The sequence below is a fragment of the Tauraco erythrolophus genome, chromosome 11 (genome assembly GCF_009769465.1).
Source record: "Tauraco erythrolophus isolate bTauEry1 chromosome 11, bTauEry1.pri, whole genome shotgun sequence".
Classification (NCBI taxonomy): Eukaryota; Metazoa; Chordata; class Aves; order Musophagiformes; family Musophagidae; genus Tauraco; species Tauraco erythrolophus.
The window spans coordinates 15,218,033-15,468,696 of record NC_141475.1 but is presented as its reverse complement, the minus strand read 5'-3'; the positions used below and the strand labels follow the sequence as shown (position 1 = coordinate 15,468,696).

At 40.1% G+C, this 250,664-nt stretch overlaps 5 protein-coding genes and 1 pseudogene across 22 annotated transcripts; 5 read left to right on the top strand and 1 right to left on the bottom strand.

Annotated features, from left to right (window-relative positions):
• Nucleotides 1–42,193: 42,193 nt before the first annotated feature.
• Nucleotides 42,194–203,628, top strand: DLG1 (discs large MAGUK scaffold protein 1). Of its 18 annotated transcripts, none has more exons than XM_086618553.1 (26): nt 42,194–42,212; nt 42,502–42,633; nt 56,339–56,505; nt 99,701–99,865; nt 137,786–137,884; nt 142,219–142,272; nt 145,777–145,827; nt 146,967–147,091; nt 148,633–148,802; nt 149,463–149,599; nt 152,206–152,350; nt 157,255–157,381; nt 159,585–159,741; nt 160,924–161,026; nt 173,288–173,402; nt 179,890–180,066; nt 180,850–180,919; nt 186,803–186,836; nt 189,504–189,545; nt 191,169–191,189; nt 192,741–192,791; nt 195,848–195,949; nt 196,200–196,372; nt 199,987–200,096; nt 200,469–200,560; nt 203,282–203,628. In XM_086618553.1, exons 1-26 carry the CDS (start codon nt 42,194–42,196, stop codon nt 203,386–203,388), a joined length of 2,745 nt encoding a protein of 914 aa, XP_086474679.1. In that variant the 3' UTR covers nt 203,389–203,628. The 18 variants fall into 18 exon arrangements, with proteins under 18 accessions (XP_086474679.1, XP_086474674.1, XP_086474684.1 ...); XM_086618548.1 differs by lacking the exon at nt 186,803–186,836 and adding an exon at nt 186,042–186,141 and having other exon boundaries at nt 191,154–191,189; XM_086618558.1 differs by lacking the exon at nt 137,786–137,884 and having other exon boundaries at nt 191,154–191,189.
• On the top strand, nt 55,808–55,926 carry LOC147528108 (5S ribosomal RNA; annotated as a pseudogene).
• Nucleotides 203,629–208,010: 4,382 nt separating the features above from the next.
• Nucleotides 208,011–229,740, top strand: MELTF (melanotransferrin). Its single transcript, XM_009983248.1, has 16 exons — nt 208,011–208,056; nt 211,022–211,176; nt 215,934–216,033; nt 217,444–217,626; nt 217,945–218,101; nt 219,630–219,697; nt 220,449–220,636; nt 220,797–220,977; nt 221,925–222,076; nt 222,473–222,569; nt 223,425–223,619; nt 224,771–224,927; nt 227,305–227,372; nt 227,476–227,663; nt 228,480–228,678; nt 229,670–229,740. The coding sequence occupies exons 1-16, from the start codon at nt 208,011–208,013 to the stop codon at nt 229,738–229,740; spliced, it is 2,205 nt and encodes a 734-aa protein (XP_009981550.1).
• A 1,295-nt stretch (nt 229,741–231,035) lies between these two features.
• Nucleotides 231,036–233,333, top strand: PIGZ (phosphatidylinositol glycan anchor biosynthesis class Z (Gwada blood group)). Its single transcript, XM_086618582.1, has 2 exons — nt 231,036–231,153; nt 231,775–233,333. The coding sequence occupies exons 1-2, from the start codon at nt 231,036–231,038 to the stop codon at nt 233,331–233,333; spliced, it is 1,677 nt and encodes a 558-aa protein (XP_086474708.1).
• Nucleotides 233,334–236,416: 3,083 nt separating this feature from the next.
• Nucleotides 236,417–236,698, bottom strand: NCBP2AS2 (NCBP2 antisense 2 (head to head)). The gene has a single exon (XM_086618072.1). The coding sequence runs from the start codon at nt 236,696–236,698 to the stop codon at nt 236,417–236,419; it is 282 nt and encodes a 93-aa protein (XP_086474198.1).
• Nucleotides 236,699–236,857: 159 nt separating this feature from the next.
• On the top strand, nt 236,858–239,810 carry NCBP2 (nuclear cap binding protein subunit 2). Its single transcript, XM_086618264.1, has 4 exons — nt 236,858–236,938; nt 237,037–237,218; nt 237,987–238,125; nt 238,724–239,810. The coding sequence occupies exons 1-4, from the start codon at nt 236,858–236,860 to the stop codon at nt 238,793–238,795; spliced, it is 474 nt and encodes a 157-aa protein (XP_086474390.1). The 3' UTR covers nt 238,796–239,810.
• The last annotated feature ends 10,854 nt before the right edge of the window (nt 239,811–250,664 follow it).

Genomic DNA, 250,664 nt, shown 5'->3' with positions numbered 1-250,664 from the left:
CTCTCCCAGGACACTGCTGCTCCTGCCTGAATGTGTCCCATCTGGATGCCACATGTCCCACATGGTGTTGAGGGTCACTGGCTCTGGTCCCTTACCAAGACCTGTGCCAGAGCTGCTCATTTTGCCCTGAGGTCTGTGTCCAGGAGCTAACCTGGCCTTGGGGTACGCCTGCACATAGCTCTGCCCAGCGGTATTGAGGCTTGGCTTTGCTGCTGTTTGTTCTTCCATGGGATGGAGGATTTGCTGCTAACACTGTTACTTGTGAGTAAATGGGGCCTTGCACGATCCTAGGCTGGGCTCAGTGGTGGTGTGTGCCTGGCATGTGCAGGGAATTGTACTGGGCAGCAGAAATGGGGCAGATGTCCTGGTATCTGAGAATAACGTTGAGCATTTTTCTTTCCCATTTCAGGGAAATATTGATGCCCTGGAGAACTGTGTTTTCTGACTGCTGTTTCCCTTCTCTCATTCTTTAGAAAAAAAGGCCAGGCATGCTAACTCTGTCCCAGAGATGGAAAAAATGCGCCTGGATTCCTAGTCCAGCTGATAGCCCGGTGTCCAAGGAGGCAGGACACACGATACAGCCCTTGTGCTGGCATCTCCTGGGGATGGCTGCCAGGCTGAGCTCCTGCTCCTGGAAAACACTGCTCTGGCGCTGCCTCCCAGCTCCCAGCCGGTGGAGAAGGGACTGCTGACCTCACTGGGATCTTTGAAATGTGCTTTTCAATAGGATTCATCCCAGTTTGATACATCAGAGAGAAAAGGAATCCACAAGGAATTACCCAGGGGCCAGTAGTTGTCTGTTAGACTGCAGCAAGGATGAAAGCAGATGAAAGTTTTTTAGGACTCGGCTGAAACGCTTTTTAAGCTCCGCTCTCAGCAGTGCTCCGGGCTGAGCTGGCGGCTTTGATCCCCAGTGTGGTGGGAGAGCTCGATGGAGCTCGAGTAGCTGCAGCGGCGAGCAGTGGGCAGACGGGAGATTTTGAGCTAATATGGCGTTCCCAAAGCGGTCTCGACTGTTTCAGAGGATTTCTGTAAGCAAAGGCAGCACACAGGCAGGGCTGGGTTTTTGGCCAGCTGGGAACCAGGTGTGGATGTGTCTCAATCTGTAACCCCACCCCTGAGCATCGCACCCCCATGGCAGAATGTTTAAAACATCACATTCCTTAACAGACCTAATTTCAGAGGTGTTATGAGTGCTGTCAGCGGCAAAACCTACTGATGCTTCTGCAGCAGCAGCAGCCCCTGAGCAGCCGTGGAAAAGGCAGGCTCGGCTGCCTGGAGAAGCTCCCCCCCGCACCCCCTCGTGGAGCTCTGTGCCCGCAGGGACCAGCTGTGGATCACCTCGCTCGGGCTGTGACCCCTCTGACAGCCAGATCCTTGTCACCCTCCCACCCTTACAGGGTCAGCCCTTTTCCAGCCTGATTACAGGCCTGGCTGGAAATGCAGACGACTCATGGTTTCGGTGTGAGTCACAAGTTTGGTGGCTTTTCCCTCCTGGCAGCTCCAGGCTGAAGCAGTCTGGTTAGCTGGCAGCATCAGACCTTCAGCCTGAGGAAGAGGATCTGCAGCCCCTGTACTCCGGGAAATTAGTTTGGATGTGTCCTGGGCAGGCTCAGGGGGAGCAAGTAAGAGTCCCAAGCGTTAATTTGAAGACCTTTCCCTTTTGGGGGGAAAAGAAAGCTCCTGAGGTGTGTGGAGGGGAGGCTGAGCTTTCTGGGGACCCCCGGTATGGTGAGCATCTGCTCCAGGAAGCCCAGCCTCGGTGCCTGCCACACTCGCCTCTCCCAGGGAGCGCAGACACCTGCTAGGCTTGCTCCCCTCCAGGGGCAGGAGTTCTGCTGTGCCAAGTTTGCAGGGAGAGGCAGGATTTTAATGAAGCAGACTGTTATGGCTGGGGGACACAGCCAGGTGCTCAGGTAGGTGAACCCTCCCTGTGTCTGCTTCACAGGACCTCCGCTCTCCCGGCGAGCGCTGCCTCGTGCAGCTGGGGACGGAAGGGTGGCTCTGGTATGCAGAGGGTGCCCCAGAGGTCATGTAACATCTGGGAGGTGAGGGAGAGCCGAGCTGGGCTATGGCTGTAAAGCACTTCAGAGAGGAAATGTCTTATCCATGTGCGATGTGCTGTGCCTTTTATTTGGCATGCTGTGTTTGGGGAGAGCACGGTGCTGCGCCCAGGCGGGACACGCAGCTCGGCCCCCCGCACACAGGCACTGCTGTCAGACGTGTCCTCCACTCCCGCTCCCCCAAACTGAGCACCCAGCCAGTCGCATGCCCGTGGGGCTGCCATGGGCCCTGTGCTCCTGCAGACTGGCTGTGCTGGGCAGGCTCTCCCACGCAGTTTGCTTGGGTACCGCTGTGTCTGGGCTCCATGGCATCTGCAGCATCTTCCAGCTCTGTGGTGGGCAGTGACTGTGTAGGAGTCCAAATGTCCCCTGCCCTCTGCTTTGTGACCTTCCCTGTCTTTCCTCTTCCCATCACTCTGCTGCGAGCCTCCTCCCTGGCCAGAACCCAGAAGGGACGGGTGCCTCGGGCTCAGCTGGCTCTCCCAAGCTCCACAATCAGTCTCCTGCCACCTTCACCAAGGCTTCTGCATCCTCCAAGACTGTTCCCAGCCTTCAAAATGCTTATAATCCTCCTCAGTACTCCAAGGCCTAAAGAGGTTTGTGGCAGTTGTAAACTGTGGGAGCTGTCTTTTGTGTAAAACACTATTATTTTATTTTGTTTGTGCTAAAAATAGCTTGGAACTGCTGTCAACAAATAGCTATGGAAACACATCCCGAAGCAATGTGAAATATCTCAGGGTGAACCCTCACAATGGGCACCACCGACCTCCTGCCAGGGAGCCCGGTGACCCCAGCACCACTTCTCCAGCTTCAGCATCGGTTTGTGATGTCAGCGTAACTCTCTGGTATAATAGCAGCCCTGTCACTTATGCTTACTTATCAGTCTATTTATAAAATCTCTAAGCAAGCCTGTTATTTATTGGGATAGAATCCAGAAAGGTTGAAGTCTGCCCAGGATCAGGAGGAACACAAATACCCATTTTCTATTTCTGACACTATAAGCCTCCCAACGGCGAAGGCTGTCAGTACTATTAGCAGACATTACTGCGCAATGGGGAGACAATTACTGTGGGAGAACCATTTCTCCCGGACTTAATGATTCACCAGCACATGTGAGTGCCATTAATCCCCCAGGGAGCGGGGGCAGGTGGCCTTATGAACACGCTATTCCCTGCTTGAGTGTTGCAGCGATGCTGGAGATGCCATAGAGAGGTTCTTCCCCTGCTTTGGGTATCTCAGAAAATACCCCGAGAGGGTGCAGGGCAGCTCTGCAGCTCACGGGGGCTGGGCGCTTGAGCCAGACCATGCTTTGGGCTTTTCCACTCATACCTGCTACCTGCAATGGGAATCCTTGCTCTCCTGGTTGGGTCTTTGCTGTCAAGCAAAGACTGTTGTCACAGCAACAGCCATCCCAGGCAGAGTCAGGAGAGAAGCTCAGCACGTTCACTTGCCTTTTAAGTGTTCGGGAAGCTTGTAGACCCTCTGTGGTCCCTTGCAGGAGAGATGGCAGCTTGCCTTCGTGGATGAGGCATCTTGAGCCCTCCCCCAATGGCAGTGCTTGAGCTGGGGACAGGGATGCTTGGCTGGAGATGCTCCGCTGTGCCCCTGCAGCTGTGGAGCATCCTGGCTATGGCAGCAGGTCCTGCATGGGGCTGTTCCCTGCCGATAAGTCCAACGTGCACAACGTGAGTCGGTGTGGGACACAGGTCAATCAGATGTAGTGGAAATGCTGTGGTCCTCAGCAACGCTCTGGAACTCCTGTGCCTTATATTATAGGGTTTGTATGAAATCATAAGTGACTTCAGAGTGTAACAGGCACAATTAAAGGTATGATGATACACAGAGGAGCCTACACCAGAGATTCTCCTTCCCAGAAAAGGCTCGTACATTGGATTCACTGACTGCCTTTGCAGAGCAGAAGTTTTTAAGAAAAAAAAAATAAAAGACCTTCTTTTTCCCCAAGCTTGAAAAGCCTGGTAAAAATCTGTGTTCATTTGTTATTTATTGCCACAAAATATTTGTCTGACGGTTGTTATCACCACTAGTACCTCTAATGCTTCTTAAAGCTTAATTGCTTGAACTTTTCTGTTAGCAACAATATAATGCAATGACCTTCTTGCATCAACAATTAATTCACTCCACAGCAGCCTGTGGCACCTGCCGCCTCCTCCTTCAGCTCTGTGTGCTCGGGCAAGGCCGTTTGCTGGCTGTGCCGCACTCCTGCCAGCCTGCACGAGGCACGGCACGTACAGCGTACAGCGGATCTGCGGCGTGGGTGGTGATGGAGGTGAGGAAACCTGGGGGAGGAGTGGCTGTGGGGACCAGGAAGGCAAGCGGTGACTCAGGAGAGACATAAATATGAAGAGTTAAAGTGTCATGAATCCTTCTGCCAGGGTGATCCACCCAGTGAGTGGAGCAGTGCCCACTGGCTGTTTTTTTCGTGTTTCCCTGGCAGAGAGCCATTGGGGTGGGCAGGGAGCAGAAATGCTCCTGCCCCTCGACATGAGTCAGCCATGGGCTGTGCGGGCACCCTCCTCCCTGCACCCTGTTGTGAGATGCTCTTGCTCACCCGAACCCCCTGGGTATGCTCACACAGGCCCCTCAGCAACTCAGTCTCGGGCTCCCCTGGTAACAGCAAAGCCATGGGAAGGAGGAATTGCCCTTTAGCATGCTCCAAAAAGTGCTCGCCATAAAACTCGTTTTAAAACTCAGACTAGTTTTAGTCCTCTTGTAAAATACATTTGTCTCTAATATCGGTAACGCAATGTGTCTTCACCACCAGCTTGACAGCACGTTTCTCTGCCCGTGAGTAAGGAGAGAAGCCACATTGCGGCGGCGACAGCAGCCCTGCTTGGCAGGCACATATGGTACCCTTTTTCTGGAGACGTGTTTTCCCCCGTCAGGCTGTTTTGAGCTTCCTTAACCTGAAATCACCAGCGCTTGTTTCACAATGCATCACGCGCCGGGTGAGATGCTGCCTCTCTGGCTCAGTAGCTGGGTAGTCGTCCTCCAGGGATGATGTGCAAGGCTGAGCTTGGGGTCCAGCCTGGCTGTCCACAGCCCAGGGGTATGCATGGGGCTTGCACCCCTTCAGAAAAGCCTTCAGCCTGTGGTCAGAGACTCATCGGCACGTCTGCCCTCCAGAATGAGCTGTGGGAGCTGTGTGAGACCAGGACAGGGTTTTTTTCTCCTTGTGGGCACCTACAGCCCATTTAAACCTATTTTAAACAGTCTCCGCAGAGGATCATCTCTCCGTGCTACCTGCAAAGCAGCCGATGCTCTGCTGGCCCCGTGTACAGAAACCCAAACAATCTTCTCTTCACCAAAGGAAGGCAGAAGAAATGTTATTGCAGGGAACCTTTGCTGAGCAAGGAAAGACAAGCTTTCATGTGTTGTATCAGGCTGGTGGAGTTAGCTAACGAGAAAGGCAATCCCCAAGAGAGGGTTCCCGCAGAACCAGCAAAACCGCTGTGTGCCCAGAGCTGCCGGGCTGAGGCTGCCGGCACTCCCTGCACCCTGTGCCAGCTCTGCTGCCAGCCGTGCAGCGTCCCCAGCCCCTGAGCCCTGCCGCTGCCTCCCGGGCACATCTCTCCGGCTCCGCTCGCTGTCCCCTGCCCTGAGATGATCCCAATGGCAGATCAATATTTGGTTCACGTTTTGGTGTAGGGGAAGGAGGTTGTAGCACCTGCCTTTCGCTCCCGTCCTTGTTCCAGAATGAGTCACCGGGATGAAGGAGCTGAGCAACAGGCAAGAGAAGATTTCACCTTGTGATGGTGATTCAGCCTCTGTGGGTGGTGACAGAGCAAGGAGAGCTATTGTTTCTCCCCATCAGCTGATGACAAAAGTGTTCTTGCCCCTCTTATGACATTTCATTGTAGAGGAAGAAACATGAACAAAGGGATGCGTAAAATAGTGATGAGCGATGTCCCTGCCTGGGGGAACACCCTCTGGCTCTCAATCTACCTGTGCCAACAGCCAACCCCTTCCTCGCCCAGGGATGCTGTCGCTGCACTGCCAGGCCCAGGCGAAGCTCAGGGCACACAGGGGATGGAGGCAGCCCCGCACATGGAAGGGATGGGAGTGAGCTACGTGCGTGCAGATGGAGGAGTGTTCCGCTGCGGCAGCCTGGGAGGGCCACAGCAGCTGCTCCTGCAGACTGTGGCAGCAAATTCCTGCACCTGTATGTCACCTCCCCCCGCCCTAAAGGTGTGCACCAGCACCACCTCAACCAAGTGGTTTATATGGGACGTGGCACAGTCACGCACTGTGAAGATGATCTGGGGTTTGAACAGCTTCCCCACGAGGGATGGGTCAGTAGGTTGTATAGTTCTACAGACTGCAAAAATAAATGACCCAGGGAGAATATTACAGAAGTCTACTAAAGCCTGAGTGCTGTGACAAATAGGGAATGGTAATCCTTTGCCTCTTCTCCTATGAGCTTTGAGGGCATCAGGTGAAACTAGCAGAAGCCTGTTCACAACAACAAATGAGGAGATAGATACTCATTTACAAAATTTGTAGCTAAGCTGTGAAACTCTTTGCTGCGTGGCACAGAAGCTACTAAAATTTCACAAGGATTCAAAAAATGATTCACTGGATTCATGGAAGAAAATACCTAGCGGTCACTAATTCAAATACAGCCTCAGCATTGGGAAGTGCTTGAACCATGTGTCAGCAGATGTGGGGAGAACATTCAGAGGTCATCTTTGCAAGTTCCCCTGCACATTTACTCTTCCCTTGACACGCACTGGGGAGATCCACCACTGGTCTGACTCACTGTGACTGTTTCCATGTCCCTTGCTCAACATACATGTTAAATTCATAGGTTTCTGCATAAGTAATATGTGGACTTTCAACAAATGCTGCCTGATCAGTTACTGCTCCAAAATCAAGTATGGCAAAACTAATATGAAGCTGAACTGGGAAACCGTAAATCAGCTATTACTGATTAGCATTTTCTTCTCCTGGTTCTTCACATTTTACGTATTTTGCATTTGCATTTTAGATGAAGTTCTAGGAGCTGTGTGTAAGATTAATGCATGATTGATAGCAGCTTCAGGATATTCAGGCAGCAGTAATAACTGTATTATTGACAGTGAATATTCATAGGGACAGATCAACTTGGAGGATTAAAAGACACATCCTGGAGGGGTGGATATAATGAAAATGGGGGCAATCAAGTAAAGGAAGCAGAGAAGGTGTAGCTTTATTGGCCCTTTACAGTTACTGTCTCTGAGTCTCCTTCAGTTCATCACTGCTGTTGCCAGAAGAAGGCAGCTATTAGCAGTGGCTATGGATGCCTGGGCTCTTTGAAGTCCTGAACAATAGACCACAGGAGGTGTTACGGATCCTTCTTCATCTTCTCCCTAGTCTACACCATCCCTGGATCACACAAATCACTGATGGCTGTTTCCACCAACAGTGTTCCCAGCCGCCTTTGATTGCAGCAGCCCTTGTAAAACAGCTTCGAGGAGTAGGTTTCATTTTGGTAGAATAAAAATAATTTGTTGCCCGATCATATCAAAACAACCGCGAGGAAGGCGGTCCCTGTGTCCGTCTGGGCAGAGAGGAGAGCTGAGCTGGTTTGGGCAGCGCCGAGATCCCATGAGGGAACTTTTTCCTGTCCCGACTGTCTGGTTCATCCCAGTGACAGCAGCACCCCAAAGCCCAAGCTGGGTTTGCCTTGGCCACGGCTTTGTGTAAGCCTAAAATAAAGCATCAAGCTCATTCTCAGATCCAACAGGCACAGAGAAATGCAGAGGGCACAGAAGGCCAGTGCTTATCTAAATTAAACCCGAAATCTAATAATAAAATCTCAAAATTAAAGGTGACATGGCTCTTTAATTCAAGCGTGTTTTCCTTAATTGCTAATGACTTACAAAAAGATTCATCCTGTACACAACAGCCATAGATACATTTTAATTTCTCTATAAAACCATCATTTAACTGTTCGCCATATGGTTTTGCTCTAATTTCATACCATTAAGTGTTCAAACACAGTAGCCCCACTTTAGCACCCCGGCAGGTACAAGCAGATGTTTTGTTGGCCTGCCCACTGCCAGCTGATTTCATCTGTGTTGTCTGGGGCTTTGCAGCCCCAGTAATAAATGACTCACGCTGAGCATGGGGTTTTTATGCTTTCCATATGCAGAAACCATAGGAAGGACCGAGCTCTCCTTTTCTACATACCTGACACCTGCCAGGTGCTGCTCAGGACTTTCTGCACCGTTTTTGCACAACACCCCAGCACCCTTGCGATGGTCTAGGAGGCCGCATGAGTGCCTTCGTGGATGGTGAGATTGCTTTGGTCTCTTCACAGGTGTTGCCCAAATTCACCAGCTCTGAATGTGAACGCAAAAACACCCTCTACTTGTATCTCAGAAAATAGGTCAGGAGGAAATTCATGGATCCTTAAATCTGATCGCTTATAATCTCAAGCAACCATATGATGCAATCCCTTTCATGAACAGCAGGGCTTGGCCTGCACTATTTCTATATGGAAGCTGCAAACACCTACAGTTCTGCTGGACAGAAACCTTGTTTTAGAAAAAAAAAAGTATCACAGCCTAAGTTTTAATTGTGGCCAGATGATGTCAATTCGCTCCTGTGGTAACACCAGCCTAGGCAGCTCCTCTCACTCCCACCTGCTCAGGTACCCGTTCCTATATAATCACTTCTGCTCACAGCTTTATTTCCCTAAGTGAAGGTGTAAGACTGGTGGGAGCTCTTCTCGACTACTGGTTTGCTGTCTGGGTGAGTACCTGATGTTGTGACAGCAGTATCGTGCAGTGCTGTAGTACTATGAGAGGTGGGAGAGAGGGCTCTGCAACTGCCAGAGCTGGGACTGCCCCATCTTTGTCTAATGGAGAGGCAGTGAAAGGTTTCTGGCTCCTCATTCTGTGCTTTGCTGTAACCAGAGCACGGTCACCCTTTGAACAGTGTAAACACAGATGTCCTGTCTGAGCGATGAGGTTTTAGGCCTTGCTATTTGATTTGCCTCCTCTTGCTGTGTCCTGGGGCGTGATAGAAGACACTGAACTCCAGGCTTGCATTCTACTTCAGATTTCAGTGTCTCCTGAGATAATGCAATAAACTCTGAAACAAGCCCTCTGGGTCTCTAGGAAATCTCTCCTCTGCCCCATCTCTAGGGCTGGGTTGGCTCTGTTTTGTGGTGTGAGTGTTGTCTGTTTCTTCAGGGTCTGCAAGCTGGAGATGCTTGGGGTGTCTTTGCCTCTCTGCCTGCCCCATGCTGCCACCCCAAAAGCTTTCTGAGCCTGATGGGAGCTTTCAGCTCCTTGCCAGGAAAAGGTTGCCTCTTTCAGGAGAGGACTGCAGGGAGCTGGAGCACAGCAGTGCTGGCAAAAACACTCTGCTCCTGGAGAGCAAAGCACAGGGTACACAGGTCTTCCACAGCCAGCAGGCACCACCCAAGTTACGTGTATGTCTTTGCAGTACCCAAAGCTGGAGTTTGTGGGCAGAGATGTATTGTAGTGCCAGGGATATCCTGCTTGCTTGAGCCTCCTCTGCACCTTCCTGGGCTGCTGGGTCCCATCCTGCCCTGCTCCTCCTCCAGCCCCTGCACTGGGAGCTCTGCTTCATTCCTGCTGAGGAGCAGGGGAGTTAAGGAGGTAGAAAACAAGACCCTCATCCCCAGTCACATAGTCCTAAATCTTGAAAATGTCAAGATAACACAAGCCTTTTGTTGGAAGTCACACCTGCACCAGAGCCTTGACTTTCAAGGTGAGTCCACCTGTGTTTAGCCTGGAAAAGTTTCTCCTAGCCATCTGACATGATGTGAGTTTATGGCTCTGCTGGAGATCCTTGCTGTGAGACTCAATTCAATATGCTAGTTTTCAGCTCTCCAAGATGGTCATTGCCTGGCCTGCCCTGGTCTAGCATGCTGAACTTCAGAATTCTCCTTTTGCCTTCACTGTGGTTATTTCCGTGCTTAACTGTTCATTCCCAGAAACCTGTTCCTCTTCCCACACCCACCATTGTTGTTCTAGAGAAAAGAAATTAAAACTGTGTCCTTCTTACAGACCTGAGAGACCTCTAGTTGTGCCATAGCCTCGCTTCTTTGCTTGCTCTCACTTGTTTGCACAGCCCAAACCCCTGGTGTTATTTACTGATTACCTCTCTCCACAAGTTCAGCGCTGCCCACTGCCCCATCAGCCCTTGGGCTGCATGACTCCACAGGGCTCCCTTCCCCCACTACTTGGAAGTGGCTGCATGGATTTTTCTTGTGCTACCAGCAGGTCTGTTTTCCTCTTTATTTTGGGTTCGGCTTTCCCTGGGCTGTGCAGCATGGAGAGCTTTCTTGGCTGCTCTGGGTGCTGCCAACCACCACTGCGGTCTGGAGCTGCCTGCAATTCTGCTGTGTCAGAGGTTTCCTCACATCCGTGTGACTCACTCTGACTTTTCCCTGCTCCCGTTTCTTTGCCAGAAGCCTGCCTTGCCTGAGGAAGCAAGAGATTCCCCTCTTGTCCCAGAAAGCAGGATGCAGGTGACTCTGCCCTGTGCTGGAGCTGGCTTGGGGCACAGGCTGTCGGTGACCTGTGAAGTTGCTGAGTACGGGCAGGTCTGTGGATGTTTGCTGGGAGGACATGGGTGAGGAGCTGTCGGAAGTGGTCTGGGCTGTGATATGGCTTCTTGCTGGCTGGTAGCCAGACTGGTCCTAGCAGCTCCTGAACTGGGGCAGCAGCTTGCCCCTTTGGCAGCCTACGCTCGTTAGTGTTCCCTTTTTTTAACCCCCTTCATCAAGATCTCTAGATCTTCTCTTTGATTTCTCTGCAGTGCATGGACTTGTGCTTCAGTTTCTGATGAGTGGTATAAAGCTGTTTTTCGCTGAAGTGTTTGGAAGCTTTGAGATGTTGTGAATGCTCCTGCTGCCCAGGTGTGAAGTGCTGCTCTGTACCAGCAAGTGGGGAGGACTGCCCCGGTCTGTTCCTCCACTGTGCCTCCGTCAGAAACCTGTCTCACAGGGGATGGTGTGGAGCCTGCTAGGCTCACCGTGAGCATGCTGGAGGACAGAACCGGTGTTCAAAATAATCTTGACAAATGGAAGAAATTTGCAAATCTACACTATATTTCTGCAGTAGACTTGTAGAAACAGAAACTTTACTCAGGCTTTGCTGACATCCATTGCTGTCAAATGCCTTTTCGTCTTTGTATTGGTACTCCTGCATTGCTGTAGATCCTGTCCTGCAGGCAGGAGAACCTGTCCTTGTGGCAGCATGAGGGCTGTCTGGTGAGTATATTGTAGTGGGTGGCTTGTTGTCCAACTGCCATGAGATGACACGGGTGTTGTCTTCTGCACAGCTTTTGATTTTGCTCTTTTTGCTGTCCTGGTGAAGACCCCTGTGCTTCCTGACATTATTTTGGTTTTGCTACAGCTCTCACCCTTCCAAATACCCTGTTATTTCCGGGTTGCCCATCACTTTGCAGCTCAGTGAATCAGACCCTCATTAGCTCCTGCCTCCTGCTGCTTTTTCCTGCTCTGCTGCTTTAATCCCACTCTGAGCTGACAAGCAAAGCACATGGAAACAGTGGCTAGGATATGCTCTGGAAATAGTGCTTCCCTTTTAAACCTTTGGTAATTCTCTTCTCTTTGGTCACTCCCCAAAACTGCTTATCTCAGTCCAGTTGCAAGACCACAGTCTCCCCTATGTTGACTGGTATCTGCTGTCAGAAACCTCCCCATTAGAAGCATGGGTGTTTATATCCTCCATGCTGTGTAACTTTGGAACACAAGGGCAAAACTACATCAATTCTGATGGCACTCAAGGTGCACGGGGGGAATTATGTGGAAAAGCAAGAACTATCTGATAAGGCTGATGTTGGTGGGATAGGTGAGCTGGGCTTGTATTCTCCCAAGATGCTATGGAGGGGCTCAAGTCAACATCCTTAAACTTTAGAAGAACTTTTGTCCATTTTAAATCTTTAACTGGCTCCTTCATCAGCTTTGAGTTTACCCTGAACCCAAATTTAATTGCTTTCACATTTCTGCAGATATCTATTAGCTTGCAGTTGTACATTGCTCAGAAAAATTCATTGCAAAAATCAGCATGCCAATTATTCAGCTCAAAAGTCTTGGCTCATTCTCATTCTAAAGCTCTGTGTGCTGACGAACATCAGTGCGCAAACAGAGCAGAGACCTGGGGAGTGACAATTCATTACAGATGGGGTAGTGAGGCAGGAGAGGGGCGGTTTCCACTGGAAGGAATGCTGAGTTAGAGCCTTAAAGGGAGCAGCCTGACGGAGTGGGGCCCTGAGTGTAGACTCAAATTTTGCAGTTTTTTGTAGAATTTTGCAGCTCTGATATTTGGACAGTCACAGATTTCTGTTCATTCGCTTGGTGTCTTGGAAGGTATTGCAAAAAAAAAAATATGTTGAGTGCTGCTTTGATAAGATTAATACTAAGTATTGATGTAACAGTGATAAAATTGTTTTAAAGCATTCCTCCAGCATCTTCTTACATATGCTAGTCCAGAAATGTCCCTTATTCCATGCAGAATCCAGTGATGGTACCTCTGTGGCATGTGGCCATAATCTGTGGATTCATTATCTCCATGCTTTTGAGTTTTGATTCTCTTCAATGCCTGATGTGTGAAGTAGGAGAGAAGGGGGAGAAATTAACAAATTGGAATAATGAAGAAGAAAATTCACTCTATTTGCATTCAAAGTTTTGAACAGCCTATATGCAAGCTTTTTTGATGAAACCCAGAATGTACGAGTGCTAGGTTGTCAGCAAGGAACAGTACTAATAGACAATTGCAAAATATTTTTTCCACAGGAAAAGGCCTTGCAGCCTGAGGCAATATTTCCAGAGTTTTCCAATGGCTCTGGTCACTTATAATGGGTTTTCCCTATTTTATGCAGCTGCGGTCTGGCACATTCTATGACAGGGAAAACTTTCAAGTTACGGTTTGCAGACACTGGGTTATTAAATAAGTTCTGTACAGACAGAACAGCAGCTGCCTGAGTCTCTTTTTCTGAGTTGGAACAATTTCTTTTTCAAAATGGCAGGCTTTGGATGTTTTTGGTTTTCCTAAATGTGAGATGATTCTATCCTCTGATGTGTGAAAACATGCAATGAGTCCTTCCACCTCTGTTCTTAGCATGCAGGACAAAGTGTGAAGGCTCCTGGATTTTGTTTTCAGCTGGCTTCTACAGAGGTCAGGTTGGCAAGTCCTCTAACCCTTTTTGTGCCTCTATTTATGCCTGGGACACTTACCTACTTCCCATGTGTGCCTGGAAACTAAGCACAGCAGAAATTGGGATTTTTCTGTCGGAGGTCTAAAGAGCAAACAGCTGCTGCTTTTTTGCTGTGCTGGCCTGGGAGCAGGCGCAGTGCTGGGGAAGGGTGGGTTGGCATGCAGCAGCAAAGCCATGTTGTTCACATCTGGTGCTGGCTGTGTGTACCACGCTTGTAAGGTGTAGGTCAGGGGCTTCTGGTTTTTAATACTGAGCTGTTACTTTACAACTTGATGAACAGAACTGACTACACTCGGTGCTGTAGTGAGTGGGAAACGAATGCAGCCTGATCACAGCCAGACGATGGCCAAGGGCAGGTATGGGTTGTGTAACACTGCAGCCTGCACTGGTAGTTTTCTTAATATGTGGGACATAACTGTACCTTCAGAAAAATCTCTCATTCCAACAAGGCAAAAAACTTAGGCAGTAATGCAGAAATGACAGGCCTGTATTGATCCAGGAAAGGGAAGCTCACCTGCCAGCTGGCTGGGCTTGTTCATGCTTTGCTATGGCAGCTGTTCGCTCCTGATCCTCCCTCCATTGTCAGGCTCCTGGATCCCATCCTCAAAGTCGCGCAGATGTGATAGTGCAAAAGCCTTGTGTGGAAGAAAACAAGGAATGAGTGAAGTAACAGGAATTCTGGAATTCTGCTACATTTTGATACTAAAAGTTTTCTAGGGAATAACTCCCTCCTTTGCTTAAACTCACAGGACTCCTGTGGCTGTTGCTGGGGCTGATGCCTGTTACTGGAACTGCCTTGAATGGCACTGACCCTCACCAAGGTCCTGTGTCTTTGCTGGCAGGTTTGGATATGCAATGGAAGTAGTGTCTACCACCCCTCTGTAGTGCCATATTAATATGCAGCGAATGGCAAAACTATGCACTAAAACCACTGAAAATCCAAAGCAAAACATCCTCAAGGGTATCCAGTTTCACCTGGTGTCAGAAAGGGAGTTTCTAAATCAACACCAGTGCTTCTTGTCTAGGAAAAAAAGAGCAAGTTAATTATTCCTTGCCTGACACAGAACTGGTTTTGCGTGATTTGCAGATTCTGATCTTTGCTTCCTTAGTCTGCCTTTTTTCTCTCACCACCCACACAAACCTTCTCATTCTACCTACTTCTAGCTCCTGCATGATGATACTAGTTATTACCTCCATTCATGGTGCCAGGCTCAAAATATTCTCTGATATCATCCTCCTGCCATAGCTGATGGAAGTAGCCCTGTCATGCTGGGCACCCGGGGAGAGCAGCCCATAGCCCAGTGGCTGTCCTCACCTGCTGCATAACCGGCTCTGGCAACCTGCAAGATCTGTCTATCCACCAGCACAGCAACTGCTGCTGTGCCCAGGGCATTGCTGAGTGTTCTGAAGGCAGCACAGCTGTAAGGCCTTAGGCAAATCTGGTAAAAGATACAGTTAAATGACCAGCAGCCCAGGAGAAAGCCTGATTTTATGGATTCTGTTCAAACCTAATCCTGGAGAACCTTCCTGACTTCCTAGTAAAGACTTTTTTTGGTGAAAATTCTTTAAAACACCTGGTGCCTCTCTGTAATTAACTGGAGGAGTGTGTGAGTATCTGCACAAATACACACAGGTATAGCTGCAAACAAATTTCTGTATGAATAAGATTCATGTACTCTTGTATATGTGAATTTTTGCTGACCTTATTTTTCAACCAAAGGGATATACTATATGCTATGACTTGGGCCAACCAGAAAAAGCCCTTGCTGTGGGTCACATAAAGGCTTTTTCCATGAAAAAGCCATGTCAGGGAAGAACATTTCTAACAGGTCATTCTGCAGCTACTTTCTGTAGTCAGAACAGCTGAATTAGCCTGTTTTATCTACTACGTACAGCAGTTCAGAATATGCTTGCCACATGGAAAACAATCCTAAGATACAGGATGATCAGGCCAAATTCCAGAAGCAAGGTGCTGATGGTGCTGTACCAGGGCATTTTGTTGGAAGAGCTGCGTCTATCTCTTTGCTTTGGAGAAGTGGTGTGATGCTTCTGGTTTTACATTAAATGATGCTCTTGTTCACAGATGTTCTAATTTCAGAAGAAACTCCTCTAACCTGAAAGTCAGATGGTAAGCGGACTGAGGTGGGATGCAGGCAGGCAACAAATGATACTGCTATGGGAATCCAGGTGTACAATCTGTACTGCTGTTGTTGACCCCGAAGAGCCATGTTTGGATGGGGGAGATTATGTTTTGGTGTGAAAAATAGTTTAGGTTAGACTGATCTATGGAGTGAAGCCAGGTCTTGACTCAAATGTGTCTGTTTGGAGACTGTGCCAATTGCACAGTCTCCTGCCTTGGGTCCTAGGCTGGCTTCATACACCCGTTTTATGGTCTCTAAAAGTATGTGTCTTCAGAGGTGATGAACCCTTCCGCTCCTGTTAATGGCTGTATGGGGTTTTGGGGCTTGGTTTTTTTATGGCTGGGACATGGGGCCTCATGTTTCAGGTATTATTGCCATGGACTTTCAAGGAGCCAATTTTATTATTTATATCACTGTGAATGAGTATGATTCTATCATGATTTTTAAAATCAACTGATAGAAAAGCTATTGCACGCACTCATGAGGTCCTAATTTTCAGTTTGTTTCTAGCGGGAAGTAAGTCAAGAAGCTTTTGGTGATTCAGCTCAAAGCTGTTTCTCTACCTGTAACCTTGTCATGTGTACTGCAGACCAGAGTCAAGTCACACTGATTTTGCCAAGGAATTGCTTCTTCAGATAAAAATTAAAAGGATAACTGAGGCTAGGACTTGAATTTACTAATGTGAATTTACATATGAAAACTTGTTTTTAATAACTTGACACATCACAAAAGTTTCTAACTGGAGAAATAGGTCACTTGACAAAATCACCTATTTGAATATTTTTCTGGCTCTCCAGGAGGCTTAGCAGTTTGACATTGTATAAATATTTTGACATTAATTCAGCAGGCTCTGCAGCGAGTTATAACCATCATTGGAGTAAGCATGCAAGATAAGAAATAAAAGAACAAAGATGTCTTGACGAAATATGTGCTTCTGTGAATACAGCTACTAGAGGAGACAAATATAAAACTAAACTTCTCTATCAAGTGGGTTTTTATTTTTTGCAAGATTGTTCTTTTACCAAAAAGGACAAACACATACTGGTTTGTTACCCAGATGTTTCCAGAGGCCTCTGCCAAGGTCATTCATGCTGAGTGCAAAACAAGTGATGCAAGGAATTAAGTGGCAGCAGAACAGAAAAATGCTGCAGTGCTTGCAGGGGAACACAATTACCCTGGGCAAATCCTTGCTTTGCCCCAAATGCTGCATGTGCATCTGCCTACTGGCTCCTGAAAAAAACCAAATGTTTTTCTTCCAAGAAGTGTTTATGTAACTGCTGCTGTAAGTGAAAGCAAGCTTGTAATTGATTTAGAAACAAAGCTGCAATTGCCTTTTTCCCCCTATCCTGGCCTTCTGTGAGAAAGGTTCAGCCTCTTTGTGGAGGGGGGACAGCTTGCTTTGGTTTCTGGTGCTTGCTGTTGCTGCAGTAATGCTCGCCTTCCCCACCGCATCCTTTCTCCAGGCAGCCCAGCCAGCGTGGATGGGACTCTCCGTCCCTTGTTCCATGACAGGCTGCAACAAGTGCATTAGGGAAATGCGGAGAGGTGGTATCTGGAGTTTCCTTGTGTTCTTTTTCCCTGCTGCCTTTTGGCACTCTCGAGCTCCTCTCTGCCTTTGCGTTCAGGGATTCCTCCTTGAGGGGTGGGCGCTGCTCTGCAGCGATGGCTGGGACAGCAATGTCTCTGCTCCAATACTTCCCTAGCTGTCTAGCTAGCACTGTCACGTCTGGATGTAGTGTCACAGTGGAAGCTTGTGTTCTTCTGATCGCTGCTGCATCTCTTCCAAAGTTCTCGTTTCCCCAGCTGTTTGGCAGTTTCACTGTGGCCATGAGGGAGACTGTTAACCAGCAGGAACTGGCACACTACCAAGTTACAGGGCTCAGGAGGTGGAAAACTTGTCCCAGGTTGCTGGGTTTATAGATTGGGAGCAGAATTAATGTCTGTTTATAGTGTGATTTCATTCTTTTGCCTGGGAGAACTAAAGCTGTGTGTAGTATCACAGGCATAGCCAGCTCCAGCAAATGTGGGGGTCCTTGGGGGACACAGCTTGGGACTAGTGCTTGGATTGAAGGGCTTGCAGGCAGGTGATAACTGAGATTCAAGTCCTACAGACACACAGCTTGGTGACCAGAGCTTCCCACAATGAGCTACCCCACTGTAACAGCGAAATGATCTGCTGCTCATACCCTGAGGGTAATCTCCCATCAGCTTTGCAAATCGAACACAGCCTCTCTGTTTCTGCCCTGTGCAATCAAGACCTGAAGAAACCTGGTGTGGGCAACACCAGGAAAGGCTGAGGAAAGCTCAGGTCTCCTTCCTAGCCTAGCAAGGCTTTGCAGAGCTTGCTGAGCTCTGGATGCTGCTAGCTCGTGGTTGTAGGAGCAATGCAAGAGCTCTGTGCTGCCTTGACAAAAACCAAACTGGTTGAGCAGTGCTGGGTGTCTTTGTAGCTGCCTAATAGAGCAGAGGTGGTGCTGATTTTTTAATTATTATTATTTAGCACTGCATTGTAATGTTCAGCCTCTAAAAGCACTAGTGCTGGTGGAGCAACAAACAAAGGGAATGCTCTTGCTCTGACCTTCACTGTGGCACTGCAGGGGCAGGTGCAGGACCATGTAGGGGCATGCAAAATGGCTCTGTTTAGGTCAAACCTCTTTCTGCATATTAATGTCTTTTGTACGGCTGTGCTTTTTAGGCTGAGTTCTGTAATTCTGAATTGCAAAAGCACATCCATGACTAATTAAACTGCTATGTAAGGCTAAATTATGATAGAAAAAGGCTTTTCGGTTACTAGCCTGACACAAAAGACTACACCACTAGCAGGCAGCAGAAGGCTTAAATGAGCTCTGCAGACTCGTGGAGATAAGATGGTTACAAAGGGGATGCAGCTTTTGGATAAGGAGTGGACAGTCTGTATGACCACATTATTTAACTACCAACGGCAAGCAACTGGCAAATATTCACAGCAAGCCCTGAGGGAAGGACTAGGTGGGCAAAGATGTTGGGAAACTTGGTCTCTGAAGGAGACTCAGACCTCTGTGCAGTTCCCACGCTTGTTCCAGACCAAGGATTGTTAATTTTCTGGCTACGTAATTAGCCTTGCTGTGAAAGCTCAGTGATGGATATTTTACCATGTCCATTGGGAACCTGGTTCATTAGTTTATAATTGTAATTAAAATTGTGCTGCTTAATTTCTTTGAACTGTACTGACTTCACTGGAGTGGTGCCATTATCTCACAGAGCAGAAGGACACACCTGATGCTGGCTGGCTCTCACCATTACTGTGCGTGGTCCTTGAGGAAAACCAGAAGTCTCAGGCACTTTTAGTGCTTACAGGCACACGCTATGTCTGGGAGCGTTTCTCTGATACGTGGCCGTTGCTGTCTCCTGTGCTGTGCCGTTATGCCTTTGGGTCCCATTGCTGCTCCCACCCCAGTGAATGAGTCATTAACTTCCTTGGTGCTGCAAGACACTGGACACGTCTTCAGCAGTGGATGAGGCAGATTAGAGATGCAAGGGGCAGAATGACAGGCTGGGTTTGTGCAATCCCACAGTGTGTTGCTGGCTGTGGAAATGGGAGAGAAAATGAACATACTGGTCAAGAACCCCCCCTACACCTCAACTGGTGGTGCCTGGCTGATACACAGCCACGTCAGTCAAAAACTTTGTTGGAGATTAACAGGGAAGCGATGTATTAAGTGCTCTGCAGAGCCTGAACAATGAAATTAACCTACAAGTGAGGAAAAAGCCTGTGCCAAGAGATTTTTATCTTCCATGAATGAGCTGGATACTGAAAGGCTCCTGGCTTTTATGAAAGGCAGGAAACTCAAGCTCTTTATGAGCCAAGAAGTTTGACCACCATGAAGCAATGTCTGTGTCATTAACTTGGCTGGACGGCCCAGAATGCGTCAGGGACAAGGGCAGTGACTAACACTCCTAGAAATGCTCCTGGATTACTTGGGAGCTGCTGCTCCTGGGGCACCCGCTCTCATGGAGTGGTCTGTCCCGGCAGCACTGGGCAGCAGAGCATCTCTGCCAGCTCCCAACCTCTCCCTGGCAGTGCTGTGGGTACCATGGCTGTACCAGTGCTTTGGCATGGTCTGAAGTGAAACATGCCCAAAGGCAGGCGGAAAGAAGCAGGAGGCGAGAGGGAGGAGCGGCATGTTTCTAGGGAACAGGGTGACTTTGCTGGTGTGGGTGTTTCCATGTAACTGCACTCACTACCCTGTCTGGTCTGCTGCTCTTCACAAACGAATCCCTTTTGATCTGGAAATGAGTTTGGCTTCTCACCCCAGTGGTGAGAAGTGGATATACCCAGTGCAGCCGGTGATGCTGCTGTCGGTGGCCGAAATGACTGTTTGCTCTCTTGTGCCTGCATTGTAGTCTGCTTTAGAGAGGAATGAGATCTCCTCTCTTTTCCTCTTGCAGCCTGAACTATCCAGCCATTTAGTCCTCACTGAAGCAGCCTGTTTTCCTGGTGGTACCCTCTTTTGTGTCTGTTGAAATTAATCCAGCTCTCTTGAAAACAGGCAGCAAGAGCAAACTTCACTTCTTTATGCCAGAGTCACAGGTGAAAATATCAAACTCAATGGCAGACCCTTAAGGACCTGTGGCAGCAATTCCTCTTCAGGCTCCTGCCTCTGTCTACATTGGCTTTCGTTGTCTCTCCTGTAGCCAGCTCCTCCTGACTTTGTCTTGTCTTTCAGCAGAAGCATCCTCAGTTTGCTAATCTCCCTTTGATGCTACGTCAGCCACATCTCTGAAGTCCAAAGGGATAAGCTCTAAGGGGCTTCCTTTAGCTTTCAAAGGAAAAAAGAACAAAGTCTGACAAAACTTCTCTTTGCAAAGTCCCCGTGTAATGTTACTGTATTTTTCATTACCTTGTACTATTTCAAAATTAGTTTTAACACCTAGCTTTCTACTGCAGTTAGAATACTTGGCCTCGACCTTTCCTCAGCACTTCTCCCTTCTTAAGTATAGATATTTTGGATTTCCCTAGTCATATGGTAATGTCCCAGATGTGCTCAAATGCTGCTATTTTTGCAGCTTCATGTGTCAGTCTGCTCCAGATGAGTATATGAAACTGTGCTTTTTTTCCCCCATCACTGGGCTGAAAAAATGGCCAGTTACAATATTTATCATGTTGTCCATCTTGCCTTTTACCTCATATCCAACATTATTGTTTTCCTATTGAAAAGTAAGGCTAAGAGTTAATTAGCTAGGGGCCATCCTGAGATTAGCACTTACCCCATTTTCTCAGTAAAAAGACTCTCCCTTTTCCTTTCTTTGATCTGCTTTTTCTCATATAGCTGACTAAACTTTTCTGTTTGTTACCTACTGTGAGGCATCCTTTTGTCTGAGGATTGCCAGAGGTTATAATCAAACGTTTTTGGCCTATCATGTACTGGTACCTTTGCTTTTACTCCCTATTCTATTCTGCTTGGAATCTTGCGTGCTCCGACTACTCTTCTAGGGTGGTGGAGTGGGAACTTGGGCTTGTGGTGCTGCTCCAGACCTACCCCTTTTGCACGAGATACAAGGCCCAGAGCAGTTTAAGAGCTTTTCTTCTGCTTTTGGTCCTTGAATTCCTCAGTGTGGCTGACTTCTTATTTCCTAGAGCTGATCAACTTGCCTTTTGGAATTGGGAATTTGGAATCAGACTGATGTTTCTTAGAGGTTTGGTCTAAATTAATATGTGCTTAATTGATAATAATTTATTTTATCCATTCCCTTTTCACAAGCTCTGTCACTGGCACTACATGCTGGAGCAATCGTCCCCACATGTCCCTCTCAAGGGTTACATATGTCTTGTGGTATTGCAGTCTCCTGTCTCTGTGCTTTGCATTCCCTTCACACTGCCTTCATAACTATCCTCATCTTTGTCCCTGCTTCCCAGGCAGATAAATCCCTGCTCTCCTGTTCACTGCCCTTGGCTGGTGTCTGCTTAACTCCTTCACTCTCCTGCCTCCATCGTCCCTGCCCTTTCATGTAGGGCTCAACAGTTCATGCTCCATCAGCTGAGAGTGAAGCTTAAATAGGAAAAGGCGTATTCACACGGATCAGGTGATGGGGCACTACTGCAAAGCCTGGCCTTGGGAACAAAGCATTTTGGGGCTTGCCAAGTTGCCCCTAAGGATGCAAAAACCACCTCCTGTGCAATTCCTTCCCTTAACAGAGGGGATTCAAACCTCCTCACATAGCCATGGGGTTCATGTGATTGTGTAGGCACAGTGTGATGTTTGTGGCTGCCATGCCCTTGGAGGGACTGGCAGAGACAACCACAGCTGGTTTTAGCTTCCTTTCTATCAGCATTAGCTAAAAATGAATAGCATAAAAGCTTCCTCCACACCCTCAAACTTGGGCAGCCAAAGCCTTCCCTTGTTGCAGTTTGCAGATATTCACACTCTGGTTAATTATATAATTGAGATGTTTCCAGTGATTTAAAAGACTTCTGACTAAGCTGTTGGCATAAAGGAGCAAAACTGAAAGCCGGAGTCAGGGGGAATCAAGAATTCAACAGAAGCCTTTGAACCAGCTTTTGATTTACATATGAATAACGTTGATCTGCAAAGGGAATTGTGTCCAGCCATCCCCAACTGAGGCACCAGGCAGGAACTGGTTCCTTGCTGAAAATGCTCCTCCAGTCCCTTCTAGGGTTATTTCTACTACCGTGCTTTCATGACCACATATTTCTGCTTAGTTACGTAGGGTTTCATCCAGATACCAACTCCCTTGATCTTAGGGACACTGAACTGCAGAGTCCAGAGTGACTGTGGTGCATAGAATTGGGACAGATGTATAGTCCTGGAGGTCTGGGAGGTATCACATGCTGATGTAGAAAGAGAGGCAGCAAGGAAGATGTTAAAAGTGCCCGTGCTGGTGCTGGGAGCATCTTGCAGGGAAGTTTGCTCTGCCGGGCTGGGACAAGGTGGCACCTCTGGGCTGGGTGCTGACCCTGTGACTCTCCTCAGCATCTTGTGTGGCTGGTTATCAGTTCTGTTGCTCCCAAAGCTGTGGGAGATGAAGGATTTTGTGGGTTTTTGCTTTACTTAAAGCAGGCACTTGAGCATAACGTATAGCCTATAAACTGCTTAGGAGACTCTAAGCTTTACTTACTGTTCCTTCTGGGGTAACCAGTGTCACATGCCTAGTCTGACTAATGCTTTTTAAAATGCAGTAGATTAAAGGTGAATGCCTTGTTTTGGATTTAGCAATGAAGTGACAGCGTTTCTCATCACTGTTCGCACACAGCCTGTCAGGGAAGATGAATGCTTCCTCTTCCTGAAACCTGCCAGTCATCCCTGAATGTGACAACAGCACTTCAGTGATTACATCTCTGCCCTCTTCACATGTGTCTGTAAAACACCCCTGTGTGCTGTTGCCCTAACTTCACGCTACATGAGGATATATTAGCAAGTCAAAGCTATGAATCTTCATATACAGATGTTTTTTGTTTTCTATGATTTTTCTGAATGTCACCTAGAGGAGGCAGTCAGTAGGTTGGTTGTTCGTGTTGTTACCTGGCCACATGAAAGGGCAAAGTGGCCCAAGGTGTTTTAAGACATGTATTGGAAAAGAAGACTCACAGTCTGTCTGCCTCTCCCTGCCCAGGCTGCCCATCCCTCCCAAACAGAGGCTCTGCAGCTGCACACCTTAGCTCCCAGTTGCAGTAATGTTAGCGTGAGTGTAACTGAGGCTTAAACTGTATGTTGATTCCCAAATGGTCTGTGCAAGCTTTGTTTGGATCTGGATGTTGCTCCAGATCCCTCTGACACTGTGGGATTCTCAGTGTCGTGTTTCAGAGTCCCAGCACAGAAGGTGACAACCAATGCTTTCAGACTGCATAGGCACCCTCTGTACTCAGTTCTTTCCTTTCTGTCACCTGCCTTTTGTTTCTGCAAACTTATCTTTTCCACTTGCCCCAGAAATATTTTTGATACTGATGGCTTTTAACCAAACTAGGTTTTGATTTGGGATTTCTCACTTTGGTTGCAGGGAGAATTTTTACTTACGAGCACTCTGTGCCTGCAGTACGCTGCAGGACGTCTTATCCCTGTCTTGCTGGAGCTGGCTTACACCAACCCCACATTCATGGCAATTTATATTTAATCTGCTGTCCAGATCTAGTGCTTCTGAGCCACTTCAGTCCATGCACCTCCTTCTCCTTCCTATTTTGGGCTCTTGGATGTGCTTTGACGCTTCTTCTATGTAGCTCAGCCTTCCAAGCTTCAGCTTAAGTGAAATCCCCAAGACAGCCAGCTTATGTCACCATCATCCATCAGGGACAGCCGCAAAGAAATCTTGCAGATCAGTAGAGCTGCTCTTGCTCCCGTTCCTCTGGGAAGAGGCAAGATAAGCTCAAGGAGAAGGCAGGCATGCTGCGGAGTTGCATATGCAACATCATGACATTTGAATGAAAGGAAATAATGTAAAATACAGATTTGTTACAAACCCTGCAATGAATATGCTATATAAAGCAATTATTTGCTGCTGCGTTAGAATAAAAAAATTAAGTCAAGCATCATGTACAGAGTGATTCTTCTCTTAGCAATAGGAAATTACTTTATTCATGAGATGACGTGAAAGAGTGTACCATAGAGCTTGCCTGAGCATATGTCCAGGGTACCGAACACAGATAGTGTATGTCTCCTGCCTCTTTCTTTGGTGGAGCTTGACCTCATCACATTCCCCTTCTATCATCTGGCCTCCATATGGGGACCTATTAAACTTGCATTGAGTTTTCTTTTAAAAAGATTTGACATATGTTCTGTCCTTTGAGCTGCGCTGCTGTAGTGAAACCCCACGGTTAGCTCCACATTGGATCAAGGATGTCTCTACCCCTTGGGACAAAGGAGCTTGTTAGGCTTGTTGCTTAGGGAATGTGCCATCCCTGGAGCTGGGCTTGGTGCTTTGCCCCTCTGACAACAGCAGGGACCCGGCTGACCAGCCAGCTGCTTGTGCAGACAATTGCAATATCAGTAAGACTTAATGAAGCTATGTTTATTTCGTGATCAGTTATGTTCAAGCTCTTACAGACATCTTTATTATGTTAAATCAAAATCAATTAATTAAATCGCTGGGGAAAGATTAGCCTCTAAAAGCTATGTAAGACTCACAGGGCTTGTCTCTAGTAGTGCTTCACTTATTTGTAAAGACTTGCTCTTGCTAAGTCAGGAATGAAACATGAAGTGCATCAACGACAAGTGAACTGGATACAGGACCTGAACAGGAGTTTGTACTCACTTCACACATTGCTGGTAATTGCCTGCAACATTTCTGCTGGTGTGCCTGAAGTGTCCTGGATATAAACTGTCTCAGCTGATAGATGACTGAGGACACCTGTGATGTGCCTAAGAACGTCAGCCAGGAGGCAGTCCTTTTGGGGTAGGGCATTCATTTTGTACCCATGGCAAGGAGTGCTCGCGCACATAGAAGTGGAGGTAGCTCCAGTGTTTCTCTCCCACATCAGAAGTACTCCTGCAGATGCGTACTGCCCTTATCCCTCCTTGCCCATGACTGGTAGGTCCTGTCCAAGTGGATCTGGCAGATTTCTGGAAGGTGAGAAAATATTTCTATTTTTACCCTAAGTGTCCTGAGATTTCAAGGTGTTGAGATGTCATAGTTGTCAAGGGAGCTAAAAGACTCTAATCCATATTCTCTACATCCACTGTAGAGAAAAGATGTAGAAGCGCTGCACCCAAAGACTCTAGCGTACCTGCAATGTGCTTGAAAGCAGATAACATTGCTCCTGCGGAGGCCGACAGGAGATAGTAAATGAGCACCCTAATCAGCTTCAGAATATGGAGCTCACTGTTCAGTGTCTATACTCTTCAAATGGCTTTTGGAATTAAACTTTCGTGGTCGGTCACTTTTTGTAACCTGCTCTCCCTCTGCTGTCTTCCTGCCTGTTCCTGTATCAGCATAGATGTTCTGACAGCTCAGACTAGTGTTTTATTTCTGTCACTCCAGTTTTTCTCATGTATTAGATCAAGATGGTTGTCCCTGTCTCTTTTCCTTCGTAAAAGCAGCACTGACAGAAGGGTATTACCTCATCTACAGGTATTTATCAGCAAAATTCTCCCTTACCCCAAAAGCAGAGTAACTTACTCTATGCTATCTGTGGATGTCTCCACTATGGTCAGAGCAGGGTTTTCCATTGCTCTGAAAGCCACAGACCACACCTTAGGTCAAATGTCCCAGAGTAATTATTTCTAAGTATAGATCTCAAAAGGAGATTTGCACCCCACTACACAGGCTTTCTCTAGGTTTTTTTTTTTGCTTTCAGGCAAAACAATCCCCATTTTTGGGGGAAATTTTCTTTGGAGAAGGACTCCAAGTAACAGCTGCACTGTGCAAAGGAAGCATTACCCTAGCTCTGCAGCAGATCAGGTTTGCTGTGGACATGGGTATGATCAGCTCAGTCCCATCTCCAGACACCCAGCACCCATGAGATCCAAACCCAAAGCAGAATGCAACCCTCCTGTCCTTAGATGCCTTTGGCTGACAAAATTAACATGAATCGGTTCTGATTTCCTCACCTGTCTCCTGCTTGTGTCAGACTTGAGACTGAAGCTGTAGGAGCAAATGCACTATGTCCAGCAGATGCTATGTTGCACTAATACTGACTTTTAACTAAAAAAATAAATAAATCTCTATTTGAGTCCCATAACCTGTAACTGCTATTCACTCCCTCCTTTTCAGTTTCTCTATGGGCTGTGGAGTGAGGGAAGAGCTTGCAATAGGAAGAATAATGAGGGAAGAACATCTACTCTTTTCTTTCAATTTACTTTAGTCTAGCAGGAAATAAATGACAGGCTACAGCTGTCAAATCAGAAGGAGCAGTGTATATTTATCATGTGCAGTTCCCCTTTGATCGATAGTGCATGAGCCTGGCTCACGCTACTCGTGTAAAGTCACAAAATCCACATCTTGGTTTTACCTCCCTTTTTTTGCCCCTGAGGGAAACAACCTTGTAAATTCTTATGGCTCTGGGAGTGGGGGGCAGTGGATCTGGAAATTGAATTGCTTGGTGGCATAGCAGCTTTTCCGACTTCTCTCGTCCTCAAGCAGATGGTGGGTCTGAGCACTGTTCAGTGCCAGGAGCTGACAACTGCGGCATGCCCGTTCTTTGACTGGAGAAGTTCACCTGAATATTTAATTCTAGTATTTTGTAACATGTTTAGACCAGGCTAAGCAGGTACAACTCCTTTGGTTCTGAGAGGTAGGTGTCTTGCTCTGGATTCAAGCTTGGCTGTTCATTTTTAAACATTATTAGACTACAGATGAAATTGCTTCCAGCTGTTTTTACAAAGCCCAAATATTGCCAGGGTCCCACATGATGTCCCTTTTCTGCCAAACTGTGGCCTCCTATAGAGAGTCCTTCAAAGACCAGTTTCAACAAAAACAAATTATTTTGGAATATAATTTCTTCTTACTCCCTTAAATTTCATTGTGCTCCAAAGAGTTTCCTGTAAATAGATCCCGTTCTTTAGAGGGACCATGTTATTCTGCAGTGCTGATGGAAGCCAGCCCTTGCCAGGCTCCATGCCACTAGCAGTTCTTGGACAGGCAGTGCTTAAGTAGCTTGTTATGTGATAAAACATCACATTTCTCCCCACCACCGCTTGTGCTGATATTCAGCTCCTGCAGGAAACCATATGGCTTCCAGAAGCCTCCCCACATACCTGTACATGCCTACGCAGCCCATGAGTCACATTTACTGTTTGGATGCCCCCTGAGTCATGCTGAAAATCTGTGAAATTTCCACATCTATTTTCCATGCAATCTCTTAAATTCAGATAGTTATGCATAGCCATTTGCATACATATGGTTTTTCCTACTCTTTTTGTTTCATGGGTGGGAATGCAATGGTGTTTTATTTTGAGGAAAATCGAATCTAGGTGATTGCAGAGCACTGACTGCAGCTGTCTCAAGCTATGGGACCAAACTGGTAAAGCCTTTTGAAAGTAGCAGGGGCTTTAGGAGCAGAAAGTCCAAGACAAAAAAAAAAATGAACAAGGCTGGATTCAGCTCCAGTTGCTCCAGCCCTTCCTCGCTGCTCTAGAATGACCCTTTCTTGGTGTGTTTCTGTGCTCAGAGGTAGCTGCTGTTTGGCCTTTCATGGGACTGAGCACACCTGAGTTTCAGCAGCTGCTTCGCTGTGTGAAAACCTCGTATGGATGAGCGCACCTGGACTGCTCCAGCATGGCTCAGGGCAGAGGGGCATGTCTGTCTGTGTGCCCCTGGCTCTCTAGCTGCATGGACTCCAGCCTCAGACAAGTCTATCTGCCCTTTATCAGTCTCATTATGTGGTGATTTTGCCACCTCAGCGTAGTGCAGGCAACGTGTATACTTGATGAAAGTAGAGGAAAAAATAGCTCTTTCATCTTCCTCTACAAAAGGCCAGCGCAGGAGAAGTGTTATAGCCCAAATGAAGAGCAGCAGCCCCAAGATTTGCTGCAGCACCTATGAATGATGTAATGAGCCTGTCAGAAATAAGCTGTACCCCAAATGCTACCAGCAATTGGTTATTGCTCATAACCAATCTATGGGGAATGTGTGGATACACTGTCCTGCTGTGGAGTGTGTGAGTTGGCTGTTATGTTAAAAACATCTATGTCCCCTCGTAAGTGTTCCCCAACCTAATGATAATTCTGTGGCTTTCTAGAGCCAGAAGAAGTGTTAGAGGCCACATGTGAGTGTTTTTTTTTAGCTGGAAGAAGCAATGTGAGATTGTAGAGATTTTTTTTTCTGTAATTTAGCGTAGTAAAATTGCCAGAAATATTCATTAGAGCAAACAATCCAGCCACCTTCCCCACTGTGAGAGAATATGTTACTTTACTCATTTGCCCGAAAACATTGCTCAGTGGAAGCAGGGACTTCCCTAGTGTTACTGTAATGTTGTCAAGTGCGTCTGACCTGGAAAGCTGTGTATGGGCACACAGAACCATTGCTAAATTAGACCCCCTCCTGCCCTCAATTCAGATTGGTACTGTTTCAAGAAGTTTACTCTGTGGAGTTAAAAAAAAACAAACAAACAAACCCACAGATATTTTGAAAGAGTGTGCTAGCAAAGCTGGATAACTTGCTATATAGGATTTAATCAAACAATATTGATAATTGGTAGTGACTGAAAGGACTTACAGTCTGATGGCTGCTCTGGAATAAGTTTGTTTCAGCCCATTTCCCAGAGGGCAGGTCTAATGAGGGTAGGCAGTTTTGATATTTCTTATCAGCAATCTTACCTGATACACCGCAGAGGAAGTGTTTGCATCCTTCTATAGCAATGTTCAGGTGCTTTGTAATAGAGCTTTAAGAAAGCTTTCCTTTGGCTGCCTGCACAGCATCTCTCCTGGGAGGTTACTGAGTGTTCAGGAATGGCAATACAGAGCCCTTCAAACACTCTAAGAGGCATTTTTATCAATGTTAAAAATCAGGTTTTATTTTATTTTGGTGAGCTGCAAGGTATACTACACAAAAATAGGAGAGTAGAGAGCAGAGTCAAAGGACCATGCATGAGATGACAGGAGAGCTTCAAGAGAAAGCTTCACTGAAAGCTGCTTTGACACAGAGGGTAGAGGGATGCTGACGTGCCAAACCCCTGATACAACACTGCCAGGAGAACCGTTCTGCCTGCAAATGATACATCACCACTGAATCACAGAATTCTATGATATACAGCTGCTTGAGATACTGGCAAGCAAATGCTAGCTAATAAAAAGAGGAATAAGAATCTGAAGTGTAAGTAGAGATGAAACATCTTATCTGAATGTACACTTTTGCACGAGCAACAGAACGTAGCTGAGTGGTTGGTTGTAGGAAGAGTTGTTCCACCAGTGCTGCTGGAGGGATCAGTGTAATAGATCTGAGCCCACATAACATAGAAACAACCTGTAAACTTTCTTCTTCTGACTGACTCAATGACCACTTACAGCAAAATAAATGCCATGGTGGCATGCCTGTGTCCCAGGAAGCCTTCAGGCAGTCCCTGAGGGGCCTCGCTGCCCTGCCAACCCTGGGGACAGTTCTCTGTAAGGAATTGCATTGCACTTCCCGGGCAGCCCTGTCCCCAATCCCAAGGGGCATTTCTGAAGCTGAAAAAGCTTAAGTGATCTCAGCTGGTCAGGAGAACTTGGTCCCTAGCTGAGCCTCCCAGTATCTCCTAGGGAAAGGTGGTATTCCTCCTGTAGCCTTCCAAGATGAAAAGGCCACCAGGAGCAGGAGCAGCAAGGCTGGTACACGTGTGCTAAGGCTGGGTGCCCCAGATCCCTGCTAGCTTGTGCTGCTCCATCAACACAAACTAGCAGGGACTTATTTTGCACCTCCCACACACCACCTTATCTTTCCTTCTAGCAGAGTGGTTTTCCTCAAACGGTCTGTGGATCTCTGTAGATGGGCTGCTTTTAAGGACATTATAAAAGTGAACCAAGAAATTAAGCCTATTGTTTAATGAGCCTAGAAGTGATGCCCCAGGTCTGCACAGACAGTGAAAAGCTTTTAGGGGTCTGTAAAATGAAAACCTGTGTTCTGCTTTCAGTATATATTGTTGCTGAAACTATGGTGGTACAAGGCCAATGATTTATTTTTGACTGTGGTGATTGTGGGGTGATTTCCCCGGCTTTAACAGTGACACTGTTGTGAGAGATTGGACTCCAGCCGCCTGGGCCAGCAGTCTGCTTTCCATTGCGGGCACCAGCAAGGAAATGGAGCTAGTCCATGTGTAGGCTGTTAAAATCTGCAGGGTGTTTGGAGGAGTTTTATATTTTTTTCACATTTTCAAAAGCACTTTCCATCCATCCAAAAAGTTTACGGAAATAACTTGCCGCAAAAATATAAAAAGCAGCAAGTGTTTGTATTGTGCGGAAATGTTAATTTAAACTTACTGGGGCTAGACCACATAGTTTACTTACTAGCACTTACTGCATGGGTAGTAAAATTTCTGAAGCATCATGAGTCAATAAGGGCAGAAAGTCAACTGAGTCTCCTTCGGTCATAGAATCATAGAATCATAGAATGGTTAGGGCTGGAAGGGACCTTCAAAGGTCATCTAGTCATTGAAGACTGAGGCAAAAAATTCATTGAGTACCTCAGCCTTCTCTATGTCCCGGGTAACCAGAGCACCAGTATCCTTCCGGAGGGGGCCTACATTCTCTTTGGACTTCCTTTTGTCCCCTACATACCTATAGAAGCATTTCTTGTTGCTTTTTATATCCCTTGCCAAATTCAATTCCTTCAGGGCTTTAGCCTTCCTCACTTGATCCCTGGTCACTCTTACAGCTTCTCTGTATTCCTCCCAGGCTATCTGTCTCCGCTTCCACCCTCTGTAGGCTAACCTCTTCATTTTCAGTTGGTCCAGGAGCTCCTTGCTCATCCACACCGGCCTCCTGGTCTTTTTGCCCGACTTGTTCTTCGTCGGGATGCACCTCTGCTGAGCTTGGAGAAGGTGCTCCTTGAATGTGGACCAACTTTCCTGGGCCCCTTGTCCCTCCAGGGCCACCTCCCACGGCACTTTGCCCATCAGGTGCTTCAAGAGGCCGAAGTCCGCCTTCTTGAAGTCTAGGGTACAGAGCTTGCTGAATGGTTTCCTTGCTGCCCCATGGATCTTGAACTCCACTGTGTCGTGGTCACTGCAGCCAAGGCTATCCTTAAGGTCCCCTCACTGGTACGACTGCAGGCAGCAAGATGCTGTGGCCCAGCAGGAGAGCACGGTGCCATGTTCGCTGGGGCAGCCTGGAGCAGGGTAGCACCAGAATCGCTTCCTGACTAACTGCGGAAAATCAAATGGAATCCACATAAGGAATCAGGCAAGTGAGATCTGAGGGGGCTGCTTTATTCTCATGCAATGTCCCTTTGATGCTTGCAGTTCTGTGGGGCTATACAAAAAACAGACACAATGGGTATCTAGCAGCTAATTCCAGCCACAGATAGAAATTAGCACACTGCAGTTGCTAATTCCTTGAAGCTATGAGCTGTTTCTGATATAAACATAAGCATGTGGCTCACAGTGCAGGGACTACCCACAAGATTATAATTTTTAGTTACATTAAGCCAAAGCAGAGAAAATGAAATCTGCAGAAGCAAAGATGCATCAGAAATTCACTGGAACTACGCCGAAGATGTACCCTGCATAAATAGCCTTAACAAACAATAATTAACACAGTCAGCATGTTTCATCATATTATATTGTTAAACAGAACAGAAACAGTCAGTTAATCCCATCTGAATTGTAATGTAATGCCATAAATAATGATACAGTTTTCTTCCTTTGGACTGCTGGTTTTGTTTTAAATGACAGAACGTCTTCAGAGAGCCTAAATTAACTGTTCACAATGAAACTGGATGCTTCCTCCAGCATGTGATAGAATCATAATCTAATGAGATTTTAATTAATAATTGAGAAAATCCTTAGTGAGTTTCTGAAATGTGAGGCATACTCTACATCTGCATGATGCCAGGAAATCTATGAGAATACTGAGATGTTTCTGATTAGGAAAGTAAGTAAGTAGGAGTCCTTGAATCCAGACCCATGAAGGTGGACTGAGTTCTTCTCTTGAGTCTACCCTTAGTGCACAAGCCTGGCAGTTCACAGCAATCCTAGAGCAGAAATGTAAATTCAGTGCAGCTCTGATGAGAGTACAACCACTCTTCCTCACTAGCTGACTTTTGTCCCTTCCTCGATATTATTAAATGTAAAGCAGTAAAAAAAACCCCTAAAACAAATCCAAAACTAGCAGAGGTTTTAGTCTGTCCCCTCCTGTTCACCTGAAAGTACAGGAGCATATCTAATGTTTTACTATGCCAGAGATGTCCTCAGCTGTCAGAATACACCTCAAACCTCCTGGCTTTCAGCAGCTTGTTATCTCAAACTTGCTGTACCTTACAACACTGTCCAGACCACCTACCAGAGAGCCCCAGAAATGTCAAGAATGAAGACACAAAAGTAACTGTATGTGTGAGAAAGAGTTTACTGGAATAAAGCAAAACCAAAATCTACATCTTTGTACCCTTTTCTCCTGCACTTTCAATGCAGATGCAGCCCAAATCTGGCTGTCCTAGAGACACAAAGCCTCTAGGGCATGGAATCGAAAGGACACCGTGATGTGCAGCTTCATCAAGTCCCACTTTGAAACCAGCTCAGTGACTTGTCTGCACTCTTTTAGTTAGGAAGCAGCTCCAAGCCTCACTGCTCTTGTCCCAGGAAGCCTTCTAGTGCAAATTCACCTTCATCACACACAGATGGCCATGGTTATATATCACTTTAGGTGAGGTCTCACTAGCCTTTGTACAGGGCCATCAAGATAACCCTACCTGCTCAAAATTTGTCTCCTGAAGCCTGCATCAATCATCTACCCCTTTCATGGTCACATCTCAGTAAGGGCTCACAGTTATCCTGTGTGGTATACCTGCATTTCTTGCCTCTCCCTCCTGCCTGGTATGACTTTGAGCACTACACTATTCAACTTCACAGCGTTTCTTTTGCTGTAGCTCTTCATGTCACCTTGTGCTTCTTCTGCAAGTCTGTCTCCACAGATTATAAAATATTTACTGATGAAAGAAAAGGGAAAATACTTTACCTTTGAGTCCTACTCCACACGGTCTCTGCAACCAAAAATAAGTAAAGGTACTTTACTGCTTTCAGCATTAAGCAAATACATAAATGTAAACCATTCCAGAAGAGGGGTCTGCACATCACCAAGTTACTGTTTTCTTCTGCCACATTTCTAAATTATCAAGGAAATGGGGCAAGAACTGCAAGCATACACCTTTCTTCCAACTTTTCTTGTCCTTTTGAATCAGTCTTGGTATCAGACAAACTAGTTGCTCATTGCATTATGCTGTTGCAGTAGTGTAGAAATGAGAAGCAATGTGGTACGGCCCCTGGTGATATCACTTTTCACCTTGCAAAAACCACAGTCATGGTTAGCAGGAAGATTCCCCCTCCCCCATGAAAATGTGAAAATAAGAAAGATTGATATATTATTTCAAAAAAATGCTGTATTTTGAGGACAAAAAGCAAATGGAAGGAATAGGAGCACTAGAATGTCAGTAGTAAATAACCTCACAGTACTTGTTGTCTCTTGAGTATGCATGTTTGATTATTGCAGCCAGCTTCCCTGTAGCTTTCTGGAGCACATAGCTAGATCCTTGGACCCAGCTGGAAAATTTAGCTGTCCATTCAAGCCTTTGCCAACAGGAGCAAAATGCTTAGGTCAGTGTGTTCAGAACTTACCATCAGAAACTGTTAAAATTTCCATTGATCTCAACTTGCAATAGCATTTCATCAGGGAATTGAGGCAAGATAAGTGATATGCAAGCTACAAAGCTTAAATGAGCAATCTATCACAGAGGGTTTATGGAAAGGACAAACTGGAATCTGCAGTAATAGGTTCCTTTGGACTCTGACAACCTCTCTTACAATCAGTAAGAGCAAACACAATACCACTAGGATTTACAGGGTGTTTTTTACAAAACTCATGAGGGCTCTCCACAGAAGTCCTTTCTTGGAAACAGAGCATGTTTACAAGGACTTCCTACACCTAAACACACATGAAAATAAACAAGAAAAGCTGTGTGGGTATTGCAGGATGCTTGCAGTTAACAGGAGCTCAGCACCGCTGAATGCTCACTTCACCTGGAGTGAAGGACAGATTGCATTAATTGTGGACAATTTCTGCAGCCCCTACGTCCTCTTCAATAGTAGATCTCTGCATAGCTGGCCACAGTTTTCCAGGTTTTCTCACTACTCATCCAGAGTTGCTCCAGCTCTGCAGTTGTACAGTGGGACACCAGAGAACTCACCCCTCAGCTCCAGTCACTGGCAGCCTCTCCCTCCTGTCATGTAAAGTATTCATAAAATTCCAAACAAGACAAAACTCTTCTTGAATTCTCCAGCTACATTCCTTTTTAGCACTTCTCTTTTCCTTCACATAGCTGTGGAACATACTCACCCTTATCCTCCCAAAGCTTCTACACAAACAAGGATGAAAAGTCATTAAAGGGAAGGTGTGCCTGATAATTCAATTACCTGCTCACCACCAGCGGCAGCCCTCAGGGCCAGCTGAGCGCACCGGCTCCAGCAAGCCCTCCTCTCAACTGATCTCTGCAGAAAACTTTGATGCTCTTGAGCTGCAGAGGGTGAGGAGGGGCAGGGGTGGGGAAGCTGGTGGCTTGGCTACCCATGGCAAAGTCTGTAGCGAGGAGCAGGCAGAATGCTGCAGACGGAGCTATGGTTTGTGAAGGGCAAACCAGCCGTCTGCTGTCTGTGCTCTCGCTAACAGCTCACAAAGGCGTATTTCTCCAATTATCTGGTGAGCTCGAAAGGTAGGTGTCAGCATAGGAAGAGGGAATTTTAAACAATCTGTCTGTCATCCCGGGAGAGAGAGGGGTTACCGTAAGAGTGCTACATGCTCAGTGTGTTACTGTAGTGTATGGAAATAGTCAGTGTTTGGTGCAAATGAGTGTCTTAATACCTTGCAAGAAAACTGTTTATTTGGAGAGTGATTCTTAGCATTTAAAAGAAGGTACTTTTGGACAAGTATGATTTTTGATTCTTATAAAAATCACTGCCAAACTCCCTTTCTAATTTTTCCACTCACATAATCTAGCTACATGTGTCTGTAATCCCAAAACACAAAGACTATTTGTTCCTTCAGGTGCATGTGATGGACAATGTGATGGCAGTAGACGTACGCAGATCTCACCCTTTTGTAAGAGGCATAAGGCTGGGCACGATCGCATGCTCTCTGCTACAAATACTACATTGTTTGGGTTGGGAAAACAAAGGTAACTGGATGTGATATGCCATGATGTCGTTTTGCTGTGTGCTATTGGATGGCGTGGTTCAGGCACACCACTGGTGGTACTCCAGGGGTGGTTAGGCTCGTACGGACGTCTGAGCTGACACTGGGACAGCGGAAGGAGTCTGGCCGGGGTGGATCCTCCAGAGAGCAGCTGCCTGAAAATTAGCATAGAGTAAACAGAGCTATGGCCAGAGGCTCCACTTCGAGGTGTGCTGTGGACTATGCCACAGAAATAAGGAAAAAGTGCTCGAGTAAAAGTGGTTTCTGTGCTTTCTGGGAGAAGGCGCTACTTCATATAGCCTGTGTCTGAATCCCACAGTGAGGTTTAATAGCACTTTCTTGTGTTTTGTCTGAATTGTATAACTGCCATTTTGGGGGGATTTGTTAGATGTTCACATGATGTGAAAAGTTAAATTTATTTTGAATAGATTTTGTTTTAATTAGGTAACACTTGATCATAGAAAAATTCTCAAATTAACTTTCTAAACATACCTGTTAGCATTTGATAAGGCAAAACTCAAAACAACTGCTGCACTCCGCATAGGAAAACACTGCCAAAGAGTATCTAACCTGCTATTTGAGGGTTTGCTTCTTTGGTTGGGGTTTTCAAACAGCCAAACTCACTCCATACAATACCCCAACCTCTCCACTTAATTTGACTGGGAAAGTTTAAATAGGCAGGTTATATAATGATGTTTATCTTTACATCAGGAAGTCAACTAAGAAGCTGTTAAGCTGATATTATATAACACAGCCCCGATTATAGTAAAGTGTGGAGGAAGATGATCTAGGTTGATGAGTGTCATATTGGCAGTAATTGTTAACAATTATAATTAATATTGGTTTGTATGCTTTTGGTTTTGATGTTTTGCAGCCTTGCAGAAGACGTTGGAGTATTAGCAGCCAGGCACTGAACTTTAATTGTTTATAGAAATTCCATTTACACTATTCTATACATTAGTTAAATATATTTAAATAAAACATTTTAAATAATGAAATAGAAGTCACATATCATTTCCTATGATGCCCTAGTTCCTGAGGTTGGTGGAATAGCAAAACTCACTCTTCTGTAGGATTGTGAACTGTGCCAAATTGAATATACCTTATCACAAGAGCAAAAGAAAGATGAGATGACTTTATACACATGGCACACAATCCCTAATTGAACAAGAGCTCAAACAACTTCTGAGCACACAATCTGCACAATGGTAAGAAAAAAAAATATTTTTTTTTCAGATTCAAAAAAGACCAGTTCTCTCTTACTCTCCCTGTAAACAGGAACATGTTCATCTACTAGGCATACTCAGCTGGACTCTCTAACCCTAAGAATAAAGGCATCCTTGTATTCTGATCCAGATCAAATTAACCTAAGACAAGTTTCAGTTATGAGGACAAACACTGGATATAGAGCTCACAAATTAAAAATATAAAGCTCGTATTACTGGAGAAACTGTCTTCTCTGTATAAGAAAGACTAAAATCAGAGATGTGTAAGATGATCCCATAAGAATTCCATTGAGTAGGCTTAATTAAATAAGCTAAACTGTGATTTTTATTAAAACTTTGATTTTAACAACTGGAATAAGATCGGGTTGTTTTGTGTGTGATAGGCAGCAACTTATTTCACCCACAAAAATGAAGATGGTAAAAAAGAGTGAGCTGGTATTTTGACTGGTAACAGGCAGGCGACTCATTGGGTTGTGTGACACAGTAACTGTATGATATAATGAAAAGAGCAGCTTCAATCTTTATTAGCTTAGTGAAAATTAGCTATACATAGTAGTTTTTGCAGAAAAAAAGACATATGCTATCATATCTTGCTTTCATTCAAGCAGAACGCTCCTATGAGAAGTTGTCTGCATCTCTTATAACCCACAGATTTACAGATGATAAAGGCAGTCTCCTGAAAAGACAGCTCCTGGAAGGTGAGGCTGTGGCACATGATCCAATCTTATCAGACATCAGAGAATCCAGATGAGTGGCGGCATAATGAACAAGCTAACTTCACTCAGGCTTCATTCCTTATTAGCCAGAGGAAATTAGGCTTCATTAGTTTCATTGCTTCCCCAGTTAGCTGTGAAGCATTGCATTGAGTTTGCAGGGGAAGTGAAGCGAAGTGAAAGCTTTCTGCAGCTGTCAAGAGATACTTTTATGAGTAGCAATTCCCAGTTCTGCATGAAAAAGGGAAATAATCTGCACTGTGTACTGCATGGTGACTGCTATACTATATGGTGACTTTGGGCATAAAGTAGATGAGAAACAAAAGATAGAACAAAAGAAAGGATCCATTTGCTTGTTCTTGTGTTTTATTTCATTACTAACCCCAATATAAAAAAACTCTCTCGAGCTTTACTCGTTACTCTTCAACAGGCAGCAATTCTTATTGCTGATGTTAATATTATTGATTCTAGCAATGTGCTACCTTACGCGCCAGTGTCCAACTTGAATATGGATAGATGTACCAGGACTGACCGAGTTAGTCTACCCCACCTTCTGCTGTAAAGGAGTTTGTCTGAGCTCATTACTGTTGTGTTTTCCTGGACATAACGACAACTGTAGGCTCTTGCAATGTGGTGATGTTCACTGTCCTTTTTGTCTTGTTTTTCAAATGGTTATTGCTGTGTTCATCAGTGTGTTATGTGTGGATCTAGTGAATGATTCTTGAAGTTTCCTGTTCTGAGTTCATCATTCCTCTCAAGTTACTGTGTGGAGTGCCAGCTGCAACACATCTACTTATATTGGCATTTTGAGAAGTCCACATGGTTGTCAGCTTGCTCCAGTGGGACGCAAGGGGTCCACCAGGTAGCTGGCATGGAGTCAGACCCCTCCACGTCATGTTGCTCTGCCTGTGGCCAAAGCGTGAGTGCTGCAAGACATAAGAAGCCTAACAGCATTCCCATTCCCTGCAGTGGGGTGGCAGCTGTACAGGTGACATTTCTAGAGCAGAAAGAGCTGTTTTCAAAGTGGCAGCTGGCCTTTCTGAGCCGGTGGGAGCTGGTGTTGGATCAGGTACAAATCCCTGGCAGGGGTCACCACTGTGATCATTTTCAGAGCAGGCAGCTGCCAACAAGCCCTGACGTAGTTTCTCAAAATGGGAAAGCATTGTCTCTGTTTAGCTATGGGTTTATTAGCCTCTCGCACGAGGCCTCCTTTTCCCAGTGTGCACTAATGGCATGGGCTAGGATCAGGTGGCTGCTACGGAAGTTTCTCCCCACCTGGGCAACACGCTTGTGCTGCGCTGGCCTCCTTGCTGCCAAAACCTGCCTGCTGTCATATTGCACATCTCCCCTAAGCACCGTGCCCTTCAACTGGCAGAGCAATACACGCGTTGCAGCAAGCTGCCTGTCCCTGCCAGGGGTACAGTCCCAGACAGAGGGTCCCACGCAGGCTGATGGCAGCAGTTGCAAAAGAAGGGGTTTTAGCAGTGAGACTGGAAGGCAGGGAGAGGGAGAGGACTGTTGGTCAGATGCTCAGCCACTTCTGGAGCCAAGAGGGCTACAACGGGGACAGGCTGCTGCTTGGCATGATTGTCCTGGAGTTCCTATGCCAAGGGTCATTCTGGAGCACAGCCAGGACACCTTCAGCACAGCATAATGCTGACTTGTGTGCTGACCACACCAGTCACGATTTAAGTACAAGCCTTTCTGTATGCTGCCGTAAGGTTTGATTTAAAAGATGATATTGCTTAAGCCTTGTCATAAATGATGCTCTGGTTCACAGTTTCCCCTCCCGCCTTTCCTGAAAACTGGTGCCTAAAAAAGATGATGTGTAACACTGGACAGTTTTGCAACATAGACTCTTATTACAAAGTGTCAGTAAAAATACTGTTTTCCATTCATGGTCTATTTTCTATATGTACTGGAATTTCAAAACCACTTCATACACTGAAGTTTAATACTGCACTTTCTGCTTCAACCACTTTCGATCAACAAATACACTCCTAGAACTGAAACAGAAGTGCCAGGAACATCACCACTCTCTGAGGTACAATAAGGCTCACCTAATTGCTTCCTGGCTTGCTGATCCGTCATCCTGACCCCTTCTTTGATGTTTTCTTTTTTTTTTCCCTGGACCATTAGTAACAAGTGAGAAATGCTGTCTCAGGGTCTTATATACGGGATTATTTCTCTATCCCCAGCACAATGACTGTATGTAATGGGATTCTCTCTTATTTAAAGCAAAAAAGCCTTGGAAACATCAAATCTTGTTTATGAAAAAGTAGTTTCTTTACGGTGATTCCTTTAATTGCAAAAAAAATTTCTTTTACTTTGTAATAATATGTTTTTGTCAGTCAGCAAAACCAACCTAACTGCTGCAGATGCCTCCTTTCTGTTAGCTAAATTTAGACTGTTCTTTCTCTCCTTCTGCATATATATTCCTCTGACATCAAGAGGACTATGGCCCCTTTAGAGTACATTTATTGCTGTTGTAAATAGTGAAAACTGATGAGGCCACAGGATGGAGGCTGCCAATGCTCTTTCCTAGCGTGCTTTCATTTCAAAATATAAGAACTGGTACCAGTTAGGGCTAAGACTCTGAAAGCATGAAAATTCAACTAGAAAGGAGGAAATGGGTAACGTGTGTCAGAACTAACTGTATATTCTCTTTTCTTCAATGAGGTATGTGTACAATCTCACAGTACATAGGTGTGGAAGGAGAAACTCCTGGTGCAAATCTAAGTTCAAACCACTCCCAATGGGAGTATTGGGGAAGGGGGGGGGGGAGAGAGAGAGACGAGAGGTCTTTTCTAGATCTGGGTTAGATTTGTTGCAGTGTAAGTTCTCTTTAATTTAAGATTAGGACTTTGCCACAGCCAAACCTAGTCCTGATTTTTAGACTCCAAATTTGCAAGAGTTGCCCTGGAGATGCTTTTTAGGTACCTGGGGTAAGCTCTTGCACATTTATAGTTATGGAAGTGTTCAAGGCCAGGTTAGATGAGGCTTTGAGCAACCTGGTGTAGTGGAGGATTTCTCTGCCCATGGCAGGGGGGTTGGAACTAGATGATCTTTAAGGTCCCTTCCAACCCTAACCATTCTATGATTCTATGTCTAAATCACAAAAGTGTAATTGGAGATGCAAACTTGGATCAAAAAAATCACATCAGCAGGATTTGCTTTGAACTTTCAAGTCTCTCTCTGCCTCTCATATGCACATACGTACACAGTTTGAAGTGTTTCAGATCTGAGGTTCTGGCTGATCATCAATCTGATTGAGAAACAGGTAACATTCCCCCTCAGTACAAGCATTTGAATTACCCCTAAATTCACCAGTTTTAATATACATTTTCCCTTTAATGAGCATCTAGAATACGCTGCAAAGATCATTTACCTTGTGCATGTTTCTATCCAAGTCACCCATTTCAACTGTCTCCTCTTTGCTATCACACAAAAAAGCAAGCAGTTTGTGTTGCCTTTGAAGGCACCTCATTACCATTTTCACGCCAGTTTTGAGAAAGTAGCTTTCATGATTCTGATCAGTCCATTATGTTAGCCCATAGAGACCATTTCTTAAATTTTCAAATAAGCAAGGATTTTCATGCTTTCTCTCACGATGTCCTTATATTAAACTTATGTCCTCTGTTAACCACATCCAAGCTCTTTCTTTATCCTCCTTCAAATAAGCTCTTCCTCTCCTGCTCATGCTGTTCTTCACCAGAACGCCTGAACGAAAAATACAGCAACAGGTGAGTGCCAGTGCTCCCTGTACCGCTCACTGCGTAGAACACCTGCAAGGGACCTGTGCTCCCCTGCCCGCCCCATGACCTCTTCATGTCATCAGGCTACCAGCTTCCCGGAGCGAGGAACTCCTCCGGCTGGGTACTTTGCAGTAGGCACGGGAACAGGAGCTGATCCAGCCTGGGACTCTTGCAGTACCGGTGCCAACACAGTTACAGAGTCCGTTTTTGCCCATTAACTCCTGCCAGCTGCACGCGCATTTGGTAAACAGCCGCTAAAAGAGGACAACCGGCACTGCCACGTAACTTTGGCGGCACACCTGCAGCTCTCCCGCCCTCCCAGAGCACTCGGCGGCCGCCGCCGGCGACGCGCCCGGGAGAGGGGCTCTGCCGCACCGGGGAGCGCCCCAAGCCCGCAGCGGGGCGGCAGCGATCCGCGCCGGCGACGCCCGAGGACGGGATTCGCCGCGGGGACCGTCTCGGTCGCGCCGGTGAGGCCGCGCCGCCTCCGCCGGCGGCAGGAGCGCGCCGCTGCCTGCCGCTGAGGGGCTGGGCGGAGCGCGGAGCCGGGCCCGCGGGACACCTCGGCGCCGGGGAGCGGGCCCAGCCGCACCTTCTCGTGGCGGGCGTTCCGCTCCCCGGCGCCGCCCGGGCCCCGCCGTTACACAGCGGCGGCTTTCGGACCCCCGGGGGTCCGCGCGGGCGGCACGGGTCCTAGCGACCGCTGCCCCGTCGAGCTGGCCTGGGCGGAGCTGGGGCGCGGCGCGCCGGCCCCTTTAAGGCGGGCGGCGAGCGCTCACCTTGCCTCCTCCTCCCCCGCCCCGCCACTAGGTACCAGCCCCGCGCCGAGCCGAGCCCTGATTGGGCGGCCGCCGGGCCCGGTCACGTGGAGGGGGGGCGCGCTCCCCACAGCCTCCAGGCCGCCATTTTGGCTGGAAAGTTTGGAATTTCCGAGCAGTGCGAGCGGGAGGCGGCGGGCGGCGCGAGCGCCCCAGCCCTGCCCGCCCCGGCACCGACCCAGCCCGCCCCGCGCCCTGCCCTGCCGCGCCGCCCGGCACGGCTCGTTCCGTCCTTCGCGGAAGCGCCGCGGCGGGCGCCGGCGGGAGCCCCGAGCGGAGCCGCTTGCTCGCTGGCCAGCCGGCGGGTGTGCGGGTCGGTCCGGCGGGGCAGCCGCCGCCGCTCCCCCGCGCCCCGCCGGCAGGGGGAGCCGCGCCGCCGCCCCCGCCGCGCCGCTCCGAGTCGGGCACAAAGTTTGTGAGGCGGAGCCCCGGCCGCTGGGGAAGCGCCGCGGCCCCGGAGCGCCATGCCCGTCAGGAAGCAAGGTGAGCGCCGCGCGCCGAGGGGCCCCGGCCGCTGCCGGAGTCGCTGGCGGGCCGCTGCTGCGGCGGGCGGTGGCGGGACGGGCGAGGAGGAGCGGCTGCCGGCAGCCGCGGGCTGCGGGCGGTGCGAGCCCGGCGAGGGGCACGGTCCCGCCCGCCCGCGCTCTCCCGGCTGGGAACAAAGGAGCTGTCGGGCTGGGCTGGGGCGCTCCCGAGCGCCGAGGCTTGTTGCATCCCCGGTCCTCCTACCTGGTGCGCCGGGGTCACCGGTGTGTCTGGTCTCCGCTTGCAGATACCCAGCGAGCCCTGCGCCTCCTGGAGGAATACCGCTCCAAGCTGAGCCAGACGGAGGACCGGCAGCTGCGAAACTCCATAGAGCGAGTCATCAGCATCTTCCAAAGTAACCTTTTCCAGGCTTTGATAGGTAAAGGCTGACTTTTCTCAGTTTGTGCTCCAGCCGGTCGGTTCTTGCTTGCGCTGTCACTTGCAGTGTTAAGAAGAAAAGGTATTTCGCCCTGACGTTAGAAGCCATGTGCTTTTTGTCATTGTGTTTTTGTTTTGCATAGTAACACACGTGCTGTTACAGATCAACAGTTCGCTTGTTTCATATACTTAATTTATTTGAGACTTTGGACTGGCCAAAACTGCTTAAAACTGTAGTGCTTTTTTTTCTTCTCTGACATATTATCATAGATTACTTTATTTAGACTGTTTTTCCACGTGTTTCTATTCACCTGAACTTTTTTCACCTGATTACTTTTTTTTTGTGAGTCCATATGTAACAGGTTAATGAATGAGTTGAAATGGTTTTAGTCTAAGATAGGATTCAGGCAAATGTTCCTGCTGAAGAATCCAAAAACATCGTAAAGTGTGTTTCTGAAGTACAAAGCTAACTTAAACGAGAAGAAACCTCTAATGCTTCACAGAATACTGCAGTGATCTTTTCTGCTTTCTTTGTTGCATGTTAAAGTGTAGTGAAAACACTACTAATTCTTAGTTTAGAGTATTTGTAGTGCTTTGCTTAAAATGTTCCCATGTGTTGTTGAACTACTTACATGTAATTTTGAATTTCCTGCGTATCTGTTTAGGAAAAAAATGGAAGAAAAATAAAAATTGCAGAGTCTTGACTTTATTTGGAAGCTTCTGCATGGAATCAATGAGATGTGGTTTCTCCTTGATTGATTGCCGCTATCTTTGTGACAGTTGATGAACGGAAGGGTTTTGTTATTTTATCTTCAAGACTAAAATTTGTAAAGTTCTGTATCCTTGGCTTTTAACAAAGTAACCTGTGTCTGAATTGCACTAATAACAAACACTGTAGCTAAATTTATTTGGCTTACTGCATAGTTAGTGTCATACAGGTGTACGTCTTACTTCATAGTACCACGGCTGCTTTGTTGTGGTGGAAACAGAGGCAAAACATAAACATGTGTTTCTGCACTTTTTCTTCTGGAGTATTTATTTCATCTTCTTATGTAGGTTTTCAGAAGACAGTAATCTTGCTGTGTTTTTTATCATGTAAGTTCATGAGAGGTAGATGTGCAAAAAGGTCAGTTACAGAAATCTTTTGTTTGTAGGAACTCTATATGTGTTTCTCTTCAATGCTCAGTTGATGTTAACCACTTCCATGATGAAAAGCTAAACATGACTTTTGTGGGGCATGTATGATACGAGATTCACTCATTGGCAGATGAGAACATTGGAGGCCAGGTTGGATGAGGCTTTGGGCAACCTGGTGTAATGGAGGGTGTCCCTGCCCATGGCGGGGCTGGAACTAGATGACCTTTGAGGTCCCTTCCAACCCTAACTGTTCTGTAATTCTATGAAGTCTTATACCAGAAGCTTCATATGCTGCAGTTGTGCTTTTTATTTTCATGTGGCAGATTTCAATGTTGACTACTGTTTTTCCTGTCCTGGGAGTGTGTATGTGTAGTTTTTTTTTTTCTTTTAAACTGTCTTGAAGATCCGTGCAGTACTCTCTTTTCTCCCCGTTGTTGAGTAAGATACTCATCTATTAGCCTTTGATATTCTAACCTGCAAGGCATAGTTTCTTCTCATATCCACATAAGGATCTTCATTGTTTTAATAACTCTACACCTAGTAGTAGTAAACTTGAAACAACCTCATGTCTGCTGAGGCTTCATTCTGCAATAGCAGAAAACAAGAATATGTTGTTGCCAGGGTGGGCAACATGGTGTGTTTTCTGGTCTTGTAAGAAGTTGTACGTTGCAGCCATATGACCCTGGTTTTTGTCAAGTTCAGTTAATCAGTGCATGCACAAGAGGTGTCATGCTTCTTGGGTGTGTTGCATTAACTTCGCATTTTCTGGTTCACTGTATGGTTGTTTGTTACAGAGTGTGTGCGTGTGTTCCTAACTTGTTTGTCTGAAAGGCTAGTACTTTCTAAGCAATTTATGCTGTCAGCTTGAGTCTTTCTCCTTTAACCTGCTCCTTTATGTGGAAATATGTCGGGGGAGTTCTTGTTCATGGCAGGCTGCTCCTGGCTGTTGTTTTCCTGGAAACATCTGTTTATGGTGTGACTATTGCATGATGGGGGTAAAGACTGGGGGAGGTCCCTGGGAAAGATCCTGTCTGGAGGATGGCTGCAGTTTCTGAGAAGACCTTGAATCTGCTTCTGCCTGTCCTCTTTCCAGGAAGATTTGGGAGCAGGCTGGATGAAGTGTTCAGTTGTGCTGCAGGTTCACGTTAGTTCATAGCAGATTTTTAAGTGTGCCTTTTAGAGGGGTTCTGATGTGTTCGTCACTTAAATAGCCAGTGCTGTTCTGACAGAAAGTTTCAAACTCAGCTACCAAGTTATTTCTCATATAGATACTGCTCCCAGAAAGCGTGCTACTTTTAGTTTCTATTTTTTTTAAATAATACTAAAAAGGGAAAAAAATCAATTTATTTTTTCCTTTTTCTGCTGAGTTACTGCACTACATCCAAGACCTGCCTGCCCATGATAGGTGAGAATGTTTGTGAAGGCTGCAGTCAGGATCTGCTGTCAACTCCATGTATCTTTTTTAGTGTAATTTTTAACTTGGCAATCAAATGCTGTTCTTTCAAGCAAAAAATAGACATTACTTTATGCACAGAAGTATATCTTTGGGATTATAATGGGGTAAACTAAATATTCCTGAAAACTACATATTTTATCAATATTACATATCTTTAGGTACATGTGAATGAACTAAAGGTGTTTTCTTTTTTGGTGAATTTCCATTTGGATGCTGAAGAATAAGTGGTATTATTTTCTCATTTGAACCTTTTCTTATGTTGTCCTCTCCTTTTCATTCTGTCAATAAAACTTTAGTTTAGCAATCGAAAAACTTAACCTGGTTCTTAAGTATATAATTGTGGCTTTAAATGAATTGAATTAGAGCAGTAAGTAGTCAATGTGAACAACTACTGTTATGAAATTTGCATTATCTCAACAGTGTTATACTTTAAGTGAAATAACTAAGAACTTCAAATTAGTAACAAAATTGGTAACCAAATGTGGCCTCCTTAAAACAGTCTGTGAAAAAGTCATTTTTTAAAATGTTTTGTCTTTTGTAATGTGGCATTTCCCATTGTCCTTGCTTCAACCAGCCAAGTGTAATGATGTCTAGTACTTTAATTAGATAGATACTAATGGCCTGTAATGAAAATCAGCTTGAGAGTAGTGTCAGTTTCAAGTAAATTTCCTACTGTACAGTCTCAGAATTGTGTGGTATCTTTTCTAGCTTGTGATTTCTTGGTTGTAGTTAAAATAACTTGTTAGTGATATTCTGATCATTGGTAAGGTGAGTCAGTTTATTAAGAGACCAAAGTAGGATATCCACATACAGAGGCATGGGATAGACTTAATTTCACTTTGGTAAAGAATTTGGTGTTTATCTTCAAATAGTGTGGAATAATTCTGCAGATAAGTTCTGCTTCTAATGTAGGCATTTTTTTTACCTTCTTGAGAAGGTATAGGTTCTTGTAAAGGTACAGGCATCTGATGTATTTGTCTTTTTGAAATTATTAGAGGAGGAACACTTGCATACTTAAGTCTAGCACTTCTGAGGGAAAAACATGAAGCAGACATCTGTTTATTCACAGCATCTTTTTGTGTAATTAACGTCTGTTCTTAATGGATTGTGTGCTGCAGTCAATCATATTGAAATAGTCTTCTAAAATTAAAAATATTTATAGTTATAGCTAGAAACATGAAGTAGTTTAAAAATATTCCTTTTCCTGACAATAGCTAACTCCATTTGCACAAATGTCAGAAACAAGGAGTTCTAAAAGAGTCTCTCATACCCTGGCAATGGAGTTGGCTGTACATTTTTCTTACCTTGTCTGTTTTAAGTGTGGTTTTTTAAAATATATTATTTTATAGCTACGCAGATAAAGACTTTTTGGTATAAAATGTTAAATTTGACTAGAGGAGGTTGAATGTGTTGAATTTCATATGTGTAAACAGTCTAATTTATTTCACTTCCTTTTGCATGAAGATCTGCTTCGAGAATTGTGCTTATACACTGGCTATTTCTAACACTAACGATCCAGTGCGGGAAATTTTGAATGGGAAAAAAGTAGTGGTTTCAGTAATCCTTACTGAACAAAAGAACGGCTCCCCCCTGGTAATTGTTAAGTTTTTAACCATAATTTGGATTCCTGAGTTTCATGAATTGGACAGAATATATTAAAAATGCTGTTAATATGATTTTGCATACCAGAGAAAAAAGTCCTGTCTCTGAATTTTTTGTAAAATTGATGGTTATATTAAGGTAAGCTCCTTGTTCAGGTTTATCAGCAGTCTGTCTGGGACTAAAACTTCTAGGAATATAAAACATACTCTGCATTTTTCTCAGCTCTGTCCACACTGGCTTTCTGAACTGAATTAGGGAAACAACCTTAGATTTTAGACTGAAGTTATCTGGATCGGATCAGTACTCCTCAAAGTTTGTACCCTTTGGAGTGGATTGACCGTGTTCCTGCTGGATGGCATGTGGCTCCAGTTCTCTGAGCTGTGTGTGGCATCTCTGTAGACATTCTTGCTCTTTCAGCTCCCTCTCAGTTATCCAGTGTGGAAATATTTTCTGTACTTGCTGGCTAAATTAAAATCAAACACAGTTAAAGCAGAAGCTCTTCGTCATAACTGAAACCAAAAGTACTTGCTCTTGGGGAAACTTTGGTATCGGTTTGTATTTCAGTTGATAGACCATATGTCATGATGACACAGTTAACTTTTCAAATCAGCTCAGGCCTCAGAGAGATCTGTTTTAGTTGTGAGTATGTGTCATTGTGCAAGACTGCTCTTCGCTTAGCTTGTGGAAGGCTACTTCGTGAACTGCTTCCTGTTTTCTAAATGATACTGAGGCCCTAGTACAAGTTCTTTCAGACTAAATTGAATAATATTTACATTAAGAATCCAGAAATTCTTGACAGTAAGTCAAGAGTCTAGTTAGATAGTAATATTATATAATACATAAATAGTAATTTAATAATAATAAAAAATAGTAATATAGCAATTTTTTTTTTCCTTTTATTAGAGGAAAGTTCAGAGAGAATTGGATCTTCTACAACAATTTCAGTAGTATCTAGCATAACAGATGTTAAGTAGGGTATTTTCACATTGAAATCTTACCCTTTCTACATTTTTGTGACTTCTTCCCCAGATTGCGACTTTTATAATACAACATTTTTGCTCATATTTGAGGCTGAAACATCCATAGGTATAATTCCTGCAACTTTGAGTTGTTGGCTTTTTGGACAGGTTACCTAAGGATATACTATGATTGTGCTTACTATGATCTCCTTCCAAAACTTTTGCAAAAGTTGGTCAGTTTCAGAGAGATTTGACCTAGAGTTGTGTCTTCAAAGGCAGTTAAGTACTTGATCATTTTCATGCATCCATTATCCAGATGGAGGGAGTATAAAACATTTTAGTTGGTGTCCATGATTAGAGTGTTAACTCAGTCATTGTTAATATGCTTCTGCCATGTAGTTTGTCATTGCTTCAGAATGTCTCAGCTTTTGGAAGACTTTCACATCTTCCTTTTCAAGGAACCTAATAATGAATGAACTAATCTCATTGCTCCTTTGTTTTAAAGAACTACTTCTTGTTTTGTATGTACGCAACGCAGTTCGATTAAGTAGAAAGTTTTGGGATTGTTGTGTGCTTGCTTTTTGAAGTGTTTTCCATGCTCTGTACGTGTGTGTGTGTGGCAGTGCAATGTATTGAATTTTTGGGATTAGGTGCTGCTTTTGGTAGCCTAAAATAGCAAGTAAGACTAGTGTAAGTTGAGTAGCTACTGGTATGCAGATAAATAGTATTGTGGCAAAAGATTATCTGTGTAGTTATTATACTGACTGTATTCAGTGTTGAATAGCTGAACGGTAGAATTTATCAATTACAGTATTATTCTCTTCACAGGGTTACCATTAAAAGGGGCTATTGACAAGAAACCTTTGTCATTAAGCTTGCTGTTCATCCAGGGGCTGAAAAGAAAGTAGAATTTGGGAATAATTGGTATAGTTTCCAGATTCTAGGAAAGTTTATCTTCTGTCCTGTTCTTGCTTCACTTTCTTCCCTATGTTCTTTCACCTGTGTTCTCTAGTTCTGATGCCTGTCTTCTCCTGTGCTGTTGTGTACCTGGCTTTGCTCATAATCTCCCTCAACGTTGGCTTCAGTGCTTGGGTACAGTGTAGAGGAAGGGAGAATGCTCAAGAGAGGATAACCTTAGGCCTACTTCCAGGGTGATCCCAGCAGCAAGGGCAAGAACATATTGTTCGGCTCTGCAGCTGAATACCGTGTCCCTCCTGTGCATTTGGTTGCCAGTGTTTTGAGGGATGGTGTTTGTTTTGGTGCAGATGGAATGAATCTTCAAAGAAACTGAACTCTAGCAGCTGACTAGTAGTCTCCTTGCACAGATGGTTTCCTGAATTATAACTAGGCCAAACTGGCAAGAATGTTAAGAGACCACAGAAGGTGTAGGACTGACACTAGAAAAACCTCCTTAGCTTCATGTTTCTCCCCCAAATTAGGAGGGGCTCTAGAGCTCTTTGGTAAAGCTTTTATAGGAAACTTGTCGTGTGTGAATATATTCCCCGCCATGTCCTCAAGAAAGCAAAGTTATGTTGACTTGAAATTAAAAGGTCATCCTAAGACAGAGGTGCAGTAAGGAAATGTGGTGGACAATTTGTAAAAGCATTGTAAATTCAAGTCCTGGTTTCAGAAACTTGTGTTAGAATTTGGCTGCAGGAAATGTGCAAGTGTTACTGCTGGTGGGAGATACCAGTATGCTGTGCCACTGTCCTTGTGTTGCCACTGATGCCAGATAATTACCTTGGAGTCAGTGAGCTTACTGGTGATAGAAGAAACCAGTGCTTGTGTTGTCTCCTTTAAGCAGAGGTGTGCACCTGTATGAAAGCTCAACTTGGAGTGTCGAGTGAAGTCATCCCAAAAATAGTTTGAGTTTTCCTTTTTTTTTTTTTTTTTTTAATGCATTCATCTGGAGAGAAACCTCCTCAATCCTGTACTGACACTGTTTAGGGGACATGCTACAAGTAAGACTTACTAGTAATGCTTCCTTTGTCCCTGATGGATTTTTGTTACTGCTAAAGACAGCAGTAAATATATCCTTTTAAGAAAAAAAAAAATACATTTTTGTACTGGTTGCTGATTTACAACTGAGATGGAGATACTTGGAGAGGGTGGATAATGGGGAGTTCATTTTTACTTTGGGTTCGTTTTTTTTCTGCTTAGTTTGATGACTAAGTGCACATGAGGTGATATTAAATGGAAAAGAGTTCGGACAGCAGATTACTGTGCCACTTTTTGGCTGTGTGATGACAACTTTTATTTTTTTAACTTTTTACTTCCTTAGTTCTGAACATAGAGGAGAAGACCTTGTGGGTTTCTGAAGGAAAATGGGAAGGAGACCATGTGAAGATATGGGGAAGGAATGATTAGTAAGCAAAGAGGAAAATATGAACAGTTTGGAAAGCTGGCAAGGAGTTGAACGTGTCTGACTGTAAAAATCAGCCAGAAGAATAAAACGAAACAACTAGATGTGAGGTTAGATGCGAGCGGTTTCAATTGAGTGCAAATTAAGGAGTGTTTGTGTTAGAAGTGGAAAATAGCATCTCCTGGAAGTTGTGTAAAGCATATAACAGTATGCAGAAGGGAGACACAAACGGTGGGACGCAGTTACTGAAGCAAGTGAAAGGGCTAAGGATGAGGAGTTGGATGCTGCAGGTTGTAGCAAAGGATCTTCTAGATCAGAAGGCGTGTGGTGAGAAGGTTGCACTGCAGCTTGCGACTTTCATTTTTAAGAGGTCTTGATTGTGTGCAGCAGTAGCTGGTTTAGATTTTTAAAGAAAAAAAACCAGCAAACCCTACCCTGAGGGAGGCTTTACATGGGCTGTGATGAGGCTGGTTTTCGCTTTCCGTACTGTGAATGCAAACATTTGTTTTGCCCAGATACACGTACACACCATGACGTGACACAACCAATGAATACACAAAGAGAATACTTAGTTGCCTCTGGTTATTGGCTTGATAAATGGATATGAAGCTTTTCTTTGTGTTTGTATTTTTTTCTAGATTGCTAACCATATACTTTTCAAGTCATGGTTTGTTCGTGTTAAACGAATATTCCTGGCTTGATACAGCAGAGGAAGTAAGCACGCAGGACTGAGAATTCCTTAGAATGAGTAGAAGTTGCTTTACAACTGAAGAATGAAAGTCTGTAGCCTTGGCAAACTCTTTTGCCTATTCTAGCAGTGATCATGACTCTACTCATTTTTTGTCCATACATTCATTATGCAGCGCTGCTGTGCATCTCCTACATCTGTGAGATGCCATGTGTGTCAGATCACCCTGAACTGAAAGAACATGTTGACCTCTGCTTTCCTTTCTAGTAGTTTTAAGACTTGAGTTTGCAGTGCTTCAGGTGCTTTGGCAGGAAGCCCTAGGAAAGACAGATGTCTTTCCCACCCCCCTAGCATTGGGGAAGTGCTTAGTTTGTAATGGGATGATTCCCTTTTTTGGACAACGTACAGGTAGTCAAATTCTTAACAGAGCTGTTTGTTTAGGAAGGTGCCAGTATCTGAAAAAAACAGTCATTTGCATGTGCTGCATTTGAGTGAGTGAATGTCTGAGAAGAGGCAGACCAATGAGAGACGACAAAGGAATTGCTTGCATGGATGGATCAAGTGAAATGCTAAACTGAAATAAGTCAATTTCTGAAAGGATTCATAAGCTCCTTGGTTGCTTGCAAGGCAGAGGGAGCATGGTTGCACTGAAAGGTTCTCCTGAACAGAGTTGGTATTGAAATGCTTTGTGCTATAAAGTCTGTAAGTTGATGGAAATGTATCCAGTGGTTTTCTGACTTGCTGTCTTTGACATTGGCTGAAATTGGTTTGTTCTGTTGTTGGACGTCTGTTAGAAAGGAATACCTCATCAATGTCAGCACAGAATTAACTTGGAACACACAAATCCTGGTCGTGCTGCTGTGCAGAGGGACCTCAATAGGCTGGCAAAATGGGCTGACAGGAACGTCATGGAGTTCAACAAGGAGAAGGGCAAAGTCCAGCACCTGGGGAGGAACAGTCTCATGTACCAATCTGTGCTGGGAGCCACCCAGCTGGAAGGCAGCTTTGCAGGAAAGGACCTGGGGGTCCTGGTGGACACCAAGTGGAACGTGAGCCAGCAGTGGGCCCTTGTGACAAAGGTGGTGAATAGCATCCTGTGGGTGAAATGTTTATAGCCTCGAGGCCTCCGATATCGTCAGGTGCCTTTATTTTCAAGGCTTCTGCTGTCATTCCATGCTTGTGGTTCTCTATACTGCTTTTTGTTCTGGAGTCGTAGATAATTCATTCCCTACGGAATAATATCACAATAACTTGTTACTGATACCTGTTAGTTACAGAAATACACACGCACTCTTAATTGTATGTACAATCTGTGTGTGCATGTATTTATGTATAACTTTTACTTAGCTTCAGACAGTTGTCTGATGTAACTTCTGTTGGTTTTACATATATTTATATGTAATACATATGGAATCTGTAACATATAAATATATGTAAATTTATATATTTATTTATTTATGTGTAAGCTGTATTTTATACATAAATATTTATAAAATAGGTGTTACATCACAGAATCGTCCAAAGCTAAGTAAAAGCTATACAAATTAGGTGAGTCACCTGGTCTTTAGATGATTGCTGTGAAGAGTTGGCCAAGCTAAAACAAAGCTCCACACAGGCCAAGACAAGTCTGGAGGCCTGGTTATTAGCTCAGCATGAGGCCTGTGGCTTGTTACTAGCAGTGTCAACTTCTTGTTTATGGGGTTACACTGTTCTCTTAAGAAAATGCAGTTATAGCTATCCTGTCTTTTACTTGCAGAGTTATCAAAAGATTCATGCATAAGTGCATGCAGAGGATAATTGTGCTCAGCTTTATTTTACAAGCTTTACTATACTAAAACTACGTTTGATTCCGCAAGAAATGTATTTGTGGAGATCTTGGCTTGACAATGAGATGTTTAGAACATGCACTGATCTCAAATTATTCTGATTACACGTGTACTCTTTGAATATATAGCAAAAGTAGCAGACACTCCACATACCCGTGGAAATGGCAAGCAGAGCCCTTGTGTCTGATTTCTAAGGAGCGGGGAAGAAATCTATCTGAAGGAATGGTGTCATGTTGCTGGTTGGAATCCTTGTCCTAGGAGGCAGATCCTCTAGACAAAATGACGTAGGCTCTTGAAGTACTGTAAAATATACTTAATTTAGGAGATGTTGTAAGAATTTTTTCTTCTGCAATTCTGCTGTTTGTTGAATTACTGTGTTGTGGTTTTTAGTGAACCTGGAACTCCCTTGTGAAGTGGATTTGTGTTTCAATTTATATTCAGTAGATATAAAACTCTTTCTTGTTTGCTATAAGAGTGAGCAGTTTTAGCTTCTAGTGTATCGCGTTACTGGTGAACAAGCCTCTTCAAAGAACAAAGCCAAGATGAGTGGAGAATATGAGAAGGGGGGGGGGGAATAAACCAGCAAACTGCTTGTGGTTAGTCAACTTCTTCTATAATGAATACTGAAAAAAAATCCTGTTTGTCACCACTGCTTAGCTTTTCACATTACTAATAAGTTAAGGAAAATAATTTTCATGTCTCAAGAGTTCTCCTTTTCAGAGTTGGCTTTGCATAGACTTTTATTCTTGTTGCCATCAAACGTGTTTCTGATTTGGCTGCTTAATGTGGCTTTACTCGCAAGCTGACGTAGTTCCAGGGTGATTTTCTGTGTTGCCTACCATTCCTCGCTTTTTGTCACTTTGGCTTTCCTGAAACTTTGTGATCCTATTTTTTAAGTGTCAGGCAGTTGTTCTTTTAATGTTTCCCCTCTAGTTAGAAGTGTTCCCCATCTGTGTTTTCTTTTACTGTTGTGTGATACCTGATTTGAAATATTTTTCTGTGACTTAGTTTTCTGTAACTTAGTTTGAGATATAATCTGTCTTGAAATTAATACGGGAGGAATGGACTGGGACAAGAAAAAAGGACATCTAGCTTGAAGAGGGACTGTAATCATGAACATAACTAGAAAAAAAAATCAGTATTTTACTACCTGCTGTTTTTAAGAATTAGGAAAATGTTAGAACTTTTTAGAGGCTAGTAATGCATCCACAGATTAATATGACTTCAGTAGATATTTCAGTGTGTTCATGTGATGAAATGTTGTGAGCTGACACATCAGTAGACTAGAAGAAGAAATTTAATAGGTTAAATTTAGTATGCCTTGAGTTTTTGGCTTTAAAAAATGTAAATGTCCAGCACTCATTCCTTGTGGACCTAATGCATTCAGGGTGCATAGACTGCTTGCCTATACTATTTAAGTACTTAAATTTTGCATTCTAAATAGTAGCAATTTAAATAAATCTTCAAAACCAGAAAATAGTAAATATTATCATATAGACACCAAGTTCCTGGAAACTTTTTTTGTGGATTTGGAGCAAGTTCAGGATAAAAAGAAACTAATCCCCATATTAAGCGGTGTATAAATTTTTGACATCTTTCAATACTAAGTCTATTGTGGTGTCCTTCACAGAAAAGTGGAAAATATATGGAAAATAATATGCTTTTTGAAACATGTCATTCCGTAGTATGAATAAATGGCTACCTCCGCTGGCAGGGACTTAAAAGAATAGTTGCAGAATTGAGTATCAGTGCCCTAGATTTCTGTTGCAAAACAGTTGCACAAATAACCCCTTCCCATAAATAATGTAGTAATCTTCCTGGCTTGGTTGCTGTGGGTGCAGCTATAGAATCAACTTAAACCACTGCCTATTTTAATATACGAAGTACTCTCTGGTTGGGGCGGGGGGGGGGGGGGGGGGGCGGGGGGGAGGAAGGTCTTTACTTTGTGTGCTTGACTGATGTATTAATGTTAATGCAGCTGCAAGACAAATTTGCAATTGAGGGAGCTAATGTGAAAGACAGATTTAAAGGCAATTTGTGTCTCTTTGGCTGCTTTGCTCCTGTATATCTAGGTCACTTAACATCTTCTGCAACCCTCAATGCTGTTTCTTCCAATCAGCAGCGCTAAGAGCAAGCATAACTTTAAAAATTAATGTAAGTAGTTGAGAGGAATTTTACTCTTGCTCAGAGAAGAGATACAAATGGAATTTGAGAATTGCAGTTTTCTGAACTGGTAGAGAGCAGGAGTGCAATGTCTACATAAAAAAAATTTCAGACGAACATCAGTGACAGTAAGAGACAGTAAGACTTTTCATATTTGCATGGTCTGTCTTCTGTGGTGCAGCTCTACAAAGGAATTAGTTATTGTGCCTTTGTTACTGACTGGGCAGCTGCTGAAAAGCCACAAGATTCTGCAGGTTAGAGTCCTCATTCATGGCTGGGTCTCACTTACTTCTTGAGCTAACTGTGTCTGTGTGTTTGTCTTCAGTGAAGTTGGTGTAATTAAAAGCATGAGTTGACAACTCCTGTTTAACAGATTTTTGCTTCAAACAAGATAATAAAAGCTTTACAAGACAGCTTCTTCATTTGTCTGCCCTTCCCTTAGCATATACCTTTCCAAATTTATTTTTTTTTTCAATGTGAGTGTTTACAGATATGATTACAATTGTAGTAGGAATTTTCATGTGCTTATACTTCCATAGAAACACCTTTGATGCTTATTTAGATTGTGTTACTTTTATTGGTGTTTCATGTAGTCGATAGGATGTCAAGAAAAAACTAATGCAACCAGAATCTTGTTCCCCAGAAGTTTCCAGCTGAGTCTTCAGCGTTAGAAAAAGCTGTTTATTAGTTCATAAGTATGATTTGTAATTCATACTGTTAAAGTTTCCTTCTGTTTTTGTTATTTAGACTGAAAAATCAGGTGATGATCCATCCTGATCAATCTCCTTTTTCCTGACTTCTTGCAACTTCTCTCTTGCTGATTTCATCAGTTTACCTCTATTTCTGTGGTCATTTAATTAAAACATATACCTCAAAAAAGAAAGACCTTCTAATATTGCCCTTGAACAGTAGATTTCAGATAACCAAAGGCTACATTAGCTGAAATTATGTATACCACAACTCGAAGCATTCACACCCTATCGCCTGTGGCCGTACCACCCTGAGAACACCCGATCTCGTCTGATCTCAGAAGCTAAGCAGGGTCGGGCCCGGTTAGTACTTGAATGGGAGACCACCTGGGAGTACTGGGTGCTGTAGGCTTCTTTGGGCAACCTGATATAGTGGAGGGTTTCCCTGCCAATGGCAGGGGGGTTGGAGCTGGATGATCTTTGAGGTCCCTTCCAACCCTAACCATTCTATGATTCTATGATCCCTTCCACTATTCTGCTGCCGTTATTCCATATACTTCTGGTTCAGGTCATGCTACTGGGGTCGGTGGCAGAAGCCCAAAGTGAGAGGGGACACATAGGTGCTGAGATATGGGGCATAGAGAGTGAGTCGTGTATCCTGTGGGCAAGTCCATGTGGTCTTGGTGATACAGCTTTATCTGTAATAGGTAGATAAAGTAGTAGGTTTCTAATTTGTTTTACAGGAGGAAGGTGTTGTTTGAATCAGAATGTTATAGTAACTATAAAGCCTAACTACTCAATTTTTTCACATTTCCCATCTTTAGATATTCAAGAATTTTATGAAGTGACCTTATTGGACAATCCAAAATGTATTGATCACTCTCAGCCATCTGAACCAGTACAACCTGTGAATACCTGGGACTTCTCCAGCCTTCCAAGCACAACAGTGACATCAGAAACACTGCCGAGCAGCCTTAGCCCAAGTGTAGAGGTATGATGTAGAAATCTTTGCTTTGTTTTTCTTGTTGAGACTGTTAGTTTAACATTGTTCTCTACGTTTCCTTCATTTTATAAAATATGCATTTCCATACAAAACTTAAATTATTAAGATCAATAGGTATAGGGGATTTAATTATTGAAATGTGTAATAACAGATGTGTGCATTTGTTTAATCAAAAATTTATAAGCTCATTTGTCAGATGTACCATTAAGTGACCATTAAATTGGATTTATGCTCTGAATTTGGAACGTTGCTGATAGGTTTAGTATGCTTATGCTCATCTATACTAATGACTCTTCAGTCATTACTTCATTAAAAATTTGAGAAATCTGAAGCTGTATCTTTCTGATAGTAAACTTTTCAGTCTATTCATAAGAAGTTCTCTGCTACTTATACAGCTATGTTTTGGAAAGACTTTTTTTGAAAACTGAATGAATCCAGTTGTTACTAGGGTGTGGTAAGAAAACTGAACAGGGAAATGCACGTGCGTGTTTTCACTAGATCGAGATCTCCTTGCCCAAGTTTAAGTTAAAATGTTGCTTGATTTTTTTTTTTTTTTTTTTTTTTTTTTTGCATCAGACCTATCGTTTGTCTCCAAAGAGGTGAACTTTGTTTTAAGTGTGCTGTCAATACTGACAGCATTGGAAAAGATGTGTGAGCTTCTCAGTAGTGACTGAAGGCAGTGTGCTGTGATGACACGTTTCTGTGAAATGGTCATAGAGCTCAGGAAAAGTGCTGGGGGAGACCAGCCAAAGGACTAGTGCTTCATCCTGTGGGGGAGCTTGGGAGCTCGTACTACCCAGCAAGATAAAGTGGTTAGGATGCTTTACTGAATGAACTCTATCAGAGGATGTTTGGACTGTGTAAGAAAGTCCACTTAGCTGCAGAACGTAAGCAATCATGATATGCTAGTGAGTTTGTGCAATTAAAAAGAGAAAAAAGTGCTTGTGCTTATTGTAGCTTTTTCTGGAATTTGTCATATGGAAGCTAGCATGAAATTTGTCAGAAATGCCTTAAAGGAAACTATAGAGGAAATCCAAAAGTTGTGTTGTGTTCTCTCAGAAAGCAGAAAATGGCTAGTAGAGAAAAGATCAGCTTTTTAGCCTAACAAGAGTTATATATTGCCAAGAACAGTCATTAAAATCTCCGTACATGAAAAAACTGAGCAGCCTAGGTATACCATATTTTTCAGGTTTGTAAGTAGTTGAACACTGAGGGATTAAAAGTCTAGTTGAACTTGCAGTGTAGGAATGGATTATTTTCCTTTGATTTTTGTGAATCTTGATTATACACTGAAAGTAGTTACCTGAAATTGCACAAAGAAGGCTACTGTCATCATAGTCACCTTAATGAAAATTTTATCTAAGAATTGTCATCTTTGGAGAAAATGGAGTAATGCTAGGGTATATGAGAAATAGTATGGAAAACATAATTGGGCTATTTAGTCGTATGCCATCATCTAAATCTTAGTCCTAGAGCCGTAGGACTTCTCTTTCTGAAGGTATGGTGGAAATGGGGTCTCTTGGGAGCAGGAGCAAAATGGACTGTAGACAGCAGGGTAGGTAAGGATGGGCAAAGTTTATTTAGTCTGCTGAGGTGCTTTGAAATAAGATGATTCTAATGCATTTCATGTTTGCATATGCAGAGAACATAGTGAGGCAATTTAAGAGTTGTTACAGTTGCTCTTAGTCAGGGAGGATGGATGAAGTTACGGAAAATTGCAGATGGGCAAACTGTCTTTTAAAAAGGGTGTACATAAGAGCAAGGCAGGAAAGGAGGATCCAGGTTTAACAGGTACAGGGAATGATTCTACAGTCTTTTTGTAGCTCCTTGAAAGTGATAAAGGAGCCAAATAGTAGCCATCATCGTTGTTGGTATCAGTTTCGTCAAACTTAGTCTCCTTCTGATGTGGTAATAGTTCTTGTGGTAGGAAGAAGCAGTAAATGTGTTAAATTCTGACTTCAGTAAGACTTTTGGCATGGTTTAACAGGCTATCTTTTGAGATAATATGTTCAGTTAAAGTTTCTAAAAAATCCATCCTAGTTTGAGTTACTAGTGAAAATACCCTGATTAAATTATAGATGAAACCATGGGAGGGGAATGGTGCATTGCTGCTTCAGAACCTGACTAGAATGAAGCCTAGAGAAGTTGAAGTGGTTAATGGGCATGCTCTAGTTCAGCAGGACCAATTAAGTGTCCTCAACTTTTGGTTGTGCTTCAGTAGCACCCATAGAAGTTGGATAGTTAAGAAGTAGTTTCTCAGAAAAGGTCTGGGTCATTTTTGAATCTCAAGGTGAGTCAACCTTGTCATGTTAATGAATGAAGAGAAACACATTGACGTAAGAGTGGGGTATGAAACTATTCTGTTCTACTTGATCTGCATAAGGCTTTGCTGGAGATATTATCAAATTTAAGGTACTGCGGTGCAAAAAAGATGTAGAAGAATTTAAGTACTTAGAAGAGATTGACAAGGAAGATCTAAAGCTTGAAAAGAAATGAAGACCAATGGAAAGATTTGATGCTGCATCAAAGAATTGAACACTAAATTAGAAATATAATTTTCCGATGTTTCTAGGCAAATGTAAAAAAGAAAGTTAATATTTTGTGCCTATACAAGGTGTATTAGACTTACCCTATAGTAATAGGCTTTGCAAAAATGATTTAAAGTACTAAAGTAGGTGTACATGGGCAGTCTCCCATAGTCGTCAAAGGGCTTTACAGGCAGCATAACTGTCTTAAATGGCTTAAATATGTTTCCTGCCCCCCTTCCCCCCAATACACCTTGGAACAGTGTAATAGACTTGAGGATTTATGTTCCTACCAAACCATTTTGTTGTTTTCAAACATTCCAGTAGTGGGGATTGTGAAGCAACTATCTGCTGCTTCGAGATTTGTTACGATGTTCCAACTGTAGCACCAGCTTTGTGCTTCCCCAACCTGTTGAAATCTGAAGTGCAGAATAGTGCACACTATTAAATCCAGGCTTTGTGGTGATTCTCCTCTCAGCCCCCTCCAGAAACTGGAAAGCTTGTCCTGTAAAAGTTTGCTTGATTTCCTTCCATGAAGTCCACAATAAGAAAGACTAACTTACCTGCTAAAGGGTAGTGTTGTCCCTGTGTCTTTGTAAACTTCACATAAAGATGCAGGTGAAGGTGTCATTTAAAGTTGCACCTTGAGTTTTTATTCTTGTGTGCTAGTAGACTGCCAGTAATACAAGGACTTGTCCATGACACTGCACCAATGACAACACCATGTTATCATGGCAAGATCACTGATGTGTGGAAAGAAAGAATGGCCTAATTTGGGAAGTCTCACTGTAGGCTTAAGTGTGTGTTATCAGTTGAACTCTTTGCTAGAGGGTGCAACTGCTTCTCCAGGACAGTCTGGTGGTCACAGTATACATAGTGTTACCGAACACAACAGCGTGGATGACACTGTGACTTTTCTAAGTGGCCCAGATTTGAACAGGTACGACAACGCCACCTGTGTTCCTTCAGATTTTTTGTCTCCAGTATCAGGTGAAAGTCAGACAGTTGTTTGACCTTCAGTATGTGAAGGTCAGATTTTACACTTACCGCCAGTATTTAAAAGCATAGTTTCTTATATTGGTGTTGCTAGTGTATGTGACACTGAAACCAAACTTTTCTCCCGGTCTCTGTCACCTGCACTAATGTTACCTGGTATTTCATTAGCTAGAATACTGCTTTCGTGTTGAAGTTGTAAAGGTGGACAATTTTGAAGACTGGTGGTTTAGTGTTGGTTTCATTTACTTTTTCTAGTATATCTGAAGGTCTAAGTTTAGCTTTCAAATAGATATGAAAATTGTTGCAGTAAACATATCATCTTGTACGTATTCTCAGCCTTTGTTCTTCTTCAGTCACTGTTTTTTTCCTTCATATGCCTGTAAGGCAATACCTTTCCCTCGATATTTTAAAATTTCCTAAAAATTATGAGGAGAAATTGTTATGTATTGACAGTTTATATTCTGCATACTTGCTATGTGTAGTATATGAAAATTAATGTTTTTATCCTGCAGAACTTAATGCATTTTGGTTTCAATAATATGCTTCATTTTTAGGTACTTAGGGTTTCTTTTTTTATATTTAGTTTTCGTCACACCAAGGGCATAATGATTTTGGTACAGCATGTGTTTATCTAATGGTTTGGTTTGCTTGCTGAAACTTACTAGAGGTTGGAGGAACTCAGGTTTAGTATTATCTGATTTTGTTCGTAGCCAGCTTTTTTTTTTTTTAAACAGAAACTGTCACTTTTTAGACTTGAGAGGCTGCTGACCAGTTCAGTATTAGTTCGTAAACTAGATATAACCAGATCGGCATACCGTATGCACTTTGAGGCTGTTTTAGCTCTATTCTGTTGCTTGGCTGGCTGGTAGGACTGTAGGTGATAAGAATGGGGCAGTTTTTTCTTGCTTGCAAATTGTTAGCCTTGGAAGTAATACCTTACCATTAAGGTAAAACAAACAAGGTTGTGGTTTTGCTGTGGTTACTCAGGGCCATGTGAGCATTCTTCCAGCTGACGCTTTGATGGTGTATCTGAGAGTTGTTTGAGAGGGGGAATATAATGCTCCTTAAAGTGATTAAGGATTGTGTTACAAGAACTTTCTACACAGCTGACTTTGACTTTTTAGCAATGCGTACTTGTGTATATACATAGAATAGTGGTATACAAGCATAGGTTGCCTGAGGACTTGTAATGGGACATTGGGACATAGCCTAGTTCTGCTTTTGCCTTCCTACTTCTAGATCAAAAGACTGGAGTTTGTAATCCCCGTAGGTATTAGAGAAAGTTAGAGCTACAGATGGCAGTTTTCCTGTTCACAGCAATCTGTTTTCTTTTCTATGCTTTATATTTCCGGGAATCTATTTGACAATTTCATTTGTCTTAATCTCCAATACAAAAAGATGATGCTAAAAAAAGTGATTCAAGACAGTGATAAGCAGGAAAGGAATGTTAATCCTTTCAGTACTCCCGGACTAGCAAAAAAAAAGAATGTAGATTCAATTGGAAAAGGATGAAAGGTGCTTACCTTTCTTATGTGCGTTAAGTACTGAGTTTTAGGTGTGCATTGGCAAAGCACTAACAAATCTAAAGCAAGATGTCTTAACGCTAGTAATCGTGAGAGGGGTGCGTGTGCAGGAGGGAGCAGTATTTTAAGCTGTTTGCTACGATCTGTAGTGCCATCTGTAGGTGGAACAGCCTGTGTTTGAGAAATACGTGGTGAAACTTGAATCACTGGTGGAAATCTCCTTTGACCTAATTGAGTAGTGTATTGCTAAGGAAATAGTTGTCTCATTACTTTTTTTTAAATTCGTAGGGTATGTTTTAATATTATGATCGTTTTAATTCAAGATAAACAGCAACCACTTTTTAACTTTTCAGATTTAAAAGTAGCCACAGTAATTTCATTCTACATGTTGAAAAAAACCCTACTGAACACTGTCTCAAAGAAAACGTTTTGTTTTAGAAGGTGGAACTTGATCTGGAGCGCCTTACTCTTAGGTTGGGCTAACAGATCTCTGTATTTAGTGAGTAGTGATGGCTCAAGTACTGTGGTCTGATCTGTGGTTTCCCCATTTATCTGCACATGCCTGTGTATTTAGTGGCTGGTATGTAGAGAGACTGTGTTTGGCTCACTGTTTTCTGAGGCTTTTTGCCAATTTCTTTTAATAAAAAGAAAGCAAAACAGGAAGTAAGGAAAACAGCTGAAATTACAGACATGTCAGCTAAGTTTGGCACCAAAGCAGGGTAGAAGTGAAACTCTTTAAACATCTTGGAATCGTAGAATAATTCAGGCTCACCTGTGAGGTCAATCAGATTGCAGAGAGTTTCAACCAGCTGAGCCTTGAAAACCTCCAAGGCTGGGAACTGTAAAACCTTTCTGGCCGATGTGTTCCAATGGTTGACTATCCTCATGGTGAAAAAGCTTTTCCTTATTTCTGATGGAAGTCTTTGTTTCGATTTGTTTGTGGTTTCTCATGTTTTTCCATCGCAACATGGACTTGGTTCTGCCTTCTGGGTAACCTCATTGTAGGCACTGCAAGAATGCTTTTAGGTTCCACTGAACTTTTTTCTCAAAGCTAAAACAAGCCCTGTGCCCTCAATCTCTCTAATGAGGGGTAAGTCTTCCAGTCTCCTCACCATCTTGATGGCCCTCTGCAGAACTTGCTCTGAGTTATCAACATCCTTGTCTTACTGGCGGACCCAAAACTGAATGCAGTATTCCACATGTCTTATTAGAAGTGCCAGGCAAAGGCAAATAATAGTTTTGGTCAATACTAGCGACAGTGTTTTTGCTCATGCAGCCCCTTTTAGCCTCCTTTGCTATTGAGGCGTACTGCGGGCTCCTGTTGGATTTGCTCAGTATCTGTAAGAAGACAAATAATAGTCAATGTGAATGTTTTGAAAAGGGGTAGAATTAAGCTAACCTAATTTTCACCTACGATAGGGGAACTGGTTTTGTTTACAAAGCAAGCGGTTAAGTCTTTTTAACCTTTGTAATATTTTGATAGTTTTGTCTAACTTCTTGATAAGATCAGCTGACACAGTCTAGAGGAAAGAACTTTGGAGATATGGTTTCTAGTGAAATTAAAAAAATCTGTTTAATCAGTAGCGGTGTGTATTCAAAATGGAATGGTGCATCAGGCAGTTAACTGGGATCTTAGAGGAAATCTTGGAAAGAGATCCCACATATGTAGAGCATATAATTAAAGTGGCAGGAGACTCGTAGTTCTGTTTTTCTGTTTCTGAATTTTGTTGACTGCGATGTCCTTGCCCGGCCTCTACAAATGCAGGCAACTGTACCCTTGCTATGTCTGATTGTTGTACTCCCTGTTACCATACTGTTCGTTTATGCTTGTGTCTGTATGTGTGTATTGCCCATTGTTTCTGTCAACTCCTCTTCTGTGGAAATGGTGGTCTGGTTTTATTGGAGCATGCAATAGTGTATAGCTATGGGTCACTCAGGAGCCTTAGTGCTTTTTTCTGTGTTAACTGTACAGTGGGGAAATGATATTTGACTTGCTGTATGTTTTACCTGCAATTCTTGAAATTCAGGCTGTTTGTACAAATGAAAGAATGTAAGTCTTGAACCAAAGCTAAAAAAGTCTTCCAGGGGCAGGCTTCTGGTGAGACTGAATGCAAAAGCAAACAAACAAAAACCCCATGCTCGGTTCAGGATTCATACACAAGTGATAAAAGTGTGCTATTTCTGAAAACTTACCTTTCTCAATGCAGAAGTAAACAGAGAACTTAGAAAAAAATTATGTGAATTTGATGTCTAATTATATTTTTTTTAAAACTTGTAATAATTACATCTTGCAGCCAGGTTCAAAGGTAGCTAGATAAATTAGGTTACAGCATTTTAGAATTTTAATGCTGTCTTTACTAAGGGAGCTGAGAAAATGCTTGCGGTGATGATAGTGCTTGATCTTTACTGAGCCTTTGAAATGTCTCCTCAAATATGCTGAGGTTGGGCAAAGCCCAGCCGAGCCTGCTTCTCTGGTTACACCTGTGACAGCTGTGTGTTTTGCAGGTTTTCTCATAGAATCTGAGAGCAAATTAACATTTGAATAACCATATACACTTTTAAATTTGTGGATAGGTGCAGAATTTGTTTATCTGCAAAATCAGTATTTTCCAAAGCATTCCTTTCATTTTCGTGACTTACTTCTATGTATGGTTTATACGTGCATGAATTTTCCTTTATTGAGTTATCCGGTGACTTTGTAGATGGAATTTCTCACACTGGAAGAAGAATAAGCATGTAAAGGCACAAAAAGTGACCGCCAAACATAACCTGAAAGAATCAGTAGATAATTCCAAGCAAGAAAAAAATGTCTCTTTCCTTTTTGTTTCTCACAGGAGAAGCATCCTTTGTATTCTAACATTAATGCCACAAATAGTGGTGAATGGAAATGCACTTTTTCTTTCTGGCCAAACTGTATAGAATGGTTGTTACTGAGATCACTTGGAGCTGACAGGACAGAAATTCATACTCCGTGAAAATACATATGAATGACATGACCAAATTGCAATGTTTCTCACAAATTAAGTAGAATAATAGTGATTTTAATGGCTAACGGTACCATATGGAAATGTCTTACTATTCAGTGCATTAAAAATGGAGCTTTTCATATGTTTCATGATTTTGATTCAAGTTTTGGTGTCCTTTAATATCTTTTGTTGCTCCTCACAATACAAATTTAAAGGAAGGAAGGTTCTAAGTTATTTTATTAAATTGTTTAGTTGCATAGCTTTAGTTCTAGTTTCCTTACCTAGTTCTCATTTTGAAAATCTTTCTTCTGAGCGCCAAAGTTAACACATGCTTGCTCATTCAAGGAATTTTAAAATTTGTCTTCAAGAAGCTATATTACTGTTTCTTATGACAATGTTAAACCTCATGAGGGTTTGAATCTTGGTCAATCTTGTTCGAGTCAGTTACAGAAATCTTTTGTTTATAGGAACTCTATATGTGTTTCTCTTCAATACTCAGTTGATGTTAACCACTTCCATGATGAAAAGCAAAACATGATTTTTGTGGGGCATGTATGATACGAGATTCACTCATTGGCAGATGAGAACATTGGAGGCCAGGTTGGATGAGGCTTTGGGCAACCTGGTGTAGTGGAGGGTGTCCCTGCCCATGGCAGGGGGATTGGAACTAGATGACCTTTGAGGTCCCTTCCAACCCTAACCATTCTATGATTCTATGATTCTATTTCTTTTATGTGCAGTATTTCCAATGAAAAGTCTGCAGAAACTGCTTTTGGGCCAGGAAATACTTCTTTATGTACAGTGCTCTCTTCTTTGAGTGCTTATCCATCTGTGTGCTATGTTTATGAAAGTGTGTATTAGTGTTTGCTACAAATTTTTTTGCTCTACCAGTATGGTATGTGTGATTGGTGTCTTTTTTTTCCTATGTGGACATTCTGTTTGTGCTTAGCTGAAGATGGGTCTTGACAGAGCTTTGCAGACAGTTTTCAGAAAAGCTTTTAATCTGCTGTAGTGGCGCAGTGATTGGTAAAGGGCTCTAATGTAGCTTTGTTATACGTGCTATTTTGATTTGTGTGGTGGATGTGTTACTACTTTCCAAGCGTGCTTGTTATGAGACTTTCTCTCTGTGCCCTCTGCTCTGAAGTGTTTAGTGTGTCTGCTCATGATGAGCAGTCAGATCCACAAATCCTGAACTGAGAAATGCCTTTTCCTCCACCTCTCTGAATTGGTCTTTTTTCCACATCTTGATCTGCGTCAGCAACTGAAAGAAGTTACGCGCTTTCTGTGATAAGACTAATGGGCCTCAGGTCTTGTCGAAAGGATGATAGTAAGTTGGAGAGGGAAAAAATGGCATGGTGATGATCCTTAGTTCTGAAAGAGTCCCAAAGAAGGCAAGAGAATAAAAAGTTGGGGGAAAAGTGACCCTGAACATAAGCTATTTGTAGCCAGGATTAGTCTACAGAAGCTTGATCTTGAACCAAGGTGGCTGAGAGAAATTTAAGTGATGAGAAAGTACCATCGATCTTTGCCTTAAGCAGAGTTTGCTTGTGCTATTGGGGGCTTCTAAAGCGAAGTTTGTGCAAGAATCATACACGTGGACTGGCTACATGTCTTGGACTAGTCACTGGAGATGTTTCTGGTTCTGGGCAAGACACTGGACATGTGCAAAGCCGCCTAAAATACATTTTCTCAGCTTCCTGGTACCTTTTTGGCTGCTTGCACTTTGTTAGTTTCTTTGAACTTTACAGTCTTCCCAACAGAAGGCTTGGGAAGTTCAAAGATAATTTATCTGTGGAGTACCTCATGTGCATTCAGCTATGAGAGTAAACTTTTTTCCTTTCCTTTTCTGACAAAGAGGACAAAGCATCAGCTTAACTGGTGCTTTGCTTTTCTGCTTTACAAAGTCAGAACTTTTAGACTTCTGTCTGGGTTAAGCCTTATCAATCTGAAAGATGTGTATTTTTTCCATTGATGCTTTGCAGCAGTAAAAAATTCACCTAAGTGTTCATAGTAGAAATTCTTCACAGACTTTACAGACAATGTGAAAATGAAAAGTTTCTCTGGTTTGACTTGGACACACAAGGTAAAAATCCTGGTCCTGGTGACTGAATGGTATAAGACTCACCTTGAAATTCCATTCCAGGTGAACGGGGTTGTTTTTACTAGCGTGGAATCAAGCTTTTCTTTAATGATTTGGGTTTTTTGGGATGTGGTTTTGTTCTTGGTTTTTACGTTACTTTTTATTTTATTTTTAAATCGGAGAAGGATTTTGTAATGTCCTCCTTTTCTTTGTTGTTCTGTAAAGGCACCACCTACCCACAAAATAAAATGTACAGTTTTAGGAAGAATAGTTTCCTTATTTCTTAACTTTTTCTTTTCTACCCCTCCTGTATATATGGCAGAGCCAGGGAATCAAGTGGAGTAAAGTTGCAGAAAACTTAAAGGGAATAGTGGGAATGCTCTAGGTACATACTTAATATATTCTAGAGTTATTTGCTGATGCAAAATATAATCAGTTTGGCTAGTTGTACATCTTGGGCTAAAAGCAAAATGATGCACATGAGACTTAATAGTTTGCAATTATTTATTAAATTTTTCAATATACTTCATTAGGTTTGTAGCAAAGGTGTTAGTGGGAGACCTAATAGGATGAGATAGCGGAAACTGTGTTAACCAGTTGCTTTCAGTGCCTCTTGTGGGAAAGTAATGTAATAAGGTTCTTGGCAATGTGTGAAACTGTCAGTTTAGTGTTTCATAGTACATAGAAGGTTTTTTTTTTTGTGCCCAAGTGTTTGGCTTTTTCCAGCTGTGCTTATTAGGCTGAGGAGACAATGCCAGTGCATAGAAACTTTTCCTTGTCACTGCATTACAGCCTTACAAAAGGAAATGAAATTCTGGGTTAATTCAGGGCTCAAAATAGCGTTTCTCTTGCAATATGCATTACTCTTTCCTTGCCACTTTCTTCTCTCCCTGTTCTACATGGAATATTCCATTCATTACTGCCTAAGAAATGAGTTATTTTGCAGTCTGCAAATGCTGAAATGATGTTAGAGGAGAAATACTTGCTTGCAACCAAAACTATTTTTGAACAAACGCTTCATTTTAGAAATTATAACCAGCTAAGAAAAGCTGAATTGAGATTTCTTTTTTTTTTGCTGTAAAATAATTTTGTATTGCATTTCATCAAATGATTCCCTGTGATGCTCATGTGTTAGGTAATCCCGAAAGAGGAGTATATGAAATAGAATACGAGGAGGTACTTAACTGGTATGGAATAGGATTTGACATCTTTTGTACAGTATTTTCAAGGATAAGTTTTAAGTTTTTCAGACGTAGATAATCAAAATAGGTTAAGGGTCTTTCATGAAACTTAAAGCATTTGTATTTTAGCCTGCTTTTCTTTTCTCCACGGAGTTTCTACCTCTGAATGAATCCAAAGGGAAACCTGGCACACATTCTACTGTTTTGATTATTAAATAAGTGTGCTCTTTCTCATTCTGTTGAGATGGTGTTTAGCTGTGATTGAAAACAAGCCTTTTAAATGTTTGGAAAGATACTTGCTATGCTGAAACGATGGATTGCTTATGCATTGTAACAACAAAGGTAAGCTGATAAAGCTTTTCGTTAATGCCGACAATCTTCGAAGTTCTTGTTGAATCTTTCTTCCAGTTTTTGTCTATCTGTAATGAAAATGTCTTGATGGTTTTCTAGTGTTGATTTTTTTTAACTTGAAGTGCTTTAACTGCACAGATTGCCAAAATAAATTCCATAGTTGTTGTTGCTAAGAACAATCATAGATGTTAATTCTTATAAGAGCTAATTATGCACATAATGGAAAACTCAAGTGTAGTAGAATGATTAATTTTTCTGTCATTCTACAGTAAGACTCTTTTCTGTAAAAATTCACTATCTTTAAATGTGCTAAAATAGTAGTTTGCTTTTTGTCCTGGAACGAGGAATTCCGAATGATGTTTTACATAACCTCTATCAGGATGTATTTAAAATACTGATAAAAGACAAGATGATGAATTTGTAAAATCCTATTAGTGATGGATATATTTCAAGATACTTTGTAATTCTGACCTCTTGCTGCTTTGAGATGATACTCAGATTGCTTAATGTCATTACTTCTGTGCTAAGATAAAGTTTTATGTATGACTGTGTTTAATGCAGTCCACTTAAAACTGCTAAAGATAAAATCTGATGCATAAACAGAACATATTAGTAGTGTGCTTGTGAAATACTGACATGGTGAGTTTTGTTTTTTTGGAAGCTTTTAATTTTCCTGCAAGTGGTAAACTGTTATTCTATATTGCTGCTTTTCCCCTGGATGTTCAGATAGTTGCAGGTTTATTTATTTTTTTTTTTTTAACAAGCTACTTTGACTTCTAGCATTTTTCTGGATAAATTGAAGCCATAAAACTTGTTCATACAAACATCCCTCTCAAGAAGCAGAATAAAATTGAACATATTTGAGAATATTATGTGAGTTTAGTGATAGCTTTTATGAAAGCAAAGGTCAAGATGCTTTGACATAAGGAAGCATAGGCTGATTGGAATGGGTGAAGTTACTTTGCTTCTCACCAGCAAAGGAGTTTTTCTGGTGTCTAAGCTGTTGTTTTGTGTGTAGGTTTTTTTTTTTTTAAGTGAAACACACTCTTTAAAATCATCTTTGATTAATTACAGTTATCTGCGGCATTCCTGCTTTTTTCTTTTAAAATATTCTCTTTTGTACAGTGAGATTAGGATTGTATATTAATTCCTTGACTTTGGTTATGTCAGTGTATACCTTAATTTTGTTGTACTCGTTTTAAAAAAGAGAGGGCCAGTGCTGTCATTTTTGTAATTGAACTGCTCAACTTCAGTTTTATTTTGTGCATTTGTTTACCTCCCATATCTACTTGTCTAAGACCAGAGGGATAGTTTATGTAGGAAGTTAAGCCAACAGAAACGTATTCTGGGGAAAAAAGTACTGTTTTTAGTATATTAGCCTAGCTCTGAGTGCTAAGCAAGTAAGACTGCTCACAGAAATGCTGCAATGGCAGAGGAAGATATCATCCTCTCTGCACAGCATAGTCTTAGATGGGCTTAGACTGATCATGCATTTCCACCTGCAGTTTCCAGGTCTTAATCCTTTCTGCCTGTTTCATGTGAGGTTTTGGCATCATTTAACTAAATGCTGCTGTAGTAGTACCTTGTAGCTTCAACTAAAGCTGTTTCTTCAAAGTGGGGCTTACGAAAGGAATGTTTGCTTCCCTGGGAACACGTGTACATCTGATGACTTGAAATTTGTAGTCTAATGAAAACTACGTGTCTTCATTTTATGCATAAACCTATTTCTCAAACGTAAAGGAAAATGAATGCATATAAGTAAGGCAATTTTGAAGTCAGCATTAAAGAAGTGCATGATAGGATTAGAACTAGTGTTAAATGCTTCCCCTTTCTCCACCTTGAGCTGAGGAGTATTTGAAACAATTCATTGTTAACTCTTTGTTTGTGAATAGAAAAGAGAAGAATTTAGTCAGTGAGATGAATTTTCTAATGAGTCTGAGAAATTTTTCATGATTTGATCTTTCATAGATTCATAGATTCATAGATTTCTAGGTTGGAAAAGACCTTAGAGATCATCGAGTCCAACCATCCCTAATCCCCATTAAACCATATCCTCAAGTAGCTCATCCACCCTATTCTTAAACACATCCAGGGATGGGGACTCAACCACTTCCCTGGGCAGCTTATTCCAGTGGCTGACAACCCTTTCAGAGAAGAAATACTTCCTAACATCCAACCTGAATCTCCCCTGACTAAGCTTATGCCCATTTCCTCTTGTTCTATCTCCCATCACTAATGTAAAGAGCCCTTCCCCTACCTCCCCACCATCTTTTCTCAAGTATTTATAGGCCGTAATCAGGTCTCCCCTCAGCCTCCTCTTCTCCAGGCTAAACAGCCCCAACTCCCTCAGCCGCTCCTCATAAGTTTTATTTTCCAGCCCCTTGACCAGTTTAGTTGCCCTTCTTTGGACTCGCTCCAGGAGCTCAATATCTCTCTTAAAGCGAGGGGCCCAAAACTGGACACAATATTCCAGGTGCGGCCTCACCAGTGCCGAGTACAGGGGCAGGATCACTTCCCTGCTCCTGCTGGTCACACTATTCTTGATACATGCCAGTATCCCATTGGCCTTTTTGGCCACCTGGGCACACTGCTGGCTCATATCAAGCCGGTAGTCAACCAACACCCCCAGGTCCTTTTCCGCCAGGCAGCTCTCCAGCCACTCCTCCCCGAGCCTATAGTGATGCTTGGGGTTTTTATACCCCAAGTGAAGGACTCTGCACTTGGCCTTATTAAAGCTCATGCCATTGGCCTCAGCCCAACGATCCAGTCTGTTCAAATCCCTCTGAAGGGCCTCCCTACCCTCGAGCAGATCGACACAGCCTCCCAGCTTGGTGTCGTCCGCAAATTTACTGAGGGTACATTCAATCCCCTCATCCAGGTCATTGATAAAGATGTTAAACAGAACTGGACCCAGCACTGAGCCCTGGGGAACCCCACTGGTGACCGGCCTCCAGCCGGATTTAGCCCCATTTACCACCACTCTTTGGGCCCGGCCATCCAGCCAGTTTTTAACCCAAAGGAGGGTGTGCCTATCCAGGCCAGCAGTTACCAGTTTCTCCACCAGAACACTATGAGAAACTGTATCAAAGGCTTTACTGAGGTCCAGGAAAACTACATCCACAGCCCTTCCCTCGTCAACCAGGCGGGTCACCCTGTCATAGAAGGTGATCAGGTTTGATTGGCAAGACCTGCCTTTCATAAACCCATGTTGACTGGGCCTGATCACCCGGTTAACCTGTATGTGCTCATTAATAGCACTCAAGATAACCTGTTCCATGACTTTGCCCATCACCGAGGTCAGACTGACAGGCCTGTAGTTCCCCGGATCCTCCTTCCGCCCTTTTTTGTAAATGGGGGTAACATCCGCCAGCCTCCAGTCCAGCGGAACTTCCCCAGTGAGCCAAGACTGCCCAAAGATAATGGACAGGGGTTTGGCAATGACATCCGCCAGCTCTCTCAGGACTCTCGGGTGGATACCATCAGGCCCCATAGACTTGTGGGCATCCAGCCGAAGGAGCAGATCCTTGACCCGTTCCTCTTGGATCACAGGAGCTTCGATCTGCTTTCCCTCCCTGCACTCAGACACCGAAGGCCAGCTCACCTGGGAACTGCTGACCTTATTATTAAAGACTGAGGCAAAGAAGGCATTGATAATTCTGTTTTACTTAATTCGGAATTAAGATCTAGTCATGATGGGTGAGCAGGTCCTTACTTTCTGTCCTGTCTTTTAAGGTCTAGCTGGTTTACTTTGCCCTAATTTAGTGCAAAGCATACTGATTAATACAGTATTTTTTTTTCTCCTTATGTGGGCACATTTGGTTTGATGTAGGTAGGCAAATTTGCATCACTGCAACCATGGATACTATTAAGAGCAGGCATGTGGGCTGAGCTTACAGTAATGATTTTTATTTAAGTAACAGTTTTAAGTGAGTTCATGGCACTTAAAAATACAGAATATGAAAAATCACCAATTTTTCCAGAAAAGCAGTTTTTGAGCAGTCTTTAGGTTGCTTGTTCAGTAGTATAGTTTCAGTAAAACAGTTGAATTTAAAGTGATGTAATATTTCTTCAAATAATATTTCTAGTTAGACTAGTGCAAAAGAATGCTTGTTTTATGCTGGTTTTGTTTCAAAATACTAAGCAGCATGCTGTTTGGACTCTGCCAGAGCAGTATGGTCTAGTCCAGTACTTTATTTCTGACAGTTGTATCTTAGGAGAGGGGAAGCATGTGTGATGCATCAGCCAAGAGAGAAAGAGGAAGTTTTTTTTCCAAGTTGTTAAGCTGAAGTCATGAGTCCTCATAAGTTCTTGGTCACCTCTGTTCTGGGTGAGCACAGTGATGTGGCTATGCAAGGTGGGAGGCTGCGGGGTGCCTGGACACAGGAGCACAACTACAGCCAGCATGGCTGAAGTTGGAAAGAGGACACTGGGTTTATGCAATTCCTGCAGATTTCCTCACTTGCTTGTGTAGTGTACCCTAGTTCAGAGAGTCCCATTGTTGTTACTGCCAGTTTTTGGAATTTCCCTCAAGTGAATTGTGACTTCTCGCCTACCAGTTGCAAGTGCAAAAGGGAAGGACAGAATCCCTTGCATTGGAGGTGATCTAGTGAACTACCTGCTTAAAGTAGGGTCAGCATGACATTCAGACCAGGTTACTTAGGGCTTTTATTAGGTCCTGTAAACCCCCTTGGCTGTCTTAAATTAAGATGGTCTTTTGTCCAGCTCTGCACAACAATGGCCAAGCTTTGTTTCTTGGTAACCACCTCTTAGACATTAGAAGGCTGTTACTAGCTCTTGCAAGGCCGCCTTTTCTCCAGGTTGAACAAGCCCAGTTCCCTGAACCTTTCTTCATTGTGCTTCAGCCACTTGATGATCTTGGTGGCTCTCCACTGTACTTGTTTCTATATTCCAGATATGATCCAACAAGTGTTTGAAAAAGCATAAGGAGAGGTTACAATGCAAGTTTTAACCTTCTGGAGGTACTGTGTGCATAAAAACTAAAGACTCTGATACTGGTAGGAAATAAAATGTGATAGAGGCAATTGTGTGAAATGGAAACAATTAAAATCTAAGCTCTTATGTATAAACTGGATGCAGAAATTACTTGATGGACCCAAAGGAGAATGATTTTTTTTTTTTTTCAAAGTAGAGGAACGAAATACAGAATTTTGTGAATCTAAAATTGTAGAAGAGATGGAAATAGAGTTGTGTGGGAAAAAATTACACTAAAAGCTTAAGAAATACCATGAGTGCTAAATAGTCCACATAGCCCTTCCAAGTTGGAACATGTGAATGATGTGTAATGATGGGTTTTGGCAAAGAATTTCATTTTGCCAACATTTCTTGTTCTCACTAAAAAAAAAAAATCGATTTCCAAAGGCATTTGGTTGGATTGCACATAAATTGTAGTTATCTGGTGACCCAGTTGGGTAGTGCTAACACCACACCACTTGGGTTTGATGCGCCCTCTGGTCGTTGTGTTGAAGAAATGCATGCAGAATCAGTCATAAAAACTTTGAGAGGTGAAAAAAATTGTGCATCGCTAACGCTGGCAGTGTCAGCAGTTGGTGTGAAATTGCTCTTGAATGTAATATTGAAGTATAACACAGTGCCAGAGAAACAGCTGCCTACCAGGGTAGTTGGTAGGTGTCAAAATCAAGGATGGTTGTCTGCGGAGGAAAGAAATGTTAACTTTTGTTTCCAATAGGAGACCAAGTGAGTGAATAATGTATGCTATCGGTGGGTTTAAAGGGTATTTGACAAAAACAGTGAGGAATACAAGCAGACAGCGCTGATTTTGTAGTTGTGCTGGGAGAAATGATGTCCCAACTGCGTGTATTTATGGTCATGAACAAGCCTTTAAAAAGTTTGAAGTTTTAATACACAGAATGGACTTTGGCAGGAGGTCACGCTTCTAACCCCTACATGGCAAATAGAGAAGCCCAGTGCAACACAAGACAGCGTGAGGTTGGTTAAATCCAGAAGCTGTAGCTAAAGAACTCAAGAAAATACTGTATTTTGGATTCTGTGGATGGAGCTAAAGGTGCCTTGTCTGAGTTTTGAACATGCATAGGTTTGAAGATGGTAAGTGAGGACACGAAGAGTGATGAAGTTGAAGGTGGCAGAGAGCGACGGTGGTGGAAATGATAAAAGGACCTGATATGTGAAATCCGAAAAACTCTACTAAGAAAGCGTGAGAAAATAAACTAACTTAAGGCCAATCATTAGTAAAAGTTTAGTTTCTTACTGTGTACTGATTACAGGAATATAATAAGCTTTCTGCGTTTAACTTATTTTAGAGGGGATTCCTATATTTGGAGTTATTTTTCTCTTAATGTTATTTGGTATTCTCCCAACTGTTGAGAGTTTAGGACTTAAGGACTTTCTGGGCCAGAGGCAATTGCTCAGTAGTAATCTTTGGCTCTTTCTTACATAGGTTGTCTAGTCTCACCAAAATGCACATAAAATACAAAACAAAGGTATAAATCTGTGGCAGATGCTTCATATACAGAGCATCTCCAGAGACAGTCTTTGTTTGCACGTGTTTGCTTGCTCTTTCTAAATGGCCGCAAGTATGCAGAGTTGTTTCATTGATGAACCAAAAGTTATTGGAACGGTGTAGTTTTTCAGGCAGAGGTATCAGTGAAGTTTGTATTAGTTTGAGTTTGTGTGCTGGAAGAAACTGGATACCACATGTCTGAAGTGCTTATTTGAGGCTGATGAATCTTACATGAAGCTCTTGAGTCTTTGTGTTTAAGTTCATACTTATTTCCCCTCTTGTTTTAAAAGTAAAAGCTGCTATTTAATACTACAAATAAGTGACAAATGAGTTATATTTGATTATTGTAGCAGTTCTGGCGTGTTTGGTTAGGAACTGATTGAAGAGCAACTAAAACAAATGCCTGTAAAATGTCAATATTTCCAGCAGTTGAATTATACAACTTGTATAATTCAACTCTGAGAACATGATGTGGAATATGTTTAGGTTGGAGATGCTGAATACAGCAGTAAAAAAGGAGAGTAACCCTCTGAAATCAGTCCTGTAAGAAGGACCCCTTCAAAGCATTTTCACAGCTCCATTTGCCTGCCTGGAACCGTGTGGGTTTGTTTCAAAGAAGCTGATGATCATAACCTGAGTAATTTTCCAGGTAGGATTAATGGGAGCAGAGTAGTGAAACTGATCGGTTTTGCTTTGCTGTCCTTGTTTATTATGTGAGAAGAATTCAGTCTGTGGTTTCATGAGTGAAAGTGAACTGATCTATCAGGTTGCTGCTGCTAAGAGTGCTTCTACCTCCTTTTCTTCACTGCTCACCTACTAGACACCTAGTGGAACCTGGTGTGCTGTTCTGCTGACTGATGAGTGAAAGCAGCTCATGGACAAGTCTGATGAGCACTAGAGCTATTAAAAGGTAACTGCTGGGATGAAGAGTTGCAAAGTATTGAGCAGTTAAATTGACTCAGCTGCCTGTGAAAAGGCAGGTAAAATAAGACTCAACAGCTCAACTCTCTTGGAAGGAGAAGGGGAGGAGAGCAGTGGTTCTCTCTTCGGCAGAATCAGAATGCTTGCTCTGTTTGGCTGCTGCTCATGAGACTGGACCCTCAGAGTGAAGAGCTTTGGCATAGTTTTCTGTTGTAATGAAAACAGTGGGAGAAAACGGTGGGTGAATAAATGTAGGGTTGTTCATAGTTGGACATATGGTCTCCAACACGATTCCTTCAGTAGGCAGAGGTATTTAGATTTCTTGATGGCAAAAAAAAAAGGCTTCCTCTCCTACTTGAAGTTGAGATTTCAGGATGGCTAAGCTCACTGGCTGATTATCTGGTACACTGCTAGTCAGTTTTGTTTTACTAGCTGGCATCACGCTTGATCACTTCTCTTTTGTGAATGCATTTAAGTTGCACCAGGGCTTTTTTAAGATGAGATGTGTTTTTATACTTTATTCCAGGCTTAATCATAGCCTGATTTATTGTCAGTGGGTATTACTCATGCCTTCATAAGTGGTAATAACATTATTTGAATCTTATTCCTAGAACTGGTATTTACCAGACCAAAAAAAGTGTAACACTGAAGAGAAGAATATCACTGCTTAAGAGATATTGTTCCTCACTAGGTTTTGTTAGTGTTTGTTGGTTGGCTTGTTTGGTGTTTTGTGTGTTTCTTTCTTTGAAGTGGGGTGGTGTTTTTTTTTTTTTTTAAAGAGATGGTTCTTTGAAGACCATATGCTGCCACATCTTGGGTTTGGACGAGGGAAGGACACACTTTAATGAAATTCTAATACATACGAAAAGTGTAACTGAGGGCTGCTGTCTTAAAGGTCAGTGTGGGCAGGAATCATCAGCGTTTTCTGAACTCATCTAAATGCCCAACAGAGAATGAACAGTCCTTAGGGTGTTACAGTGACAAACCCATATTGCCTGAAAGAGTGATTCCCTCCCCTCCATTGTGTGAAAACATGAGAACAGTAATTACTTCCTCCTTTTGGTCTTTGTGTGTACTCTAACAGTGGGTTTACTTGTGCCCACATATAATATATGTTGAGAGTATTTTTGCTCCTTCCTTGTTTTGGCAGGGCCGAGCGTGCCAGCCACCATTCAAGTCCTCTCAAAGGTGCCATTGAGATGGAGCACTCCATTGCAGTGAATTTTCATTCCTCTGTGACCTATTCTCTGTTTCCTATTGGAAAAGTAGTCAGTGTGGTAGTTGCATTTAGCCACCTGCATTCGGAGCACCTTTATTACCTGGTGAGGAATGCTTTCTTCACATGTGTGTGATAGATGATGTGCACGTGGTGTAGCTCAAGCTCCAGAGTTTTTCCTCTTAGGCAAACTACAAAGACTCGGGCTCTCACAACTGCTGGGGCAGTGGATGGGCCAAATGGTGGAAGCAGTGAATCAGGAACTGAAGAGTCACACTGCTTGCATTCTTGGACTTCATTTTTAATTATCTTTGTAATAACTCTGTTGAAGTCCTTGGAATGTTACAATGATGAATTCGGTCCATTTTTATTTTGTAATTAAAAGATGGCATTTCACTTTTGTACATTCATTATTTCATTGAAGATGTACAGTAATTCAAAATAGTGCATATTTCACTCGTAGTATATTCCTGTATCTTTTTGTAAGTGTTTTAAACAGAAAGAGACTTCTTTCTTGTTCTTCAACTTGCTATTTTTCTATTTGGAAAAAAAAAGTTTTCATTCACATGTGGTAAAATGCAACTATTCATTACATGACTGAGGCTGAAAATCTACTTTGATTGCTTTAGTTTAGAAAAGTGCAGTAGTAATTAAATCAGGTACAGTTTTCCTCAAGAAAAAAAACCCCAAGACAAAGAAGAAATGTCTGTTATAATCCTGCAATCTAGAGTGATGATGCTTTTGCAGTTTATTTAAAAAAAAAAAACACAACAAAACGACACAAACCAGAACAAACAAACAAAAAAACCCCACCACAAAACCAAACCGCATTTCTGCTGCTGTTTGTAGTTAAGATTGGTAATAATTTAACTTTTACTCAAGAAGGCAAAAGTAGGACTATATTATTACATGAAACCTGCTGTTTTCATCTTCCTTCAGTCTAAGAAAATGGCTAGGGAATACTTTAGTTAACCACTGTTTTTTTTTTGTTGAAGTTTGACTCTTTGCATACTATAAAAATTCCAGTTAAGATGAGGAGTAGTTAACTTAGTGAGCCATTATTAATAAATGTGTTTTAAAAGCTGTTTGTAGAGAATTTCCTGGAACTAAGTGTCACCTCTTGTGTGGTGAGAAATACACCAATTTCTCTATTTCCTCACTTCCCAATAGGTTGTTTACAGGATCTGGTGTACATAGCTGGTTTTATGCAAGTAACTGGAATTTAGGTGACTGGAGAGAAGTTTGAGGTTGGGCTAAAAGCAGTATGGTCTTTATAGCTCTGTTCCTGATCTCACTTGATAGATTGTGAAATACTCTTTGGAGACCATCAGGGTATTTTGAGAAGGTGGAGAAGTACTGTTGTATACAGTGTTACCCAAGTGCCACTCTGAATCGTACATATACAGCTGGAAGTACTGTTAGAGCGGTGAGGGAAGTGCTGTCTGGGGAGGAGGAGAAAAATAATAAGCTGAAAGAGCTTATCTTGATGAGATAGAGAATATGTTTCTAAAGTTGAAAGATGGCAATAACTTTTCAAACGAGAATATGCTGAAATGGGAACAATAAGAGTTAAGCCAGAATAAATGAACTCTGGAAATCAAAAGGTTCCTCACTGCTTAAGTAATTGATTCAATAAAATCCTGTTATAACAATAACGTAGATAACAAGAGCTCATTATGATGTAGCTGGATGATTTTAAATATCATATTAAGTTGTTTATTAAGTGTCTAGGTGGTTTGAGAGACTAGCAGAAAAATCTTCTCACTTTATGTAATTTTGAAGGAAAAGCATCAGATTGGGTTGGATCCAAAAATGAGGATAGTTAGTCATCCGAAATCACGTAAGCACCATTTGTAGCTTATTCTAATATCACTCTCCTGTGAAAAGGATTGTAAAAGTACATCTATGATAATGCTGGACAGGAAAGTTAATTTCAAAATAGGATTGTTTCAACTTCCGAAGCACTCACTGGCACTCTAAAACCTGTTACTTTTTCTCCCGTTAATTAAAATGTTTCTTCACGTATTCATTCAGAGGAAAAAAATCAAAATGTGCTTTTGTGCATCAGTTCACCAAGGCACTGCAATGTATAAACAGCGTGTTGCAACAACTTTGGTAGCAGATTGTGACTATAATGAAGAAAATGAAAAACTTCCTGGCAGAATCAACTTGTGTTTTCTCTGGTTTTGTCTTTGCTTCAATTCCAGTGCTTGGATATCGTAGTGGATTTTTTTAGTTTGTCTTTGTAGGCCGTGAAGTGTATTTCTGTAAAATGAAGACTTTGGAAAAAGGAGTATGGTTAACTATAGGCTTTTGTGTTCTACATCCTCCTCCTCAAATGCTGCCGTTAGCGAGCAGAGACCCGCCGCCGAGTAGAGCTGGAGACATGCTGCCCCCTGCGGGTCAGAAAGGGTGTTTCTCAGGTTAACAAAAGCAGGACCGTGCGGGTTTCTACGCTTTCCAGAACGTGGCGAGGCTTTCTCAGCCCTCCGAGGTCTGCAGTGTGTGAGGAGATCCTTTTGAAAGGTAGGGAAGGTGGCAGAATAATTGTAGGATTAGTTTACAGATTACAGATCTAGAATTAAGTTGTTGGTTTGCTGATATGAAGCTGTAAAATCTTGGTTGATATTATTATTTTATTTTCTATTCCTATATTGTTTTGGGAATTTCTTTATACAGTTACTATCCTTCCATATCCACTACAACAAATATGCATGTGCTAATTTTTCTTTTCTTTTTTTTTTCTTTTTTTTAAAAACTCTTCCCTGAAATAAGGATCCTTGAATTCCTCAATTGCCTCGCTCACACAGCCTCTTTTCGGTGGTAGAAGTGGCGTAAGAACTGAAGTGAAAGGAACTGAAGTTTGCTTTGTTGTGACCCGACTGCTTTGTTGAGGGATCAGATAGTGATGCTGTGGGGAGAGAGCAACACAAGTGCTCTTCTGCTTCATGAGTAGTTCAGCGTTGCCATGCTCCTATCAAAAACACCTTTTCTGTTCGGTTAGTGCGAGATGTGAATCTTACGTAGTACCTGAAGTCACTTTCGGATATATACAATCTCTGGTTAATGATTGAAAAGGAATTCTTTTGACAAAATAACAATAATGCAAAATTCTCCATTTCCTATGAACAGCTCGTTCACAGAAACTGAGGAGACCATAACGTATGGAAAAACATGTGTGGGATGAGACTGAAAACTTCATGAAGCCTAGGACTCTGTTTCTGAGTGTGACTGGTAATTCATTTTAGGCAAAATATTGTAAGGAAAGCACAAGTGCCCCTTCAATTGCTGTACTACTCCAGTAGGCAGCATCTTAGTCACCATCTCCAGAAATATTTACTCTTCTACATTTTTATTAGGCCTTGGTCTACGTTTGATTTACTATTTTGTAGTTCCTTTTTGAACATTTGAGGTCCTTGGCAATCAGTTCTACAGTAGTTTCTTTTGTTTAAAACATCTGCTGGATAATTTTATTGTCTGTGAATGCTTGTGTTGGCTTAACTATTTAATAGTTGCTTTTTATTTGCCTTTTCTATACCATTCCTCTTTTTCAATCTCGTATCATGTTCCCATGCTCAGCTGGTTGATTTATAAGGTGAAGAGCCTTGTCAGTTTAATCTTCTCAAATGGATGCCACTAAGTGTCTTTATCCTTGCTGTTACTCTGTACTTTTTCGATTTTTGCTGCTACTTTTCTTAGATGAGACGATCAGAAATGTTTTCAATAGGCAAAATTTGTGAACATCTCAATTATACAGAGAAATAATAATTTCTGGTTTTCTCCAAGTTTCTTTTTTGAAAGTTGGAACTCTGTTCTTCTGAGCTAATAGCTTTCCTCCACTTGGTGGTTTAAAAACTCCCCATCTTTTTAGTTAAGGTACTATTTTCTTGGTGTTTTAAAGACAACAGAGAGGAGAGGGAAGGGGAGAACGACCTACATTTGCTATAGCATGCTGTCACATTCACTCAGGTATTTGGGTCCTGACTCTGAAGTAATCTTAAAGCTGAAGTAGGGCACTGTTTTCTCTAGCAAGGTATTGCATCTTGCTAGAATATACTAATGAGGAATTTTCAGTTTTGATGAGTTGTGCAATTAGTTTGCCAACGGCTGCTGGTGTTTCTTAAGGACTGGTGCGTGTGTTGCTGTGGGTTCCTGCTGAAGTACTGTGGTTTAGGAATACATTTCAATGTGCAGAGGCTGTAGGGTTGATAAGTAGGATTCAGTCTATTTTGAAAGTTTGCTTCACAAACTGTGGATACAAATCTAAACCAAAGCTAAGTTCAATTTAAGCTGCTAATGTTGCAAATGTTAGCTTAAAAACTATGATTTAATATTTGTATGCTTTAATAGTTGTGAGTTATTTGTCACCTGTTTCTAAAGATTTCTTTCGGGAGGTTCAGACCTCATTGCCTGTCCAAGGACCTGCTTTATGTTTGTAAGAAGTGTTCCTTGTGCATTCTTTCACATGATGAAGTTTTGGAGGAGAGAAGCAGAATCTGAAAGCATTCGTAAGTGAAATATAACCAAGGTAGACTGGAGGAAGCTTGTGGTCAGGGTAATGACACTTGGTAATAATAAGGCATGTAAAGCATCACTGTTTGAATTCTTGCAAAGTTTGGCTTTAAATTGACAGCAGATTTTACTGTGAGAATAAGTGTTTTAATTTGTGTTAGCTAGCATTAAGATAGTTCAACCTGCTATAAGAAAAGGTAATTTGAGATTCCTTTGTGGAGCTCAAGCTCTGTTCAAGTAACAGTCCCCACACGTCTCACTTAAGCTGTTCTGTCATGGTGATTCAGTTGTAACTTGGCGTTTTCAGTTTTTAAAAGGCGTAACACTACTGCCACCCCCTAACTCTTCTTTTCGGCTTGTTAATTACTTATTTCTGCCTTATTTGCCGGCTCAGAGAGCCGTACTGCACTGGCTACCATATTAATGAGCACTGCATGAGAGAATCAATCTGCTAACAGCAGCAGAAATACTTGGAAAAATACGTTTTGAAAACTGGAGAGAATCGATACTTTTTAGCAGTATTGACTCTACCCTAAACTGCTTATAGCTTGCCCTGTCTCTTACTCAGCTTGCTGTCTCCCGTAACTATTAGATGCTTCTCGGTACAGCTATTGTTCCCAGTACCAGTGCATGTGTTTGTTCTATCCTTGCTGCAGAACTGGGCACATCTCCTTGTTGAGCTTCATGAACTGTCTTGTGACGCGGTCCTCCAGGTCAGAGATGTGTGTTCATGTCCTGCAATTTCTTGTGTTAGTCACTTTACTTAGCGAAGTGTCAACTGTCCGTTTGCTTGGGGTGTGCTGTGTGTCATCGTGCCAGCAACTAGTGGAAACATTGAGCAGTAGGGGCCCCAGTGTGTGTCCTCGTGGTGCTCTGATGGTTACAGCTGCTAGCCAGGTATCATGCTACCAGTTACTTTTTGAGTCTGGTGGTCCAGCAAATTTTCAACCTGTGTAACAGTCAGTCCTACCTGTGAATCCTTAACTTCTAGATGAGAAAGCTTCAAGAGGCTCTGTCAGAAGCCTTTCAAAGCCTTGGTCTCTGCCTATCTCTTCTGTGTCTTCTTGTGACCTTCCCTTTTACCTTTTAGTATCCTAGAAAATGGCAGGAGGGTTAGTGGCCTGCAGGCAGTAACAGTCTTCCTTATCTGTTCTCAGTTAATGACAAAGTGTAAATCACCAGTATCCTTCCCATCTGGATTGAGATGGAAATCTCAGTCCTTTCTTGTAAGAGGATTTGCATTTTAAGAGGGAGAAAGTGATGGGAGTTGCAATGAATTCACACTGTAGGCTAGCAAATTCTTCTATGCATTGGAATTGAATAGTAGCATTATGGATCTTTTCCCTTTTAGAGGAGGGAGTCATCTCTGGTTTTGAAATGTTCAAATCTATTAGAATCAAAGAAGAAACACATTATGGGAACTTCTCCTTGTACCAACTTTGTATGAAAAAGTCTTTTTGAATACAGTTGTTTCTTATAGAACCTAGCAACTCTTCTCTGCGTACTCAGAAATGTATGGCAGATATTTGAGGATCAACAGAACAATATTGCTTCCTAGATTCTGTCCTGCTCTCAGTAAGCTACTTTATAATTGAGATGTGATCTGTTTTCACTGTTTTTAAAGCAGCAGGACTGGAGGACTAATTTGTGTTTGTCTCTGGGAACAACCTTCTGGCTGCAGTGGAGGAAGAAACAAACATGGTTGTTAGTATCATGCAAGTCCTTCATCTCCCCTGGCTATGAGAGATTCTTAGCCTTGACTCTGTTGGTGCTACGGCAAAGCAGTAGAGCAGAAGCATGTCAAATTGCAGCCTTCTCTTGATGTTGTGTTAAGGAAGCATGAGCAGCTATTGAAATGAGTCTGGAGTGGTATGAGGCTTGGGCAGATAAAAGGCATGTATTACTAGTATATTTCCTCTCCCTCGTTTTCACTTGGTTTTTCACCTGTGTGCCATTATGTTTCCAGTGGAGGCACAGATTCTTGATTAATACTTTGAGAGTCACTCAGCAGCAGAGCTCCTTTTCTTGGCTACTTTGCATGGACCATTTAAAAGGTGTTCCACTTCTGAAAGCTGCTGCTCCAAAAGGAGCTCTTTCAAAAAGATAGGATGGGATGACTCAGATTCTGAGCAATCCTTCAATAGCTGAAGGATCTTCATACGTTATCCGTTCTGGAATAAATGTTGAAAATGTCTCTTTCCTTCCATTGCCTCCACCAGTAGTTCCCTGTGTGACAGTCTGAATCAAACTAGCCTTCTGTCTCAGCTCAATAGATGCTTAAAGAAAATGATGTTTCGGAGGATATGCTTAGCCTAGTCAGCCTGGGTCCTACAGGGAACGATCCAAAGTGCTAAATTAGATCCTTGCTCCAGCCTGGTCTCTGCACTGGGATGAGCAGTCTCAGCTAATCACACCCTGCTGGATTCAATCTTTCCCACTGAGTATAGCCTTGAAAGTATAACCTCGCTTGGCTAATAATCTTTGTCACTTGAGTTTAGAGTCTATCCACTTCCAATACAAACTGAGTGGAAGCTTTGTTGAGGGTATGGGGAAGGAATAAGACAAGGGTGTGAAGCATCTTTTGGGTCCTCAGAAGGTCTGTTATTTATTGAGCTTTTGGAGTTTATCAGTTTTATCTTTGGGATTCAGTGTTTGTTGTTCACTAGAAAGCTTTTTTAAGGGCTGGATGGAACTATCTAGGGCTGAGTAAGTATACTTTTTTTTCTCCTCTGTGGACAGATGGGAGCAACACCTCAAAGGCAACTTTAGAATCATCATGTACTTTTATTCTAAGAGCGATTTCAGCAATGTTTTTTGAATGTAAAGATATCACAGTTCTTAAAGCACTTTTCAGGTCATAGTGGTACTGGCTTTGGCTGAGATGGAGTTAATTTTCTTCCCAGCAGCCCATATGGTGCTGTGTTTGAGATTGTGACAAACTGTTGATTAACACACCGGTGTTTTAGCTATTGCTGAAGAGTGCTCACAGTATCAAGGCCGCCTCTGTTTCTTACTCTGCTGCCCTAGCAAATAGGCTGAGGGTGGGCAAGAGGCTGTGAGAGGACACAGCTGGAGCATCTGACCCAAACTGACTGAAAAGATACTCCATATTTTTTAATGTCATGTTCAGCAATACAACTGGGGGAGAGTCTTTCCAATGCAGCTGTTGGCTCAGGTTGACCATCGGTCGGCTGGTGGGAGGTGGGTAGTGATTTGGCTTGCATCACTTGCATCTGTGGTTGGTTTTCCCCTCTTCACTTACTTATCTTGACCTATTATCTTGACCTGTGAGGTTTCTCCCCTCACTTTTGCCTTTGTGATTCTCTCCTTTATCCCTCTGGAGGGGACAGCGAGCAAAGTAATTTACAGGAAGGTCTGTTTTTTGTAACATTTTGCTTCTGAACACTCTTCAGTCTGTCCTCATTTCGCAGCTTGTATTTTGAAAACTGATTACTTTTACATGTAGAGGATGTCATAGCAGATACCTCTGGGTTCCTTCTCTGGTATGGCATTATCTTCTCCTCCTCTGCTTTGGACTGAAGAGAACTTCAAAAGCAAGTTTATAAAAATCCCCATAATGGTGGTCATTCAGTTGGGAAAGAAAGTATTCCTGTCTGGTTTTTGGCTTGACTTACCAAGACTTTTGAAGGACCTCATGGGAGTGATGTCCCAGATCTGTCTTATACTTAACAATTTGAGACTTGGAATAAACTGGGAGAAAAGTCACAAACACCCACTGAAAGCTTTCTATTCATAGGACTTGTTCTGGGCTTAAATGCCATTGTGGGGCAAGTTACAAAAAATGCAACTATTAATCAAATTCTTCTTTTTGAAGTGACATCTTACCTTCCTTCTGAAGTTAATGGGGTTGTGGTATTCTTAGAGATTTTGTAAACTGAAGACACAGACAGCTGTATTTACAATATGCTAATTGTCCCAGAAAATATTTTTCTGTTGTTGGTGTCAAAACAATAGGAAGGATTCTCTCAGTTTTGAGAGTTGGGTGATGATTATTTTCAGCATATATGGGTCAGATTGAGTGGGCACTGAAGATTTTCTATATGAGACAAGAACGGGGCAGATGTACATCAATGTTCTGAACTGGAGGTGCAGCAGTGGCTGCCGGTTTAACTCCTGCAGACCTGCTTACCTGCCCAGCTCACAAAAAGGTGCTTCTAAGATATGGATACTTGTTAAAGATACTCTTTAGAAGGGGAATTTTCAGCTCATAATGTTTTCAGTAAATAAACTTGTTTGCCTGAGAGTACTGTGCAAATTATTTTTTTGGCAATTTAGGAATATGCAGGAACAAGCAGTGCAGTTTTTGGCTGCTTTCTCAAAATTGGCTTGGGTTGTCATCTGATACTTCAGGGAGCAAGAACTGCAAAGCCAAAGAGAGCTTCATGAGTGCTGAGGGATGCAGTTTGCACCAGACATCCATTGTTGTGAAACTAGTGTTCAAATTTCACTTGCCTTATAGGACATGTTTATAAAATTACTACTCCTTGAGAAAGAAATGGTTACAGCCATTATGTTAGAGCTCTCTGCTAATATGAGGCAATCTTAAACCACTATCCATGCTTCCTTAAAGACTAATTTTGGAATTCTGTATATTTTTTTCAAGATCATACAGACTAAGATTATGCAGAGCAGAGGCTAAAATAAGTTTATTAGATTTAAATAATTCTGATGCTGAAAAGCATCTTTCTCTCATTTATTTTTTTCCTTTTTTTTTTGTTTTGATAGATTGTGTTAACTGTCTTGGAAGTCTGGGGAAGAGGGACCTGATCTAGAGTCCCACCAGCTTGACTGGTGCCTGCAGTGATACTTAAGGGACATATTCTGTCTGAAGAAATACAAAAGTTAATACAGCCTTTTCCCCTTTGATTTGGCAGTCTGAACAGTTGGTACATTTGTCAAGTTAGACCGTCACTTACTCATTTCATTAAAAGCTCCAGGTCTTCCTGCTTATGAGATTGCTGTTTCGTAACCTGTGTTGTATGAGGATATGGGTGGAACATACGGATTGATGGAGTGGGTACTAGTGTGTGTGTTCAATGAAGAATAGCTTGCAAACACTGAACAGAAGCATTAAGTTTCTGAAAGTAGTGTGTGTTTTTTTTGATGCTGCGTAAGTCTTGTTTCTCTGATATTCGTACTGCTCAGGGAGACTTGGAAGTAGGAGCTTTCTTATTTTATGATAATAACAAAATTAGTCTTGCTCACTAATTAAAGATCTTAATGATGTTGATATTTTTACTGTGCACATGGGAGCTGTGCATAAAGATGGTTATTGCCAAGTAAACATTCAAACAAAACTTGAATAAAGGCAATTCATTTTATGTAGTGTTTTCAGAAGGATAAAACCAGTCACTTTACTGGTCACACGTTTGAGTAAATGTGAGGTTTTTGTAAGTTTTGAATTAGTTTCTTTAGATTGTTCTAGTTAAAACTGTCATTCAACATTTCTGTAATATCAGGTGGAAGCATCCTGTGCAAGGACAAAATTTAGGCTTTTGTTTTTCTATATTCAGTGAATGATGATGTGTTATTGAGAGTCTATATGGCAGCACTGGATGAAGTCCTGGCACTGTGCGTACCTTGCAGTCTCCCAGTTTAAAAATTGTTGCTTTGTATAATCAGTACGGAAATGTGGGCTCTGACCGTAGGAGCTCAAACTTGTATGTGATGACACAAAATAGAGACTGAAACTGGGAGAGTATTGATATATAGTTAAGGAGTTAAGGCCATATTCTTCTTGTCAACGTCTTAGTTACTGTGTTAATACTTTTTTGTGTGTGTTTTGAAGTGTTAATCTGACCTTCAGTTTGAATCAGCAATAGTTGAATAAGTGGGGATATGTCTCTTTAGAGCTGAAAAGTAGACTTCCAAATATTCTGTTTCATATGTTTCTCTACATGATAACATACTATACATTCATGTTTCAGAAAGCTTTGTTCTCATAACTGTGTATTTAAAAAGCCTTTGAGTACAAATAATTGTTTTGAACAAGTGAAACCTTTATTACAGTTAAATCTCTGGATTTAGACAGCAAATTATGTAGGGATATGTTTTAATTTTGCAAGCTTAAATATTGTATTTTTAAGCTTGTGCACGGGAAGATATGTAAAAAGTTCCATTTTTGTATAAAGATCAAGACTCTCTTACAGTGTAACTGATTTATTTGTTTACAGCTGTAAATGTATGGCTGAAAGATTCAGATGTTGTATGTGGTCTTCATCAACAATGTAGATGTAATTGCCTGAAGTTACTTAAGCTTTCTCTTCTTTGTTGTATCTTACTGATGGAATCCTTTGTAGATGTGTAGACTGTGTCTTCTCTTATTGATTCTTTTATGCCCATGGCACATAGAGCTTACATTTGCAACATTGAAAAAGTGGTTTCTGCAACATAGAAGAACTGCTTTTGGCTGTTTGACTTTATTTGTTGACATGAAATTGCCATGCATTTGACTGTGTATTATTTTAGTGGGAAATTACATTATTACAATGTGATTAGAAGTATGTAAGTAAGATGGATTGTTGATCTGTGGTGTGTAGAAAAGGTGGTTTGGTGGGATAGGAGAATTCTTGTGTTCTTTTGGCAAGAGACAGTACTCTGAGTGTTTTCTTTCCCCTTGAGCATTTTTTCCTTTTTCATGTGTGGTGTTTGAGTATGAGTTCAGTTGTGCTCTGCCCTATTTCTTCAGCCAAGAGACTGGGTACTGTGACCCCCAATCAGCTGGAGGAAAATAAAGGTGGTTTTTAGGTTCTTCCATAATTCAGTTATACTTAGGGCTTACCCTTGGATTTGAATGTTCTTGCAAGAAAAACAGCTAAACAAAGTGTATTCTTTTTGTTGTTGTTGTTTTTGATAGTCTTTGTTTCTTTTTCCGTGATGATTAAGCAGAGTGTTAGAGATTTTTTTTCTTTGGCCCTGCCCCTGTCACTGTACTTGCCTGCGGAAGATGAACTACTGTGGGAAATCATGTCTAAGGCTATTTGATGATACATTGTAGGTCGTGGCACGTGGTGGAAAGAAAACTATGCTTATTAGTATGGAAACGCTGTCATCTGTAGTCCTTGGACGTTCTATCAAGAAAGACATCCTCATGCAAATGAAGCTTATTTTGAGGTTTACTGTGGGCTGAGTTACACGTTTTTTCTCCAGACATCTTGCCTTAGTTTTGATTTCATCAATCTGCACATTTATGTAAAGAAGGCTGTCTCGATATAATTCATGAAGTTACTCAGTTTTGAGCTGTGAGTGTGGATGCCAGTTTTACACTACATGAAACTTTCTACCTCAAGGGGTGCTTCTCAGGGAAACCAAATGAAGTAAAAGGGAGATGATAGAAGGCTGCCACAGGCAAAAGCTTAGGGGAAGGGTTGTGTCCTAAAGAGAGGGGTTCTAATAAGACTTCTGTGGAAGTCTTAAATGCTTTTTTGCAATACCATTCAGTACAGTTGAAAACAGAAGTGATGGCTAATGTTGTTTCATTGAAGCCTTTTGCAAAGATTTGTTTGTTTATGGTACAAGAGCTGAAGAAGTCACAGAGGATGTATTTTTACCAGTCTGTGATGCAATTTGTTAAAATACGTAAATACATTAAAATCCTGCAGGGACTCCTGTACTTTTAAAAAAAGAAATAATGTTTGACTCCTTATGGGCTTAATTAAAAAAAGTAAAAAAAAAAAGCCCCAAGCAAATCATTTTAAAAAGAATTTTGTGTCTTAGACTGGTTAGCACCCAACAAAGAACAATGAATCCTAAGGAGACCACGAATGTGTTTACTTTAGTTCTAAGGAAAAATGCCTTCCCCTCCCTCCCCGCCCCCCCCCCCCCCCCCCCCCCCCCCCCCCCCCCCCCGAACTATTTTAAGTGTTCACATGTACAGTTGCTTGAAATGAAATACTTTACCCAGAGCTCCTCGTAACCAAATTGATGCTTAGTCCGGATTATTCATGACTTCCTAGAGACAACTGGGGAAAAAATAGCAGCTTCTGATTTCATTGTGTGTTGAAGTTGGAGAATATTCACGTATTTCTGTAGCTGTTTAATAAAGACCATTAGGTGTTTTACTCAGCAGTTAAAGAACATTTTTCAACGTGTGTCAAATAACCTTAAATTTTTAATGTTTTAAAATGAGGATTAAATATCCCATAGCCATTCATTTTGTGGTCTGCTGACGTTTCCTTGAAAAAGCTAGTGTAAACTGCAGATCAGCAAATTCCCTGCTGTTCAGCTCACAACTCCCCTGGGTTTATAATTGCGCACAGCTGATTTTAAAAGGGGTTTTCACATGCTCATTGGTGCAGTGCGAAAGCACCGTGCAGGAACTGTGGGGTTTCTCTCTGTCGGGCCGTATAACGAGTCCCCTGCTGCAACATCTCGCCCCTCCCCTAAGCAACCAGCATACACCGAGCATAGTGGCTCTGCTGGAGTTGCTTCTGTTTTCATGGAGGAGACAGCAGACCTTGCACTGCAGCAGGTGGACCTGCCTTGGTGGATCTAACCCTGGGTCTCTGGCCGAGAGGATCCGGCTGTTACTTTGGGCTGTGAGACAGTTGTCACTTCGAGCGGACGTTAACGTAATTAAATGTAAAGCTGACACGAAAATTTTAAAAATGGACACAGGATTTTTTCTTTGCTTTTTTTTAAAGATCTGGTTTCTAACGTGAAGCAAAATTTTTCCTGAAGGATTCAACCTATTTATATAAAGGCTTATTTTTGGACACTATGGACCTAGATTAAATGTCAAAGACAGGCAGCAAGCAGCGCTTACAGAGGCATTTTTCTGCAATCTCAGTCACGGATCGATTGAAGTGCACAGGGTCTGAAAAAATGTCTCCTAGCATAAAAAACTTGGATTGTTTTTCTCCGATGCTATGCCACTGTAAAGTAGCATGTACCAACAACACAATATCTTTAATGTTTGGATGTAAGGTGGGTCTATAAAAGGACTTTCCTGGAAATGTAAGCTACATTTAATGAATGATTGTCATTATGTCTAGTGTAACTGTACCTTAAATTTCTGATTAAATAGTGTGCGTTTTGTTCCATGCCTTACTTGATTATCGGAGCTCGTGGTGATTGTGACAGAAGTAATGAATTATCATGCCTGCTGTTTAAAGATCCCTTTGAACAACATCTTGAATTTACTGAATGCTGCATGTAAAATGTCGTCATTCTCCATTAATCAGCATTAATCATCATGTAATCAGTTTATTGCACTTGGCTTTCATTTTCTTCAGCTGTAGAGAATTAAATACATAGGAGACTTGCAGAGAGATGCAGGGCTGGAAATGCCTCCTGACATCATATTGATGGAAGCAATTGTTAGTGGCAGGTTTGGGCTTAACAGTGCCCTTGGGCATTTAGTAATTTTAGGGCTACATCAACTGTTTGGGTTTCAGAGCAATAAAACATACATAATTTGGAAATCCCAAGAATAGTAAACAGAATATATCCAGTGTCCTGTTAAAACTGCTTTTTTTTTTTTTCTCCCAGTAAAATTACCATGCAATGTGAAGGATGTGATGGGAACACTTAAGTTCTGGAAAACCCCTTTAAAATTAAAGGGATACGTGTTTGAAGTTACTTTTGAGACAGAGATTCAGAAATCTCTCTCTCTCTCAAACTTATTTTGTGTATTCAGTGTTTCCAAGTCAGTGTTTGTTATTTTTAACAAAAAATAATTGAACTAGATTTTTATGTAAATTGGTAACAGGTGCGTGTGTATACACATATGTGTATATATGCAGATATGGCTAATGCATTTTTACAGATACATGTCACGAAATGTTGAATAAATGCCACCCAGGTTGGGAGGGAGGAGTCTAAATTTTTATGGATCTTTTGACAGTGTGAATGATTTATTATGAAACTTTAATGCTTCATTTCCAGAAGGGAAGAATTTGCCTTGTTTTGAATCTTCTTATCTTTCCTGTGTCCAGACATCTTTCAGTTGTGAAGATGTATATACTGATGCAGTTTGGAAACTATGTGCTAAAAAAGATTTCTTTCATTCTTTTTGTGGAACTGCACATCCTTTTTTTTACATTTGCTTACTTAGAGAAATTTTTATGCTCAATAAACTTGAGGGAAAAAGCCATGGAATGAAAATACTGTTTTAGTTTTGCCAGTTGAGCTGCAGAGGGGAGCTGCTGGTGGCTTTGAGACCAAACTAAAAATATCCAGCAGCCACTTGAGGCGTTCTGTGTCGGATGTGAGTGATGGCGGTATTTCCCGCTGTACTCGGCCTCGGCGGCGCTGCCCGGCTGCCTTACCGACTCCTGGCCTCGCTGGCGCCCGCCCGCCGGGGGGCGCGCTGCTGCGGGGGCGGCGGCGGCCGCGTTCGCTCCGCCGCCGGCAGCCGGCTGAGTGACCCCGAGATAACGCGTGTTTCTGTCCGTGTGGCGCGGGTGCTCTCCTCTCCGCACCCCAGACGAACGGAAGGGGTTGGGTTCATGGAGTTGTCACCTGCTGGTAGCGCAGAGATGTTGCGCTAGGTGCTTTGCTGGGTTTTGAAGAAAAGTTGCAGGGGTCTCTTGCACTAAAAATGAAATACTCCTGTCTTCTGAGAAGATAGCCTCTGAGCACTGAAAGAGTCGATATTCACATGACAAACAGTAATACAGGGTAACCTCTTAAGTTCTTTATGTAAAGAAACAATCTCATGCAAGTAATCATACGAAATCCAGTGCTTTCCTTTTTCCTTTACTGTTTTTTTGGCCACATATGGAAAGAGCGTTCACTATCTGACTACTTCTCTGGTCTCTTTTCGTTGGCACTCTGAAACAGGTGAACTACTTTACTATGAATATTCCTTATGTTTTTGTAAATGTATACATGTACCTTAAATTGTCGTATCATATCTGGATGTCCATGACAATGAAGCGTTACGTAAATACCTACATGTAACACTAGCTGTGCATTTTGACACAAGATGGAATTCTGTGACCCAAATAAGTATGTTACATGCAGCTTTATCAAGATACAATGCCAAACTGAAATTGTCCAAGGGAGGGTGAAATGCCTTATGTTTTTGTCTTAGCTCTAATTATTTTAAGAAAACTTAGTGCTTTTATTTGAGAATGAAGCAGTTAGTTACTCAAAGTACTGAACTTGGGTTTAAAAAAAACAAACTCAAAGATCAAAAAAATCTGTTCTAATATTTCAAGTAATTTGTTTTATCCTATGTTGAGGTCTAAATTGAAAATACTACTGAATGTCCTATTCCATAATCAGTGAAGAAGTTCTGAAAATACACAAACATGTATCCTCTTCTCTTACATTACTGAAATTTCTTTTGTAAGCCACAGGCTTTCAGCTTTTCAGTGTGAATTGCTGTTCATCTCCAAAGAGACTTATGTGGCTTTCATAATCTACCTGGTTTTTACAAACAAAAAGTTTTCAAGTTAACTTCAGTTCTGCAGTAGTGGAACATGCCTTTTTTTTTTGTGTGTCTTTTTTTTCCCCCCCCCGTGAGGAAGGCATTTTCCTAAACATTAGTTTCTGGTTTAGCACTTCTAATAGACTACAGGGGAGACTCGTACAAAATGCACTAGTATCTTAGTGTACTATTCATTTTGGATTAGTTTTGGTTTAGAAGATTATGCAAAATTTGTGTGCTGTTGTTGTTAGAGCTGTCGGAGCTTACTTTCTGCCGAATGGTATCTGGAAGTCAGAGTTGTGAAGGTTGTTTTTTTTGGTAGATGTGAGGAGAACTGTAGACTACTTGTCTGCTTTTGACACGTTGCATCCTAGTCTTTTTATGCAGGAGTGGAGATGTTGAATGTCAGGCAGTGTTTCCCAACGGCTTCAGTTGCTGGAATGATGTTTTGAAGGGTCCTTTCAGATTTAATTTAAATTCTGAAGTGGAAGAGCAGTGACTGAACAAGGACAAGCATTTAAACGTGGGGAGTCAGGTGCAAATGGTCTAGAGCCACTTTGTTTTATCGTGCTGCCTGTTCATACTGCATCAGAGAGGGTCTGACCCTGTGAGCTGTTACATATTTATCAAATTCAAATGTCTAGATGTACTTATTGAAGTCCTCACTTATTCTTAACCTCTTTTAAAACATGGGTTGGACTTGTGCAGTGAAAATTAAAACTTACCCAGGGACAGACTGTGTAAGTCAGACTGCATGTTTTCCTGGGTTTTGTTTATAATTTTTGTTGTTCGAAGTGTGCAGTAACTTAATAGTCGTATTGCTGTGTGGGTGGGGAGGATTAAAATCTGGAGGAGAAGGGAAATGAGTTTAAGAAAGAAGGTCAATTTATAAACTTTTTAACTGTTTTTTTGAGCTCTCTTTCACTCTTCAGGCTGTTTTAGCACTGATTTTTTTGCTTTGTACGTAGAGGAGATACGCAACTGTGCTTTCAAATTCGTTTGTCTAATTCATCTAGTATGAATTGGATTTTGATATACATCCCATTTTGAAGAGAACTGTAGTTACTGCTGCCTTGCATTTTGTTATTAAATTATCTGGTAGTTAAGGACATTCTTGCATAATTAATTTTTTTTTGTCCATGAACATGGCATTCTGGATGGCTTAAATCCCTGGAATAACAGCTTTTCATGCTGTTGTGGATACGGGCCACTAGTTTAAGGCATGGAATTGCTTGAGTATTCTTTAAATAATTTCCTTTCATTTCTTTTTCAGTAAGATTTCTTTAGAGGATCTTTAAAAAAAACCCAGCAAAACCACAACTTAATTATCTCTAGAGGGTAGATTATGTGTGAATCTGTTCTGAAATACCTTCTTTTTAAAATAGAGATAGGAGCTGAGGCAGGCTCAAGTGAACCTTTTTTAGAATGAGTTTCCAAAAGCTTTTTTGTACTTTTTCTGTGAACAGGTAATCTGTGTTCTGAAAAATGGTGCTATCAAATGACCAGAAAATCCTTGTTTTTCCTGCACATCATTGCAGATACTTTCTTTGTCCTTATTTTTGTCTAACTCTGCTAGGCCTGAGAATTGAAGCAGGGAGGCTGTGGGCCTGAACAATTAATGCAATGAATGATTTCACTGTGGCGAATTTGGACCATCTTCTTGTCTTATGTAAACTAGCACTGGTTTATTAAGGTAAATAGATTTTTTTTTTGGTAGTTTACACCAGTAAATAATTTAGTCCATAGTGTTCGTTGAGAATTCAAAACTCATTGAAGGTGTAATTCAGCCAGAAGAAATTTTAACTGTGTTGCATCAGAAGATAAATGCTTTTAATTAATTTTGATACACCTGCGACTGAATCCTTTGGGGCAGTATCTCTGTCAGAAGTATGTGTTAAATGTTTAGCACTTGGTTGCTTTGGACTTTTAAATTATTGTTAGAAATTATACAGCAGTCTGTAAAGCTTCTGGAAAATAGTTAAATTGCTTGGCTACTACCTAATTGAGTGCTGGGAAACGTCAGAGATGTGCAGCTGAGGCAAGTTCAGAGCTGCTTTGTCACACTGCGTTTTTTTCGTTGCTTTGATCTGTCTTGTCCATTGCTTGGCTGACCCTTCTAAGCAAGGGTCTCCTTGAAGCGTGGAGTCGGGTGCAGGATTGGATTCTGTTGGTAGTAAGCAGAGAAATGGTCTTCTGCTAGGCACGATGAGATGGGCTGGTCCTATTCTACCTGCTTTTCTCCCTATTATGCCAACACTGCTGCATGTCTCATCTTGTGAGACGGTTCAGGGAATTAAAGAAATTTTAATATTGCTGGAAGAGGGAACAAACATTCTGCTGGATTGGCTTGCTCACCATCTGAAGTCAAATGTGTAGTAGCAGCAAGGGGCAGGGAGACGTAGTTGTACAGCTCGATGAAGAGGGATTGAATGGGTCCTGGTCCATCAGACCGTAGCTGCCCTTGGAGCAAGGCTGTATTGTGAAATGATATCTTTAGACTCCTATGGAGGATTACTTGCATGGGATTTTGCTTCATATGTTGCAGCAAAATTAACGTGGCATGACTAAAACAGTTGACTGAATCCTTGTTCAAGGAATGGCAGCTCCTGAGAGAGGAAAAGAATGGGAAATTTTGAATGGTGACTGTTTGACCATGCCAGATCACTCGAATGCACTATCTCAGTCAGGAGGCATAGTATTTCAAAGGTGATGCTCCATAGGAAGGTTGTGCAAAACCACTTTCACTTCTATGGAGAATTAGCTGTTACAAGATATAGTAATTTCCGTTGCTTGAAACACTTTGCTCAAAAGTAATTTCTGCAAAGGGCAAGGATACTGTGGTACCTTTCAGAATAAGTAGTATCATGGATGTTACGTTTTCATGCACTTCATGTCCTTGTCTTCTATTTGTACTTTGAAACATTATCCTGTTAAGTATTTCGGTTAGTGTATTTTGAAGTTAATTCTGGTTTTGTTAGTAGTTTCAAATTAGGAAATCATAGAATCATGGAATTGTTAGGGCTGGAAGGGACCTTCAAAGGTCATCTAGTCCAACCCCCCTGCAAGGAACAGGGATATCTCCAACTAGATCAGGTTGCTCAGGGCCTCATCCAACCTGACCTTGAACGTCTCCAGGGATGGAGCATCCACCACCTCTCTGGGCAACCTGTTCCAGTGTTCTACAACTCTCATGGTAAAAAACTTTTTCCTAATATCCAACCTGAATCTACCTCCCTCTATTTTAAAACCATTACCCCTTGTCCTATCACAACTGGCCCTCCTGAACAGCCTCTCCGCATCTTTCCTGTAGGCCCCCTTGAGATACTGGAAGACCGCTATAAGGTCACCCCGGAGCCTCCTCTTCTCCAGGCTGAACAGCCCCAACTCTTTCAGCCTGTCCTCAAATATTTTGCAAATAATAGTCAATCTTGAATATCTTACCAAAATCTAATTAGCACTTCACATTTAAAATTTTTTTTTGAGTGGCTTATAGCCCTTGCCAGTCTTATATGAGAGAGAATTCTTTACCACGCGTTTTTTTCATTTTTAATGTAAATCATAATGACATACTAATCTATTGAAATGCACCATGTTGTTATAAGCATTGACACATCATATAATGTAAACATACATTTCTTGGTGAAGTCTAGAGCCTGTTTACACTCAGGCGTGTCCAAATGCCTGTTTCTAATAAATGTGTCTGGTTTCTGGAAAAAAAAAAAATAATCAAGTTAATTCTGTGCTTTGCCTAAAGGTATTGACTGTTCTGCAAAGGAAGTTAATTTTGATTGACCTATAATTATTTAATCTTTTTTTTTTTTTTTTTTTATTCAATAAAACTGGAGTGACCACTCCTAGCTGAGATGAACTTAATCGATTTTCAGGTCCCATTTTCCTGTATTTCATAGTCAAATGGAAGCTTGAGATCTAGTAGGGACATTTTGGAATACAAGTCCAGTCAAAGGCTGCCTTCACCAGTGGAGCAGGCCTCTTTAAGGTAGCAGAATTCCTGCTTTCTCTGATGTTGCAAGACATTTTCTGTATTTCTTGCATCTTGAATGTTTATTTTCTCTAATTTCCAATGTGATCATATTTATGGTCTGATAACGTTCACTTGTATTTTTGGCCACCACTGTTCTGTAAATGATAATTCCTTCCTGTTTCTGATGTTTAACATGGCTGCTCTAGAGAGTTAATGTCAACTCCTTTCAGGGTTTTGTTTTGATAAGTCAAAAACAAGTCAATCTCAGAAAACAGATGAATGGCAAGAGTCTGAAGCTGAGCAATCTATCATCTCACTGCTGCGGGGAAACGAAAGAAAAAGATCTTTCATCTTCTGCTAGTAGTGAGCTATTAAGTTGGCTTGGTCATCTCATGAAACCTCTCTGCTAAAGATTTGAAAAATTAGGGCCTTTTTTTGAGTAGCCATTGCAATTTTTCACAATTATCAGCATTTGCTATCTCTCCTTTGCCATCCAGCAAAGGAGAAAGTATGGAAATGTTTTGAGGTTGGTTGTTGTAATAACAGAAGTCTTAATGCTCTTGCTTCCCTCTTTGAGGTTGTTTTCTTGTACTGTGTGCTTTTCTGCTAATCATTGGTGTTTTTAGAGAAAATATACTTCTATTACTTCTGCTTTATAATTTCCAATACTTTAAAAGCATAATTTCTCTCATAGGGTAGAACTTGATCTCATATGGTCTCAACAATGAAGGGTTGAATTGAGTAGAGTAGATAAAGATTTTTTAAATTAATTTTATTTTTTAAGTACAAAAATAAATTTGGGTTATAACTTCAAAGATCTCTGACATCTCATCAGTTACTGGCTAAAAGGAACTGTGCATCTTTAGTATCTGCCTGTATGTGTGTGGTTGGGTGTGGATTTGTTGCTGTTGTTTTGGGGTTAGAGGTGGGGATGGGGTGCTGTAGGGCAGGCTGCGACTGGGTAAAGTGTAATGGGTAATGGAAACAAAGCAAATCCTTCCTCTTTCAGCACAAGTCGGTTACGTGACTTCAGCTGCCTCATTTAACCACTTCTTATATTGCTGTACAATGAGTCTACGAAGACAGAGTAGATAGATGAATGTGTAGCTCACTTCCAAAAGAGAGAGATCCCATCCTGATTTCCTCTCACCTTTTGCACTGTCTCTGCTGTTCTTTGAGTCCCTGCCTGAATCAGGGTCAGTAATCCAGTACAGGTCCAGCCCTGCAAAAGAGGAGAAAAAAAGTTGGCAATGTTCCACTGATTGCCAGAACCAAAGAAAGGACGGGGATATGGTGCTTTCCCCAGAGTTTGGGAGACAGAGAAGAGTAAGCGATTCCTGATGTTCAGAGTTTAGCTGTCCTATTTGACCATGCTTGGAGATTATTTTTTCTGGATAGATAAAAAAATTAAGTCGTCTTATAAGACAGGCACGTGGAGGTGCATGGGCAGGAGCTACTAACTGATGGATCATTTCAAGCAGGTTTTGTATTTTATCCTGTAGGCTTTATAACTTCCTAATGTTGCAGAACTTTTCTGTGAAGGACAGGGATCTTTGTGGTGGCCTGAAATTGTACTTTTGTGTATCTGTTAACAGGGTTAGTTATCATACCCTGTATCAGGTACTGCCTTGGTGTAGTGTTCGTACTTACAGATAAATGGGTTACTTGCAGTGATCTACTGGATTATCATTATAAGGGGGTTGGAACTAGATGATCTTTAGGGTCCTTTCCAACTCAAACTGTTCTGTGATTCTGTGATGTAGAAAGAACTTACCGAGATGATGACTATTTTTGATTTAAATTGTAGTACATAAATCTTGGGTTCAGTTAAAAAAACCCACAGCAACTACTCAAGGAAATGTCTTCTATCCCAAGTATACTTTATTAATAATAGGAATAGCCTTTTCCAAGTTAAAAACCATTACCTATTTAGAAGGTTTTTTTGTTCCTTTAGTGTCACGACATACTTTCCCAGTAAACTAGTCGCAACTATGTATGTACTCCAGAGTATAGTAGTAGTGTGTGAAAGTGGATGTGGTTATAAAATATTGGGATGCATCTTACGGAAACAGTAAACCCTGCTGGAAAAGTTATGACTTCAGCCTTAAGCTTTGGTTTTAACCAGCAATGAAACGCATGGACTGCCTGAAGTGCCTCAGAATTGGCTGAGACTATAATGGTGAAACTGGGGGGTGAAGTTTGTAATGTGAGCCCGTGTTAGTTCTGGAGTTTGCAGGTGCTGCATGAGTGGTTAGCTCTGCAGTCCAGAGAACAGGTGAATATCGTGTGCTTCTGATTCCATTGATACCTTTTAGTAGGGATCTGCAAGCATGGATACAGCACAGTCTGACTGAAATACATCCCTGGTGGCCAAGTAATAGTTTCTGCTTTTTGAAATTGAATGCAAATTAATAAGACTGAGACTGAATAATGTCTTGTGTTTCTGTTTGAAGACTTACTTGTTGGGGAAGCTTAATCTGTCTAGTAGCAAAACCACATTTTATTGTTTAATAATGAAGTCAGCAGTAGTGAATTGCTGTATTGATACCCCAGTGTAAAAGCTGAAACTCTTCAGCTGATGAAAAACACTTTTGGTAGATGTGCTAAACTAGAAGTACAGAAAAAAGCTTTTGAGGCTGATGGTTTTTAAAGGCAGGACAAAGTGATAAATCCAGTCGGTATTGAGAGTTTCTGCTGTTGGTAAATAATGTAGTGTTAAAGTGTCTGTAAGGAAAAAAACTAGTAAAGGGAGAATTTCCTTGGAAAGTGGTTTGGGAACACGTTACTGTATGCAAACAGGCAAAAGAAAATTAGGTAGCTTTATAGTTGTCCTAGGTGAGACTAAAAAGGCTGGAACCTTTTTAGACAAGATCAGTCTTTAAACTGAAAATGCTAATGAAAACTTTTTATTCTAGATTTTATTGCCTTGAAGTCAACAGAGTCAGAAAACAACTATTTCTATCTGATCTAGGTTTTCTGGATAATCTTTTCACTTTCTGTGGTGGACTGATCTTTTTCTAAAATTGTTTTCTTCAGAAATACCGCTATCAGGATGAAGATACACCTCCACAGGAGCACAGCTCTCCACACATTACCAATGAGGTGACAGGTCCAGAGCTGGTTCATGTATCAGAGAAGAATCTGTCACAAATCGAGAATGTCCATGGATTTGTTTCCCATTCTCATATTTCACCAGTAAAGGTAGGCATTTTAAAAGTTATTATTAATAAGAGTGAACTCTTTTGATATACTCTCCAGGGATATGATTTGGGGGGGGGAAAGGCATGAGATATACTGCTCTTTTTTTTTTTTTTTAACGGAACTGCTCATTTGTAAAAGTCACTTTGTAGATGTTAAGGCATTGACTGCCACACATTATCACTAAAAATGCGTGATGGTAAAATGCACAGATAACAAATGTAGATAACTTAAGGTCTTGGGTGTAGTTGTGATGGGCACTATGGTTACTGCTGTCAGTTACATTCGTGCTTTTCTACCAGAATCCTGTAGAATCAATTCAGAGTTTGTTTCTAGTAAATATTTTAATCAAGGACCTATGTGGAAAACATTATAAACCAAGTGTAATATATGTCTCTGGAGTTTTTCAGTGTATAGCATCATTATTCTCAAGATAGCTCCAGTAACTTCAGGATAAATTTAGAAATTAAGAGGGCAAACTGAGTGTGAGGTTGTGGGGTGTTGGGGGCTGTAGCAGGTAGTTTTATTTGCCGGGCTAGTAGGAAGATGTAGCTCAATAACTTTCTGAATAGCATAATATTTTAGTGTGCCAGACTATTTTCTATAGTACTTCTGAGTCTTTATGGCTTGCGGAGAAGTGATTGGATACTGCTGAGTATTTGGGCTTTAGAATGATGAGGTAGGCTTGCATCATAGTAGGTCTACAGTGTGGTATTTTTAGCATGAATTGTTGGTGTGTGGTAGTATCCTTTGTGACTAAAATTGGCAGTGTAATTACAAAATATGGTGAGGCCTTTTCAAAATATTGTGTGTCTTAGATCTCTGAGGAGGATTACTGTTGTTTTCCTCAAATTGGTAAGTGCTGGGAAAGCACCACTTGATTGGAAAGAATGTGTATAAGAGAAATATCATTGTGCAAATCATTACCATTTGTAACATATATCTGATTATTTTCATGTGACTACTAATTTCAAAGCAATGTATGGTAGAACTGAAATTTCTCTGAGCTTTGTTCATCTGAAAACTGGGGTGAGTGCTCCAGGTTTCAGTTGTTTACCAGCATTTCGTAGAAATTTGAATTCTGCTGCTGAGTTGGCTGCTGACTTGCTTCTCTCATGAAGAAGTAAACTTCTTTGCATATGTCACATAATCAGAGTCTGAAGTCTTTAAGGTATTTGGAGTGAGGGGTGCATCCATAGTTCATAGGCCCTGGAAATCTATACATGACCTTTTAGAGTAAAATGCCTTTGAGCATACAAAATTTCATTTTGGTGAGGAGATGATTTGCTAGAGTTATTGGAATAAATGCTGTTAAAAATTGAACTTGAATGTGTCAGAAAAAAAAAAACAAGATTGCTGTTGTATTGTTAGCATAGCTGGTCCTGTTGTCTTTTGGCCTGATGCTCTGCAGGACGTTCATGGTTTTGGCATAGTTCATGCTGAAGACCAATTTAACAGAAACAGCTCTGAGTTAAGAGTGCTTTGTGTAATTTATTTGGTAGGTTGACTTGGTGCACTGTGTAGGGACCAGGTTTTGGCTAGTGTACAAAGTCCTGATTAGCTTTCTTCAATACTACATTTGGTTAAGGAAACTAAATGTAATAGCGGGTCTTGTGTTTATTACACTAATAAAATAATGAGAATGTTTTTTTAAAAATATAAGTGTTAAATACGCTTGAAATTTCAAATATAGAGTTACTAGTTTGAAGAACAAATGTAAACAGTGGTTTTATGATCATATGCTGCTCTTTAAGAAAGTGCTGCAGAGGGCAGTAGAATCAGATTTTGAGGAATACTGTGTTTCATAGCAAGCTCTCTGCAGTCTAGAGCAATAATACAGAACGTGAATAGAAGTAGCAAAGAAGGGAGATGGCTGGGTTTTGCTGGTTTACATTTTGTTCTTGAGAAAAGCTTTCAGATTTTCTCGGACTTAAAGCAGCTTTTACAACTTGCTTGGACAGGTGGATAGCTTTCAAAGAGCAGTTTTCAATGAAAAGAAAGACAAATGTGTATCCTAAGTTTTTAGAGGACAAGCATGTGACTACTATTTATCAAATATTCCACGTTAAGTACCGCAGTAACTCAAAACGGTTTACCTTCTTGACAGAAGGGTGGGCCACCACAGATTGAGGTTGGGTTAAGATATTGCATGTTTGCAATTAGCATGAAATAACTCATACTAGCTGTACTGGGTTTCAAGTTTAAACGTGAGACAGGGCTTACAGGTTTTGTCGTCTTAGGGCAGAGCTTTGTCAGTTTAAGAAGAAATGTGTACTTTCTATGTCTTGAGCATCAAAGAGGTAAACTTGACCCAGGAGATTTCAAATCCTCTGTTCCCTGTTAAATACTGTATGAAGTGAAACTCTTCTTAATTCTGTAAAACAACTTTTCTTAATATTTAATGGTAGAGAATCATGGATAGTGAAAATGGTCAAACTTCAAATCTTTCACAAATATTCTGTCTCAAACATTTTAAAAAATATTTTCAGGTAGGTGGGCAGCTAGTACCAGAATTTCTTCAGTGTGAGATTTCCAAATTCCTCATAGAAGCTTGTGATTACAATGTGAGGTTCCTCGAGTTGTTACAAAATAGGATGTGAAGCAATTGAAGCAGTACGCTGCTACCAGGATTGACCACTAGATGGTGATGCTACAAAAGGATTTATTTCAATTGTAAAACTGAATTTAGCTTCTCTATCGTACCTGCAAATGGATGGTTTTGAATGTAACGTTTGTTTTTATTAAATAGCTCCAATCAAGTGAAATCTGTCACAGATGTGATATGATACCAATCAAGTTTTTAACTTGAGAAGTGGAAGTTGGAGTTTTCTATCAAGGAAAAAAAGCTTTGAGTAATAGATTATTACAAAGTTTTAAAATAACAGGTCATGATATAATACAACAAACAAAAAAAATGTGAATATGTTGGTATTTGGGGCTATTATTTCACTGGTATTACAGAAGCTCCAAAGAAAACACGTAATAATTTGTAAACTACTAAATATGTTTTGTATTGGAAAGATACACCATGACTAGTGTGATAAATGTTAATATTTATCCTGCTATATTTATAAACTAATACTTTATTTATAAACAAATATATTCCTGCTAATATTCATAAACTGTCTTAATATTACAATATTCTTTGCAATTCCATTATATCCACAATTCCCATTCAAAATTTGCACAAGGCTGTTCTTGGAGAGTTTTCCAAGTATTTGGTGAATTTATAGATGATATTATGGTGTGGCTGCCTGCAGCAACAGGAAGCTAGACTTACTGATTCAGAAAAGTCTCTTCTGTTCTTTTTTTCTTTAACCAAATCTTTTTCGCAGGTCTGTCTCTGGAGATTTTCACCATGACGTTACTTCAAAGGGTGTGAGAAGAATGCTTGCACTTGCTTTGTTCCTTACACACTTAGTGGACGTTGACAGCTGAACATAAGTGTTTTAGTTGGAACATTGCACTAGCTTTACTTTATTGTTCTAGCACAGTATCTAAAATTGCTTATTCATGCTATACAGTAAAATTTTAGTTACTGACTGAGTAGCACAGCTGTAAGAAACTGAAGGTATTCTACTCGCTGAATGTTTAGCATCTTTAGAATAGCTTTGTGCAATCATCAGTGAAGTGGAAGAACAATCTAGAAATTGTAGGAAATAGATTTGACAGGGGAGAAGTATTTAATCTTTAACTTATAGTATACATAATTATGGACTTTTGTACATATTTCATGTAACAGTCGGCTACTTTACTGTTCTCATGTGTTCAGAAATTATCATCTCTGTGCAGGAGATGCTGGGAAAAGACAATAGTGGGCAGATCAGGCAGTGCTGTGATTGGCCTTTTTCATTACCGGCTGCCTGTTCGATCTCATGAAAGACCTGTCATTCTGGCTGAGCACTCTTATATTCTACTAGAGTACTCGAGCGTCAGATAATGCAGTGAAAATCCCTACTTCCCTGTACTGAAGATCTTTCAAGAAAGTGTTTAGACATGTGGATTAATGCTGCTTGCCAATTTAAAACACAGTGATGGAGTCTTTTGTGGTTATATAAACTTATTTCAGTAAAGAAAACTATGACTTGATAATATTATGACATGAAATGCTAATGAGTTACTGTTTTCTTATCTTCAAACAGTGAAGTATTTCAAACTAAGATGAAATACTGTTCTCCATTGAAAAAGATGACAGCTTTACCCTCAGATTTTAACTACAAGAATCTTTTTGCCCAAGTGAAGCATCTGGTGCTAGATCTGAAACTAATCTCATAATGTGTTGAATACTTTGAACCAGTAGCTTTGCCCCATGTCAGTGCCCCTCTGCTTTATCCGTTTACCTAGCGGTGTCGGACCTGGGAGAAATTAGACTTATTCAGGCTCAGTTTGCATTAGAGTGAAAGTAGTCCTTTATCAGAATACAAGCAGTAAAACAGAGTTTGCCTTCTTTGGCTCTATGAATCTCTGAACTGTTGAAGCTTGGGATGGTATAGTGGGGAGGGAAGGATTACGCCGTGCTCATGTTGTTAGCTGTTGAGACGACAGTAGGTTAGTTGGGCATTTTATTTGACCTAGTACTGTGATTATGTGCTGGTTGGGTAAGAAGTATGGCCTTTAGCCTTACCTTTCCTCTTGCCTAGAAGTAGTGGCCCCTGTTTTTGTGCCAGATACCCCAATCTTAGTAGTGTACACCTCGTTTCAAAAAATCTGATAGTATATATCAGTGGTATCCAAACCTACATAACGGACTTTTTTGCATCCTAGTACAGCAGTCCAGTTGTGAAATAAATGTCTTGTGCCCACTTAGTGTATGCCTGCTTCTTTTCACATGTTTAGATAGCTTTGGAAAAGTATTTCCAGGACCTAATGGTATTTAAGCTTAATGGTTTTAAATTAACTCTGATAAAAAACTGCTTCTCTATTAGTGCTGCAATGCTGTATAACAGTCTACGTAAATTGACTGTGGTATCACAGGAATGAAATATGCAAGGTGGTACTCATTCTTAAAAAAGCATCCAGAAGGGAGAGGAGAAATGAGAATTCACTCTCATTTCTGTACTGTCAAAACATAGTGAAACTATTCTAAAGAGTAGATTCAATGATTATGTGGAGAAATTACGGATAAGAAAGCAATGAAAGCATTGTAAACAGTAGTTCTGCCTCATCAGTCTTGTAGAGCATGCACATAAAGATCATCTTGTTGTAGGTTTCCAGATTTTCTTAGATGCACTAAATTAATTAACTAATTAGAAAGAAATTTCAATTTCTTAGAATTGCTCATAAAAGCTTACAGAGAGATATAAGATGTCATGGAATAAGGCGGGGGGGGGAAATCTTGGGATTTCATTGTTTAAAAAATACAAATGAAAACAACAACAAAAGGAAGGTGAAGGGTAAGAAAGAAGATCAGTAATCATGATGGATGGAGTTTACCAGAAGGATCTGAGAAGAACTTGTGTTTTAACTGTGTCATCTCAGAGGAATGAGAGCTCAGGGTTATAACAGATTAATGGAATAATCATGTCAGTGCTCAAGTTAAAGTCAAAAAGGCAAATGGAACACAGGGAATGTCTGGGGAAGCAAATGGGAATAAAACTGCCTTATATATCACTCTAGAAATCTGCACTCTTCCTTATCTTGATGAAGACGACATTTCAGTATAGAAATGGTTCATAGAAGAGGAATAAGAGTTGTCAGAGGCAGGGGCAGCTACTGTACAATGAAAGATGAATCGGTTTGACTCCTCAGTTTGGGAAAGAGCTGAGTCAGGAAATAGCAATAAAATTGCAGTGAGTAAGGTTGGGTCACTACAATTATGACAATGACTAGAGAATGGTTACTTCAGAAATATGATTTTATATTCAAAAATATGAATTAGCAGATGATAGTTGTGTTATAGCCCCTAAATGCAGTGATCTACAGTCAATCTCTGATGTTAGAATAATCTTGCAGCTGCTGACAGACTTCTGATTTCTGGCTACATCAATAAAAGTATTACAGCATGCATTGCTCGTCTCTTCTGCCCTTTTTCTTCAACTGGAAGCAAGCACCTTTATTTAACTCCTTATTAATCTGTATGGGAAATAACTGTTGATATAAATGTGCATACACACACACATGGTTCCTTTAATGCAGAACAACCTCTTTTCCCTGTGAACCTGAATCTTGTCCTGATAAGCTTAATAAGTTCCTTTATCTTCCAGTGTGTCTTCCCTCCAGTTTTCCCCGTACTGTGTGAAGTGCTTTCCCAGAAGTCTTTTAGAGCTTGTGGAGCTTCTGTTAAAGTAGACTTCTCTGTTCATTAGGAGCATTTTTTCTGTGCTCAGAAATAACTAATGGTCTTTATGATTTGAGGAACTATGAAGGCACGTTCAAGGTTAACTGTCAAAGTAATTGTAACTTCCTGTTTGCCCAAGTACATTTTCTTGTTTTTGTTGTTTCCTGAATCCCACTTGTGTCTGAGCAGATAGGCAAGATTACCCTGAAGATGAGAATGCAGTTTCTGTGTAGAAATTTAAGATCAGATGACAGGTAATTTGCAAGATTGATTGATATGTATGATTGTGAGAAAGTTGCAGTCTATTACCTTTTCCTAAATGGAGACCTTTCTAAAGCTTTATGACGTCTTCAGCAGGAAGTACTTCTGGTGTTAGGAACATACCTAGAATAGTGGAAATTATAAGGAAAACCAGAATGCACCCTCAGAAATACTAATTTTTAGACTAGCATCATACTTTGGTGGTCACTCTTTAGAGGAGCTGCTGTACAATCTTTAATTAAAATGCCTTGCGCAAGTTCTTGATAGATTACTACTTTTAAACTTCCTGTAATTGAAAAATATACAAATATTTGTGAAGTTGCAGTTTGTCTTATAGTAAGAAGCAGTTGACCAAATCTGCCCCTTTCTCAGTATGCATCTGTTCAACAGATTCTTCTCAACAGAGACAAGAAAAACTGTAGCAGATGGACTGTGGATTAATCCAAACATTAGAACAACCTAAGATACAGTAATCAGCATCAAGTCTTTTTAATAACTGGTTATACTCTTTATGCCCGCGATTTCCCCAGAGCTGTCAGTGCAGTTGGGTTCATTTTGGTGACTGAAGAAAGCCTAAAGAAACTTGCATTAAACACAGGATGTTTTTATCAGTCTGGCGTGCCAAAAAGATGGGCAGGAGATTCATGAACAGGGTACGGAAGACCAGGCAGTTTAATCTGCACAGATTGGTAGGTTGTCTGAGGTGTAGTATGAGTAATAATGTAATAATCTTTTATATTCAATGTTTATACTAAAATGCATCATTATAGAATAATCATGCTGGGGTGTTTACTTACAAGGTAGTTTCAGCAGTAAAATATCTGCTTTTTATTGTCTGTGTAAATCACACTTGATCGAGGGCTGTCCTTTCAGTTCTGTCTCTCAAATAAAAGCTAAGAAAGGCTTTTGAATGTATCTTAGCAGAAAGGGTTAACAACTTCTTTTTCCACAGTGTCCAGTTTGAGTAGTGTACTCTTGGGCTTTGGCTGAGAAGGTTGCATGTGCTTTTTAATGAGACATAAATTTGTTATGCCAGTAAAAATTTAGCAAACATACAATTCTGAAAAGTGTAAACAGTAAACATGAGTTTGTATCTACATTTTCAGTGGTAGTTTTTATTCCCCTACCTGGAGAGTTAAAGTTCCTAGTCTATATTTGAGTATTTAAATTGAATTCTGCATATTTCTTTTGTCTCTATTTTTTTTTGGTAAAAACCTAAGTGATACTGAAAATAAAACAAGTCCCTGCTGTTGTTTTGGGTGGTTCTTGAATTTAATGTATCTGTTTATTCCTTTGGGGTCTATGCTTATTTTAGCCAATATTCTGTTTAGCTAGATGTTAGTAAAACTATTATAAGACACTTTTCAAATGCTTCAGGAGCTTTGTTGTTATTTGTTTAAAAAGGGTAATTGAGATATAACTGCTGTTTGCATTTACAGCAGTCTTGGTTGCTGTGCGGTTCTAATTTCTAGATCTGCATGCTGCTTGTAACGATAAGTCCAGGGAAACTTTGTCTTTCAGATTAGCATATGGTATTATTTCATGTTTTCATTTGTCCCAGCAAGCTGATAATAAGAATTGGCTCAAGTACAAAATCAGAGGAACTTTATCAGAAACCGCTGTGATTAGTAGTGTATCTTGTTAATTGGCTGCAGAACAAGTAATGTTACTCTGCATCCACTGCAAATGTAGATATATCTTTCAGTAAATTTATTAAGCTGTAGGAAGGTATGTGTACTGATGTAGAAATCTTACTTATGTGCTACTTTTTTCTTTGTATTTTAAAATCTGCAAATTCTCAAATCTTACCTCACAGTAAACAGGAGCTTTTTTGTTTTGCTATGACATTTGTTTTTCATGGTGGTTTTGGTGGGGAGTGTGTGTGTGGTTGTTTTTAAATTTTGTCTCCATCAGTTCAATATCCAGAATATGAAAAAGGGGTGGTAGAAGCTCTCAGCTCCCTTTTGGACTTCCTGAGATTGCCTGGTGAGCTGACTACCTCCTGGCTCTGGAGGCAGTCATTCACAGGTGCAATTTCAGCTACCTCCTCTGTGTTGATTCTTAGATTGTCTTCTTTCTCTGGGTACTTCTTTTTCTGTCCAAATAGCACTTTCTCTGAATTCTGCTTGTACGTGTTTGACCCTCTGTTGAAATGCTTTTTGACCAAAACAAGCTCTTGTTTTTACCCCCGCCTGTTGTTAAAACTGTACAAGTGACCGTTCTTCTTGTCTGGACTCCTTTGTGTTATCCTGATGTTATACTGACTTTAGAGTTATGCCTTGCCTTTATCTTCAGGTTGCTTTGTAACTTGTAAAAATCAAGATTTGTCTCATCACCACGCTACAGGCTCCTTCTACAAATAACTGCAACAGTATCTTCTCAGGCGTCAGCAAATCTTGCTCAATGTCGTTAACATCCATATGGAGCGTAGGTGACACAGATTGGTGTCTTGTATCACCAGTGTGATTGCATAACCTCTTCCTAAAGTACTTTTAAAGATTTCTGTCTTCATTGAAATGAAGTCATCATAGCTTCACTTTCAGGAATTTTTATTGTTTTTTTGTCCATATGAGCCTTTCCTGAAGAGATGATTTTTTTAAGTCTCTTTGTTGGTGATGCTAAAGTGGGTAGTTGCGTGAACGGGAATCATCCTTGAAAGAAACTGCCTTAAAACACAGCGAACCTGTCTCATCTTCAGACAGATTGATGTAATGGCAAGGAAAATATGTACTTGGTACATTGCTTGTCCATGTATTGTGGTGTTTCCTTTCAAAATTTTAAACAATACGCTCTCATGCGACTCTCAGTTTGGAGCCTATGGAGATATAAATATATGTATATATAAACGAATTCTTTAAGATGTTTTTTGAAAATTATACTAGTATTCTTGTACTCTCAGATTGTTAACAATGTACTGCAGTGTTGACGTTGAAGGCCGTATGAAGAAAAACGTAAAGAATATTTTCACTTTGACTCTTTATAAAACGACTCAGAATTCAAAGCATGTAATTTGTAGTTTGTTCCAAACGTCTTCATTTATAGCCAGGAATTAAGAAATTTCTCCAGTAATAAATTCATAAGCATTTTTCAGACTAGGTGTTTTCTTCAACTCTAGAAGAAGGTAGGGCTGCAATCTTCCCATGAAAAGAATTCACATTATAAAAAGCCTGTCCATTTAAAATGACCATTGCACCTTCTGTGTCTCAGGCATTTTTTTTATCTCCTTTATCTCTTAGGAACATAGCTTTGAGAACACTGCACAAGTCAGACCCGAGTTTCATATGACTTAAACTGATAAGCCATTATATTTTATGAATATTTATGAAGTCTGTCTGAAAGATGTACTCAGAATATTTGCATGTGATACATTATTGAGCTGTACTAGTGACTAGAAGTAAATGGTGCATTGATCTTATTACCACAGTTTTAAATTAATGTGCTTATTATTTCTGCTTGTAATGTAAGCTGTCAGGAAAAATTTGCTACATAAAATAAAATAGCTGTCAATAAGAACTTGTTAAGCAGAAGAGTATATTGCACCATAAAGAAGTGTATGGAGGGATTTGGTGATCCCCACTTAAATGCACATCATAGGCCCAGTGGATTTGTTGAATCGTGGTGTTGTAACTTGTGGCGGTGTTGTAACTTGTGGCAGTGCTGTAAGGAACTCTTATGCCTTTGTTCATCAGATTGAGAGTTTTCTTGGGTATGAAAATGTTTGCCCTGGTGTTATGGTTATGACTGTTAGAGCGTTTCGTATAGAAATAAATCCCAAACAGTTTTGATAACTTTTTGTTGAATTTCCGGAGGCAAGCTTGTTACTGAAAGTCCCGATGTTTCTCTCATTTCCTAAGTAATCTCTTTGATGCGAGCTGGAGGATTTTTCTTAAAATAGTTGACTAAAAATTTTGAACGGTGAATTCTGTAAGCTAATTTTAAATCTTATAATCTTTCATATATTTACTGTGTGACTTGTTTTTTTTACTGTGAAGAGAGCAGAGAAAATGCATTCTTACAGCAGTAATACTCTTGAGATTTGCATTGGAAATCAAAAAAATTTTACTGAAAGTTCATTAGTGCATAACAAGAATTTTTCTTTTTTTTTCCAATTCTTGTACTTTTGAGGAGTAATGTTTTCATATTATTTGTTATTTTCATTCACAGAATTTTCAAAATAGGTTTTATCATCATGACACACTAATCATAGAATAAGTACAAGGAAGTGTTCATTTCTGGTGTTTAATCTTAATATCCTCAATTTTCTTGGTGATTAAAAAAACCCCACTAGACACTCATTGATATGCAGCACAAAATGACTGTTTTGTGACACAATGGTATCTTCCCTCTATAGTTGTTTTATGCACTGAGGAGGAGGAAGAAAGAAGAAACAATGAGCAAACACTTTCTTGAATATTTTTCTAAACATGTTGTCAAGGTCTTTGCTCTGTGAAATGATTTCAGAAAGACAGAATCAATGAACAAGTGCAGTTCCACTGCATGCTCCCTGTTTTGTTCGGTTCAGGTTTATAATTTATGCAAGTAAGGAAGTGAAAAGATGCTATTGGATCTTCCTACAGGCAGTGATTGAAACTTAGTTATTTTTGATCCATGCTTTCTCCACCCAGTAGCTGTTATCATGCACCACTATCCTCATAGCTGTGAATTTGCAACGTTGTGCTGTACCTGCTACCCAGTTTCTCTTAAGTATCAGCTAGGAACAGGAAACAAGCTTTCGATCCTGTGGGTTCTGAAAAAGGAAAAATAAGGGAAGCATTTGCTTGCCTTTTTTTATTTGCTCAAGATTATGCTCATCACTGTAATCACAGGTAGAGAAGGGATGTAGGGAGTGGAAAAGCTTGGAAGAAAAATAGCATCAGCTATCAAGAATTTTGTTTTCCTGGTTTGTAAACGATGCTGCTGTAATTCTATCTGCATTTTTTTTTTTTCTGCTCATTCACCACTCAGCAGCTGGTAGGGAAGTAAGACTGCCTGGCAACCACCTGCAGAGCTGCAGAGATGAATTACATTTTCGGAAATAACACACTCCTCTATTCTCGCGCCAGTCGAGGCAACACTGGCTCAAGCCACAGTTCTGTAGGCCCCAAGCACAAGCAGTGGGCAAAGAAAGGCTCGACAGATGAGCTGCGGAATGAGCCTTCCCGTTGGCAGCAGATAGTTGCATTTTTCACTCGGAGACATGGCTTCATTGACTGCATTTCTGTTGCTGCCAGCTCCACCCAGGTAATATGCCACTTGTTGAAATTATTCTGTCTGCATGTTTTCTGGTTTCTTGCTAGTCAGAAATAGCCAATATTTATATAGGCATGCTTTCATGTAATCTCTGACTTCTGAGTGGAGATTTCTGTCTGCTTTCATTTTCATGTATTACAGAGCTCTGTATAACTTCTAGCATTCATGTTTCCATTTTCATGCTTTAAAGGAGGTCTGATTTTTATTTAAGTTATCTTGCAAGTGGTGAGCCTCCAACAAGCTAAAATCTGAGGTATTTTATTGAAGTGCTGAAATACTGAAAAATGTATTTTGCGTTCTACTGCCTAGCACTGGAGGGGAATAACGCAGTTAAGAAATAGCAATTCCATAGCTGTAGTAACATGAGCAGTCAAATAACGACTACATGTTTCCTGGTTAAGGAAATTTATTTAAAGGATTAAATAATTCGAAGTCTTAATTGTATATGGCACAACAAATTCTAGTCTGTATCAGTTTTCTGGGTGTTTTGGCTGTTAATAGTCCCTAAATAAGATGAAGAAATGCCTGCCTTAAATACGAATATACATATATAAACATATGTATAAGAATATATGTTTAATAGTGCTGTCTGTAAAAAAAAAAAATAATTGTTTTCCAACTTCACTATCAATCTGCTGAGTGATATTTTTATTAATTATCTTTTCAAGTCAAGTAAAAGGAAGCAAGCCAAATTTCAAGTGTGTGGATTTGGGGTGAGTTCTTAGGGTTAATACTGAGAGAAGTTTAAACTTACTGGCATTAGCAGATGAGTATCTCTGGATAACATGACAAAGATAGATCTATGGAAGAATGCTGAGATGTCAGCATTGTTTAAAAATGTAAGATCAGATTTGTTTTGCTTACTGCCAAGCTAAATTCAGTTTTAGTCAAGATGTCTGAAGTGCTACAAAAACTTATAAAAAGAAGAAAAAATTCTTACGCTCAGACACTCTAATATTATTAAGATAAGTTATATCTGTTGGTGATTGCTTCAAAGGGGATAAACTGGCACTTCCTCTGAAGTCTGCTTATGGTTACTTGCTTTTTTGCCTGTGAAATCAGAGTAAACAATGAGTAGGAGATCTTAGAGGGGGATTTTCATTTTCTTGTTGCAAATGTACATGAGTGTTGAAGAGGGATCCTGTAGTTTCTATAATGGGTCATTATGCAACTCTAAGTGATGCATTAGGTAAACATAATAGCTTTTAAGTACTGTAATTTTTTTAAAGCCAAAATATACAGTATTAGCCTTTTGAAATAAATGTTATGGTTGCTCTTATTTGTTTAATGCTTGAACAAGTAATGTTAGAACACATGAAACTTGCAGTTGGACTGACTAGTCAGGACTAGAAATTTACTGATCGATAAAATACTGAATAGCCTCTGCTTTGAGTGTGGGTTGGACCAGATAAAGATGCTGAGGCCCCTTCAAACCAAAGCTGTGATTCTGTGAATATTTCAGTGTCTGTTGTATTTTTCTGCTATGAAAAAGATAGCTTACTTCTGTGAAAGCCTGCCATTTTTTTTTTTTCAGAAGTCTGACAGTTCTTGCATTAAAAAGAACTGCTTATACATGTTTATGGCCAGAGGGAGGGAAAAAAAACATAAAATATTTTGAAGTGGTTTTAAAAAAACGTAATGAGCCTATTCAGAAGTAACGCACTGAAAACGTAAGAGCTTATTGAAGCCTCTTCCTTTGGAAAGATGCTGTACTATCCTTGTACTTTATCCACCCATTGCAGCTGTTCTAGCCTCAGGGAGGGAAAAAGACATTTAGAGATTGCTCATTGTGTTGTAGTTTTCTTTTTCAGTTGTCTTCAGTTTTTGTTCTGTGATGTAGTATTCTGAAAAATCTTGATGATTTTATTTGTTCATTTAAGCTACATCCCAATCTCTTGAATGTGATCGCAGTCGCAGAGTCCTAATAAATAATCAGATGTGATGTACTTCTCTAACCTCTGTTGAAATTTGACTTGTGATAATGGGCTTTATATAGTCTTATTGTTGTGACATCGTGATTTTTAACAAATACAAAATCAAACTGATAAGCAGTGGCCTTCTGCTCCCCTTGTGAATCTGCTACATAGCACCCATTTTTAGCTGTTCCTTCATTTGCATGGCTTGCTTAGATGGTGTGGGATGGTGTGGAATGGTGATACTTAGCTTCCTCCGTTACCAGTGAAAGGGAAACAACTCCTGGAGATGGGGCTGCATGCCTCTGTCCTTCTCTGGGGCTTGCAACAGGTCACCTTCTCTGCAGCAAGGTGGTAAGAGGACTTTTGATAAAGAAGAGACTTTGGATTTTGGGTGGGGTGTTTTTTCGGTAGGAGCTCTTGTACCCTAAAGAAGCCAGGAAGAAGTTGGTGATGGATATGGTAGCACTGCTTTTGGCTGTAGCTATTGCTAGGTTTATGCCCAAAAGAATGCATGTGTGCACAAATGCCTTGTGGCACCGAGGACTAGTCAGGAGTGAAAGGCTACTGTAAAAGGCCACTGCACCCTAAAGACTAGCAATCCATTTTCAGTCATTAAAGGTGCCTTATTTACTAGTATTGATCCTTTTAAATGTTAATAGAAGATTGAGATCTTATAGAAAAGAGGCAGCAGTGGAAACAGATGGTGTGAACAGACACAAACAAAGATAGCAAGTGGTCATTCTGAATCTCTGCTGCTGTCCTGCCCCAGCCGAGGTCTCCAGGCTGCTTTGCATGGAACTTGGGGTGGCTGTAGTGATTTGTGGACTTCGTGTTATTTTTAATAACAAGGAGTTCAGGGATCAGATGTTTCAATCTGTCCCTAGCACAGCAGTACATCCTACTGGATTAATACCTGTTCCATTTGCAGTGGTGAACTGCTGTAGAGGTAGCAATGCCTTCCTGCCCCACTAACCACACTAGTCTCCTTAAGGAGTCTGAGGAAACTGATTTAACGTGCTCAGGCATTTGAGGCCTTTATTGTTTCTTCTTCCTTCATTCTGCATTCCCTGTGATGAGGAATTAGTTACTCAATTAGAAGAATTAAGGAGTTTGATTACAAGTTGATATTTCCATTTTTGTCAGCAAATTTATTGATTTCTTTAATAAAAGCCAAATCTGGGGCCTAAAATGGAAGGTAAGGATAAAAACAAACATACAACAAATTAATGCTGTCACAAAGGTGAATAACTAGGCCATGAGCTTAGTAAATATATGGTTATGCAATTGGAAAATACTGAGTACTTTGAAGTTCTATCCTAACAGGAGATGTGCATATTGCATCAACAAAGGTAACTGTATCCAGGGCAGTTCTTTCCCCTACAGTCTTTCCAGAGCTCTGAGAAACACCTGTTTTTGACAGTGAATACAACTATCACCTCTCAGAATGCGTTTCAACTGTCAGCATTGTTTGGCCCATGTTGTGCTACAAATTCAGAAACTGCCTTGTCTGAAACTCGCATGGCATTAAACTGGTTCTAACAGCAGTGCATTCAGGCTATTTTAGTGTGTAATGTAGTATATGCTTCCGGCACCCGATACTGAAAAATTGTTTGGCTCTTTGAATATGCTGCGCTAATTTATACTTATGGTTTTTTAAGGACATGTTTTAGGAAAGGGGGGAGGAAGAGGGAGGGAGGCAGAAAACTCCTCCTAACTCTACTTACCCATTTCAAAAACTTAACTTTAAATTTCAGAGCTTATCAACTGCTGCTGTGAGTTGTTTGAGCCCAATCGTTCCTTGTCTTTGTATCTCTTCCTTTTAAGATCTTGATAAAAGTTTTACTGTATGTCATTACTCCTAGAATATTGCTTTCAAATTCAGTGAAATATTATGAACCTAGTTCTAGCACATATAAAATGCTATATGTAATCAGACAACAAAATAGAGGTATTATAAGGTGCATTTAAAAGATAATGATTAAAAAAATCAGATCTCTACCCTAACCCCTTTTTTATTGTACTTCTTACAGTTCAGGAATTGCAAAAATTGATTTCTTACAGCAGTATTTACCATCCTTTCTATAATTTTGTTACATTTAAGTATTTATATGTTTTTAGACATACAGACCATAACACTAAGGCACATGCTAAAAATATGAGAGATAAGAAATGATAAAATAGTTCTGATGTAGTACGTGGAGGTTTAATTAGGCAGAAGCTGAAAAGCAAAAAAAAAAAAAAGGAGTAGGTGGGATTAATATAAGACGTGGAATTAAACCTGGAACTTGCAGCAGGAAGATACTGCAACTGAAAGTTCTGACGATTTGATAGCAGTTTAATAAATACCTTAGGCATGTTGATGTGTTGCAGTGGATGATATGTTTTATGAACAATATTGAACTTCATTGTGGATGTGTGACTGTTTTACCATCTCCTCAAGTTTACAGGTGAAACTGGGACTTCGTTATGCCAGCTGTTGCATAATGTGAAGTTCTTTACTCATGGCATTTGTTTTATTCTATACACATTTTTTTTTTTTTTTTTGATTTAAAGAGGTGGTACAGTAAAGAAGAAAGGAGTTACAGGATTAACTGTGGGGAGGTTTATATGAGTACATAGAAGAACTGTTGTAATTGTTAAGTGTTCTTTTTGTTTGTTTGTTTGGGTTTTTTTTTAATGCAGACTTTTCCTTGAGTTTAAAATTTAAGCATATGCTGCCTGGAAATTGTTGCTGCTAGTATTGTGATGAACACGTAGAAAGCAGCTTTAAGTAATGTTTACTTTACATGACTTAAACTATAAGAAAGCACTGTTTGGAATTTAAACATGTTTTACTGTACTAAGTTTCCTTCTTATTCTTGATTTTACCTATATAATATCACACATTTGTAACAGTATAAATTTACTTTGCAACTCTTAGTTCTGCCACTGGTTGCATTTTCCGTAAGAGTATAGCAGAGATAAAAATGGTATGAATTTATTCTGTAAGAGGAAGGCATTAGTATGCGTTTCAATCAATAGACTAAGAAATAGGAAATTCCTGAGAATTTAAACTCAAGCCTTAAGGGACTGTCTCTGGGTCTTTTGGTTCATTTTGTAAACGTTTTCTAGCTGTGTACACTGCAGATGGAAGGCTCTGAAGTTTGCTTGCCATTTTAAGAAGAGATATGCAGTTTTAAAAGCATATTAAAATCAATGAATCTCAAGAATAGGTATCATGAATCATGTAAGGTCATGTAGATTGTGCTAGCATCAGGCTGGTTCCTGCTGTAGCTGATTGTCTCTCCTCTTATGAAGTCAATCAGTAGGCTCATGGAGTAATGGGGATGTGCTGCCTCCTTCCCAAACCCAGATGTGTGACTAATGTTGGTGCGTGCAGTGTGTTACTTCAGTTAATCACTTGAAGCACAGCAGTGATGATAAGAACTGAACCAGTGAACTGGTGCTCTGGCTACCTGCAGGCACTGCTTGCTGCCAGAGGGTTTTAGGTTGCTCTTTCTCTCACCTGTTCTCTCACAGCTGTTGTTCTGTCTCACTCAAGACTTGGTAACAGAAATTCTTCATATTTCTGTTCCTTCGTATCTCAAGAAAATTACTTTTTCCAAAATGAGTCTGAAATCTGAAAAGCAAAGGAGAAGGGGACACAGAATATTTTGCTTTTGGAGTACTACTGCTGCTGCAGGGGCTTTCTGTGTTGTGCCCCAGGGTCTGAAACTTCAGGCAAGGCAGGCACTGGATCCCCTCTTAATCCATTGTCTTCATCTCCAGCTAGTAACTCAGATGTACTAGAACGATCTTGCCGTATAAAGCCAAGTACATGGAAGCCTCTGAAAGAGGTAAGACTCTTTAGGTCTGTTATATAACTTTGCTGATTTATTTTATATTGTGATAGTTGCCCTCTCAGTTGAGGCTTGTATTGATTGACAAAGTGTTTTGAAAGTCAAATACAGGCCAGTCTGTCTTTCACCAACTGTCAGTTTACTAAACAGCTCTAGCCCAGCTCCTGTGGTATAACACTTCTGTTCTGCTGCCAAAGCTGCTGTATATGTTTCAGTTAATACAATTATTAAGTAAATGACTATCTGACAGAACCACTGAATCTAAAGTGAACACTGTCTTCTTCCTGTTCTTCTATTTTGGTCTACAACATCAAGAGCATTCTCAATTATGATTAAGGATGTGCAGGATGATTCTTTTAGTTCAAAGAAACTAATGCAACACAAATGTCTTAGATGCTTTTAGAAAACATGACTTTGACTTTTAGAATGATCTGCATTCATGTTTAAGGATTGACATGGTGCCATGTGTTGTGCAACTTACAAGACTTTTAGTTGATACTCAGCTCAGAGTCTTGGTAAGCTTTGTCCACAGCCTTTCTTAATTTTATAGCAATCCAAGGAAAGAAATTGTCTTGTTGCAACAAGATAGATTGAAATCTTTATATGCACACTCGCTGTGCAGTCTCTTTTCAGAAGAATTTAGTTCTCTTTTCTAGGACCTCTGTTAGGGCCGGTGCTTTCCCCTGTACTCCAAAACAGAGGAAGTACTGGAATTTGTCTTTATGAATAACAGTTATTAAAATTTTCAGTTAAGCAGGTAGGATCTTTGTTTGTTTGGGTTTTTTTTTTTTTTTGAAAAGCATTTTCTGTAGTTCAGTTTTCTGTATGAATATTTGAATCATTTTATCCTTGTAAGAATTTTTTCCAGTTCTCACAAGTGGTCCTACCCTTTGTAAACTACTCAGTGTTAAGAAAATTTCTAGTCCCTGGTAGGTAATTACTTTGTATTTCTCTGTTCCTTCCCTGTCTTCATCTGAGTTTTATAGTGTGTTGTTTTTTTTTTTTTTTTTTATTGTCACATAATAACTAGTGATTTCTGTTTCATATATAGTATCACAGAATGGTTTGGGTTGGAAAGGACCTTGAAGATCATCTAGTTCCAAGACCCCTGCCATGGGCAGGGACACCTTCTACTACACCAGATTGCTCAAAGCCTCATCCAACCTGGCCTTGAACACTTCCAGGGATGGGACATCCACAGCTTCTCTGGGCAACATTTTTCCAGTGCCTCACCACCCTCAGAGTGAAGAGTTTATTCCTTAGATCTAGTCTAAATCTACCCTCTTACAGTTTAAAGCCATTGCCCCTTGTCCTATCACTACATGCACTTGCAAAAAGTCCCTCTCCAGCTTTCTTGTAGGCCCCCTTTAAGTACTGGGAGGCTGCTAGAAGGTCTCCCCGGAACCTTCTCTTCTCCAGGCTGAACAGCCCCAACTCTCTCAGCCTGTGTTGACAGGAGAGGTGCTCCAGCCCTCAGATCATCTTCACAGCTCTCCTCTGGACTTGCTCCAACAGCTCCATGTCCTTCTTATGCTGGGGGCCCCAGAGCCATCTGTCAAGGAAACTCAGAAAGCTATAATACAAGAGGTGAAATTCAGTTCTGAGACCTGACTTCTTGTTAATACCACCACCACCACCACCTAGCGAGTCTTCCTGAATGAATCCCGAATGTACCTTTTGAGGACCTGCCTTTTCTCATTTTGCCCAAAGTAGCATTAGCAACAGCCATTTCTATACCAGTCAAAATTAATTCGGTCAACGTTCTCCCTGAAAGCAGTCTGCCATGGCCAAAATAATAAAAATAGATTGCCTGCTCTTTGATAGACTCAGAAAGCTGTGGTATCTTTTAAACTACATTTCTTTACTTGACGTTATCATTGGCCACTTAAAGTGGTCATGTCTTACTACTAGCTTGAGTTTTTCCCAGGAACTGCTTGAACTCCAAGACAAGGAGCCCAGTAGTGCTTCCTGACTCTCCTGAGCCGTGTACATTCTGTGTACCTCATTCATATTTTACAAATGTTACCTTCTGGAAGCTGTTGCTAGGGTAGATGCTGAAGTTGCTAAAGTGATGTTCTGATCTCCACTTGACCAACATGACTGGTTCTTATCTTCTGGTAGGTACAAGTCACCTAATCCACACTGATGTGTGTCTAAGAAAAACTGTTACACATTTTCCTTTGGGGAGGTGGGGCAGGAGGAGGCACTCGTTTCAGCGGGCTGTGGTCTTTTCTTGCCTCCTTTTTAAGGTCCTCGCGTGTATTGTGACCATATGGTGGTTTTATCCTTGAAAAAAAACTGTCAGGGATCTCAAAATGTAGGCAGTTCTGCCACTTGCTTTTTGAAAGACTTAAGGCTCCCTTCCATGTACCAGGTTTTAGCGCATACGCACAAGGCTCAGTATCAAAAAAGCCCTCTGAAGGACTGCAGTTGGTGTAGAGCAAGGACTCCTTTCTATGTCTTATCTTTTATAATTTAAAAGAATCTTTGCCACTGACCAAAACATTTCTGGACTTGTTTTCCAGTTTGGTATTCCTCAGAATGTCTCTGTGCTGTTTATTGCTATTCCGTATGACTTTGGTTGTCAGTATTGAATTTCATCTCGCTGCCTGTAACCCACTTCTCTAACATATCAGGCTTGCTCTGCAGCTTCTCTCTGCTGTGCATTTGCTGCTCTTCCAGTTTTTTGTGTTTAGCCGCACATTAGGATGTAGTTGAGCTGATGCTTTCTCCAGATAGATAACAGACATTTATGACTCATTTTGTTTCTCTTGTAAGCTGATCTTGGCATTTATGAATTTGCAGTCTTTTGCTCCATTAAACTGTTTCCAATGCATATTCTAGTCCCTTGCAACAGGGTCTTTTGTGAAATGATAAATGTAGGCAGTGATTTAAATAAAAACAGATTACCTTACCCGTATTTTTCATAGAAAAGAGGAAAGAGTCAGGACAAAATAGTCTAAATATTATTTTGACAGTGGTAAAATATAAATGCTTATTCATTTTCTTTTTTCACATCCTTATAGTCAGCTTGAGTATTTTTTTTTTTTAAACTACCATTGGTTTTTAAACTGTGTGGAACTTAGTATTAATGTTATTGACACAGCTACATAGATACTTGTCTCCAGTCTTCTAATATATGACTTCAGATATTTTATACGATGCAGATGTAGTACAAAATTTTTCTTTGACCATGGACTTTGCAGTTTCTTCTCACTGCATTTTGTGTTATTTACTGGAGACTGCCATACCATGTGAATGTTTTGGACGAGTCTTCTAGTCTCTCCTCTTTTAGTCTCTTTATCAGTGTTGCCTCAGAGTGTGTATGTATTTCTCCAGGACTGATGCCTGTAGAAGTTCATCGAGCAACCTGTATTATGTGCTTCTCAGGTAATAGCATTTGGTTTTTATAACAGAGTAGGGAGAAGAGTAAAGATTGCTTGTGCTTCTGGTGTACAGTTCTGCTTAAAAGTAAATTTAACTTAGTAAGTAAATTATAGTTGGTTTTTTTAGATAACTAACTGGATCTGACTCTTTGGTGTGATGTAGCAGGTGAGAAGGGAGTCAGCTTTCCCTTTGGAGAAGGAGAGAGAGGGAACTCCGGATTCTGTCTTTAGCATGTACAGTCTCCAATCTGAAATCCTGGGCCTGAAAAGGGATCCCGATAAATTGGGAGTGTTTAGAAAGGGATTATAAGTATAGATTGTGTTCAGGAAGACCTGCTTAAAAATGAGAAACATAAGAACCTCTGCTTGGTTCATCCAAAGGAAAGTCAGGAGATGATTTGTTCACAGACTATAAATGTGTAGGGATAGATTTCAGAAACAAGAAGGCTTGTTTATCTAGTAGGAAAAGGCATCTGTATTCCAAGTGGAGGAACTGAAGCTAGACAAATATAGATAGAAAACTTAATTTTAAAGAAGGTTATTAATATAATAGACATTTCAAAAGCTTAGTGGGACATGATGTAATTGCCAAATCAGGGTAATAAATTAGTATTTCCTATGTAAAAAGCATAATGACAAGTAAAGTTTGTACTTGAAAATGTCAAAATACATCACTGAATCTCTAATTCAACATCTACTGTAATGACTTTAAACTGCTGGAAAGCAGTTTATATTTTTAAAAAAACTCTTTTATTACATCTCTTTACTACGACTTTTAATTTTTGTTTTAACTTTATCATTTTTGTTACTCTTTAAAAGATGAACATGTGAGGGAAAGTTACGTGTACAGCTTTTGAGAGTTTGAGCACATTAAGCCTTTTTACAGAGCAGTGCCTCAGTAGTTAGATGCTAGGTCAAGTGGTATGCAAATTGTTTGTAAAGACTACTGATCAAATGGTGGCACTACAGACCTAAGACTGTGTTCACAGATAAATATGAAATGCCAAAGTAGATGCTATTTCTGAGCAACAAACCAGCTAGGGCTGGCTGTCCCACCTTTGAGCATCTTGAAGTAGTTCCTATGACTAGTTTTACTGTATTAAAAATAAAAAGAATCAGGTGCCAATAGAAGAGGATTTAAATTAATGTGGTAAGAGGCACAGATGATCAATAGGAGATGATATTTATTCAGGATTTCTTAAGGTGTTTGTCCGTTGTGTTGTGTGTGACCTTTTTGTTTAAACTATGTGAGTATTCCTAGAATGAAAATTTTAAGAAAGGCAAATACGATGCCCCTTTTTAGGAGCTAAGCTGTACTCTCTGAGACTACAGCTGAGCAGGTCTGATTTCCTTTTGTATAAACTTTGAGAAGCTCTTTATTATTAAAAAAGAATTAACAGGTGGATGGATAAACAGATATTTTTGAGAAGTCAGTTTGTCTTTGTAAAGGGAAAATCAGGACTTGCAGGTCTTCCAGACCTCTTTGAAAACAGAAAAATGTAGATAATCTGCATGGGAATGTGTGGTCGTCAGAAGGCTGTTATAATTAACAGAAGTCTGTGAAAATAATGGTTCTTGGATCAAAGGCTGTTAAAGTTAATGGTGGCATGAGATAAAGGGGAAGGATGTTTTGTAGATTTTTCACTTGATTAAAACAAGTCCTGTTAAATGGGACTGGATTCCCAGAAGGTGGTATTTGTGAATGATCTGGAGGGGGGCAAGGAGGTGTGAGAAGCTGTGAAAGAGGCAAGTGACTGATTTTTATTCTTTATTTAATTATTTTTATTTTCACTTTAACTAACTGCAGAGAATAGTAGATGAAAGTGAATGACTGGGCACAAAAATAGCTGGTGACATTCATTGTACAGTACTGAATGAGGAATAGAGTTAGAAGGATAATCCTGTGTGTGTGCAGGTAGTGGTAGGCTACAAATGAAGTATTACTATTGCAGAGAGAGAATTTGAAGTTGTCACTGATAGTTCTCTGAAAACATCACCTTAGTACTCTGCAGTAGTGAAAAGGGTAAATGAAATGTCAGGTATTTAGAACTACACAGAACATGACACAGTATATTTCTTCCATATCTATCTTTTGAATTTTTTTTGTGGAGTTCTGTTTGCCTTGTCTTAGGAAGAATATAGCATAAATAAATAGGAAAAGGGTAGTAAAGTGTTAAGAGGAATAATCTAGTTATCTATAGGGACAGCTAATTTAAAAATAAACAAAAAAAACCCCACTGCTGAAGGAGAACATGATAGAGACTTCTAAAATAAAAATGAAGTTAAGAAGGTTCTCAATTAGAAATGACTTAATTGTTCTCTAATTCTGTCACAACTGTGCTGTAAAACTTCTGCTAAAATTGTGAAGGCCACTACCACAAAATACTGTGGAGAAGCTTCAAGAGAAAAATTATTTCGAAATGGAGTTAAATGGATTTGCAAAGGGCAGGTGGCAGGTAGCTGTTACAGACAGTGGTTGAGGAAGGTCTTGACTGTCAGGTTTTGAGAGGTTTTCTGGGAAAATTACTGGGCTTAGTCTAACTCCTACTTGTCCATCTATTAGTTTTTGCTGTTAGTAAGATTCTTGATCATTTGGGCCTTGCCTCTTATCCAGTATGGCAGTGTTTACTGTTTGGGTGGAGTACATTTTTTTTAATGGAGAGGGACATGAACTATCAGAATAATTGATGTGTGTTTGTAGCGCATTGTGTTTATTTGATGTTTCTGAATAAATTACACTAGGAAAGAAAACCTGGCTAAATCTCTAGAGGTTGGTATGAAGCTTGGCCATACTGCGAGTTAAATGCAGGGAATTGAACCTCAGTTTCTGGCCTTTGTGTGTCACTCAGCAATTGCGATCATCTGACCTAGAAATCTCCAGGTATCCTAAGAAAATGCCGTTTGATAAAATCATGCCCTGAGTCATGCATCAGTCATGAGATGATCAGAGTGGCAGAAATTAATCTTGAAATATATCTGGGAAGGATTAGGGATCAGAGAACACGATTAGGGAAACAAGTAACAGGTGAATTTCCTATTGTTGTCATTAGGCGTGTCTAAATTAGAAACATTCTTGTGTCTTACTATGCTTTCTTCTAAGGATTGTAGATATGTGTATCTTACAGAATCGTTGAATCTGCTTGTGTTCTGATGTAACTGGGAAATGGCAGGAGTGCCGGCAGTTTGCTTTTTGTCTCGTGTTAAATTTTGTACCATACAGTATTACTTTCACCTACTTTCTTGTAATGCAGGACTTGCAATATTTATTTGACAGCTGCTAATTTGCGTTTGAGCCTCAGTAACCAGTATAAGATGCATTTTGTTTTCTGGTTCTTGAAATTTAAAGCAATTAAGTAGTTATCTATTTATAGCATTGCAACTTAATTATTTTTACATATCCATTAGTCTACTTTCCTCTTTCATAGTTTTCAGTGTTATTTTTTCATTTGTTTCACCCCTGTTTTGTTACCTGCTCTTTTTTACCTATATTGCACTGCTCAGGTTCTATCAATTTTTGCCCTTCAGCTTCAGCAACTGTAGTCAGATGAAGTAGAAAATGGTATTTTACACAATGTTGTACTTGCATTTTTACTTGCTGGAAAAGAAAAATACTGGGATATGTGTCAAGATGGTGCCCTGCTTCTGGTAGCAGCCAAAGGGGAGAGCTAGAGAAGAGTATAAATGCAGGACAGATAGATACGATGCTTTCTCTGAGGGCTTTCAGAGCATCCTGGCTGTTCCAGTTTAGGGATTCCAAGAGCTGGGGATGACTTGTGTTGGATAACCCTGAATCCAAGTTGTCATGGACTTGGCCAGCCTTCTTGTAGTGCAGGGATTCAACAGTGAAGAGAACAGCTTCTGCTTGTTTGTAGCCTAAGGAAGGGAGGAGAGTCGGGTTTACAGCACCTGTTCTTGTGCTCTTTGTTCAAAGATTTTTAATGCAAAACAGTGTTGGAAACAGAATTGAGGTTGTTTGTAAGGAGATAACCATCTTGGACTGAAGAGTCAGATTTGTCTATTTTGTTCTGTTGTATTGTTTTATTGTAGATTAGGCATTTTAATTGCCTGAACTAAATCGAAATTGGCAAAAATTATTGTGTAAACTAGTATCCTGTCAAGATTAGACAAAAAAGTTAATGGAATTAAAACAAAGTCATAACTGGAGAACAAGCTTACATTACTTCATGTATTTTAAAGCATTCTGAGAAACTTTAACTACTACTTGTGGTATTTATTGTTACTTGCTTTTTTTGGGTCAATATAGATGATATTTCTTTTATGCAGAGTAAAAGAGGCAAGGATGTGACTCGCAAAACGTGGCTGCTGGATGTTTTGGTCAGTGGGATACCAACACAAAATGCTGGCTTTACGTCATCCCAGGTCTTCCCTGGCACTGATGCAGAATAGCAAGTTGTGCATGTTCGATCTGACGCGTGCACAGAGCCATGTGGCTGTCACTGCAGTGTCTTCTTCCCGGATGAGGTTTACCACCTGATCTCAGGGCTGAACCTCATCCTCTGGCAGCTGTGTCTTTGTCCTGAACAGGAACATGGAAACTGCAGTTTAAATGACATCTGCAGTTGGTTAGGATACATGAGGGCTTAGCTCCATTTTAGTTCCAGTTCTGGCTGACTTGGCCTAGTTCCAGTTCATGAGACGGACAGGCTGTTTTTGTGTGGAAGCCAGACGGGCTCAAGTTTCCTGCTGTGTTTGAGAGGTGAAGCAGCTTCCGTGCTAGCACGGTATGGGTGCACCGTAGCTGTGTTTGTCCAGCATTGCTCATAAATTGATGAAATCTGACTTGTGTTTCTATGGTGCAGTTAACCTGAAATCCTGATAAAATGGCTGTGGATAATTACAGACCAAAAGTCAGTATATCTGTAAGCCTTGTTTTTAAAAATACATTGTTTTTAGTCAACACTGTAAACTTAGAATTACACATAAATGTTTGTTTTTCCATTGCAAGGCTGCATAAGGCTGCTTTCTTTCCTAAGTTGTACTGAGAAGTGCTAGAATCTTTAGAAGCTGTTAGGAAGCAGCATTGTGAGAAAAAAATCGGTGAAGGTTTGCTGGAGTAATGCTAGGCATTAAACCTGTTGAAACTTACATAGTGTTTGAATTTGTTGAAGACAATGAGTGTTTGACACTACATAAGAGATGCCTATTTTGCTGAAACCTTGCAGGGCTCCTGTGACTCATTCTAGAGCCTGGATGTGTTGTGTAATGGTACTTATTTTGAGATTGCATTATAACTGTGTGTTGTCATGGAAGCAAGTCTGAGGAGTTCCAGTGTTCCCATGGTGTAAGAATGAATAAAATCAGATGAGGTACCTACCTGGTAACTGCATGGTAAAGATTTCAGCCTTAGCTCTGAGCAATGGAGAAGTATCTGGATAGCAATATAAAGTGATCAGAAGCGTAGTGAAAATAATAGTGTGTGTTTGGGAAGAATTCAGGATGTGTAAAGATAAAATGCTAATGCCATTCATGTGTATGAAGCTTTTTTAAATGAAGTAAGCAGTGGCTTTAGTGTAAAGCCACTTTATGCATAAATCAAGTCATTAATTTTCCAAAATTTTCTGACTTTTACTTCCTGAAAAAGCAAATGGATTTTAATTAATGGGTTGTTATAGATGACTTTTCTTGTGTGATTTTTGGTTTACTGTTCCTTAATGTGAGGTAAGCGACTTTTTACTCATGCTCAGTGTTTCAGGGCAGATTTGTTTATTATTATAAAGAGATTTTTGGACAGATAATAGATTCCTCACAGAATAATAAAATTGTCAATAAAGTAGTAAATAAATACTTGTCTTAAAATGGAAAGCTCTAGCTTGGATTCACTGACTTTCTTCAGATTCACTTCATTTCTCCTTGTTTTAAGACTGTACTCTTAAACGCTTTGAGGGCAGTGAGGTGCTATAAGTAAACTTGAATGTTTCTTATCCTGAAGAAAAAACAGATCGTGCTTTGGATAAGGTGAGGTTCACACACATCACTTTAATATTTTATGAAGAATGTTTCTTATACATTTACTCAATTAAAAAAAAATCCTCAGCAAAAAAACTTTTGGAGAAGAGCAGTGGGATAGTTTTGAGAGTTAACTGACGCATCTCTGGTATTGAGAGAGATCACTTCCTAGTATCAGAGCTAGATAGATACAGATTATCTTTGCTATTTGAATGAATTATAAAGAGCAAAATAATCATGTTATCTAGGAGGATTTAATTATTCCCTGATTAATTTATGAATACTTGGAAATTTTGCGTTCAAGAGCTTATAAGATGTCATATCTATTAAACCATGTAAACAGTACCTAACCTTTATTGTTGTATTTTGATTTAATAATGTTCTCAGGACTGAACAGAGTCTGTCACATCTCAGTTTCTCAGTTTCCTACCACAGCTTACTCTTTCTACTGTGAATTTCAAAAACTAAAATATTGACACCCTAGAGCTGCCATTATTTTTCTATAGTAAAGTCTTGGAACACATTTTCTCTTTGCCTGGTCTCTTTCTGATCTTGAAACCCTACTAGGGCTTCTTTGTGGACCCTTTAGCATTATAATGAAAGCTACTCTTCTTAAGGCTGATGTTAATTTAAATGGAGCTTTAAGTTGCAAATTTAAATGCATTAAATTCACACTTACGAACCTAAATGAGGAGCCTTGCAGTTCTCTTTTGAGCTTAAAGTGCTGGGTTGTTGGTGAATACAGATGACTAACCCACTGCACAGGGTTCAGTGCTAGACATTTGTTTAGTGTTTGAAAAACGAAAGTCACAAATTATCTTTATTAAAACCAATATTAACTTAATCTGTATTTTGTATATTTGGAATATGACTGAGATTCAACTGTTTAAACAGTCCCTGAGAGGTTTGGCAAGACAAATTATTTAGAGCTAAGTAAATCTTTCTGAATGCCAGACATAAGTACTGGACAGTGGTGGCCTCCTTTGTATGAAACATTGTCTGTGATGTTAAGTCAAGTCTGCAAGGGTCCAGAAGTTTTACCCATCAACCAACCACTGGATACTGTGTGAGAGCGCTGATGGTAGTTTTGTAGATCCAAGTTCCCCATTTCTGTTTTGTGCATGTCCATCTGTCTCATACACAAAGCTCTAATTTTACAACAGAGTAGAACTCCATCCCACAAACTGCTGCACAGTCTGTCTTTTTCCTATATTATTACTTATGTCTATATTGTGCTGTGTTGTTTTTTTGATTTGTTTTTTGTTTGTTTGTTTTTTTTTTTTTTTTTAAATTCTGCCCTAAAAAATTGCTTGCTAGGCCTCAGCAAGTAAGAGTCTTTCTGTCACTGCTTTTGCTGCTTTACTTCTGCTTGGGTAATCATGGTGCAAATTGTTCCTCACTGGGTCGCTTTGTAGATGAAGATTGCAGTAAAGAACTGACAGTAAATAAATTGCTTATTTGTCTTTAAATCAATTCAGGTCATTGTCGCCATCTGTGGTTTTACTGATATGCTGCTGTTGCTGTTTTTTCCCCTTCAAAGCTATTTATTTACGTTTTAAATTCAGAGTTTCAAGTTCATTTGTGTTTGTTGTAAAATGCTGTGGGATTTGAGGAGGAAACAGGTTAGAGAATCAATTTGTTGACTGAGTTAAAAAAATCCAACCAAAACCAACCATATAACCTGTGCAGTTTAGTCATATCTAGCATGCTAGCTGTGTCTTTTAAAATAGACTGCTCACATAGATATGATTTTCAGGAGCCGTGCTTTACTGTGAAAAAAGTGATACCTGAAGTAAAGTCACAGGAGTTCAGACTAGTCCTTTTAATCTACAAGGGCTGGGTGGACAAACCTTTTACCTTCTGGGTTCCAGAAAAACTTTCGTATCTTTGTTACAGTACTTACCTGATCTGATGTTACAGCTCCAAGATGGCTTGCTTGTCCTCAAAATCTTGTTGTAAAACCATTATGTGCTGTTTTACCCATCTTCATGTAGACATTTCTTGACAGGCTTCAGGCTCAGCTTCTTTGTTTCTGTGCTTTCTATCCAAACTCTCCTTGAGAGAGAGAGAGAGACCTGGATAGCATCCAAGTGGAGATCTAGGTGGTTTTATTCCTTCATCCTTTGGAGACCGGTCTTTGCTCCATCATGGCAAGGAACAGGGAGAGTCCATCAAGGGGTAGGAGGGTCAGAAACTCAAATCTGAACCCAGAAGTTCTTCATCCTTATATCAGTGCGGAATGATAGGCAGGCTTAATTGTAACCACCATGGATTGGAATGAGACCATCATAATTAAGCTTATAATTTACCCTAGCCAGTCTCTCTCAAGGTTTTGTTTGTAGTACAGCAATTTATTGTTGAAAAACAGTATGGAGTGTGCTGACTTGGATAGGAGAATCTGAACAATACCCTCACCCCCATGAAGTATACGTGATACAAATGCAGTCACAAATTTACAAGCATGAATGATTAGAAAGCTGAAATTGTGTGTGTATTTTAAAAACTTATTTTTTAGCCACTGTGTATAAAATAGGTATGGTGTCCATATAAAAACTGGAGAGTTACTGTACTAACATGCTGAGCAAGGTGGACTAGTGAGTTTGAGTTCATCGGGTGGGAAGTGCATTTTTAAAGCCAAGTAATAATCTGTTGGTAAGAAAACCTTTCTCACATGAAAGAAATCACAAACCTGTAGAGAGGTTGATTCATACTTGAATTAATGGTATTCTCTTATTTTGGTGGTTCTGCTTCCCATGCTCTCTATTTGGCATGTTTTGCCCTCTAAGCTAGCTTATCAGCAGTGGCAGTACTCGTGCCTGGGTAGAATTGGGTCTTGTGTCTCTGCAGTTCTCAAAATTCAGATACGTGCAGTGTGTTAGCAAGCCTGGTTGTGTTATATGCTGTTTTGATATCTAAATATTGTTTGGAATTTCAAGTCAATACCTAAACGTTTGCTTATGTTAAGATAGTTCTACGCTTTTTTAGCTCTTGGTAATTTTGTAATTTGATTTCTGTGAAACTTTTTTTTGGCAGTAGGGAACCACTTGTATGTTTTATTTCCAAATCCCCTTGATGATACATTTTGTTTTAAGTCCTGCAGAAATACACTCAGGAAAAATAGACATGTCTTAAATTTATTGCTTAAGAGCTCAAGTCACTGACACTGTGGTACTAAGAACATGTGGAGGCCAAGGGATGGCACCGACTTAGGGAGGAATATGGCAAAGACGGTGCCTCTGTTAGTGTGAGCTGTGTGCTGGGACTTAAATGCTCTGGGCAGCGTACAGCTAACATGGATTATGAATGAGGATGGATGGCGGTTGTGCTTTATTCTTACCACTGTTAGACCCCACCAAACTGCCTATAAATCCCTGAGGGTATGTTTGGATGAGCATTGACTTCTGTGATTTTGAGGAAGATGGATGCAAAATTCTTAAAATAGCAGTCTCGGGTAGTGAAATGTCCTGTGGCATTCTAGGGTGTAATTCAGAGAAAAGATATAAAACTATGCTGCCAGACCCTAAATTATATATCTCTAGAAAATAGAAATGCCACTTATCTTCAGCTTTGTCACTGAACATTGAATCAAAATTGTTTCTTCCTACCACTTTCAAAGGTTTGTTCACTTTATTTTATTTCCTACTTTCCAGAAGAGGTAATGAATATGAACTTGCATTTATCAGTCAAGTCATATTAACAGAAGTTGCTGATTTTGTGGTATCTGCTTAAAGGCAATGGAAGGGGTGAAGTGCAAATTTTTGGAGGATTCTCCCAGCTATTAGAATTGGTTTTGGAAGTAACGAAAGTTGTTTACGGAAGCTTTAAAAAAAGACCTTTGCAGTAGACAGTGCTGGACAAATATTAGTGGTATTTTCCCTTTCCATGGATCTTGTTGTTATCCAGCTATTCAGTGGGTGTTGCAGAACATGAAAAGAAAATGATTCTTGAAGAAATACTCCTTGTAAACGATTACTGGCACTTTAACAGATTGCTGCAAAGAAATGTGCACTTTCCATTCGGTGTAGTAGTTTAAAAGAATGAAATATTGATGATCTAGCTTTGTGTTAGCAACAAATTGTTCAGAGTTTGTACATAATATGAAAGCACAACATGATCCTGAACCCATTCTAGTTATGAAAAATCACTTAGCGCTTGATATTGAGTGGAGCAGTTATGCTAGTAATTCATGTAGTCTGCAGAGAACACTTGTGGGTTCACGCTTTCTGCAGTCAAAGACAATCTGCCAAACCTTTGCAGCTATAGTTAGTTAGCTGCTTTTTCTTGCTTTGAATTATGCATATGTCCCACTGCTTCGCCAGAGAGATTTTTTTTTTTTCTTCTATCAGTGCGACTGCAAGGCAGGCTCTGCCTTACCTAATGTGTGAATGTAATTGGGCAGAATGATCCCTGTGACTCTCAAAATATCTGATTGATCTCTTTGAATGTCATTGTTCTTGCCTTCTCTACTTTTTTCCCTTGTGTTTTTTTTTTTTTTGCTGTTGTCTGTTTTCATTTTGTTTACACCATGATTGTTCTAGATAAGCCTTACTATGCTTTGAGTATACCTTCCATTCCTCCTCTTCCCATGTTTTTTTGACCCAGATGCTATATTCACTTTCCATACTTGTATAACACTGAATTTCAGTGTGGCCTAAGTTCTTTCACTGGAGATTGCCTTGGCACACTGTGCAGCCCTGGATGAGTTAGGTTTCTTCCCATACCTCTGGCTGTGTTTTGGTGCTTAGAGTGTTGCTCTTGGAATTACAAGTGCCTTCATGCTTTTTTTTCTTTTAATTATTGATATTATCTCAGGGACCAAAGGCATTAGGACTTCCAGAAAAACCCTTGTGCTGTTGCCAGTTGTCTGCTACATCATTATTTTGCTACTGAAGTCAGCATGTCTGAAAACGCACTGGAGAGATGTGAATTTCTGTTTCTCGTCTTTTGCATTGTGTCTTCCTCTTTTTTTTTCTTGTTGTTTGGAGGAGGATATAGGAAGCCAGACAGCTGGGTTTCCAAGAATATGATATCCAGCATCTCCTCCCCTTGCCTTCACTTTGTCATTTAGCGTGCTTCAAAGCTGATTTTCCTTTTAATCAAGAGGCTACTTGGTCTGTGTGTTTTCAACAAAGTTGATGCCTTCAGGAATAAGATGTTCCTTTTAAATCTGGAACAGCACGTATTTTGAGATTTATTACATACACAAGAGAAAAGCCTTACACTCAAGCCCCCTTGCTTCTTCCTTTCTACATTTTAGTAATTAGTCAATGTCATGCTGGGTAGAAAATAGAGTGTGCTGATATGTGAGTAAAAAGGGTGGCATGAATGCAGCCTGCTAAACCTCAAGCAACCTGGATAACATCTCTGGAAAAAAATGCTCATTTGTGGTCTACAAAAGCAGCCCTTTGGCATGCTGTTGCCAAAGGGGACTGATAGAAGCTTCGACACAAGATGCAGCCTCCGTTGGCATAACCTCTGCAGACAGTGGAATGTGCCCCAGAGTTCCCTAGTATTAATGTGTCTGTGGAAATTCGTCAAAGGAGAAGAAGTTAGTCGTGATGTGCTTGGTTTTGAACTGTTTCCCTATATGTATATTCACAACATGCTTATCTTCCTCTCTGCCTTTGCTCTTCTATAACAAAATCTGGAGATTCTTGGATTGTCTATAGCAGAGCAACCCAGCTGTGTCTGCCCATGTGTTAGTGGGACACAATCCTGCAGCTCCCTGGTACTTCACAGGCAAAAGACATACCTACCATAACCATGCGCAAGTCTGAGAACTGAAGCATTTCCAGCTTCCCGTCACTGGCCAGAAACCTTTCTGTCTCTGCATTTATGAATATTGCATTAATGATATGTTGTGCAGCTCTTGATTACATCCATTCTGGATAGAAGATGAGACATGGCAGATCTTGGTGATTAGAGGAGCATCTGTCAGTTCCTATTAATCTCTTAATATCCATGCTATAAATAACTGGAAATGTTTGTACTTAAGTCTATATTTCTACTTTTTGCTTCTGTGTGTAAAAATTGTGCTGAGTCATATATTTAAATATTCAGATTTGCTGTAGGAAAATGTACAATGAGAGGGGGAATAACCATGTTTTAATGTTCTGAACTGATGAAATCTCTCCATTTTATCCAAATACAGTACAGCTGACCTAATAAGGCTTTATTTCCTGTGGGCTGAGCTCCTTCATTCTTACCATACCCCATGCCAGACGTTCAGATTCACAGCAGATTCACAGAACAGACTCATGGGGCAAAAGGCAGTTGGTGTGTGCTGTGGCTGGCCCAGAGCTGCGCAAATGCTGGTTGTGTGTGTGCTGTCGAGGAGACTGCATGACCACTGACTTATCCTGCTTCTTCCTTCTCTGAGGCTAGGAATTTAAGTGTGTCTATTTAGCTGTCAATTTTCATGTAGACTCTGGGAAATTAACTTTTTGATCCTCACCTCTTTTTAGAATGGTTGGCTGGTAAAATTAAATATTCAGCAGCACGATTAAATCAAACTAGCTCTTCCTTGTGTGTTTTTTTTTTTCTTTTTAGGCGAGGAGGAGGGTAGGGTAGGAGTTGTTTTGAAGCTTTTTTGTTTTGAAAATTGGGGTAAAAATGTAATACAGAGATCATGCATCTATGGCATTAAAAACAATGAAAAAAATAATAAAGAACTCAGGTTTGTTTAAATGTCTATCTATAGTGGGATTTTTTTTGTTAGCTATTAATTTAAACATGTGCACCTTAAAATTGTCATCTCACAGTGCTGCTGCAGTTCATGGAAATGCAACTCTTGAAATTATTGAAACAAAGTAATTCTTGTTATGATCTGAACAAATTTATTTTATTTGGAAGTTTAGTGTTGAAATCTTCTACAATGTATCTGTCTGTTCACAATTCATATACTTTTCATCATAAGCTTCTTCAAATTCATTAGTTTTCAGCACTTGTAAAGTGTTCAGAAAAGTAGAATAATTAGCGTATTAAAATTTTCTAGATGTAAACCTCAGAATTTTTGAGGTGGTGAAATACAACAGATTTTAGGGATAGTAGGAGCTTATGGAAGAAAGAAAATAACTATAACCTTTCATAGCTTCTTTTTAATAAATAAAGTCAGATGACTTTTGCCATCTATTCAATAATTTGTGCATTGCATTGATTATTTATGCCCAGCAAATTGACTGTCGTGTGGTGGTTCAATGGCGCTCTTTAAATAGAGCGAGAGAGAACACAACATGCAGTACTAGATGAAACAGCATTTAGTGTTTCTTCCTATGAGCATAATCTAGAAAACAATCATATTTTGAACTTTCTCAGGAAACAATATTTTGGTTTATTTTCCTTCCGGGTTTCTTTTTTCCAAAAGGACTGCTTGTGTTGCTAGTTTCATGACTACTCACTGTTATGACTACAAATACTGTGGTGCTACAGATGACAGTGAAATGGGAACGCTCAAGCTCGCTGATTTAACAAGGAGCCCGAGAATGGAAATACGTCAAAATCTTCATGTGCAGCCAAAGCAGCCTTTCCAGCATCAGCAGCAGGCACTGAACATTCGTACATCTTTTAGTTCATCCACGTTGCCAGTCTCTTCCAAACACAGAGGAAAATTTATAAACCTACGTGACAGTGTAAAAAAGAGTCCTACAAAAAGCACTGCAAAAGTAAAAGCTGCTAGTGGTTGGGTGTCTGACGGCTCATGGTCCAATTGTTCTTTAGAAAAGGTATGTATTGCACCAGGTATTTAGAGATGTGCCTTTTCAGTGCACACCATAGACAGTAGTCACACTTGCTCTTTCGGTGGTTTTATCCTGCTGTTTCTACAGACTTAATGTTACTGAATTTTATTTTGTGTTTTATCACTAGAAATCAAAGTAGTAATAATTGAAATTGGGCTGGCAAAGAAATACTTGCACTCAGTGTTTTCCCATTAAGATGGTTGTACAATGTAGATCTTTTATCGTAATTTCTTCAAAGTGAGGAAAGTCCGGCTTGCTTGATTTTTGTTCTCCAAAATAGGTCTTTTAGTACTTGACAACAAATAGCGGCATTATGGAATTTACTGTTTTAGTCGATCTGCTTTGGGATCTGTATGGTGCTTCATTCATTTCAGGCTAGTTGGTATTTCCTCTCACAAGGAGTTATTATGTGTGTTGATTAAACATGAGAAAATGGGTGTGTTCTTCCTTTTCACAACATCTGGATGTAGTGTTAAATGTACAGGCACTCCTTTTAATTGATCACTGAAAAATGTTGTTATCCTAGTTTTTTTTTAAATACTACTTGAATTATTATTTTTGTTCATAAATATTGAAGTCCATCCTTAGACTTAAAAAACAATTACTTGAGATTTATTGTACTGTTGTAACAGAATGGCTTGTCATTGTAGGTGTTAGCGCATTTATTTAGGCTGACAGACTGTTAAAGTGAGTTATTGTTCAAGTCGTGCATTTCTATATGTAACAGCCTGTCACACTTGTGTGCTTTAGTTCATATATATATTCAAAACAAGGTTAATTGGCCCATTGCTTTCTTTGTAGTTTAAATGTTTGTGTCCGTTTAAACCAGAAGTATTAAATGTTGTAGACAGAGACGTGTTTTATTTAAAGTTATTTTGAGGATAAGCTTTTGCTTTCAGAATACTTCAGCATAATAATTCGGAGAATTCCTAAAAATGACAAATGTTTTTTGAAAACTCCTGGGAAGGAGAGCATTGAAAGTGATCCCCTGAGCTACTGGAGCGTATTCAGATGCTCTCGCAAATACCTGTATCATATAATAATTTTCAGACTGATTATGTGCCATACTAAAATAAAATTAACATTCTTCTGTTATAATGATGTTCCAGGTCTTCTTTGTCTGATGGTTAGAAATCGTTTCATTTCTTGCCTTTTCCTTCTTGTGGTTGCCGTAGTGCCTACATCAATTCACTGTATTCCTTGAAACATGGAATTCTTACCTTCATTTAGATTTGAACATCCTTTGAAAGTGACCGCCAGTGCTGTCACCTCTTTCCTCATGCAGATGGTAGTGGAGGAGCATTGCCAGGACACTTGGAGAAGCAGAGAGCAGCTTTTAAGGATCAGTAGATACTAAACCATCAGCGCAAAGGGAAAATACAATGACAGTACTAATAGCTTATGAGACTGGAAACTGAGAGAATTAAAGGACTTGGAACAGTGTCAGTTTTAAAACAATGAGGGTAAAAATTGGAACTGGTTGGGAGAGGTCTTGAACCATTTGGGAATGAAAAGCCCAGAGAAAGGAGTTAAGAATTGAGAAAAGGAAGCAGGAAAATAAAGCTGCTGTTTGGTGCAGATTGTTTGGTCCATAAGGAAACTGACTATGACTGCATCAGTTATTTTGCGAGGTCAAAGGGCAGGGGAGTGCGGTCAGTATCTAAGAATAACTTTAATTTGTTTTTAACCTTCTCTTATTGCAGGACTTGTAACTGTAAAGCTGGAATTTTTCTGACCTGCAAACGGTTAGCTTGTCAGCCTTAGTGTTGTGTTACACTTTGGCATGTAATACATGTATGTCTGAAGTTTGGTTCACAAGACTCGTTACTGTGGGCATACATGGGAAGGTGCTTACTTTGAACAAAGCAGAATTGAAGAGGTGGCTTATTTTTTGCATACCTAGGGCTGAGTGATTGCTCAAGCTATTTAATTCTGTCCTCTAAGGGTTACATTGGTCTTCCAGTAACTGGAGGTTTGTTGCACTGAGTGTTTCCTGCATCCTTTGCAGAATGGGTATTATCGTTTTTCTAGACCCGTTTAGATTCTCCCCCACTCCTCCTTTTCAAACGCTTGAAAGATTGTGCTGTTGTCCACAAATGTAAAGATGTTTAAATGACAATAGTAATAATCTTTCAAGATATCAAATACATCTTGCTCTTCCATCTTTCAATAACTGCAACATTTTTCAGCAGCTATTTGTTTTTGGTAGATTTACTTTGAGCTGAAAAAAGCCTATAAAAATACCATATGTACATTTAAGGAGGGTTGCTACTCGGGCTATTTCAGAAACATTACCATTTAATTTGGTGTATGCTATTGGTGTATGTTGCTTTGTGTTTTAAAATATCTCAAACTTAAACATATTTTTAAATCCTTCTATGTTCTGGGTTTTTGGTTCATATTCAGGATTTAGTATTTTCTTTTGACATTATGCTTCACTCTATTTAAAAGATCACAAGAATGTCTTGGAACTACGTTGCAAGAGCTTTGATCTGCTGTTCAGCTTGTAATTTTGATGATAGTTGCCAGTGGTTTATGTTGCTGACAACTTGTTGACAAGCAGTGTGTTAACATCTCAATGATTTGAGTCAATGTTCTGCTCAAGATGCTATTTGTAACCTTGTTCCATTGCAGCTTAAGTGTCAGTAGCTTTCCTGCTTAATATTTTAACGAGAGTTTCCAAGACCATAATTCTACTAGTCTGAAGGTGTATGGTAAACTGTATGAAGGTCTTTGAAAAGTAGGTTGAATCTGTTTTAGGATCTACAGCCCATTTAACTAAAAGATTTTCTGTGATTTTTGCCTGGCTTGCAAATGTATTTAAAGGGCAAAAATGAGGAGTACATTATCAGAAAGGAGTATTACCTTTGTTCAGGGCTATCGACCTCAGCCACTGTTTCCCTGCTTTTGCACGCTGTCGTGTAATGGCGAAGGGCTTCTGGTGGCAAACCAGCCCACAAAAAGCCCGAGTCTGCCCATTGACACGAGCGGGTTTTCTGTTGGACCCCAAAGTCTCGTTGCTCTGTTCTGCAAGGTGGGTCACTTGGCGTGGGTGAGCAAGGGGCACGTGTCCTACTGCTTTGGGCTCTCTGACATGAGCACGTTGCTGTGCATGGCCGTGCACCCCAGTGTGGTCGAAGGTGGGTGGTTGTCTTCAGTTGGGGTTACAGTCTCCAAATCCATACGCTGTTTCGGAATTATTTTATTTAAAGCTGTTTAATTTAAATCTTGTTCATTTTAAATTGTTTTTCTAGTTTTCATTATTTTTGACTTTTTGTTGGTGATTTTTAGCCCACAGAAGCTGTTCCTTCCTCTTCTCCCATTGTCCCTGTGATCCCTGTCCCACCAGTCCCTGCTGAGACCACTGTCATCCCATCCACCATACCACAGGTTTTTATTCTTTTTTTGTTAAGTCCTGTTCAACTTTTATTTATTCATTGCTTTGTTTAAATTTACATTTTACTACTCTTCCACACAGGTTTGAGATTAATTGTGAAATAGCTGATTTAGTAATACACTGAAGTTTCATCTTAATTTTTCTTTGTTTTGTAGTCTGTTTAAAATGTCTATATTTTCATATGAAAGGATATTAGTAAGTTGTGAAATAGCTAAAGGAAAAAAAAACAAAGATTGGGAAGAAGCAATAGGATATTTTGTGTTCTCACATAATTTTAGAGCCACTTCATACTTACTAAAATGTTACTGATCTATTTATTTATTTATAGAAAACTGTTACCTCATCTCATAAACAAATGCTTAATATATGTCTGTCATTGATTGGACTTGTGTGACATTTCTTCTGTTCTCCAGCCATTTGTTAGTATTGGTGTGCTTGGGGACATTTAGAATATGAAATAATTTTGGTTTTTTTTTAACCCTTTTGTTCCTAACATATTTGACTCGTAGAATGTGCTTCCCTTCTGGACCTTCATCCTCTACATCGTATGATGTCAACACACACACACAAAAATAAACCCTGTCAAGACAAGTGAAAGCAGTAAACATGAGTTAACGTTAATATCCTGCGTATAACCTGGAATAATGACCACAGCATGGCAAGCTATGGAATGATTTAGGATAGATAGCAGTTACATTTTTGCATATCGAGTGGTATTTTGTTTTTATTTTTTTGTAACTTTACTGCAACTTTCAGTGCAAAAATCTTAAATGATGGGTGCACGCCTTCTGACAAGACAGGTCATTTTTTTAGAATTGTTTGATGACAGATATTTATTAATTTTAAAGAGGAATTAAGCTATCCGGAATATTACTGGGATATTTTTGTAGTATAAAGGTCAGTATTTTTTTCTTAAGGTCTGCTTTCAAGCTATGCTGCTAAACTTGCAACAAGCAGTAATTTTTTTTCTCTGCTATATTGTTAAATTTTATGTAATCCAATAATTATCAAAAGCTTTTACAGTGGGCTTTTTTATAGTGCAATTTCTAGTAGATATATGTTTACACCCGTTCTTTTCCCAACAGGCAGACCAGAGATTGATTAGTTTCAGAACTATTTCCTTCTTACAGAGGGATTCTGCTCACGTTAGGACTTGAGGCAGACAGACTAGTGCGACCAGTGGACTTCTGCTATCAGCCTTGGTGGATAAAGATAACTGAGTTTCCAGGAGCATTTACTTTCAGGGAATTGCCAGTAGTCTAAATTTTAAGTTAAGTAAAATAATTAATGCCATGCGTGTTTCTGTTTTCTTTGCCATTGCTGTGGCAGTGTTAATGTCCATTGATGATGCTGCGTTACAAGCAGAAGAGTAAGGACGGTGTAGTCTATGCCTCTGTCTTCTGAGTGCATATAGGCATCTGCAGGAGTTAGCTATGCAATTCTGCATCAAACATGATTCTAAGCAGTTAAAAAATACCACAGAGAGTTATACTCAACTTTGGATTTGGCAGATGCATTTTTGTGCAGTAGATACATCTCTGGGTTTTTTGTTAGTCACTTTACCCCTTAGGCAAGCCCTTAGTCTGCTTGTTAACAAACTTGTCAAATGGCTTTTAAATACTTGAACAAGCCCTGGCACAGAATCTTGAAAGCGTTAGGTAATTTGGAGAACTCTTGCATAACAGACTGAAGTACCAGATCTTCCTTCCAAAAGCATTTGATGTGTCAAGTTAGATTTTTGCCCTGTGTCTTTGCAGTATCCAGGTGTACCTTTGGAATGCCTGGCTCAAAGCTTTTCTCTTTCCTGCTTGGAAATTATGGTAAATTATTGCTTCTTGATGAGAAATTCAGATAAATGCAGGAGTGTTAGGAACAATCCATTTATGGAAGGTGCTTTGCATCTGTTGGCTTGTTTGTGTCTCAAACATACCGTTCACATAGAAACCTCACCTACTAATAGCAATTTGCTTTTAGCTAGACTTTCTCTTCTTTTTTTAAGACATGAAGAGAAGAATGTTTGTCAGCCTCAAGAAAAAGATTCATGGGAAACCAGCTTTCACTGGCACTGTTTTTGTTGAATATTACAAGGGCTGGAGCACCTCTCCTATGAAGACAGGCTGAAAGAGTTGGGGTTGTTCAGCCTCAAGAAGAGAAGGCTCTGGGGAGACTTTCTAGCAGCCTCCCAGTACCCAAAGGGGGCCTACAGGAAAACTGGAGAGGGACTTGTTACAAGGGCGTGTAGTGATAGGAGAAGGGGCAATAGCTTTAAACTGAAAGAGGGTACATTTAGATTAGATATAGGGAAAAATTCTTTACTCTGAGGGTGGTGAGGCACTGGAACAGGCTGCCCAGAGAACTTATGGATGTCCCATCCCTGGAAGTGACTGAACTTTCAAAATTGATCCTTCTTTTGTTTTCTATTTATAAATTAAAAATCTTTTCATAGTTGTTACACAAATATAAAATGTATATACGCTGTTCTTTTGTGGAGATTAGACTCCTAATGCCTCATATTCAGTCAGGTTCTTTTTAATACAATGTATTGTTTTGTTTTTCTTAAAATTGTGTTCATTGTAAAGCTCTTACAGGGATGGTGATGAATAATTTAAATTACTTATATTTTTAATACAGGATCTTACTTTTAATTTAATCTTATTTTAATAGAACTTGAATAAGAAGCACTTTAAGAAGCAGAAATCGGAACATAACCTAATGGCAGAAAATGACTGAGAGAGACTTGTTTTGACAGAGATTTTTTTACTGTGGTAGTACTAACTAGTACTTGATTTCTGTACTGTGTAAAGTGCCCATGCCTCTACTGAGAGAATTGCTGGGCGAAAAAGGTGTTTGATGGCATCTTCACAGTTACAAATGTTGTACTTTTTGTTTCCTTTTTTTTTTAAATAGTTTACTCTGTTAAGTTGTGCAGATACCACCTGATTGTAGTACTTATGAAATGATATAGGCCTAATTTCTGACACAGCAACCTGATAGCAAGTTGATGACTCCTGTCTAGTGATGGTAGATTATTCATGTCAGTCTTTCCTAAGGAGCTTCTGAGTCATCACTTACATCTTAGCTTTTGGGAGTTTTTAAAAGTCATGAATTCTTCAGGAGTATGTTATTGTCATGGTAATGAAACAAAAATGTAGAATATGAATAGGTTAATTTAATTGTAATGTTTTTGTAGATCTTAAGTTTATCTATGAATGAGTTCCATACTGGCTTCTATTGCAGCCTGTTAAACTGTCCCTAAATTTCTTTCCACATACATGTGCACATGTAAAAGATGTTTTTTTGAAAAAAAAAGTAAAGAATGTCTTAATTTTAAAGGTAATGGATTTTTATATGTACGAAAAAAATCTCAGCTTCATTACAGCAGTAAGGAGATTAACTTTGTTTCGTGCCACTCAGTTTGTAGGTCCTGTTGAACTTAATACATCAACTGTATTTAGAGTCTGGAATATACCTGCACACTTTTTTTGGTGGTTATTGTTCTTAGAGCAGGCTAGATGCTACCTATTTTAAAGCCAGATAATTGATGCAAAAATGGGAAATCTATTTATTTAGAAGTGTTTCAGATAAATGCCACCAGTCTGTATGGATTTTCTTTCAGTTGAAACCACATTTTTCATATAAAAATTCTAAAGTGACATCAGAGTTAAAACGACAGCTTGTTCTACCAGTTCCTGGCCAGCAGGAATGCTACACTATTTCGTATTTCTATAGCAATAATCTCTGACTGCGTATGGCTTGTGAATCACTAACGATTTTCTGATGGAAGCGCATGCTGATATGTGGTAGATGAATGTCTGCTGTGGATTTGCTTTTGTAAGTCTGTTTCGTAGATCCTTTCTTCCATAAATTTGCATTTTTATAAGTTTCCATTTTGCAGTTGGAAGAGGGGAGACAAAAAAAAAGAGCAGCCTTCCCGGTAGGAGGAGGGAAGAATCAAATCCTCAAAAATTTTGTTTTAAGATACTGGCTGGTAAAGCAGCTTCTGAGTGTTGTATTGCAAATTACTGGGGTAACTGACATGTCAAACAATAGCATGATTCAGGGTTTGTTTTAAATAATAAGACAATAAATGGCAGAACTTATATATCAAAGATGAGCTGGTAGTTTCGGAAGGGTGTAATTTTTGTCATGAAAGCAATTTGTTCAGGGTAGAAACAAACGTTTCAAAAGATGAATTTTTGTGATTATTAAGGTGAGACTAAGTTTTAACAGAACTTTGAGAAACATAGCAAATGCAAAGTTGTGTAATTACCATTAGTATTATTTTCTCTTATGTGATATATTTTTTTTTTTAATTCTTTTGTTAAAGGCAAATCCACCTCCAGTGCTGGTGAATACAGATACTTTGGAGACTCCAACATACGTAAGTCTACGCTTGCTTTCAATTATAACTTCAGATTATGTTTTCTGTATGTAGTTGTGTAGGTCTGTTGTTACTGGTTAATAAAGCCTACTCCACCTGTCTGCTGGTGCATGATTTCCTCAGCTGTTCTGTGTGAGTACTAGTGTGTGACAGTGCAAAAAACACAGTTACTTGAACACTGAACCTCTGGAACCTCAGAGAACAGTCTGTTTCTTCAACTGTACAGGCAGATGCTTTAATATTTAATATGCCATTTCCGTTGCACTTGTCGTAAAAACGCTTCTTAATGCAGTGACTGTACTGAAGATTTTAGTCCTCCAAATGGTCATAAAAAAAGTTTGTTCTGTTTGAAGCATTAAGGTACTAAATGTAAAGTGAAGGCTAAAATTTGTGTTTGGCAGTGTGTGTTTTGTGACAGGAGTATCACTGGCAGATAGAGACTTCAGAGGCTTTGGAATGTAAGTTAGTTTGGCGTGGGTTTCAGGTCTGAATTTTCCTCCTGCATCTTCCTCCTACATGTACTTACATCCCACTTGCTGCATGTTTCCCTGAGCAGTGTTAGTGCCTGTCCTAGTTGCTTTATATTGTGTTTGTTCCAGGTACTGGTATTAGCAAGTGAAGAGTAAGTCTTGTCCTTGTCAAAAACATTCATAACTGAACAACGTTGTTAGAAAGGAGCTGTAATAGCCCAGTGCAGACAAAAGCATGATTTAATAGTTCAAGCCGTAGACAAAAGATTAGTCCGGTGATTGGCTCGTCGATGCATCCTGAGTGTGATAATGATGCCTCTGACTAAAAGACCACAGCAGTATCCTGCAGTGCGTGGCCCTTTTATTGATGCAATGCAGACACGGTTTAGAAAAGCATACTGAAGGTGAGGTGTCCCCCTGCACACACCAACTAAACCAGGAAGAAAAGTGATTAATAAATATATATGCATATTTCAGAAGGCCTCAGCTAATAGGGGCTCGTGGAATACAGTGGATAGTAGAAGTAGGAAGAGAAAATAGCATTAACAGAACTAACTGGCACTCAAAACTATAAACCGTCTAAATTACTAGTTTGCAGTGAATGTGAAACAAACAAGCCCATAACTGTCTGTAATGTAACCTACACTGTTAGCACAGGAGGTTGAGTAAAGGAATATCCTTCTAGGTTTGCAAGTAGCTAATGGAGTCGCTAAGCGATAAGTAATGTAAAATCATACTTGGGAGGCAACTGCATCATGACTCTACAAAACCCTCAATTATTAAAGTTTTTTCTAGTGAAAGAAGAATAAAAGCAAAATATGAATCTAGAAAATTATCATGGAACAAAGGGTCAAGAACACAGCTCTCCTTATCTGAATCACAAAGCTGCTGAGGAAGTACTCCCTTTTAGAACACAAAACTGCGTTGGAAAAAACAGCAAGAAGGGTATTCTTTTGTTCTTTGTAAAAGCCCAAGGAAATACAAACAAAACTCAAGTTAGTGGCGCATGAAAAGATTAACTGTACCAGCAAAATTAACTTCAGTACAGCCAAAAGGCTCTAACCGAATTCTGCTGAACCTACTAATAGGTTTTCACATTCAAAGCTGATTGCTGTGGCGTAATTACAGCATTTGTAGAGAACTTCCATCATCCAGGGGAAGTCTGTGCACATAAAGCTTGGCTTAGTGGATCTGATATCGCTTCAAAACTTGCAAAAGGTAGACTAGGACAATGATTTTTATCATTTGACGTATCCTTGCTTGTCTCTAATGGTCAGTTTGTTACATAAAATTAATTCAAAGGTAACTTTAAAAAAAGAAAAAAGAGACGATAGAACTGAGCTAAAGTGAACGATAAAAATGATGGAGGCTCTCGTTTACTCCTGTTTATCTATATGGTATTTTAAAATTGGACTAGAGTTTTGTACATGAATATAAACAAGATACTGCTTAAATATATTAAGATTGGCTTTGTTTTGCCTAATGATAGTGAAGAGCGAAATAATTAATTGTCCTTATTACTTATTTAAAAAAAGGCCACATACCGATCAGTCATTGTGAACCATTTCCCAGGTACTGTAATAATAGATGCCTGGTTCAGTTAGCACATTGCCATTCTTGTAGATAATAGCTCAAGGATTAAGCTAACGTAAAAACTTCTGGATCACAGTGGCTTCCTTTGTGTTGGTGTGTTAATAGATACGGTTTCAGATTCAGAAGGTCAAGACCTCTTCCCTTTTTAATGGAGAAATATCATGTGTTAAAATCACGATATCTGTTCCACTGCACAAACTGCTAAGGACATGTCCAAAGAAGATAGTAAGATGTTATGTCTGGAAAAGACATGGCTTCTATCGCGTTAAGGGGAGATGTAATTAGAGATGGAGGGAAAAAACTGTAGTGAGGGATAAATGAGCTTGATATTAGACAGCCTGTGAAAGCTGTGGCATCTCCCGCTTTCGGAGCTTTTAAATATGTTAAATGAACATAGGAGGAATGATGTAGATGTGATCTTAGTTTTGTTTGGGGGTGAATCTTTTGTTAGGGGTGAATCTTTTGAATCTTTTTTGTTTGAGGTCTTTCTTTTTTAATTCCGTGCTAGAAAACTGTACAGATTTTAAAATGCTTTGTTCTCTGCATATATTTTGTATAGAAGGCCTGAAATAGGGCATTGCTTGTAGCTGCATGTTACATATGCTGCTGTAGTTATCTGTGGAAGAAAGAATTTGAATTCCAACGTACTTAGTACTTGAAAAAAAAACTTACTTTAATATTAAATATAGTTAAGTATTTAATATTTAATTGTTTTAGCTTAATTTAGATATTTGTTACTTCTGTTATTTGATTCTATCCTAGTTCTGTAGGCGGCAAAGAATGTGAATATCCTTTCTGTCTTGAGGATGAGGAGGATTACTTCTCGCGTTTGGGTTTTTCATCTAACTTTTTAAAGTGTGCTTCTAAACTCTTCTGGTTTTGGTCCTGTTTCAATTTTTCAATCTTTAATATATATGTAACATGATAAATAGTGACATAAACAGTTGTTAAATGTTGCTTTGGAAGAGTCTTACCCATTTTCTGGTGAGAAATGGTATAAAGTATCAGTCTTTGGTTTTTCTGTGCTCTGTGAGGAACAATGGTTTGAAAATACTGCTCTGTTCTATACAATTTCTTCTCTACCCCACAACTTCTTCCTTTTTTCTCAGTTTCAACTTGCTGTATGGCCTGAGGAACATCTGAGGATCACAAGGGATTTTTTTTTTTTTTTTTTTTTTTTTTTCCTGGCAATTACAAGTAGAGGGCCTCTTGCTCTACAGAATCTGTGTAGAACAGTCTGCTCTCTGGAATCTTAACTTTTAAACTCATGCAGAAAGAGTGTCTGATTCGTGTACAGAGCTGTGTGAAAAATCACACGTCCCATCTGAGCTCAGTGGTCAGTGTGAATCAGCTGAGACTTGACAGGAGTGAACTGCCAGCCGAGCAAACTGTCATGGAAAGTGGAAAATTCTCTGTAAGTCTCACTTTTCTTTCTTTGTAGGTCAATGGCACGGATGCAGACTATGAGTATGAAGAAATTACTCTTGAAAGGGTAACATGCTAAATGTCTTTCTGTTTCAATTGGGATTTATGATAATTTAATATGAAAAATTAACCTCTTGATATTGCTAAATGGCAATCCAAAACGATCCTTACTGGTTTTTGTTTGTTGTTGTTGTTGGTTTTTTTGTGTTTTTTTTTGATGGGTTTTTGTTTAGGTTTTTTTTTTGGGGGGGTGGTGGTGGGGTTTTTTTTGTGTGTGTGTGTTGTGTGGTGGTTTTTTTTTTTTTTTAGATTATTTAACCGACAGAAAAAAATATACCCAGTTGCTGGAGCAGGAATAGCAGCTTTTATTAATATTCTTGACCATTAATAGTAAAATGGGGGAAGGATCTCCCTGAGACATATAGCATTTAATGTTATTATCTAGAGTTGTGGAGAGTAATGACACAAATTATGATTTCATTTCCTATGTTGCCATTTGTGATAGGCTTTTATTTATACCATTAACTTTTATACTGCGATTAAGGCTTCCAGTTGAGATCACAAGTGACACCTTGTCATATGCATTGCTTTGTTAGGTTTACAACGTAGAGATCTGTCTCAGTTCTCTTTTTATTGGGCTGCATTGTTAACAAAAAGAAAGAAAGAGAGAAAGAAATGGTTCTGTTTGATACCTGTGCAGTTCTGGTGGTTACTGAGAGGGTGAAGAGGTCTTGCAGTTGATAGTAAGGGCAGGCAGCCTTTGAAGAGAAAACGTCAGTGTGAGTCTCTGCGTTTGTGAGGATATGTTACATATGTGACACAAATTACTTGGGAGCTTCTCTGGGAAAAATAATTTGTCACTAGTAATTTAATGAGGAGCAAATATTTGTGTGAATAATCTCAAAGATCTAGCTTGCTAGAGAGGGAAGTTTTTATCTAGTTTATCAAGCTCACGTCAGTGAGAAAACCATGGGGTTGGAACTGTATCTCTTAGTTACACAGTGATTTATGTTGTTCTATGAAAATAAGTATAATTACATCTTATGTATGGTTATATGTAGTATACTGCTTGAAGAGTTTTTTAATATTTTTTATCAGTGAAAATTACATAGATTTGGTTTTATATTGAATCAAATAGATGCACTAGAATGTCTTTTTCCCCCGAAAAGAAGTGTGTAATTTTTTTTTTTCCTCCTCTACATTTAGGGAAATTCAGGACTTGGCTTTAGCATTGCAGGTGGCACGGACAACCCACATATTGGGGATGATTCAAGTATTTTCATTACAAAAATTATTGCCGGGGGTGCAGCTGCACAGGATGGAAGATTACGGTATGGTGACTTTGTGTTGGGTTGCTACATGTTTGTTATTACATTTTCAAACAGTGGATTTCAAAAACAATTTATAAATATTTATATATATGCATAAATCTAGAAATGTTTTGTTTATTTATATATTTATTTAGCCATCATTACTTTTAATTTATCATTGTTTATCTGTTTATATAAACATTAAAATATTTATAAACATTTCAAAACACTTTCTGTTATTTTTATTAGTTTTATTATGCTATATTACATTTTAAATTTTAAGTTTTTCTTACAGAAGTTAGATAATAAAGAATATAATAAACATAATAAAGAATGTTTGAGTGGACCAATTTTTTTTTTTCCCCCAACCGATAAAATCTGCAGTTAAGTCAAATTAAGTGAACTGTATTTTTTCTGTTCAATGGTATAAATTGCCACATGTTTCTTAATCCTTAATTCAATATAAAAAGGAAAAGCTTAGACAGGATAGGTAACTCTTGGTAATTCGTGATATTCTGATCTGTAATTCAGATATTCTGATCTGTAAGATAGTTGAGCTTAATAGCAACCCTCTTTTATGCTTGGTATAATTATGTGTCTTAATTTTTCAAAGATACTACTCATCTTCATAAGCTGTATTTTTGTTTAAAATAATAGAGTGCTTCTTCTCCAGTATTATTTTCTTATTTAATTGTGGACTGATACTACTACGTAACTCCTAAGCAGGAAATGTTGGCATATTATTAGATGGTAGCAAGTGATACTTGCAACTTACTTTGAAGACTATTGTTAGAAGTTAATAACAAATTGCATTGATGCATTATTTTCTAACCCAGAGCAGTGTTCTAGTATACTCCTATGTAGTTGTGGGCAATAAAAACACATCCAATTGGAGGACCAGCTTTTTTTTTTTTCTCACGTTGTCAAGAACTTGCTCTGCCATTCTGGGTGCAAATGCCTGATGTGTTCTGGTTTTTAGTCCCATTAAGCTTATTTCAAGGCTTCATTTTAGCTTGTTGGCCATTGTCAGAGGTACATCTGGCAGAACATGGTGACAAGTGGGTCAGGCATTGTACTTAGTGTAATGAGAGCTCAGTGTTACTACAGCAACATGTTAAATGGAGTGAAAGGCCAGCACTTAAGCAACTTGTGAAAAGCAGGAATGGAGGTTGGCTTGTTCATATCATGGCTTAAAACTAGTGTGTTCTCATTGTGTGCCTCCTAGTTTCTCGATTTTTTTAAATAATAACAGCCCTAGACAAAGGTAGTTTGTACAGAGCTCTGTTCAAAATACTGTTTAAATGAAACACTTATAAGATGGTGTCCTCTTCAGCTATGAACAAAATATTCCCTTTAAATGTTTTCTAGTGATCCTTGTTTTATTTTTAAGCATTAATAATTATTTTTAGAGCATTATCTTGAATAAATATAATTTTGAAGCAAAATCTAGGTATCTTACTGTGCTAACATGTATGTTAGTGTGTTGTAGATAAAATATTAGGCTCCTGCTGTGTCCGCTCTGCAATAACACAGCAGCTGAACGTGAATGTTGCTGTCTCTAGGGTTAACGATTGTATTCTGCGAGTAAATGAGGTGGATGTGCGTGATGTGACACACAGCAAAGCAGTTGAAGCATTGAAAGAAGCGGGATCAATTGTACGATTGTATGTCAAAAGAAGAAAACCAGTCACAGAAAAAATAGTGGAAATCAAACTTGTAAAAGGCCCTAAAGGTATGTAGGAAGTATAAAGCTTCTGTTTCACAAGAAGGATGTGTTGATGATAGATTTCTGCGTTTATTTTTTTAAATAAAATAGTATCTTGCATATGAAGGTGTAGAAATGCAGAATAACAACAACAACAAAAAGATACTGGCATCTCAAATGCTTCTGAATTTTCATCTATGTGTCCCAAAAGTGTTCTTGTAGAATATATATTTTTCTTTCAAAAGATAAAAATGTGTTTCTGGTAGTATTTAGTAATTTTAAAGTACTTTACAAATGGGAGTAAAATATTTCATTGAATTACCTAGAAAGATCTTTGAAAGATTAAAAGACATGTAGAGAAAGTATTATTTTGTTTTTGTATTGGTAATTGTTGGACAGTGGTTCTTTAAATATCAGTGGTGATGCAATAGCTGTACAGTGTGCGTCTTTCACAAGACATGAGGTACACGATTTAGCTTTTGATTTTCAGATCTTCCATGAATGTTATGTCTTTTCCAGAACTTTATGGAAAATTATGGAGTTTACTTGTATTGCTTCAACCAGAACCTAATATTTTTATATATACATATGGGTATATGTGATCCAGATAGCATTATTATTTATATAATAATTTGAATGCAATGAATGCTGAAATGTTTCTTGAGTAACGGCTTTCTTTTCAAGCAGGTCTTGGTTTCAGTATTGCCGGTGGTGTAGGAAATCAGCATATACCTGGAGACAACAGCATTTATGTAACCAAAATTATTGAAGGTGGGGCAGCGCATAAAGATGGCAAACTTCAGATTGGAGACAAACTTTTAGCTGTAAGTAAGAGCTAAGCATTTTGTTTTAATGGTCATTCACTTTTAGGCCCAGTAAGGGCATGATTCACTTTGTGGTTAAGCTGCCTATCAATGGAGGGTTGTTTCATAGAAATCAGTAAAAAAATTGATATTGCCATGAGATCAGTGATAAAAACTAAATCTGCAGTGCTCAACACCGTCTCATCAGGAAATCTGAAATCTCTTCCTCAGCACAGTGTTTCATGCAAAATGTGTATTAATCAGCCTATTTGTTTCTGATGTCTGTTATTATTTTTCTGGGATCTGAGTGACAGGAATGTAAACCACCATACAATGGGATTGTTTCTCTCCTCAAAAAAGGATGGAAAGGAACTCCATGTACTGGTGGATGGCCAGCCTGTAGTGAAACTGCTGCTTATGTTGGATTGCAATGTTTGTAATGCTTTTGAATGGCTTTTTAAAAAAAAACTTAAAATACTTCAAAGGTGAATTTTCTGTGAACAAAGTAAAAATAATGTTCAACTTTCTTAAATTCCTTCCACAAATCTATTTTTCCAGCTAGAAAAGACCCAGAGCCAGGAATTCCTGATTGAATTTCTGAGCTGTAAGCTCAATGCTTGTAAGGTGTGTAAGGTGTAATTGCTCCTACCTCTACCAGACAGTACCTGCTTCTGCAAGAGCTTCTGAGTACATCTGTGCTTAGAGACGTGGCAGCAGAATGGGTGCTGTATTGCTCTGTGAACAGTGAGAAACTGAGTCTAAATGTTTAGTGCAGTTTCCCATCTGTAAAACAACTTTTTGGACAAATTTGTCACTTACAAGTACAGAGCTGAGAAAACTGAAGCTACTTAAAGAATCCTGGGATTATCTCTTTAGATAAAGAATCCTGCTTTTTTTGAAATACCAGGAATGAAATCTTGGTGTTTCAATGAATAGTTCTGTGAAATCAGCTCAAGACACGAGAAAATCCTCACATGAGAATTGAGAGGAAAAAAGAGAGAGACTATATTATGTTTACTATTAGCTGCACAATAAATATACACCTTCATATGCCATGCAAATTCACAAACCCAAAGGTCCAGCTGCTTGATGATAATACTGTTAATATCTGATATTTTTAAGCTTTAAAATCTGCATCACAGGAAGTGTTTAATTTCAAGACTTCCTCAGAATGTAAGGGCACTGGAAAGCTTCCTTTTAGTGGGGAACTGCTTTCCTGTGTTTATAATTTGCCACCTGTACAAGAATTTTTCATGCTAACTTGCTTATATCATAAAGTATACGGAAGATTTTAAGGAATTTTTTATTAGGAACGTCAAACTTCTGTAACAGTTTATCTAGTATTATTTTATCAATTAAAAAAATTTGCCTGACAAAATCAATAAAGTAGCTTTGGATTAATATCAGATTGTTTTGGACATGCAAGTACAATACACAATATAGTATATATGATATAGTAAATATCATGTCCTAATTTATTGTAGCTGTAATCTTTCCCTCACTTCATTAAGTTAGGAAAGAGGTAAAATGACATCTGTATCTTCTGATTAGCTGAATTTTGCTTAGTCAAAGCTTTAGTCACTAATGTAGAGATAAGTGCCCATATTTTGCAGAATGTAACTGCCTGTCTGTGTGTTTAATTTGTACTGCAGTTGCGAATGCATTGCAAAATGACTTTGAATCATCAGGAGTGGTAGGAATTTAAATCTGTTTAAAAAAAAGAAAAAAAAATCAATGAGAGGCTTTAGGAAACTTTTAGGGAACTTTTAGAAAATACAGATGGAAAGAATATATTTAAGCAGTCGAGTTTTCCTCCACAAATAACAGAATTGACAAGGCTAAATTGTTTTTACGTAGTATGTAAAGTTAAGTAATTGAACAGAGGAAAGTATCTTTGGTCCCTCAAGTTCAGTGCATTGCAAGCCTTATTTCCCATGTTATCTGGAATTATCTGCAGAAGTTACTTGCCTCTTCAAAATGCAGAAGAGAGCAACTCAATTTAGTAAGGCTTTATATGAGATTCTAATTGTTAAAGGATTTTTAAATTTCTTTTTAAACTGAAGTGCTAATGTTTCACCTTAATAACAATAGTTTAAAAAAATCTGTTGCATGTGAAGTTAAACTTGTTCTAGTTACTTGGCATGTAAATCAGTCACTTTGGCATCTCCAATCCCAATCTCCCTAATTTTGACGTCTTGCAAGAATTTGTTGTCCCATTATGATGTCTAGAACTTAATCATGACAAGGTTATGTAAGATGTACTCTTACTAGAAGAAACTTTCTTCTGTTCAGTGTTTGCAATAACATACTGTGTCAGTGCTGTGATTGTGTGTGCTTACAGCATTTTGAGTGTCATATTTGTCCTGTTGGTTTTCCAGAGTTGTGTGCCTCCTTTACAGTTTTACAGTCAATGCAGTTTATTATAGTCTTTTGAGGGAAGGCTTGTCTGTCTTATATTTCACAGCACTGTGAAGCGTCGTTTCTATAACTTCTATATAACCAATTATGTCTCTGACACATGAATCCTAATAAAGACTCTCAATGCCTGAGTGCTCCAACAGCTTTCAGTGAGTGTCCTATGCAAACATATGTTTTTCTGTGTTGAGAATTTACTTTTTTCTCTTTAGGTGAACAGTGTTTGCTTAGAAGAAGTTACTCATGAAGAAGCAGTGACTGCCTTAAAAAACACATCTGATTTTGTTTATCTGAAAGTTGCAAAACCCACCAGCATGTTCATGAACGATAGTTATGCCCCTCCTGACATCACAAACTGTAAGTTCAGCTTATCTTTGTGGCTCAATTATTTTTTACTTTAAGGCTTCAACATGCCTAATTTGTAGTGTTTTAACAGTTTCAAGCTTTTTAAAATTATACAGTGTGAACATCTGATTTAAGAAAATTCATTAATCAGGAAAATTATATGCTGAACAGAATAACACCCTATAGGTTGTGTATGGAAAAGCCAGCCACAAAGGGGTCCTTAGTGTGTTTCCGTGACTGATGTGGCCTGGTCATAGTGACTCGATGTTTCTGATCACTTACTCATGAGTACAAGAACATGTGCCTCATTCTCCAGGAGGCTCTGAAGAGTAACAAACAATGCACTGCATAGATGTTCAGTGTCCTGTGAACTGAGCAAAGGACAATACTGTTTCAGGTAGAGGTTAGTGATTTTCTGACTTTTTTTCTGTTTTCCTGCTTTTTCATGAGCTGCATGTATTTGAATAAACTGGACTGGCAGAAGAGGGAAGTCTTGACCTCTGATGCCTGCCTGTAAATGTTACTGCGAAATTCTGTATTAACTTGAAATCTTCAGTTTTGACATAATTGTTGATAATGGAAGTGGAAAACCAGTGAGTGCTATATTGAAAATAGTTATGAGAATTTCTTGTTGACATAAGGGTACTACTTTCAGGAGTCCTTTTGAAGTCAAATGTCCAAATCTGGAAAGTTCAGGGTTGAACTACAATGTAAAGAGAACTTTGAATTTAGTGTACTATTTCTTCAAGAGGGATATTACCATTTAGTGTTTGGAGAAAGGGATGAGAATGATATAACTGTATCTTTCCAAGACTGAATAAGTGGACTTTTCTGGATGACCGGTTTTACTCATCTTGTCACGTAAAGTAGTTCTGGGGGAGGGTTGTTTTTGGGGTGTGGGTTGGTTGGGGTTTTTTTGTTTGTTTGTGGGTTTTTTGGTGGTGTTTTCTTCGTTTGTTTTGTTTCCTACTGTTAGATACAAGTCATTGTTATGTAGCACTGATCTGTTTGAATACTACTACATATGAGAAAAAAACACTTTTGGACTAAAAAGCCACTGATGTAATGACATAGTATGTAATGATGTAAGCCACAGTATGTAAAGAACAACAAACAAAAGTGAAGCACAACAAAGGACTGAAAGTACCTTATAAGTCCGTCATTTATTGATGATAGCTACTGTATCTTTAAGTCTATTTCTAGGCTTATTGAATTGCAATTTGGAGCTAATTAGGGTTTATGTCTTCACTGTCTTATTAGAAGGATGTTCTTGAAGGCTTCCTTCTTTTTTGAGAGACAGAGAATTTTCCTGTACAGGCTTCCTTTGAAAACACTATTAATGATGTATTTTTGACTCCTAGTCAGTTTTAAATTATTTGTCCTTTGTGTTTGTGTGTATTGCTACAGTATTTCCACCCTGCATTGAGAAGTTAATACTGCAAGGTAGGGAATAATCAGTTTCCTCAATAGAGACATAAATACCTTATCGTTCTTGAAGTGACATAAATACAGGAAGAGAAAAATACATAATAACAGTAAAGTACAATAAAGTTTTAATATTATTTCCTATTTGAGAAATTGTACTTGTGATTGGTGTCCTCAGTTTGCAGATAATAAGGAAATAACGGGAAATCTTCCATTTTCTTTTTGTGTAGAACAGTGTTACGTCAAGGGAGAGGTGGATTTGGAAATGGAACTTTTCCTTAAGAGTCTTTGACTTTTCCTGTCAAAGCAAGTTCATTTTATGAGTGTAATTTTGTGTTCATCCAAAACACAGTTCCATTATCAGTTACATCAGTAATAATATTTACTTGGAAATAAGCGTTTAGACCTGATTTAGGATTCAGAAAGTGATGGCTTGCTTTTTATTTCTATCATGTTCCTCATGAATATTCCTCAGGTATAATCTCCTAAAACAGTTTTAGGAAAGGCACAGGCGTGTTTTTCTGCAGGAACTCTATAGAGAGCCTTTTTATCCCTTGTAGGTTTGCTTCCCTAGCATTGAGAATATCAGCGTTGAAAAAAAGACCTGACTTTTCTAAGCAAGTACCATATGTAGAACTTTATAAATTGTGTAGCCTGTGCTATGGAACAGTCCACAGGTCTGAAATAATAAACTGTAATATTGTTTGATAGCTGAGTTTTAGTTACATGGTGAAAGGATAAAAAATTTAAAAATAAGAATATGTGACAGTATTAGATGGTATGTATGTTTCTGAACACGATGCAGCTAAAAGCCTTAGGAACCTTAAAAATGATCAAATAAAAAGCACTGTAAGTCAATGAATGTAGAATTCGTTATGAAAAATCTAATCACTTCCTATAAAATATGCATCATTATAGCTGCCACTGACTTGTTAAATGCAATTGTAAATTTGTTTTGTGAAATGAGAAGATTTGTGCATGAACAGAATGTACAGAGCTGCTATACTGTGCTACAGTTGTTTATTTTTTTTTAATCAAAACCCATTTTTCCATGAATTGGAAAAGAGCTCATGAAGACTGCGTTCCATTTTTTTTTGTGCTTTAGCTGTAAAATTTTCTGAGGAAAAACAAAATAACTATGTTTATGTACAGGTATCACTTGCTTTAAGCAAAAAAAAAAAGTGTACAGTGACATGGAGATATACTTTTGCATTAAAATACCTATATTATTTTCCATTGAAAAGTAAATGTTTCTGTATGGTTTGGTCATGATTGTGACAGTCTGTTACCAAAACTGCAGTGTGGCTAAAAAGCAAGTTTTGAAATTGATAGTAAACTGTCCAAATATGTTACCAGTGCATAGAAGCTACGTGTTGTGCCAGGGGCAGACAGAAAGAATTAAGCTGTGGGATGTATAGTCTTTGAATCCTTGCAGGGAGCAGAAAGATGAAGATGCAATGTACATACGTTAACAGTTGTTCTAAAAAATGGTTTTAAGAGTCACGTGTCTTGAATAATTCCTAATTATTAGCGAATTCTTAAATATGAATGCCTTTGATAATTTGTTTTTTAGCAAAAGCAGTGTTCTCTTTGCTGTAGACCTCATGAAGCTTCCTTTTGTCTATGTTGTAGAAGGGGGCAGGCTGCCTCTTACACTCAGATTCTGAATTTTGCTGAAACCACTTGTGAATCAAGAGTTGCAGTTTCCAAAAGTTCTGCACAGTCTCAGACTAGAGCATGCAACTCACTGACAGCTAGCGTGTCTGAATAACACGCTTAATTACTTCATCAGCCAGTGCTTTTAAACTACTTAAACTGTTAATAGTGGATGTTAATGCTTGCTGAAACACATTCCAAAAGACTGAAAGAAATCTAATACTGTGACAAAGCTCTAAAGAATATGAAGCAATCTGGCTAATCAGGTTGGATACCAGATGCTGTTTGCCAGGCGTTAAGGTACGATAGGTGGTTCGCTATCTGGTTTGGTATCTCTTTCATTAGAGCCTTGATCAGGGCAAGATAATGTCTATGTGATATATGCTCCATGCACACAGGTTTACTTGGAATCTAGAATAATACAGAAGCAATCTAGTGCAGATTAGGTGGTTTGAAAGCTGGCTATTTAGCAAATCTCTCATAAAAATACTTTGGTGAGGTTTATATATGATCCTAGTGTTCTGCCAGTGGTTTAAAAAGAAAACCAAAAAATACACAGGTCACTTCTGCAATATTTTGTCTGTTCCGTTAAAAAGCTTTGGTTTTACTGCAAATCTTTGAAGGTCAGGCATCACATCATATACAGCAAGCAAATAAGAGTGCAGAGTCTGGCAGCTTTAGTACTGTTGAATCTGTGAAGTGTCCTCACCCTCCATGTTTAAGCCTTGAAGCTTGAAGCACCTACACCAGGAAGAAGGATTTTTTTCAATTTTAGAATCTGCTTTGTAATAGCGGACAGTGAGTATGACTAGGCCTGGTGAATGGACAGTTAAATTGATGTGCTGAACTTGGAAATATAATGCACCCTCCTAATTATTTATTGGAACAACTCTTCTGGAATTGAATTTCTGTTGAATTTCTGTTCAACAATTTCTGTTGATTGAAATAATTAAGATGCCAAATTTTTCTGTGATGTGTGTTGTCATTCAGATAAAACATGCGTGCTTCATGCACAGGATTCATGACCTGTTATGCAGGAGGTCAGACTAAATCCTTTTAATATTCCTTTCTAGTTCAAATCCATGAACCTGTGAATAAGGCAACTGACCTTTGCAGTACAGTTGAAAGTTTTTGCACTAGCATGTTTATTCCTCTCAGTAAATTGGATGCCTCTTACCTTGAAGAGTAGGTGGAATAATTCTACTTTTGTTTCCTGACGTATGCTGTTGGCTGAGCACATACTGGCATCACTACCAGCAGCTGTGCTATTAAAGATGGTTTTGCTCGGTGTCTTAAGAAGTGTAACATCCCTCCCTGTTCAGACCTGGGAATCAGAATGGCATGGAGTATCCTGGAGATGCTAGGATGCTCTGCTTCAAAACATTGAAAAGAGAGAGGTAGGCAGATCGACAGTTTGGAAGAAGCGTAACATTAAAATGTTGTATTTTTCACTGTTGCTCTGACACAGTGATTTTTAAGAAACTGAAATTCTTAATTGACTTCAGTCAAGTTAAAGACAATTTTAAAACCAGGTGAATCTCCAGCCTGTCCTCCTGGGCTTCAGCTATCCACAGTGTCCGTCTCTAAAAAAAGTTTGTTGTTTTTTAATGAGACATAATCAAACTGAAAAATTTGCTTACTGACTTAAGGTGTGAGGAGACTGGGGAATGTGTAGATGTGACACAGTATCTCAGAACTTTGATATTTATCATTTGAACTGTTATATTTTGGTTTTAGAAGAGGTCACTCCTCCTAATACTTCGTTTCAGTTCATCCAGCTCTTTTTACTTATTGCCTTAATGTGTTGGTTTTTTTTTTCCTCCCCCTTCTTGAAGCTTATTCTCAGCCAGTGGATAACCATATCACTCCATCTGCCTACCTGGGACAGTCCCTGCCCCCAGCGTCACCAGGACGATATTCACCAATTCCTAAGGGAATGCTTGGAGATGATGAGATTACCAGGTAATGAATAAGCAAAGCTATATGGCAAATTAGTTAACCTAGGAAGCTCATAAGATGTGTTTGTGGGTAAAATACTGGTGAATACTGTATTTTATTTTAAGAAATAAATGCAAATCATTAGTTTCTTAACATTTGTAAATGTTGGTGTAAGGAGAAAACTAGATATATTTATATATATACATGTATACACACACACAAATATACACATGATTTATCAGTCCAGGTATAGTGTTAAAATCAGAACGCCCTGCCAAAGTGCTCCGTGAGTTGACTGAGCTTTTTAGGATGGTAATATGAGCAGACTGGAGATGATTTCTTCTTTTAAAGCCACCAGTCTTTTTTCTTTTTTCTGTTTGTTCCACCTCCCCCCACCCCCACCCCCACAAGTTTGTTTTGATGGATTAGTAAATCCAGAAAGGCTAGAGAGGTCTTAATCCTTTCCCATTAACAGACCATTCGTTCCTTCACTGATTCAGTAGATTACACTAATCTTTTCTTCATCATCACTGATAAAGGAAGGCTCTTACAATTTTGTTACCCTTCTGTTCTGCAAGCGTGGGGATGTTATACTGCATATTTTCACTATGTCGTTGCTGAATTCTGTGTCACACCATCTGATATGAATAATTTCAATCAGTTTCTGAGGCAGAGTGCACCCAGGATTGAAATATAAATGGTATAATAAATTGGAGAATGAATTTTAGTGTATTGGAAGGTAGGAGAGCCTTGGTTATGTCTTTGTAGTTGTTTTTAACTTAGGGTTAGGTGAACATAAAAGCCAAAGTGATTCTGTCCTGCTAATAGCATTGCTGAACTTAGAGTTTTGTAGCTTTTCTTTAAAATTGCTATAAAGAGAGTTTTTTAGATTTCTTCTGAATTTCAAGGGCTATTCAGAGAAGGTTTTAAGTGATTTTCTTTAAATTAGCTTCCCATCTTCTGCTCCCTCCATCCCAAGAAGAGATTTAGAAATGTTGAGTAATATTTTAAAAGATACTGTGTATTTATGTTCTCTAACTGCAGCATTTTTATTAATGTATTAGTGTGATCTAGAGCAATATACATAGGTTTTCACATTGTCATTTATTTGTAACAAAGTAGTACTCTGAAAAGATGGATGTAATAGTTGATAGGAGGTGAAATTTAAGAATTTGATGCGAATTTGGTTTAAGAGCTAGTGCAAAAATTGAGTCATTTTTAAAGGTTAGACTAGATGATATTTTTTGTTTGTTTCGGAAAAATGTAGCTTCTTAATTTATCCTATAAATTAATAATTAATGTCTCAAAATACTTAAGGATGTCCACTAATTGTTCTTTAGTGCTCTCTGGTGGTTTTTCAAATGCAGTGCACAGTTGCTCTGCTTTAGTATAAATGTCTGTTTCTGAAATCGTTAATGCTTTTCTTGTATTGGGTCAAGTAGTAGGTTAGTAGATTTCTGAAGGGAGTGCATCTGCATTAGAAGTTGACTGGCCTTATCTTAACTTGATCAGTATTTCTTCTTTCCTCTTCTCATCCAAGCCAGGAGGGAGTCCTGTAAAAAGAATGCAACGACTTGGTTTAGATTTGAGTTTTTCAGTTGTTGTTGCTGCAAATAAATTGCAAATGTATTCAAGAATGCCATAAATTCTGATTATTTTATTTTATTTGAAAGGGCTTATGCATATTCTTTAATCGTTCTTTGCTATATTTATTGTTTGACCAACTGGAGTGAAATTAAAGCAGTAAGGATGTATTTTTCATTATTGGTGTTTCCATTAGAATTTGTTCTTTATATCTCAGAAAGGAAGAATAGTGTCCTGTTGCTTGCTGTTACCATGGAATAGAATAAGACTGTGAGCTATATTGAGGCTCTTGAACAAAATGAGAAGTGTTAAGTAAAATAAAATTTAATGCTGAATAGGATTGTAGCGTAATAGGAATTTAGAATACATACAGATATGAATTGTTCAGTTCACCTAACAACAGGGAGGGGATTTTGTGTTGCATCTAGAAGCAGTATTGAAAGCATACAAATAACAGAAACTATTATTTGAAAGTCTTGACAGAGGGGACTGGAGGAGACAGGATATTGTTGCCTTAAGAAATGTGTAACTTTTGATACTTAAGTTTTCACCACTACTTCTCTCAGAAAACTTAGCTTTTCTAGTTGTTTGTTTTACTTTTACTCATGACTAGTGACCATGATTTTGTATTTCTTTCATTCAGAGAGCCTAGAAAGGTCGTCCTGCATCGAGGATCAACGGGCCTTGGTTTCAACATTGTTGGAGGAGAAGACGGAGAAGGAATTTTCATCTCTTTCATCCTTGCAGGCGGGCCAGCTGACCTGAGTGGAGAGCTTAGGAAAGGAGATCGTATAATTTCTGTAGGATTCCTTGCTTCTTTTATTTAAACAACAACAAAAGCTTTCCCTTCCCCAGACGTTAATGCTTGTTAATATGATTTATATGAAAAGGGTGTTATTAACTGAGAAATATGAGACAATGAAACAGATGCCAATGTACTTCCAAAGTATCTTTGAGGACTTCAGTCTGCCTCAGTTCCTTATCTGTAACCTGATGAAAATAGCACTTTCCTGCCTCAGCAATATTTTTTTCAGTGAAGACATTAGCTTTTCTTAGTTTGGTAGCTGAGGGGTGTATGTGTCTAAACTGAAAGAATGCAGGCTCCAGAAATAAACCCTTGTAATGAGATGGAGACACTCCATCTCAATAAATGCAGTAGCATTTAAAATTGGGTGCTTTACTTCCTGGAATAACTGCTAAACTTCCCGTTAGTCTTAAACAGATCCATCTCATACCTGTCTGAGGGCTTTTTCTATGCTAGTACTGAAGGTTATAAAGATTTTGTGTGTTTCTTTGCGAAATGACTTCATTTATGAAGAATCATTTCTTTGGACATTTACGTTGTAATTTGGTAGTTATTTAAGAGGAAAAAGTAATTTTGGCTCTGCTGTTATTAGAATGCTGATATTAAAGTGCATCTTTATTTTAGTTTGAACTATGAAAAATGCTTTTGGTCTAAAATGTGACACACATTTCTGCATCAGATTTTTTTTCTGACACTATTTTTAAATCTGCTGCATTGACAAGGATAGACTGTATCCTGGAGAGTGTGGTCTGGCACTGGATGTTAAACATAATGGTTGGGAGGCATGATTTGGCGAAAGAGGTCCCTGAAGCTCTGTTGTAGAAAGATGACGTGAACCATTACAGAAAGCAGCGTTTTCTGTGTCTCCTTAAAAAGAAAGAAAAAGGTCTTAAGAAGAAAATTGACCTAGTGAATACAAATTCATTAAGTGATATACTGTGATGATTACAGTATTTCTCAACAGAGGGGTATATATGAGAGAGGATTTATTGACTTTGGATTTCAGTAAGGATCAGTAATCTTTGTATTAACTATCTTGTAATGTTGGAAATAGGAAAAACTCGCATGGCGTGGAAACTAGTTTGTGTCCAGTTAATTTTTTTCACAAGTCTGTGTTCTGTGATGATAAACACAAGCATTTACTTAAATAAAGAGCTTGCTTTTACGTTACTTGCAGGTAAATGGAGTAGATCTAAAAGCAGCAACTCATGAACAAGCAGCAGCAGCCCTGAAGAATGCAGGACAAGCAGTAACTATCGTAGCTCAGTACCGTCCAGAAGGTAAGGGTTGCCTTATACGTTTAAGTTCACTTCTGTAATTTAAAACTCAGAGAAAGATAATCTACAATGTCCTCCCTCCCACCTAACCCCTCTTTTAGGGAGAGGAGAAACAAATAATGCAATAGATGTGGACGTGTACCTGTTAGCATAATTGCAAGTGACCAGATAGGAATGCATGCAAGTATTGGTACTATGGCTTGATATGTTTCTTCCTCTGATCATATTCAGAATTTTTATTTCTTCAGTAAATATTAACACTGTCATAACATGAAAATTAAGACGGTAAATCCAGAACTTAGAAGAAATACTATGTTATTACTTTTGTATTTCACAATTGTCTTCACTCTTAATTTCCTTAGTGGTAGGAGGATAAAACACCAGTTACTCCTCTGTTGTGTTGATTCAGATATTCTAAGGAGACCATCAGGTTTTCATTCCTCTGTTTCATACTGAGCTGGTATTTCTGTTTATCCAGCAATTTCTTCTGGTCCAGGTTAGACTGCAGCTGATGCTGATTAACCATCCTTGTGTGTTCTGCAGAAGCAAATAATACTGCCTTATCACAATACACATATTTGTTCTCTTGTATTTCTACAGCACATACCAAATGCCTTTGTCTATGTGAGTTGTTAAAAATTCAGTAGTCTAAAATTATGTGCTTACCTTGAGTCTGTAAACCCGTATATTATTTTTTTATATATATATATAATAAGACATTTTCAGTGTCTTGTTATGAACTGGGGCGATCAACAGCTTTCTCCAATTTTGATAAATTGGATGGCCCAACACTAAATTTCCTTCCTTGCCAAAATGCATATCCAGACTTCATGAAAAAGCAACCGTCGTCTCTTTCTGGGATTCAGGCTTTAAAAAGAAAATAATCACTTCATACTCTGTAAGTTGTAACTCTCTTTTCCTTTTAGAATAGGAGAGCTAAGCATTTTGGATGGTTCCTGCTCTTTCTGCATTAGAAATAACGCCTTTCTTCACTACCGCTTGTTCAAACAGATAGCTTATTTCCTTGAAACATCTATGGAGGTGCTTGACTGATTGATGGGATTTTGAGTCATTGCACAGAGATTTGCCCAAAGCAACATATGCTTCCTCTTGCAAACTTCTAAACAACAGTCTCTTGTAGACTTCAAACCTAGAGCTATACTCATTCCTTCATGATTACTGAAGCATGCAGAACAAGACTGCATGCAGTTGAGCTATATTAAGAGTGCAGTACTCAAAGAATTATAGGGCCCTTTTGAGAAGATGCATATGGGAGATGTTACTTGAATTATCCTAGATTATGGGCAAACATATATAACACATTATTCAAAGAAAGGATTTTTTTTTTTTTTTAAAAAAAAAGGTGTTTGGTCTGCATGACCTTGTTTCTTTGTGAAATAGTGCTTGAAATCTCTATTTGGACTGAAGATGTTGGAAGCATGTTAGGGCTTACTCTACCCTTTTGAAGAATACCATGAAGGAAAAGTGTAACTAGGAGATTGAGATTCAATCTAGTTTGGAGGCGAAGTATGAATTGGCACATGGCCAACCTGCCTCAGAGAACTCAGGTTACTGATGTCTGACTTTGACATCTCTGCTTGCTTTTTTCTTATTCCTCCTAAAAAGAGGTTGACTGGAAGTCCAGCTGTCAGCTTCTTTCAGGTCTGGTGTGGGAGGTAAATTGGATCAGATGCTCACTGTTCATATTTTAGAGATTAGTAAAGCGATTTTATTTCATAGAATCATAGAATGGTTAATGGTTAATGATTAAATCATTAATTTCCTTAATGATTACTGTTTATTTATTATCATAGGAAAGTAGTCTATTTGAGATTTGACTTTCCAAGTAGAAGATATCATCCATGTGATTGGTGTACTTAATAAAAGTGCATATGTTCTTTGATCATCTTCAGATTTCCTAAATTATAGCTGCAGATGGTTGTCTTTTCCCCTCACTTGATTCACTGAAGTTGGGAAATTTTATATATATAATATAAATATATTATAATATATAATATATTATATTATATAAAACATATTATAATGTATAATACATATTACAATATATATAAAACGTATACATAAAAATTATCTCTACTTTTTGTTCATGCAATTCAAAAAAGTTAACAAGTATTAAATGTATTAAAATGAAGAGTTCATAAAGTTATTGTTCATCGTTGGTGTTTCTCAAATATCTTTGTAAAGATGAAGAGCATCAGTTATAACTGCTTGTATTGCATATATATTTTATTTATACTTCTACATCCAGCAGGATTTTGTAAAAGATGCTGACAGCTAGGACAGATCAAGGAGATTCTAGACATCCATCAGGACTCATTATAAGTGGGTAAATAGATTCAGTATGATAGGAGCATTTGGAAGACACTTAGGACCAGCTCACTTCACTCCCCGTAATTGTGTGTGGCAGTTTGTATGTTCATAGATGTGATGGGGAATGCTAATTTATGTTTTTTATCCTACCACATTAGCCCTGTCAGAAATTCCCCATTTGTCTTTCTCCTCAGATTTCTGGGAAAAGAGGATTTTTTCAAACAGAAACAGAAAAACCTCAGTAGGCTGTAGAAAAAATTAATCTTTGGGAAACTTCTATCATGGAAAGGGTTGAATTTTCTGTATCTGTCACTTCAGATCCAGTTAAACAACATGGTTTGTCAGACACTAGTTACTGGGCTTGGGGTAGGCTAAGATGACTGAATGATACTGCTTTTATTATATCCAGGCTCCAATTACATAACTGCTGACTTTTTTTCCTTAAATCTCCAAAATGTTCCTTGGTTATAAAATCGGGTGAAAACAGATGTAATCTCATTCCTAAAAATATCCTTCTGGGCTTTCCTTTAGCTTCCAGCAGTGTTCAGTAAATTTGAGAGAGAACTTACAAAATTTTCCTACTGTACTGAGTCAAATTTCAGCAACTTCCCAGCAGTCTGAGGTAGCTAAAAGCCAAATATGGAATGTGGAGGTATTCTCCTTTTACAAAATGACTCACGCATCAGGCACCGCTTCTGTACTGCAATGATTGTAGTCAATTGACTTCTGTTTTCTCCATGTAAGTTCTCTGCTTTTTCTTGCGACTTATCTAGGAGCTATTGCTGTAAATTGTTGAGTCACCTGTTGGGTTGTACTTGCATGTGGTTTGTGTACAGACACCTGTGTCCATACAAAGTCTCCCCAGTTGCAGAGGCTGCTGGGGCTGGATGCAGCAGAGGAGGGGTCCGTAGTAGGAGAAGTGCAGAGGTTTGGGACATGGGAATTATCCTGTAGAAGTGCAGTGGGGAAGTCAGGATGTAGTTCTTGTTTTCCTCTTCATTTGGAAGCACTTCCTTATTCCCCTACTTGTACTACAAATTTCTATCTCCTCTCAAGATATCATTGATGAATAAAAGGGATTTTGCTTTACCGTGAGTTACATCGGAAACGAAATACCATGACCTGCAGCAGTTTCAAAGAAAGTGATGTTGCAGTACACAAAAGCATTTTGATGAGCCATTTTCATTTATAGAAGTTTCTGAGCCATTTCATTTTCCTGTTGCTCCCTGGCTCTGCAGAGACACCTCGGTGCCACAGTGCCATCTTCTTTCTTTGGGTTTTCTACAGATGTAGGGTGACAAAGAAAAATTATGATGTTAGTGTGGAAGAATGAGAGGAGGTTCTAGGTGATTTGTATATATGTGTAACTCCTGAGAGTGGAGGTTCAGAGGTGGTCAGAATTATGGTCGTGCTACAAAGCAGGGATATAGGAACATAAGAGTCTCAGTGCTTAAAGGGAATGTAGTGAGGAGAGGAGCAGCAAGGAGGAAGTATAGGACTGTCCAGAGGTGTACAGCCCTTGGAGGGCTCTCCCCTCATTTCACATTGACATTTCCATTGTTATGTCCATTCAAATTAAAGGGTCATCTGAAACATTCTTAATGTGTTTCGATGATGACATAGTAATAGTGTTACCTCAAAATTCTGGACTTTTGAAAGGTTAGATTTGGCCATTCTGAAAAGGTACGAGGTGTCAGTAGGCTACCATAACAGTGTTACAGCTTTGTGTAACACAGATTTGAGTGCATTTAAGTGTTTAAAAATAAGAAAAATAACCAAAGAAATACATTAAATATATGAAAATAAATTTGGTTGAAATTGAATAGAAAATAATTTTGTGGATTAAATCGTTTTTTTCCATAGTTATATTCTACTATATCAGAACTGGGCAATTAAGTATATGTATAACATTAACTGCAATTACATGCACATTAACTGTGAAGCCTGCTCTTGGAAGACCTTGAAAAAGACAGCAGACAGTGTATTGGCATCAGCATTCATTCATTGATCACCTGGCCTTTCCCCTAAAATGAGCGAAATTCAGATAAGCATGTCATGACAGGAAAGGGTAGTAACACTTTTTTGTTTCCCAAGGATCCACCTGACATATAAAAAAATAAGATTATCGTTTTAACTAGTAGAGCAGTCATTTTTTTATGTGAGTTGTCAGCTGCCTGTTATTTAGAATTTAGAACCTACACTGGTCTCTTTGTAATTCAGCTGATCAAGTCCATCTCTCTATATCCACTTCTCTTCCGAAAGACCAGTGAATGGTTAAGTGATCAGATTAGCTCCATGTTCTTAGGTGATCAGGTGAATTGGTGTAAGATTAGGAGAGGGTGGGGCCAAAACCTCAAGAGAACATTTTAAGGTATTTTATTGTAAACATTTGCTTCTGAACTTAGAAGTTCATATAGGTAGTTAACACACATTTTTGTTTCAGCTTTATTAAAGGAAATAATTGATTTTCTGTTGCAAAATGTATTCAGGATTCATAGTTCAATCAAAACACCTCATGCTTTGTTAGTCAAGATTTTTAGGTGGATTTTCATGGTGGTGGTTTGGTTTGGTTTGTTTTGAAAGAGTATATTCATCTATTGAAAATAAGATCCAAGTATGACAACTTTGTATTTTTCACTCTCTCTTGTCTTTAAAACAAATGAGTCAAAGGGAAGCAGGTAAAAAAAAAAAGCAAAGCTTTCTTAGAGCTTACCTGTCAATGGCCAGTATTTGGCCAATTTTTCTGTTTGTGACGTTTGATCTGTGCACTGTTTTCTAGTGGGATTTAAAGCTGAATAACTAAGCTCTGGGAAATGGTAGCACTTTCATGCATATAAGCTAAGATTGGTTTTTGAGCATTTGTCTTGAAATATATTGTAAATCTTCTGTTTGTAAAAGTCCAGCTGGAGTAGCGCAAAACCAATAATGCTTTTGCAAAACTTAGTTTTCAGTATGTTTTGTATCAAGAGGATGAGCTTCCCTTGCTTTCTAGCTGAGAACATGGATCGTCTTGACCAAAGGTGGTTTAAAATATCAGCACATCTCAATTTGATAAAATGAAAAATTCTTAAAAAAATAATTAAAAAATAAAAAAGTTTATCCTGTTTTGGGGTATGTGGTCTCTAGCCTTCCAAACTTTTATTCCTGCTTGTTTTGTACCTGATTCTACTCATTTCCAAGTAATCCAGATTAGACAATTAAAGTACCTTTAAATCAGGCCCATTAAGATTAGAAGAAGGGTTCTGCTATATATAGTCCTGATAGATGCTATAAAGCCTCTTACACATGTTTTAATCCTTTAAAACCTCACTCCTGCTCTTTAATATAATGGAATTGTTTGCCTTTCTTTAAGAACAGTTCAGACTTTTACAAGTTGTGAATGCATGGTAAACCTTCAACAACATTTTTGGGGGATTCACTTCAGCAGTGACTGGACCTAGGCCCTTTCTGAGTTTTGCAGGCTCTATTCTTAACTAAACACAAGTGCAATTTTTCTAATCTGTTTTGAAATTCCGTGACCTAGCATTTCAAGTGATTAATGAGGTTACAAGCTCATTACACATTAGAGTGCATGAAAGGCACCAATAGCGTGTAGAACGCATTGTAGTCTCTCCCAGGTCATGTTAAAATAACACAGCAAGCATTGAAGCAAAGTATTATCTCCTTCAAAGTGGTTTATAATGTTTTTATTGTGATCCACATATTTTAACAGGTAACCTGTTTTGCTGATGTTTTTGAGTGATTGTACTAAATGTGCTATACTCCACAAGCTCCTCTACCAACTGAAATTAGTACTACAATCTGTAACAAGAAAAAAATGTGCAAACCATAAACGGTACCTATGAATTTATCAAATAGTGGTATAGATAATCAAGGGATGATGGTACATACAGGACTAGAACTCAGTTCTACAACTTCAGTCAGCTACATCCTGTGGCAGTCCTGCCTCACAAACTTAGAATTGAAAACTAATGGAAGGTCAGTTCAATATCAGTGTGATGGTGATGGTTCTAACTTACTACCAGGCTCCGTTTCTCAGTTTGCTTGGAGGCACCATGAAAACTGAGAGCGGAGAAAAGAATATAAATCTAGTTATATAAAATTGTCAGCACAAGAGTCAGATCCAATGGTTCCTGCTAAAGGAGGGCTTTCCACAGACAGATGGGAAGAGGTAAGCAAGAGGCACACTTTTTTAATTAAAGTGAACTTTTTCAGCTCCTTTTGAGTTCAGTATATGTAAGAATCTCTGCCTCTCATTGCTGTGCTACCATCTGTTCCCTGTACACACATCCATGCTTCCATGAACTGCTTTTCCTTCTGTGCTGTTTGCTGAATTTTCCATCTCTTGTCATAGTCTTCTGTTCTTTTGCCTCATTTGCTAGAGCGTTTATTCCAGACCAAATTAATCTTCTTTGTGGCCTCTTTCTTTTCCCCTGCTTGGATAGACTATTTGCCGTGTGTCTGTGTGTATCACTGTCGTCTTGTCCACCAGCTAGGCAGTGCAGGAGAGTTTCACTGCTCAGACCCTTTCACTGAAGTTTTGATTTCTGTTAAAGTAAACGTTGACATTGAAAACATTACAGTTTTCTGGGTGAAATAGCTTTAGGAGCTCAGGAGCAGAAGAATCTTCTAGGATTTCCTAATCTAATCCCCTCCCGCCCTTTTTTGTTCTTTGCTGTGCAATACATGCAGGCATGAAATAGAGCAGATTTATTCTAGTTTTACACCATCTGCTTTTCCAGTATAATTTTAAAGTTTAAACTTGAGCCCAGATGTATCCATCCAATGTTCTTAACAACCGATTATGTGTGAACCAGAGCAGGGTTTGGGTTTTTTTTCTTTGGTGGTGGTGGGGTACTGTTGGATAAATGCCATGAATTGAAGCAGCAGACGCTTGCGCTTCCTCAAGCTCTATGTTATAATAGCAGGTACTACTCCCACCCTGCTGCGAAAGTTATTTGAAACTTTGGGAAAATTCTAGCCAAGAAGCAATACTGTTATTCTTATGTGTTTTATTGTGTTTCATGTTAGTCTTGCTGCCTATTACCCTTTATTTGATGTCTAGCATTAGCAGCTTTCTTAAAATTCAGAACATTAGAAGAGAACCTGAGTTAACACCTATTCGTTGCTCTTGCATATATCTCTTTCAGATCCTGGTTGAATTCTTACTGGAAAGAATTGAGAGTTTAGATTGTGTGGTTTTATTTTGTGTTTTAATTTCATTTTGTGTGTGTGGGCATCTTGTGTGCCACCATATTTCTTATTAAAACACTATTTCAGAATCTCAATGTTTTGATGGCTGTGGAAATTGAAAGCATACTTGTGGATGGAGTTCCTATGACCAGCCTACTCCATTTGGATTAAAGTCAGTTTTGCTTTTTCATTTAAATAGCCTATGTACTTTCTTTTTGGTAACCCTGATCATGTTTGACCAGAGGTCAATCATATTCCTCCTCCTTCCTTATTTCCTCTTAAAAAGGACAGTCTGCTTTCTTGGTTGTCTTGCTCACTGTGCCTATTCCAGCTTCAAATTTCTGAAATGTTGAAGTGGCAAAATAAAACTTAAAAAAAAAAGTTTTAGGTGTGCATTGTATGGCTTTGTCACACTTAGCCATATGAAAGTTTATTGCACTGTTCACTGTGATTTAGGGGAAAAAATATGATCAATTTTGTCATACGCTATATGTAATCTTATGCATACCCCATAAAGAATGGAAGTGTAAAGAAAACAGTTCTCTAGCATTTGGGAGAGCTAGTGATGATAAGCTGAATGAAATAGGTAATTTAAACATACAATGAAATTCTGTACATGTTGAAAATACTGGAGGAGGGGAGAGTACTTGAAGGAAAGGTATCACTCTGTGCTTTCCTAATTCTCGTTCCTAAATACTTGTTTCCTCATTAGTGTGAGAGAGAAGTGCTAAGGTAAGATCGTGCTTTTGGTTTTATCCAGTACTTCTGTTTTTATGTTATTTTATCTGAGGGGTTTCTTACAAAGTCATATATATCTGATACACCAATTATATGAAGTCTTTCAGTAGTGTAAACTTGATGCTACTTCTCTGTAATTTGTTTGCTTTTTTATTTTCGTTCAGTAAGCAGTAAGATATTACTGCAGGAATTGATTAAAAACAGAGGCATGTAGGTTGTTTCCTGGTGCTTCTGTAATCAGATAAAACTGCGTTTTGAATGGATCACATTTGATACAGACGCATCTCAGATAAGAGTCTCCAGTCTTGCTACCAGCTGTTGGCTATTGCTGTTCCCCTCTTGTAGAGCTCGTGAGATGGAGCAGCTGTAGACAGTCTCTGACTGCTATCCTACAACTACTTTTCTACATTTCATAAACTACCAGATGGCATCAGTGGTGGTCAGCTTAATAAGAGATCGAAGGTGCTAATGGCAGTTGATACGCAACTATTCTTAAACATAGAGGTAGAAATGTAACATCTCTTAGACAGATTAGCAGAGTTTATACTTTGCTTTATAATTCTGAGGTTGAACCAAGCCTAATTAGTCAACAGGGAATGGATGGAGATCCTTTGGGTACCAAACTGATACTGCTTTTCTGATGCCATCAAGAGTCCTGCTGTTGTCTTATTTTCTGCCTCCAACATTAGTTTCAGGACCACTGTATCTAATAACAAGCTTTCTTTAAAATCCAACATCCTGTCTACTTTTCAGCTCCAAATGCAATGATTTTGGGATTTCTATCCCTCCTGTTCCTCCCAAAACCTTCTGTAAGAGGAATATAACTCAAATTTTTAGCTTGCTCTATGTCAAAGGAGCTCACTGTATTCCATCTGCACAGTGTTTAAGCTTTTCCTAAATATGACATCTCTTGGCACTCCTTTTTTGAACATAGAGCCTTCTCAGTCCCAGCCCATTAGTTTCCTTTTTTGCTTTATTGGTATGGTAGGAGCCTCACTGTAGAAATTACTCTCCTTCTTATTCCTACAGATGTCCCTGTCACTCATTCAGCACTTAGTTCCTGGAGTTCTGATGAGAAAAATTAAATTGCTCCAGAAAACTGCAAAACCAGCAACCTGAAGATGATGCATAGGATAAAGTAGTTAAGCAATAGTAAGGAATAGCCTCCCCTGTTAACTCTCTTACATATTACATGCTACATAGGAGGAAATCCAGTTCTTCCAACAGATGACACATGATACTTTCGTAACAGAAATTTGTAGTCTTTTCCAGTATCTATTGCAAAGAACTGCAGATATTTTCAGTACTGAACATGCCGTAGCACACGAAAATGCTTGGATTATCTGTTTTTTTCCATGCTTGCTTTCCTTTTACAAAGGGGGCATAACAAAATCTCTTATGTCAGAAATCTCAGCTACCATTCTTGTATGTTTGTAGTTTAGAGTGTTAATCTTCCAAAACACCCAAGAAACAGGTGAGAGGCTTAAAAGATCATTTCTCAGGTATAAATGAGTAAAATGAGGTGACTTACCCAAGGCCCTGCAGTGTAGCAGTAGCACAGCAAGAGTAGACTATTCTCTCTCTGTAACTGGATCCTTCCCCTAAGGAATATTGCTTTATAAAGAAATGCCTTTTTCTCACATTCCTCTTAGGTTACCATCCTGTCATCTTAAATTATTTTGCTACTGGTGATAGCATTGGTAGTAGTGTAAATAATGTTTTTGTTTCTCTTGTCAAACAACCTCATCAGTCTGACTTAGTTCTGGTAAATTATTTGAGCTGCTCTTTATTTGTAAAAAGGCATTTGATGCTGTTTTAAAAACCAAGATGCTATCTTAAAAACTACTAGCTTTTGGTTTTAAAGGAGAAAAGTCAGGGTTACCTAAGAAACTGTTCATATTGTCAGAATCTGGATAGAGTTATAGTTGCTATTGCTAGAGCATCAGATTTGTAGTTACCTTCATGAATGAAGTAATATACCAAAAACAGGTTCACAGAATATTCTTCTGTAACACTTGGGTGTTGGTCAACAGCCAGCTAGATATGAGCCAGCAGTGTGCCCAGATGGCCAAGGAAGGCCAATAGCATCCTGGCTTGTGTCAGAAATAGTGTGGCCAGCAGGACTAGGGAAGTGATCATCCCTCTGTACTTGCTGCTGGTGAGGCCACACCTCAAATAGTGTTTTCAGTTTCGGGCCCCACACTTCAAGACAGACATTGAGGTGCTGGAGCATGTCCAAAGAAAAGCAATGAAGCTGCTAGAGGGACTAGGGTCTAGAGCACAAGGCTTATGAGGAGCACCTGAGGTAATTTGGGTTGTTGAGCCTGGAGAAAAGGAGGCTGAGGGGACCTTCTTGCTCTCTACAACTGCCTGAAAGGAGGTTATAGCGAGGTGGGTGTTGGTCTTTTCTCCCAAGTAACAAGTAATAGGAAATAGCCTCAAATTGTGCCAGGGGAGGTTTAGATTGAGTATTAGGAAAATGTCTTCATTGGAAGGGTTGTCAAGCATTGGAACAGGCTGCCCAGGGAAGTGGTTGAGTCACCATCTCTGGAAATATTTAAAAGATGTGTAGATGTGGTGCTTAGGGACATGGTTTAGTGGTGGACTTGTCAGTGCTATGTTAATGGTTTGACTCGATGATTTTAAAGGTCTTTTCCAACCTAAATGATTCTACGATTAATATTTTTTCCCCTTCACTACTTAGTGTGTAAGCCTTGTGCTCACTGTCTGATGAATGTGTGGGGAGAAAGCACTGCAGAATGTGATATGATAAATTATTCATGGTATTTGGATGACTGTTGAAGGAACCTTAGTTTAGAGATTTCTTCAAGGTTTTTGCATTTAGAGCCCTGTTTAGCAATCTTGCGTTTCCTGGGTAAATTTGATGCCCACAGGGAATAGGGGTGCAGCTAGGAAGAGCAGCACATTAGCCCATTCAGCAGCTGCTGCACACACCCTGGCTCTCCCAGTGCTGACTTGCTGTAATCTGGCATCACGTGGTCTCATGGCGAAGGTGGTGGCTGCAGAACATTTCCTTTAACTGGAAAGGTTTTGCAAGTGGATCTGTTGATCCTGAAGTCCAAACTGTTCAACCGAAGGAAAAGCTTAACTTGTTTTGAGTTCATATTTTATGCTGACAGCATGTAAGTACCTTGCTTCAGGAAATGTTTGTCCTGAAGACGTTATTGCTATATTACTGCCTGCCTTTGTAGCTAAAATCAAATGCATTTAGCTTAGTTTTATTAGTACACAGTGCTGCTTAAGAACACAATCCGTTTTTCTAGGATTAACGTTGTACATAATTCTATAGAGGGTGTTTGAATCTCTAATGCTGTTTACAAGTGGATCGAAATTCATGCCAGAATTCTGGATTTTTTTTTTTGTGTCTTTCCTGAGCTCCCATGGGTACATCGTCTTACTCAGAAAAAGTTTTGCATATTTCCCACCTTGTAGTGCTAAATTCTTTATCTAATTCAAGTCCAGTAGTTTTAAAGCATCTGTTCAATGTTGGTATTTTGAGACTTTTCATTCCTATTTCTTAACGTTTAAAATATAAAATATATACCTCTAGATTATAAACATGTATTTCAGTTGCACGTTCTGAAGTATTCTTTTTGTCATGGGTTAAAACTTATTTGTATCAGTCTCTTTCATTACTATAAAATGATAATTGTTAATAGAAATGTTTTAATCAGAAAAAAATAGTTATTGTGAACTATAGATTAAAACGATGAAATTTTTAAGTGTGATGGATATTTGCTTCTGTTTATTTGCTTTACCTAATCACAACTATTTCAAATTTTATTTCAATTAATATTGATAAGTCTAAAATTTTACTTAGCTTTTAATTACAAAACACAGTGCTTAACAAAAATGTTGAGGTTTGAGAGTTGTTTTCTTCTGTTAAAAAAGCTGTAACAAATAAGGTTTTCAGCATTTTTGTGAGTAGTCTAATTGCTGAAGTTCAGAGGAAATTAATGGCAGTGCCTCTCTTTCTTACAGAATACAGTCGTTTTGAAGCTAAAATACATGATTTACGGGAACAGATGATGAACAGTAGCATTAGTTCAGGATCAGGATCTTTGCGAACCAGCCAGAAGAGATCCCTATATGTCAGGTAATGATCTTTTTCATGGTATTGCTAGTGTGTTTTTTCTGCTTTTCTGTAGACTTAGTATTTTTATATTCGTATTTTTATACAATTATTTACTGGTTATTGAACTAGGCAAATTTGTAGTTACATGCAAAATATATTGAAAATAAAGCTTAATTTAGATCAATTAATGTAATAGAACTGAAAAATAAATATTAGCCCTGATAACCCTGTATGAGCTTTGAAGAGTGGTGCTATTACTTGCTTTTTGTCCTGCCTCTCAGAGAGATGATAATACTTCAGCAAAAACATATATTTATTCTTTAAGTCATTTTATTTGAAGTCTTAACAACTTGCTTAATTCAGTTTGTGGTTTTTTGTGATGATAGTCTTCATATTCTCTGTCGTTCAGTTCTTGAGTTCAATTTTATAGTCTCCCTTTACTTAAACTGTCATAAATTTCCATCTTATTTCCTTCAACTTACTTTAGTTGTGTTCTCAGCTTGTAGTAAGAAATCTTTATTTCTATATCCAATAGCATTTTGTTACAGAGTATTTTCCGTGGTAACCAAGAGAGCAAATGCATCAAAACAAATGAAATTAATATTCTTCATTAATTTATTCATATAGAATTAAACATAAAGGAGGATTTTAGGAAGTGGAAGCATAAAAGAGCCTGAAGCAGTTAAGAAAATAGGTGATTTCATCAGGAATTTGTAGCAAGGTGCAACTCATTAATATGACAACTCACTCCTACATCAGTTATCATGTACTGATAAAGCATAATGTTTCATGTGTGGGATGTGGGTAAAAGGATGGCATTTTTAAAAACAAATTGATTTTTGAGTTCCGCAAACCAGCTCATCTCTGGATTTAGTAAGGGCCGGCAGTAGCCTCTTGGCAGGAGTCAGAACATGTTAGTAGAGCAGGTAAGACTTGAGTAGTGCTGGTGCTTGGGTTAAGCGTGGTTTAAAATGTTGTCGGACCTCACTGGCTTTCCTGCTAAAATCCTAGACTCAGATGCTATTGACTTTTCCCATTGGATGCAGGTACTGTTTTGCTCGTGGTGCTGTACCTATTGATCTATGGGAAAGGAAGCAAGTCTTACACAAGGCAGTTACACGAGTAACTGCATCGGTGTTCAGAAAAATCTGCCCTTTGCAACGTATTACTGAAGGCTTTGAAACAAATGTAGCAAATTACTCTTACAGGGCTTTGTTTAGATATGACTGTAATATGTAGCCCTTACGTTTTGACCTATTATTTTAGTAGCTTTATCTGTATTCTGTTTTTGCAGAGCTGATCTTGTTCTTTTTTTCTGTAGTTTGTCTGCCTTAAATATTTTTAAGGGTCAAAATTTAAATCTCTAAGGATAAATGCCTTAAATACTAAGGATAAGTGCTTGATACCACAGTTATCCATGTCTTAGAATTTCCACAGGTGGATGTACATATGGATATTGTGGGGAGATCTTCCTTTCCATAATCTCAAGATTTATCGCTTTAGCCCTCATCATGTAACTAAGCCTAAACAATTCTAAATGCTTTTATTTTGCTTGGTTAGCTATAGCCCGATTAGGTTTTAAACAGCTTATGGTCATGTTCACACATTGGTATTTTAAGCCACTGACAAACATTTTGTGTTTATGTAGCTTTTTTATTCCACTGATGGAAGTTGTTATCTGTAAGTGATTGAGGTTGAGCTTTTGACTTTGCCAGCTGCAGAAAATGCAGCCTTCTCCAGCTTGTTGGCAGAAGCCTTGTGGAGACGGGCAATTCCCTTCACCGAGTCTCAAAAACCTTTCTTGTAATCGGCTTTGCTATAAGTCAGAAGAAAAATCTAAAATGCAAAACTTCCTGAGGAAAAGTACTTTCCCACCCACATCTCCTAACAGAGGGTGCTGCTAGGGCTTTTGAGATCTACTCTTGTCATCACACCAAAAGATGCCAAAGACTGGTAAGCAAGTTGGTATACGCAGGATGGATTCACATCTGTTCTGACTGGTTTCTGATGTAATTTTGTCCTCAATGAAATGCATTTTGAGTCTTTTCACATCTTGCTAGATACTGACAGAACATGTTAGTTATCCAGATTATTCTTTATTATATAAGTCACTCTGGTATGATCATTCTGTACTTTTAATTGTACCACTTCAACGCCAATTTGAGTAATGGAAGCTATCTTTTTTCTGTAATGTTTGGGTTTGGATATACCTTAAAGGATTCCAGTTATATCAGTAATGTTGAATGGTAAATCCAACAGTAAAATGTTTATAGGCATTCAACCACAAGTGTAGAAAATCTACCAAATAAAAATCCTCTGAAAATAGTAATCTCTAGTGATTTCTTAAAATCACTTAACAAAATAGCAAATAATATCAAATACATCACTGTGTCCCCATAACTGAAACATGTTATCTTTATGAATAGTCTGCCTGTAACAGCATTTTGGAAGCATTATGTAATGTTAAGGAAAAGACAACTGTCTTTGCCTGAAAATACAATTTGAAGTAAAATGGCAGATTTTTCTTCATAATTGTATGTATATCTATATATGATGAATAGCAATATAACGAACAGTCCTTGGGGGGCAATACAAACGTAGCAATTCAGCAGCAGCTAACTCTTCATTTGCACATCTAATTGTCTCTCTCCCCCTCTGACTAATTAACATGTACTGATTTAATGGCCTTCTCTTTTATTTTTGTTCTATATTTCTTTTGATCTTTATTCTAAGAGGAGATTCTCTCATACAATGTTTCTGATGCTGTGTCTGTGCTATATCTATACGCTCTTCTCCTTCATCTGCAGATTAAAAAAGCACGTGTGAAAAAGTGAAAGACCTTCATGGTATCAAGTTTCTATGGTAATATGTTGACCGGAAGTAAATTTGTTCCATATTTTATCTCATCTTGTATGCCAAATTTCACTCTGTGCGATGTGAATAGAATTCAAAATTGAAAATTACTTTTACCTCTGCGTGTTTTTCTGACCCACATGATATATTACGAATTCAAACGATAGCACTGATTTCTGCCTGAATCAAGGCGGAAAATGGTTATATCTTCAAGTGGAAGAAACTTCATAATTTTGAAAACGTTAGGAAATTTTGACTAAATCCATTGAAAAATAAGATCTGGCATTACCACCAGGCCTGAAAAGCGTACTTGCATTCAGGAGGAGCTTAATTGGGCATCCTTGCATTATTCTGATAGTTCAAACATCTAGCTTCAAACAGCTTTTCCAAAAACTCCGGAAGAAAAAGAGAACCTCCTTTATAAGCTGACCTTCGTTCATTCCGAAGTGGTAAGATTCATGGAGATGCTTTTGCTGCAGGAATTTCTGATTGCTTTGTTCAGTAAGAATACCCTAAAAGAAGAAATGCTTCAGTAAAACTTGATCAACAACAGCCGATGATATTGAAAGTAATGAGTGTGGCCAGGTAAAAAGACATTCTGGAAAACTTGGCACTGTTAACACAGCCATTAAATTTATGGCTTTGAAGCATAAACACTCATGAAAGATGCAACTTCAGTTCTGTAGACTTGTAAGTGAAGGAACCGCGTTACCTTTTTAGTGCTGTTTAGTTGTTGAGTAATACAAGGTGAAATGAAGGACTTGATGCTTTCTCTGTAGAATTATTTTTAGGACTTCTCATTTAAACTTAAATAGAACGTCAGAGTCAATATCATGGGACTGCCTTCAAATCCGTGGTTCATTGGGAGTAACCAACCTATTTTTAAGTAAGTTTGTCTTTATAATTTACACCAAATAAATGTATACATGGTGTTGTTAATCCGTAATAAAAGTCTCCGTACAGGGAGTTAATAAAAGAGCTATTTTTAATATACCAGTCTGTAGACAAATATGTCATCTTGACTGTGAAATAAGGTCTTGTTTGATGACTTGCCAGGCATACAGGAAAAGCCATGTTAATCAGTTGGAAACAAAAGAGATTTTTGTTAGTTCTGTTTGCTCTCTGGCTCATTTATTTGATCGTTACCAGTTCCTGATGTTCCTATAAATTTTAGCTGCATAGTTTTGTCACCACTGTGTCACACCCTAATTCATCTTATTATAGAACTCTCTTTATCAACCTTTACTTTTTTTCCCCAATAAAATTATTTTTCTTGAAGTGACCTCACTAGAGGAAAAGTATTTGACGAAGAAACTGCCTTTCATTGTGCAAAAACTATTCTGTGTAACCATCTATCTAGTTTGAAGAGCACACGTTGATAATACGTATTTTTATCCATTCATGTTTCGATTTCACTTTTGTGTTGTGGGTTTTGTTGTGTTTTGTTTTGTTTTTTTTTAAATGCAGTCAACACATGCCAGTGCTTATATAAGTTTATATTGAAACTAAACCATAGAAGTTAAAAGTAGTACTAGTAGAAATCATTGCTTGAGTGCTCACAAGAATTCTCAGGAAATAAATTTCATAATTCATTTAATTAATTCAGTGAAAATGTATACAACTCGAATTGACATGAAAAGTTATATAATGGATTATGTGCGGTTTATTTTGAGATATGAAACAATATTTATCCAGAGTGCTTATTGAACAAACATGCAGAATACTTCTGGAGGAATAACTGCTAGATGTGTAATTTTCTTACCTGAAGTATTTGGGCTATTTCAAAGAAAATAAGCGTTCTGATTTTTTGAAAAGAATAAAGATATCTCAAGTATGTTATGGAATTAAACTGAAGTGTCTTATAGTGGAGGTTGCACTACTGAAGGAACGTGGTATTTCAGCCTCCAAGCTCTTTCAAAATTGAAAGCCTAAACTTTATTATAAATATAACAAATTAAGTCTTGCATATTTAAATATAAGGTTTTGTATTATGACGGTAAATGTTTCTAAGCCATTTTAAAATGTATCTTGTTGTAGGCTTTTTTAGAAAATATTTATTAAAACATTTAACCCTTTATGAAAAGTTTTTGATACTTTTCATGGCCCCAGAAAGACATGGTGTCTCAACAAACTCTGATTTTGCAGCAGCCGTTACACTAAAGATTGATTAATCTGACAGAAAATGTTGATTTTTTTTTTTCCCTGTATGCGATTTGTCATTGATTATGAACAAATCATTTCAAACCCACAGAAGTACACTCAGGGTTTTAGAAAGGTAAAATTCACAAGGTTAAAATACATTTTGGAGCAAACAGTTACAACTTAAAGGCACTTAACATGGGTTAAAAATTCAGGGACATTAAAAATCTAGCAGGAAAAGGTACATAAGTCTAGTTTTTGGGACGAAGAAGCAAACTGAATTCGGACAGAGAAAAGGATACCACTTTAGACATCATGTGATCAATTGATGCTAATTTGTCATGGGCTTGGTATCAAGTCTCTAAATTGAGATAGGGTATTGTTTAGAAAGTGGGTCACCGATAAACATAAGAGCTTGCAGGTGAAATAAAGTTGAGGATTTTTTGGCCTGTGTCATACAGGCACTTCTCACTTTACATAGATGAGGTTCATACACCTTTTTCAAACGTAAAGTAAGTCCTTTATAAAGCATAATCTTAGGAGTATCTCTTACACTTTGGTAAGAGGCTCCTGTCATCGTTCATTTCCACATCTTCACTAAACCCTCAATTGTGCTGGGACAAACATACTGTAAGTCTCTTTGGCTCCTCAGGGAACTGATCCAGATATAAAATGATCCAACAGGGAGAAAAGAAATTAATTTTAACCCAGAGCAGTTCCACAGTGTGGTGCACCATGTGCCTTTCCAAACAATTGTGCTTCCATAAGCAAGAAGCGGGGAAGCAGGAGTGACTGTAGGTATGAGTAATAGTGAACTTGCATAAACAACATTGCTGGCAAAGGGAACATTAATACAACTGTAGCCATGCAGCTGGTGGTCAGATATTGCTAGTGCCTGTTATTTGAAAACAATCTTGCCTTAGAAAAAAGGATGAGATTCTCTTGAAACAGCTGGGAATTTTCCAGAAGAATGCACGTAAGATTATTTGCCTTTGGATACTGCAGTAGCAAAGTTGTGCTCAGATCATATTTCTAAGTTGGGTTCTTCCCCCTGCAGTGATGTGAGCAGGATGTTGACTTGTATTTACTAAAATAATTCCAATTTATAACTTGATAGAAAACAATGTACATTACTGAGCTTTTGACAGTGCTGTATACTTCAAATACTTCCTTGCCTTTTTTATCCTAGACTGACTTGTAACTTGCTCTGTGCCGAGTACTTGCTGAATTGCAGGAGGCATCTTCTGTGGACCTTTTACAAAGTACTAGAGTTTTGCTCTGGATGAAGTTTGTTCTCGCTCATTAAAGCCTACAAGTGTGTGTGGATACTATACTACATGTTCTCTGCGTGTACGTGTATATATGAGAGTGCATTCAGTGTTCTTGTTTTAAGCAGCTGCCAGAATGGTGCAATCATTTATGAACAACACAGGCAGCTTGCCTCCTATTTTGTGCTGTTCATACTTCATGTTTGTTTCTTGCTTTTTCTATGTTTATTTTTTTCTTTTCCATGTAGAGCTCTTTTTGATTATGACAAGACTAAAGATAGTGGCCTTCCAAGTCAGGGACTGAACTTCAAATTTGGCGATATTCTCCATGTCATTAATGCGTCTGATGATGAATGGTGGCAAGCACGGCAGGTAACTCCAGATGGAGAAAGTGATGAAATTGGAGTTATCCCAAGCAAACGCAGGTATGTCATGTTTTGTTGACTTTGAGATGTCTGCTATTAAATGTCTGATACAATTACTACATATATTGTATATGCTTTGCTCTTTGTTGTTAATTCTCTACCATATCAGCCACTTGGTGGTTTTTTTTTGTTTTTTTTTTTTTAAAAAAAAGTAATCTGTAGTGGGATTCTGACTAACTCAGTGAGTTTTTTAAAATCCTATTTAGCCTGAGGAGTTGCATGCTGAAATTGATAAAAGTGATCCAAGTCCATTTCTCTGTTCTCACTGTAAGCAAGTTATGAGTTTAATAACATTACATTATATATGTATGAAAAGGTGCAAAGTGAATTTTATTCTAATTATGACACTATCATGAATTCTTTCTACCCAAAACCTGGAAAACCCCTAAGTCTTTCTTTAGTGGCCAGAGTAAATGGAGATTAGGTGTTTGTTGACATACTAGAGATTTGAATAAGAGATTAGGTTGTCTGAATCTTCATGTCTGCTGTTGACTCATAACTGAAGCTATTCACTTATTGTGTCATATTTTCTCTTTGTGCCCTCTGGATTTATTGAACCCATATAATCACAAAACATTCCCAATACCTTCACAGCTCATTACTTGAGAAATAATACCCTACTTTTCCAATACAGTTTAGCAGGCTTCCATTTTCTGAAGGTGTCATCAGCAATAAAAATCTATACTACAGAAAGTACACCTATATGCTTACATTGTAACAAGTAGCAACTTGAAGTTATGGAATTTTGCTGATTTACCATTTTTGTGTATGTTTTTGTGGTAGAGTTGAGAAAAAAGAACGAGCCCGTTTAAAGACAGTGAAATTCAATTCCAAAACAAGAGGAGATAAAGGGGTGAGTTAATGAAGTGCTAATTACACCTGGCATTGTGAATGATGTTTTTCAGTGGTTTATGTATGCAGACTCACTTTCAGTTTTTAGTGAAAAGCTTTAATTCTGTAAAATAGAAATAAAATAAATCTGAACGCCAGAGCAAACTTCAATTGCCAAAACACTGCAAATTGTTTGAAGAATTAGCTTAGAAATATGTATTATCATTAATACTGTAATGTCATAGGAGTTGTAGAATACTAATCATGTATTGAATAGTGCCATTTCTAACAGCACTGCAAGTGCTGTTTATAAAGCAGTTTAGTCCTTTAGTATGGATTGTACTCCTAGACTTAATTTTTTTCGGATACAGTTCACTACCAATTTTCAGAAAAAGTAAAATGTTTCTTTAAGGTTTTTTTCATGCGTCTAGAAAACTAGGAAATAAAGCTCATCAGGGTCCCTAAGATGAAATGAGGTTTTACCATGCACGTAGTTGAGCAGACAGTGTAAAGTAACTGCTTTGTTACAACTCTGGATGCAGAAGCTTTAAAAAAATTCATGCAAGAGCATAGGCCAACAAAAACTCAGGGCTAGCACCATTGCTGACCAAAATCAGTCTCCATCTCACAGCAGTTTTTTCTCACCACCAGTCTCTATTGACACAAATACCGATGCAGCTGTACTCAAACCATGTAAAATAACCCGATCCAAAAGAAATCCGGGTTTTAGTTTTAGTCAATCCCTTGGTGCAGTTCACTGCATGATATGCAATCCCTGTCCCAGTACACGTGATGGGAATTAGTGATGAGAAAGCAGAGTAGCTACTAAAGTAGTAATAAGCATGTTTGTAGCTGAAATTATAGCAATTTTGTAATGATAAAGCAGCCTTTTTTTTTTTTATTTTGAGGGTGAGGCTTTTTTGCAGTGTTTTGGTTGTTTTGAAATTTGAGAAAGTTTCACAATCTTAACAATTTCTACCAATATAACTGTAACTAGTAATTAATTTCAAGACTTAGGTATATACAGATATATACATTTTTAGATGTAAGATGCATCTAAAGTAATAATGTATTGTAATTTTTTAAAATCTGAAACATGCTTTAGGCTCCTGAGGAAGCTATTTCTTAAATAGTGATTATTTTTTAATAGCACTAATGCTGTAACACTAGTCAGTCCTTACTGTAGATCCCAAAGATTCCTTTTACTCATTTATTTCAGTTACAATGTTTTCATAACTTCAGAAGTCACATATATAAATTACTAAAGCTTCAATACTTAATCCTGATAGTGTAGGACTTCATACTTTAAAGACTGTCAAATCCATACGTACATGCCTCTTACATGGCAAAGGTTTCAGTTTCGTTTATTAATGAAGAAAATGTCATGTTTTTTTTTCCTATAAGTATCTGTTTAAACGGAAATCAATATCTCCAGTTATTTTCTGATGAACAACTATGGTACTGCCTTGAAGATTCACTGGTATATTTGCAGGGTTTTTTCTGTTTTGGTAAATTCATATTTTGGTATTGGAATAAAATGTTATCAACTGATATGGTAATTTTTAACCTGATCATTTTATAATTTGAGTTCACTTTTTAGAAGTCACATAAAGAAAATGGCTTAAATAATTTAGATTATTTTAATTACATTAATTTTTCAAATGTTACCATGTTCTTTTAAAGATAATTGCATGGTTTTGTAGTTTGTCTACCAATAAACTGCAAATAGTTAACTTAAATAATGATGTATTGAAGTAACATTTTGACAATAGCAGAGTTGGTGCACAGTCTCTGTGTACTAGCATAGCACCCAAGATATGCATGGAATACTGAGTGGAAAAGCCACTACGCTTGCCATTGATCCAGAACTGCAGTTCTTTTTCTTCAGTAACGCTTCATTTTGCGAACATGCTTACACTGTTCACAATCTTTTGCTTCAGCTGTAAACATTTTAACATTACGGTTTCTCCTTAAAGTATTCTTCCTGTATTTGTCATGGTGATATTTTTCCCAGTAAATTGTCTGCACCATACATGTCCTCATGGACTGTGTGCTTTCCTGTGTCTGTATAAGATAATAATCCATGGACAGGATGAAATACCAGCTTTGTGCAATTCTTCAAAATTTCTACATTAAAACCTTAAAGAATAACCCTAGTGATGGCAAACATAAAAATCCATGTTCCTTTCATTTCAAGGAAAGATAAATCTGGAGCAGAAATGGTTAAATTATTGTTTTCTTGTTTGTTCTTTTCATTTACACATTTATCTCACTCTCTTGTGCTGCTTCTGTTTTAATATATTCTTGCTTGTGATGCCTCTTTATGATTTGAAGTAGACTTATGAAAAATTTAATACATTTACTATGCATTTTCTACTAATAAGCAATTCTCTCTAGCTTTTTATAATCATGGTATCTTTTAAAAATAATCTTTTGGCTAATCTTTTATGCAAAATTAGTATAATATTACTTTTGTTTTCTCTTTTTTTTTGGCAATGGAACTGACTCTGACCATTATACATGCAGTATATGAAATTTAATATTAGTTCAGCAAGATTTACTGTACAGAAAGTTAAAATAATTAGTTATGTAATATTTTCAAAACTACAATGAAGAACTCTATTGAAGTACAATAAATCAGCCACTCCTTTTATTTTAACTATACAAATTGCAGAGTCTCACCACCTCAGTTAAACTGCACCATTTTAGCTTTGTTATGTTTATTTCCCCTATTCTTTTGCCCAAACCGAGGGGCCTTTTCAATGGAAAATTATATAGATAGAAGATTTGTACTTTTAAAAATTCATGTTCAGTATTTTTCAGTATACTCAGCAGCTAAGATCTATTCTTCTGAGCATATTTCTTTGTTCCCCTGGTTCTGTAGATTACGTTAATCTTTCTGGTTATGAGAAATCAGTTGCAGTGACTTGTCGACTTCAGATAAGGAAGGTCAGGAGGAGCATAACCTAAAACCTTGGCCTTGCCAACTGTGCTTCCTGCAAGCATCTGATTGGCTCAGAACCAGTTCTTTTGTCCATATGTCAAGTTGATAATTTACCAGTTCTTACAATGGATCAACAAGTTTTAGTTGAATGCAGAAGACAACCAATTAATGGTTTTATGGATTTCCTGCTTAACACAGCATTGCTATTTCCAGAGCTCAGTGTCACTGATAGTGCTCCTATGGTACCACGTGCCTCGTTACTTAACACCTGGTAATTTTAAGTAAACTTTTTTTAAACAGTGGTAATGAAAACATTGCTGGATGTTTTCAGTATCTGATACTGCCAAGCAGGTCTGTATTAAAACAGATGGCCAGAAGGATTGTTAATACTGTAGCAGGAGGCAACTTGTCTATAGGCATTCTCTTTAGGAAGGCCAAATGCTAGTTTTGTAATTATACCAAAGAAGGTGACCCATCATTTGAAAAAACTTTGTCCTGTTTGATCCCTGGTTGTTACTATATTTCATTCAATACTTCATGCTGGTAGAGAAGATGATATATCTTTTTGCAACTGTATTGTATATAATAGAGGAAGATGAACTCACGCTGGCTGAAGACAGACAGGCAATTACTTGAGAGTTAACATATACCAAATTTTAGAAATAGCTGTTAATAGAGTCTTTTAACGTATGAATTGATTTTTTTTTTTTAAATTAGCTTTTAAAAAATGGTTCTGTGGAAGTTTTATGACTTCCTGCTGCACATGGACTCTGCTTGGCTTGGAAATAAACAGTCCCCCTGCAGCATAGGGTTTCAAAACCAAGTTGGGCATTTTCTTACTTTTGCCATCCTTCCCATAATAGTGTTTCTGCAATCCATGTGACAAAAACATGGCAAATTTCATGTCTTAGCAAAACTGGTTAGATGATTCACTTACGCCTAAAGATGAAAAGAAATTTCAGCTGGCCTCAAGTTAGCTATATTAGTTCTAGTTCTGGGCATAATTGCAAAAAAAAATTCCTGATTTATTGAGGTTTTTTTATTGACTTAGAACAGTAAATTAAAGGTGCTGTAGTTACATAATGTCTTCGGCAGAAGACATGACAGATATTGCTAAATTCTGTGTGATTTACCCCTGTAGAAATACCTACATGGGAAGGAAAATACATTTATGGTCTCCATCCCTTAGAAAGGAGCATGCTAATAGTTTATATTTCAATATGTGGATGTGTATACATCTATATAGGTAACTCTAGAAATTTTTGTAGCAACTGAGATGCAGAAGTTCTTCAGCAACACAAGCAGTTAATGTCAAAAGTTGCTGAATATGATCCTTGGACATACAGGGGTTTTCACGTGGTAATTCTCTTATAAATGCACCCTTGAAAAAATAATTGCCACAGTAAACAAATGAAATGAGTTTATATCTTTTGAAAGTTAATTTTGGTATTGGGATGCAGACTTGTGTAGAGCGAAGTCATTATTTTCAGTGAACTTGTAATGAATTGCAGTTGTGAAAGATTGAACAGTTCTGGTTTTTGGTGATTTTTTATTGTTTGGATATTTTAGCTAGACATATTCATTTCTTTTTTCTTTTTTTCCTATTTTGCTGTTACTTAGTTTTATCGTAAGAGCATTCAGTACAATGCCAGCTTTTAACTTCCATTCTTCTTTACTGTATGTTATTTAGCAGTTGTCACCAAAGTATTTAGTTTTGCCTTTGCAAATGTGTAACGCTGGGAAATACTGCTGGTGTGCTGTTACGATGTCACCTGTTTGCAAAGGCATGTGTAAAGCTACAGTATTGTGGTTTTTTTTTTAAATACTGTAACCCCTATATTAGATAATATCAGTGATTTAATGGACTTGGAGTTCGTTATGATTTGACCATCTCATAGCAGCCTAGTTTTTCCCATCTTTTTATACTCCCAGCAAACCTAAATTTGCGAAATACAGGTCAGGCCATGTAGGATGAACCAGCCTGCCAGTTCTCTCGGTAGTAAAGATGTGAAATACGGAGGGTGTGAGCAAAGCCATGATCCCGGTCTCTGTTTTTAATGAGCTGAGAAGATAGCGTTTAACTGAAATACGCACTGCATAATGTGGTTATAGGAGTCAGCTTCCACAAAGCTGCTGGTCTGGGCCTTTGTTCACACAGACATTAGACATCCTTTGTTTTGCCCCTCCTTCTCTTCTTCAGCAGTCATTCAATGACAAGCGTAAAAAGAACCTCTTTTCCCGAAAATTTCCCTTCTACAAGAACAAGGACCAGAGTGAGCAGGAAACCAGTGATATTGACCGTAAGTATGTGGCATTCGATGGAGAGTGAAGCACATGTAGAAGGGCCTGCTAGATTGCAGTAGGGTGTTACCATGGAGACAGTTTCATGAGCTGCAACAGGCTAATGAGCTGGAGGTGCCAATGACAAACCAATCTACAAAATCAATAAAATTTTTTGCTGTTAAAGTAAAATCTAATGCAAGAGTATCCCAGTTTGGAATAAACTGGGTAGTTACATAAACGTAACTGGAGGAGATGACAGCCTTCCAGCACTGTCAGTGATGTTTCCTCGTTCTGACTTGGAGGAGAGCACACGGCAATGGAGAAAATATAACAGAGCTTACCACTTTCTCGAATCAGTCCCTTTAGACTGGTTTCTTCAAAGTCATTCCATTCTAATTTGGTCTTCCTAATGAAGAGAGCACTAAAAAACCAAGTGTTTTCTGAAAAAGCAGTTGCATAAGTTTACTAATTCAGACCAGGTCTGCTACAAACTGCATTCTCTGCCATTTGCATCACTGATACGCTTGATGTGCCAGTCAAGTCAAATCCTATGGTCTTACCTTCCCTGTGATGTTCTGGGAACTGTCTCCTGTCGTAGCGCCAATATTATATATTACTGACAATTATTTTCTTTGTGATTGTCTTTTTATTGCTTGCCCTCTGGGGACTACTCTGCAGGAGGTCCCTGACGACATGGGATCAAAAGGCCTGAGTAAGTGATCAAAATACTCCCAAGTTATTTTAACCTCCATCTGAAAAATTACGACTTTTTTTTTTTTTTAACAGATCTCTGAGACTGGTCCTCTACTGGCATAAGGAGGTTGACTAAAAATGTTCCATAAGCTTTTTCTAGTTTGTAATATTCTGGGGGTTTTTACTTTCAGGAACGTGTTACTTTAAGTTCATGTGGCTATCATATTAATTTTTTTTATCGTTTTTCAGAAGCTTACCAATGCTTACTTGTTTGTCCTTAACAGTACTGTGTTTTTAGACTCGGTAATTTTTTTTTTTGTCACTTTTGTCTTTATGTTTTTATTTATTTAAAAATAACCTTTTGCTTTTTACCATGTAATAGTACAACCATTGCCGAATTCTTTGACTAGTTACAGTTTTCAGTCCTCTCTCTAGATAACTGACGTTTACAGCTACTTAAAAGAAACAAAAAACTTTGCTTAACACATGCCATGAGAGTTTTTTTTGTCTGACTTATTTGAACTCTTATGATGCTTTTAGACCTAGTAGAGGAGTAGCTAATAGAGGAGACACATAAGCATTTTTTCTTGTATTTCCTGCAGAGATATTAACTACTTGAATATGTTAAGATTCAAAACTTGCTGAGTACTCTTAGCAGATCTGTTTGTGTACAAAGACACCGCCACTGTACTAAAACAACAGAAAAAGTGAAGACCTTGTTTTCATCATGGATATTAAACGCATACATTGTTATGCATTTGTGGAATAGTAGAATTTGTCACTAAAGATAAATGACTGAAGGTCTCTAAAGATAACGTTTCTTCCAGAGCATAACTGTTACGCACAGTGTTCCTGAAATTACGTGTAAGAAGCGATGTACTTCTATACTTGGCCTCAATCATGAAATAAAAATTCTAGTAACTACAACGTTAATTTTCCATTTTTTAAATGGCTCTTTTCAAGGAAATTCTTGGTCTAGAGCAGAAGATCTTAGAAACCTTTGTGGCCTTAAAGTTTAGAGCAGAAGATCATAAGCAGGCTTTGCTTTATGACCTTATGATCATACCTAGTTTAAACTATGTAACAGGGTCCAGAACTGTCACTAGGTGATTTTGTTATAAAATCAAATGGTTTCTAGCCTGTTATCAGTACAGTTAGACTTTTTGAAACTGCCTTACCACGCTTAATGCAAGCTATGTTACTTGGGCTCTGTAATACTGCTGTTCTTGCTGGCATTTCAGGCTTTACATCTTCACCAATTGTGCCCCTTGTCAGACTGTCATAATGCTTGTACTCTCAATTGACAATGTCTCCCTTTCATGTTCTACCAAGAGGCTTTTAAACATCACTATTTGCCTCTTCCCATGCCAACAGGGACATTCTTTTTCCAAAACAAGAAAACAAAATTAAAGTAGATCCAAATTGCTGGTACTCACAAACATTTGGAAATATTTACCTGTTTTTCCTGCACGGAAATGAAGTGAGGGAGTTCAGTTTAGCCAGATGTTTGTGGTTTAAAGATATTGGTTCACTTTATCCAAAAACATTTTAAAAGGTTAGTTAATTAGTTCACATATGATGACTGTAACTTTTTAAATGTTTATTAATCACTAGAAACATACTTGCTTCGTAATTTTATTCTGACCTCTAGAGTCCCCGTGGTTCCTTGTCTTCAGTCTTGTAGGGGAAGAACTGCACTGAATTTTATGTATTATAAAGGCTCCTCATGACAACAATATGTATTATATGCACACAGTTAGGTACATAATTTCAAATTTAATAGTATTTAATTTGTACAGGTCAAACAAAAGCTTCTTTGTGCAGTCTTAACCTGTGAACGTTAGTGTTTTTCATTAAAAATAGGCACACTCATTGGGTGGCATGAAAATGGATTCTTTACAATAAAGTTCAGCAATATCAAAGTTTGTATTTGTTCATCACATTTGTAGAATTTTCAGGTAATAGAATAGGTTGATACCTGAAATTCTTCAATTGCAGTAATTTTTATCATAAACATATTTAACACAGTTACATCGCTTAAAGTAAATATAAGCACCTCATAGGTACTGAATTGTTTTGGTTACTATGCAAAAGGCATGAAATTGATACCAATAGTCTAGAATAAAAGCCAGGAACTTTTGAAAAGCGTTACTTGGCAGGGGAAGGGGGCAGGGAAATAAATCTTAATTCTGCATTGCACTTCAGGTAAACTATTTAATATACCATAGGAAAGGGTCTATTATTGAAGGTGCTACCTATATTTTCTGCAATATAGTCCAGTGTTTTCTGCTATTAGACTCTTAGTAAATCAATAAATTGCCTGGATAAAAGTTGAAATGCATAGTCCTGTAGTTTTTGCACAACAAAATTCATCTTGAAGTGAAAACCTAAAAATTGCAGTGTTACATGTGAACTATGAATTAGTGTACTTTTTCATGATCTTATTTTGATGTGGTACTTAATGTTTTTCTTTTTATTAACATCCATTCCTTTCGTGTGAAATTAAGCTTGATCCTGAGAGCTATGAGAAGTACCTTAAAACTTTTATATGCAATATGTATTGATTTCAGCATTTTGATATCAGAATTGTCTTTCACCTGGATTATTTTGTGTCAATATTCTTTCTTTTGTACTCATGCCATTAGTGTATGTTCCTTATTTTTTTTCCGTTGTGTTGCAATTTCAGAGCATGTAACCTCTAATGCCAGCGATAGTGAAAGTAGTTACCGTAAGTGTTTTTAAGTTCTTATTTAGCACCTTTGTTTTTAGTAGCTCTTTCTTTTGCCTTGTTTGTCTGTCTTTTCTGGGTATTTACATGTTAAATAGAACTTCACAGTCACCTTCAGGTGACATCCCTATTCATGTGTTTGGTGGGGTACTGCAAATTCTGCTGTGTCTTTGTTTTTAAAAAACTGAGTAGAGAATCATTGCAAACCTCCTTTATAGATAATTTTATTGTGATCTATGATTTTCCTAGTTCATCTTAATTTGAATCAATTCTTTTTTTTTAAAAAAAAACACATGTGAGCTAGCTAGACCTATTAAAACCTAAATGCGAATTCAGTGTTGACAAATATAATTATATGTAGTTGAGTTTAATGCTGGAAGCGTAACTGAACTGTGTAATCTGTTAAATAGTGCAGTAACTGTCTACGGTTTTTCACAACTGATGCTCAGATTTAATATGTACGTGCTTCTAATGAAAGTAAAGATAACCAAACATGTATTTACCCTTCCTCTCAGCTTTCATTTAACTATGTTGTCAAGTACGGGTGCTTAGTATGAATTGCCTTCAAAGCATACAACACGTTCAGTGCTGGAGTCGGTTATGATAAATTAGCATGCTAGGCACACACGCACATTCTCTCTCTTTCTGAAGACCTAGTATTTTTTAAAGGCTAGGCTGAGTTAGCTTTTTTTACTAGCCCAAGCTGCAGTACTATGTACTATTACCCAAGCTGTAGTAGTATTACATGTTCACAGAGGGTAATATGCCGCATGACGCTGCTCTACAGTGCTTCAAAATGCCTTAAACCAGAGCCAGAATTTCAGTCCCACTGGTCATTTCCAGTGAACAACTCCTCAGTAAGGTTGCACAGTCCAGACCTGGAACCCAGGACAGAGCAGAGCAGGAAGATGAAAAAAGTTGAGGATTTAAAGAGAAATACGAAAGGAAGGAACAGTAGAAGTCACACAGTGTGATAGTGGCTCGCTGATCAGCTCCTGGTTGCCTGCTAACTGTGTAATGGGCACTTCAGAAGCAGATACTGTCTGTATTAGGGTAATAAGGAAGGTGGTTCATTAATACATATATTTGGAAGCTGTAGATCTCCTCAGAGGTGATGATCCACATTTTTTATTCCAGGTGATTACTCTCAAGGAGAGCTGATACATGTATATAAAATCCCCAGTGCTTACAATGCTAACAGTGTCACAGACTGTAATTGAAAAGAAACCGACTGGGGGAGGCATTTGTGTTCCCTGGGAATAACACAAAATCGAGCATGTATGGAAGTTGCCTTTGCCTATATGACAAACTTACAAATTTTAACCATTTTTAATGACATGCTATTAAAATTTTCTAACCATGACTGTTTCTCCATAAATTCGCTGTGTTCGTCTCTTCCTACCCTCCCAAGGTTTTTCTCAGAGCTTGCTTTATGTATGTTTAAAGCTCATTATTGGTGCTACTAGTTAGTTTTTGACTCTATTATTACTTGAGGAGCCCTGATTTTATTATGAATGTCATGGATTTGCTTATCTGAATGTGTAATTCCAAGCACTTTTTATTAAAATTATTTTTTAAATTTCTTCTTACTGCTGTCTAATATGAAAGTTATCTTGATTACAGATGAGTACGGTTGTTCAAAAGGTTCATTCTATTAATATTCATTTTTCCAAAGTATTGAAGAGCAGTGACAATATATACTTTTAGCCCTCAATCAGAAGTTGCTTTTTACTTGTTATTATCTCTTTAGTAGTTTGCTTAACTAATTTTTGACCTTATATCAATGTGACTTCTCCAAAGAAGTATCTAATTATATGTGAGTTGAGTCTTTCATAGATGAGTCAATAGCTGGTAATTCTGAAGTCTTCAGCCTAGCCTAAAAGGGGTTCTGAAAGTATATACTGTCCTTCTAAAATCCATTTGCATGAGTAACTTTTTGAGATATTAAAATATACAGGTTGCATGTTTTTGTGTCTGTCTTAACATATTCCTCACTTGCAATTACTTTAAAAATTAAAATTTTCATTCATGTGTTGCTGTAGTACAGGTTGAATGCAAATCTGTTGCAAATAAGAGAAATATTTCTCTTAATTAAATTGTAAATTTTAGGTTTAAAAGATCAACGGTATTTGCTATGAAATAAAGAGTAGATATATAGAAGCAATATATGAATTTATAAAAGCCTTTATCTGCCCTCTGTTTCTATACAACTGTGTTATAGCATTGGTATTTTCCTTTGCCTGTTATAAGTATGGCTTATGAACTCCAAAGAATGTTCCAAAATTACACAAGTGAGTTACTGAAGGACTGTATTTTATTCAAAGTTCATAGTAATGTCATATTATTTAAGCTTGTACATTCAGAATCATAAATTCTTTGCTGTCACGGAGTTAATTTTTAGTGATTCCATTGCAAGAAATCTTACTCAGAGGTATCTTGGAAGACTAGAAATAATCTTTTAGAGAGATGGCAACTGAGGTATATTTCAGATGCTTTCACTGGTGTTTAAAAAGCCTGCAGCTGTCAAAGATCAAAATTCAGTTATTTTAGTTTCATTCACTGCTAATGTGCTTTCTGGAGCTGAGAACGATACAAAGCATTCTTTGTTTTCAAGTTTGTTTTTAAAAAATCATTAATAAAATAATAGTTATATAGTATATACAAACAGAATTTTTTTTTTTTGCCGAGTTAGAGTGGTTGAAGGTGTTTATATAAATGCCACTTCATGATAAAGTTAATGGAAGATATGTACACCTTGACATACATGGTAGTCAGCCATGTGTAGATGTAGAAAAATGTTATTGTAAATGCTGGCTTCAAAGTACGGAGAATGTTCGTGATGAAGGTGTCATTGCCTCTAGCAGTGAATGACAGCATGCATGCATTTCATTCAGGGAAACATGTATAAGAGCATTTCAGTAATGCTTTAAAATTCTTCTTGTGCTTGATGTCAGTTTGACATGCTAACAGAAACCAGGAAATTATTTATACTATATGTGTCTTATGCTTCAAAATTTTGTTTGGCTTATCTTCGTGATTTTTATAATCCATCGCTCTTGAAAAATGTCCTTCATCAGTATCATTGTAATACATATTATTGAGGAATGTCTGTATCGTTACAGTTCATTGAATAACTCAATTTAAATATGTTGGTTTAGAAAAAAATATAGATATGTCTTTACATTTACATTTTAGGTGGCCAAGAGGAGTATGTCTTGTCATATGAACCAGTCAATCAACAAGAAGGTTTGTAGATCTCACTCAATATAAAATAAATATCATCTGAATTCTCAGAAGGCTTCATGTGCCATTGTGCACTGAGCACCATGATAAACTTCTTCACTGCTTTGAACTTATTACCGTTATTCAAGCATAAAGGCATGAATTATTAAATGCAGTTGCTAAATTATTTAGTGCAGAGTCCGAAGGTGTGCTGCTTAAAATAACTTATGTGTAGTTTACATTGCATAAGGAAAATATGGTATGTTTCACAGTTTTGTTGGTGTGAACCTCAGAAGTGATAGTTTTCTTTTTTTCATATTGCTTTAGCATTCCCACTGTTGCAGTTCCTTTTCTCTGTCACAGCAAAAAGTGTGTCAATAGATAATTTGTCTATTTTAGTAAGCTTTAATTGAAATGTCTCTAAAACATGGCATTATCCCTTTTCTGTATGGACTTCTTATATGGCTAATTTGGTTAACCATTGCCAAGTGATTTTTTTTCTGTTTGTTTTTTTTTTTAGAGACAAGATTGTTTTAAAATGAAATAGAAATTGATAAGAGAAAATATTTTCTCACACTCATATTGAAAATAAAAGGCTTTTCACTGATTTCCAATGGGATGCTATAATTTCCTTTTCACCCTGGTCCTGATCTTGCTTCACTGTGTACAATAGATAAAGAATTTTTAGTTTTCCCATTCACCACCACAGGTGCTACCAGTTGATTTACATTATCTGATACATAGCTCATATATTTGTAAATTAATCTGTAAAAGGGATGTCCTTTGGGAATATTTGATATCTATTACCTATCAAATAAGGTGGCAGTTGAAGTAAATATACATCGTGTATTTACATGAATTTTGAGTGTCAAGCAGTGAGTGGCACAGCCCAGTTGCTTTTAATAGCATTGTGGAACACACATGCCTGTGCAGACCTTCCACTCTGACTTGTTAATTGTGGCATATGAGCCCCATTTAATGAGTAAGCTTCCAAAAGTAATAAAAATAGTTACACAAGACTAACACCCAACTACATTATTTATGTCATATAATTTGTAATTATGTTAAGTTCCAAATAAAATGATGGATAAGAAATGCATGAGTTGAGGCCATACTGGCCATGGGCAAATGGTGGTCCCTCTTCAATGTACTAAGTAAGCTATGCGTAAGCTCGGGGGCCGGAGGTTTGTTGCCTTCAAACGAGCAGCTGTGGGGTCTGTGCACACCAGAGGGTCTCACAAAATGAGAAACATCTTTTTTGCTGATATTAGCTTCCCAGATTCTGATAGCTTAATGGCTTAGTGTCGTGGTTTAACCCCAGCTGGCAGCTGAGCCCCACGCAGCCACTTGGTCACTCTCCCCGTGATGGGATGGGGTAGAAGGGTGTAAAAGTGAGAAAACTCATGGGCTGAGATGAAGACTGTTTCATAGGCAAAAGCTGCACACACAAGCAAAGCAAAACAAGGAATTCATTCCCTGCTTCCCATGGGCAGACAGGTGTTCAGCCATCTCCAGGAAAGCAGGGCTCCATCATGTGTGACAGTTATTTGGGAAGACAAACACCTTCAGTTGGAATTTTCTGCCCTTGCTCCTCCTTCCCCCAGCTTTGTATGCTGAGCATGACATCATATGGTACAGAATATCGCTTTGGTCAGTTGGGGTCAGCTGTCCCAGCTGTGTCCCCTCCCATCTTCTTGTGCACCCCCAGTGTACTTGCTGGTGGGGTGGGGTAGTGCAGTAAGGACAACATCCACAAACCCAAAATATAGCCCCATACTAGGTACTGTGAAGAAAATTAATTCTGTCCCAGCCAAAACCAGCACATCTGTTGTGAATGGTAGTATTATCGAGTGAGTTACTGTCAGGGTTGAAGAGAAAAGATATGAATGAGGCTTTGCACAAGCCAGTGGTTTAATAACTACCATATTGTAAACCTGAAGATTTTAGAGAGCTGAGTGCTTTGGTATTTAAATACATGACTGCAATTCCCTTTGTGAGTCTGGCATTGTGTATGGGGAAGGCCATAAAAGAACCAGCACCTCGTTCCTTTGCGTAGTTGCAGTAATACATTCCCTCCATGTTATCTACGTTTGTCCACTAATTCACTTCCACAGTGAGTTTGGGTTTGGTTTTGTGGGTTTTTTGTGGTTTTGGTTTTAGGTGGTTGGTTGGTTTGTTTGTTTTTTTTTTTTAAGAAGCCCAGAGGAAGAAAGAACTGTAATGACCAAAATAGATTTAAAGGTGCTTGGATTTGAGACACTAGTGGGCCACTCTTAGTCTTTAAGTAAAGATGTTTATGGTTTAATTAATAGGTTGACAATTACTGGATCTCAGACATTCACTTTATGAATATATTAATAACTCTGAAAGGAAACAGTTCTGAAAGTCAAATTAAAATACATTTTACAGGTCAGACTTTATTTAGTTTGGACTTATTTGTGCAGTAAGGACAGATTGAACCTAAAACTAAAATTTATACCGCTGAAATTATATGCTAATGCCAAGGTACTTAGATGTTATTGTCTTCATGGTTCTTGCAGTATAATCGGATATTTCTTGCTTGAGTTTGATTTCCAAACAAAAGCCCTTTATAAATTTATAAAAAATTAAACTGCTTTTAAAAGATGCTATACTTCACATTATAAGGGTGTTAATAGTTACAGAAGCTATATATAGTTGAGTCTTTTCATATTTGAGTATTTAAGTTGTGGTCTTAGAGAAAAAGAAGCAGCTTCTCCTAACACAGAACTAGAATTTCACTAACTCTGCGACTGCTTAGATACCTCTTTGAAGTGGAAAGATTTTCAAACTTCTCCCTTTTGCGATTTTCATTAGAATGAAGGGTGTTACTTTGTGTTTCTTTCAAAACATTTCGTAATTTAAGACTCATCTTTGATCACTCAGGAGAGTGAGTTGAGAGTGAAGATCTAACATCTTGCTGTGACTGCAATATTAATTGACACATTTTTCTTCTCTTTAGGTATTAAAACCATTACAGTGCTATAAAGCACATTTTGCTGAACTGTAAAAGCTACCAATGATGTTGAAATGTAACTAATGTTATTTCTTTATGTTTATAGTCAGTTATACTCGACCTGTGATTGTTTTGGGACCCATGAAAGACAGAATAAATGATGATCTGATCTCAGAATTTCCGGATAAATTTGGCTCGTGTGTTCCGCGTAAGTCTGAGCAAATATTAAAGCAATTCAAAGTGATTTTTTCTGTTAATTTTCTTAATAGACTTATTCTCTGTATGTTGAGTTTAAAAAAGTTAATATATTGTCTAAGCTTTATAGAGCTGTCTTAATTGTCAGTCATCTCTTTGCTTGTGACAATTTTGCAGTGTAAATGGGAGACTATTTTTTGATCTTGTAGGGGAAAAAGTCACTTTTTTGTTTTGCTTTAAAAATTACTGGTTTATATTTAAAGATACTACTAGACCAAAACGAGATTATGAGGTGGATGGACGTGATTACCATTTTGTCACTTCTCGAGAGCAAATGGAGAAGGATATTCAGGATCACAAATTCATTGAAGCTGGCCAGTACAATAATCATCTTTATGGAACAAGTGTCCAATCAGTGCGAGAAGTAGCAGAAAAGGTAAATCAGTGCCAGTTACTTTCATTTGCTGAGGTGATTATCTGATTGTGCTGACAGGGGAAAAGAGAAGAATGGCAAGAATTCATTAAGAACCGTTTGACTTTAAAAGGAATTTGTACAAAACTAGAAACAAAGTGCATTGTCACAAATGCATTTAAGGAAATAACGAAGCTTTGGAATAATGGAAGCATTGTGATTAAATTACAGGAAAAGAGCAACCGTTGTTTGTGCCCTCTTATAAAAAGAGAATAGAGAAGAAATAGTGGAATTGCAGGCTGGTTAGCCTAGCTCACGTACATGGATCATTAGCTAATTAAGAATAGTGGTGATGGAATCAATTAATATGTTGATTCATTTGATAGACCTATGCAGGAGAAAACTTGTAAAATTCGTATTCTTTGTGCCACTCATGAATTTAGCTGACAAAGGAAAAAAGAGTGAATGTAATAAACTCAATTTTAGAAAGACTTTTTATATAACTACAACTACATTTTGAAGATTGACTTTACTGGTTTTGTCTTGAACAGATTTTAGTGAACTGTTTCTTTCAAAATCTAAGTATTTCTAAATTCAAACTGAAGTTTACTTGAAGTCTCTGAAAAAAAAAAAGAAAACATATTTCTTAAAGTAAGGTGCTTGTTTTAATGAGAATGTTTCGTCAAAATTCTTTTTGCAAATGTTCTTTTTTATGTTGATGAATGTTATTCTAGTTAGCTTACGAATATGGTGCATTTACAGTAGACAATGTTAACTGATCTGCACGAGAGAAGAAATAGCTTTTTTCCTAGGTGGGACCTCAAAAGTGTGAGCATTTTCTGTTTGGACACATGGAGGGTAAGTGTGGCTAACTCATCTGACACAGGAGTGTAGTTAGTCCTCTGGAAAGCAGAGTAGACTATGATGGCCAAATGGCTGAGCGTTGTTATTTTTGGCAATTTAATTTACTGGACTCCAAAACCAGGCAGAACATGGTGAGATTCTGTGGTTCGTGTGATTAAGTTTTTTTTCTACTGTCTTTCTAACCCTGTGGAATAGAACCTGGCCCAGTGGTATATAGCAAGAAGAGTGAGGGGAAAAAAAAATTAATTACAAAATTGTTAAAGTAAATGAACGGTACTTTGTATGGGAGGCTGAACAAAGTTGTGAAACTACCATAAGTGGTTAAGTGTTTATTTATTGAGCAGCTTAAACTTTAGAATCCTGTTAGCTGCTTCTTCACCTGGTCGCACAGATACAGTCCTTCAGTTCCATCCTAGACCTGAAATTGGCTGTGTAGTTTTGCCCATCTGGTGGGATTAGTAAGGTACAGAACAACTGTGAATCTTTTATAAACTGACATGAAGAACAAAGTACTACCAGATGTCTCTGTGCTATTAAATCTCTTGCACGGGCACCATGGGACTTCTGGCAAATGCAGCAATTTCTCAGTTTCAGCTAACGTTATTTTTCTGGGAAACAATGGCCTGTCCTTCAGAACCTGACTTCAAAATTGTGATAGGGCTGCAAAATAGTTGATCTAGGGCTACTCCCTCCCTGTATTCTCTCTGTTTCGCTTAAGGGATGAGTCTCTTGAGTGGGTCTTATCATTGGGTTACAAAAGAAGACAATTTCTAAGTTTTCTGTGATGAATGTAGGGGCAGAGATGACAGAAGTGACTGCTACTACCCCAGAAATAGTATTCTTGCAATAGCTTTAAATTGTGTCCATTTGCCCATGCTTCCAGCTGATCCTTATCTCTCTCATTTCCTTACCAGTAATGGACATGGCTAAAGATGCTTTTTGATGCCATTATTCAGTTATTGTAAAAGGCACTGAGTGCTGTGCTGTGTTTCTCAAACAGATCCAGTGATGCAGTGCAAGTGAGGAACTAAAAATATATAAGATATTGTTTAAATGCACCATGGAAAGAGCAAAATAGCTTCCTTGGATGAAAACTTGATAACTATATCATGAAGTACTTGCATTTCTTTTCCTTGTCTTCCAAATCTTCACTTGCAAGGAATTTTCATATCCACTTTTCTTTAGAATCACTAGCAGCTTGCAAATCTCTGTGTGTGAGGCCACTGTTAATGCACATACATTATTGATTTGGAATAAATTGTCACAGTTATATTCCATAAAGCCCAGGACAGCTACTGTCTTGGCAATCTAGTCATCCACCCTTATGCCAGGTGCTGAAGGATTTTAGGCAAAGTTGTTGGGCCAGACACAGCAGATACTAAATGTCTTATCCCAAAATGGAAAATGGACCAGTTAATGCTCTTAATTCTCAATTCCCAGAGGATGTGCCACATTTAGAGGGAAAACAGGTGAAAGATGTGGACAAGTCAGCACATGTAGTAAAATACTCTGCTAGAATATACAAACGCCTTACTAGAATATACTACTATGCTAGAATATACTCTGCTAGAATATACAAATACCACACAGCATCCGCATCCATGGACTGGATCTGGGAAACAGCTATCATCAGTTGAAAGCAAACAGATGTGTATTTTTCATGGGAAGAACACTTCTGGGGTCTTGGTTATGCAAGAGATCAAATGTAAATGATCCTAGTGATCCCTTCTGCCAGGAAACAGAATCATGTCACTCATTTCAGACTTCTTTCGAATGTGCCCTCCTGGAGTGATCTCTCAGGAGTTTAGGAAGTGCATTTTATGATATGATTTATGGTGCTTGAGGGTTTGTATCGTGACTATCAGAATTCTGCAATTCACGTTGGTCTCCTGCTAAAGAAGAAGCTTTTCTTATTTTAGTCACCTAATGGTGGTTTTCTGTTCCTCTCCCTCCCCTCCATCTCTTTTAGAACAATAGTATTCAATATTATTCATATGCTACTGAGAAAGGAAAGAAATAAAAAAGTGTGAAGAGGAAATGAGGGAATTAAAGGATAAGGAATAGGAAGAGCCTTTGAGATGAGCTTTCCCAAAGATAAAAATAAAAAGCTGGAAAATTGCATATAGTGGAAAAATAGAGGTGAAGAGAAACGCAGCCCTACCACATATTCTCTCCAATTGACCAAAGAAGGATTAAGTTACATTTGTTTCTTACAAGATAAAGAATAATCAGCCCAAATAAATTCCTTTCATCATCTCCAACCTTGTGTTCTGCAATATGATACCTGCGGGGAGGAGAGCGCTTGTATTCAGTTTCATCTAACTGTTGCAACAGGGGCAGATTTCCCTGCCATCAGAGCGGTAGTTCTGTCAGATACACTGGTTAAGTTACTTGGCTCTGCTCTAAACTGAATCTGTGACAAGGCCACGACCTTAAAGGATCCTCAGATTCTTTAAAAAAAAAAAAGATGATAATTTTGGTGGTGCGGTTGAAGTACAGCTGTTGTACAACTGGATGATTCTGCATTGTTGATTGGGCTGCAACCTCTGGTGGAGAAAGGAAGGAAGAAGGGTCAGGAACATCTCAAATGATCCTAATAGAGGAGCATTGTGGGACCTTGTGCCAAAGTGGTGAAATCATAGTATGATTGATGCAAATGCTTGAATTTTGTTGGCTTCAGTGGAGATGTGTTTTCTCTTCTAAATAATTATGCTACGCATACCTGTGACTTAAACTTTGCTTAGTGCCATTTTTCATTCTCTCTCACTTCTTAGGGTAAACATTGCATTCTTGATGTTTCTGGTAATGCGATCAAAAGGTTGCAGATTGCCCAGCTGTACCCAATCTCCATTTTTATTAAACCTAAAACAGTGGAAAATATCATGTGAGTAAAAGTAATGTACCTCAGGCTGAATTGTTTGAGACTGTCATTGTATTTGAAAAGTGAACTGCAAGCTATGCAAAGACAACTGTAATATTTGCATTTAAAACAGTATTTAATTTCCTGAGTTTAATTTCTAGCAACTTTTAGACAGAATTTCTAATCCAAATTAAGACGCTTGAGAACAAATGTCATTGTGCTAAATTCTGTGCAATATAGTGTCAGAACAGCTCATTTCCACTACAGTCTTTGCTTAGGTGTGTCATTTAGGAGACTGCCTCTTATTAGGGTTTCAGACAACAGTTTAAAATCTTATTTCGAAAGACTCCAAGTACTTGATAGTAGCTTTTAAATGTATAATGTTTTCAATTTCAGGGAAATGAATAAACGCTTAACGGAAGAGCAAGCCAGGAAGACATTTGAGAGAGCCATGAAACTGGAGCAAGAATTTACTGAACACTTCACAGGTGTGTTTTGCTTGGTACTGTTCCCATGCTAGAGTTGAAATTTTATTGCTTGCTGTAAAATAGTAATCCCTTCACCGTTGAGATAAGGCTGAATTTTCCAGCTAATCTGTGGTTGTTTTGAGACATTGAGCCTTCCTAGAACCTCTACACTGATTGCAATTTGATCAATTAGTTCAATATATACAAAAATTTACTGGGAGCTCAGTTTAGGTTTTAAAAACTGTAATACTTTCTACCGTTTTTCTAGGTACTGTAATGCAGATGTTTGTTTTCTAGGTATATTGTACGCTTAAAGCTTTTTATTTGCAGAGGTGAGATTTCCCAGCGAAGCTCCCTGCACAAAATTATTAATTTCCATTTTTTAAAAAACAGGAAGAATGATGGTAATTAAGCTTCTGGAAATTGTGCACTACAGCATTATGGTACTTAGCAAATCAAATTTATGTATGTCACAGACCTAACTGTAACAGCAAGGGATGGACTGCAAGCACTCAGACTGTGCCAATTGTTTGTATTGTGCCTTGCAGTAGGAGGAGATTGATCAAGTCAGGATTTTCAGGAGGACAGAAATGAGCCTTCTCTATTTCTATTCTAGGTAGACACTGACTGCTTTCCTTCCTGTTATGTTCTCTTTTGCAATGTTTTGGTGTTTGCTGCCCTTCTCACCTCCTTTCTGTGACATGACTCCTTTGCCCAGTTCCTCCTACATCTTATGTGGGCAGAGCCATGAATGCAACAGGCTGCTCCACTTGGGCAGAGGAACCAGTAGACTTCCTGCCCCGATCTTCCTGCTGCCTTGTTCTCTACATTGTGTGCTACCTACACAATGAACAGCTCGAGTCCATCCCTTTTTGTCTGCCTTCCTCCCTCTCCACTGCCTCGCAGCAGTCGGTTTATCCCAGTACTGCATCTAGCTCTCCCAGTCTTCCCGTAGCTTTCTGTCTGCACCCAGAGTGTTCTGGGACTCTCAACATATATTGCACATTCTTCCTATTTTAGGGTCCCTTACCAAATGACTTGCAAATGTGTCAGGTTTGTTGTTCAGGAAACAAATGAGTTTATTTTACTAGATATTAATTAAATATTTATTTAGTAGCTGGTATTCTCTGAGGTTGTCCTCAGGGCATTATGTAGGATGCTTTTTCAGAAAATTAAGGAACATAATTCAAGATATTTCAAAAACTTATGGGCCTTTTTAAGAGCTCTAGTGCTCAGGGCCATTTTTCCTCACAAAACCATGAGGCTTGTTAACAGGTGGTCAGACTTCTGTCCTGGATAGTCGAGTTCAGGCCAGAAATCCTTTTCTGAGTCTGTTTGAGACAGTCAAAGACATTACAAATCCTATTTACTGCTTACAGTTTGGAGGCTGCCATCCATGTGATTCAGATGGTAAAACAGAATGTGTGAGCATTCCCTAATCTGTTAAAAAATACTACATCGTGTGGGGTAACTGAAATCAACTTCATCAGCAGGTTAAGTTTAAATAGACTTAAACTTCACACTGAAGCACACAAAGAGCACATCCATCCTCAGTTTTGAGGGTATTGCACTTTGGAACAGATATGGTTAAACATAGGTGGAGAGAAGTAAGATGCTGAAGCTTGTGGCTGTTTGCAGTGCAAAGACGTTTCTGAATCTTTCTAATGCACTGTTGTGCTGTGAGCATCACACTTGAGCTGTAATAATTGAACAGCCTCCTCCTCCCGCAGGCACTATGACAGTGGGATGCAGGTGGGGAGGAAGTTTTTAAGAGATGGGAGTGATGAGTAGGAATAAAAAGGAGGTCATCTACATGAAAGCAAAGCTTGGAAGCAGCAGTAATATATTAACGCACAAAAGAGTGAGTCTGACCTGCCTCCAAAATTCGTTCATTCTGAACTTTGTTTCTTGGATTATCAACACTGAGGTGGCAATCCTAATTAAAAAGAAGCTGCTATCTCATGGTGGTTGCGTTTTCAGACTGAAGTGTGGTAAGAACAGCTCAAACTTCATCCTCGAGACTGTACTTTGATATGTGAAAACACATCCCTACTGGCTCATTTCTAATTATTTTCTAGCCTTGGAGAAAATACATCCAAGTTACACCATCTGAACATAAATTACACTTTTAGCTGTATAAGGAAGCCTGTTGTCTGTAAAACTTGAATCTGTTGGCAGGGCAACAAACTCCGTGAGTTTCTCCACTTTTTGGCCAAAAGCAAAGCTAGTGCTAGCAGGTAGAAATGTCAAGGTCAGCCAGCCTTGCTGTGAAACTTCATGATCCAGCTGAGGAGTTTGCCAGTCTGCATTACACAAAGCCAGACTTCAGACTGACTGCATGAGGACACAGCCCTGTGCTCTGTCTTGTCTTGTGTTGGAAACACACATGAAAGTTGGATCAAAGAGAGTCCTGGAGGATACGAACTGACTCAGGCAAACTAACATGGTTAGGAAAAGTAAAAAAAACACTTTTCGGTTGTGCGTGTGTACTTGCAGTAAAGGGAAAACCACTTCCTAACCGCAGGCTTCTGAGTGGGAGAGATGGTGCTTTGCATGTCCTGCTGTATCAACGATGTGCTTCACTCCGGCACAGAAACCAGAAATCCCAGTGGGTGTCTGTTCCTTCAGCGATCTAAAATCCTCTTGCCACTCTAAGGAAAAAGAACAGCTTGGCTTGAAACATCTTGGTTTCTGTACAGAGCTGGGAAGGATGACTGCTGATTGCCACGTTATGTTTTGCAGCTATTGTCCAAGGAGACACACTGGAAGAAATCTACAACCAAGTGAAACAGATCATAGAAGAACAGTCTGGGCCTTACATCTGGGTTCCAGCAAAGGAAAAATTATGAAAACAGATCTTTATTTTTCATTTTCTAACTGACATCACCTACTACATCTGACGACTCTTAAGCCCTCCCGGTGGAGCTGCCTCTAGTTCTTTCCAGCGTGGTTCATACCCTAACCATCTCATTCTGCAGTTCCCATAATGCTTTACATTTGGTGTCTCTCTTAGTTTAAATAATTTGTATTATTGTGTGTTGTTAGTTTGCCATTTTTCAAACATGACAGTGGAATGGCCTGACCAGCTATTAGTTTGGGGTGGGGGTGGGAGGGAATTGCTTGGTAAAATTCCTTAATGTTTAAGGGAAAGTAACTTTCAAAGATTTTTCAAAAAAGCTTTATAGACATTCTTTTAAAATTTCATAACAATTGAAAGACAAGTTGTATTCAAGGAAGTTGTAAATCATGAGTAACTTTGCACGCTTAACTTTAATAGCATGGTTTGGTCAGGGCAAGCAATTTCAGGTTTTATTTTCTGAGTTAAATTCTATTCTCAAAGTATTTTTTTTTTTTTCTTTCCAGGCAGTTAGAGAGAAACTTTCAAATTTTGAGTTAACTTTTTCATTAACTCCCATTACTATTCCTCAAGGGATATTCATTTTCATAATTTCATATGGATATTCTTATAATCTATTTTTTCATCTTTTTGCCAATAAAATTGCTAGGGACAAAGATGTGTAATGTTTTTAATCTTCCTTGTGAAACACTATTTATAGTGTCTTACAGAAATTGTTTATAGATAATGGTCATCACACTTTTTGAGCCTAAAATATGTTTAGGTGCTAGGAAACCTTGTATTTTTCAGAGGAATGCCAAATTTCCATTGGCAGTAATACAGAAAACAGCTGCAGAGATGGTCATTAGGGCAATGAGAGAGTGATTCGTAGCCTAAAATGTGTGTGTTCTTAGGGGTCAGATTTTAATGAATATTTTACCCACAATAACTGCCTATTTTGTTATAATAAATATATATATATTAAACTTTCTTTAACTAAACTCTGTAACTATGGGAATTATTTTCTTTACATAGTTGCGCACACATATAAATATATATATAAAAAATATATATTTTTCTTTTACCACCTACTCCTAGCTTTCTGTTTTGAATAAAAATACAGATTAGACTTTACCTTCCTTAATCACAAGAAAGCAAATGGGCTATGGTGGCTGGGCATAAAGTCCGGGGAATATTAGTTACAAGAAGAAAATACACGCAAGTTCTCCTCTTTTCTACGGAATTTCAGGTGTTTGTCTTCCCTGCTCCAGCCCCCTTGTAGTATGCACGTCTTAACCAAAGGGAGAATTCAGAGTCAACAATACATTTTGTTTTTCTGTACATGTTCATGTCAGATTGCGTAGGCACAAGTTCGTCCATTTGCAACGCACAAACTTCTGTGCTGAATGTTATAAATACCTTGTACCAAAACATGGAACGACCTTCAGTAATGAAATTCTTTAATTCCCGTATGATTTGGTTCCTGCCATTGCTTATTTGATTTGATTGTTTATAAGAGGGATGTACTTAGGGCAGTCATGGGACAGTCACACAACCAAATTAGCTTTGGTTTGTAGAGAATTATCAACACTATCCATTCCATTTGTTAGAAAGAGGAGAACAGCTAATAAACTTTATTGTACAACATATTTGTCAAGTGTGTTTTTAATCAAAAGAAACACAGGTGTTGTAGCATTTTTAAATAGTTGACCCAGATTGTAAATGAAAATAATGTGTTGGAGGGACGCTGGTGACCAGATTGGGGCCAGTGAAGTTACTACATTTAGAAGCAGGTTTAAACTTGGGTTACATATTTGGGACACAAATATTGCTGGGGTTATGTGGAATGCTTGTAAGACTTACAGTACTTGGAAGCTGCTGGTGTGTGGCCCAAAATAATTTTTGTTTTTCTAGATTTGTAAAGTAGGTCACTAGTAGTAGTTGTGCTGTCTTTGAGACTCCTGTCTGTGCAAGTTCAAGATGTAGACGGTTGGTGCAACTTTTGATAAATAATGTCATAAATTTTTACAGGAGCTAAAAGTGTACTGTAGTCTGCTGCTTTGAAAGTGACTGATTATCTGAGGTGTATTGTGAGACATCTTAAAAGAGATCAACTTTTAAAAGAATAGAAGCGTCTAGATCTCAGCTATAAAATCTGCAAACCAAACATCAGATCTATATTGTATACATTTCTTTTTTTCTACCTCCTTTTTTAACCCATCAGAAAGAGTCCTGTTCAGCTGAGTGGATAGGTAAAGATCAAACACTGGAGTGTCTGAATAACTTTCACAGAACTTTTCTCCCAGGCATTTTTCCTGTACTAGCCAGATGTCACCGAACACCACACTGAGGCTGAAGCCCACAGTGCTTATCTTGCACAGTTGTCATGCCAGAGTGAAAAAAGTCTTGAATCAAGAAAGCCCAAAGGACTCTAGGGTCAAATTTTTGCATTTTTGGTTTTGTTTCAGATGTTGGTGTTGAGTCCTGGCAGAAAAGTTGATTCTGACAGCCCTGATGCTCCCAGTTGATTTGTTTTATCTTGGAATTTTTAGGATTTTGCATTGGTTGCTGTTTCTCTGGATCTCACTTTTCCAGTATCAGGTGCTGATGTGTCTTTGATTCTTGGGTAGGCTTTACTCCCTGGATTTTAAAGATACGTTTTGCAATACATGTATGTCTCTTTGGGCTTCCAGTTTAACAACTAGAGTAATTAGGAAATCCAAATGGTGTCACAGTGATGCATCACCACCTTACTTTCACAGGCCCAGCAAAGGCACCTTAGGTTTTCTTCTCCACCTGCTAACCCAACTATTTGTAACTGCAGTCCAGAAGCAGGCTTGATGAAGTATTTGCTGCTATTTTTTTAAGTTATATTGATGGTTTCCTTTCTGGGCATTTTTGCTAAATTATCTTGAAAATTAGGTTAAGAAATTTAATATCTCCTCAAAACACAGATGTTCATAGAGTTAGGAATGAAATAGGAAAATGAGCTAAACTACCATGAACTGTGCTTGTGTGATGGTTTAGAGGGGGTTGCATTCAGAATAGGCATCCTGTATGAAAAGGCTGCTCCTCTACCTTCTGAACTTTTCCCGTGGAGGATCAAAAGAACCACAGGAGAGGCCTGATACTGAACTCATTTCTTACTAATCTTGCCCTTGCAGTCTTAAGCAACTGGTGCTAGGACTGTGCATCGGTCTTGTCACCTGTATATGTATGTTAGCCTCACTGTGAGCATCAGAGGGCTTGAGGACTTAATCTGGCCAGTGAGAAGGGCACAGGAGGGATCGAAATAATGGATCCTTCCAGAAATTTAGACAGGCTCCAAAGATGCCAAGTTGCTCTTTAGCACTTCACACAACAAAGAGATGACTACTTCCAGATGGTCTAGGTAGCCAGAACCAGAGCTGAGCCATAAGGTTTTGTTTAGAAAGAAGGTCTAGAGGGATCATGCTCTATTTTAGGACTTCAAAGTCCTGAACTTGAAGCAGCAATTAACTGACTTAAATTCAGCTGTTGTCTTACAGGTGCTAATAGGTGCTAAAGCTAGCAGCCTGGCCAAATTGCAGTCAAGTAGCTAACTCCTGAAAGCATCTGTGCACCGTTACTGGATGCATGAACTGTCCGAAGGATGCATACAGTTGTGTTGTTCATGTGTTCTCTCAGTAGAAGATGGTAAAGATGTGTGTGTGGGGATGCATGGCAGTACACAGCTGTTCTTTTTCTGGTAGCTGAGTGCTGAGATGAGAAATGGCAGACAGCAGAGCAAAGCAGGGTTAAATGGCTTTTATCTAAACAAAGTGTTACAGGCAGCTGCAGTTCATTGTCTAATGAGAAGTGAAGAAAAGGGCAGCACGAATGAGTGTTGCTCTGTGAAAGCTACTCGAAAAGTCACAGCAGCTTTTGACAGAGCTATTGCCAGCAGATGTTTTGGTCTTCCTGGGATAGAGAGGTCTTCCTGGGATAGAGAATCCTTCCTGGGCCTTCTCTAAAACCTTAAAAATTAAATCAAACTACTTCAGCTTTTTCATAGCACTTGCTATTTCAGGAGACGTGCTCTTAGCCTGTGCAGTACCACCTGTGGAGTGTACAGGCTTCACTGTTGTAAAAGCCTGTGTTTCTTGTTACGGCTTTATGGGATTCCTGACAACGCTGAGAACAGGGGGGAAAAAGTGACCATTGGCTCTGTCTAGTCAAGTACTTAGCTTCGATCTACTTCTTCTTCCTGAGCCCCAACACATCGGGCATGCATAGAACTCGTACTAAAGATGAAGATTTCTTTACACAGCCCTGCCTTACCCCCATGAGTTGGTGTGTAGGTGTTTATCCAAGTCTACAGGTGGTGCTAAAGCAGTAACAACCTCATTGGAGCCTCAGATATTTTGCAATTTCCTAGTCTGAGTTTTTTTTGCAAGTCTAGAGGCGGTGTGAAGAGAGGTAGGCTTTTTTTTTTCTGTAGTCGTTATAAGGTGACGTGTGCCAAGGTAAGCAAGATAAATTGGTGAACAAAGTGCATCTGCAACTGAATGCTGCTGATTTTCACTGAAAAGCAGGCTGGGGAGAGCACGCTTGCAGAAGCCTTGATTTCTGGGGTTTCTGAAGGCTGAAAAAAGCACAAATCCCAAAATTTTCACCATGAAGAGCTCCAGAAATGTCTTCTATCTTCTCTTCTTTCATGCTGGTAAGTGTTCTCCAAAAACTTTTGCTGTGGCATGGTGTCTTTAGGGTTGACTTCTGTGTGATGGGAGAGAACAGAGAGAAACTAGAACCATTTCAGAGCCAATCTCATATGTCCAGGAAAAGGAATAGAAAGAAAGAATAGAAAAAAAATAGAAAAGGAGTAGATAAAACTATTGAACACCGTGTATGTGTCTTGACTCATTGGTGTCAAATGTTGTATTTCCTCAGTGCTGAATCTACTTCTTTTGGTTCAGTGGTGTCTGTTTCTGACAAGTAAGTGTGAACAGTTCTATGACACTTATACTGTAAAAATAGAAATAATTGCCTTGTCCCACTTACCACGCTCTGTGCGACATGTTGGCTTTCTCCTGTCACTCCTGAGTTCTAATGGCAAATGCTTCTAGTTTCGCTGAAGGTGTAGATGCTGTTTCTGAAGCACTTTGCAGTTCTTCAAAAAAAAATTGCTGTAGTTTATACTTTTTTTTAACATTGTTTCTATTGAAAGCCCTTGATAGTGTATTAATAGCTGCATGAATAGCCATTTGATAAGGTGTTACGCAAGGTAGTACTCTTATTTTCAGCAAAGGAGTTAATTGGATAGTTGCCAGTGATAAAGTTACATGTTTGTTTAGGACCTTGAGCGTATTTCAATTGGAAATTGCCAGCTCCTGCCATTTCACGCTTCGTGTACATCTACAGAAGGGCCAAAATTGTGAATGAGCTTCAATTCAGAGACTGAGCTGCTGTTTTAAAATGTTCTTAGTTGGCAATAGGAAGAGAGGCTAACTACAAACCTTGTCTGTGCCCAAGCCCACTTCAAATGGGTTAACGTGGAAGGTGGGAAACAAGAAATTGCCCAGGATCTGGCTTTCCTGTGACAACAAAGTTCTGCAGTTTGGAAAGGGACAAATTAATTACATTTTTTAGATGACTGAGGGAAAAAGCAACAGATTCATGCTGTTTCACTGTTTTGGCTGAAATATGGAGCCCAATGAGCTTTGTTTCATGTTTCTATTTTATATGGCTAACGATTTCTTCATGCGATTTGTGCATTCTCTCTGGTGCATTTATATCTAAAACCAGAATGCTGAGGCTGAAGAACAGCACTTGGCCATAAGTACTGAGATGCTGAGACCCCAATTTAATTTCTAATTGCTTGTGTTTATGAGAAGAAAAACCCAAACCTCTTTGTCAAGGAAAACCTAGGTTCTTCCTCCTGCCCCAAGAAATTAATAGTGAAAATTTCATCCAAGTGGATGAGGTAGACATTAAGTTTCCATGAGGTGTCTTTTTACCATGACCCTGTTGTGCCTTTCATCTAACCATCCTGGTTCTCAGAATCCCTGCAACTCGGAGATGGGGAGTTGTTTCTCCCTCTACTAGTGCATGCTGCCATGAAAACTTCCTGTAAGCTTTCCAAATCTGGTTTCATGTTTGTTGACAGCAGTAGAGTTGGCTCTGAGCTGCAGTGGAACTGCAAGCCAAAACCCTCTGTTTCAGTGTTGGGTGCAAAACAAGGTTTGTGGCATCAACGATCTTGTTTAGTTGGCGGTCACTACGTCAGGAAACATGCATAGTTATTGTTTAGCGCTCCTGGAGTAACTTGCAAAGTTAGATGTGTTATCTCAACCGCGTGACAGTGGTGGCGAAGTAGAGGGCCAGTTAGAGTTTTTAGAAAACCACATGAAAAATAACTTAGAGTAGACTCCAACTTAAAAGTCAAAATTACAGGAAAGCAATGGAATGTGATGGCCATGCTTACAAAAATAACCTGCGCCTATCCGTCAGCATAAACCATACTTGCACGCACATTTTGTGTACAGCTGCACCACCTGCACATGATGACATATCCTTGAAAAGACAACAAAGTGTTTGTAGCTTTGGCACTTAAAAGGGCAGTGTTTGGGTCTGCTGAAAGACACCTTTCTTCACTGACTAATGCGACCTCCGCTACTCAACGTGAGTCTTTTCAGTCATGGAACTGCCCTCCCCTTTTTCTGACTGTGGAAACAGCCTCTTATGAAAGAGTGTTTTAAAGGGACAAGTTTACTTTTCTAGTTTTCATAATAAGCCTAGTGGCAAAGCTCTTGAGCACCTAGGATTGCTTTTTTATTCAGACCAAAAAGGGCTGGAGCAGAGGTCCAGGTCCGAACTAGCAACGCTTGAGGCAGCGTTGTCTTTGGGCAGTCTTTTCGATTTTGTAGTCTACTATTCTGAATAATAATTTTAAATACTTCTGACTCAAGAGAAAAGATTATGCATGTGTCCCAGGTCATGAGGCTTGTGCAGACAGCTAGAGGCAATAGTTCTTGCAGAGGATGATTCTCTCTGAGGATTATTCTGTTGCAGTACGTATAGTTTAAATGCATCTCCATCTGTCTGCACAACACATCTGACCCAGGAATCTGTTCAGGAGAAGAAAGAAAGATAGAAGGTTAAAAAGAATTGCTATGTATTTTTCTTCACTGTTAAGTGACCATGTTGTACAGATGGCATTGTATACATCTGCAGGATAGCTCCAGAGAATGAACCTGAGAAGCTTCTCAAAGCCAGGACCGTGGCCTTGTGTGAAAAGGACCATGGTACAAGCTCAGAGACACTCACAGACCTGGAGGGTTTGCACAGAGAAAGATGATGTATTCTGCAAGATTTTAAGAATAGCCTGGATGTCCTGGCCTGTTCCATGGTACCCATATTTCTTATCTCAGAAACAAACACCATTGGGTTTCAGTATCTGAGTCTGAGCCTCTCCTGTTTCCAGTCCAAAAAACGTCAGTATTTAGGTTAATCTGAATGAAAGTGGGAACCATTTCTAAAGACTGCTGTTGAAAGAACCCTGATTTCTTTCTGCTTTGGGAGGAAGAACAGAATGAAAGCTTGGCTCTTGAGGGACCTTTAAATGGTAAGCTCTGTTACAAAGCCACCCATGTGTTTTACAGAATCTTATCTTGGTGTTGTGTTTGCAGCTCTCGGCCTGGAACGTGTCCGGTGGTGCACTGTCTCTGAGCAAGAACTTTCCAAGTGTAATGACATGAGTAAGGCCTTTGGTGAGGCTGGTATCCTTCCCCCTCTGGAGTGTACAGAGGGGGGGTCAGCTGCTAACTGTACCCAGATGATCAAGGTGAGTCGTGAGTGACAGCAGTGTTACTGATTTAATTTCCCCATGTGCCTAATAAAAATCCAGTGGCGATGTACACAACTCTTGATAAATATCTGATGATCCAGGCAGCTGACCATATGCTTCCTGGCATGCATGTCTTTGAAAAATCAAAGCATATATTTTTTAGAAAGGTGTACATAGAAACCTGAATGTCAGACTGACCCTTGTGTCATCTGTTTGGTTAGTCACATGTGGCTGGTCATCAGGAACACAGCAAAGGTCTTAAACATTCCCTCCCAAATGCTAATCTTTGATTTGGGAATGGTCGGATTTATTTAGCAGATATTTAAGAGGGATGGAGCTATAGAATGCAGACAGTAGTTAAAGCTGTGCTGCTGAGCCTATAAGTAGATTGTATTTTGATAAACTCTGGATCAAACTCCCATTTCAGGGTCCCATCATGCAAATTGCTGTATATACAGATGAGATGAGTGTAAAGCCAAATCCCTCTCCCAAAAGAGAGAGAGAAAGCAGCAAGTAGGGTGAGCAAAGGGCACGCAAACCCAGCTGTGTTAATTCAGCTGCCCAGAGCACGCTCAGTTTCCGAAAGGACCACAGCTCTGGAGAAGGTTTTAAAGACTTAAAAATACGTGGCTTTGCAAAATGGTGTATTGGAAGATCATTCTGTCCTTAGGAGGGAGTGGGAGAGAACAAGTGGATGTTGGAAGGAATGTGAAGGCAGGTAATCACAGTCATCTTCAATGGCAGAGTGTGGGAGAAGGGGGAGGCTGGCTGGCTGTGTTGATAAATAATATTCTTCACATATTGTCTGCAGACATGCGCAAAAATTAGAGTTTTGTCAACAACAAGAGGTTCAGAACCATGGAACAGTTTGAAGGGAGATGAGGCAGGTGGTCGTGTGACCAGAAAAAAGAAACAGATTTCAGAAATTGGTGTCTTGTAATTTTTTGTCAACAGAAGTGGAAGGCTTTTCTGACTACTAAAACTACCATACTGCCTCTTGATAAATACTGTTCTTGACCAAGGGAATCAACACTGTGTTGAAGAATGTTAGGAGCAGAAATCGATATGTACGTGGATCTTGCCACTGAATCAGACATTAGACTTTCTAATGTCAGATGTTTCCAAAACCACCTGGCTGATGGCTGCGTTCCACAGAGAGGCACCTGTTAGCCTGTGCGAAGCAGGTTATTAAAAGGGCTGATGAGCGTCTGCTTCTGAAATACAGTGCACACAGAATTGCATTTGTAAGCCATGGCAAGCAGCAGACACCTCTCTCAAACCCTGGATTCTTGGACAACTTGATTAGCTGAATTCAGAAACTTGCAGGTGAATAGCGTGAGTAAATAGTTTTCTGATAAAATAAGTCTTCACTGTAAGTCTTCAGATGAGGTTGTGTCCTTGAGACCTCTTGTTTTCTTGTGCTAATAATCTACTAAATGCTTAAGCCAACCTAGTGTGTGTAGGACTGTGTGGAACCCCTGAGTCTGCATCCACACTGAACTCTGCTCTTTGAGGCCAAAAAGGGAGTGGGACGCAATGGCTGAAGAGGCAGAGATATGCTGTTTTATAACACTACGTAACTCGGACTTAGTCCTGTGAATGTGTTAGCACATGGATAATGTAAAAAACCTTTTTCTTTAAAAATGTTTGAAAATTGAGAAATGTCTAAATATTAAACTAGGGAGCGTGACAATATTTAATTTGACCACAGCTATTCTTCAGCAGGTCTTTAAATGCTTCTGTAGGCAATTCTTAAATGTTGTGACACACAGAAATGAATTTCCTCTGAAAATAATTAACAGACTATTACCATTACTTACATACTTGTCAAAAAAAAAAAAAAAGTGGAATAATCCTGTGCTTTTACTAGATGCGTTGGCAAACGCTTGCTACAAAAAATATACCCACATTGTTCCTGATATGCCACCTCAGCAGTGATTTTATGCGTTTAAAGGGGAGGTCGATAGTCTGGAAACTGTTTCAGGTTAAATACAATAGGCATTTTTTTCTAGAAGCTCCTGTTGTTCTCCCTGAGAGTAAGGTCCTTCTAACTCCCAGCTCCTCTGCTTCCCCTCACTGTCAGGTGTCCCTCCTAAACAGCAGGCCATATTTCATAGAATCATAGAATGGCTTAGGTTGGAAGGGACCTTAAAGATCATCTAGTTCCAACCCTCCTGCCATGGGCAGGGACACCTTCCACTAGATCAAGTTGGTCAAAGCCTCATCCAGCCTGGCCTTGAATGCTTCCAGATATGGGGTATCCACAGCTTCTCTGGGCAACCTGTTCCAGTGCCTCACCACCCTTGGAGTGAAGATTTGATTCCTAAACTGTTGTCCTGTGCTCTGACTCTCACTGGTGGAATATAAAATCTCTTTTTTCAGAAAGATTGTGTCTGTTCTTTAAGATGCAAGTATCTTCCAATTCCTCTCCAGGTTCCCTTGGAGCTTCGTTCAGTTCTCATTCATGAGGAGCAACTTTCAGGACATCTCTTGTTCAGCTAATTAATGAATATAATATTTTTTTTTAAATTACATGGTACCTTCAAGTCTGATTTAGGTACCAACATCAGTGTATTATGTATGCTCTCAGATGATCCCTTAAAAATATTCAAGCTTTTTATGTGGCTCAACCTGTGAGAAATTTCTGTAGTATACTAGACAGCATAGTCCTAGCCCTACCCTGACCACTGCTCAGCAAAGTGCCAAGGGATGGATAAACTAAATTACCCCCTCCAGTGCTGAACCAGAGGTTAAGCAAACTGATAAGAAACTTGGAATCAGCTTAGAAATGCAAACTGTCAAACTACTGATTATTTTCTCAGCAATATCTTGTCTCTGTGTGAGATGCCCTCTCCTGGCTTCCACTAGGTTCAGTACACAGTAAGAGCCAGGTTCATCTGATCAGAGGTGTGTATAGCAGTTCTCGAGTCCTTGCTGCTGTGGGAAGTCCTATTCCATGCTATCCAGAGCAATCCTGCATCTGTAGCAAGATTCCAGCCAGCTCAATGTTAACAGTCAGCTGAAAAGATACAGTATTGTTGGACACCTTCCCAGCGGTGGATGCCTCAGATTTGTATTCCCCCAGTTTGGACAGTCTTCTTAGATGCTTTCCTCCTCCTCTGAAATGGCAGTGCTACTTTGCTGCACTAGTCAGCAGTAGGATATTATCTACACTCTTCTCTCTGTCTTTCTTTGAGATACCAAAACAACAACCTCCAAGGAGTTTGATAGTAGGTCTGTGGTTTTCCAGAGGTTATGGCTGGGTCATTGTACCTGAATTGGCTCTATGTCTGTCCTTGACGCTGGCCTCAGCTGGTGACTGATGTGCCATAGCCATACTGAGGAGCAGCCCTCCCAGTACTTAGACTGGTTCATTCTTTCTGTTTTTCCAAAAGGTTTATGAGAAGTTGCTAAAATTGCCATTAATTGTCCAGCTGTTGTGGCTCTAGTACCCATTTTTTGGTCCTTCCAGGTCAGACGTCTTAGTCTGTGGACGAAGAGCTGTGGTTCTTTTCCTGCTCGTGTACTTGTCTCTGCCTTATAAAGCCTTGTTGCAGCACTGGGCAGCTTGGTGGGCAGCGTGGTCCCTCTGATGCTGGCCTGGTTCTGCCCCATGCCTCTGACCATCTCCTCAATGCTTTGGCTGCTGTTAGAGTGGGGCGAGTCATCATTCAGCCTGTGGACCCTACCTCATGTGAAAGCAGGTCACCCCCCTGAGAGCATCCTCCCCATCCTGCAGTCCGCACCCAGCTAGCTAGGTTACAGTGGCTCCTGTGTATCAGGTACCAGGCCTTTTTGGTGCTCCAAGTCTGCTGTGGGGTTGTCCCAAGTTCTAGAGGCTCTCCTACTCTGCTCTGGACACAAATGTATTTTGAGCCTTTTCTCTTTCCTTGTGTTGTGTGAATTTGAGTTCATCTCTTTGCATGTCTTTCAATTTAGCACCTTCAGATGGTCCTCCTTGATCATGACACAGAAACGTTTTCTCCTGTGCAGAATATAATGGTCCATGTTTATTAAAAACAAGCAATTCCGCAGAGTAGGTGTTTCCTCTCTACTATTCAGAAGGGAGGAAAATACTGGAGAAGGACAGAATCGTCTTTTTGTTCACTAGTGCTCCATCGAAGGTACGTACTTAGTGTTAGTATAAACTCATCCGGAGAGGGAATTACTGGAAAATGTCAATGTCCCCTTTCTCTCTCTTTCCCATCCCTGCTACCTGTCCCTTCCACATCCCACCTCCAACTGTGTTGCTGTTTTGTCTGCTGAGGTACAAGCCAGCGTGTTTTAAGGTGGTTTTTGAGTATACACTTTGACATTAAAGTTGTGCAGTCCCAGAAGACAGCACTTCAAACTATTAGTGTGCAAAATCAAAAATATATTTACTTTATTTACATCTTCAAGCTGTGGGGCACTAGCTGTAGAGATGAATGAAACTCCTACTTGATGGTCTTTAAGATTGTCACAGAGATGCAGGACCCATTTGTAAGATTGCTTTGGACTATGAAGTGAGGCCATCACAGTCCAGGGCCCGTTTCTGCATTATTTCTGAAGGAAGGTGGTTTTAAAGTTCTAAAATCTCAGTAATTGTTCTTCAGAAATTTGAATGCACTTAAAAGATCTTCTTGGAGAAAAGAAACCTCATGAATACAGATTAAGGGGCCGCCTCTTTTAAATTCATGGCTACTCTGCCTCTGGCTGTTGAGAAATACTGATAATTACGCTTCAACATGTGTTCTGCCCTTGTGTCTGCACAGGATGACTTGGCAGATGCAGTGACATTGGATGGTCGTTCAATTTACCAGGCTGGAAAGGAGCATGGTCTGAAACCTGTTGTTGGGGAAGTATATGATCAAGGTACGTTCTGACTAAATAACTTTTGGATTACTCAATGTGAGCTTTTTCTTACTCACTTTTACTCTTTCTGTTTTATTTGGGGGTCCTTTTCTCGAAGACCCTGAACACTAGGTAATGGTCAGGTTCCCTCTTGGATGTTCCTGCCCATAACAGAGTGTGGGGAGGAAACAGGAGACAAAGGGCTGTGGCTGAGTCTCTTCTGAAACAGTCAGGTCAAAACAGCTGTTCTTGTAATAGTGTTTTTCACAGTCTTACTGTCTTCCCTGTTGCAGTCTTGGAAGATAAATTTATGAATTGCCAAGCATAACTTGTTACTAGGTTTATCTCCCAATCTCATAAATGAGAATAAATAAATGAGCTTTACTTTTAATGGTGTTTGTGATGACCGACTGGAAGAAAGGAAGGGATAGATTATGCTCCTTATCTGGATTCCTCAAGCTTTGGATTCCTTCCAAGACAGAGACAATAGATCAGTGGTGACTTGTCATCCCAACTAAGGACTCAGTATCAACGTGTTTGTGTAGTTCAGAGCTAGAAGATATGTCCCATAACTTTCAGAGACCCGAGGGAAGGAACAGCTCTGGAAGCAGTCAGCAAGCAGTGATGTCCCACCACTCTGTTGTGAGATGGAGCTGGATTTGGTTTGCAGCTGGATCTCGGTGTGATCTGGCCAAGGCAACATCAGAAGTTCCTGCTGGGCTCAGTCCACAGGGACTTGGATCACCTGCAGCAGCTCCCCCACCACTGTTAACCACATCACGACCCTGGTGAGGGAACTGCACTTCAATTGCTCAAAACAAAATGGGCCTCACGATCCAGAGCCTGGCTGTTCATCTCCATTAGTCAGGTTATGAGCTCAATCAGAGAAAAGTGAATGAAACTTAATGGGTTTTGATCCAAAGACAGATTAATTGACCTTATGGTCACTTCAGACCCTAAACTCTTGACTCTCTGAATTGTATCAAACTGTAAAACAAAGAGAATGAAATCACCTGTGATGCTCTGCTATGGTGTGTCAAAATTAAGATTGAATTAGTAGCCAACGGGGGATTTAATTTTTTTTTTTTAACTATTAATTATATTGTTATCAATTCAATCCAAATATATTTAGAATCATAGAAAATTTTTTCTTGGAAGGATCCTGCGGATGTCTTTTATCCCACCTCCCTTTCAGAGCAGGGCGACCTTCAAAGTTAGAGCAGATTGCCTGTAGCCTTTAACTAAGGCATCTCACACTGCAGAGATAGTGGAGGAGAGGACATTCACTCATGGTCAGCAGGTTCTCACCAAGGATGTGAACGATGTGACTTGCCTGTGGGTAGGGGAGCAAAAAGAGGCCACAAATCAGTGTCTCGCTGTAATGCTGCTGGGAGGCTACTTTGCTTGCTTCTCTTTCTTCCTACACTGCAGAGATTGGAACTTCCTACTATGCCGTGGCTGTGGTAAGGAAGAGCTCCAACATCACCATTAACAGCTTGAAGGGTGTCAGTTCATGTCACACAGGCATCAACAGAACTGCAGGCTGGGATGTGCCAGTGGGTTATCTGACTGACAGTGGGCGCCTGGCAGCAATGGGATGTGACCTTCCGAAAGGTAAGAGAACAGGGCAAAGATCTGTTCCTCGGCACTGCCTTTCCGTGTGGTCTTGGGACCCTGTGTGTGGATGGAAACGTGTGGTTCTAGCTGCTGTTTTGTTCCTTGGCTTCAATGCTCCTTGTAAGACGGAATAGACCTAACGTAGGTCTGATGAAGACTACAGGGTTTTCTTTAAACTTGGAAACCATCTTTTAAGAACAAAATGACTTAACCCTTCTAAATATTTTGAGGTGTACTGTGTAGATGTGTTAAAATGAGATTGTAGGATCTTGTTAATTCACTGCTGAAAACTTGTCATTCTAATTTCACGTTTAGCTGTAAGTGAGTATTTCAATGCAAGCTGTGTTCCTGGAGCAAACGGCGTGAACTATCCCAAATCCCTCTGTCAGCTCTGCAAAGGGGATTCAGCTGGGCAGAACAAATGCGAACGAAATTCCCAAGAGCAATACTATGACTACAGTGGGGCTTTCAGGTAAAAACTGTGGCTCTGTCAATTTTTAATCACTATGCTCTATCCATAGCCATCGTGTCCAGGCCTCAGTGACAGGGAACTGAAGCCAGAGAACTTACAGTTGATCTTATGTATAAAATTTTAGAATGAGTGTCCTGGTTTTAGCTGGGACCGGGTTAGCTCTTTTTAGCAGCTAGAAGAGCTTTGTGTTTTGGTTTTACTCAGAGGCTCGCTCTGAGAAGAATGCTGATAGCAAGTTGATGTTTGTGGTTGGACTTGAAACTCCAAGGACTTTTCAGTGTGCCGGAGTGCAGAAGCATGGCGGGATAAGGGGGGAGCATAGTTGGGAAAGGGGGACACGATTCCCCTTGTGATTTGTGGTGAAACTTAAGATTGAGGGCCAAACTGGCCAATTAGTATTCCATATCATGCAGCGTCATGCCCAGTATAAAAGTGAGGGTCAGCCAGAGAGAAGGGCTTTTGCGCTTTGGCTCTTTCGCTGCTTCTGCTCTTTTGCGCTTGCTGCGCTTTTGCTCTATGGTTTTTCTTTCTTTTTCTCGTAATATCTCTCTCTCTCTCTCTCTCTCTCTCTGCGCCCCCCCCCCCTCCCCTCTCTGCCCCTCTCTATTTCGGGGCCTCGCGTTCGTCTGGGATTGCAGCTTCGGGATGAGACGGGCTTCGCATACGAGGGGGTGGTGAGCATCTACACTGTGTATTAAATCATCTGTATTAAATTGTTCTTATCTCAACCCACGGGTTTCCCGTTTATCCTTTAATTCTGTCCCTCATTCCTGGGGGAGGGGGAGTGACCAGCTGTGTGGGAAGGTTCAACCTAACCCACGACAATGAGCATGCTTTAAACCTGCAGACTGAACAAAAGTAATTCTAAACCAAAGTATTTAAACCAAATGGATATTTAGCACTTGTACTGGGCAGGGAAATCCCACTGCTGTTTGCTTTGTCCAGCAGCTGTTAACACCAGTCTGACTGTTTCAGCAGGCTGTATCTTTCCCAGTAAAACCTGATGACCCTGGAGTCTGAGAGCTGAACTGCCTCCCTGCTCAGCTGTTTCAGTTGTCCCAACTCAGTTATTGAGTTGCTCTGCCTTCTGTTTTCGCACACCAGCCTTTCCCTTATTTTCCTCCATCCTCTCTGTGCTGTGGTGCAGCTCCCAGTCCCTGAGCCATAGCTTTGACCGAGCAAGGGCAGGATTTGCCTGTGTGAAACGCTTGCTCCTCTCTGCGTATTCCCCAGAGGATTGCACAACTGCCTTAGACAGAGAACTCTCCGGGACAAAGAAGGTCATGGCGTTTGTCCCAGGCAGCACTGAACATGTTGTCCATGTTCACCAACTGACAGTGATTGTTTGCTTCATGCTCTGACAGCCACTAGTCTCTGCCTTGAGCGAAACTCTCAGCGCAAGGAAGTAGGTCAGTGTCTGCGGCTGATGGAACGTAGCGTACGTGCCTCTGGCTGTCCGCCGGCAGTGACCGGTGCGTGGGAGCTCTGCTTCATAACGCGTCTCTGTGGTTGGATTTGTATTTGTTAGGTGTTTGGCTGAAGGTGCTGGAGAAGTTGCTTTCGTGAAGCACAGCACAGTGCCTGAAAATACTGATGGTGAGTAATCCAGAAGCTTGTTGAATAGTGGCTGCGGTGTCTGAAGTACAGTGTCTATAATGGCAATGCAATGTCAAATGTTTGATTTATTTTGAATTGAGAGTCAGAAGAAAATGCTCTAATAGTGAAAAAAAGATGCACCCACAGATGGATGCACCAGGAGATAGTCGTCCATGTGGACTTTTTATTTTTAAATAAAATGCTCAATAGTTTCAGTAAAGATTAGAGGTGGAATCTCAAGCTTCTTTTGGAAAGAGAGCTTGAGCAGCACTAAACACTTAGTTTTATGGAGAACTTGCCTGTTGTATTGCTCATGCCTACCCAAGGATTTCAGCAGAGACTGGCAGAATGTTAACAAGATGTGGCCTGCCCTATCTGGCACTTTGTGAACTCTACCTTGAGCATAATGTTACTTTAATATCATGGGCCTGTCTGACCATCGTTTATGGAAAAAAAAAAAACAACAAAAAATGTTGCACATCACCCTAGACTTAGGGATGCTCTTGATACTGCTGCAGACCCAAGTAGAGTTCAGTGCAGTCTAACAAGTGTTAAGCTGCTTATTGTCTTCTTGGAGACACAAGACTAAAGGACCACATAGATGTATGGGATGTATTGTGCAGTCAGGAATAGTTCCAAGATGATCAGGAGATGTTTTCTGCTCTGCATGTGATGCTTAGAGCAGACTTGGAGCCTGGGACATCAGCTCCACCTGATGTCTATTCCATAAGCATGTTCTGTCTAATTTCAGGAAGAAGCCTTTTTTTGTGGGCCCAGCAGCTTCGCTCCCAAGACTTCCAGCTCCTGTGCCGCAACGGCAACACAGCTGATGTGACAGAGTGGAGAACCTGCCACTTGGCCCGAATCCCAGCTCGTGCCGTAGTTGTGCGACCTGACGCAGATGGGACAGTTTTCTTCCAGCTCCTGAACCAGGGACAAGTAGGACATGATTTTTTCCTTAGTGTGTTGCATTTTAGAATGATTCTCCCACCCACCTGACTGAACTGAAGGCAGGATATCCAGGCACCTTCAGTTCTGTGGGGTTTGAAGGGGTATGGGATGTGTGACAGGTGCTTTTTTGTTTTCCTTAACATTGCAGCAAAGATTTAATGGGATAGACACCAAGTTTCAGATGTTTGACTCTGCAGCCTACGGTGCCCAGAATCTTCTGTTCAGAGACTCCACCACAAAGCTCGTTGCAATCACAGCTCAGAATTACCAGGTGTGGCTGGGTGATGAGTATCTTCATGCCGTGCAAGCCCTGAGCTGCGACCCCAACAGTAGGTTGTCTTTAGATTCCCATTCATAACCATGAACAAAAATAGCTGATAACAAAGACCATCTTTATTCTGCTTTATTTTCTTCTGATTCTTGGGGGGTTATGGCAAGATGCCAGTCTAATCTTCAAGCATGGAGAAAGGTCGCTTTTTGACCTAGAAACAGTATCAGGTTGCAGAATACTTCCCTGTGCAAATTGGCCCACTTTGTTTTATAAGATACAGGCATTTTCTACCCTTTCTGGAGTATGCAAGACATTAATCGGGTATTGGTACTCCATTTCTTACCTGCTAACAAGGGGAAATCATAATATGTTGCTGTGTAAATCCTCAGGTAGCCAGTATCAGGTAGCCAGTAAAGGTAGCCAGTAAATACCAGGTAGCCAGTAAAGAATGGATGAATGGTTTCCTAGCAGAGAATTTCTTCTGAAAGCTGAAGAAACTCTCAGCTGCTCTTTATTGCAGTCTTAATGGTCTTTTAGGCTATTGGAAAAATGCAGAAATGACTCGATGTGATTTCTGGTAAAGTCAGAATTTCTGCCTCAAGAAGCTTAATAGTCATGGCAACTGAGCCTCCCAGACGTGCTCTGTGCTGTGGCAAAGCCCCCCACCTCCCGGACTTGTCTCTTCTGGGGTTGCTCAGTGACTATCAAGTATGAGGAAGCCTGTGTTCAGGGTGGCTTTTTACTGCACTCTATGGCTGTGCCTAATGGTCAGCAATCGTAGGAGTTCTTGTTCCTTCACTCTGGATGGGTTTGCAGTGTGGACATACCGCTAATCTGGAGAGCTCTGTGGTTCCTGATCAGGTGTAAGTCTGAGATGGAGAGAAACACTGAAGTAAACATTTTTAATAACACGTGTGGTCTATATGTGAGAGTGAGCAGTGTGTATCCCTCCTTGTCTATTACAAAGAAAGTGAACTGTAGTATTTGCTTTCCAATTTTGTGCAGCATTGCCAGAAAGCCTGAACTGGTGTGTTGTATCCACTGAGGAGATTTGGAAATGTGGTGAAATGGCCATTGCCTTTAAGAAAAAGAACTTGAAACCAACAATTCAGTGTATTTCAGCCAAGACAAAGGAACAGTGTATGGAGATGATCCAGGTAGGCTGCTACAATCTTTGTGCAACAAGCCAAATTAACACCAGCTGCTCTGTGCTGGGTAGGTGGGATCAGAGATACGTGCACTTAGGTGACCACTAGAAATGGTAGTAGTATGCTCACGTAGTATGGAGCGTCCTGAACCCTGGTGACCGTCAGTTGTGATAAGGGCATTGTTGCCCATCTAGCTCAAGCCTCTCTGTGCGAAATCTCCTGTCCCCGTTTCACTTATGATGCTTTATGCAGGTTTTGGGGATTTTCTTTAGCAATGTATTGCTCTTTTGCTGTCAGACTTTCCTTTGAGATGTAACAGGTGTGATGCTAGAGGTGTTATCATTGTAGCAGGGAAGGTATCTACTGTTTTTTTTCACAGAAATCTTATTTTTTTTATTTTTTCAGAAAAAGGAAAGTGATGCTGTAGTACTGGGTGGAGCTGATATTTACACAGCTGGGAAGACATATGGCCTTGTACCAGCTGCTGGAGAAAGTTACTCTGGTAAGAAGGTTAGGAAACATAAATATAGACCTTATTTTTCCAGGTTGTTTGAAAAAAGCTCTAAAAACACAGCTTCTGTTCCCTAGCCCTGCTGGGAAAGCTGTTTCCAAAGGAAATGAGAGTTACTATCCTCACATCATGGATAGAGGAGGGATGGGTTCCTACAGTGAGTTTATGGCAACTTTTATCTGTCCTGCTACAGGACCAGATTGAGTCTTTGGCAGTTTTGAGTCTTGTACCTCTTTATTTGTCTTTTCAATTCCAGAGAAAATATTTACAATGGAAAAGAACAGTACTTACAAAATCAAAATATTTTTAGCAGAAGCAAAAATAGAGAAATCACACAGTAAGATTCTATTTAGAAAAAATTCTTCCTGTCAGTGTGGCTGCTTCAGAGTCACTGATGAAAAGAGGGCTTGTGGACATTGCGTCGCTATGGCAGAATTTCAATACGCTGCAAAACTCATGGAAATTTTAGTTCAGGTTTGAGTTTTCATACAAAAATAACTTCTTAAAATAGTTTAGCTAAGTCACTGATGACCTGAACGTTGGTTTCCAGAGGGATGTGTTTATGAGGGCTGGTGTTAACAGGAACACTTTTGTGTTCATGTCTAGGTTATTCAGTTCAAGTGCGTAGCCATACCAGTATAAAGGCTGTAAGCGAATGCAACATCGTGAAGTAGTAGAAGTGAATAGTAATTACCTTTACATGCATACTTCCTGACTAGCTGATTGTTGATGGAATTGAAGTTGGCACCAGGTTAAGTGTAACAGACCTGCAGATGATCATTAAGCAGTGGGAATGCTTAAGGGAAGCTCTAACGCATTTTGTGTTGTGTTTTTTTTTTCTGCAAGCTGATGACAACAGCAATGCATACTACGCTGTGGCATTAGTGAAACGAAATCTGTCCAATGCATTCACCATCACTGACCTGAAAGGGAAGAAGTCCTGCCATACAGGACTGGGGAGAACTGCTGGATGGAATATCCCCATTGGTATGCTAATTAAGAGGGGCATTATTCAGACCAGAGCCTGTAATATTCCTCAAGGTAAGACAACAGTAGTACGTATCAAAAATACAGTGACAATCTAATTGTAAACTTTCATTAGTGAAGTAATTCTGGTATTTCATAGCTCTATATTAAGCTTATCTGTTTGTGAAGGAGAGTTGTGTTTTTAATGTGACAATTTGAAATTTTACGTTTGCCACCAGAGTAGACTAATGGAGGGATCATACTGAGAATGTTACATCTGACATGGAAGTATTCCCTCTTTCCTTTTTAACAAAATAATCAGCTAATTTAGGTTGGACGGGGACCTTTGAAGGTCATCTAGTCCAACCAACTGCTCAAATCAGACCCAGTTAGATCAGATTGCCCAGGGCCTTGTCCAAGCAGGTTTTGAGTGACTCCTAGGATGGAGATTACACGCAACCTCTCTGGACTCCTGTCCCAGTGTTTGACCATCCCTGGTAAAAAGAAATTTTTTTCTTGTATCTAATCAGGATTTTCCTCCTCATAACTTTGGTCTGTTGTTTCTTATCCTTTTGCTCTGCATCTCTGAGAAGGATCTAGCTCTGTCTTCTTGAAAAACCCGCTGTGTAAATGAAGACAGCAGTACACTGTTAGCTGTCTTATCTCCAGGCTGACCAAACCCATTTGTCGGCCTGGTACGTCATGAACTCCAGCTCCCTGAGCATCCTACTCGCCTTCCACCGTATTTTCTCCAGAATGTCAATGTCTTTCTAACACCGGGAGCTCAAAACTTGGCACAGATGTCGGAGGAGAATCATCACTTCCCCTGACAGCTCCGCTAACACAACCCAGTGTGCCATTAGCCTTCACAGGCACAGAAGCAGCTGCTGACTCTCAGTTAATTTCATGTCTACCAGGATCCCCAGGTCCTTTTTTTACAGAGCCGCTTTTCAGCCTGCCGTTTCCCAGCCTGTCATGGTCTTACTCCATCTGCCTATTTCATATCTCCCAGGGAGCTATTTGGTTTCATTACATAGTCAGCTAAGTGGTATTTGAAAATATTTTAAAAGTTGTAGTTTGTGAATTCCAGTAAGGCAACTGTAACTCATGTTTCTAGTGTTCTACTGAAACCTGCGTGAGTTATAACTTCATGACAGTGTAACTACGTTTCTTGTGAAGAGCTCACTCTTTTCACTCATCATATTGGTTTGTCTGTCTGTCCTCAGCTGTGAGTGAGTTTTTCTCTGCCAGCTGCGTGCCTTCAGCTAAGCAGGACAATTATCCATCAAAACTCTGTCAATTATGTATTGGTGATGATAGTGGAAACAATAAATGCAGTGCAAGTAGCCAAGAACGTTATTACAGCTACAGCGGAGCCTTCAGGTAATTGATACACCTGATTGTTATTAAGTCTGTCAGCTTGTCCAGATGCAAGAAGGAACTATTTTCCATCCCAGTCAGCAAAAAGTGGTCATTGCTGCTGCAGTTAGATGGCACGTGCTGTAAATGAAGGGGGACGTGTGTCACCAGATGTCTTCAGCAATACAGATATGTCATCAAGTATTACATTAGATCATGCCAAAGCCATTTGCCAGCTTCCTGGCCCACATACAACCCACAGCGAAATCCATGTTTCTGTTCGCAGAGCAGTAGGCACCTACCTAGTGAAGACCAAGCGGATTTTCATCAGTCTCCAGTCTTGCTTTAATCTAGCATGGCAGACAGTCTGCCAGTCTGAATGGTCAGGTCATCCATAAAGAGCTTAAATAGGGAAGCAGGCAAACAGTAGCCAATATCTGGCTGCTGTGAGTCCATGCTGAGAGTGGCAGGATAGTGATAGGGAGCCAGGAGTGGGTCTTCACAGTCCTTACTTATTGGTGGCTGTATGTGAAGGTAGGTTTCTGAACAGCACAAGCAACTATCATCAAAGTTTAAGTATCAAATCCTCTTCAAAAGAAGATGTGTTAAAGGTACGAGGGGAAAACAGTGTAAAATGGAATAAATACTTTGGATAGCAGCAGACACCTGGGCCATACCCAAAGACCTGGGGCTTTAAAACTCTTAGATACGGAAGTAGCATTTCCTCTTCCTGATCTTCATCTCTGAAGGTAACGGTGCGTGTAACAGAGCTGGCAGTGAGTGGTCTTTTTCCTTCAGGGGAGGAGACTTTGACAGCAGCTGCCTGGTAAATATTGAAGCGCTAGACTTGGGTAACAACTTTTTTGCTAATCTATTTAGCTGTGTCCAGCTGCTCTGCTGTGGTACATGCCTCTACAGGCAAATTCCAGAGTCTCTGCTGTACCTTATAGGGTAAAAGAGCTGGCTACTGGTCACCAAATGAATAAGAAGCCCATGCTGTTACAGGCTGTATGAGCTTTGCTCATATTTAAGGTTGTGCATTTGATAATAGTGCCCATACAGCCCAAACTTCATGTGGAGATCACTTTTTAAATAGAGAAGATAAGACGCTTAGTTTTTCAAGTGATGTGGTAAGTTCTAGATATTTAAAAGATTAGTTAGGATTTGAGGGGAAAATGGAGGGTCACAGTCTCCTGCAAGGAAAGGACGGGTCTGGCTGTGATGCTCAGGTGATCTTCTCTGAAAGAAGAGTGAGTTATGGAAGGTGACTGTAATTTTTCCTCACATTTTGTACTATGTAAACCATACTCAGTTACAGCTTCACATCATCTTCTTTAGCAAATGCTTCTTGGAAACACTTGCAGACTAAACTAGAAGGTACCACCACTACTACCCACAGATCCTCGCCAGCACACACTACCCAAAACACATGGGAAGTTAGATGTCCTTACCAGCTCACCCAGCTTGCTGATTTGAGGTTGATTTTATTTATGTATTACTCATGGTCTGAAGCAAGTGCCATGGATTTCTTCTGTCTGCTGACTTTGTATTTCAGGCCTAGCAAAAATCTCTTAGCAGTCTGTGGGGCCAGTTGTATCGTGTGCTAGAGAACACCACAGTGTAACGTGGGAAGTAGCAAATGCTGGTAAAGGTGTTGTTCTACACCTTTGCCCCAAAACTCTCTGTAACGGGATATCACACTCGTAGGAGAGGAGGAGATTTTAGGGTGCCCCTGGCATGTTGGGCTGCTTCTGCTTTAGAAAGTTAGAGGAAACTGAACTTAGTTCTGGAATAGTACCCTTAGAAATGGCAGTTGGATTAACTAGGTATCTCCAGCATACAGGGCTGTAAAAGCAGTGTCTGTGTAAGCACCAAGGTCACTCTAACTTGGAAAGAAAAGACGGGGGGGAAAAAAGTATACATGTGAGTGTGCAGACATGTACATATGCAGAATCTGATAAACTCCTGGGTTAAGCAAATGATTGTATTCAAAAAAACTCTTAACAGCATATACTTTGTACACGATGTAAAAAGGAGCGAAAGCAATTGTTAGCAGATGAGGAATACTGCATTGAGTATCACATAATATATCTTCTGTTTCTTTCCTCACCTTATTTTGGCCTTTTTTTGTCATTTCTCACACTCTTTTTATTGAAAAGTTTCTGTTGTATTCCTCTCTTAATTCAGAATATTTTTTTAATACTTTGCAAAGATGTTGGTTTTCTCTCCTTTCAAGATGCTTAATTTCTCTGGTTTTGCTTATTACCTTAGGGTCCAGTGCATTTGTTTGCAGGAGTGTGTGTACGAAAAATTGAATTCTAAACCTATCAGTTATTAGGAAAAAAAATGTGGTTCACATAATGGTGCTTTGAATTGAATTTTTATCTCTCATTTCCTAAAGGTGCCTGGCACAGGACTCTGGGGATGTGGCCTTTGTGAAGCACTCGACAGTGTTTGAGAACACAGATGGTACTTAGTTTTACATATCTCTCTATTATAATTCAGTTATTTTTCTAGAACCTTTCTGCTCTAAAGCATTCAATGAGTGACAACGACCAGTTTCTTTTTTCAGGTGAGAATATGGATAGTTGGGCCCGAAACTTGAAGTCCAGTGATTTCCAGTTACTGTGTCCAAATGGTGCCCGTGCTGAAGTGACCCAGTTTGCTGAGTGTCACCTGGCACAGGTGCCGGCTCAGGCTGTTATGGTTCACCCAGATACCAGCGTTTTTGCTCTATATGGACTACTGAACAAAGCCCAGGTATTAATAATCCCTTTATTTTATGGAGGAAGTTACGTATGGTCTAACAGACCAAGGATAAAGACAACAGGACCATACTGCCATATTATCTCCCCTGCATCATGGGACTGGCAGCATGTACACTGTGCAGAGCCCTGTTGAAGTGGGACAGACAAGGTAAAATATAACCCGTGTAATTCTCCTGGTAAAACCACCGTGGTGCACAGGGATTTCAACTTTTTGCCCAGCCACTGGTTTCAGTAGTAACTTTCCTGGAGCTTAAGGTGTTTTCCCAAATGGCAAGACTTTGAAGTCTACAAGAAATAGAGTACATGCTAACACTTTTCCATCCTGGAATTTTCCTAGGAATGCAACAAAACGTTGCTGGGTGTATTCTTGCTGCAGCCATGTACATGGTAAACCATCGAGGCAGAGCATGCGCGGCTGCCACAGCGAGGTTCCTGTCGATACTGAAGTTAGCTACTTCAAAAGCAATGCTGAGTATCTCCATGCTATGCTTCAGTCATTTCTGTAACTCCTGAGCAGGCAAACCCTGTACGACACAACAATATTTAGACCAAAGAATTTTTTTAAATATACAACTCTTTCCAGATAGTAACAAAAAAAAAAAAATCACAAATGCTGTTCTTGTAATTTCCAATGGCAGAATTCTGTATCTAATCTACTGGAGTATCTAAAAGCAAACACGAAAGAGAGATTCTGCAATTCTGTATGAACTTTTCATACAGAAAAACAGTTCCTGTTGTTGTTCATGTTGTACGAGAGGAATGTGGCACTTGATCTTGCAAAATACTGAAAATTTTGCATGGTTTTTAGGTCTACTTTGGAAATAGCAGCAACGGAAATGGATTCAAAATGTTTGATTCTTCAACTTTTCAAGGAAAAAACTTGATCTTTAAGGATTCTGCTGTTGAGATCGTGCCGGTAGAAGAGAGGAGGACGTATGCAGAATGGCTGGGGAGTGAATACATTGAGTCCCTTGAAGGGATGCAAACACCACAGTGCTCTGGGGCAGGTAATATAGTAAGACAATACCTACTCGTGGCTGCTGTCGTTCCCCTTCTTATTTTATGTCAGATATAAGGCTTGGACTAGCATGATCCAAATGGCAACTTCCAGGCCACCACTGGCCTACCACCTTTTCTTCAGATAAGCTGCTGTTTGGATAACATGGCTAACATTTGAATGCCTCCACCTGCTCATCAGGGGAGTGGGGTGGGGTTGGAAGCTGCCCCTGTCCATGTGGTTCGGGTGGAATTTGGGGCAGAAGCCAGCAGTACAGTGTCAACATGGTTTACAAGATCAGTCAAAAACTGGAGCATCTTTGCCATCGTTGCTGATGTTGAACCACCCTGGGCTGGAGGATTCCCAGGTGCTGTTAGATCGATACTGCGTTTCTGACCTGTAGGAGAATTTCTGCATCTTGGAAGGCAGTATCTTGCCCAGTGAATCCTCTCTGGCCTCCTGGCTGGTTCTGTTCAGACTCCTGCCTCCCTGCTTATCCCATCCTACCCTTGCTGGGGGCAAGTTTTTTTTCCTGAGCTCTGCTGCCAGAAGAGGTAAGTGCACAGAGGATGGACAGACTGTGAACAGAGGGACAACCTGCAGCCCAGAATACAGCTTCTGCCATGGGCAGGGTCCTCCACCTTCCAGTAGAAGAAAGTAGGGGGAATCTCCAAAGGCACTGGATGAAAAAGGCCAGAGGGAGTTGGAGGGGACTACCTGTTGGCACAGAAAAGAATGAAGCCAAGTGTGTGCATCCACTGAGCTTGTTGACTTTTCACTACCAGTACTCTCACTGCTTGAGAGAGATGTCATCTGCGCTGTGATCTTTAATTTGATATAATCTCCATCAAGAAACTTGTGGCTGTCCTCCTTCCACATGGGGTTATCTGAGTGCCTGTGCATGAAACTTGGATTTGCTGTTAGTGAAAATTAGTTCGCTTCTGATTAACTGGTTTTTTATCTACTGGCTGGTAGCATTCGGTTTTTATTTTTATTCATAGCTGCAATAACAACAAATGTTGGTGTGCTGCTGGTAGGCAGTGTCCTCCTGACTACAGCTTCCACCTCATGATCCTGGGATGAAAAGACATTCAGCATAATAAAAAACTGGTAAAACCAGATAATACTGTAAATAAGTGAAAATAACGAATAAACAAGAGAATTACAATCTATCCAGACTTCAGCCTGTTAGCTAAACTACTGCTTTTCTCATTATTCTGGGAAATTAACATGTGCCCCACGCTTCTCTGCCCGCCCGTTTCATTTGCTGCAGGGTTACCTGGGCTTAAGAGGGAAAGAGACAAAATATGGCCTCCTGCAATTTCGTTTTAGGTTTTGGAGCTGTGTCTGCAGTAGCAAGTAGTGACACAATGCAGCAGCCCCCAAACCTGCAATTATACAGGATTGAAGTCCTTGGGGAGTTCAGACCCTGGCTCATCAGCCAGGGATCCATGACACCTCTGGCCATTTACTTGAAAACTCTTGGCCACGCCTTTCTGTCCTGAATACCTTTAAATATGCTGTGTTACATTTTTATCTGCCGAGTACATAGTTGATGTTTAGATACGTGTTTGGTGTGTGTGTTTCTACCACCTTTGGATCTTTTCTAGCTTGTGGAGTTCTTTTTAAGTAGGATACATAGCTAGATCTCCAAGACCTTTAGTTTTGCAAGGCTGTTAGTCTTGTTACCCTACCATTATCAGGCATTGCCCCATTCCTTAGGGGGGGCGGCCCTGGAGGAGCCTACATCCTCATTTTCTTGCATGGCTTGTGTGAATATTCGGATTCATCACCTCTCTTCTTTCATAGAATGATTATTTGTAGGCAGTAATTGCACAATAATGTTCACATTTTCCTCCTACCGTGGATTATCTTTGTAAATATAACAGAAAAGCAGTTTAAAAAAAAAATATTTTTTCTCAGACTTCTTCAGTATAGTAAAGAAGGAGCAGGAATGACATTTCCCCTGCCTTCTGCTTCAGTTACAGAACTGCCGTTAAGAGCCCAGGGAGGCTCTCGCCATGAGCAATTACAGATACAGATATCTATGTACATATATATATATGGGATGTAGACACCCTGGGCTGTCTGCAGGGAAAGGCGGGGGCCTCGAGGCCCGGGGTCTCCGCAAGAGAAAGGACAGTGCCTTCTTGGAAGGACAAGTCTCTTCTTGGCAAACCGTCACCCAGAGGCGGTGGTTTTTTGATCAATTATGACACAGTTAAAATTGAAGGTGCGTTTAACGCTGCCCGGCCGCGCGCATGCGCGCCTGCCTCCCGCTGCGGCGCCTCGGCCGGCGGGCGCGCGCCCCCTGGCGGGGCGGAGGCGGGAGCCGGGAGCCGGTCCCGCGGCGGAGCCGGTCCCGCCATGCGGGCTCCGGTGCTGTGGGCGCTGCTGGCCGCGCTGCGGGCGGGCTGGTGCCTGCTGCCGCAGGCCGGCTACCTGCACCCCGACGAGTTCTTCCAGTCGCCCGAGGTGATGGCAGGTAAGGCGGCGGGCGCTGCCGGGAGGGGCCCTGCCGGTGCCCACAGGCCCGGCGGGTCGCCGGGCAGCGGCGGGAGCGCTCCTCCGGCGCGCGAGAGGAACGGCCCGGTCCGCCCGGGAGGAGAGGCCCCGCGGGCGCGTTTCCCTTTGCAGCCCCACCGCGCGCGTTCCGCGGGGGATGTAAGGCTGCGCGGCGAGACGTATCGGCACGTATCCGTCACGTACCGTCGCTTTGGGATACAGCAGGTGCCAGCGGGTGTTGCGCGGAGACGCGGACCGAGCGACCCGCTGTACACAACCCGCTTTTACCGCTTCGGTACAAAGCGGCTCTTGCGAGCAGGGTCGCTGCGGATCTGCGCTCGGGGGCGGCTGTTTCTGCTGTGCGCTGTCCGCAGCCAGCCGTGCCTGGAACTGTATCCCTGTAACAGACTTTTTTTTTTTTTCCCTTGAGCTTTGTAACGATTAATGGCATGTTCCTAAAAATCTCAAGGTTGATACCAGTCTCAAAAGTTTAGGGACAGCTCTGCATCGTGATGCCTCTTATACTAACTTGTACTCCTAGTGCTGAATTACCGAATAAAATACGTACGTATGTTGGTTTTGCTTTTTTCTTCCTTTATAGGAGATATTTTAAACCTACAGGTCTATTATCCCTGGGAGTTCCTTTCCACCTCTCCTTGCAGAACAGTTGTTTTCCCTTTAATGACATCTGGAGCTACCTACTGGGTGATCAAGTCTTTGCAGCAGCTGGACATATGTTCGCGTTGCATCAACAGCTATACCCTTCTTGTATCACCTCGCCTTCTCTTTACCGTCTTTTCTTTCATACTCGACTATAGTGTTTATCGATTAGCTCCTTTTTGGGAAGCAGATCCCTGGAAAGCACTGGTACTTCTTTCTGGATCGTATGTCACTCTGGTGTTTTACACAAGAACGTTTACCAACACGCTTGAAGGACTTCTCTTTGCTCTTCTGATGCTACTGGTTTCCTCAAGAAAGCCTGACGGCAGCTTACCAGAGCCTGCGAGCCCTCTTGTAGGCATCGTAACAACGGCTGGGTTTTTCAACAGGCCAACCTTTCTGGCGTTTGCTCTGATGCCCCTGCTTTACTGGGCAGGTCTAACTGCTGACTCTCACACCAGCATTAAAACTGTCGTAAGCCGCTTCTCGAAGCCTGTCCTATGTGCATGTTTTACTGCTGCTGTTTTCGTAACAGCCGACACCACCTATTTTACTTCTGTGAGCTCAGACAACCTCTACAGCATTAAAAAGAGTAGCCTGTTTGATGTAATAGCTCAAGTAAATGAGAAAATGATACTAACCCCTTTAAACTTTCTCAGATATAATCTTAATCCTCATAATCTTGCACTGCATGGAAGTCACCCACGAGTTACACATTTTGCTGTCAATGGAATAATGCTCTTTGGGACCTTACATGTTTTGGCTATCTGTGCTGGTTTTAAAATGTTGAAGAAATATATCAATCAATTAATATGGGTCAAATCATCCTACCATGGGTCATCTGGGCTATTAGTGTATTCCGAGGGCAGTCCAACATTACTGCTGTTTTATTTTGTTCCTTTGGCATTTCTCTCCCTATTCAGTCACCAAGAACCTCGGTTTCTCATTCCTCTCATCTTGCCATTAGTCCTGTTCAGTACCTCACGGAACAGAGCTGTGAAGTGGAAACCCATCATTGTTATTTTCAATGTTCTCGGGGCTTTGCTGTTTGGGTGCTTACACCAGGGAGGACTGATACCGTGTTTGTTTCACTTGGAGCAGCTCATGCATTCTCCAGAGTCTTCAAACCATCCGAGACACTATACTCTACTCTTTGCTCACACCTACATGCCTCCAAGGTCTCTGCTTAATATCAGGAAGAGAGACATGCATGTAGAAGTCATTGATATGGCTGGGTCTGAAGAAGAAACCCTCTGTCAAACAGTAGAAGAGCGAGCAAACAATTCTACCTGCAGTGACTGTCATGTTTTTGTTATAATCCCTGGTACAGTCAGAGCCACAATTACCAAATGTGGCATCTCATTCAAGAACGAGACTTTGATATTTCCACACTTATCAATGGAAGACCCCCCACAAATACCCTTCCTATTTAGTGGAAACTGGAGAAAGCAGTTAGGACTATACATCCTTCAGGTAGACAGAGTTCAGCAGAGCCTTTAGATTTCAGGATTAATACGTTTTAGTTTTTCACTTCATTTGGGCACTGCAAGATCTTCCTCTTCACAGATCCATGTTCAGCACACCAAGTGGCCCTGGGAGCTCCCCTGAGTCTCTTTATTCCCTTTCTTCATGCTCTTACACTCACCAGTGTAACCACATCTGAATAGAACCTGCTTAAATTTTGAGTTATTCAGCCCCTGTGGTGTTTCACATGAACTTGTGTCATTTCCCTGATGAGAAAGGACGCAATCAGAGCCCACCAAAACTGGGATTCAAGCTCAGCTCTTTGCACATGAGATTTATTTTTGAAAGTTCTTGTAATGTCTGACAGAAGGTTTGGGGATTGTGTGGGTTTTACTGGTACTAGACATTAACTCAGCTGCTGGAGAGAGGTTACAGGACTAGACAAAAGCTGGTCTGACTCAATAAGGTTTTTATTTTTTGCTCTTAAAAATTGAGAGCCTTCTCTCAGTCATCAGACCAGACTGCAGTGATGATAATAGGCACCAGTGCTGTAGTGTTGTCTTGGGTGGTTCTGTCTTGAAAAATCCCCAGTGTTGACCTGACAGAATCTGATTTAGAACATGGAAGGTGCTTCAGCATGAGTACTTGTGCTAAATCCTAAAATCCAAGCTTTGCCTGCTTAGCGTTTCTTGCCACAGTTCCGTTCCTGTGGACGTGCTACATACGTACTACAGAGAGCAGCTTGGGAATGCTGCATTTGGATGGCATTAAGCCGTCTGTCATTGGGCTGTGCAAACGAGGCGGTCCTTCCTGTGCGCGCTCCTGGTGCACATCTCGCGGCTTTCATCGCTCTGCCGTGGCTCTAGCACTGGCAGGCCCTGTGGTGCGCCGGTTCAAGGACCTACGCAGGCGGATAATGGGTCACTCACAGAGATTTGGTCGCTTGTATGTATCCATTTGACCAGATGGATCTCTGAACGGGCTCACTGCGGGGTTGGAGATCCACCAGTTCTGCTGCAGGGGAGCATGTGAGGATCCAAGGGAGGAGCTGCATTCCCTGCGCCCCTGTCCCCTTTCAGTAACGGCTCCCCGTTAAATCAGCTTAGTGAGAATAACAGATCACATCCTGGCTCTCTGTTGAAGAAGAGTCTGATTTTGAAGCGGGATACAAATAATCCTGAGCTTCAGCTGAGAATGAGGTATGTGCTTAATAGTATAGCACAACTAACAATTTTTGGTCTTGCCTGTGTGAACTGTTGGATCCAAAACACCCTGACATGAAGGGAGACACTAATTTGGCACACGCATTGTAGGTCAAGCCTCTCTCTGTGAAACAAATTTGACACTTGAATTCTCTCTGCTCACAAAGGCAGTAATGCTTTTTGTAGTTCTTCATCCACACAGCTTTACATATGGTCTTATGAGCCAGTTTTTCAACAGAGACAGTAACAAGATAGGTTGATGCCAGGCTTTAAAGGGAAGCTAGTACAAATCCCTGTGTGAAGGATTTGCCTGTATCTTCCAAATTATACATACCATCTACCATTTTAAGGAACATAGCTCTTGCTGTCTTGTAAAGCATTTTGCGTTACAAGTCTCCCCTACATGTTCATCCTACATCCTTCATCCCTCGTGATTGACAAGCCTGTAAATTAAAGGTGCATGTTTAGGGGGGGGAGGTACAGGGAGATGGGGTGCATGTATGGTTGTACTGATGATTTATGAAGTAGTGGAAATAGTTATGAAAGTGTCATGACACCAAACATATTTTCTAAGTTATTCCCTTTTTACTCTCTTACATTGGGATGACAGCCGTGTGCCACAGCCGGTACTCCGTATCCAGCTTACTGTTTTCAGCTTTCTTACACAGCTGGAGCTTGGAGAATGACTTTCATAAAACTTATGATCTCTGGCAATCTCAGCGGGGTATATACTGAAACTCTTCAGAGATGTGATGGAGCATCATTCCCATGGCACGATGACTTCTCTACTGCTGCACAGGTAACCTATGATAGAGCCAGGAAGAGAACCTGGACTACAAATACTAACTCAGACTGAAAATACTGCTAGATCCAGTTTTCCCATCCATGCACACCTAAGTCTTTGTTAGTAGAAGGTTTAATTTTACTAGCAAGGCTGGAAACTGTGTCTCAGATAATTGGCAGGGTTCTTTTCACCTGGGGTGATACAAAGAATGGAAATCACCCTCCCCAGTTAACTAAGCATCTCAGTCAACTTAACTAAATGGTGAAACATGCTAGGAAGGAAGGTTCATTACTTTAGTCTCCTATACGTTGTTAGATACAGCAGCTTAAGTAAACCAGCCCAGTGCATCACATACGATGGATATATCCTTTTCCACATTTATATTTAGGATGGCTCTATTGGTCATTTTTTCCCCCTAAACCCTTCTTGCTACCATAGACTTGAGGTGTGCTTTTAGGATATCCACTGAATGTCTTTTACCTGCCTGTAAAATAGGCGATTATCCTAATCACCACATCAGTCACCACATCAATGGCATTTAGAGCTCTTTTTGTATCCAAGATGTATCGAATGTAGAATATTGCTGTTGTATAGACAGGCATTGTTAAAGGAACTCCAACGATAAATTTGGTTTTATTTCAAGTTTCTTATCAAGCACTTAAAGTGACAATCTTGACAGTATTCTGGACAATGTTTCATCTGAGTGTGCCTTCCGCCTGTTACTGACTATCGTGGAAAGTGTAAACTGGCTTTGAAATGAAAATCCATCATACCAATAAGCAGCATGCTTCACGTTTTCATGCTCGGAGTCAGGAACCATTCAGGGCCGGATGCTATGGAAAAGCTGCACAAGTCCGCAGCTCGCCATCCGCGTTACCCAGGCCGGGGCAACGCTGGCGTCCTCCGCGGCTGGTGCTGCGCGCCAGTGCGCCGTGACGGTTCAGGGGAGGCTGGCGGGGTCCGGCCGGCAGCAGCAGCCCGTCACCAAGGCCCCGGGAGCCGTTCACCCGCCGGCTCCAACGCGCTCGTCCTCCTGCGCCCGGCGCGGTGCAGCGGTCGCGGTTTCCTCCTCCTCCCTCGTCGGATCCTGCGCCGGCTGCGGCTCCACAGCTGCCTCCCGCTCGCTGCGGCGGTCATGGCGCCGCTCCGGGGCGGCCGCCCCGGCCCGGCCCGCGCCCGGGGGGCCGCGGCCAGCCCCGCGCCCGGGCGCCGTCCTTGAGCTCCCCGAGGAAGGCGTCGCGGAAGCGGAGCAGGCGGGGGCCCAGGCCCCGCGCCGCCTGGCGGGCGCCGAGCTGCCCGCGGGTGATGGCGGCGGCGGTGAGGCGGGCGGCGGCGCGGATGGGCCGCGACTCGGAGAGCTGCTCGATGAGGCGCGGGCTGCTGAGGAGCGCGAGCAGCAGCCGCCGCAGCGCCATCCTGCGCCTCCTCTCGCGAGATCGGCGCCGACGCCCCGCCTCTCTCGCGAGGGCCGGGGACGCGTCGCCATTGGCTGCCCGCCCGGCGGCCGCGGGTCGCGCGCGCGGGGCGGCGGCGGGGCGGGAGGGCGCTGCGGGGCGGCGGGCGGCCGCGCCGCCATGTGCACCAGCGGGACGCTGAGCATCCTGCGCAGCGACTCGTACGCCGACCTCAGCCAGTACCGGGACCAGCACTTCCGGGTGAGCGGGGCGCCTCTGCCGCCGCCGGGGGCGGGGACCGCGCGGTCCCGGGCGCGGTCGTGAGCCCGCCGTGCACTAACGCTGTCGTTGCGGCTCAGGGCACGCGGTACGACCAGGAGCGGCTGCTGAGGAAGAGCTGCACGCTGTACGTGGGGAACCTCTCCTTCTACACGACGGAGGAGCAGATCCACGAGCTCTTCGGCAAGAGCGGCGACATCAAGAAGGTCATCATGGGGCTGGACAAAGTGAAGAAGACCGCCTGCGGCTTCTGCTTCGTGGAGTATCCTTCTGCGGGCCCGGCCCTGCTGCCCAGCCGCCGCTGGAGCCGGGCGCGGGGAGCGGGCCCCGTGCTGGGGTGGCCGCAGCGGTGGGCAGGAGCCGTCAGGGCGTGGGCGAGCTGAAGTGCAGGTTCTTAGTCACGGGAAAGTTATCCGAGGATAAGATTGTTTGGTTGCTCGCGTGTCTGGGGGGGATCTGGGCGAGAGGGGGCAAACATAGACTGCACATCGTGTGGGGGTTACTGGGTTGCTTTCACTCCGATACTCCAAGCTACACTTCTTTTAGGTAGTTGATCTCTGCTGTAAAAGCGTGTTCTTTAGTGCCAGGGTAAAGAGGGGCTTCTTTTCTGTCTGCTGGTATCTTGCCTCCCTGTGATGTGTTGACTGTGCTACACGCAAGTCTCTTTGGAGATCGTTGCAAGTGGTTCCAGTGGGCTCACTGAAATGGTGAAGTTTGCAGCATGAACAGCGCATGCATGGGGCGTCTCTTTTGTTCTTTAGTAATAGACCTTTATGCTTTTCAGGATGAGTGTGGTTAAAGAACTTGATCCAATACATGCATTTTTAATGTGCTCGGATTCCTGCACATTGCTCTGGTTCACCAGCAGTTTTCTCAGCCCACATAGCTTCATAAAAGCGATTGTTTTTGTAAGTGACTGAGCAGGAACCTGATTCAGACAAATACTTGGTTTTGTAGCCCATTTGTTATTGTTCTTTTTTCCGCATGTTGAAAATAGAAGCCTGGGTTTTTTCATTAACCTGTTCCTAAGGTATTATGCAAGAGGAGATGCTGAAAATGCGATGCGATACATCAATGGAACCAGACTTGATGATAGGATCATAAGGACAGACTGGGATGCAGGATTTAAGGAGGGTAGGCAGTACGGTCGTGGAAGATCAGGGGGCCAGGTAGGTTGTTGCACAGCCTAGTTTTTAAGTGACTAGGGACTTTGCCAAATTATTGGGTTTTGAGTGGATGCACTCAGAACAACTTCAGAAATAGCAGCTTAAGAATTACTGTCAAAGGTAGCAGTATGCCTTAGTCTGTAAGGTATCTTACCAATGACAATGTTATCTGCCAAGAACGAGTAACTTTCTCGTATGTTTCATTGAAGGTACTTTCAGAAACTTAGCTTCTTGGGGAGGTGATGCTTATAAATAAGCCCAGAAAACATAAGGCTGTCAAGAACACAAAGGACAGCCTTTAGCTTACCTAAAGTTGAGCAGGTAGCAGATGTTTTTACTGCTGAAGCATGAGACTGGCCATCCTCACTTGGACTGTCTCGATTAGAGAGTCCTCCTGGACATTATTAAAAAGGAAGTTAGTTTATACTGTATTCCAGCGCTTCTGCATGATGCGCTTTGCCTTCTGTTTTGTCAGTCACTCCTTGTGGCCACTTAACGTGTTGTGAAATCAGTTTGACTATGTTCTGATGGTGTAATGATTTTTGAGAAATTGTTTTTCTTTGTCTTTACTGGGCTTCCTTTTGTTTTCCTCCTTCCTAAGGTCCGAGATGAATATCGGCAAGACTATGATGCTGGAAGAGGTGGCTATGGCAAAACTGTTCAGTGCCAGTGAGTAGCGAATGACTCATCAGCCTCACAGGAGAAGTAAATCTGCATTGTAGATGTCACAGGCTCAAAGTAGGTCAGTTGCACACAAATTTATGTAGCTAGAAATTCACAGAAACTCCTGTCCATGTTCCTGTGATCACATAGGATGTTCAGTATCTTTTCCGTTTTAATACCGGGATCCAAAGCATTGCAGAGGACCTGAGAGCAAGGTTTTAAGCAATAGTATGAGTAAGACTTTGGTCTCTAAATGCTGCTGTAACTCTACTAAAAGGAGCAGAGGTTTAACAGTATGGTGCTTTTTTTCACTGGCAAAACTTGATTATTCTATCGGTGGGTTTTGTTTACATTGGTATCACAGGGTGGAGAGTGGTGATAAAGGAGGATTAGTGTGTGTTTCAGAGAGGAAAGAAAAAAGCAAAGAGCCCGAAAAGGAATTTCTAGGGAAATTTTCCAATTTCTAGGGAAGAGTTAAAGTTGCAGATTTTTTGGGATTACTGGATTAGCGTCCTTTTACACTGATGCTGTTCTTAGCTCACCTATGCGAATGGCCACAATAAAACAAGTCAGATTGATGATCTTGGTATTCATCCAGTGTGAAGCAAGCCTAGCAGAGGGCGGAAAACAGACCCTTGCAGTCTTCTACAAGGTATAATGTGATTGCATGATTCAGAACCATTTTTCTTTGTGGGATACGAAGAACAGCAAGTGTAAGAATTACAGTAGCAGTTGTTTTCCCAGTTGCAGTTTTTGCTACTGTCTGGTAGCTCTCTACAGCCTTAATATTTGAGGAACAGTATCTTTCCTGTGCCTACAAGGATGACATGAAGCCAGGTTGTACAGTTACTCCCAGAAATGGGACGTTCGAGGAAATGTGTGTATATTGAGAAATTTGATCTCAAAATAGATTTTTCTATTTGAGAAACCTTATTTCAGACAAAGGTAAAAATCAAAACAAGATGAGCTTTGAGAGGAGCCTTACTTTCTACTGAGCATGTGGTAAGAATGGTAAAAGAATTGCAGGACTGTATAGATTTATTTTTTCTTTCCCTTCTGGATCTTATTAATGCTGCTAGTCTGTGTGATGGGATTTTGGTGTACTGCAGACATAGGAATAAAAATAATTAGTGATCCCAAGATCAGTGGAATTCACCTGCAGAAATGAAATAGTCTAAAAGGAACTGTTGCAGGGCTTTGGATTTTTTTTTTTTTTAATGGACATCTGAGTTCTTTGGAAATTGCAATTCATAAAGTTTTGTCCAAATACCTTGTTGCGCATGACTCCTTAAAAACCAGTAAAATACCGTGTATGTAAAAGTTGATCTTTACTCACTGAAGATATTGTTGGCAATCTTGCTGCGTTTCTGGTGTACACTTTGTCACAAATTGGAAATACAGTGAGATAGAACAGCTGCAATGAGACTTTGCTTACTTAGGAAGCAAGATTTTGGGTGGGCTTTGGCTTTTTTGGCACGGAGTATAACTAGATTTTCACAACCACTTGGTGCTGGTCTGCAAACAAGACTTTGAACAAAGTTACCTTCTTCTGTGTAGTACATTTGATTATGAGTTTACAGACTGTAATCTGCTCTGGGAAACCTCTGAAGTTTATTTTTCATTGTATCAATTTTGTATAAAAATTTGTGTTACAAAAACACCAAGTCACTTCCAAATAAAGCTGCAACATTAAAATGGATTGTTACTTTCTTAACAGAATCAGTGAGAGAAAGGAGCTATATTCAGACCCTTGTCCGCATCCCTTGTTCGAGTGTCTTGTAAGATGGCGAGAGTGAACGTTTCTTCCCTTTTACTGGATTTTTGGTCTTGTTTGGTTCTTAACTGGATGCTGGAAGATGTTTGGTTAATGCTCTCCATTATGGTACTTTTTGGATTACAGAACTGATACTGAAGTGGATGTGAAAGTCCTTGGTGTATAACAAATAGTTTTCAAGGTGCACTTCATTATAAAAATGAGGTTTAAAATAAGTGCTACAAGACAGTCATTCTCAAATTAAATAGAGATGATAATAAGTTTTTTCCCCTCAAAACCAGCCACACACATCACTGTCTTTTGCTGCATATGTGCAATGTATAAGGAAAGATTTTGTTTTAAAGTGAAATTTTCTGTGTTGAGAGAGGTTTCACTCAAGATGGGATTTAAAAACGCATGATATATCATGTGAAGTCCTAGTTGTCTCAGAAGTGCATATAGAGGAAATTGCTTGAACGTGGTTTGATTTTTGCCTTCCCTAATTGAAATCGGACATGGCTCTGCTGAAGCTACTGCTTAACAAAAGTAACTAAATTAAGTCTTTAAAGCTTGGCTGGCGCTTCTTTAGCTTTTTTACATGTCAGTTTGTTGTGATTAGGTTCCGTTGGAAGTATAGGATCCCCTGTGATTTTTTTGACATGCCAGTTTATTATGATTATATACATTTTCATAGAAGTTTAAGCTCTATATTAGCTTTTCTAAATACTTGTTCATCATAATTAAGTACTTTTATGGAATTGTATCCATAAGGGAATACAGAAGCTAAGAATTTTGAGTGGAAGCTTAGATGTGCCTTGATGGAAGAGAGATCGTTACAAACTAAGGCAGAGAGCACTTAAGTCTCTTCCTCAGAGTTCATGCAGCCTCATGGTGAATTGATTTTCATGCCTCTCTTTGGCACCAATAGCTGCAAATAAGGTTTGTATTCACAGCATTTGAGTCTGTATTACAAGTAGAGTGTAAATCAGAGCATTAAAGACCTTCGTTTTCAATGACTGACAACAATGTACCCACCCCTGCAGGCTAGTGTCAAGGTGATCGTTGTACTAGTCGGGTTATTTACTACCCTGTGCAGCAGCAGAGTTCCTGCTCAGGTTGTTGCCAGTGCGACCAGCATTGGTGTTAATGTAATGGTTCTTTCTACACAGATAATTCTGAAAGACCATTAAAGTATTTAAGCTAATATCCAGCACCTCATATTCCATATCTTGTCAGATTAGACTTCTTGCAAAGGTGAAAATTGATGAACTCCACTAAAATTGACATGATTCGTACAAAGGCTTTCATCTCTACAGTCAGAGGAAAGCAGTCCGCAGGGACTGTACATCAAATAAACTGTTGTCCATTTGAGTTTCTAAAGCACAGATTGTTCCTTATGCTCCAGCATATAAGCGAAGAAGAATTGGAGTGGGTGTTTTCCTTTGCAGTCTCTCGGATTTCTGCTCCTAGCTGAGTATATTTGTTACTTCCAGGTAAGTGTAGGGCCTGATATGACTACAGGTGAAGTACCAGAAAATTGGTGAAGACTGCAGAGAGAAGCATCCTGGGTTTCAAAAAAGTCTTTCCATGTTTGGGAAGTAATGACCTAATTTATTAATTGTCTGCTTTCATATGCCTCCTGCCTGTTCCTATCTAAGTAAGCTTTTGCACAAGAGATTGGATATGCTCAGAGCTACTCTGTAGTAATGCACACAACTCCTCTGCTCTCCCTTTTAGGTTAACTAGATGGTGTAAATATTTCTCAGTTCAGTGGAGGAGGCCTCCCTGCCCTTGTCCGGCTAAGACCATTGTTGAGTTCCACCTTGGGACTGGCAGGTGTTATCTCCATTACTGCTTCATCTCTTTCTCTATCCCATGTAAACAGAGGAAGGTTATTCAAGGTTGACTATGTTTGTATCCCAAAGTTTCAGTAATGGTGCAAATTGAAAACAGGCCATGCTCCTTTCTAAAAAACGTGCTCTAACCAGAGTGGATGAAAAGCCATAGTAAAGAAAAGAGAGTTTCTTTTTTGGCGTCATCTACTCATTTTTTAAGAATTAATTTATGATTTGTATTCTGAGGTAGAAGGCTTCTAGCATAAAGCTCCTTTGAGGCTCATTTTCAGACCTTAAATTGAACTGTTAAGAGAGCTTACTACTTTCTTCCACCTCCAAACACAGCCATCAGCACTGCACAAGGAGACACCATAGAAGTTGAGATTAAGCAAATTGGCCATGATCTTGTCTATTCTAGAGCCTTGTACAGCCCATAAGGTATACGTACACTCAAGGTTAGGACTGTGCACTTCCGGCATCTGAAGTTTCCAGTATAGTGTCCCATTGTAGACATGATTGATTCTAGAAAACATAATTTGAGAGAAAAATAGACCACAAAAGAGGTCTTCTGCAGGTTCTACTTTCTTAATCCTTCACAGTTACGTTTTATCTTGTACAGCACATTGTGGATCGGGATTGAGCAGAGTCTTATATGTTCCATTTTAATTTCTGGGCAAATGATCTTGGTCTCGATAATCCGTAAAAATATAGTATTCGTATGTTAAGACCGTATAACTTCACCTAATGTCTGCACCACAAAGGTAGAAAGGATATATTGCATCCGTGTCAGCTGAAGACAGAGTTACATGAAGAGGAAAGTTTACTAACCTTCAGAAACTGCTTTCCAAAAGCAGGAGAAATCCTTTCTTGTGTATGAGTTCCACAGTTTATGAAGATTATCTTCCTGCCACTCGGCTTTCCCAACCCACTTTCGAAGACAAAGATGTACTTCAGTGAGGTAATATTCTCCCAAGATTATTTTAGCTTCTACCTGAAGGTTGTTTGAGTGTCTACGAGGGTTCTTTACAGAAAGATTAAAAAAAAAAAGATAAATAGGTAGCCAAGCACTTCTTTGCAATGCTTACTAATGAGTATGTTCAGCAGCACAAGTAAAATGCCAGATGGCTCCCTCTAGTGACTTGAAAATTAGCATGCTTTCATATTCTGACAGCAAGGACGGTTGCTGAAAGCTGTCTGGTGTAGCATGCTGCGTGTCTTACTGTCTCAAGATTTTACTTTGGTTTGTGTTGTAAAACCCTTTCTTGACTGTTCAGTAGGTGCAGCAGTTCTGGTTAAATGTTCCTCCCAGAAGCTTTCTCTTGTTCTCCAGTGGTCATCTCTGGCTACGTAAAACCTGCTTATAGTTTATTCTGTTATCCTCCAGCGAAGTCTAGACAAAGCCAATTGCTTCTGTCCTGACAGGAAAATCTACCACTGTTCCAGAAGCTGCATGAGGGGCTGAGTCAGGATTTCAAACGCCAAGTTGCACAGAGAGAATCTGAAATACCTTCCGTCAAAAAATAGTGTGAATTAAGCATTACTCAGTTAATGACTGGGAAACATCTTTCTTGAGTGCCTTGAGGATGAGTATATTTTTGAAAATAAGACTGCATCTTAAGTAATTTGTTGGCTTTCTATAATTAAAGCTACCTCTGATTTCCTTTTCAAGGTGGGCAATTTATTGATTCCTCTGGGACTGATATTTTTCAATTAGGACAGTATTGAACCACAATTTGTGTTATTTCAGCTATAATTAAAAGACTCTTTTTTTCTCAGAACACAATTTGAAAAAAAAGGAGAAATAAAATTTGCTATCTTGGTATTTCTTCAGTTACATGCAACATAAATATCAACATAAATTAGCCTAATCGAGTCAGCTTGTGATTAGGTTTCTGGACAATGAAGCTTTTCCCTTCTGTACTGATCGCTCCCTGCAAGCCACGATTTGAAAAGGAGATTCTGATTTTCTGGTTAGAAGGGATAAAAATATATTAAGTATTAATAATACATACTTGTCTTTAGATCTGTATCTCATGCACAGTTTGAATTGCTTCAGACTGAACTTGTTTGATTTCTGACTTCAAAATAGTGGTATTGTTATTTTATATTTTGTGTCTTTAAATATATTTATGGGGAAATTTTCTGACTTAAAAAAGCATTGCTAGTCTGTTCAGATTAATTTCGTTATAAGTTAGTGCTTTTTGTTGTGTGTTTGGTTTTCTGTAATATCACTGTTTTGCAACATTTTAAGTTACTTTGCGTGAAAACAAAACCCCTGTCAGCTTGTCACATTGCCACAAGATGTCATGAGAAGCCATGTCTCTCCAAGATGAGTGTGCTCTGCAAGTCCTCACGATCAGCCAAGTCAAGTGGTTGTTCTGGAGCAACATGTTCTGAAAACATCTAATTTCACCATACAGCTAATGCAGTGTCTCAACTTCTTGAAGAAACTCTTTCATATTAGGAGTCTGCTTGAAACAAAAATGACTGGTGACTGACTAAACTATCTTCTAACATACCCTGAAGCAGCAGAGGTCGAAGTGCCTTAAGGTTACTGAGATGTAGCATGTCTTGCCACACTAAGCACTGTAGAACTGAAAAGTTCTGTATGTGGTAACCATGATTGTGCGTGCTGGCAAAGGACTGGTTTGTGGTTTGATTTTTATAGTTCCCCCACGCCCCGCCCCTCCTCTGAATCTGCTCCAGTAAGAGGAGAAATGTGTTTCCAGGAACTGGAAAGGACTTTTTCCCATTAAATCCAGGAATGTCCCAGAGTCTCTGCACTTTTGCTTCTGCTTTTAAATTCCCAGCGGAATTTCCTCTTTGAAATCTACATGTTAGCTTGAAAAAGCCTTCAAGGAGCAACTTTGCAACATTTCATCCCACACAACTGTAAGGAGAAATTTTTTGGTGTTGTCTAAGCTTGCCCAAGGGAAACTCAGCAGAGAATTTTTAAGTTACTCGGATCTCATACACACACCTTGAGTCATGGAGGACTTTTTAATGAATTGTTTTATAGAGTGCCGTCCTGTCAGGAACTTAGTTTTATCTGCTGTTGAGTTCAGTGAGATCTGTGTGCGTAGTGCTGAAGTACTGAGTGTGCTTTAATGGATTTTAACTTATTTCTGCATAAACTAAACATAAAACATGCTAACATGGCAAGAGAATTCTTGAAATGTTATGTGGGGGTAGTACTGACTCCTGAGTTATATCTCAAAATGAGTCAGGGAGACTGAGAACAAATGGCACCAAAAGTAACTACAGGATTTTAGAAGGAGAGATTCAAAATCCCTCTGGGTTAGTGTCCAAAATCACTTGCACAGCATTATTTTTCTCAGAATACAAGGCCATGAGGGCCAACAAATATGACTTGGTCTATGGAGTTTGACAGAGAAAGACCTTGCTTCAGAAGAGCTCAGAAGGCTGGTAGGATGTGAAAAGTGAGGGAAGATTCTGGCTGATTAGTGCTAATCCAGTAATTCATATTCTAGACACAAAACAGTCACCAAGGCAAAGTTAATAAAACATTAAAAGCAGCCCAGTACCCTGAATAAATACATGGTGTCCATTAACAGTCCCCTGATATGGTGGTAACTCTGTGTTCGAACATGTATTTTCCCCTAAAGGTATTTAATTGAACTGAAACTGGTGTGAGACTGAGTTTGCTATGATTGATTCATTCCCTGTTAGAAAACAAAATCACTTTGATCTGTGTGAACGAATGGTTCTGTTTCTTGTTGTGCTCTGTGAATTGTCTTCTCAGTTGAGCTGAGTGCTTCGCAGGCTGAAGTACTCTTGAGCGGTGCACACCTCAGCAGGCACAACGCGTTCATTGTTGTCCATATGGAGATGAAGAGAACTGACAATGAAATAATTTTAATCTCGTTATAGGAAAGAATCTGCCAGGGCGCCAACTCCAGGCAAATCTGAAAGTAATTAGCCATTCCCAGACCCAGAGCTGTCCTGAGAGGAAACATATCATACAAAGCTGTATGCTTCAAGTATAAGGTGCTCAGGATTTTGGTGGTCTCAGACTGTAGAGTTTGATGGGAGCACTGGAGAGAGCATATTTTCACTGCATGTTTGCAGAAGGACGTGTCTATCCCACCCGCTGAAGGACAATCAGTGTTATATCTGGTAAAGGCTTCAGAGAATACAGACAGCTGTACTGTGACAGCCTTCCATGTAGAGGGTCAGGGTGCTTTTCCTTGCATGCATGGCACTATAACAAAGCTTATTGTTTTCCTTTTTTAATGGTTGTGGCAGGTGCTTCTCTGTTCAGGAGAAGTTTCGTTACAGCTGTTAAGTCTAGGAAAACTTAATATGCTCAATGGGTATACAGATACAACCACACAGAGTTTAGTCTGGGTTGAAGTTAATGTGAGGGTATTTATTTCAGTTTTTGATATTTTAGGTTTTAATGAATTCGAATGAGTATTTTAGTGCATATAAAATCATAGAATCATAGAATGGTTTGCGTTGGATGGGACCTTAAAGATCATCTAGTTCCAAGCCCCCTGCCATGGGCAGAGACACCTACTAGATCATAGAATCATAGAATGGTTAGGGCTGGAAGGGACCTTCAAAGGTCATCTAGTCCAACCCCCCTGCAAGGAACAGGGATATCTCCAACTAGATCAGGTGGCTCAGGGCCTTGTCCAACCTGGCCTTGAACGTCTCCAGGGATGGAGCATCCACCACCTCTCTGGGCAACCTGTTCCAGTTTTCTACAACTCTCATGGTAAAAAATTTTTTCCTAATATCCAATCTGAATCTACCTCCCTCTATTTTAAAACCATTACCCCTTGTCCTATCACAACAGGCCCTCCTGAACAGCCTCTCCCCATCTTTCTTGTAGGCCCCCTTGAGGTACTGGAAGACCACTATAAGGTCACCCCGGAGCCTCCTCTTCTCCAGGCTGAACAGCCCCAACTCTTTCAGCCTGTCCTCATAGGAAAGGTGCTCCAGCCCTCTTATCATCTTCGTGGCCCTCCTCTGGACCCTCTCCAACTGGTCCATGTCCTTCTTATGTTGGGGTTGATCAGGTTGATCGAAGCCTCATCAGGTTGATCAAAGCCTCATCCAACCTGGCCTTGAACGCTTCCAGGGATGGGGCATCCACAACGTGTCTGGGCAACCTGTTCTAGTGCCTCACCACCCGCAAAGTGAAGAATTTCTTCCTTATATCTAATCTAAATGTACCTTCTTTCAGTTTAAAGCCGTTGCCCCTTCTATTACTATATACCCTTGTCAAAAGTTCCTCTACAGCTTTCTTGTAGACTCCCTTTAGGTATTGGAAGGCTGCTATAAGGTCTCCCCAGAGTCTTCTCCAGGCTGAGCGACCCCAACTCTCTCAGCCTGTCTTCATAGCAGAGGTGCTCCAGCCCTCGAATCATCTTCGTGGCCCTCCTCTGGACTCACTCCAGTAGCTCCATGTCCTTCTTGTGTTGGGGACTCCAGAGCTGACCGCAGTATTCTAGGTGGGGTCTCACGAGAGCAGAGTAGAGGGGCAGAATCACTTCCCTCAACCTGCTGGCCACACTTCTTTGGATACAGCCCAGGATATGGTTGGCTTTCTGGGCTGCCAGTGCACATTGCCGGCTCATGTTGAGCTTCTTGTCAACCAGCACCCCAAAGTCCTTTTCCTCAGGGCTGCTCTCAATCCATTCTCTGCCCAGCCTGAATTTGTGCTTGGGATTGCCCCGACGCATGTGCAGGACCTTGCACTTGGCCTTGTTGAACTTCATGAAGTTCATGTGGGCCCACCTCTCCAGCCTGTCAAGGTCCCTCTGGATGGCATCCCTTCCCTCCAGCGTGTCAACCACACCACACAGCTTGATGTTGTCGAGCATGCACTCGATTCCACTGTCTGTGTTTCAGAATTGCCTCTTAATAATTACTTTTTCACTGTGAGCCAGAAGTCGGCTACGCAATTTAACAATTAAGTTCTCCTCTCTTAGCTGCATATCATTACAATCCTAGGAAATTAGTTTCTTCATGATATCCGAAATACACAGATACCTGAACCAAGTCCAGTGTAAGTATAGTGTAATAGGGCTTTTTTAAAAGCAAGTTTTAGTTTTTTTAAAATTTTTTAAGCTCTGAAGAACAATGGATTTTCTAATTTGAAAAGCGTAGAATACAAATTCTTTTTAAGAACCTTTTAAAACAATTCGTATTTCTAAACATTTTTTATTGCTGCGTGTATTGTTGCCACAACTGCTGTCAGTGATAGTTACTTTATATGTGAGAGCCTGAAACTGCAAAGAAATAATGGCGACAAAAGCTAGAAATAAAGCATCATTTTCTATTCAGCCTTCCTCTTAAATGGAGGACAGGTATTCCACATATATAAGGATTATATTGTTGCTTTTCAGACATGATTCAAAGATTCATATTGAAAGAGGGAAAGTATAAAACATCATTGTGTCATTAGGAGTTCTATTTCCATTCAAATAGGAAATGTTCTATTTATGATTCCTAAAGAAAGCCTTCGGCTAATGAACAGCATTTCTATTTGTGGAGAAAAACGTAAGAATAGTTTTCTGAAAGTCTGTATATAGTGAACTTTCCCTTTTGGACCCTTTACTCATTCAATTTCTGGACAGGTTTAAAAAATTATTGAAGAACTAATAGAAGCTGTGTGAAAAATAACATGAAAAACCCTCAGTGAAATTCCAGTGTTTTTTTCAGTATTCACAGTTTAGTTTTTGAGTGAAATAACTATTGATTTCAATAGGCCTGAACTCATTAGTTAATATACCACAAGGAGGACCTGCTTTTCCTTTCATTTAGTCCACGGTGCATGAAGGGTGAATTCATAGACCTTGGTGGCATTGCTGTGCGTAGACCTAGGGAGAGAATGGGTGAACAGAGTATCTGCTGTCATATGTGGGGGACATTTTTTTAGGAGAAAAGGATCTCAGTTCCTAGATTGAAATTTACTATAAAGCTCGACATTAGAATATTTCTGTTAAGTGTATTGAACACCTGAACTTCTAAAACTTTACATGTGTGATGTTAGTATCTTTATGCACACACATCCTGTGAGAAGGGATGTGAAAACACAAGTGAAAAGTGGACTTCCTGCATCTACTACTGTATTTAGAGTTTCATAATCTGAGAACATCAGAAAAGGGACCATGCTGATAAGTGATGATGCAACATATGTGACAGCAATGATGTCAATGCTACATGACAGCATATTTGTCTTTTGCTTTCTGTCTGTAATTTTTAAAGTTTACTAGCATCTCTTGATTTTTGTAGCGAATTGATTAGATTATGGACTAACTCTGGTAGGGACTGAGATGCTCTGAGTTGTATCACTTCTGGACATGAACTGGTTGATCATTGTGACATTGAGTTGTGCTCTGAGGCCTCACTCTCTCATGTCAGCAGCAGCACAGAGCTCTGCAGGGTTGACAGTCATTAGTCCTGAACCGTTTCTCTTTTTTTATATTGCAGTTTTTTTGCTGGTTCTTATAACTTAATTTATCAATGTATTAAAGAGAAACATGAATATTTGATTTTTTCCCCATGAGGCCAGGAAATTGGGACTTGATGTTATATTAAAGCAATGTGATTCATACTTTCCTTGAAGAACTCCAGAGTTAAGCATCTTAGGTATTCTGTTAAATGCAGAAAGGAAACACTTCAGTATTTGCCGAGAAACTGGGGTTTGTTTAAAAAGATTTGCAGAAAAAGTTTTATATGTTTTATGATATTTCACTATTTCTTGGCTAAGCTGCATATATTCCTTTATTTATAGCAAATTCTCTATTTTCTGTGGTTGCAAAGTTTACTGCAAATAGCCTAGCGTCCTTCCTGTAAAGGACAGGGATACAATCCCATTCTCGAAAGCGACGTTCAGCTGCTTCCTCTCCTTTCATGGTAAAAGACTGTGTGCAACTGTAATGTAGCTGTTGTGAGTGCAGTGGGGAGCACAGAGGCAACCTGCTTCAGTGCACAGCCCACATCTGTCCTTGGAAAAATTCAAAGTGCCAGGAAGCGAACTGAGGCCATATGTCAGGAAAGCAGAGTTCAGAACAGGCTGAGTTGTAAGCATAGGTTGAAGTTCTAGTGTAGTTTTTGAGGCAGTTGAGCCTGGATCATTAAGAACAAAAGTTTCCTTCTCTGAATTACCACTATGTGTCAGCAGCTGCTTGAGAACTTTGAGCAAACTTGGAATATCTGCCCCAGAAGCACGTGTTTAACTCTCACACAACTGTTGGGACTTACTGTACTTCGTTTTTGTGTGTGTTACCTGCTTTATGTATTAAAGAATTAAGAAT

Excerpts from the sequence above, each read along its gene's own strand:
- DLG1 (XM_086618548.1), top strand. Across the intron at positions 148,803-149,462 it reads ACTTGTAAAAGGCCCTAAAG|GTCTTGGTTTCAGTATTGCC; the intron begins GTATGTAGGAAG and ends CTTTTCAAGCAG. Across the intron at positions 180,067-180,849 it reads GTTATCCCAAGCAAACGCAG|AGTTGAGAAAAAAGAACGAG; the intron begins GTATGTCATGTT and ends TTTTTGTGGTAG.
- MELTF (XM_009983248.1), top strand. The coding sequence starts at position 208,011 with ATGAAGAGCTCCAGAAATGTCTTCTATCTTCTCTTCTTTCATGCTG. Across the intron at positions 219,698-220,448 it reads AGTGCCTGAAAATACTGATG|GAAGAAGCCTTTTTTTGTGG; the intron begins GTGAGTAATCCA and ends GTCTAATTTCAG. Across the intron at positions 220,978-221,924 it reads CCTGAGCTGCGACCCCAACA|CATTGCCAGAAAGCCTGAAC; the intron begins GTAGGTTGTCTT and ends AATTTTGTGCAG.
- PIGZ (XM_086618582.1), top strand. The coding sequence starts at position 231,036 with ATGCGGGCTCCGGTGCTGTGGGCGCTGCTGGCCGCGCTGCGGGCGGGC. Across the intron at positions 231,154-231,774 it reads GTCGCCCGAGGTGATGGCAG|GAGATATTTTAAACCTACAG; the intron begins GTAAGGCGGCGG and ends CTTCCTTTATAG.
- NCBP2AS2 (XM_086618072.1), bottom strand. The coding sequence starts at position 236,698 with ATGGCGCTGCGGCGGCTGCTGCTCGCGCTCCTCAGCAGCCCGCGCCTC.
- NCBP2 (XM_086618264.1), top strand. The coding sequence starts at position 236,858 with ATGTGCACCAGCGGGACGCTGAGCATCCTGCGCAGCGACTCGTACGCC. Across the intron at positions 236,939-237,036 it reads ACCGGGACCAGCACTTCCGG|GGCACGCGGTACGACCAGGA; the intron begins GTGAGCGGGGCG and ends GTTGCGGCTCAG. Across the intron at positions 237,219-237,986 it reads TGCGGCTTCTGCTTCGTGGA|GTATTATGCAAGAGGAGATG; the intron begins GTATCCTTCTGC and ends CCTGTTCCTAAG.